General features: G+C 37.1%; 1 protein-coding gene across 12 annotated transcripts; it reads left to right on the top strand.

Moving 5' to 3' along the window:
• The first annotated feature begins 104,103 nt into the window (after nt 1-104,103).
• On the top strand, nt 104,104-232,192 carry CABCOCO1 (ciliary associated calcium binding coiled-coil 1). 12 transcript variants are annotated; one of them, XM_067710853.1, is made up of 8 exons: nt 104,104-104,409; nt 114,532-114,635; nt 121,026-121,195; nt 137,097-137,241; nt 141,842-141,914; nt 224,097-224,219; nt 224,632-224,772; nt 231,752-232,192. In XM_067710853.1, exons 1-8 carry the CDS (start codon nt 104,329-104,331, stop codon nt 231,779-231,781), a joined length of 867 nt encoding a protein of 288 aa, XP_067566954.1. In that variant the 5' UTR covers nt 104,104-104,328; the 3' UTR covers nt 231,782-232,192. The 12 variants fall into 12 exon arrangements, 11 of the variants coding, with proteins under 11 accessions (XP_067566954.1, XP_067566952.1, XP_067566955.1 ...); XM_067710851.1 differs by lacking the exon at nt 231,752-232,192 and adding an exon at nt 229,939-231,714; XM_067710854.1 differs by lacking the exon at nt 231,752-232,192 and adding an exon at nt 228,642-228,899.
• Nucleotides 232,193-239,170: the final 6,978 nt, after the last annotated feature.

Raw genomic sequence — 239,170 nt, 5'->3', positions numbered from 1 at the left:
CTATGAGCAATTGGGCAACTTTGTAGAGTTTCAGCATAGTACTGACATGGTGAAAAGATGACGGCTGCCATGTTGAGAAAGGATTAAAGACAAGATTGAAACTGGGAGACTAGTCAGAAGGCAGTAGGAGATATCCAGTGAGAGATGCCTAGGGTGGTGGTAGCAGAGATGAAGTGTGTGGATTCTAGAGAAACTTGTAAGTTAAAACTAACAGAAGTTGGTTGTGGGTTGGTGAGAGCAAACAAAGAGCTGAGGATCACTATAGGCAATGGTATGAATAGTAGTGACAAATACAGATCAGGGGAATATGGGAGGGGAAAGTATCTTTGTGGAGAAAAATGAGGAAGTCCGACGTAGAAGACGTTACCTGTTTAACTGGAATGGAGAGGTGATCACTCATCAACCCAACATTGATACCATAATGTGTGCCACTGTCTGAAAAACCTTTTATCACTGGGGTTCAGAAATAATTCTTTGGTCTTTGTCGTTGAACTCAAAGGAATTATAAATAACAAAATTTAAACCAGGATGGAGAATTTAAGACTAACCTGAAGACAAGGTCAGAGCAGGTACAGAGGTCCTTTTGGAGACAGAAGCAATTTCTGGAGTTCTTCGTGTCACACTCTAGAGTCAGAGACCCACCCCTCGTGCTTGTTGGATAACCCTAGTGTATGCTTATCCCCACATATGGGCCATAATGTATGCCTGGAAAAAGCAGTGACCTGAATTGTGTTTAATGAGCCACATGATTCAGACAAATGCAAAGATTGTTCTCCGTGAGCTATTCTGATTGATCGCATTCTCAGTGCATTAGTGACTGAAATCTCTCCTTTGATTTTGGTTGTACAGACACTGTCGAAATGCATCAATGAAGCCTAACCTGGAACGTGTAAGAACGAGTGCTACCCGGGCAGCCCAGGAGAATTAATAATGGCAGTCTGGACAAAAGTAAAATTATAAATCTTTCCATCACCCTGATTTCTATTCTGAGATAGACTCATCTCAGATTGATCAATGAGGACTTCATACTGAAAAAGGATGATTTTTGAGCCTTAAATTTTGAAGATTCCTGGAAAGACCTAACACAGGGCTGCTGGGTTTTCCCAAACATAACCGCCCCCCGCCCCCCGCGGGGAAACTGTGGAAGGAAAAGACTATTGATCTGAGAAAATAACATAAAAACTAAGAGAAATCCCAGGAGAGTGAAGGATGCTGTGAATTGGTCTGGGAGGAGCTGGGAATCCCCTTAGGACGAAGGCAGCCTGAGAGCAGCAATGAAGTATAGATTGGGGCAGATTTTTTTTTTTTTTTTTTTTTGCGGTACGCAGGCCTCTCACTGTTGTGGCCTCTCCCGTTGCGGAGCACAGGCTCCGGACGCGCAGGCTCAGCGGCCATGGCTCACGGGCCCAGCCGCTCCGCGGCACGTGGGATCTTCCCGGACCGGGGCACGAACCCGCGTCCCATGCATTGGCAGGCGGGACTCTCAACCACTGCGCCACCAGGGAAGCCCTGGGGCAGATTTTTAAAGTTCTGCTCTAGTCTCATGCTTCATGGCCTTGGGATAAACATTGCTTCTTCATTTGCATCAGAAATCAACAGTAACCACCAAAGCCCATGGGTGTGGCTATTCTTAGAGCAGCCTTTTGAGGGTGAGGAGCTGATTTAGGTGTAAACTGACCAGTCACCCTTGGATATTCATTGATCCAGCCTCTTCTCTACCAAACACCAGGGAAGGAAATGTGTAATATAACCAAAGGGACTGCCACCTCATAGCACTGCTCCCACCTAAGAGTTTAGAAGTGAACGCTAACACAGAGCTATTGCCCAATGGAGTGGAGCAAACTAAATTAATCTGAGAGATCCTGTGGTACCTGGGACTCTAGGGCTTACTCCTCTTATCCCTCCTTCTTACCCATTGCCTGACTTTCAGTCCTGCCCTCCCACATCACAGAGTTTTCAAACTGTAGGTGTTGACCTACTAGCGGATGATTAAATCAATATACTGACTAATAACTAGAATTTTTCAATAAAATCAAGTTGACCAGAAGTATCAGAGTGCATTGCTCTTCATGAAGTAAATATTATTGTAATATGTATAAAATATGTTTACTAATATCATTTTGTAAATATATATCAAATGGGTCATATAGAGAGAGAAAATATTTCTTACTGTAGAATACGGTCAAGAATGTTTAAAAGCCCCTTCATGGCTGTTATCCTCAGGGAAGCATGACTTCAGAGAGCTGAGGGATACAAATTATAAAATAAAGATAATAAACTGAACAATAACTTTATGAAGAAAAAAACTGTTGGAATAGATAATCCAAATAAGCAAAACAAATACTCTTGAATAGAGAATGGAGGATATTGGTAGTGCTATGTAGTACCAAGAGGAAAGAAAAGTTAACAAGGTGAAATACAAGGTGTGAAAAATATGACAGGTGACTACAGAGCACCAATTTGCAAAATTAATTAGTGAGCTGAACTGTCAGGTTGAAGAACTTTCCCAAAAGGCAGCAGGAAAAGATAATGATGGGACATATAAAGAAAAAGACTTCTGGAGAGTAGAAATAGAAGCAAAAATATATAGATAATAGAAGTACTCGATGGTATGTTTTAAAATACAGAGGAAGAAACATAAAACGATAAAATAAGGAAAATAAATTTGCCCGATTTAAAGAAAGATGAAAATTGAAAAGAGGTCTTTATAGAGCACAAAATAATAGATGAAATCCTATACCTAGATATATTTTAGTAAAATGTAATAACATCCAAAAAAAATTCTAAAAGCTTCCAAAATGAAAGAGCAAATATATTTTAAAAGAAATAAGAATTACACTGAAGAGAAGCAAGAAGACAATATATTATTACTTCTAAGCTGTAGAAAGAAAATGTCTGTGATTGTAAAATTTCATATTTGCCAATTTGTCATTTAAATCTGATGAGAAAAAAATCCTTGAACTTAACAGACCTCATGAGGTTTGCAAAAGTCTGACTTCAAACCCCTCTAAGGGAAAGTACTCAAACAAGAATAGAGCTAAACCCAGGGGGATAATTGAAGATATTGGAAAATAAATATAGTCAAATCATTTTTTAAATATATTGCTGTCTTTAAAAGTAAGAATAACATAAATAAAAATACATCTAAAACAAGCTGGAGCTAAAATTCCAAAGAAATCAACAAAAGAAGAAACAATACATGAGTGTATTTATCTCTTGAAGGGAAGATATAAAGTTCAAGAAATCAATATAAAATGAATAGTTTTTTTAGAAAACTGCAACTTACCAAAAATAACCCCAGTGGAGACAAAGAGTCTAAACAGATCATTTTCCACTGAAGAAATAAAAATAGTAGTTAATGAGATCCAAAAGCACTAGGAACAGAAGATTTCATAGGAGAGTTCTACCAGTTCTGCTTTTATGAAACAATTATAACATGATACAAAAACCTGACAAAGATTGCACCACAAAAAATACAGACTCATCTCATTTATAAATGCTGCTGCAGAATTTTAATATAAATTATATATTATCAATCATTAGACTCCAACAACACATTAAAGCATATGATTAGTATGAGTAAGTAGGGTTAACTCAAGGAATACATGGGTGTTTCAACATTAGGAAACTGTCAATATAATTCATCATTATAATCAAGTAAAGGAGAAATATAAATCATATCCCCATCTTCATAGACCCAAGAAAGGCACTTGACAAAATTCAATATCCATTCATTTTTGAATCACTCAATAAAATAGAAATTGATGGAGATGTTTTTAACATGGTTTTATCTACCTACCTACCTATATATATCTATCCATCAAAAAACTGGTATCTTACTTAATAAGGAAACACTAGAGACTGTCCTACAAAAGTCAGGAAAAGAAAAGCCTAGCCACCAATTCCCCTGCTGTTAAACATTGTACTGGAGTTACTGACGAATGCATTTAGACAGGAGTAAAGTATGTACAATGGACTGAATGTTTGTCTCCCCCCAGAATTAAACCTTGGTGTGATAATCTGAAGATGGAGCCTTTGGGAGGTAATTAAATTATAAGGTAATTAAATCCCCTTATAATGGAATTAAAGCTTTTTTAAGAAGAACAAGAGAGATCTTGCTTCCTTGCTCTCTCTCCACCATGCTAGGTCGTAACTGGGAAGAGGGCCTTCACCAGGAACCAAACTGGCTGACACCTTGATCTTGGACTTCTCAGTTTCCAGAACTGTGAGAAATAAGTTTCTATTATTAAGCCACCCAGTCTATTGCACCTTGTTCTAACAAAGTGAACTGACTAAAACAGTATGTATAATATGCCACCTTTTATTTAAGAAAGTGGGTGGATACGTAATTTTTTTAAGTAGTTAACTACAAGGGAATGGAGGGAACAGAATGGAAGGTTAGAGATAAGAGCTAGACTCACATAAACACAGCCAAGTGATCTTTCACAAGAAAACAAATGCAATTCAATAGAGGAAGGATACTCTTTTCAACAAATGGTGCCAGAATTGGACACCCCTATGCAAAAAGATGAATCCGAACACAATTCGTACTTCCTTTCACATAAATTAACTAAAGTTTTACCATCAATCAAGCCATTGCTGTATGTGTGAACACATACATATATATATATATACATATATATATATATCACATCGTCTTTATCCATTCACCTATCAAATGGACACTTCGTCTTTATCCATTCACCTATCAAATGGACACTTAGGTCACTTCCATGTCTTGGCTACTGTAAATAATGTTGCCATGAATGTGGGAGTACAGATATATTTTGGGGATAGTGATTATATTTCCTTCAAATGTATACCCAGAAGTAGAACTGCTGCATCACGTGGTAGTTCCTCATGTAAGACTTCTATTAACTATTTTTAAAAATCAAATAAAATGAAAGAATTATGTATATCCAGATAGTGGCATTACTACACAGACACTGCTTGAAGTGACTTTAAAACACAGTAATTTGACTATACAGTTCTAGTGAATTTATAAGGATAAAAGAACTGAAAAAGAAAATCTTTCACTATTGTAATAATCATATTGCTGGTGGTAGTACAGGTATTGTTCTTCTGACACTGTTGTGTGTGTAATGTAGGATCCGGCAAGTAGTCATTATTTGAAATACTAATTCTATCAGGCCCAGTACTATTGGTAACTTGGATTCTCATAGTAGGAAAGAGAACATACAGATGTAATATAAAGAAGGCTTAGTAAAAAACACAAAACAAAATTCTGTGGTTCTGAATTCGAATAATGGGAATTCATTACATATTCCCAGATTTATCTATGGAAGATACTTAAAAATAATTATCAACCAAGTAGTAATTAATGTGCACCCCTAGCACCCAGATTATGGCCTTGAAATAGCATTTTATTCTAAAGAGAAGCAGGGCTCCTTAGAGAAATGACTGATCCAAATTTAAAGCAAGAAATGTACATGATAAGTGTGAATATCACAACAAAAGGAGGGAAGCTGTCAAACACTACTATGTGTCAAAATGATTTAGGAGCCAAATTAAAGAGTTCAAGAATGGAACAATTTGAGCATCAATAATGAAAATAATTTCAATGGGTAGAATCAAATACATTAAAATCCATGAGTCCATGACTTTTGGAAAAAAAGAAAAAGGACTGGAAAAAAAAATGATTGCTGTTTGAGGAGGCAAGATATTATGGTTAATTTTTTGTTTGTTTGTTTTTGCGGTACACGGGGCCTCTCACTGTTGTGGCCTCTCCCGTTGCGGAGCACAGGCTCTGGACGCACAGGCTCAGCGGCCATGGCTCACGGGCCCAGCTGCTCCGCGGCATGTGGGATCTTCCCGGACCGGGGCACGAACCTGTATCCCCTGCATCGGCAGGCGGACTCTCAACCACTGCGCCACCAGGGAAGCCCTATGGTTAATTTTACGTGTCAACTTGAATGGGCTACGGGGTTCCTGGATATTTGGTCAAACATTTTTCTGGATGTGTCTGTGAGGGTGTTTTAGGATGAGATTAACATTTGGATTCGTAGACTGTGTAAAGAGGATTGTCCTTCCTCATCCAATTAGCTGAAGGCCTGAATAGAACAAAAAGACTGACCCTCCCATGAATGAAAATAAACTTCACCTGCCTGACTGCTGTAATGAGGTGTCAGGCTTCTCCTGCCCTTGGAGTATAACTCACACCATCAGCTCTCCTGACTCTCAGGCTTCAGACTCAGACTGGAACTACCCCTCTGGCTCTCCTGAGTCTCCAGTTGGTTGGCCTATAGATCTTGGGACTTAGCTTCCATAACCATGTGGGCCAGTTCCTTAAAATAAATCTCTTATACACCCTCTATTGGTTCTGTCTCTCTGAAGAACTTGGACACTGCAGAACCACCTCATGTTTTTTTTTTGAAAGTTTGTACATAAAAATAAAACATTTATCCTGCATTTCTTTTTTTAAATTTTATTTATTTTTATACAGCAGGTTATTAGTCATCTATTTTATGCATATTAGTGTATATATGTCAATCCCAATCTCCCAATTCATCCCACCACCACCACCCTCCGCTTTCCCCCCTTGGCATCCGTACGTTTGTTTGCTACATCTGTGTCTCTATTTCTGCCTTGCAAACTGGTTCATCTGTACTATTTTTCTAGATTCCACATATATGTGTTAATAGATGATATCTGTTTTTCCTTCTCACTTACTTCACTCTGTATGACAGTCTCTAGGTCCATCCACGTCTCTACAAATGACCTAATTTCATTCCTTTTTATGGCTGAGTAATATTCCATTTTATATATATACCACATCTTCATCCATTCATCTGTCTATGGGCATTTAGGTTGCTTCCATGACCTGGCTATTGTAAATACAGCTGCAGTGAACATTGTGTTACATGACTCTTTGAATTATGGTTTTCTCAGGGTATATGCCCAGTAGTGGGATTGCTGGGTTGTATGGTAGTTCTATTTTTAGTTTCTTAAGGAACCTCCATACTGTTCTGCATAGTGGCTGTATCAATTTACATTCCCACCAACAGTGCAAGAGGGTTCCCTTTTTGTTGCAGTGGTGAATGGGATTGTTTCCTTAATTTCTCTTTCTGATCTTTCATTGTTAGCATATAGGAATGCAAGAGATTTCTATGCATTAATTTTGTATCTTCCAACTTTACCAGATTCATTGATTAGCTCTAGTAGTTTTCTGGTGGCATCTTTAGAATTATCTATGTATAGTAACATGTCATCTGCAGTTACTGTTTTACTTCTTCTTTTCCAATTTGTATTCCTTTTATTTCTTTTTCTCCTCTGATTGCCGTGGCTAGGACTTCCAAAGGTATGTTGAACAATAGTGGCGAGAGTGGACATCCTTGTCTTGTTCCTGATCTTAGAGGAAATGCTTTTGGTTTTTCACCATTAAGAATGATGTTTGCTGTGGGTTTGTTGTATATGGCCTTTATTATGTTGACGTAGGTTCCCTCTATGCCCACTTTCTGGAGAGTTTTTATCATAAATGGGTGTTGAATTTTGTCAAAAGCTTTTTCTGCATCTATGGAGATGATCATAAGGTTTTTAATCTTCAATTTGTTAATGATGTATCACACTGAGTGATTTGCATATATGAAGAATCCTTGCATCCCTGGGATAAATCCCACTTGATCATGGTGTATGATCCTTTTAATGTGTTGTTGGACTCTGTTTGCTAGTATTTTGTATCCTGCATTTCTATACAAATAGTATCACTGTGTAACCAAATAGTAGATGAGAAGTTTGTTTTACTGTATGGAAGAACTCTAGCTAAATATGAAGAAAGTAATGATAGAATTAAGTATCATTTTGCAGCCCCTAAATGACTTAATGGATCTAGGAGTTGATCACCAGAGACAGAGAAAGAAGAATCAGGTAGTATATGCCTGCTGATTAAAGAACAAAATACTACCTTTGAAGAAGTCTTAGCAAGACCCTATATCCAAACACCCATTTGCAGGGAATAGACTGATCAGGGAAGCACATTAAATGGCATCACAGGGACACAATCTATAAGATGCCAACCATCAGAAAATCTACAGGACAACCAATATAGCTTTATCAACAAAAGAAAAAATTGGCACCAAAAACAAAAAAAAAACTACGAAAAAGGAACCTGTAGATTGAAAATATTTTTAAAGAAAAAATTGCAGTAGGTGGACCTTATTTGTGTTCTAGTTCAAAAAGAGAATTCTGAAAATAAATGATGACCTGTAAGCTTAAAGTCTTTATATTTGCTGATTTAATAATTGTGTTTATTTTTTGAGATTCCTTATATTTTACTTGCTAAAGTATTTATGGATACAATAATTTAGTATTTGGGATTTTGCTTCAAAATAATACAGGAGGAGGAAAAATGAGTCAGGGGTGGGTAGAGATGAAAAACATGAGCCATTAGCAGATAATTGTGAGGTTGGTGGTGAGTCCAGGGCACTTCGTAAATTTTTTTTTTCTGTGTGATTTTAGTATGTTTTAAATTTTCCATGATCACACATTTTTATTTATATTACTAATGCATGGTAAAGAATACGTATTCTCTGGGCTATTTTTAAAAATAAATCAATAACATTTGTCCAGTGATTTTAAAAAACATGTACTTATAAAAGTGAAAGAGAATAATGGGAAAAAACAGGGACAGAAGCCAAACTTCTTAGATTTGTAGATTTAATGTTGGAGCCATAAAAATATTTTACATGATTGTAAAATAAAATTCAATCAAAAAGAAGTCATTAAAACTCTAAAAATGAAAAAAATGAAGCTAACTCAGTCTCCAGTTGGTGGCATAATCATGAAGAGAAGAGCTATTCCAAATAACTTTAAGACACAGTAATTTCATTTTACACTCTCAGTGGGACATAATCTGAGAGTAAACCATTTTGGTAATTGTATTTTTGGTGGTAGTAATGGTATTATCATTCTACAACTGGTGTATTTGTAATCTGGGGTAGAGTAAATGAGTAATTTTTCTTTTTTTTTTTGTCACTGAGACCTGAAATTTTCAGCATGGGAGAAAATAAATACTGGTGTCAATTTAATGAGGATAAGTCAATACCCAGTAGTTCTGAATTTGACTTGGAAATAACAGTACAAACACATAATGTATTTTGTATTCTAAAAATACATATATTGTGAAGCAATTATACTCCAATAAAGATCTATTTTTAAAAAACAAACTCAAAAAAATAAAAATAAAATCATGCACTTCCCTGGTGGTGCAGTGGTTAAGAATCCGCCTGCCAGTTCAGGGGACACGGGTTCGAGCCCTGGTCTGGGAAGACCCCACATGCCGCAGAGCAACTAAGCCCACGTGCCACAACAAAAACAACAAAATACCCATCTTTCTCTGCTCTAGCCATGAAAAGTCCTAGAAACAATGACCAGTATCAACAATGTATTAGATTCCTATTGCTGCTGTAACAAATTACCACAAATTTAGTAGCTTAAATAAGCACAAATTTATTCTCTTACAGTTGTAGAGGTCAGATGTCCAAAATCACTTTAACTGAGCTAAATTCAAAGTGTCAGCATGGTTACTTCCAGAGTCTCTAGGAGAGGAAACGTTTCCTTCTTTTCCCCCCACTTTCTTTCAGGCTACCTGCATAACTAGGTTTTGGGGTACTTTTTTCCATCATTCCAACCTTTAGCTCTCTTGATCACAACTCCTACTGGTCATCTTCCCTTCTCTTATAAAGGACCCTTGTGATTACATTGGATCCAGCAGCATAATTCAGGATAATTTCATCATCTCAAGATCCTTAATCACATCTGCAGAGTTCCTTTCACTACCTAAGAGAATATATTGCAGGTTCTAGGGATTAGGGTATGAATATTTTTGACGGGCTATTATTCAGCCTATTATAGTCTTCTCTCTAGCCCCCAAAGATTCATATCCCTCCCATATGCAAAAATACATTCACCCCCATCCCAAGATCACCAAAAGTCTCAACCCATTACAGCATTTCTAAATCCAAAATTTCATCTAAGTCTCATGAGTTCAAGTCAAATATCTCATCATCTCTATTAGGTATGGGTGAGACCCTAGGTATGATCCATTTTGTAGAAAAATTCCTCTCCCCTTGTGAACCTGTGAAACTCAAGGAACAAGTCATCCTCTCCCAAAATACAGTAGTGGTACAAGCATTAGATAACAGTCAAAGATATTCCCATTTGAAAGGGGAGAAAATGAAAGACAGAAAAGGAGTCATCAGTCCCAAGCAACTTTGAAATCCCACTGGGCAAACTCCTCTAGCTTTCAAGTCCTGGAAATAATCCTCTGTGACCCACAGCTCTACCCTCCAAACAGCTCTTCCCTCCAAACAGCTCTTCCCTAATCATCATCCTTCCTTCCTTTTGAAGGGTAGCATATGTTTGCAACCAAGTAATTTTATCAGCCTGTTTCCTGCTTGTGGAACTTTAGGAGTCCAATAGCTTTCTTTCATGTTGTCCTCTCTCTATCCCATTCAGTCCAAGTTTGTCTCTGGGGTATAACGTGCTCAAAAAACTTGTGGGTCTTTCCTGTATTTCATGGGGATTCACTAATGTTAGACAACAATGATAGTATCAGTGAGGCTCTCTAATACTCAGATTGTAGTCCTGAAACCATCTCACACCCAAAGACACCAGATTCCTTGTAGAAATGGCTAGTGGTTTGGGATAGGAAAGTTTACGAGATTAACATACCAGAAAGCTTATCTTACCAAGAAGCAGAGAAGTTACAAAAGCCTACTAAATTTAAACCAAAAGGGTTGAGAAGCCAACCTGGTCTAAGATGGGAATATTTGAGCATCAGAAAGGACAGTAATGGAAATGTGTTGAAATACATCAAATGTGTTTAAATCCATGAGTTTATAATGATGCCAAAATGAATAAATAAAGAAATGAAAGAAAGAAAAGCAAACAAAACAATACAAAATAAAAATGTCATTGGTCCTTTTTAAACAGATGCCGTTGATCAATTTCATATTTTGAAAACGGGCAAACAAAGTGAAACAATCAATTTATTCTGCTTTTCCCATGTGATCTGTATCTCAGTTAACAGGCTTCACAAAAACAGACACAATCACACACTGTGTATCTCCAAATGAAAATACATACCATCACTTATGAAATTCTTTTTAAAAAACATGTACTTGAATATAATCCAGACTCCAGATCTATCAATTTACATAAAATAGGAGGTTAAGAAAAACATATTAAGAATACCACAGGGAGTAATCATCAAAATCTAAACTGAAAAAGTCTATGGAAGAGGGACTTCCCTGGTGGTGCAGTGATTAAGAATCCGCCTGCCAATGCAGGGGACACAGGTTCAAGCCCTGGTCCGGGAAGATCCCACATGCCGCGGAGCAACTAAGCCCGTGTGCCACAACTCCTGAGTCTGTGCTCTAGAGCCCGCGAGCCACAACTGCTGAGCCTGTGCACCACAACTACTGAAGCCCTCGTGCCTAGAGCCCATGCTCCACAACAAGAGAAGCCTGCGCACCACAACAAAGAGTAGCCCCCACTCACCGCAACTAGAGAAAGCCCAGGCACAGCAAAGACAACCCAACGCAACCAAAAATAAATAAATAAATAAATTGATTAAAAAAAAAAGTCTGTGGAACAGATGACCCATTTACTTCAATTAAGAAATGAAGGAGAGAGAGAAACAGGAGGGGCTGATTGTACAGTGTTTGTTATGTTTTAGTATGTATTTTTAACAACTGGAGTTCCTATGAAAATGTAGATTCAGATTTGGTAGGTCTCATGTGGAGCCTAAGATTCTGCTTTTCTGCCTAACTTCCTTGTGATGCTGAATCTGCTACAACTCGGAGGAGTGTGGCCAAAAATTTAAGAGACTTATAACCAGTCAAATGCGAGCACATGATTTAGACTCTGATTTAAACATATTGTGAAGAAAAAAATTATAGACAATTAGGAAAATGTGAACACTGAGTATTTGATTACATAAAATAATTATTTGATTCTTTTAGCTCTTGATAATTGCATTGTGGTTATGGTTTTTTTTTTGTTTTTTTTTTGCGGTACGCGGGCCTCTCACTGCTGTGGCCTCTCCCGTTACGGATCACAGGCTCCGGATGCGCAGGCCCAGCGACCACGGCTCACGGGCCCAGCCGCTCCGCGGCACGTGGGATCCTCCCGGACCGGGGCACGAACCCGTGTCCCCTGCATCGGCAGGCGGACTGTCAACCACTGCGCCACTTGGGAAGCCCTGTGGTTATGGTTTTTGAGTTCTTATCTTTTAGAGATAAGTTCTAAAATTTCATGGGTAAAATGACATGAAACCTTTGATTTGCTTCAAAATAATCTTGGGAGTCACAGTGTGGTGGGCATGAGGATGTTAGAGATACAACATATTGCCAGTGTGTTGCTAATAGATGGAAGGAGGATGGTGGTACATTGGTTTTATTATATTATTTTCTGTTTTTAACTTGATGGAAATTTACATAATAAGAGTTTTACAAAAATCATTAACGATAAGTAAATGTTAATATTATTTGTACATTAAGGCAAGCACCATAGAAACAGATAACCAGGTTACTAAATAAATTTTTTTTAACAGAATACATAGGTAAAATTTTAAACCAACAAAAAGAAGCCTGATCTATCCAATGGAAAATAGAAAGAAAAAAATAAAATAGAAATTATTAAATAATAGTATGAAAAGAAATCCTAATATAACACCAATAAACAAGCTCACCAATTAAAGTCAGAGTCTCAATTTGAAAAAAATAACATATTTTCTGTAAGAGACACATTTAGAGCAAAAGGAATCAAAAAGAGTCTAAATAATTGAAAAGTTACACAGAAAATATTATGGACCAGAAGTTGTGATAGCAATCTTAAATCCTGTCAAAATAAGATCAAGTCAAAAATTATCACAATTCAGTATGATGTAGGTGAAAACAGTAAAGAATATAATCCTAAACATAGCCTCATTATATAAAGTGACAACTGATAGAAAATGAAGATTTTTAATATACCTCTTTTAGAAATTAATAGATAAAGCAGATAAAGAATAAGTAAATGTACAGATTTCTTGATATTCTCTTGATCCATTTAACTGAATAATGCAATTTATATGCTTGAGTTGTTAGCTATACAGAAATACCTATACATGAGAGAGAGAATACTATCCTCTATGAGGGCACATGGAACATTTGCATTTATGTTTCTTCTGCAAAGTAAGTCTAAAAAATCTAAACAGTCAACATCTTACAGATGTTTTCTGATCATAATGCAATAAAACTAGAAAATACTAAGAAAAACATTGCTAAAAATCAAATTTTAGAAAGCAAATAATATATTACTTCATAACCCTTAGAATAATTAGTAATGAGAAGGGATATTGTAAAGTAAAAAATAAACAGTACATGTCAGCATTAACAATATTTAGAGCTAACACGATATTTAGAAGAAAAAACATAGCTTTAAATACATGTATCAGAAAGCAAGAAAGGCTGGGTACAAATGAGCTAAGCATTTATTTCAAGAAGTTTTGGGGAAAGGCAATAGAGCTAACTCACACACACACACACACACACACACACACACACACACACACACACAAATAAAATAATAATGGTAAGGACAGAACACATCCCCCAATGGAGAACAGAGAGAAAAAGTAAAAGAGTGTGAAAAAAGCAGTTACAAAAAAATACAAAGTGAAAAGAGAAAAATTTTAAAGTGCTATTAAAAAAGCTGTATATGTGTAAATTAGAAAAAAATCTATATAAAAACTGATGAATTTTTGGATACCCTAAAAAAATAGGACATGGAGAGACAAATGAGCATTTTAAAAATTGACATTGTAATCAAAGATACTTCCCTGAACCCACACACTTACAGAGGTAAATTCTACCAAGCTTTCAGCAACCAAGTAATTCTTACAAGTTGATCCAGACAATTGGAAAAAAAAAAAAAAGATAAATTTGTTTGGCTCACTTTATGAGGCTAGCATAACTTTTTCAACACAGGAAAAGGAAAAGAGGGGAAAAAAAGTGGAGAAAAAAGAAGAAAACTTTCGGTGCACGCTACATGAAACAGAGTTGTAAATATCCTCCATATAACATTAGCTATCTCAATTTCACATTGTATTAAAAGAAGACATCATAATCCTAAGAATTCAAATATAATTTTCTTCAGAAAATCCATGAATACATTTCTCCAGATGGAAAAAAAGAAAAAGAAAGATCGTGTCATTACATCAATAGTTTGAGAAAAATAATTTAGAAACTTCAGTGCCTATTCATAATGTTAATACATTAACTCTGTTGGAGAAACTTTAGATATGATCCTTTCAGGTTGGGAATACTACCTAGATACCCAATTTTACTACTGTTAATTAACAAAGTACTAGAGGACGTGATGAATCTTTTCAAGAAAGAAAAATAAGTAGGAAGCATAAGGATCAGAAGAGTTCCTTCCTGTTATTTACTTTCAAACTTTTTAATAATTTTAAAAAAGAACAGATTCAAAAATTATAAAACTGAACATTCAAGAAAGCTAACTAGATAGAAGATCAACTTATGGAAATCTAAAGCATTTTTCATGAATATTTATGTCCATCAAAAACATGTCTAAAAATGTTCATGGAAACTTTACTCTCAATGGACTCAAATCAACCAATCCAATCATCAATAGGAAGATGGAGAAACAAATTGTGGTATATACACTAATATATCACTCAAGAATCAAAAAGAATGAACCATCATAGATAAATCTCAAGGCATAATGTCGAACAAAAGAATGCAGACACAAAGGAGTACATAAGGTAAGGTTCCACTTGTGTAAAACTCAGATAAATGGTACAAGACATGAAAGAGACCTTGGAATCCTACAAAGATTTCCTATGTTGACCTCAGCAATAATTACATAGCTATATACAAAGTAAAATTCATCAAGCCATAATATTAAGATTTATACAATTTACTATATGTAATTTATACCCCATTAAAATTTTTTTTAAAAATCAGTAACATTTCTTTAATAAGCAATAATACAAAGTAAAATATAATAGGGCTTCCCTGGTGGTGCAGTGGTTGAGAGTCTGCCTGCCAATGCAGAGGACACGGGTTTGAGCCCTGGTCTGGGAAGGTCCCACATGCCGCGGAGCAGCTAGGCCCGTGAGCCACACTACTGAGCCTGCGCGTCTGGAGCTTGTGCTCCGCAATGGGAGAGGCCACGATGGTAAGTGGCCCGTGCACCGCGATGAGGAGTGGCCCCCGCTCGCCGCAACTGGAGAAAGCCCTCGCACAGAGGCAAAGACCCAACACAGCCAAGAATGAATAAATAAATAAATAAATAAAATTAAAGTAAAATATAATAAATGAAAGAGGATATTCATAATACTGCAAAAAATACTATAAAATCTAGGAATTAACAAATAATACACAAGACTTTTAAGACTTTTTTATTAAATCATAAAAGGACATATAGATTTGAATACATGGGGAGACAGTCCCTATCCCTGGTTGTAAATAATTTACTAATATGAAGATAACCATGTTCCCAGAATTTTTTGAAAAAGATAATAAATTTATTCTATAATTCATATGCAAAACCAAATGTAAGCAAATAGCCAAATAATCTAAAAATGAAAAGGAACAAAAGGGGTCCTTCATCTGTGGAGCTTGGAAGGCGCCACTGTGTCCTAGCAAGTAAAAAAGGTGAACATACTGAAAAATCAACAGCTTTTCTTAGATCTGCAAGACAGGGGAGGACATCGGCAAACTACTGCCCTCAAGATTGGAGAGACAGATAGGCAAATACAGGGAGTCATGGCTTACCAGAGCAGAGATTCACAAGTGGAAGCCACCTCAGAAACCAGTGCTGGTAAGAAAACCTCAACTGTAATTGATGAGTTGCTGGAGGTTCTGTGTACACAACTCTGAAAATTAAAGTCTCCAGGGGAACCCAGTCATACAGAGACTCCCACAATATTTTGAGATTTACCCCCAGGAGCTCTCCCAGGTTCCACAGTAAATGTGGGAGAAAAATCCCCTTCCCCTCATGCTTCTAGCAGGAGGAGAGGGGAATAAAATTTTGAAATATGCCAGAGCTCTTTGTTTTTCACAAGGCCTGTCCTCAGGGGAAACTAGTTAACTAGGGTCTAACCTGCTAGTATCTGGGTATCAGAGCCTGACTTGAATGAAGGGAAATACCCAACTCCAGTCTACTCTAGCCATCCTGCCCTACCTGGGGGTGGTGGGTGGAGGAAGGGAGAGAAAACTGAGAAACACTTGTGAAATTCAGTCAGATGTGTAGGCTCACTAAAAGACTGAGGACTTCATCAGAGGACTATAAAACACTTCCCCTCTCCCCACACTTTACTACCACATTGCTAAAGACCTATTTATAGCAGTTTCTTTTACCTGGTACACAATGTCCAGCTCTCAAGAAAATATAACAAGGCATACCAGAGGCAAAAACAAACAAAAAACATGATTTAAAGTGACAGACCAAGCATCTGAACAAGACATGGCATGGATGTTGGAATTATCAGAGAAGGAATTTAAAACAACTATGATTAATAGACTAAGAGCCTAATGGATAAAGTACACAACATGCAAGAACAGATAGGAAATGTAAACAGAGAGATAGAAATCCTAAGAAAGAACCAAAATGAAATGCCAGAGATTTAAAACACTGTAACAGAAATGAAGGATGCCTTTGGTGGGCTTTTTAGTAGACTGGACATGGTTGAGGAAATGATCTCAGATAGAGGATATATCAATAGAATCCATGAAAACTGAAAAGCAAAAACAATATGGGGGAAAAAAGAACAGAATATCCGAGGACTGTGAGACAACTACAAAAGGTGTAACATATACACAATGGGAATAACAGAAGGAGAAGGATGAGAAAACGGAACAGAAAAAATATTTGAAACAATAATTACTGAGAATTTCCCCAAATTAATGTCAGACACCAAACCATATATCCAGGAAGCACAGAGAAACCAGAGGGGAAAAATCTCTTACTTACGGAGGAACAAAGATAAGAACTACGTTCAGCTTTTCCTAAGAAACCATGCAAACAAGAAGAGAGTGGAGAGAGTGAAGTGAAATATTTAAAATATTGAGAGAAAGAAAACCAACCTACTATTATGTACCTTGTAAAATTATGCTTCAAAAATGGAGGAGAATAAAGACTTTCTCAGACCAGCAAAACCTGATGGAATCTGTTGTCAACAGACTGCCATGAAAGAAATATTAAAGAAGTTCTTTAGTGAAAAGGAAAATAATATAAATCAGAAACCTAAATCTACATAAAGGAAGGAATACCATCAAGGAAGGAACAAATGAAGGCAAAATAAAAATTTTTGTTTTGTTTTGTTTTTTTCAATTGACCTAAAAGATAGCAGTTTGTTCAAAATAATGTTTCCAGTAATGTGTGTGTGCCTGTATATATATATTTATATATGTATATTTATGTATGCTTATATATAAGTAAATGGAATGACAACAAAGATATGAGAGAAGACAGAGGGATTATGACTATTTTGTTGTTGTAAGATACACTACCCGTGAAGCAGTATAGTGTTCTTTGAAAGTGGACTTGCATTAGCTATAAATGTACATTGCAAACTCTAGGTAAGCAATTTTAAAAGTTTAAAAAGTAGTGTAACGAATACACTAAGAAAAGAGAGAATATGAAATCATAAAATTCTCAGTTAAAACCATAAAAGGCTGAAATAAAGTGGAACACAAAAATAGGAAAAAAAAACTGAAGACAGCAAGTAGAAAGCAGTAACAAAGATGGTAAATATTAATCCAACTATATAAAAAACAGTTTGAAAGTCAATGATCTAAATGTACCTTGAAAGAGAAAGATTGTTAGAGTAGATCAAAACAAACAAACAAACAAGAACTATATTGTCTACAAGAAATCCACTTTAAGTTTCATTAGGTCCCATTTGTTTATTTTTGTTTTTATTTCCATTTCTATAGGAGGTGGGTCAAAAAGGATCTTGCTGTGATTTATGTCATAAAGTGTTCTGCCTATGTTTTCCTCTAAGAGTTTGATGGTATCTGGCCTTACATTTAGGTCTTTAATCCATTTTGAGTTTATTTTTGTGTATGGTGTTAGGGAGTGTTCTAATTTCATTCTTTTACATGTAGCTGTCCAGTTTTCCCAGCACCACTTATTGAAGAGGCTGTCTTTTCTCCACTGTATATTCTTGCCTCCTTTATCAAAGATAAGGTGACCATATGTGCGTGGGTTTATCTGTGGGCTTTCTATTCTGTTCCACTGATCTATATTTCTGTTTCTGTGCCAGTACCATACTGTCTTGATTACTGTAGCTTTATACTATAGTCTGAAGTCAGGGAGCCTGATTCCTCCAGCTCCTTTTTTCGTTCTCAAGGTTGGTTTGGCTATTTGGGGTCTTTTGTGTTTCCGTACAAATTGTGAAATTTTTTGTTGTAGTTCTGTGAAAAATGCCGGTAGTTTGATAGGGATTGCACTGAATCTGTAGATTGCTTTGGGTAGTAGAGTCATTTTCACAATGTTGATTCTTCCAATCCAAGAACATGGTATATCTCTCCATCTATTTGTATCATCTTTAATTTCTTTCAACAGTGTCTTATAATTTTATGCATACAGGTCTTTTGTCTCCTTAGGTAGGTTTATTCCTAGATATTTTATTCTTTTTGTTGCAATGGTAAATGGGAGTGTTTTCTTAATTTCACTTTCAGATTTTTCATCATTAGTGTATAGGAATGCAAGAGATTTCTGTGCATTAATTTTGTATCCTGCTACTTTACCAGATTCATTGATTAGCTCTAGTAGTTTTCTGGTAGCATCTTTAGGATTCTCTATGTATAGTATCATGTCATCTGCAAACAATGACAGCTTTACTTCTTCTTTTCTAATTTGGATTCCTTTTACTTCTTTTTCTTCTCTGATTGCTGTGGCTAAAACTTCCAAAACTATGTTGAATAAGAGTGGTGAGAGTGGGCAACCTTGTCTTGTTCCTGATCTTAATGGAAATGGTTTCAGTTTTTCACCATTGAGGATGATGTTGGCTGTGGGTTTGTCATATATGGCCTTTATTATGTTGAGGAAAGTTCCCTCTATGCCTACTTTCTGCAGGGTTTTTTATCATAAATGGGTGTTGAATTTTGTCAAAAGCTTTCTGTGCATCTATTGAGATGATCATATGGTTTTTCTCCTTCAATTTGTAAATACGGTGTATCACGTTAATTGATTTGCATATACTGAAGAATCCTTGCATTCCTGGGATAAACCCCACTTGATCATAGTGTATGATCCTTTTAAAGTGCTGTTGGATTCTAATGAAACTTAAAAGCTTTTGCACAGCAAAGGAAACCATAAACAAGACAAAAAGACAACCCTCAGAATGGGAGAAAATATTTGCAAATGAAGCAACTGACAAAGGATTAATCTCCAAAACATACAAGCAACTCATGCAGCTCAATATCAAAAAAACAAACAACCCAATCCAAAAATGGGCAGAAGACGTAAATAGACATTTCTCCAGAGAAGATATACAGATTGCCAACAAACACATGAAAGAATGCTCAACATCATTAATCATTAGAGAAATGCAAATCAAAACTACAATGAGATATCATCTCACACCAGTCAGAATGGCCATCATCAAAAAATCTACAAACAATAAATGCTGGAGAGGGTGTGGAGAAAAGGGAACCCTCTTACACTGTTGGTGGGAAGGTAAATTGATACAGCTACTGTGGAGAACAGTATGGAGGTTCCTTAAGAAACTAAAAATAGAACTACCATACGACCCAGCAATCCCACTACTGGGCATATACCCTGAGAAAACCATAATTCAAAAAAGAGACATGTACCAAAATGTTCACTGCAGCTCTATTTACAATAGCCAGGACATGGAAGCAACCTAAGTGTCTATCGACAGATGAATGGATAAAGAAGATGTGGCACATATATACAATGGAATATTACTCAGCCATAAAAAGGAACGAAACTGAGTTATTTGTAGTGAGGTAGGTGGACCTAGAGACTGTCATACAGAGTGAAGTAAGTCAGAAAGAGAAAAATAAATACCGTAATGCTAACACATATATATGGGATCTAAAAAAAAAAAATGGTCAGAAGAACCTAGGGGCAAGATGGGAATAAAGACACAGACCTACTAGAGAATGGACTTGAGGATACAGGGAGGGGGAAGGGAAGGGTATGCTGGGACAAAGTGAGAGAGTGGCATGGACATATATACACTACCAAACGTAAAATAGATAGCTAGTGGGAAGCAGCTGCATAGCACAGGGAGATTAGCTTGGTGCTTTGTGACCACCTAGATGGGTGGGATAGGGAGGGTGGGAGGGAGGGAGGTGCAAGAGGGAAGAGATATGGGGACATATGTATATGTATAATTGCTTCACTCTGTTATAAAGCAGAAACTGACACACCACTGTAAAGCAATTATACTCTAACAAAGATGTTAAAAAAAAAAAGAAATCCACTTTAAACATAAAGATACACGTAAATCATAGTTGAACTCAACAACACCATCAATCAACTGGTTATAACTAACATCTATAGACTACTTCATCCAACAGCAGCAGAATACATATGCTTCTTAAGCTCACAGAGAACATTTGAGATAGACCTTTCTGGCCCACAAAACACAACACATTTAAAAGAACAGAAATCATACAATGTCTTCTCTCAGACCACAATGAAATTAAACTAGAAATTAATAATGGAAAGATAAATGGGAAGTCCCACAGTATGTACAGATTAAACAACACACTTCTAAATAACTCATGGGTCAAAGAAGAAATCTCAAGAGAAACTTAGTGATATTTTAAACAAAATGGAAAAAAAATCAAAATTTGTGAGATGCAGTGAAAGTAGTAGAGGGAAATTTATAGCCTTGAATGTGTATATTAGAAAAGAAGAAAGCGCTAGAAGTAGTCCTCTAAGTTTTCATCTTAGGAAATTAGAAAAGGAATAGCAAATTAAATCCAAAGTAAGCAGAAAAAAATAATTAGAGCAGAAATCAATGAAATTAAAAACAGGGAATCAATAGAGAAAATCAATAAAACCAAAAGCATGTTCTTTTTAAAGATCAGTAAAACCTCTAGCCAACTGTGGTTAGCTAAGAAAAAAAGAGAGAAGACACAAACTACTAATATCAGAAACAAAAGAGGGGCCATCACTACAGATCCTATGGACATTAATGGGATAATAAAGGAATACTATGAACAACTCTGTGCCCACAAATTTGGATAACCTAGATGAAATGGACCAGTTCCTGCAAAGACCCCATTTGCCAATATTCATACAGAAGAAATAAACAGTATGAATAGACCTATATCACTTTAAAAATTAAATCAATAATTAATTACCATTCAAAACAGAAAATACCAGGCCCAGGTGAATTCACTGATGAATTCTAACAAACAGTTAAGCAAGAAACTGTACCAATTCTCTACAGTCTCTTTCAGAAGTTCAAAGCAGAGGGAATACTTAACTGACTCTATGACCCTAATACCAAAATTAGACAAAGACATTACAGGAATAGAAAACTACACACCAACATCTTCATGCATATATATGTGAAAATTTCCAACAAAATATTAGCAAATTGAATCCAACAGTGTGTAAAAAAGAGTTACACTCTATGTTCAAGTGAGATTTATCCTGGGTATATAAGGCTTATTCAATGTTTAAAAATCATTTAACGTTATCCATCACATCAACCGGCTAAAGGAGAAAAATCACAAGTTCATATCAATAGATGCAGGAAAAGCATGTGACAAAATCCAAACACCTGTTCCTAATTAAAAAAACAAAACAAAACACTCTCAGTTAACTAGGAATAGAGAAGAACTTCAACTTGATAAAGAATATCTACAAAAAAACTACAGATAACATTATACTTAATGGTGAGATATTGGAAGTTTTCCCTTTCAGATCAGGTACAACTCAAGGATTTCCCCTTTCACCACTTCTTGTCAACATTGTACTGGAAGTTCTAGTTAATGTAGTAAGAAAAAGAAACTAAAGGTATACATATTGGGAAGGAAGAAATAAAATTGTCTTTGTTCACAGATGACATGATCATCTATGTAGAAAATCCAAAAGAAAAAAAAAACTCACAGAACTGAAAAGTTATTATAGCAAGTTTTTGTAGGATGCAAGGTTAGTACAAAAAAAAAAAAGGAAAGTGAATCACTTTCCAATGAACAGGCGCAATGTGTGCAGGTTGTGCGGACATAAGTTTCACTCCTTTGGGTAAATAACAAGGAGAATGATTGCTGGATCATATGATAAACGTGTGTTTAGTTGTTTTTTTAAGAAACTGCCAGTCTTCCGAAGTGGCAATACCGTTTTGCATTCCCACCAGCAATCAATGAGAGTTCCTTCTACTCCACATCCTTGCCAGCATTTGGTGATTTCAATGTTCTGGTATTGGCCTTTCTAGTAGGTGTAGGATGGTAACTCCTTGTTTTAAATTTTATTTCCCTAATGACATATGATGTGAAACATCTTTTCATATGCTTATTTGTGTATCTTCTTTGGAGAAGTGTCTTTTAAGGTCTTTGGCTCATTTTAAAATCAGGTTTCTTGTTTTCTTATTGTTGAGTTTTAAGAATTCTTTGTATATTTTGGGTTACAGTCTTTTATCAGATGTGCCTTTTGAAATACTTTCTGCCAGTCTGTGGCTTGTATATTTAATCTCCTAACAGTGTTTTTTGCAAAGCACAAGTTTTTAAATTTAATTAAGTCTAGCTTATCAGTTATTTCTTTCATGGATTGTGCCTTTGGCGTTATATCTAAAAAGTCATCACCATACACAAAGTTATCTTAGTTTTATCCTATATTATCTTCTAGGAGTTTAATAGTTTTGCATTTTATATTTAGCTCTGTGATCCATTTTCAATTAATTTTGTGACAGGTATAAGGTCTGTGTCTAAATGTATTTTTTGTATGTGGTTGTACAATTGTTCTAACACTATTTTTTGAAAAGATTATCTTTGCTCCATTGTATTGCCTTTGCTCTTTTGTCAAAGATTACTTGACTATATCTATGTGGGTCTATTTCTGAGCTCCCTATTCTCTTCCACTGATCTATTTGTCTGTTCTTTCACCAATACCACACTGTCTTGATTACTGTAGCTTTATAGTAAGTCTTGAAGTCAGGTAGTGTCAGTCACACAATTTTGTTCTTTTTCTTCAACATTGTATTGGTTGTTCTGGGTCTTTTGCCTCTTCATTTAAACTTCAGAATGAGTTTTTTCAAGATACATAAGAAAATTTGCAGGGATTTTTATTGTGATTGCATTGAATCTATAAATCAAGTTGGGAGGAATTGACTCCTTGACAGTAGTGAGTCTTTCTATCCATTAACATGAAATATCTCTCTTCTTTGGTGGAATATAACAGAACCCAGAGTCTCTACAACGTATCATTCCCAACTCCCAAGATACAGTTCAAAATTACTTTTAAAAACAAACAAATTAATGCTACCCATTCTCAATAGAAGAGATAATCAATGGAGACCAAGCCTAAGCTAAGGTACTGGAATTATCAAAGAAGGATTTAAGAATATCTATTTTAATTATGCTCAATGATGTAAAGAAAAATATACTCACAATAAATGGAAATGTAGAAATTCTCAGCATAGAAGTAGAAGCTATAGAAAGAAATTCATGGAAATTCTAGAACTGAAAAATATAGTATTTGAAATAGAATTTCACTAGCTGGCTTAACATCATAATGTAAATGACAGAGAAAGAGGTGATTGGTAAATAGAAATTATTCTATCTGAAAATGAGAAAAAATTAGGGAAAAAAGGAACAGAGCTGTAAGGACCAGCAGGACAAATGCTGCTGGTCTAATGGTCTAATAGATGTGTATTTGTAGTTCCAGAAGGAGAGGAAAAAGAGAGTGGAACAGAAAAATTATTTAGAGAAAGAGTTGATATGTAATGCTGGAAAACATCCTTGTATGTTAAACTAAACCCCCGGAACACAAACCATATGTGGAAGTTGCATACAAACACTGCATTGAGGGCATCACATACAGAAGCATTCAAGGTAAATACAATCAGTGAAATGGATGCACCTAGAGATTGTGTCAACATCACAAATGGTCAAATGTGTCAACATCACAAATGGTCAAATGAGCATTACAAATAAATGGGGGAAAATACAGTTTATCTAGTAGGTGTTGTGGGGGAAACTATCTCACTCTAATTCTCAATCTCTTTATTTGCTGTTCTTTTTCATTTATACATAAATTTCAGGCAAAATCAATCACTGATTCATTATAGAGTTGCTTCCCTGAATTCCTTTACATATATATCACCCCTTTCCACTATCACCCTTGGCAAATGAGAGTAACTTTTCAAAGCTTTCATCCAACTCATGTGGTAAGTTAAGGAAAGAATTTGAGGATCCAGCAGAGATTGCGGCAAATTTAAGACAGAAGGCATGCCTGCCTCTCTGCTTCTGAAGCATCCTTAGGAATAGAGAGCTAGGTCTAGAAAGGATTCAGATGCCAGTTATCTAATTGCACTCCAGAATATTCCCAAGTGGACCTCCAAACCAAAGGTGCCCTGAAAGCCAAGATCTACATTGGGAAGTTTGAGCTCATTTTTCTTCCTTTCTGATGCACTCTCTTGGTCTCCCAGGCCACTGCCTGGGTAAAATAAGCTCTTAGAGAGTCTTCCATTTTAATGAGGCCTCTTCCCAAATGGAGCAAAAGCTGTACTAGGTTGGCAAGCTTAGGAAATGCCTAAAAGTAAAGGCAGGTACCAGTCTTATTTCATAACCTTCCTCTCTTTCCATGATAATTCCCTCCATTTGGCCTACAAATGTTTTCCTATAACAAGTGTACTTGTTTCTTAACTGCTCAAGGTCCTCTTACTGTGTTAGCCTTTTCACGTTCTCTCCGACACAACTTAACATGTTTTACTTTTCTCCTCAATCTCTCTCCAAATTACAGCTCATTTCTCCTCTTGCAGCCATGCTGGGCTCTGCTAGTTACTGGCTAACGAAAGAGAAAAAAGGCAGGAATGGCTGATTAGTAATGGCAGAATGTGAAAGCCCTCCCAGATGTTTACATTGTAGCTAAGGCCTTCAGAATCTTAATCCAAATGAATGGATAATGAGCATATTATATTCCCCGTCCTCTGCAAGAGTTCAGAGAGGAACTGATTTGCCTTGGATAGGAGAGAGTTTCAAGGGCCGAAGTTCAAGGCTCTTACCACCATTTCAAAAGCAGCTTATCTGCTTTCGTGTTGGGGTTATGAATAAGATTTAAGAGGGAAAAGAGCATTCTACTGTTTAAATTTTTAAAAGAACAAACATAAAGAAAACCATTGAGGTAGAGGCTATGGATAGGAACTTCCTGACTATCCCTATAGAATCTCTGTAGATGTCAGCCCCACCAGTGCCTCATTCTGTGTTAGAAGGTCTGCATTCCCAGGCTGCCCCAGAATCAGCAATGGGGCGAGAAGCACTACTTTACACACTGGTCTCAATATTTCTATTTTTGCAGGTCACTACTGCACAGCTTTTAAATGCCCTTGTAAATGTAAAGCGTACACACACAGAGACCAAATAATCATCTCTATAGCCAGTGTTGATCATTAACATTGTTCCTCAGAAGTATTACAGAATTGTCATTATGACAGAATGGGTTTTTCTTCTTTATCATTCAAAAACATCCCCATCTGATTACCTGTTTCAAACCCCTATGGTGAACCAAGAAAACCTTGCAAAGTTTTATAGACACAGGTTGGACCCTCTAAGCAAAGAACACTGCTGGATGCTTTTATATGTAATGAGAACTCCCAAAATCCACAGTCGTAGAGCAATCCAAATTAGTAATCTAAATTACTAATGCATTAAATTCATTCAGGTAATAGAGTAGTAAATAATGCAAACTTTAACACAAACATCATTGGCCAGTTTCTGGTTTTTATAAATTGAAATATATCTTCATAATCAAATTCCTTTGTACTGTTTCAACTTTATACATATAAATTAAGACCTAAAGCTTATAGGTAATTTAATAAACACTTAACGCAGAATGCTTGTCCTTAGAAGAAATGTTTGTCATTATATACCCAGCTCCTGTGTTAACAGTAGCCAGAAATATTGTTTTCACTTCCTCAAATGTTGAAGTCAGAGCAGTCTGTGCATATAAGTAATGCTTAGTCTAGTTCAGCCGAAATAGAGAAAGAACGAAGTAGAAAAGGAAGACAGCAAGGAAGGGAGGATGGAAAGGAGAGAAGAAAAAGATTACCCACATTGGATTCCAGTTCTAATCAGCATTTTGGTTTACATTATTTTAAAATCCCCCACTGAGGGGTTTAGCTGAGGATAATTGCAATATTTGAGTCACTAAATCAATTTAAGTCACATTAATGATCCGTAAACTTTAAAACTGTTAGTTTTAGCATTTATGTAGCATTCTTGATTTCAGTGAACACATTTGTAATCATGAGAACCACTGCCTTGATGCAGAGGCAAAGGGAGCTAGAGATCAGCAGTGGTCACACTACATTATTATCCAATTGTGCTTAATGGAGAGTTCATAGTGAATGGGAATGATAAGAATTCTTGTTTCAGCCTAAATCAATGTTTTGCTTTGCTTAAAAAGTTACTGTAATATTGAGTAAATGTTTCCCTTTAGTAGGAATTATGGAATATAATTATAATCTACTAAGTCAGTGAAAAGAAATCAGCTTGAAACAATTACATAACAGTGTTCTTAACTTTTGTTTAATGCTTAGAGATTTTTTTCAGTAATAAAAAGTATGTTTAACTTTAATAGTTAATAAACTGTCATGATTTCATCTGCCCCTCAAATTCTTCTTTCCCTTTTTTCCTTTTTTCAATTAGTGGCATGACCCGCTATCAATATGTAAACAGTCTCTGGAGACATTGACTATAATTAGTCCATAAATGTATGAATGAAAAATTATAAAAATTATGAGTAACAATAACTATATACATCCGTAGGCCATGCTCTGCATTAAGCACCAAGGATTCCTCCATGAATAAGATGTGGCAACTCCCTGGTGGAGCTGAGAGTTTAGAATCCCCATTAAAGACATTCCCATTTCTACCAGTGTTCTCATTAGAGCAAGAGGATGGCAGCTCTTAATTCCTCATATAGCTATTCTGAAAGGATATTTCCCAGGTCCAGCAAACAACTAAATCAGTCTGTGGTCTCTAGTCTCCAGTAAAATGGCCACTGAATTCTGTAGCTTGGAAAGGATGGCTGCTGTGTTAATAGTGGCCAGGTCACTTTCCAGGTGTCTTGCTCTTTATCAACATCTTAAATCTTAGCCATCCAAAGTGATACTTAGAAAGAACAAGGGATATTCCTTTAATTTTCCTAATTTTATGACCATTGGAAAAAAGTCAAAGATGGGGTTTAGCTGCAGTCAACTTTTAAAAATACATTTTGGGTTGAAGTATAGAAATATGCCATACTTCCAGACATAGCTGAGGAAGAGGTCGAGTTTATGATAAGATGCTTTAGAATGATGGCCAGGTCAAGGACCCAAGAAGTCTCCACAAAAAAACTATTAGAACTAATAAATGAATTCAGCAAGGTAGCAGGATACAAGTTTAATATAGAGAAATCTGCTAGATTTCTATATGCTTATAATGAAATATAGAAAGAGAAAAGTTTAAAAAAACACACAAAAAACCTGGGAATAACTTAACCAAAGAGGTGAAAGATCTATATGCTGAAAACTCTAAAACATTAATAAAGGAAATTGAAGATGGACCCCCCAAAATGGAAAGATATCCCATGCTCTTGGACTGGAATAAATAATACTGTTAAAATGGCCATACTACCCAAAGCAATCTACAGACTTAATGCAATCCCTATCAAAATAGCCATGACATTTTTCACAGAATTAGAACAAATAAATCCCCCAAATTATATGGAACTAAAGATATTAAAAAAATTTTAATAAAATTTTCATACATCCCCCCCAAAAAATTATATGGAACCACAAAGACCCAGAATTGCCAAAGCAATCCTGAGAAAAAAGAACAATGCTGGAGGTACAACCCTCCCAGACTTCAGACTACACTATAAAGCAACAGTAATCAAAACAGAATGGTACTGGCTCAAAAACAGACACAGAGATCTATGGAACAGAATAGAGATCCCAGAAATAAACCCATGCACCTACAGCCAATTAATCTTCAAAATGAGGCAAGAATACACAATGGAGAAGAGATAGTCTCTTCGACAAATGGTGCTGGGAAAGCTGGACAGCTACATGTAAAACAATGAAATTAGAACATCTGCTCACTGTATACAAAAATAAACTCAAAATGGTTTAAAGATCTAGATGTGAGACATGACACTATAAAACTCCTAGAAGAGAACATAGGCAAAATGTTCTGACATAAATTATAGAAATATTTTCTTAGATCAGTATCCCAGGCAAAAGAAATAAATGCAAAAATAAACAAATGGGACCTAATCAAACTTAAAACTTTTGCACAGCAAAAGAAGTGATCAATAAAATGAAAAGACAACCTATGGAATGGGAGAAAATATTCGCAAAAGATGTGACCAACAAGGGGTTAATATCCAAATTATGTAAATAGCTCATACAGCTCAAAATCAAAAAACAAACAACCCAATAAAAACATGAGCAGAAGACCTGAATATACATTTTTCCGAAGAAGACATAGAGTAGCTAACAGGCACATGAAAAGATGCTCATTATTGCTAATAATTAGAGAAATGCAAATCAAAACCACAATAAGATATCACCTCACACCAGTCAGAATGGCCATTTTCAAAAATCTACAAATAATAAATGCTAGAGAGGATGCGGAGAAAAGGGAAGCCTCATACACTGTTGATGGGAATGTAAATTGGTGCAACCGCTATGGAAAATAGTATGGAGTTTCCTTAGAAAACTAAAAATAGAACTACGATCTGATCCAGCAATCCTACTCCTGGTGTATATATCCAGAAAATGAAAGCTCTAATTCAAAAAGATACTTGCACCCCAATGTTCACAGCAGCACTATTTACAATAGCTAAGACATGGAAGAAACCCAAGTGCCAATCAACAGATGATTGCCTTAAGAAGCTGTTTTTCCTAGAGGGGTGGGATAGGGAGGGTGGGAGGGAGGGAGATGCAAGAGGGAAGAGATATGGGGACATATGTATATGTATAACTGATTCACTTTGTTATAAAGCAGAAACTGACACACCATTGTAAAGCACTTATACTCTAATAAAGATGTTAAAAAATTAAAAATTAATTTAAAAAACAAACTTAATCTCAAAAAAAGAAAAAAAAGAAGCTGTGTTTTATATATACACTGGAATATTACTAAGCCATAAAACAGAATGAAATATTGCCATTTACAGCAACATGGATAGACCTAGAGAATACTATACTATATGGTATCACTTAGATGTGCAGTCTAAAAAATAATACAAATAAATCTATATATAAAACAGGAACAGACTCACAGACATAGAAAACAAACTTATGGTTACCAAAGGGGGAGAGGACAAATTAGGAATATTGGATCAACAGATACAAACTACCATACATAAAATAGATAAGCAACAAGATTTACTGTATAACACAGGGAATTATACTCAATACCCTGTAATAACCTATAATAGAATATAATCTGCAAAACAAACAAACAAATCACCATTCAGTACACCTGAAACAAGCACAATATTGTAAATCAACTATAGTTCAATTTACAAACAAGAGTGATGGCCACATAGAATAAGCAATGGCCCCAAGTATGACACAAACCCAAGATTAGACCCAGATATAGAGGCAGTTTCAGTTCCGGCTCTCTTCTGTAATTCCCCATCTTTCCTCTCCTACTCCAGTAAAAGTACTGCAATGCAAGTGAAGGTAATGGCATTTATAGAGATGCCATAGGATCTGCTTTAGTTTGTAGCTAAAAGAAAATCCTGTCCATTTCAGCACAATAAATTCTTCTCATTAGCAGATTGTTTGTGATATATTTCACAGGACACATCAGAGTGTGGTGGCACCAAGGTTTCAAACCCTTTGAGTCATACTGTCCAGTGGACATCTGGGTCATCAGTGGCTTTAGGCTGTGTTCGACTTGTAGTAAGCAGCCTGGGTGCCTCACGCAGAAGGCTCTCATTAGAAATGCACCCTAGAGCATATAGCTCTGGTGACCAGAGGGGAGTGTGCTGCTGGGTCAGATAGGATGTCTCCTACAAAAGGCCAATTCCCCAAGTTGGGAAACGTAACCAACCTACCAAATACATAGAAATAAATATAGCAAATAAGGCAAAATGAGGAGACAGGAATATGTTCCAAAGAAAGGAACAAGATAAATTCCCCAGAAGAAGAACTAAGTAAAATAGAGACAAGCAATCTACCTGATAACGAGTTCAAGGTAATGGTCATAAAGATGCTCAAAGAACTTGGGAGAAGAATGGATGAACAGAGTGAGAAGTTGGAAGTAATGGATGAACAGAGTGAGAAGTTGGAAGTATCTAACAGAGAGTCACAGAATACAGAGAAGAGCCAAACAGAGATGCAGAAAAACTGAAATAAAAACAAATACGCCAGAAGGGATGAACAGTAGATTACATGATACAGAGGAGCTAGGGAGTATAGTCAGTATTGATTGTGTATAGTTTTTCCCATATGGTTTTACATTCAACAGATAATTCTTTGACCCTCGCATTTGATTTTATCTAAATAAACAATTTCCTTTATGAGAAAAAAAAAAAAAGAAATGTCTGGAAGGCGATGGGGGCAAAAGCACCCTGTTAGGAACATGTTACTCTTCTACAGCATGAGTGCTAATAAGCTCTTCTCTTCCCTCTTCATGGTTTAAAGCTGTGTTTTCCCTACGTGATCTCTTCTACTAAATTTACAATTTTTGCTCTGTCTTTGTACGCACCAACACACAAATACCCCGGTTCATAGTATGTACCTCCTCAGCAATAATATCCGTGAATCAAGGTTTGATACGCCTGCTGTATACTTTCTACTACATGCTAACATGTATTCTTATTAAAATCTAAAATGCCCACTGGTGCACCTCCCTAAAACAATGCATCCATCTTACCCCAGAAATGTGAGGATCATTCCTAGAAAAGCAGCTTTAGCGCAATATGGTGTCTGTTCCAGTCGAGAAAATGGCATTATAAAAAATTTTGTGATATTTTTAAAACGCAGGTATAACTGATTTTTTTTCACACATGGAAAAACAATCTGTAAAGTGCTAATATGACTCAGTTTGAGTGTCCCAAGAGATTATGGAAAAGCAGCATTTGTCAGATACTTTGCTCAAACTATGATGTCAGGAACATTCTGTCTGAAAAAACTGGCCTTAAGAATTCTCACAATAAGTAAACAATCATTAACTTGTGACAACTTTCTTATGAATTTATTAGAAGAGAAGCCTGTCATTTCTTACACTCTATTAACACTATGCTAAGTAATATTTTCAAGCAAATTCTTTGGGGGGCAGGGCTCTCTCTCAAGAAGGATCTTCTCCTACTTCCTCAATCCCAGCAAACCCACATGTGGAGCTGTAGCACATCGTGCACTATCACATGTCCAGCATCATGCTTGCTTTCAGGAAGAGGGCTTCATGGGAGATGCGGTCTTTGGTCTCTCAAGCAACCTTTTAGTCTAGCTGATGAGATGAAGGCTAACATATGTCGGACAAGAGAGAGACAGAAATAGAAGACGGTCTATAACTACGGGCTAAATCATGAGTCAGTGTCAATCAGCACTAAAGGAAAGGGAGATAAAAGGGACCAGAATCCTTCGGAAAGACTTCATGGAACAAATGGAACTCAGGCTGACCCTACGATTGGTCAGAGTCAGAGAAACAAAAAGAAGGAAAGGCATGCCAGAAAAGATAAAACATGAACAAGGATACAGATGCCAGTGGGAGTGAGCTGGTGTTTCCCATCCCCACGTGGGGCAACGCAGAGACTGGACTAATTGTTGCTGGGACTGCCAGCAGCCCTGTGTTTGTTAAAATACATCATTGCCTAGATAAAAGCAAAAGAGAGTTAGCGTTCACAAAATAAAAACTTCCAGAAAAACTGAATGCATTCCCTTAGGGTAAGACAAAGCGTGGAGAATTTCAACTCCAAAAGCAGAATTTTTCCGAGTTGGAGATAATAGGGGAAACAGAATTGGAAGCCAGTCTGTAGCCCTAGGAAGGAGCTTGCCACTAAGTGCGGCACCAACACATTTTTCCTTTTCTTTGTATTAAGCTACATCTGCAGCCACATTTATTTCCTTGGGGATGAGGATCTGTTTCTCATTAGAACCCCCTACTTTATCTTCCTTTTTGGTATCATTTCTCAATTATTAAATTTTATGCCAATTAATCTTATTAATAAAAGACCCCAGATTCAAATAACATCTTTTTCTTGGGTTTGGGATAGTTCAAGCCGACTAAGGCTAGAGTGAAATCAATTGCTCCCATGGGCATTAGTGAAGAAATCAGGAAAGGATGTTGTTGCCTGGGAACCCAGTTCATGTTACAGAGACCCTGAGACTGTGATTTTCCAAAGACGTTTTTCAGATGGGCTTTTGTCCTTCAATCTCTGTTGCTGATGAACTGGCTTGCTACAGAATTTTTAACCTCACAGCCAGATACACTGCCCTGTTCACAAGATACCAAAGATCCGGTTGAGAGGAGAAAATATCAACCCCAAATGGACATTTCCAAACAATCAGGTAAAGTTTAGATACATGTAGAGAAAACATGTAGGATTTGGGGACCATGTTTATTCAAATGACAATCTTCACTGCTAAATTTGAACGGCCCTAGGAAAATGTGTATTCCTATTATTTGTCTATAATTTATCATTACTTTAGAATTACTACCTTGAAGAATGGGAGTTTAGGCTTCAAATTAATGTTAACATTGTACCACAATCCAAATTTTAAAAAGCTTTTCTCGAACAGGTTACCTAATTAGCCTTCTCCCCGCTGAGTGCAAGAGCTACTTTAATTCCATTCATACATAAATAGTTCCTCATCCTGGGGGCAAAGCCCATGAACAGGCTTCATTGCCCAAGCATATACATAGGGGACACTATATTAACGCTTTCAATTCTGCTAACGTTGGCAGACATCTTGATATCGACCTGAGACACACCCTCTCTCTCCATTAAAAACAGATGCACCCCGACCACTTCAACTTCAAAATAAAAGTGCAGAATCCCTCAGTGAGCTTGTGTGAGTAATATAGTTCAAGGGGAAAAGCTCTATTTATGAAGACTTTGGACTAAACTGAGCATAGGCTTCTGGACTCAAACCAACAAGTAAGGCAAAGGAAATAAGGAAAACAGGCCCATTTATTATCACTACGTTTTAGAAAATACCCAACACTCTTTGCTTCAAGATATAAGAACACATTCGATGAGTGATCTTGTTTCATGATGCTGGCAAGGCGCGGGTCCAGCATCCCGATAGGGATTTCAGCAATAGTCTAGAGAACTGTTTTCCTCTTTGGGAAGCCATAAATCTTTTTTTTTTTTACATCTTTATTGGAGTATAATTGCTTTACAATGGTGTGTTAGTTTCTGCTCTATAACAAAGTAAATCAGCCATACAAATACATATATCCCCATATCTCTTCCCTCTTGTGTCTCCCTCCCTCCCACCCTCCCTATCCCACCCATCTAGGTGGTCACAAAGCACCAAGCTAATCTCCCTGTGCTATGCGGCTGCTTCCCACTAGCTATCTATTTTACGTTTGGTAGTGTATATATGTCCATGCCACCCTCTCACTTCGTCCCAGCTTACCCTTCCCCCTCCCCGTGTCCTCAAGTCCATTCTCTAGTAGGTCTGTGTCTTTATTCCCGTCTTACCCCTAGGTTCTTCATGACATTTTTTTTTCTTAGATTCCATATATATGTGTTAGCGTACAGTATTTGTCTTTCTCTTTCTGACTTACTTCACTCTGTATGACAGACTCTAGGTCCATCCACCTCATTACAAATAGCTCAATTTCGTTTCTTTTTATGGCTGAGTAATATTCCATTGTATACATGTGCCACATCTTCTTTATCCATTCATCCGATGATGGACACTTAGGTTGTTTCCATCTCCAGGCTATTGTAAATAGAGCTGCAATGAACATTTTGGTACGTGACTCTTTTTGAATTTTGGTTTTCTCAGGGTATATGCCCAGTAGTGGGATTGCTGGGTCATATGGTAGTTCTATTTGTAGTTTTTTAAGGAACCTCCATACTGTTCTCCATAGTGGCTGTACCAATTCACATTCCCACCAGCAGTGCAGACGGAGGTCCTGTTAGTTCACGATAAACAGTCGCAAGATTTATGGCTTCCCATAAATCTTGCGACTGTTTATCGTGAACTAACAGGACCTCCGTCTGAAGGAATGACAGGCGCATGGTGACTCGAATCTCTGACAGCAGCCTGGGCCGGGTGGTAACGTGTGTTTACACAGAGCTGTCCCAGAGCTGTGGCATGCGATGAGTGTCACGGCCCTGCCGTCCTGTCCTTGGGCAGCCTAATTGCCTCTGGCTACCTGATACAGTAGGGAAGGGGCCCCTCGCCAGGCCAGGGAAACCCAGACGGAGGACGGGAAGGGCTTCTAAGGCGAAGTCTGAAACAAAAGGAATGCAAACAATAATTCAACCAATTTCCAATGCTTATCATCCATAAACTAGACAAAATCACAAAGCTGTAGATTCTATTCCGGGAAGATCTTAAAGAAATAAGATGACAACAGGAGGTAGCTACACTGACAATGACTAACAGATTGAAATAAAAACTGCACGCGGCCTGGGATGCGGGCTGCGCGAGAAGCTGTGAGGAATCAGACCAGAAGAGCTTTCCCCTCGGATGAAGAGCACCCAGCAGACAGGAAGAGAGAAGGGGCTGGGAGGTGGATGAAAGCTTCCGGAACAAACCATAAAAGTGCGTAACTGGGTCTGCCAACGGCGGCATTAAGGAAAGTAGCTGGAAAATCAATATGGAAAGGAGAAAACATTTTTAAAGAAGTCTTGAGAAAAATGAAAAACAGCCTCATTAAAACATTTGGAAGTGATTATAAAAACCACCTTGAAATAATCAGTGTTAAACACAGCTTCAGAAAAATGTACTGAGATTTAACTCAATTAACTCTTCCTGTCCTACACCTATGTCAGTTTTCACAGACACAACATTATGCTAAGTATAACCTCCTTCCCACTGTACCAGTTTTAAATAGGAACCATTAATGCAAAGGGGAAGTGACTCAAACTTGGGAGAGATATGAATTAAAGAATCCATGCAAATTAACTCTGATTTTTTCTTTAAATCTTGGTTTAGAAACCAAAAGAGAAGCCCAAACAACTCCATCATGGTTTTACATAAAGGGAGCTGCTTAAAATAAATGTTTGTAATGAGCTGATGAAGAAAGCATTATTGGATCAGGCTCCTCTGATTTATTTGTTAAATGACCCCATTTCCTTGGCCAGAAAACAGATCACAATGGAAGTGAGGCTTGAGAAAACCAGCAACAGGACATGTGGACTTTCTGGCCCTTCCTCTAGCTCCACAGTCCCCTGACCAGGGGTCACTAATGCCCCAGGTCAGACTTCAGGGAGCCCTTGAACCTCTGGAATCCTGGACTAAATTCTGTATGCGCTTACTCATACACTTTTTTTTCCTGGGCAAAAGGTCTGTTAACCTTTCATCAGCATCTCAAAAGGAGTTTGTGACTCAAAGGTTAAGATAAAGTTCTACAATGAATAAGTGACTGCTTTCACAATGTGACACAGGAGGGCAGTTAGCCCAAGGACCACAACCTAAAAATTCTGCTACCTCTTCCATTAATGCTAAAGAGTACAAAATTAGAATTTTATTCCTGTTAGCTTACTACTAAGTCTTATTAAAATAAAAATAATATACACACATACATATACATATATGCATACTCATGTATGTATACAATGTGTGTCGGTAATATTATATATGTGTAATATGTACATAATATAGTATTATGTATATTATATATAGTTTTATATATATACATGTGATTTCAAGCATGCCTAGCACCCGGATCTTGGTTCTTAATACCATTCTCCAATAAAAGGAATCGGGGCTCTTTGTAGAAATAGCTGATTCTAGGACTGGTGCATGATAAGCCCAGAGCATTTCGTTGTACCAGGAAATAAAGAAGTGCTTAAATAAATACACAAATGTTGGAAGTATGTCAAACTGAAAAGAGCCAGCTGAAAGAGCTCCCAATGACCAAAGTTGGAACAATCTAAGCAAAAAACTAAAATAGTATCGGGCTATAACTCACAGTATAAAATAAATATCCATGAATCCATACTGACATAAATCAATGATTGAATAATTAGTTAGGGAGAAGAGATGAATCTCCTGTGCAGAACTCCCATCTTCTAAAGGGGGAGCGTAATTCCCCACTCCTTAAGTGTGAGCTGTGCATTAGTGACTTTTTTTCCTAAAAAGTACAGTATGAAAAGAGGAATAAGAAGAGGAACTTTCCAGTAGAGTTCCAGTAGACAAATCTGACAAACACTTCCTCATCCAGGTGATTAAGGTCAATTTCAATAGTGATAAATCATGTATATATTATGTGCCCTTGATATGATGTAAAGAAAATGGCACTTTGCCTCTGTGGTCTTCCTCCCCAAAACCTATAACCCCAGTCTAATCATGAGACAATAACAGACAAATTCCGGTAGAGGGGTAGTCTACAAGATACCTTACCCAATACTTATAACTGTCAAGGGCATCAATAACAAGGAAAGTATGATAATGTCACAGCCAAGAGGAGCCTAAGGAGACATAACTACTAAATGTAATGTGGTAGCCTGGATGGGGTCCTGTGACAGAAGAAAGTACATTAGGTAAAAACAAAAGAAATAAAGTGTGGATTTGTTTTCAGGTGAACTAGAAGGATAAACACCAATATTATGAAACAGGTTGGGGAGGACAGAGTTGGACACAGAAACGGAGAAAGAGGAGAATGAGCCTGTGTGGTATTTTAAAGGAATTCTAACTGAATCTGAAATGCTTTATTTCTTTAAAATAATACTAGGCCCACATGTGATGTGTGATGTGAGGTAGGTATACTACTATTGCCATACTATTCTTTTCATTTTTCTGTAAGTTTGAAATGTATCAGGAAAAATAAGTAAACTTTTTCGTCAAAAGCAGGAAGCAGGTAACCGTTTGAGTTGTGAGCTGTCATCTTTGTAGTATGGTTTTCAAACTGAGATTTGCAGTCCTGTACTTTTCAGCATTGCCTCAAGAACCACAGCAAAGGTGTAGAAAGCTGAGCGTACAGAACTCTAGAAAACCACCTATGCTTCAAACAGAGCTATGGGCTCCTATCTGCTTTATAAAATGGGGTGACTCTGTAATAAGTTAGGGTGTTTCCCTTAGAATGGGCACTACTGGTTTTGACAGCATCCCTCAATTTTAGCAGGACATGTGACCACCTGGAATACAAGTCACATTTCCCATGTTCCCTTGCAGATAGGTGAGGTCTTTTGGCCGTCTAAGTTCCAGACAGGGGGATGTAAAGAAAGCAACCTTAAAAGGAGAGTCATTATTATCTTTCTTTCCTTTTGCCTTCCCTCTTGGCTGGAATATGAATTTGATGATTACAGCTTCCAAGTTTAGTGAACACCTCGGTCTACGAGTTGTCTTTGGGAAGGTAGGAACCACATGATACAGCAACAAGATAGAACATGAGAAAGAAAGAAATTTGTGTCTGGTTCATGCCATTACTATTTGGTGTTTTTTTTTTTTGTTCCTTGCAACCTAATCTAATTCTAACACCTCTAAAGATATATCACTTATTTGGATATACCAAATGAGATAGACTTTGGGACCAGGAGAGGACTTTCTCCAGTATCATGGGCTAGGATGCTAATGTTATAAGAGAAGCTGGTTCAGGATGTGAGCTGTTTCTAAGATAGGAAAACCTTCATCCACCAGCTCCCCAGACACTGGGGGAGGGTCAGCCTCGGGAAAATGGCAATTTCTTGGTAAAGCCGTAAGAACAGGAGCATGGGTGAGCATAGCTCTGCCTAACACTGTGTGAGAGGGGTTTCCGTTTACTCCTCACATCCAGAGCCCACCACCAGCCAAAGGTGTTGGTGTGTGTATGTAGGTGTCTTCCCTGCTTCCTGCAGTGGACGCACACTGCTCCCGTCTCCAGCAGTGACATCTCGCGGCAACGACAGCAATGACAGCAGCGGAGATCTTAGCTCCTGGTAAACACGTTACACTATTTTGGACTTTTTCCCATTTTCCATGTTATGTCACGGACTGAATACACACTTCTACTGTTCTTGGGCTTGTAATGGGAAGGAGGGTCCAAGCAGGAAAGAAAGACATTTCTATGAGAGCAAGACAGAGCTAGGAATAATTTAATTTGAATATTAAAAGAGAGATGACCTTGTTTTGAACCCCTGGATGGTGAAGTGGGACATATCGGTTACATGGGTAAGATTTCATTTAACATAAGGTTTTGCTGCTAAAGTGAGTTTGAAAAATCACTGCCTTATTGTGAATGAAAGCTGAGGATTTTATAGTACACTGCTGAAAACCCGACTTCAAGTTAGACACACAGGGTTTGAATCCCAGCTCTCCACTTTTATGTTCATGGACAACTCATTTAATTTTTCTAAATCTCTACTTTCTTCTCCAAAGAGGATAACTGCATCTAGCTTTCCTAGTTATGTGTCAGGATGACATTGTGCACAATGGGTACCTGTGTGTAAAACAGTGAAGATGAATTAGCGATCAAATGACTAAAAGTGATTGGCTATGAGTCATGGGTAGAATACAGATTCCTCAGAGGGACTTCCCTGGTGGTCCAGTGGCTGGGACTCCGTAAGCCCAATGCAGGGGGCCCGGGTTCAGTCTTTGGTCAGGGAACTGGATCCCATATGCCACAACTAAGAGTTCACATGCTGCAACTAAAAGACCCCGCATGCCACAGCTGGGACCCGAAGCAGCTAAATAAATATTTTTTTTAAAAAAAAGATTTCCCCAGAGATATCCACATCTTAATCCTAGGAACCTGTGAATATTTCACCTTATGTGGCGAACCGGACTTTACAGATGTGATTAAATTAAGAACCTTGAGAAGGAAAGATTATCTTGGATTATCTAGGTGGGCTCACTCTAATCACAAGGATCTTTATAGGACTGCCAGAGTCAGAGAGAAATTTGAAGACATCCCATTGCTGGCTTTGAAGATGGAAGAAGGGGTCACAAGCCAAGGAATACAGGGGACCTCAGGTAGCAAGAAAAGACAAGGAAATGGATTCTCCCCTGGAGCCTCCAGAAGGAAAGCAGCCCTGACAATACTTTGATCTTAGGACTTCTGACCTCCAGAACTCAAAGAAAATGCATTCTTTTTGTTTTAACCCACTATGTGTGTGGTCGTTTGTTACGGCAGCAACAGGAAACTATTACAGTAGTTACATATGAAGTAGCATTTTATGGGACTATTTTGTCAGTTTTCTCCTCATTTTAAAGGAAACACATTCCTATTTTATGAGACAGGAAACTCGACTGGGATTACCAGCTCACTACCAGTACTGAGGAGACTGCATAGATTATGCATCCAGGCAGGTTCAAGACCATAACTAGACACAAACTATTTTGTGAAGCCATCTCCCAGAAGAACGTTCCTCATGCCCTTGAAAGAGAAACTCAGACTTCCTGAAGACATAGGTGTATCTCTGGATACACACGGCTTTAGCCCAGTCTGTGTCCAAGGAATAGTGTACCAAGCTTCATACCTATTCAGTGGCTGGCAAATGACTTTCATCTTGAGTCTCAATTCAAATATTTTTGCTGCCACCCTTGGAGAATTATGTTGAAGAAGATCTTGACGGAGCCTCATTTCAGTGGGAAAGTGCCCTGAGTCCCAGGGGTGAACAACACGGGTACCTGTGTGGAAAGGGAGTCGGGGGTCCAGTACCTGCCATGTATTTAGCATTCTTGTTCCAGACGCAGTCAATCATTTACAGGGAAATGCACGTATCTTGTAAAATCAGATGAATACAAGAAAGAAACCAGAAAATTGGCCACGTAAAGCAGACATTTCCCAAAGAGGAAATTCAGGTAGAAGTGAAGATTCTGGCAACAGAAGCTCAAACATGGAATTTAACCACTCACTTACACAGATTCTAAAAGGAAGTACGTAAATATATATTTGTGTGTGTGTTATCTAAATGAACACGGCTGACAGGTAAATGAGTACACATAGTTGAATGCCACCCATAAATATGCAAATCCATAAACCATGTTGATTAACTTCATATCAACTCTCACCCACCTCTATCTTAGAAATTCCTTGATGGCCACCATTTTGGGGCACGTAAGCGGGGAAGGACTAGGAAACCTCGAAAAGAGGATACAGTTTATCACAATTTTTCTCAAGTTCATTTTAACTATCAAGCTCACATGCGACTTCCCATGGGATTAAAAGTTAAGGCGTGGAACGTATTTCCAAGAACAAAAATGGGGTTTGGTTCTCTTCTTCCGACATTGCTCCTCTGTGGCCGTCCCCGCAGACTGTAATACAGGAACGCAATTATGAGGTAGAGCAAGAAACACGGTGATTTGGGGATCGCGTGAAAACTGCAAGTTTAATTGCACTTCTAGTTCAAACCCGCTTCGTGATCTGCACCAGAACGAACTAAGACAGTTTAGAAACATTCTATACTGCTTTATATATCTTTGATGAGCTGGTGAGACCAAACTACAGAATCTCTGCAGTATCACTCAAGTTGTTCCTCTGCCCCAGGTGTCTTTCCAGTTTCCATTTGCCTGCAATGTCATACCCACCCTTACGAAGAAAAACAGAAAGCCTAAGGAACCTTCAGATGTCATCAGTCAGATTAATCTCTTCTTCCATATTCCTGGAGTTCTTTAGAATCACACCTATCACTAGATAGAGATTAAATATATATACTATATATTATTTACATATAAGCTATATATACACATATGTGTGTGTGTTGTGTGTGCATGTATGTGTATGTATGTATGTGTGTATATATATATATCTCCCTCAGGAGACTTAGAAACTCTTAGAAGTCTTTCTATACACCCAGTAAGATTTAGCGCTTAGCACACAGTATACACTCATATCCCTGAAGATGTGTTCAGCCACAGTGATAGAAGCAATCCCCCCAGAATAACTTAAACAAACTAGGAGCTCCATGTTCTTTACTGAATGAGAAGCCTGGAGGCAAGGAATCCACGGCTGCTGTGACGTCTCACAATGTCACCTGGAACCAAGGCTCGATCCAGCTCTCCACGCCGCCATACTTAGGATGTAATATTCACAGAACTACTTTGTGCGCTCAACACGGATGTCCTACATCCAGCACTGCATCCACATCTCAGAAAAGGAGAAAGATGAAAAGCAAAGCGCATGCGCCATTTGGGTCAGCCTCTTCCTGAACTTTAGTGAGCTTTACGGGAGCCAGTCCTGTGATGTATCTTTCTATCTCATTGGACAGGATTATGTCACATGGCTGGCTACCTCTGGTACAAGAGAAACTGCTAAGTGTAATCTCTCAAAGCCACGTACACTGCCAATCCAAGTGAAACTGGAGATCATTTAGTTATTTAAAAAAGTGGTGGGGGGAGTGGGCAAATAGATGACATACGTGACTAGCAGTGTTGCAGTTTCTAGAATGTTATTCAGTAGTTACATATGATCTTAGCCAATCATTCTACCTGCTCTGTTTTAATTAGTATGTGGTTTGAGGACAGTGTTAGCATAGTCCAAAAAAAAAAAGCTATATATAACACATATTTCCTTACACATAATCATTGGAATTATTTCTTTCCCACAGCCTTCACCATTAGAGTCAAATGCCAAGAATTCTTTTTTTTAATCTGAGAATTATCTCAAAGAAAACAAGAGAGAATTATTCACTGCTGTATGAGTCAACTCTTAATAGATTTGTTTAAACCATGATAAAGAGTTTAAAGATCAGAAATCCTCAATATAGGAGAATTAAGTGGTTAAATAAAAACAGGCTACCAACTGTAATTATTCTCCAAATCACTCTTTTGTCATTTAATTAAATGTGCCCTCAATCACAATTCTCTTCTCTTCAACAGCACTATAAGCTCTCCTGAGGACCCCAACCCAACTCTGTGGTTTGAGGACCAAGAGTACCTTGCACTCAGTTGGTGTTTAAGGATTGCTTGAGGATTCTGGAAAGTATTTCCCCAAATTACTGTTCTAAGCACTGAACAAATAGGTTGTTAACACACATTAAACTAAAAAGCATTCAGATTTTTGTTAAGGGACTAAAGCCCAATGGGAAACCATATAAATGAGGTTACTCTTAGCTGAGAGAAGTATTGCTATCAGGATCCCCAAAAAATGATCAGCCTATATCATTTTATCAACTCTTCCCATGCTTCAGAGATGCTGACAGTGCTGTCTATGTTTTAAAGGAGCTTGCTAGAACACAAAGGGACTTAAGCAATAACCTAATCCAAACCATTTGTTTACAGATGAAGAAACTAAGACTTGGAGAAATCAAGGGGCTTGAAGCCATTTAGCTCTTCAGCAGAACAGGTCTCCTGGCTTCTGGGGCTCTTGGTAAAATCAGTGCAGTGAACTGAATATTCCATCTCTACTCAAATGTTTGCTTTGTTCCACATGGCCTAATTGTTTTACATCAACATGTTTCATCCGCAAGTGAGAAATGCCTTTCATAAATGCAGCAGTGAGGTATGTAGAACCATGTGCCTTTGCTAACCCTTGTCAGTGCCACTCCCCCAGCTTTGAGGAAGCACACTTCTGGGCTCAGTTACCGTAATAAAGGAGCCAGATCTGCCTACAGAGGGATAAGGCTTTCAGAACCACTGTGGTGGTGAAAAGATCCTGAGCTACTATATATTATCAGCACTTGTGGTTGGAATAATGACGCCACTATAACGTGTGGCAATGGCTCAGATCACTCAAAAGCGCAGAGGCACGTGCTGTACACACCAAAATTAAATTCAAAGAAAGAGACTCAAGGGCAGTGACAACTACTTGACACATAAGTGCTCCTAAGAGGAAACCAGGAGACATAATGGCATGAAAAGAAAGGAAATACCTTTTCTAAATCAACCAGTACCACTGTGACCCTTGGCATGACAAACTCTGTGTCTGACCTGTAGTCTCAACCTCTTTGAAATGGAGTTGAACAAGGCATGTGGCTCTAAGGTCCCCACCAGGTCTAACTTTAAAGTCCATAAGAGGTAAGAACTCCCTTTTACTGCCAAAGGGCTCACTCTATTAACATTTCTTTCTTTATGTGTAAACATGTAAAAAGGCTTATAATCAAGTCACCTTCCTCTTGATGGGCTTTTTTATGTGTTTTCTTACTTTCCAAGAAAAGTGCTGTATCTTACCGAATCTTACAGTTGTAATTCCAAACACGAGCCATGACTGCCTAGATCCATTTGGCCTATTGGACTACTCCCTAAGGTATCGTAAAAAAAAAAAAAATCCTTGGTTCTTATTCTTGTCTGTTCTTTCATCCAACATTTTTTCTCCTCCAGCATTTTGTTTGCTACAGCCAAGCCAGTTGGGCAGAAACTGATTCACAAACCCTCTCATCTGTGAGGCATTGAGGTTTCTGACCAACATACCAAACACATGGGACTCTGGGTTGTGTTGAAATGAAAACAAGGTAATTCCCCAAGCCTGTTTAAATTGCTGAAATGATATCGCCATCGCAAAAACCAAATATTTAAATTCTCAAATATTGAGAGATAATAGAGTCATTATTATTAAAGTGAAATTTTTAAGCCTCCTCTTCTTTTGTTTGTTGATTCATTCTTTCTAGTCCATCACTCAGCCTGTGAATCAGACCTCCCAGAATAACCTGATTGGGGCAAATTCAACACATTTTAGTTTAATTTTCTCCAATTCAAACACAGCTTGCACAATGAGGTGAGTGTCTAACCATTCAAAGGGGCAAACCATTAAATTAAAATTCCTAACTTGATTGTTTGAATCACACTGAGCTAAATTTACATCCTCCATAACGCTGTGGGAATTCACTCTGTGGGAGATTTTTCTAGCTACATTTTTTTAAGCAAACCTTTTGTTTTCTTTTTTAAGGGTGAATTACTTGTCTCTGTACCTTTAACGATAAGAAGAAGGAAATAAAACTGGGCTCTAGGAGAAAACAATGAGGCAATAATTTTGAAATTAAAATACAGCACATGATATATCAATATAATTGTCTTGCGTATGTGAAGATAACTCTGCTTTGATGATGTTATTTCCCGAGCGCGCAAAACCTAATAAAATCCAGAGGGCTGAAGTGATGAGAAATTCAGCGTTAGAGATTATGAAAAACACACATTAAAACAGCCAAACAAAATTACTGAAAAACAATTTTAGTGGCAAATTATTTATCTAAGTAATGTAGGAAGATTTATAGAGATCTCCCAACATTAAAATAGTTACTTAGAACACTGAACTTCTTTGACAAAGGAAAATGTGTTCATATAACTATCTGTTTGACCTTGAGCAAAGTCAGTCCACATATCTGTGCCTCAGGTTTCTCCATTCTTTATTATTCATCCTCAAGGAAACTCTTTCTAAAATTTCTATAATTATATTTTTGTGTGACAAGTTGTTTTCCTTCTCCTTGATTTATCTCATTTCTTCAAAATGGAGTCATTAACTATAAAATAGAAAAGAAAGGTTTGGTAGTGACCAGCTCACTAGCTGATGTTATAAATACCGAACTGCAACAGAATCAACCACGGAAGCATCTAGAATGATGCTTCAAAGCCTCCCAGCAAGCATGAAGCATCTAAGGAACAAAATCCTTATGGTGCTAGCTTTCACTACACAAATAACAGTTTGACCACATATAGGCTTGATTTGACCTTAAGCATGTCACGTAACTGTTCTGTGTCTGTTTCCTTTTCTTCAGCTCTAAAAATGGAGATATGTAATAACAGACTCTGTGGCAGAACTGCTGAGAGACTTATATGAGATAATGCTTACATAAAGCCAACTGCCTGCCATACAATAAAAGCTCAAGAAATATTTCCCATTGTTACCATCATCGTCATAATTATTACAGATAAGCTATCACCTATGGTCACCATTTGGGGAATCAATTTGAATGAACAGCATATTCACTTCAACATAAACATTATAATTTAACATTAGTAAGAGACATTTGATAGGAGAAATTCTTCAGCTCTTTCCTTATAAATAGTAAAATGGTCACCCAAATCAGAACTAACTGTCTTAGAAGAAAGCAATGCACCTTGATTGCATAGTCATAAAAAGGGAATTTGCAAGCTATGGCTCTGTTATGAAGAAAAAGATGAAGGAGAAGGAGGAAGAATTTTCTTTCCACCTCTTGCCATCTGTCCCTAGGTTTTGAATTATTTTCCCAGCAAGTGAGTTCCTTCTACGTATAAACCCAAAAATCACACTTTATAAAAACTCCAAAGGTTTTTTTTTAAATTTTTTTTTTTTTTTTTACAATTTTTGTAACTTCTCTTTCCACTCACCCTCATACACACATACTAGGTTTTATCAGCTCACCTGGGAGTCAGGAAGGTACGGGTCTTCTTGCTGCTTCTGTCAGATCTTGATGTGTTAGACCAAAGAATTCCCCTAGCCTCAATAGGCACTGCTAATGCCTAACCCCAAATTATTTTAGTAGATCAGATTTATTTACCTGACATTAATAAGAGAGATAGTTCCTAGGTGGTTCTAAGTAGTAAATAAAATAACTTTTCGGCAGATAGTTTAGACAAGGAAAGTGCTCAGGGTGGAGGGGAGAGAAGAAACCTAGCAAGATGGAGGTTCGTAGGCCATGGCAGAAGGAGGAACAACAGCCAACAAGAACAGCTGAGAGACTTTTAATGGACCACAGATGCCGTATGTCCATATGAAGACATTTGTCATGCAAAAATGCAAATGTAAAGTGCTCCCTGCGCTATGTACTGGCCCCATTCCGTGCCCACACCCAACTTTTGTACACATCTTTTACATACTGCATTTTGTGTCATTAGTCCTCTGATGAGAAGCCGAAGTGGAATCTAGTGTAGGGGGGTGACAAATCAGTAACAAAAAACTCACATTTATTTTAATCAATGGAAGGAAATGATCAGAGTCAGAGAAACCTAGGCCCCCAACACCAAGAACTTTTGGAGAAGTTAAGAAGGGTTCTTGAGTTTCACCCCCATACATGGAATGAGAAGTCAAGTGAATTTTAGGTGGCAAGTACTTACTCAGAATGCTTAAGTGCTCAATATCAGCTATACTATTAGTGATGTTTCCTTGGCTCTGATTTCAGGTGATTTTAGTAATAATGACAACAACGAAGTCAGTCATAGACTAAGCATGTCACATGCCACTGCCTAAAAGTTGCTGACCTTTTTCATATCCCAAGCATGAAAGAATGAGACAATGCTCTGGTTATCTGCTCTAATATTTGCACTCTATCTTTTCCCCTCATACCACTTCCTAAAATTTGTAACCATGTATTTAATTTCACAGCCTAATTGATTGTTTTTCTTTAATCTGGTTAGATTTTGTAGAATAAATATGCCAAACGTCACACATTGCCACATACACAGTAACAAGCCTGTCTGTACTACTCAATTTTCCTCTTTGCCAGATACAAAAAGACAACGTTTACCCACAATTGAATTAATCTACAGCTTTCTTTACCTTGTCATTTCTCCTGACTATACTCTGGTCACCTCAGGTAGATTCCAAAAATGCTCTAGTCCTAGAAAAGACAATCACAGGCTTGTACCCAAAAGGGAAACTTCAGCAAATGCTCATAGAGTGGCATGAGACAACTATATTTGATGGAGGGATAAAGGAAAGATTTCATAATCATAAATCTGCATCAACCTCTAAGTAACTGAGTTGGTTTCTGAGTTTTAGGCTTCTTTACTTGCAAGCAACAGAAACCAACTCTGGCTAACTCAGTCACACACTAAAAAGAAAATGGGACAGGGAAATTATAATTTGCTGGTACATAAAACTGAAAGTTCGGAGTAATGTCTTTCTACTGTTTGATCTAGAGGCTTACATGTTATCATTAGTGTCTGGTTTCTCTTCACCTTCTTGTTCTGCCCTGTTCCATGGTGGTTTCGATATCTGCTCCAAATAGCGACAAGAAGATTACCAGGAACTCTATCTATAGGGCTACATCAACTCAGGTTCAGTTCTAATAGAAAAGAGAACGTGAATCTCAAAAGCCCTAGAAAGGACTTTGATTGAACTTGATTGACTTGCTTTTGTCCTAACTTGACCAGTCACCATGACTAAGAAAAATGAACTATGCTATTATATTAAGCTTAAGTCACAAGTGCACATGAAGGCCAAAACTTACCCTGAGAATGGAGAGGTTGTTCCCTAAAGAAAAGTTAAGAATCTGATACCTGGAAAATAGTGCCTAATAATAACAACAATAATAATAATAAAGTTAACATTTTAATGGTCTATTTTATTGGTCCAAAGTAATTCCTATGTGCCAAGAATTATTCTATATACTTTATGTACACTAACCCATTTAATCTTCACATTACAGTGTATACGGCTATGTCTTATATCACAGATGAAGACATTTGGCTCATAGCAGTTAAAAGTAACTTGCCCAGAAATAACCAGATAGTACATGACAGATTTGAGATTTAAATGAAGGCAACGTGAAGCCAGAGTGTCTTCACAACGACTCTAATACACCAACTGTGCTATGTCTAGGTGGAAAAAAAAGTCAGTTATAATTGTAAATTTTCATAGATTCTAGCTATGTACTTCTGCTCATTGATTTACCCCCAGTCACTAAGGATAATATTTGGCATTAAGAAGCATTTGTTAAATAAACATGTTAATAAGTGAGCAAAAGAATGAATGAATGGTATATGAATCCTGTTGCAATATATCTGAGCAAACTCTAAACTTCAAATAAGTAATAAACTCTTGAGGACAGTCATGTCTTATGAGCTTTCTGTGTCCTATCCAAAGGTAAGCACAAGAGTTAAAAACATAAGAAGTTCTTAAAGATAATAATTTCTAATTATTGAAAGCCTACTTTGCACCGTATATTCTACAGATTAGTTAAGTCTTTACAACAGGTGTCCCATTTTACAGATGATAAAAACTGATGCTAAAAAAGTGTTAAGCCATTCTCAAGGTCATATAGCTAGTAATGAAAGAGCTGGTATTAAAACTCTTGTCTGTCTTACCATCATTGATGTTTTTCACAACGTCATTCTCCAATATACTTCTTCCCGAAGAGCTCCAACTTACAAGAGGTCATCTAGAGCAACCAAGCATTTCTGTATTTACAAGCTCTCATGTAGGTGGAGCTGTCTGTGCATGTATGAAAGTCAAAAAAATTCATATTCAATATTTAAATTTTTAGAACCATACACTGGTGGGAGGAAGGTGTGTTTTCTTTCATTATAGTGATAGAAAAAGAAAAGAGGAATTTTTAAACAGAGAAGAAATAGTCAAACTAATGTGATACTGTGTTGGGAAGGTGAACAAAAGGCTTTGTCAAGTGAGGAGATTCAAAGACAAGCACCCTTTATTGAGAGTGATTTGACCGGCCTTAAGTCTCCTAAATTCAAATCTGGAATCTGCCAAGGGTACTCAAATGTATTCAGCCAGTCAACTGCAATAAAGACAATGAATGGGTTCCAGAACCTTCTGTTACTTAACTCATTGTGAAAAATTTTAGAGTTTTGTTTCTGTATTAGATTACTTGTCAGCTGAATCAAAAGTTCAGAACTAACAGTAAGGAATAAATCAGTAGAGAATGAATGCCTTTCTCCTCAAAAACTCCAATAATATAAAATTACTAGAGCTAGCTAAGTTGGAATATACTGAACATACTGTATATATTTATACATTACAGATGGTGTGGAATGCTGCCAGTGATACCTTGGGGATAACTTAAACTCTGGTTTTCCTAGGGGCAGAGAGATAAAATAGCCAAAATAGAGTCCCTTCAAACTTGAATCAAAGAGACGGAATGAAAATGTAAACTCATTAAAAAAAACTCGAAGGACTTATCTACCCTAATACAAACCAAGGGAATAACTCAATACCTTTGGAAAAAAAATATTGTTTCTTATCAAATAATCAGAGTAAAAGGTCTTTGGAAAAATAAATAGGCCCACAATGCCACCATACAGTTGAAAAATCTGAAACTGTGTGTTCAAAGGCAAAGTGGAAAGGAGAAGAGATGAATCAATTTTTTGTATAATTCACATAAACTATTCTCCATTTTAAAGGGGCTGGAGGCCCAGAATTAACCAGATTGGCAATGTTGATTTAACTCACAGAGCAATTTAGAATTTTATTTTTATTAGAACCAAAAGGAGACTTTAAAAATCTAGTCCAACCAATTCATTGTATAGCTCACACGATCCAGGTTCAAAGGGATTAAACTGCCTGCCCAAGGTCACACCACCAGTCTAACTGTAGAAGAAGAATAAATATCTAGGATGATTAACTCCTAGTCAACTGGTTTTTTTCCAACACACTATACTTGACTTGATTTCTGTGTCTATTTTATTTTCTCTGGGCAGCCACATTTATGAAGATATATCTAAATATAATCAGAAAACAGAATTTTAGGGAGTTGAATTTAGTTGCAAAAGAAAATGCTAAATCTGAATTTCCCTAAAATGTATTAAGGCAATATTTTATCATCATTTTCATCAAGATACCTACTGGACATCTGTGACGCTCATGGCATACTTAAATACTTTACCTTGTTTTCATTCAGGAGTAACTTGGAACTAATGTTTCCTTAATATTAATCTTACTTATCTATATAATAATATAACAAATTAATTAATTTAATAGGGCAGAACATTCCCAAAGTGTATGAATATATATATATATCTCCTCTTTGCTGAGATCATGTTTTTCCTGACTTTTCCATTTATGAACTCATTGTTATTACAGGGTTTCTTGACATGTTTGGAGTGTAATCATTATACATGTTTAATTTCACAAAGATTATACTCCGGTAAGAAATGTATTTTATTCTTCTTTTCATTGGTATAAAGCTTAAATATTCTTTTCATAAGTCTGACTCCTTGTCATCAGATAATCTATTTTAAATGAATTTTCCTTCTCTTGGTTCCAAAATGCAAATTGAGGCAGGCACTCAAGAAAGATTATTCCCTTGTTTTTAGACTGCCTTTTTCAAAGAAGATGTAGATTTGTCTTGCCACCCATAAGGGCCTTTGAGAACACTAGGTCACTTGTCCCATTAATATTCTGACTAAATGCTGATACTCTGGTTAAGGGAAAGTACCCTATGGTTTGAAACAGAAAGGATAGTCTTCATTTCCTGCTCTAATTTGTAGTTACATGTTCTCTCAAGACAGTGTTGTGTATCACAGAACCCCTGTGACTGGGTCAACAGCTTCATCCAGAAGCTGGACACCCTGGGCACAATTGTTACTAGTCAAAGGTAAAGGGATTAAGGTTCAGATGCATTTTCAGTGTCAATGTGAAAAGTCCAGTTGATCCCCTAAGATGGCCAGTGTTAATCTTTTAATATTATCTATTGATATATTCTACTGCCTTTAATGGTATCACATTTTGGTTTTTAGGGCTAAAAATTCCTTTCCTCCTAATGAGTCAAGAGACCAGAATTAATAAAACATGGAGTTACACAAATAACAGTCTCCAAGGAACTGCCAACACCAGAATCTGACTCTATTCTGGGCTTCTCCAAATAACAGCTCATTAGATCACAAAATACTTTTCACTTGTAAGGGTTCATCTCTCTAAGAAGGTTAATGGAAAGTGGATGGATGGACCCAAGCTGTTTCCGGCATGCCAAACGCATCTTTTTGTGTGAATTTAAATGATCTCCAGCATTTCCTCAGATACAGAGCCACACAACTGCATCCTTAAAAGTAATTCTAAAAGCTATCATTTAAATTTTCTAATTTAGGCACTTCCACATTAGTGATGGCCTACAAGGATATGGGACTTCCGGACGTGTTGAGTCTCATATGGGACATACAGTCTTCTCCCTACATTTATGCCTCTTACTGAACAGTTAGGGTGCTAGTGGGGTCTTCAATGGAGCAATCAATGGAATAATCACTGTTTGGCCAAAGTCTCAAAAACTTGAGTAAAATAAGAGAAGCAGCTATTTGTTAACTTCATTCATTCATTCATTCATTCAAATATTGATCTGTGCCTGGCCTTTTAAAGTTTCTGATCAGGTAAGAACACATGAGGGGAAAAAAACCATTATGTTCAAAGAACTTCACTGGCTCTTCTTGTCAAACTCTCAAATCACTGGTTTGTAACCTCTTAGAGGGGAGGGGTTGCAGACTTCTCAGTGAAACTGTTGAAACTATGAACCTTCAAAAACATAAAAACCTAAGTTCAGGCAAACACAAATTCTTTACATGCTACTTCAAAGGTTTCAGGTGTTCCTAAAATTTACCTAAGGACACATGCTTAAGAACCACTGCTCTAGACCAAAATCCTCCTAATTAATTAGCTGCTGACACTTCATGCCCAGTCAGTGCCATACTTCTCCCATCCTCAGCATTCACTTTAACACCGTACACATCCGTGATGTAAAATTGTGGGATGAGAACACTAATTTGAGTAACACAGATACACATCAAAACATTTGCTAAATTCGCTACAAGTTCATTGCTCTATTCCTGGACAAAATACACTCTCAAAAACCATAGCCATTCAATAGAATGAGTAGAAGAGCAGTTTCTCTCTTCATATAGGTTAAACACAAATTTCTAGGTGCCCAAGTAATTTTAAAGGCCTTTAAAAATCATTTTAAAGACAAAGTTACAATTTCAATGACAAATAGTACAATTTTCCTCCAAGGAAGTAAGAAAGAAAAAACATCAACATAAGTTGATAAAATCAATGAGTTCTAGATATTTTGCCTAAGACAGCAGATTGTATCCTATTTGGAACCTTTGTTTTCACTCATTTCCCCGATCCAAGCCAGTGGTACAGCTTCTACCCTCATGGCTATGGCCTCGGCCCAGACTATACCCTATGACCCGGAAGTATGGAAAGGATCCCTTGCTGGCAGGTCACCGTTTCTACAGCAGATCAACATCACCTTGCCCCAATCTATGGAGTCGTGGCACAACTTGTCTCTGTCAGATCTCAGCATGCTGACCTCACTGAGCTCTATGCTCATGACCTCTAAATCTGGGGAAGGGCCTTTGGGGGATCCAGGAATAACAAATGGAGGCAGATTCTGCATGTGAATGATAGCTCTCACCATGCAAAGTCTTCATGTCGAACAATTTCAAAGAAAGAGAAGCATTTTCCTCTAACATATTAAATGTTCCTATATAAAAATCAATTGGCTTTGACAATTTCAATATCCACTAAGTAAATCAAATCTAATATAGGAAGACAAACATCTTGGTGAACATTAAGACATCAGTGAATCATATATCTGATGCAATTAAGGAATTGTGGGGTTTTTATGGTTAATTTTTTAGGTGTGGTACTGGTGATTTTTTTTTTTTAAAGGAGTACTTACCATTTACAAACATATACTGAAATACTCAAGGATGCAATGATGTCTTGGATTTGTTTCAAGTAACCTAGAGGGCAAGGGAATGCTGAACTATGGATGAAACTAGATGGGTCAGAAGTTGATAAACTATGAGATTCTACTTGGGGGTTCATTGTACTATTCTCTAGATTTTTTTTTACAAAAAAGAAACCACCCAAATGAATAATATGTGGTCTATCCATACAGTGGAATCTTATTTGGCCGTAAAAACAGTTAGGTACCAATACATGTACAACATGGATGAAACATGAAAATATTAGGCTGCGTGAGAGAAGCCAGGACAAAGGACTACACACTGCACGATGCTGTGTGCATGAAATGTCCAAAAACATTGTCCAGAAACAGAATTAGTGGTTGCCTAAAGCTGCAGAGGATGTGGAGATGTGGGGGTGATGGCTAAGGAGAGCAGGATTGCTTTAGGGGGTGATAAAAATGTTCTAAAATTGATTGCGGTGAATGGATGCACAACTCTATGGATAGACGAAAAGCTATTAAATTGTACACTTAATACAGGAGACGTGGGGAACAGTTTAGAAAATCTGAATATCAATTATGTGTAAAGAAGTAGCGTTCATTTTGTTCGAGGGGATAATGGCATGATAGATATGTAAAAAAAAATGTCTTATTTGTTTATAATAGCATACTGAAATATAGAAGGATAAAACATTATGTTGTCTTGGATTTGCTTTAAATCACCCCTCCCCCCAAATAAGCAATATGGCAAAATCGACATAGTTGTTATATCAAAGCAATAGGTATATGGGATTCATTATTTTGCAGAAAAAAAGTAGAAAAAAAAGAACTTAATGAGATATGGGGAAAGGAGATATTTTGTACCAGAATGATTATTCCCATATGAACCTTGCTGTTTTCCACAGAATACTAGTTCCGTGTTAACGGTTACTGAAAATGGTATTATATGGTCAAATAAGCTTGAGAAACACTGTGAAGAAGACTGTAAAACTTTTCAGCATCCTTACTATGTGAAGGTACAAGGTGAGTCTTCCAAATTGAGGATACGCTATGTATCCCAAAAGTATTTTCCCGTGTACATGCTATTTACTAGATAATAAAAATGGCGAGACAACAAGATCATTCTGTAAAATATAGCCTATCACGGTTGATAACTGACCTGTCTTTTTGCAAGCATCCTGATCTCACACTAGTAACCAGTCCTTCAATCCAGAGGCAGGAAACTAATAACAGACTAGCTCAATTTTTTCAAATTTCTCAAGTTTCCATTTATTTGAAAAATTTTTTGTATGGCCTGGAACAAGCTATAGTTCAGACCAGCGGTGCCTGGTCTGGATCATATATTGGATATTGCAGAACTTTAACCCCACCCAGTTCCTAAAGTTCTCACTCCATGTGTTCAATAGGAGGACCTGTGATGTTGGAGTACGTGGTTTTGGTTGACCAAGCCAGGGATCCAGGCTTCACAACTCCTGTGCTCCAAGCCACTCCAGTCCTTCAGAGTATAAAGCACATCCATGGCACAAACAGGTGGACAAATTCAACGTCCATAACCCCCTAGAAATGACATCATCACCTCACGCTAGAAACTATGCTGTCAATCATGGGGTGAGGACCTTGAAGTACTATTCTAGGAACCACACCTTTGCCTTCAGCTTCCCTGATCTTTTGGTGACCCCCTTAGCATTCAAGGCTTTTCTGAAGAAGCAGCACAGAACTTGAATTGGAAATGAGTTGTCACAGTTCTAGATGCTGCAGTTCACTCAGCTGTAATAAAATACACCTAAAACATACTGAATCTTAGGTACGTTCAAATTTGCTTCAAGGTGATTCCAAGAACAGATATAAATAATTCAACTTTCACATTAAAACTGAGAATCAACTAAACTGATCCTTCACGGGAAATAACTGTGGAGGCCCTCTAGACACACCATTGCGTTACAGGGTTAAAAGTGCTGGGTCTAAAATCAGATGGCATTCAAAGCTCAACTTCACCGTATGTTACCTACAGGACCTGGAACACCTTAATTAACCTTTCGAATCCTCAATGACCCTCCTGAAAAAGGGACTCTAATAGTACCTACTTCTAGAGCTTTTGTGAGGACTAAATGAAACGATAGGGAATGAATAATAGTATGAAGTGTTTAGTACACTGTTTGCACATGGTATGTCTCAATGTTAGCTGTCACTGTTTGTTTTTATATAGATTCCCACATTTATATTATTCAAAAATTAGTGTTCTACTAAACACACTTGAGGATAACATTTATTTAAATAAAATCAACTTCTGTCCTCAGTGTCAAGCACAGTACCCCTTATATGGTAGGTGCTCAAAAGTTTATTACTGAAGATGATAATGAATGATTAAAACAGTCTTCTAAGCCTATAGAAAAGTCTTGTAGGAGTTTTTGAGCTGGTGGCAGACAGGAAGTCTCTTCTCATCCCACTGAGGATTCGAAGTGCATCCCTCTAAACAGAATTTGAACACATTTATCTAAATAAAGGTTAGTATGGGGAACTCCCTGGCGGTGCAGTGGTTAGGACTCAGCACTTTTCACTACCCTGGGCCCGGGGTCGATCCCTGGTCAGGGAACTAAGATCCTGCAAGCCTCGCGGTGGCACGGCCAAAAAAAAAAAAAGGGGGGGGGGGTTAGTATGTTACTGAAAAGAACATCATGACCAAATTCCATACTATACTGGCATCAGAATTTCTTTGAATCTGATTATTATATTAAGCCACATTCCAATGAGCCCAGAGTGTCTTAAGGGGAAAATAATTACTCAATTACTAGTAGTTGGCAGATATCCCATTAAAAAAAAAAAAAAACTTTAAACTTGCCTTTGCATTCCTCATTTCAATACCAGTTAAATCAAAAGTGGATTATGATTAAAATGGAGGCATTTTATGCACTAGCATTTACAGTATCCATTTTCTAAATTACATTCTGTTTGGTCTTGTTTAACAGAAGGTTTAGTTGTTCTTGGTTTTTCCTTTCCACATGAATTACATTTTAAACCTTTCTTTTTCCAGTGAGAAAAGTATTAAAGTGCTACACATGCCCCTAAATGACATATGATCTATGGATGACTTCACTTCTCCTCATTTACAGACTTTACATTCGGAAACTACTTAAATGGAAAAGACTGCTTAAAAACTGACCTCTTTGCTTAAAATGTTCAAAGAACACAGAAGTTCAAGAAGTACAAGTTTGTTTCAAATTCAGAAGCACACAAATAATGATTTGATTTAAAAGTTATGTATTTCAAGAAAAGTCACAATAAAACAGCTTTAATTTGAAGTCATTCTTAGAATTTTGGAACATCTTTCTGGGTTGGACTTAGACTATAGTGTACAAAGAAGAGAAATGTTTTTTTTTAATAAGTTCAAAAATGTTTTAGTGGTCAGCCATGTAGTATTCAAGCTTGCAGTGGCCTGGGGGAATGAGATCCATGGTTTCTTCCTAGATTTGCCAAATACTGGCTGTATTACTAGCATTGGTCACAAAGTCTCCCCAGGGTTCAGTTTCCTCATCTCTAACACAGGGGATTGGACTAAATGACCTCTGAAGTCCCCTTCAGTGCTATAACCCTGTGTTGGAACCAAATAGATTATGGGAAAATTAAATCACTGTGATCTGAAAGGAATGTGAAAGAAGTTTTGATAGTAAAATACTCTGAAATACCCAAACCTTATTGGATGAGAATTAGGCTATAATACAAACAACATCTGGATGTGATTGTTAAAAATCAAATGCAAAAGGGGAATCCAAATTATGTTAGATGTTACCCTGACTAACATCAGAACCTTGGGAAAAGAAACAATTTAAAAGAAAAAACAAGACAGAAATGGCCCATAAGAAGAGTGGTTACTATAAACTAGGGTATATTCAAAATAGGGGAAATGACACTGAATTCAAGGGAACTGACAAAGCCAGGAAGGTCCAATACTCCAGCAATATAACCCTTCATGTTGGGCCTGATTGACTTCATAATGTTTTACCCTAAATATAATACAAATTTATATCTCCATGAAAGTCTCAATGATAGGCATCACCCAGACAAGAGTTCTGTCTTAAAAATGTTAAATTAGATTTACTGCATTTGTCAGCCGGTTAAGCATTTTTATCTACCCTTTCCAGTAAAAACAGTCTTAGTGGTTATGGCTATTAAATGTTCCCAAATTAGATGGGAACATATTCACTGATGGGGTTTAAATATTTGCTGAAATTTTCTTTGTTCTAAATTGACAAAAATTGAAAATCTCCCTGGGGCCATTTTTATCCATGCATCACTCAAAGTTCCCCAACAGCAGAATCTTTTGAGGCATACAGCAAGTCAGAACCTCAGGGCTGTGGAAAACAAAGGTACTGATAAAAATAGTGAAAACAACTACTACTCCTACCATTTACTGGGGACCTAATGTATAAGCCCACCACATACCAAGATGTATTAGGCGGGTGTTATCTCTGTATTAGAGTCGAAGAAACTTAACTGAAGTTCAAAGATGTTAAGTAACTTACCTAAACTCATGGCCCTGGTAAGTAGCAGGGCTACGAGAACTTTAACCCAAGTCGACCAGTCCATGCTCACTCCACTATGCTGTGCGGGCACTGACAGAGGCAGACAGGACATGAAGTCATATACGCATGTAAAATGTGTGTGTGTGTGTGTGCGCGCGCACGCCCATGGGCACAGGCCCGTTTCTCGGCAATGAGAGCCCCCCGCTTGAATCAACTTCTTGTAAAGTCCCATGACCCCCAAAGAATTAATTACTCCAGCAGTGAATCCAGCAGCAGATCCTGGCTGGATACTTCACTTGGGGAAAAAAAAAAGAACTACATTAGAAGTTCCCGTCTAAATTACTTCATATATGTTACCATCTGCAAACTTCGTATGTGCACAGTACTTGAAAATGTACACAGCTCTTTTCTCATCCTCAGAGCCTTTCCAGAATCTCCGTGTTTTCACGGGCAAGGCATGCAGGCTCTCAGAGCCTCTGCTCTCTCCCTCGGTGGGGTCTCCCAAGTTCCCTTTAACGCTAACCTTCTGAATTACTGAGGTCCCTGCCAAATGCTCTAGAAAATATTACAGAATTCAAGCAAGAATTTCCCAACCCTTTCTGCTGCCCACCAAGGAAAGAAAGAAATTGAAGTTCCATTGAAATAATATTTTAATGGGTGGGTTTTAAAAAAATAAAAGTAAACTCAATCCCTTTCTCCCTGATTAGAAACAGAGTGATTCTAAAGTAATTGCAAACTACTGTCCCCACCCCAAAAAATACGATTTCCCTTTCCAGGCCACTAAAGGATCCAACTATTCAAGAAAACACTCTTGTTCCAACAACTGTCCACCAAAACGGAATTGCAATATTGGCAGATGCCTAATTTATGAATCTGCTTAGTCTCACGTTTCTCTGACCCTTTCCAAGGTATTTGTTAGATATCTATATATCCTTCAGGCCCTGTTCAATTTCCAAAAATAGTCAGATATTTCACTACAAAGCTTAAACATGCCAAATATACACAAATCTTATCACAGTTGCTAGCCCAAAAAGAGGCGGAGGGAGGCAAGGGGGAGGAATGGAAGGGAGCACACAGAATGTATACTGTAGGATTACGGAGTCCTCCTAAGTCTTCTGGAGGGAGAGAGTGAGAAAAAGAAAGAGAGAAAAGAAGAGACAGGGAAAATTATCTTCGATAACCTGGAATAGCTGGAGATCACAGCTAACAAGGAAGTAAAGCAGGCAAATGATTCCGTTGGAAAGATCTCCTTGGAGTTATTCTAGTGCCTTTCCTCCACCTGTCCTATGGTGCAGCGTGGTGGTACATGCCTTGGGGCAAACGTTCAGGTTTGTGGCCCTACAAAAGCTATGACCACCTGCCTACTTTCCTATTTGTTCTATAGCCAAATTAAACAATTAAATCTCTACACCCTACTTGTCCCTTGCACATCCCAATAAATCAAACTCGTCCAAAAGCCATTCCAGATTTCCATCTTGGGAAGACAGAGATCAGCTCTTAAGTGGCCTGTGCCAGGGCTTCCTTGCTTCTCAGCATGTCAGAAACATGAGGAGCATCTTTCGGCATAGCATCTACCAATGACCACTGAACATTTTCAATGGGAGGATTTTGACTCTCATGCCTTTTACAGGCCCTTAATTGACTCTCTTTAAGTGAAAAGCAAAGCAGACTAATTTAGATCTTAAACAAATTCTAATTATTATCTCTTAACAGCAGGACCCTCCTTTTAGGCTCTCCCTTGAGGTGATACCTCTAATCTAAGTCATGGTCCCTGCTTCAGCCCCTCACTCAAATACGTCATTCATTTTCCTATATAAACTTCCCTAGATGCTGTCGTCTCATGTTTCTGGGCTGTTTATAAAAACAGATAAAGGAAATGACTCCTCACTTTGTTCTTTTACCCATATGGCATAGATGTGTCTAAGAATGGAAGTCACAGGTCCCATGGGCAGAGAACAGAGGAAGGGAGAGAGACTGATTTATGATGGTCAAAGTGTGGGATTGTGCGGGAAGATAAGCGAATAAAGCAATCTCTTGCATGCGCCTTGTTCTCAAGGATGATTAAAAATAAACAGCTAATCTTTTCTTCTGCTTGAGTGAAAGACTTGTACTGACACGTGGGTGGAGAGGGAGGCCATTTCTTCTCATAAGCACCCTTGAAATCAAATTAGTCAAAACAAACGTTCATTGAATATTTACTGTGGACAAGACTATTATTAATTTCACCTTCTGGACTTGAACTATTTCAGATTTACCTAATGTTTTCCTAATTTGTGTCTCTCTTCTTATCACTTCTGGATTTTCTAACCTAGAATCTTGCTCAGCTCCTATTTTCCCACGTAATTGTGTGATAATTGTAAGATTAAACATTTGCCGTAAGTCATCAAAGCTGTTTCCCCCCATATGTTCATTGGGTAGTCGCCGCAGCACATATTTACCAAGCTACGCACCATGGTTCCCTGCACACCCCTTTTAACTAGCAAGCTGATCTACTGTGTGAGTCCAGAGCTCTGAGCAAGCCTCAAGGGACATGGGACTCGTCTGCTCAAAAGTTTTCTCTCAATGCCCAGGCCTCCACAACTTTAATAACTGTCAACTTAATGGTGAGCCTGGGTCTTGAATTTCACTTCTGTTCTTCACAACCACAGGGATATTAATAAACCAGCAACCCAGTAGATGTATATTAAATAGACTTGATTCATTCCTCTTCTAGATGTTTTTCTTTCTCAGAAGCTGAGTTCATTTTCTCCCTTTTTTAGCTGGTATATAAAATTGACTTTCGTCTCGCTTCATGGCTGTTATTATCTGAGATTTGTCCAACAAGAATAGCCCAGCTTCACAAGAGAAAGGATAAATCCCTCGGGTTACGTGTGTGTGTGAGTGATATTATTATTAGATAAAAATAAACATATATAATAAACAAGCAAACAATCAAGAATAAATAAATAACAGTTCTGTGGTGGACCTGGCGAAGAAAACACATTTAAATGGCAGGCAGTGGAGCTGCAGGATGGAGAATGAAAAGAGCCAGCCACCTCCCTCTGAGCCTAATGTGAGCAGAGAGTCACGGTGAGGGTTAAATGAGATAATAAGTGTAAAGTGTTTGGAAGGGTGCCTAACCCACAGCAAGTGCTCAGTCAAGGTTAGCATTACTATTGGATTTTGTGAGCTCACTATGTGTCTGGCACTATGGGAGATGCTGGGGTGGACTGGGAATCAGGCCTCATGGAGTTCACAGTGTAATGAGCAAAAGAAATGTGGAACAAAATGTATGTAAATGAAAAATTTCAAAATCGGACAGGTCACGTGACAGGATCAACAGAATGCGGAGAGAAAAAAGAGTGTGCAGGTACTCCTTTCCATAGAGCGGCGAAAGAAGGTCTGAGGAGGAGACATTTACACTGCTTTGCGGACCTTAGCTAGGAAAGTGCCTTCACCATGACCTCTTGTGTGCCTTGTCCGAGAAAAGAAAAATGCTGTCTTCCCCTCTCCTTTAATTATACCATCCAAGTTACACATGAGCTCTATTTCCTTAGTTACAATTCCATATAAACCAAGCACAGTCCTCAGTTATCCCTCTATTTTTTCCTAACTAGTGATTAAGTACTATGGGTTTTGGCATCAGACAGATCTGAGTTGAAATCCCACTTACGAGCTGTGTGCCTTTGGCCATTTTCTTCATCTGTAAAGATGTGGAAAATAAAATCGCCTACTTCACAAAGATGGAGTTAGATAAGTGAAATAATTTGCGTAATGCCATTATCACAGTTACTGACAGAGCAAGTGCTCAATAAATAGGGAGTATTTATAATAAAAATCAGACATTTTCGATGATTCAGAAACTTTAAGGGGGTTTGTTATTGAACAACCTTGGTGATACCGCCTTTTGTGTTATTCCTGATTATACTTATTTCACCTTCATCAATCCAAGCTCCTTCAAAAAAAAAAAAAAAAGAAAGCTCGAAACTCATATGCGTATATATTCTTCAAGCTGCTTAACTAGGAACCTAATTTGTGGACACCTCGAGGAGCTACATAGATCTCAACTGGTTGTTTTCTTTATGTGGCTGTCAATCTCCCCAGTACCACCAAGTAGTTGCTGATCACTAGAAAAATCCATGCCATTGTCCACATAAATGCTAACCGTTTCCAAAAACAAAGATTGCAAAAAGCAAGGGAAAGGGATCATTCTCTCTGCCAACTCGTTTCATGGGAGGACAGCTCAACTTCTTCCAGTTTCGTTAGGATGACAACATACTACTACTACTACATCTTTTCTTAAAAAACATGGATAACTGTTTGCATAAGAAAGTGGCAGTTCTCACTGTGAGGCATGTGGATTCAAAGCCAACATCCACTCTTGCCATATTTCCTCACGGTGTGCCCGAGGGTCTTCACTCCGCTTTTACAGCGCATATAGATTCACCCTCCAACAGTTCCAGACTGTTCTACGATGACTCTAATGAACAATATGAACTGTTGACAATACTGTCCTGTATACTTAGAATCCTACTTTGCTGTATCCGCTCACCAAGCCCACGTATACACGTAGGGAGTGTGTATCATTACCTGACCCCAAACAATTTAAACAGTACCCTTACCAACAAGAGTTGTTTAGCCCTCTGAACTTACCAAGGCTTTTGGGTATCTACGTGTTTATTTAGCTTCTCAGTTCCGTGGAGTATGGCAGCTGTCACAGTCCCACTTCACAGTTGGAGAGAGACCAAATTCTAGAGAGTTTACAGAACTTCCGAAAGCCACTACTGATAATATTTATTATTTGCACCTCGCTCATTAACAAGCCATCTGAAAGAATTTAGACTAGAAAGGTCTCCTCATTTTGATGAAATATAAAGCAAGTATTCTCAAGAAATGTTCAGTTGGAATATGTGCAAGCAAAGCAAAAAAAAAAAATCTCATAGCACAACAGTTTAGTCCTCAGAACCACTGATTTTTGTCTGGTGTGGACACCCCTTTAGATTAAAATAGGGAGGTAAAGAAGCTTCGATCACAGGTGTGACCTTCTCCCAGGTGAGTTATATTCTCCAAGGACCAAATCTGTTTCCCTTCTGCAAATTCTCACCCCTGGAGCCCAGTGGGCTGTCCACGTTTCTGATCACAGGAACAACTAGGTGAGACAGTGTGAACACTTCAAAGCAAACTCATAACTTCTGGAAGTCTCTTCTAAGTATGTGCCCTTTTGCCTCTTGGCAGTAGGAAGGGGCAGAACTTTTTAAATACACTGGAAGAGAGAAAATAAAGTTTTTGTTCACAGAAGCCTTCCCTTAAAAATAGTAACTTGTAGTTCTTTTACATCACCATGAAGGAGAGGATATTTTAAAAAAATACAATAGAACAGCAAACCACAGCCTGCCATCTGTTTTCTGTAAATAAAGTTTTGTTGGAACCCAACCATGCCCACTGATTTATGGTTTGTCTATGACTTTCATGCTGTAATGGCAGAGACTGTATGGCCCACAAAGCCTAAAATATTTACTATCTGGCCTTTTACACAAAAAGTTTGCTGACCTCTGGTATATAATGTGGTCCCAAAGTTTGAGGCCAAACAACATCCTGGTTTAAAGCACAGGCTCTGAAGTCAATATTCTGTGTTTAAAGCCTGGTTCTGCTGTTGAGTAACTGAAACCTTGTGCAAAATAATTTAACTTCTCTGGGCCTCAATGTCCTCATCTGTAAAACAGGAAGATTAATAGCATCAACCTCAGAGAAGTGTGGAAAAGATTAATTGAGATAATACATCTAAAAGGCTTTGAATATTGTCTGGCATAAAACATCATTGTTAGTATCACATTGGGAACAGCTGTATAAACTGAACTCAAACAGAAAAGCTTCAGCTGAGTTTCAAATGGCACTTAAACATGCTTGTAATAATTTCTAAGATTCATTGCTCTGTTATACAAAGGGGATCCTCAGCTTATTTCCAGTGACAAGCAATAGGCTGACATAAATGACAGCTTAAGAACACAGCCATTTTATATCCTTCCCTCACTCTATCCCCAAACCGTTGCTTTTGATTTCAATAGCTTGTGTCTACATATGTCATATGTTAGTCAGTTCCCAGACGTTCAGACTTTAAATGATTTGATCTTCAGACTTGTCATTCTTCATGTTTTTCTTCCTCATCTCATCTCCCTTGGATGTCTTCTACTCCCAGCACCCACTCCTTAATGCTGATTTCACAGAACCCACAAATTCTAGAGGCTATGGAAGATGCTGGAGAAGGGAACCCTCACACTTCCACTTAAACAATACTCGAAAGATAATGAGCTAAAATCCTAGGGAGATTATTGAAAATGCAGGACCAACCCCTACAGAGTCTTCTTTCCCAGGACTGGGATGATTCTAGAAAACTGCTTTCATAGGAAACAAAACAGCTGATTCTTACATAGGATCATCTTTTGAAATACACTGGCCTGCTCCTCTCTTTCCCCTTCTTCATCGAGAGAGCAGCTTTTTGAAGTCCATATATGCATCACCATGTCCTCTTTCTCTCCGAAAAACTGGCTTATGTGTTTGCGGGGTTGGAAAGGGTGGAAGTGGGGTTAATATTTTTATGGGCCTACGTGGGTCCCAAATGGATAGCATGAATGGACTTACTGAAAAGAAAACAGATTTTTATGTCTGCGCGTAGGAACAGTATAGATTTTCTGAGATGCATAATGATGTGTGCCCTGTACCAGAGGGTAAAATTAAGCTCATAAGACTTTTCAGCTGCATTTGATACTTCGGAACATGAGGGTCCTTATAGATCAATTTAAACTATCTGGTTGAACTCTCTGCTTTAGAAATCAGAGGACTTTTTTCTGACTTAGCCAGTTTCGATTTGTAACTCCAAGTTTGGGAAAAACCATCTCAAGCTGAAGGCTGGTTTTTAAAATCATTCTGTTTACCAGTACCCCTCCCCTCTCCCCCTTCTCAGCAGTGGAATGAATTACTAGTAATATGCTGAGGGCATACAGCTCTGCCACGATTTACTTCCTGTTTCTACTTGGGCTGGTTTCGTGTTATTTTCCAATGTTCTGAAATTGCATGTCAGAATTTATTTGAAAACATGATGATTTGGAAATGGATATCTTGCTAATTGGAGCATCTGCCTCAAGTTACAGCTCTTTTCTTCTCTTTGTAACATCCAGATTTATAACGATCATCTCACCTTTGCAGGTACTGCGGTATTTAGAAACAATGCTCAACCCCGTTCTGTCTCTGGAATAACATAAAGTCCTCTTGGGTTATGCTATTATTCTACTACCTAAGAATTATCTCTGTGCTTCCTTCCCTCTCGGGTTGGTTTGTTGCCAAAATGATGATTTATGTTTGCTTGCTTCTAGACTGTATTATGCAATGCTTTCATATACAGACTGATTAGACTCTGCACAGAAAGAAAGGAACACACTTCAGTTAATCAAGTATGTTACACATCATTCCCTGTTTCCTTAGGCTTCCTCGTGGCTTCCTTTCCTGAGGTGGGATACGGAATCCACATCACCGATGTCAAAACCCTGACAACTCCAGGGTTGTGGTTTTTAAGCTTCCAGAGCTTCTGTTTCTAGAATTAAAATACACCTTCTATCTGGCATAGCAAAAGAGCTGCTGATATTCTGATAATTGGAAATTTTAACCAAACAGCTGTACAAACCACAAATGATTTTGTTTCTACTCTTAGCTTTTATTCAGATGTCACTTAAGTTTCTGCATGATGTGTGCATACAACATTATCCATATAGAGTTGGGCCCTTCGGATTGCGTGGAATAAAGGAAATATGGTCCTGCAGAAGGAAGGGGCTTCTCACATAGTCTAACATTTCTCCCCATGCAGCCAACCCTTCTCTAGCATCCCTGACCAATAGCCATTCGGTGTCCCCTTGGTCACCTTCAATGATGGGGGGTTCAGTACTGGAAACATAACTGATCCCACTGTTGAATATTTCTAGTTGCTGATTCCTTCTTCCTTTTCAATAGGCTTCCAAGCTTCCTGTGTGGTCATCTCCACCTTGTAGCCTAGTTTTCTTTTTCTTTTATTCTACAGCACTTGCTATCAACTGGATGTTTGTGTCCCTCAAAATTCACATGTTGAAACTTTAATCCCCAGTGTGATGCTATTTGGAGGTGGGGTCTTTGGGAGGTAATTAGGTCATGAGGGTGGAGCCTTCATGATGAAATTAGTGCCCTTATAAGAAGAGACAGGGGCAATCTTGCTTCCTTTCTCTCTACCAGATGAGGATACAAGGAGCTGGTCTTCTGTGAACCAGGAAGAGGGCCTTCACCAAGAACCCCACCATGCTTGCACTCTGGTCTCCGAATCCCAGATTCCAGAACTGTGAGAAATAAATGTCTGTTGTTTAAGCCGCACAGTCTCTGGTATTTGTTACAGCAGCCCAAACCAAGACAGCACTCATGAAGCATTTGATATGGCAACCATTCAAATAAAAAGACAGATATCAAATTTCTCTTAAGCCTTTTCTCCAACTACGTTTCTTTTGCTATCCTTCACATCCATAGTTTTCAAATATTTCACCTTTGTGTTGAAATTTTTAGCAATCACTTCTCTTTGTCAGTTTCTATTTCTGCCACTAAGCAGCCCATGTAATTCTGGTAATACTACTTAATCATTTCCTAACTTGTGTTGTAACAAACAGGCATACCTTCCTACTCAAAAATGCTAGATTATAATAAATCCACAGAAGAAACCCACTGCAGAAAAATACTTATCAAACAAAGCGCTCTGTACAACTCTGTGGGAGAAAAAATTAAACATATATATTTACTTCCTAAAAGAATGAACGTACTATTATTTTTTTAAAGTTTGAATAGAATCCAAATGATAATAATTATTCTGGCATGAAAATATTATAGATACATTCTGTTGCTTTTGCTTATTTGAAACTTCTGATTTTTTTCTACAAGGAGCCAGCATTATTTAGGCAACTCTTTTTAAGACAGTCATAAGAAAGACCCTATATTCTTCAAACAATTTGTCAGTTAATAATTATGGCATAGACAACTTCCAAGTGTTTAAACTCTGGGCATTTAAAACCTGGAAATTACATTTCAAAACCATTTAGTGTAAAACAATTACAGTTTTATAATTGATGCAGAATCGTGAGAAATTATCCATGATCCGAAAGTAAAGCCATGGATTCTGAACAAAGAATTCATTGGAAACATTTGAGCAAAAGCACTGCCTCTGGGTACATTGTTTTAAATCCATTTCTTTGAGAACCTTAATGTGGAAGATACACATACAGTGATGTTAGCCTACGGTAACACACAACAGAAAATGTATTGTTAAACTTGGAATACTTATAAGCATCCTTAGACAAGACTGCCCAAAGGAGCTGCCTAAATTGAGACACCTGGAAAATGAAGGCATTATGTGTTGACCTAGGATAATTTGCTACGATGCTGGTGATTTTCTATTCATTTTCTTCAGTGCTTTTCAAAAGACTATTGTATTTAAAAACCAAATTGCTGGCACCATGCAATTTGAAAAAAGAAATACATCAAGTACACAAATTACTGAAGAAAAATGCTGCCTGTAGTTTCAAGCCAAGCTAGATCCACAGAAGGTGTCATGTCAAAATCCTGCAAGGTCATCCTTTAGACATGTGTGGATGAATTTACTACCTTATTACCCAGACCATCCCCACATTACAAAGCAAAGCTGCCTGTGTAATGGAAGCTTATGCAAACATTGATTTCTTGTGGTTAACTTCCAAACGTCTTCAGATTATTCTTGTGCCCTTTGAGAGTTTATCTCTTCCCCCAGCAGCAGACAAGCAAGTTAATATAGAATGCTTGTGTGTCTATTTCTGTTGATACAATGCGGAGACTACCAGTCACTATTAATTCCAAGAGAGCAGGGGCAGGGCAGAGGCCAGGCAAAGCGGAATCCCAGTGAAACAGGAAAAAGGATAAGCACCGTCGGATCTCTTTTTGTCAAATAGTTCAGGGGGGCACCACTGATCCTTTAAAATCTGTGTTTGCACTACCTTCAATTACTTGCTGAAAGGAGCACAGATTGGCTCGTACGTGTCATTGTTTGTATAGCACAGAAACATGAATTAAATCTGTCAGTCTTTTGATCTGCACGCCAAGTCAACAGTGTAGTCATTGTAAGTACTTATCAAACAAAACCCAAAAAACTCCTATATTCTGCCATGAAGGAGAGAGGGAACAATTTTTGCCCTTTTGCCTAATTTTATCACTCTTCCTGTTACATTCCTTTTAAAAGTGACATTTATTTGTCAGTTAAAAAAAAAAAACCCTCTTGTCAGATACAGTCTTAATTATAGATTTTGAGGTCTGTGAAGGGTTGTGTTACCTCTTTCCATTTCGTACATAACCACACGAGTAATAGAGAGAGAAAGGTAAATAGTAACACAAGGAAAATACTGTTTTGCACTGGCCTTGGTAGGATGCTGTGCAATTTCTTCCCTTAGAACTTTTTATAAAATCAAATACTCTGGTAGCAGACAGAATATAAAACAATCTTTTAGGAGGAAAATGGAGGGGATACTAAGTTCCATGCAAGCTGAAGTTCAACATTAAAAAAAAAAATCATCTACTGGAAAAAATTAAGCTGGTATGCTCCATTTTGTTTACTCACCATATATATATATATATATATATATTCTTATTATGTAAAATGCTTCAAGATAAAGGAAGTTTCTCTCCAAATCATGTCTTTGAAAACTCAAAATTTGAAGACAAAGATTAGAAGCTCCCTAATTTTTTACTTAGCTTGTATTATGGTAATATTAATAGAAAGGAAACTGAGCAAAAATTTACATTTTAGTAGCCACAAATAATTAGGAGATGGATATCAACAGTTGAACAATCTCTAAACCTCATTAACTGTTCCTTAGATAACTAATAAGTAGAGGATTCATGTCATCCAGCCATTTGTTGTAGAAGGGATGAGGAAAGCTACAAGGAAGACAAGAAAGGGTAGACCAAAGGATCTCAATAATAATTTATATAATGAAACACTGAATACAGAATAGGTACTTTATGACTGAAAATCACTTTGAATTCCTAACTAATCCTTATCCCCACAAAACAACTTGGAGGTAAACCAATCAGTGTTCAGTGTAGAACGTGAAGTCATTTATCTCTGGAGCTTTGGGGTTACCACCTTTAATGAAAGCTACATTTATTTTATTTGATGAGCTTGAAAGAACTCCTCCATCTGACCAACAATTAATATTCAAACCAATGATGTGTTGAAAAATCACTATGACCATAATTGGAAGTCACTGAAAGTTACCTCTTTTAGACTGAGCTGAGAACAAAGATGCTACTGAATGTGTTGTCTTGGGTCTTTTTGTCTGGCTGACCTCACCGTAGATGAAAAATCGGTGACAGCTGTAGCTGTGCATGACACAGAGATCGCTCTCAGTATTCTGTGTAACACACACACTTCAGCTCTCTTTGCTTTGTTTCCAGAGGCGTTTTATTCTCAAGTTTCAAAGCTGAGAGGCAAAAAAGGTGCCAATTGGAAGTCAAAAACAAAAGAGCGAGGAGATATACTTTAATAGATTCATCTGCATTGCTTTGTTAGCAATCTGTGATTCAGATTTTTTTTCTCCATTACTTGAATGAAGTACCTCTGAGTCACATAGAGACGTAGTCTCTGAATAGCAAATTGTCATAGAAGGGTGAATAATTTGGGGGCCCCTCATTTTCAACAAGTAAAGTTTCCAAGTAGCCACGGAAGAATTGCAGATTTTGTTTGGACTGGTTCTACTGCCAGCTTTCAGGGTTTAATTATCTATTTAAACCAAATATTTCATCCTTCAAAAGTAGGGCAGAAATGTGTGTGTGTGTGCGTGTGTGTGTAGTTGTTTCCTTTCACAAACAGCTCTGGCCAGAACTTAAAGCAATGTGAATCTGAAAAATAGTCTTTTGTGCTTTTGTCAATCAGCAATGCCTCAGTTTGAACTTACTTGCTGAACATCATGTATCTGACTTCCCTCATATAACAACAATAAGTATTAAAAATATTCAATCTGACAGATTTGGGCAATGTAAAACTTCAGGGTTCATAACATATGGACAGTTTTTTTTTTTACTGAATTAATACCAATGCGTTAAAGGTGTACTTTTACAAAAGGTACTAGTCAGCAGAAAAACAGGGAACTTTGAGTTTGAAAATAAAGGTGATCCTATTTTCTCTGCCTTGGTGGAAGGCCTAACACATAACAGATCCTTCTACATAAGTAACACAGAAAATCTGGCCATTAATGAAGACAGCAGCCGCCATATTTGTGAGACTGTTCTCTAAGCTTCTCCGTCAGCATTACAGTGGTTGATTTAGTAGCCAGTCAAGATTCTGGGGAATCTTGCTGCAACATCCCATACTCAAATGTTAGATAGATTGAGGCCCCATAGCTGAGTAGTTATAAATTTGGAATCTGGAGCCAGACCTACCTGAGTTAAAGTTCCAATTCTGTCACTTACTAGCTGTGTGGCCTTAGGCAAATGACTTTATTCTCTGAACCTGTGTACTCAACCATTAGAAGTGGAAAATAAAAGAGCTTTCCAAGTTTGTACAAGAGAGCTTGCTGGAAGGATTAAGAGAGAGAACTCCTATAAAGCACTGGCAGGTAGTGTGTGCTCAGCAGAGGGCAATATTGCATTAAAGGTTGTCAGGTGACACCCTGGGGAATGTGGTTCATTGACTGATCACAGATTAGTCCTTCACACACACTGAGTGAAACTTCCAGGAGTTCCTAGAGGAAGAAACACAAGCAAGAGGAGGGAGGCAGAGAGAAGAGCCAGGAAGGAAGGAAGTGAGGGTGGAAGAGAACACTCCACTAATCAACTAATGTGATGTTGACTCTGAACCTTTCCACCAAAGTGATAAAATGAAGCTTCAGCTTTTGAATTCGCAACTGTGAAAAGAAGCTATAAAAGTCTCCAGGACATTTTCCCACTTGCCACTCCAGAGATCCTGAGGAAGACTACCAGAATGCTCGTTGTTTTAGAAACACAAAACGGTAATGAGGGAACCACAGCTGGGCAAAGCCTTAGCTCCACAAGGACCATACACAGTGTAGGGTGGCGCAAGAGGCAACTTCCAGACCGGCTCTGTCCTTGAATGTCACTCATGCCAGCAGGACTTGGCAGCCTCAAGAACACATTACACACGCACAGACATTCACACACACAGGCACAAATGCCATTCTGATTTCAGAATTGATTCCAGCACAACCATTTAATTACCTAATAGACAGTTAAGACGTAAAGCCAAGAACTTGACCCCAAACTAGCACTTAGTACACAAACACTTTAATATCAGTAGTCACCCCAGAAACCCTTTATGCTATAACACCTAACACCTCACCAAATGGCTTCTCAGAAAAAATATTATAATTGTAACTAAATATCAGTAAATGTCAAGCCAGCAAGTAACACCTAGCTGCTGAAGCCAAAAAACGATTTCTCTGTCCCTTGCCACATCCAAACTGTTGGCAGTTCTGTTTCCTCTGCTACAAAATAGATCCCACATCTGACCATGTTTCATCATCTCTAATTCCTACCATCCTAGTCCAAGCACCACTATGTCTCACCTTGTGTCCCTGTAGCTTCTCTTGCCCCTTGAGAATCCAGACTTTACACATAAGTCAGAGAGATTGTTTTAAATGTGAATCAGAACGCTTCATCCCGCACTTCATTTCCTCCACGCTCTTCCCATAGGGAAGACACGTTGCCCTGCCGTTGAGCTTTCCAAGGTCACATCTTAATCATCTCCCCCAGCCTTTGGTTCCTCCGACGGAACTCCTCTTCCACTTTGGGTCCTTTGCACATTCTGTCCTCTGTGCCTGGAACACTTGACTCCAAACCTTCCCAGGGCTATTTCCTTGACATTATCTAGGTGCCATTAAATTTTTTTATTATTATTTTTTAAGTACTTATTAATTTATTCATTTGGTTGTGCTGGGTCTTAGTTGCAGTAGGTGGGCTCCTTAGTTGTGGCCCACCAGCTCCTTAGTTGTGGGACGTGGGCTTAGTTGTGGCAGGCGGGCTCCTTAGTTGTGGCATGCTAACTCTTAGTTGCGGCAATGCTAACTCTTAGTTGTGGCATGCATGTGGGATCTAGTTCCCTGACCAGGGATCGAACCCGGGCCCCCTGCGTTGGGAGCATGGAATCTTAACCACTGCACCAAAGGGAAGTCCCTAGGTGTCATTTTAAACGACACTTCCTCACAGCATTCTTTGTTGACCACTCAGGGAAAGGGTCACCCTTCTCAAGTCATCAACACCTAGAAGAACACTGTCTGGCACATATTTTTTTGAATAAGCGTGCGTTGAGTGCTTACTCTGGACAAGTACAACGGTAAGCTCTTTGTACAGATTATCTTATTGGAGGTGGGCACAACTAGTATCTCTACTTTCACAGAAGGAACATGAGACTGAGATCAGTTAAGTAACTTGCCCAATCAGACAGCAGGTAGATGATGGTACCTGTATTTCAAAAAGTCAAATCTATTGAGACATACTTTATCTATAGTAAAATGTGCCCCTTTTAAGTGTAGAGAGCGAGTTTTGATAAATGCATGTACCTTGTAACCAGCCCCACAATTAAGACAGAACACTGCCATCACCTCCAAGGTTCCCTTGTGCCTTTTCCAAGCTAACCCCCAACTAAGCCTGGCCCCCAGCAATCAATGATCTGCTTTCTGTCCTGATAGATTAGATACAACCTGCACTCCCTGTGACATTTATATTTAAACCCTCATTAAAAGCCATACTCGGCTCCTTTTTTGGCCCTAAAGCCATTTCTGAAATTAACATCTTCTTTGATGCATGACCAGGTGACATTCAGTAGTTTAGATCAAATTACTATGTATTCCCAAACTTTTATAACAAAAGCTAATTGTGCAAACATGAATATAGATGAGTAACAATGACTATAAATAAATGAATAGCCATCATTTTTTAAGGTAAAAAAATACTCAAAGACTCACAAACTAGGTTTTGTCTCTTATTACTTTGGTGACTATAAATTAGTTTCTCACGTAGCAAGTCTTAGTTTCCTGATGTAAAGGTAAAAATAGAGATAATTATACCCACATTGCATTAACAGTGAAAAGATTATGAAAGCATGTAATTAACACAAAGCCCAAGTGCCTTCACCCCGTAGGGCACTGATAGCCACAGCGCTCAATACTATTTCTATTCCAGAAGCTAGGCCACACTGTCTTAAATTCTTAGTAGTGTTTGTCTTTTCAAAGTACCACAGCTGCCTTTTGAGACCCAGGCATCTCTGGGAAATAGGTAGCCGAAGAAAAGTATTACTCAGATTGTTCAGATGGAGAAACCAAAGCAAAGAACAGTCAAAGTGACTTGCACAGGCTGCAAGTAGTGCTGTTGGCAGAGTCGGGTCAAGAACCCAGGTTTTCCCAAAGACTCTCAGAGTAATTCACGTGCATTATTCATTGCCATTATATTTTTGCTAAGCTGGTAGGAGGAAACTGCCTTCATTGCATTCGGTAAGTGAGGAATGGAAAGCATGAGTGTGCTAAGTGACTTAACACAAATTGTAAATGTTAAATAATGACAGAGCAAGGACAAAAACGTCAGCCTGCGGATTTGCCATTTTCTTAGTTCTGAGCTTGCCTACCCCACCAACTTTCAAAGTGGAGCTTTACAAAAACGAATTACCACTAGTCAGCACATGCAAGAAAAATGGAGAATAAAGAGACAGAAGGGAAATGGGGAAAAAAAAAAAAACTCTGAAGAAATTTGATGGAATAAAGATAAACACTGAAAATGGTTAGAAGTTGTGAATATGGCCCATATGTTCCTTTGGAGCCAGAAATTACCCAGACAAATAGGTGGGAATATATGCCTGCTAGACAGACAATGTACCAGAAATACCCATTTAGGGATATAGTAATCACTGTGTTATCAAGAAATGTGTCTTTGGGATCATGGAGAAAATGCTATTTCCAGTCATGTCTCCGAAATTTCATAATTCTTGGTCTGTGGCTGCATAAAATGAGTTATTGGCTTGAACCAGAGCAGAAGAGACAGACTTGCAATGAAGAAAAAACTTTACTCCCGTTTAGCCAGCTCCTTGCAAAAGAATGTTGTGATAGTGAAGAAGCACTCTCTAAAATGCGATTATCTGTTTTGGGTATGGAACAATTCTTAATACTCCAATGTTTTAAAGCCGTAGTTTCCAGCAGTGTTTAAAAATTAATAGGATATGCTATTCCAGAATTCTTGTGCCCCTTTTCTGAAAACACAGAGCGGGGAGGAGGGATCTGCTGATGTAAGTCCTGAGCAAAGTAAGCTACCTCTTGAATACTTGCTGGCACGGAACTAACTTCACTCCTTACATGCTAACCTACTTTTCTTACCCTTTCAGATAGAGCAGAGTGGAGGCTATACCTTCACCTTTTTGATGGAGATACAGAACTCCGTTCTTTCAGAGATACTTTCTAAGTATTTTAAAGGAGATCTTATTTCCAGGAGAGTTTAATGAATACCACAGGTGTTCATATGTCAAGAACACTTTAAGAACAGTCCTGCCTAGAGGCAGAACGACAAATCTTAGTGGGAGGTGTTTGAATTATGCTGGAATTCAGAACATGCATTGACGCACTGTAATATTTTACTTTAGTTCAATCCCATGCCCAACTCTCAAGTAATAAAAAGAGCAAAACAGTACTCCAAGTTTCAGATGTGTGGAGTGTATGTGTGTATGCGGTTAGGATTGGAGAGAGAATGTCTTCACCACTTATTGGAGCAACCTCTCAGTGTTGGAGCTCCACAGTTCAATTCTAACAATTGATCTAAGAGAGAATAAATAGCTGGGAAAAGACAGACACTCAGCAAAACTTAGAAATCAGCAAGAGTTATCATCAATGGCTTCTGAGGGGACCACAGCCACCCTTCTTCTCCAATGTGTGACTGTGGTTCTCTGGACGCTCAGTTCCCCATCCTAAGCATCACACCCTGCCACCACACCCGCCACCGCACCCACCACCGCACCCGCCACCGCACCCACACAGTGTTGTGTTCCACCCAACAGCCATATGCCTGAACTTTCCTGAGCTCTTGTCAAAATACTGAGCGAGACCCTTTCCCCTTCAAGGCAAAATGACATGTGACTGCAAATGCATCTATTGTGACTTGCATAGCGTCTTTTCAGATGTGATTTCATGCCAATCATTAAAAATAGTGTTCACATACAAACCTGAATTTTGCGGTTTTCTAGAAGAACTGGAAGATTTAAAAATACTGGGCTCACCATCCTGCAACACAACAGTCTCCAAAGCAGCTGCCCCCCTTTTAAGAGGGTGGGCACACTGCCCTTCCCCAAGCTCCCGGGGGTACCCTCCACTTTTTTTTAAAACTATTTACTGTGTAGGGGGGTTCAGGGAAACAGAATGGGTTGTTTCCCATCCAGAAGCACAGAGGGAGCTGAGAGGCCTTGGGGAGGGACCTGTATGACCAGAAGATGTGTCATTGTTGGCTGTACACATATAGGTACAGCTAAGTCCATGCAGATTCAGGGAAATCCTTTTTTCATTATTTTACCTTAAAGCAAAAACTAAAAGAGCAAAAGGAAGGAATTCTAGACCAAAACTACCCACAGCCCCATCAACGAAACAAATCGGTGTTGTCTTTGAACGTGTGACCTGATGACCTTGTCCATGGACACATTCACTGATCCCATATTTTCGATAATGTTATAGAATGAACTGTGTTACTACCCGTGTTCCCTTCACGTTATACTAGGAACGACTTGATGTTCTGCCCTTTTTTTTTTTTTTAATCTCCCTCCAGTACCCAAGGTACCTATACAAACATGTAACATCTATAAACATAGATATAAGAGCATTTTGTTAGGGAAAATTTGGGATTATGCTATGAACATTTCTCTGCAATGTACTTCTCTCATTTAACAATATACCATAGATGTAGGGAAGGTTTATGCTGCTTAAAAACCTGTGACAGTTTCAGAGCGTCCTAGGTAGCCTTTTGCCTCTACATAGAAATTCTGTCTCCTCCTAAAGGGCCTCTCCTAGTGATAAGCAGGTTCCCACTCAGAGAACACACCCCCAGGACTAGGATAAACCTCGAGCATGGCTCACTGGGAAAGCCACATTATCAGAAGCCTGGGCATTGGCGTCAGACACACCTAAATTTGAATCTGTTCTCTGCCACTTACTGGCTCTGTCACCTTGGACACAGTGCTGACCATGTATTGCTAATTAAGGCACAGCAGAACAAGAGCCACTCAAATGTGGTACAAGTCCACCTTCAAGTAACTTACCCAAGATTTAGCCATAAGAAAATCTGAAGATAATCTACCTTAACTCTAGCATATATGTGAATATTGTGTGATGTTTTATTTTACTTTGAATTATATCTAGGAAGGGATCTTTTTGTTTAGTTGAATTATATCTAGGAAGGGGTGCCATAATCTTTTTGTTTAGTTGTTCTTCAGAGCTTAATCATGTCTCATGTATGTGTGTGTGTGTTATCTTTTCTAAATGAAGCTGATCGCATTTGGGCTCACAGAGGTAACATGAAGCTTGCAGGAGACAAATCTATGGAAAGTTTTCAGTTCCATTCAGGCACACGATAGGTGTTGTAACAGTTTTCCCTCATGCAGCCTCTATTCCTTTCCATTCTGCCCATTTTCCCTATCCCAGCCCTCAGGGTCTGCCCCCCGACAGCCTCGCTGCATTAACTTTTCTAATCTCCCTCTTTCCTTCCTCATCTCCCTTCTGTTCTCAGTCATTTTCTGCCTTTTTCGTTACCTTATATTCACTGCCAGTTGGAAAGCTCCGTGAAGGCAGGAACTGAGTCACCCCATCCCCAACACCTAACTTCTACTCACTAACTGAAATACAGCAAAGCGGAGGGTGAGCAAAGAGAGAGACCTTCCAAGTGTAAATGCTGAACGTGGCTGCCATCTTCAGCTGTTGCTGCTCTGGTTCCCACTCCCTCTTTTTTCACCTTGGCTACCTCTGGCTATTTTCTCTTTTAGTCTCCTATATTTTTTAGCTCAGGGGTTGGAGTCCAAGTGTTAAATGCCCCATGAGCACCTTTCTTCTAGTGATTTGGAAGAGCAGATGTCCTCAAGTGTCTCTTAAAGTGACCGAGGGGCCTGGCTGTGGCAATGGGGCAGGAACCCGCCCGCTGGGCTCTGAAGTGTGTGGAGAAAACAAAGCGTGTTGCAACTTTTGTTTCTGTCCTAGCTCTTCCAACAGCTATCACCTGGGGCTTTTCCCAGCTACCAGTTGTACCATCTGGCGTTTTGGTTTTTGGTTTTTTTTTTTAAAGGGGCCAATGTGTATTCTCTATGCAGTGTTGAAAAGAATATATGGCCTTAAACACTCAATAGGGCATCTCTATAACTTTGTGGTTGCTCAAAATAAAATTAGGTAGCTGTGCAATGATAAAAGGGATTTTAATATATAAAAAGACTCATTGTTATAATCTGCCTCCTAAATAGTAACAACCGATGAGCTCTAGCCTCTTTTATCTGAAGTTCTGGCTGTCTTCATTTATTCCATGACACAGGGCCCAAGACCTACATTATTGCATTAAGTTCACAAAGCTCTCAAGATGCCCTTGAGTAAGATTCATCATCTTGTCCTACATTCTCCACACGCTCCACTAAAAGCCTAGTGGCAGACTGAAGGGATTGTCAGAAAGCATAAAAGGCAAAATAAAAATTTTATGCTCTTTTAGGCAAGTGAAGATTTGCCCTCTAGCAATTTCTGATATTAATTCATTAATCCTCACAACCTATCTAGAGGATGATTTCGGGAATGAACAGCTCTTGTCACCTCAATCGCCTTCAAAACTTGCACCAAACACAGCGCTGGCTATTTTCCTGGGGGTCTGAGCATGGCCTCAGAACCCAGGAAGAGCTGGGACTCGGACAGACAGGATTCAGAAGAATCTCTACAACTCCCTTCTTGTCCCATCACCAGGGCTAGCAGCTGCACAGGACCCCGTGCTTGGTATAATGCACTGCTGCTGCCATCTTGATTGTTTGTTTGTTTGTTTTCAAATGAATATTGATCAAGAAGTCCTGCATTTTCCTTCTGCACTGGGTCCCACCAATTATATAGCCAGTCTAGCCTGTCACACATGCTAGCAGAAAAGACATCAGTAGTATAACATTTAGGCCAGGACATGTTTCCTTCATCTCCATACTGATGCCCATAATGAAGGAGTAAAGTCCGCATTCTCTGTTTCCCCATCAGTACTCTAGTTTTGCTGTGCTTGGTCAAAATTAAATTGGACTATGTGCTTAGAATTTTACCTAAAACTTAAGACTAGATATTTTCCTTCTCAATTGTATTTATGCCACATTTACTTTATGCTTTCTCGATTTGAAATCCTGTTTCATTTACTTTATAGCGTTTTTAATTATTGCCATATAATACCATACCTTCTTTGCATGTGGCATCTCAACAATGTGCAACGTCTAATAGTCAGCATGAAATCATAACTTAGAGAAACATTGCTGAGCTAATTACAGGGACTATCAAAATACATCCACATCTTTTCTGGGCCACAGTCCATATCTGAATCATAATAAGTGTGAAAATGTATATAAATCATTACAAGTTTTCCACATAGTTTTGCTCAGTGTTAGGACCAATCGTGTTTTTTCAGTGATTTGAGTCGACATGCTGGATCATCTCCAGCGAGAATGCTGATTTTAGAAAACAGCTTATTAGAGATTATAAAAATCAAAAGACAATTAAACAGCCCTGAAAACGCAAAATGTAAAGAACATTCTTCATGGAACGACTGGAATACACCCATCAACACAATATTATTTTGAAAAACATTTCACTGAAGTTAGAAAGGCAAGAAATGGAAGGAAAGTAGCCAGGTACTTTATTTTGTCTTTATTAATGAACACACAAGTTTTTAAAAATCCTACTTAGAAGCCTAAAAATTAGATAGGAAGGAAGTAATTTATGACAAAATAAAGGAGAATTATTTTAATAAGTATTCACCTAATATCACCTTTATGACATTGGAATTGAGCTGCCACATCAGCAGAATTCTAAGACTGATTTTTCATTACTTTACACAAGATTCATTGTACCTACTATGTGCAGGGCATTGGAAGAATCCATTCATCCTCCAAATTTCTTACTCCTTCACATGTTCTTAGGCCTTAATGACTGAGCTCCTAGAAATATATTTTGAAGAATAGTGAACCCAGTTCTTTCAAATCTCTAAAGCTATGCCTCTATGAAACTAGATATTAAATTCTGAAATTCAAGGAAGTAGGGTTTAGTTTTTGTATTCTTTTAAAAATGGTGTATATATATGCTTGAGTCTAAAAATGAGGTTTAGATATAACTGATTCACTTTGCTGTATACCTGAAACTAACACAACGTTGTAAATCAACTATATGTCAATAAAAAAATTTTTTAATAAAAAACTAAAAATGAGCTTTAGGGAGTCCATGAACCCCCAAAATTATACATGAAATTTTGGATGGAGGACCATTTTTCTGGTGTGAGCATTTGTAGTTTTCATCTGATTCTCAAAGAATTCATGATTCCAAGCCCTAACAGACTTCCCATAGTACTGCCTTCTTCTAAGTTACTCAGTCACTATCCTGAGACCTTGGTGCACTTAAAAACCATGAAGTTCAAAATAAGTCAAATTCCTTATTCTGAAAGTTCTCTGAGATTATCTGGTTGTAGCATTTTGTTGTACTTGGCATCATTTGGTTCTATGATTATTTTTCCTATGAGTGAGCTGTATATTCCCCATGAGGATGCAAATGACTTTGGAGCCATAATTATTTTTAGTCTCCTGCAGCTTAGATACATGGTGTATCCTCAGACACTCCTGCAGTGTGATCCACAGTGTTTAGAGGATGTCAGAATTGAGAGCATAAAATTCCTTGATACAGAAAAGAACTTAAACCGAATTTTTTCTATAGAAGAAATTCAGTTACATTTCAGTACAAAATAATGCAAATTATTTGTCTTTGGCTTCAAAGTTTCAAACACCACCCTCCAGAGATTCTGCAATGTGCTATATTTAATATAATTAACGTAGACCTCCTGTCCAACCAGCGATAGTAAACTCTTCCATAGGTCACTGCTTTGGGAGGAGATTGAGAAAATTAGAACAGAAATAAGTGTAATTCTTTAAATATCTCCAAGCTGACGTGCTTATATCTGTAACTATTATTTATCTGTACAAAAGCAAAGAACTTGATGATATATAAAGAACTGTGGTTACATCTAACAGTCTATCTCAAACTTGGGACATACCACTACCTTGGGGAGATGTAGTAAACATGTTGGCCTTCTTCCCATTATCCACTGTCTTCTTCTCTTAGTAACTAGACTCTAATTTCCTTTCGAATATTCTCCTCTCCTCAGCCCAGCAACATTTTCTGATAAGAAGCTGACTCATCCCCAACACCAGACATGGTGCTGACTGGCTACAACCACTCAGCATGTCTAATCTCTGACATAATAACCGGAGCCCAGCAAGTGTCAATGAAACACAAGTCTTTGCTGAGAATTTCTGAAGAATTAAGTTTCCACCCTCTTCTTTGAGAACTACCAGGGAGATCTCTCTTTTATTGCTTAATGTGAATTAGGAAGCTTTTGGTTCCCCAAAGCTGAGGGTTTCTTGGTTGAAGCAGACACTTTGGCAGGCAGAGAGGACAGTCAGAAAGAAAACGGAATCTTTGATAACACTGTTTAATTTCTGAATCAAACGTCGCTTGAACTCTAACCTACTTTTGACTCACTAGCAAGTCAGTAAGATACCTTTTGAATTGTTTTTTCCTCCATGATACAGATGAGGTCATGAAGTCTAGAAACCTAGAAAGCTACAAACAAGCAACACAGTTGAACAGGTTCACAAATTTTGTCTCTAAATACTATTGGTATCACTTTTTCAATAATATAGAGTAAGAAATATTTTTAGAGGTAGTCATATAGCCTCAGATATCTTTCCTAGATTCAACTGACCAAGAAGCATTTATTGAATGATAAATAATGGGATCAATATTTACTGACACCTCAATATGTTCAATAAATAAACAAAAGCTGTTTTTCTTATGAGGAAACAGGCTTAGGTTAAGGTACTAGTCAAATGTTACCAAGTCAGTGGCAGAGTCAGGACTTGAACACATGTCTGCTAGACAGCAAAGCTCATGCTCTGAATCCGTCATGTATCCAAACTCCAGTAGCCTTCAGTAATTAACAGAGTTACTGCTTACAAGTACTGGGTGGGCCAAAAAGTGCCTTAGGTTTAAGTAAAAATAAAAGACATAGTTTTCATTTTCACCAAGAACATTATTGAACAATATATTCACCCTTTTGTTCCACTACCTTCTGCCATTTTTCAGGCAACTTCATAATTCCATCTTCCCAAAACTTTTTAACTTTTTGAGCAAAAAACTGTTCCAGGTGCCTTTCACAGTCTTCCAGGGAACTGAAATTTTTTCCACTAAGAGAATTTTGTAAAGACTGAAATAAATAGAAATCCGAAGGTGCAATGTCTGGTGAATACGGCAGATGAATCAGAACTTCCCAGCTAAGCTGTAACAGTTTTTGCCTCATCATCAAAGGAACATGCGGTCTTACGTTATCCTGATGGAAGATTATACATTTTCTGTTGACTAATTCTGGACACTTCAACGAGTGCTGCTTTCAGTTGGTCTAATTGGGAGAAGTACTTGTTGGAATTGTTTGGTTTTCTGGAAGGAGCTCATAATAGAGGACTCCCTTCCAATCCCACCATATACACAACAATACTTTCTTTGGACGAAGACTGGCCCTTGGTGTGGTTGGTGGTGGTTCATTTTGCTTGCCCCATGATCTCTTCCATTCCACATTGTTGTACAGTATCCACTTTTCATCACCTGTCACAATTTGTTTTAAAAACGCAACGTTTTTCATTACATTTCAGTAGAGAATCGCATGCGGAAATACGGTCAAGATTTTTTTTCGCTTAACTTACACGGAACCCAAACATCAAAGCAATTAACAAAACCAAGCTGGTGCAAATGATTTTCAGCGCTTGATTTGGATATTTTAAGTATGTCAGCTACCTCCTTTGTGGTATAACGTTGATTGTTCTCAATTATTGTTTCGATTTGATCGCTATCAACTTCAACTGGTCTACCCAACCGTGGAGCATCGTCCAGTGAGAAATCTCCAACACGAAACTACACAAACCACTTTTGACATGTTCGATCAGTCACAGCACCTTCTCCGTACACTGCACAAATCTTGTTTTGTGTTTCAGTTGTGTTTTTACCTTTCTTGAAATAATAAACCATGATATGCCGAAATGTTGCTTTCTCTCTTCCATCTCCAATATTAAAATGGCTACACAAAAATTCACCAACTTTGATGTCTTCTTTTAAATGCATACTGATATGACAGCTGTCACGTACAATCTAACAAAATGGTTTCGAATGAAGTTAAAGACACCTAAGTGCTACTAGAGCCATGTTACAGAAAAAAAAATGAAACTTTTGACCCACCCAATAGTTTGCATCCCTATTAGAAATATATGCCTCACTCACAAGAAGAAAAAAAAATCAAAGAATCAAATGATACCCTAGCACAATAATGGACCTGTAGAATCTCAGAGAATTTTCAGAATCCCATACCCTGAAACGAGTGGCAGTGTGCTTCCAAGAAGAGGTACGGCCTAGTTGTAAGAAGCTGAGTAATTCAATTACCTCTGGGTTTCAGATTCCTCAACTTGCAAATGGCCTGGTAAACTGAAAAATTCTTAAATTCCCTTCCAGCTCATAAAATCTGGTAAGCCTCATCAGAGGAAGATTTCAGAGAAACTGCATTTTTACTCTTTAAATATGGAAGTAAACTCATCTATTTTGAGTTATAATTAAGTAGATATTCCTCATATAACTTCATTATAAGGACTCTGCACCATGGTTAAACAATTTCAATCCCCAGAAAATTAGTCCATGTTATAATAGAATCAAGAAAAATAAGACGGGCTTCCATGTATATAACACTGTTTGGTCTAGCTCTGATTTTTCTTATCAACTGCTGGCTCATTCCGTTATATTACATTATGTAGATCTTTAAAATATGTTACTTATAACACTGGGCATTTTCCTGCCAATAACTTCATGATTTTGAGTTTCCAATAGGAAAATCAGGAAGAAGACGAGTATTCTATGTTAAGTCTCATTATTTTTGCCTTAATACACTGTTTTCCAAATTGGCTCAAGAGCTCTAGGTCAAATTCAGATGTTAAATGGAAATTCTACTCTGACTGACCCCTTTCAAAGGATCAGAGTTGGATAAATATGTCACAGTGTCCCTTTGATGATGATGTTTTGGATGAAACACTAATATCAAGTCACTAAATTAAGACCTGGTCTAAGGTTTTCAATAATAAGACTCCATCTTCCTCAGACACCTACCAGTGTGCATTAAACCAGCAAACCTGTCTACATCTTCCACCCCCAGAGCTGTAGCCCTCTCCTCCATCAACTCTCAAAATTACTAATGGATGGGTATTACACAGAAGCTCTTTAGAGGAACACAGGCTTTCAGAAGGTAAAAAAAAAAAATCAGGAATATTTTGCAGCATTACACAGAGTGACCCAAACTGACAAATTGACATATAGTATATCAATAAAATATTGCCATAGAGCAATAAATAAGCACAGGAAGTCAGTGGATGACTAGAAGCCACATGAACAATTTCAAGTCTCTTGGGTCCTATCTAGTGCACAGAAGAAGTCATTTATTAAATGAACCTCCAGCCATGTAAAATCTGATATGTAGCTTTGAAGAGTAAGTTACATCCTGGGAAAGTTAGGCTAATTGAACCCATTTATGGCTCTATTTTTATCAATTTAATGAACTTGGCAGAATTTGAAAATGATGCGGGACCTGTGAGACCTCTCTAGTAATTTATAAATTTGGTGTAATTCCTCGCTAAATTTGCCCCCACGGAGTACCACATAACACAGATATTTATTGAAATAGTCCATAGTAAAAAATTGGGTTCACATGAATAGCATTCAAATATCAAAATAACATTCAAGAGACCCAGAATTCTGCAACAAATGTAGCACTGCACGTTCACTATTAGTACATTGAGTGGCAACTGCCAGTTAATTACTTACATAGCCACTGACAGATCATCTAAAGCCCAAAAGAATGAAGGCAATGGCCTCGTTCACACTAAGGTCAGACTGGAACTACGAGAACTTGTTCCTCCAGCATTCATGCATTGATGAGAGAGCCACCTGTCATTACTTCTAAAAGAACTAGCTACATTAGTCCTTCTTTCCTCCCACTTTCCAGGAACATATTTACTGAAGAAAGTGCATATTAACATTCTTGCATTGACTTGCACCACTCTCCCACAAGAATTTTCTTTCCTAGACAGATTGTTCATCTCTGTCTACCAAACGTATTTGATCTTTTCCCATCACTAACCATATTTACGTAGCATTTCCTCACCTGGAGCTGAATCTCCTCAACCTTCCCACGTTTGACCCACCCCTTAGAGCCAGCTCTGATCTTGCCATCACCTCCCCTCCTAACCAAGGGCCCTCTCTTTCATTCTGTTACCTTTCTACGTGTGTGGTCCTCTCCACAACTAGTTCATAAGCAGCTTGGGGAAAGAAACCACCCGTTGCCTCTCTTGGCATCCCCACAGTATGTAAGACTATTTCTTACAACCTGTGCTCACAATTTAGATCCTGGGAGGCTGACTTTGACGGACAGCATCTTCTTTTTCTGATTAACACTTGATGTGCAATTGGTCCCAGATTTGCTGGACACGCCACTCTGTATTTGTTCTGGCACACCACTTGCTGCTTTTCAAATTATATAGGGAGTTGGGAGATGACATCAAGTAGATGCCTTTTTAAAGAAGTTTGGCTATGAAGGAAAGAATCAAACTAAGTCAACTGCTTAAAGAGGCGCTTAGATCAAGGAAAGTATTATGTTTTATGGACAGGATTTGGAGGGGACTTTAGAGTGTTTACAGATTGCAGAAAAGAGGATGGTGGGCAAGAGAGACCGAAGTGACACCTAATGGAGCAAAGTCTAGGAAACAGTGAGAGACGATGAGATGAAGGGAAAGAGTTTTATGCCCTTTTTTAAGGATACACGTTTGTGCGCTGGAAAAAAAGAAAGGAGGGGCACAGCTAAGCTTTCAAAAACAGCCATTTAGGTGGATGCCCATTTGAAACTTCATGTGTGATGTGAACATGGTCAATAGCCAGCATCATCGCTGGATACTTAGCACGTGCAAAGTTCTCATCATCTACCAGGCACTGTACCAAAGCACTCACGTACATCATGCCATTCAATTACCACCCTGGCACCTTAGCATGATAACACCATGAAGATATTAAATGCAGCATAAACAACTTCCACTAGGAAAGCTTATCCGAAGGGTCATGTTTTTTAACTGAATTGTAACAGGAATGTCTTGGTGCCACTTACAGGAATTGAAGGGAGGTGTTCACAACACGTCTGCCTCCAGAATACTCCCTCTGACAAAGTTCCCACGAGGCAGTTACTGGAGTAACTGGCAGTACTTTTCTGGAGTCGTAATAAAGCAAATGATTCAGTCAGCTGATTCTTTCCACTGTGTGATTAACGGAGGCACAGAACATTATACAGATCACCAAATTGCAGCGTGATTAGAGCGAAGCCCAGAAACCTTAGCCTGAGAGTCTAGAGGACCGTATATATACCACTGTCCTGAGAAAAACCAGCCTTGCCAGTAAAAATACTTCATTAGAACAGAGTCTAGAAACGGGGGTTTTTTTTTTATTGTTACTGTTTTGTTTTATTTACTATTTTTCCTTTATTGCACAGGTACACCAAGCATCATTTTAAGTCTTTTTTTTTAAACAAGGTATACATTACCCAGGTAACCCTTTTATATTTTTAAACAATATTATTGAGAAATACTTGTCACAAAGATATCAGTTACCTGGATATCTGTCACTGATGAGTCTCAGTCATATTAAGTATTTATGTTCTGAGATCATAAATTTAAAAAATATTCCTAATCATTAGGTTAATATACAGAAATGCAGCAAAGCAGAAAGGGTTAACAATAATAATCATCATAGCACCAAAAATAATAAAAGCTATGGAAGCTATGGAATATTTCATAATATACAGAAAGAAGTAGGAACAAATTAAATGAAATTTTAAAAGCCTAAAACCAAGAAAGTATGTCTAAGAAGCATGGCATCTCATCAAGATCACTTTACTCAGAACAACAGTGTCCATTCAAACTGCCCTATATTATCCCAAAATGCCAGAGTTTTAAAAAACAAACCCTAAACTCAAGAGGTTAGTCTCACCTCACACCTCAGACACAACTTCATTTATCAGTGCACAGGGAATCTTAAAACAAAATCTAAACAGAGAGGGACTTCCCTGGTGGCGCAGTGGTTAAGAATCCGCCTGCCAATGCAGGGGACACGGGTTCGAGCCCTGGTCTGGGAAGATCCCACATGCATCGGAGCTACCAAGCCCGTGCACCACAACTACTGAGTCCACGCACCTGGAGCCCATGCGCCGCAACAAGAGAAGCCACCGCAATGAGAAGCCTGTGCACCACAACAAAGAGTAGCCCCTGCTCGCTGCAACTACAGAAAGCCTGCACACAGCAGCAAAGATCCAACACAGCCAAAAAAAAAATCTAATGTAAACAGAGACTGAGACATGAAAACACAGAGAATGAAATGAGTCCTGACAATAACTATAGCATTCCAAAAGAAACAAAGCTAAATTGTGATGAAATTGACTATATATATATTTGTTGCTTTAACTCGTACAGTAGAAAGATTATATTACAGCCAGATTTTATTATTCTATTGAATTCGCATAGATTGAGGTATTCTATCTACCTCGTATCAATAAATAACATCAAATGAAGTAGGACTGATTCACAGTTGGCATAAATTTTTTCTGTATTACTATCAATACTTTCCATGGACATTGCTGTCTGATACCAACACACACACCACAATCATAACCGTAAACGAAACGACTGCATATTCGGAATAGGTGGCTGTTAGAAAATACTCACACTAATTGATAATGACATCATGCTGGTATGCACATTACAATGTAAATGAGGCTTCCAGACTCATTTATGGCTCTTTTATTCAAAGTTTAGTACTTATTACTTTTTTTCATGCTTTAGAAGTTTCTTCTTAAGGCTGTGGGATTACTAATTCCTGCTGATTTTGCCCCTTGGAATCGGACCAAGAGTACCAATTTTTAACTGTATTTTAAAACAGATGCTTACCAGCAATGAAACAGAATTGAAATGTCTAATGGAAACCACATTACTAAAAGAAAACAAGCAAAGAGAAAAACTGATTAACAGATTTACCCAGGCAGCCATTTGGCTTTATTAAAAATCTGAATGACTCTTTGCATCAAAATAGAAGAAGAGTTTCCATGCTTTTTTCTGAGTATGTGTGAAGAGAAACCACCCAAATGAACCCTTTTCTTTAATGATGTATGTTGAAAGGTGGCTTAAAATCCATCTCAAACAAGTCTGTAAACTTAAGTGACTTCTCGGGGTCATATGAAAGATCTAGGAATAAGATGCAGAACTCTGAACTTCCCCTGAAGTGTTTGTAAAACTTAGCCAGATTTAGCAAAACCTGGAAAGAAAACAATGCTTGATATAATGCCCAACTTTTCTTTGGCTCCTATTAGAGATGATTCACAGCAAGACCACATGGTTTCCTAATGTCTCAACTCCTTTTTCTAAAAGCTCATGTTTCTAGAGCCTCCATTATTCTCCATTCTTTCTCACTAGAAAGTATAGAGGAAAATTACAGAAATAGAGTTGGGGCCCTGATGGAGATGTAGAAAAATTTTTCTTTTTCTTTAAGTTACAGAAAGGTGATCAATCATAATATATGGCAGTAAATTTTTAAGTGCAAGAAGGCTTACTTTTGCTGAGTTTTACCCATAAGAACACTCCTCTATGTTTAAAATAATCGCACATTACATATATAAATCATAGCATGTAATTCACTGCCTAAATATTGTTTACCTATTACACTGTTCCTGATGAAGGTGGGAGAAGACTTCATGTGTTTTCAATTTCAAAGAGCTGAATAGGTTTTTTTAATTAATAGACCATCTACCAACAATTAATATAATGAAGGAGGAGAAAACACTTTACTACCACAAATAATTTACTGAGATGTAAAATCGGGATCAGGAATGATGGAAACATTAAGAGAAGCAGGCTGTGATGATCTCACCAACTGATATCACTGTAGGCATTTTTCAGTGTACTAGTAATTTGGCAGAGGGATGGTCTGACAGTAGCTCTACACGTTGCTTAGCTGAGAACTTCCCTTGTAGCATAATACATCACGGAACTGAAAGCATTCAGCTTTGTTTTACAATTCACAATTCAGCCCAGGTGGGCCACTATTACACAATAACTGTGCAGCTGTTAGTATCATTGCCTAAATTGCCCTTCCTTTTTAAAATTTACAGTATAATCTGCTCAACCAATAGATACGAATGTCCAAAAACTCAGCTCTTATTTACCATTTACTCCCTATAAAGGTCCAAAATAACTAACAAATCATTCTCAAAGGAACTCCAATTATTCTGCTTGTTCCCTTAAAGAGTAGAAACGAGTAGAATGTCAGCATTGTAAGAAATACAGTACTCACAACACCTGCTAACAATACATACCGTATAAAGCACTTAGCCTGTAATGCGTTTCTGGAAATCATTTCAGAATTTACAAACATAATTTTTGGCCTATCTTCCCACCATTGTAAAGACTCTGCCATATGTCACAATTTTTATCTGAATTGCACGATTCTCTGTTCCTGATGTTAACGGCGGGGGGGGGGGGAGTGTCCTACAGACACATAGGTTATGTCAAATACATAGATTTTTGTCAGTTAATGCTCATAAAAATTAATAGCTTCTGCTGAAACTTTCTGAGTCCAATGAAATTGTTCATTTATTTAACTGATCATGTTTGTCTCCATCCAGGAGCTGTTGAGCACATCCAAAGAACTTTGTTCAGTCTGACAAAATGATAAGTAGAACATGTGTTTACTCATTTGTTTTTAAGGCTTTTAAAACATTTTTTTTGGATGTTCTAAGTGCCTTCAGAGAGGACAATAAATTAAACAAATTAGTGAGTGAGAACTGAAAGGTCAGACTCAAGTGTAGCCTATGACTTGTTAATAGATAGTAGCTAAAATAACACAGACTACTATTCTGTATATTATACAGGTGAGACTGACTACAAGCTAAAGAAGCTGTTACAGAACCAAAACCTGGGTCCGCTCACCTGCGTGCAGTAAAGTCAAACTACTGACCCCAGGTTGTGGTGAAGGAAAGTGCAGCGTTCATTGCAGGGCCCCAGACTAGGAGTCCAGGACAGCTAATGCTCAAAAAGCCCGAACTCCTGATGGGGTTTCAGCAAAGCATTTTTAAAGGCAAGTTGAGGGAGGAGAGTCCCAGAGTATGTGATCAGCTCATGCCCAATTCTCTGACTGGTTGATGGTGAGGTAACAGGGTGTTGTCACAGGGGTTAACAATATCAATCCTTAGATTCTAGTAGGTCTAGGGGTTATGGTCATCAAGTAGTTAATTCCTTCCATTTGGTGGGGGTTTTAGCATCTGTAAAACAACTCAGGAAAGGTACATCAGGTACTATTATCTAAGTACTTCAGAGAGAAGCTAAAGCAGAGGATATGGGGGAGGGGTCTGTCCCCGGAAGGCGCCATAGGGACAGGCTCCGGACGCGCAGGTTCAGCGGCCATGGCTCAGGGGCCCAGCCGCTCAGCGGCATGTGGAATCTTCCCGGACCAGGGCACGATCCCGTGTCCCCTGCATCGGCAGGCGGACTCTCAACCACTGCGCCACCAGGGAAGCCCTTTGCTACTTCTTAATCCTGAGGGAAGAGAGGAAACGATCTCTCTAGATCCTTCCTACTGAACTGGGGCAAAGTCAATTTTTCAGGATTACAGGAGTGAAAATCATTGACTTTCATTCCAAAGAATTCTTGAGTCCCAAGCTTAGTATCAATATTTTGTATTATGAAAATATTACCTCTGTTTTTGATGGCTTTGTCATAGCACCCAGACAGACATTTGAGAATTAGTAGACATATTACAATTAGGATAATGATCAAAATGCACCCTTGCAGTATTTCCCAAAGGAATCTTTCTATTCCAGATGGCAACCAGGACAATAAGTTATGATGCAGGTCTTCTCTACAAATATCTTATAACCAAGTAGCCTTTTGAATTATTCTATTTATTTGGTTTTCAATTTCTCCAGGGGTATTAGCATATATCTAAAGAATCTAGTGCCTTCTGCTGGGAGACTATAGCTTGAGCTGTCTTGTTTATCACTACTATTCCTAAAGTAAGAGAAAGGTTCCATGATTACAAAAGGAGACCTTCAGACAATAAGGTTGCAGTTGGCAGCTGCCAGCATATATTGTTTTGCGAACAGCTAGTGATGTCCTTTAATCTGATACAGTTTGGAAAATTCAAGTTCTCAGCAATACACGAATGTGTCTGAAATCGGGTGCACAATGGCCACCTAGTTTTATCTTGGATGTCTGAACCATAGTTACTTCATTTTGACTTTTAAATCCATTCCCCTCCTCAGTGGCCAAAGCAGATGTACAAGGTGTATTTAATAAGCAACCAGTTTGTCGGAAATATCAAAAATTTTCAAAACACTTGGTCAAATATCATAAAGTACTGAATATTTATTCATTTAACCAAAATGACAAAAGATTTCAAAAGCAAATATAGATCACTTCAAAAGTTCACATAATCTGTTATCAAAAGCAGCATTCTAAGAAAATTTCTTTTAACAGAGAGGAACCAAATCTAATCCTACACCAGCCTACTTCTAATAACAAAATCCATTTACCTCATTAAATTTAATCTAATCCCAGCCCGACCATGCACAAAACTCCTTTTTCAGGGCTCTGTTTCTACAAACCTTCCATAACTTCCTGTATCCATATTAGTTGGTCCCTTATTTTTTTATCCAGAAACAAATAACTGTAGCATAAAATTACCTTTTTTTTCCCTTTGACAAAAATGTGTTTTCACACCTGGCATACTGAAATGTTTCCCTTATTATTTTAGCTGCTTTAATTACATATAATTTTAACCCCTAAAAACCTTAATCTCTAGCAAATACCAAGAAGCAAGCAATTGTGAACTCATACCTGTACTTTCCAGTGGGAATGTATGAACATATTTCATAACCTCTATTTGAAATGACCTAGATGTTCAATAAATTTTCATCATTTAACTTAGTAAAACATAAGTTGCCAAAAATCTAGAGAAAGTCTTTTAGACAGACATACCCAAAACATAATTATTTCTAAGAGTTCACCTGCAAACTCGTATTTACCTTTATTTTATACCTTATGAAAATCATACCTTTTCTTTTTTCTTCTGCTGACAAACTCTGTAAAAGACATACTATGAACTTAATGACTTCCAGTAAACCTAGGTACAATAAAAATAAGACATATCTGAGATAGATTTGATACTACACGTACAAAGTCCTAAAGATGCCACCAGAAAACTACTAGAACTCATCAATGAATTCAGTAGTTGTAGGATACAAAATTAACATACAGAAATTTGTTGCATTTCTATACATTAACAACAAAGTATAAGAAAGAGAAATTAAGGAAAAAATCCCATTTACCACTGCCTCAGAAAGAACAAAATACCTAGGAAATAAACTTACCTAAAGAGGCAAAAGACCTGTACTCTGAAAACTATAAGACACTGGTAAAATTAAAGACACAAACAGATGGGAACATATACTGTGTTTTTGGATTACAAGAATCAATGTTGAAATGACCATACTACCCAAGGCAATCTGTAGAGTCAATGCAATCCCTATCAAAATATCAATGGCATTTTCCACAGAACTAGAATAATATTAAAATTTGTATGGAAACACAAAAGACCCTGAATAGCCAAAAGAATCTTAAGAACAGAGCTGGAAGAATCACACTCCCTGACTTCAGACTATACTACAAAGCTGCAGTCATCAAAAAACAGACACATATACCAATGGAACAAGATACAGAACCCAGAAATAAACCCATACACACACTTATGGTCAATTAATCTATGAAAAGGAGGCAAGACTATACAGTGGAGGAAAGACAGTCTCTTCAATAAATGGTGCTGGGAAAACTGGACAGCTACATATAAAAAAAATGAAATTAGAACATTCTGTAACACCACATACAAAATAAATTCAAAATAGATTAAAGACTAAATGTAAGACTGGATACTATAAAACTCCTAGAGGAAAACATAGGCAGAACACTCTTTGACATAAATCACAGCAGTATTTTTTGGGTCCATTTCCTAAAAGAAATAAAAGCAAAATAGACAAATAGGACCTAATTAAAAAAAGCTTTTGCACAGCAAAGGAAACCACTGACAAAATGAAAAGACAACCTACTGAATGGGAGAAAATATTTGCTAATGATATGACTAATAAGGGATTCATATCCAACATATATAAATAGCTCATACAAGTCAACATCAAAAGAAACTAACCACCTGGTTAAAAAATGGGCAGAAGAACTGAATAGACATTTTTCCAAAGAGAAAATGCAGATGGGCAACAGGCACATGAAAAGATGCTGAGCATCATTAATCATCAGGGAAATGCAAATTAAAACCACAATGAGGTATCACCTCACACCTGTCAGAGTGGCCATCACTAACAAGTCTACAAACAATAAATGCTGGAGAAGGTGTGGAGAAAAGGGAACCCTCCTACACTGTTGGTGGGAATGTAAATTGGTGCAATCACTGTGGAGAACAGTATGGAGATTTCTCAAAAACTAAAAATAGAACTACCAGATGACCCAGCAGTATGTATCCAAAAAAACCAAAAACGTTAATTCGAAAAGATACAGGCACCTATATTCACAGCAGTATTTACAATAGCCAAGATATGGAAGCAATCTAAGCATCCATCAACAGATGAATGGATAAAGATGTGCTGTATATATATATACAATGGAGTATTAGCCATAAAAAAATGAAATTTTGCCATTTGCAGCAACATAGATGGACTTGGAGGGCATTATGCTAGGTGAAATGTCAGACAGAGAAAGACAAATACTATATCACTTATATGTGGAATCTGAAAAATACAACAAACTAGTGAATATAACAAAAAAGAAGCAGACTCACAGATATAGAGAACAAACTAGTGGTTACCAGTGTAGGGGAAGGGGGAGGTACAACCAATGCTCCGGCAGTCAGAGATGCAGCCGTGTGACCATGCTTTATCTAAAAGGGAGAACCCCAACTAATGTCCCATCGGAGATGAAGCCAAAACGACTGTCCAAAAGGGAAAATCCCAACCAATGCTCTGCCGTAGGCGAGGGCAATGCAATAGGGAAGGATACCGTGGTGTCATCACACGCGAGTACCATTACTCACCAAAGACGTCTCAAGCGGCCAATGCGAGTGCCTTGTTTTCTTCACCACAGAAGCTCTGTGGGCCAAGGACGCCAATGTGGCAGCAAGAGCTGGGGACCATTCCTGAGGAAAAGATGCTTAGGTAGCTGCTGGACAGGTCCTGGGAGCCACCACTAGTCAGGGTCAATGTGCCAAGGGGAGACATCCACTCGGGACCGTGGCCCACTTTGGGTACCAAAATTATTACCAAACCAAACTTGGGTCCGCTCGCCTGTGCGCAGTAAAACCAATCTACTGTCCCCGGGTTGTAGTGAAGCAAAGTGCAGCGCTTCTTGCAGGACTAAGAGTCCGAGACAGCTAATGCTCGAAAAGCCCGAACTCTTCCAGCAAGTCACTTTTAAAGGCAAGCTGGGGGCGGAACAGCCAGGGTACGTGATCAGCTCGTGCGCAACTCTCTGATTGGTTGATGGAGCGGTAACAGGGCGGTGTCACAGGTGTTAACGTTATCAGTCCTCGGGATCCCAGCAGGTCTGGGGCTATGGAGCTCGTGGTCATTAAGTAGTTAATTCCCTCCATTTGGTAGGGGTTTTAGTACCTGTAAAACAACTCAGGAGATGTGCATCAGATGCTATTATCTAGGTACTTCAGAGAGGAGCTAAAGCAGAGGATATGGGGGAGGGGTCTACCCCAGGAAAGTCCCTTAGGGTCCTGCTCAGTTACAAAGACTTCAGCCAATATATTCTCTCTTAACTAGTCTTTTTGGCAACTTTTGTGGGATTTATCAGAAGGGGAACATGTTTCTTATGAAATTTCTGCAATATCATGTTTAAAATCAGTTCAGAAACAGATTTACTCAGCCTTGTGCCTTATATGCATCTTCCTTTATTGCTCACACTGGCCAGGTGGGCTCAATATCTTGTTTTCTTACTGAAGTAATGTTTCCCTCTGATATAAGTATTTCTACTCTGAAGTATTTTACTAAAAAGCCTATGAACATACCTGACACAGTTTGTGACTGTAATCTCAATGAGCAGTCTCTCAGTTTGTGTTATTAAAAAGTTATCTGATCCTGATTCTGTTGTTTTCTGCTTCTCCAAAACAACTTTTCTTCATTAATTATTTATTTTATATATATGAAATGTGTTCACTGCCCAAGGACTTCTGGGCTTGTGCATAAAATTTAAACTAATTCAGCAGCTAAAATCCCTCAAACTAAAATGAAATTACCAAGTTAATGGAGCAGTGTAATCAACCCAGAGTTAATAAATATGGTGTGGCCTTAATAGATGCCATAAGAACAAATGTCAATACATATTGACAATTTGCCACGTGAAAGCATGACATTTATTATGTTTATATTCATGTTGTCACACATTTATTATTTTTATGGTCCAGCTCTACTGAGTGCATTGGAAGCATAGTATTGGGCCTTATGGAAATAAAAGAAATAAACAATTTTCCACTTTCCAAAAGTAAGTTATCTAGGATTTAAAAAATAGCACACATTGAAAGTTCACCAGAGGGGTTAGACCGTCAAAATGCACACACTCCCACTAACATACAGTGTGAAAATGTGCCTTTAAAGCTGATACAAAAACAGGAGTCTGGAAGAGAGGTTTTTAGCTATAAACACACTAGATGGTGTTTTTTGCACCTCTTTGGGTCGTTCATTCTTCAGTGGGGAAAATATTTAAACTCGTGGGAATCTGTTTTTTGCATGGAAGCACATAATCCTTTGGAGCAGACATGGCTGGCTCTTAACTTCTCCTAAAATCTGCTTATCAACATCTGCTTGCACAGCACGTTCTGTATTTCAGATTCTGAATTCAAGAATGAAAGTGCTCCCCAAAACTGATCGCAGAGTGTATGGACCCTTTAACTTAAATATGCTTTACCAAATTCTGCCTAATCCCTAAACTAAATGAAGAAAGAGATGCAAGGACCTCACACAACCAGCCACGTCGCCTTTTGGATCTCATTTTTCATAAGCTTCTTGTTTATATATTCAGAGAAACAGTGATAAACTGCCAGAAACAGAGATTTGGCTTTTACTTGGGTAAAAAAATTAAGAATCACATTATCGATTATTTTCATTAACAACACTGAAATGCTTTGAGCTTTCTCTAACAAAGATTTTTGGTGACTAAGCCAATGTTTTAGAAACAGGGTTTGGGCAGTGGAAACAAAATATTTTTCGAGGGAAGATATGAGAAATCCTCTATGAAGAATCACAGTAAGTAGCTCCAGGAGCTTTGGGTACAATGGTTTGTGGGTAATTGAACTTCAAAAAAAAATTTTTTTTTAAACTTTGGTTGATAGTTGTTGAAATGGAGTGATAGATACACGGAGGTTCATTATACTGTTCTCTGTACTGTTGTGTAAATATGAAATTTTCCATTAAAAAGTAAAAAATAATGCCTCTTTATTATGGAAAATTTGCAAAGTACAAATAAGCAAAAAAAAGACAAATCACACAAAGACACCACCTATTTTAGTGAACATTTCTCCAGTTATTTACTAAATGTGTATATAATACATACTATATGTATTATACATATATATTAGTATATGTATACAGACAGATACATAAATGAGTATCATGCTGTGTATATCTTTGTGCTGTGCTTTCTTTTTATTAATCATGAACAATTTCTCAAACATGATACTTCATAACCATATAGAATTTCATTTTATGGATCTAACAATTTAGCTTTGCCCCATTATTTGACATTATTTTATTTCTCTCCCCAACCCCACGATTATAAACAATGTTATACCAAAAATTACAGATGAGTTTTTCAGATATTTATGATTATGTCCATAGGACACATTTCTAAAAATGTAATTTCCAGGTCAAGGAGTATGTGAATCTTTATGCATATTGTCATATGAACTTCCAGAAACTCTATTAATTCACAGGCCCACAAGAAGTACCTGAGAATTTGTGGATTTTGATTGGCAAGAGATACTATGATTGTTTTAACTTGCATTTCTTTTCTCTTTATTGAGGTTGAACCTTTTTCATGTGTTTCTTTTCATTAATGTTTCTTCTTTTAAGATGTGCCAGTACACACCCTTGTCTATTTTTCTAGTTGGGGCATTTTTGTTTTTCTTATTACCTCAATCCATTTCAATAATTCCACTAATTCAATACAAATTTTGGGTTAATATTTTTTCTCAGTCTTTCCACATGAAGACATGGCTTCCATATAAATGCAGCTAGTTTCAACATATTAATCAACCACTGAAGATAATTTTCTCTAGTGGCTAAAGTAATACTCATGGAAATAAATATTATGAATGCCCACCTCTCATATTCCTCGCAGAAAACAACTTACATTCTGCCTACATAAGAAGGTGAACTTTAGGTGTAAGTCCCCAAGTGAGTTGAGGGGTCAGGGGTAAAGTTTGGAGACCTGTAGGCACAGCAGTGGCAATCTCAAACTCAAGTGAATTGTCCCTTTACCACCAACACCCCAGCAATCACCTCCTTCCAAGTTCAGTCACCTAAAGTCAACGACTGAGTAATGAAATCATGAAGGTTTTTATACTATTCTGTTTCCTTGATGTCACGATTATATAGATTAAAATAAATGAGAGAAAACACATTGTTTATTGGAATATTTATATTTAAAAATGGAGCAGTATTTCCTAGTTTCATTTAGGGCAACTATGGGCACAGTCTACGTTATTTCCTAATTCCCTAGGTAATTGTCACTATAGAAACTACTTCCATGTTTATATCAATAGATTTCAACCTATACCCCCTCCTACTGAATTTTTAAAAATTAAGCTTCAATATGTAAATAGATGAAAGTATTATATTATTTATATAAATGTATGGTATATAGTCTATTTTCACATGCATTTATTATAACTATAAACATATTTACTTAGTATAACATATATTTGTTTCTAACTATAAAAACTAACATAATGAGACTATTCCAGCCATGTCAGTCTCAATATTGAATTTATTCCAATATTCTGACTTGGCTTCATAATATTAATTTAAAAACTTGACCTACATTAAGTAATTGCAGATGGTAGATTAAAATAAAGAAAAAGCTTCCCTGTAGTCTCAGGATATTCTTTGATTAAGTAATTCAGAGCTTAAAATAAAAGCAATTATATATATATCTCAATTATAAGTCAGGCAAAAAAGCATCTGAACCTAACCAATGGTGCTAGAATTACCATTCATATGACATTATATAAACATGTTATTTGTTCTTTTTTTCAATGAGTTGTCAATGATTCCACTATGATAAGAGCACACAATCAGCAGACATTCCCAATCCTACCTTGTGCTACACGAACTCTTTTACAATTTTATGTTGAACAGGCCTGCTAACACCTGAATTTTCTTAATCATGCAAAATTTAAACATTCCTAGACAATGAAACATTTGTACAATGTTCAAATATATGCACAGAAGTGGGAAAACATTTGCACGTGTGCAAAAAGTACCTAACCCTTCGTTTAATAGGTTGAGACCCTCCAATATGTCAACATGTGAATTATTATATATTTGAGTACATGGTTTAAACCCAGTTTTAAAGATATGGCTAACAATAGATGCTTTGAAAAACGAATGTGAAATCAAATGTCACTGCAACCTCCAAATACAGTTAGGAAACCACTGCTTTGAGACACAGTACAGGATGCACAACGTGGCCCTTGATCAGATAGTCCTGAATTTAAATTCCATAGCCTCCACTAAATAGCTATGTTACACGGGGTAAATAATTAACTTCTTGAAGCTTCAGTGACTATATCTGTTATGAAAGTTAAATAAGAAATGCACAGAAAGCAGTTAGCCAGAATGCTAGATATGATAATGGTGATGATAAGCTTGCTCAGTTGTCCTCTCTTTCCAAGGCCTATCCTGACCATTCTACTTGAAATTTCAATATGCACAGATTCTCCCAACCCCACACTTCTGATCTCCCTTCAAGCTGCTCTGTTCTTCCCCATAGCACTTATCACTTTCTAATAAACTATTAACCATCAACCAGTAGGATATGATTTCCAGTCAAAGAAACATCACATATAATATCAGGCTCTTTGCAGATCTTAAGTTCTCAAATTTGCATAGACAAAAAGCCTTCCAATATACTAATTAGTGGGTTCTTATGTCTTGAAATGGAATCTAGGTTTAGTACCTCATTAAAATGGAATTTTTGAGCAGACAGAGAGTTTTTGTCTTTTTGTTTTTTCTGTTTAGTCTTCTTGATATCCTGTAACTTGAAAACTGTGATGTAAAATTAATAATACATAAATACTGTGATATAAAGTCAATACACCTTATATTACATTAGGGAATAAGAGAGGAAAGAAAACACACACACACACAAACACATTCATAATTAAGTAAGTAGAAAATACTCATGACAATTATAATCTTTGTTTCTGTAACTCATCAGTGGTGGTAGCATTTATAACTACCTTCTTCCACCACCTGTTGCATATTCTTTTTGCCTTCAGCAAGCACTTCAGCTGGTCATGGTTTCTTATCTGGTGGGGTGACCTAAACCTTCATTCCTGAAGGGTCTGGGCCATTAGTAGTCCTGCCTGGATTGGGTTTTGGTAGTTTTCTATTGACCTTAATCACAGGGCCTGGTAATACTAACAGAGGCCCTAAGGGGTCTCCTATATACAAGATATACTCTTCTTTACCTCCGTGGTGGAGTAGTAGCCCAATTTCCCCTTGGTAGTCAGGGCCAATCACTCCAGCCAACACTGTAAGTCCCAGCTTTGCCTGTTGATTCAGAAGTATGGGGTTCAAAGTGGCTCGATGGCCGTCTTAACATCCAGTTCAATGGAATCATTGTTGTGTCTCCTCCTAGACGCATTCCTCCCTCTGGAACTAAGACCTCTAGGCTAACAGAGCATAAGGACATGGGAACAGGAAGCAAAATTTTGCCAGTGGGTCATTAAGGTAATAGTTGTGCCACTCCCATTTCCACTCCTTGATTCCTGGACCCATGAATCCTGACTGTGGGAGAAACAATACCATATATTGCATGCTGATTCAGAGCATGTACAACCATCTGGATAACCTTGCCCCAGGCCTGCAAAGTAACTGAGTCTTCAAAAGGCCATTCCACTGTTCCTCGATCAAAAGCAATGCTATGTGGAATACCATGACAGTGGATTCTGATGATTAAATGAGATAATGAATGTTATTTTCCTTCCCTAGAACCATAAACACGCATATACATCAGAAATGTTTAATAACAGTAATGCTGTGTGTTTGCCAAAGTGATCATTTCAGCCTATAAATGCTTTGGGAAATTATATTGTACTAGAATTTTCAGAGATGAAGTTTCCTTAGAGATTACCTAATGGCTTTCAAACTTTTTAAAGCTCAAAATCCTAAATTCACAAGAAAGCTATTATGTAAAACAGGTAAAATTAGACTTGCTATATTTAAAAGTAGAGTGGGGCGGGAGGGAGCGCAGAGAAGGGGGCAATACTTGCTCAGCCAAGGCCCTTCCCAGAACCCCCAGGATAAATTTTCTCAAAAATATCTTCAAAGTGCAATGGAGCCCCCGCCATTAATTAAATGGCACCCGGTCACTTTTAGGCAGTCTTAGGAGGAAAAAATAATCAGTGAAACTGTCTTGATCATACATATTTCACAAATGTAAAACGTTGGATAAATTCTGAGTTTCACAAAAATTGTTTATGACTAACTCAAATCACGTGTTTAAAGATTCTGCTTGCACTTCAGGAATTTGCATCCGTTTGCCTGGATGAACGTTCTGGAAACGGTGCAGTTTTTTTCAGGGGAAGCATTTTCACTTAAGGTGTGTATCGTTGCTTAGGTTTGTTAACTTGTGTTTTGCGTTAAACTACTAGTCCATAAATATGGATCAAGGACTCAAAAGTAGTTCCCTGAGGTGTAAAAGGAGTGGTAAAAATACTAACGTAAATGCTACAATAAAGAACAATTTTTAAATGAAAATAATTAATGTGCAAATTATAAATCTACACATGCAGGGAGAAGTGAATCTGTGAATGACATGCATTGTCACAAGCATGCTCCCCTGCCAGGCGTGTCCCTCCCGGTTTCCAGGTGAATTCCCCAACACCACAGGGCACAGGGGAGCTTTCACTGGGAAAGGTCAAACCTTGAAGGATCAACAAGAAGCGAAGAGGAAGGCACTGCTCCTCCCCCACACTTCCTCATCATCCATGGAGAGGGATGGCGGGGCCCAGGTGATCTGTTATTCTGCCTTTTTTATAGGGCAAGTTTTAAAGAAGTCTTGTCAAGCCTGGGACAGACAGCTGCCCAGGACATGGATAGCACAGGACCCACGGGGAGTTCTAATCCCCCCTGTTGGCTGTGAGTCCTGAGGCAAACCATCAGTTCCTCCACATGCAGAATGGATGGCAGTGAGATACAGTCTTACCTGGGTAATTGCTCAAGGTCACTTACAGACAGTACTGCTCATTGCACAACAACTAAGTGGAGGACAGCAGTGGTGTTGATCAAGCCAGGCTTAGTCTTCCACATTAAATGTTTTGGAGTTAATTTTTGCTGATGTCAGCCAAGGTACCAACAGGAAACAGATGGCACAAAGGTGGGAACTGAGGGAATTTTGGTAACGGAGCTATGTATAAACTCGACGGCAGACATCAGGGAAACCAACAAGGGATGGGGAAGCAGCCCGGGGCTCAGCAGCAGGGGGCAGCCGTCACTACCCCTAGGCCTGAAGAGGGGATGGAGGGGCTGAGGGGCCAGCAGCAGCCATCGAGTCCTTTGGTGTAGGAACCCGGGCACTCTCAACTTGTAATCCTGCAGGAAAGAAACAGGGAGAATAAATGACCCTGACCTCACTTTCCTACCATTAATCTGATGGTGTTCCCACTGGCCAAACCCAATCACAAGTCTGAGGGTGAGGAACTTGGCAAATCCAGCTGATGGGTCAGCCTTCCAGGGTACAAGGTCAAGTGGAGAAGGCAGGAAGTGGACATTAGGGACAAACAGAGAATGTCCACACAGCAAGGAAGACAGGACCCAGGGGCAGCCCTTGAGATGAGAGCTTTAGGAGAGCAAAGGAGGTGAGAGACCAATTGCAGGGCATGGAGTGGTTAAGGAGAGGTGATGAGTAAGAGACCCTTTTTTTTTTTTTAAAGATTATCAGGAAGAAAAGGAACAAGTTACAAAACTGACTTAAAGAGGGCTCTGGGGGGCTTCCCTGGTGGCGCAGTGGCTGGGGATCCGCCTGCCGATGCAGGGGACGCGAGTTCGTGCCCCGGTCCGGGAGGGTCCTGCGTGCCGCGGGGCGGCTGGGCCCGTGAGCCATGGCCGCTGAGCCTGCGCGTCCGGAGCCTGTGCTCTGTGGCGGGAGAGGCCACAGCGGTGAGAGGCCCGCATACCGCCAAAAAAAAAAAAAAAAAAAAAAAGGGCTCTGGGTTAGGAAAAGAGTATTTTCTGATTTGGGAAAAAGACAGAATTTTCATCTGAAGGGCCTAAGGATCCATTGTAAAGGGAATAACGGGAGAAAGAAAGAATAACAGATATGCCCACCATGGGAGAGCATAGAGTTTTGAAGACAGGACACAGTATTACACGAACAAGGTCAAAATCATACCAACTGTTAATTGAAAATCATTACACTCCCCTCCCCGCCACCAATAATAGTCAGTCATAGAATGCATTCTACTGCAGTAGGTTTACTATGCCATCTCCTAAAAGTGCTTTATTAAGGTGAGACTTTAAAATGTTCTCAAATATATCTTAAACAGATTAAGGCACTTGATTGAAATGAGAAGAAAAGATTTGAGAATTATGTAAAGGTTAAGAAAATGAAATATATTTCAAAATTGATTAGCAATTGGAATACTTTCTTGGCTAAAAATTAAATATGTAACAAAGAGTGAAGGCGATTATTCACAAATTAAAATGCTTCTTATAGTTTTTCTTTCTACAACTAACAAATGTATCTGAAGGCTTGAATACAGAGTGTTATCTAAATTCCACCTCCACAGTTTTGTGGTCTCTCAGTACTATTTCAAATTGGAATTTTTCCAGCCTGATCCTCTTAGACTATCACGGGTGTCACCTAATAGATTGAAGACCTCAGGAATCACAGTGTTAGAACTACTACTATGTCATTAATCTCATTAGTGACATTATTTCATTTATTGTTAAAGAACTTCACTTATACTTAAAATGAGCCAGTAACACATAAATCATGAGTGGAGTAGAAACGTTTCCCTACCCTAAGAAGACAGCTGAAATCTCACCATCGGTTTTCATTGTCTTATGTTGCCACACCAGACCATCAATACCCATTATAAAATTATCTAGCCCTTTCCTAAATGTTTCTCTGGTATGGTTTATTTTAAACATCCAATACCTCAATTGGTAAAATTATGAAAATATCCCTCTTCAAGAAAGTCTGATTCCATTTGTAAAATCTGCTACTCATAGGTTTATAGGTGTGTAGATTGGAGTACTTTCATTAGAACAAGGGCCAATCCAATTGAGCAAATAATCGTATCAAGCTACCCCATATTTCACTGTGATGTGCTAAAAGTCAGAGGTCTTTTAAAAGAAAATAATTGTAAACTACCAGACCCATATGTTTCCTTTTCTCTGCTAGCCTTAAAACAATAAACCAAGATAAGGAATGGAAGTTTCAGGCTTCGGTGGGAAGCCTTTATCTTCAAAAGAGACTTGAGAAGGAAGACTTAGCTGACCTTTCCATGTAAGAAAGCATATCACCTACTGAGATGTGTCTTTCTTGTTGGCACCTCCGTACAAAAGAAGTGAGAAGCTAAAATCAGCTTCAACTTGTGCAAATTAAAAGTAACCTTAAGGCTAATGGGTTTTCAACACCACTCCTTACTGGGCAAAAAAATTGTGCCCCGTAAAATTAAATTACCTCCTCAAAACTGACTTCTCCAATAAATTATGATATTAAATACAGTAAAATTGAAATTCCTACAAAACAATTCCCCCCTCCCTGGGGTAACCCTCCTGTCACTGTTAGAATTGATTCCATCTTTAATGGAGTCCTCCATCTAGCTCCAGGGTCCAAAACCAAAAAGGGGTGAAGAAAACATAAAAACTGTCAAAGAAATGGCAGAACAATTAAAAGCCAGGAAAATAAATCAGACATTTGAGAAAACTAGAACTACAGTTTAGAGCAATAAATGCCTTAGCAATGTACCAAAAGCTAAATTTAAAGAATGTGAAGGGTTCTTACTTAGCAGAAGATGACCCGTTGTTTTCCATTTCTTTGAAGTAGTGATCAGAAGGAAAAAAATCAAATAATTAAGCATTGTAATGAGTTTGTAAGGTGGTAGCACTTAAGTATTAACTCTGGCAATCACTAAAAATTGACTATATTTTCACTAACTGAGGAAGTCTAACATAGTCCTTTTTAAACAGTGTTAGAAATCATAAACTCATTGCTGAGTGAATATTCTGTACTAGGAGCTAAACCAGTTTCTTTACGCATGAAAATATCAAGGGAAGGAGGACTCCACAGTCCACTTAAAAGACTAATCAAACATATACAAAAGTAGAGACAATTCATAAACACCAGTTAGTACAAATTGTGTGCAAAATCTTAACAGTAAGACAAGGAAAGGCACAATTATCATGAGGTTATATAAAGCTAAAGTGTTCAATTTGGTTTGAAAGGCAGTGGGCAAATGTAAGAAGTCTATGATGGAAATATTATTTTGGCAGGTGTTGTACAGGATGGACTAAAGTCAAGAGAAACGTACAAACTAATACTAATCCTAATAATATCTGACTACAGGTACCAGATACTATTCTAAACATTCCCATATATTAACATGTTAAATCCTCACAGTAATGCAATGAGGCGGACACTGTCATTATCGCATTTTACAGAAGGCGAAAGTGAAGCATTTAAATAATGTCTGATTTTTTGCAGTAAGCTTCCTGCATAGCAACTCCCACACAGGTTAATATAAGCAAAGCACATTTCATTATCAAAGAAGGTACTATCATCCAGAGAAGACTACTGATACTATTACTAAATGTATTGTTTTTCAATGTTTTTATTACGGAAAACTTCAAATATATATAAAGTAGAAATAATAGTATAATGACCACACCCCCTCCATGTACCCAGTATTGATTCTTCCACTATACCTCCACTCACTATCCATCTACCCCTCATGATTTTGCAGTAAATCGCTGGCATTTTACCATTTCATCATCACTAAATCTTTCAGCATGTTGCCTCTAGAAGATAAAGACGGTTTTTCCTTGTAAACATGACAATAACCTCCTAACACTTTAAAATAACAATTCCTTAATATCAAATATCAATCAAGTGTCAATTCCAATAATATATCTCACTTTAATACTTATTGAGAACTTGCTATGTGTTCGCAGTGGTCACTTCCACGTACACTAGTTCGTTTAAATTGCCTTCTTTTTTTTTTCTTTTTTTTCTCTCTTACTAAAAGGAACGAGTCTGTCTCTACTCGGTGATTCAAGGCACCGCTGCGGGCCTTCCCGGCAGAGCGCCCCGCAGCGGCCGGACCCGGGTCTCCCGCTCCCAACGCCACCGGGTCCCAGCCCTCTCCCAGCTGGGGACGCGGTTCCGGACCGGAAGCCGCTGTGCGTGGTGCTCACTTCCCCAGCCCAGCGACCCCGGCCCCGCCCCGGTTGCCCCGGCGACGAGGGGCCGCTGTGCGGCGGCTGGATCATGGCGGCGTCTGTGGGGACGACTCCCGGGGGGACGACCCCCGCGGGGATGACTCCGGCGGGAACCACGCCCGAGTCGGAGGTACGCCGTCCCTGCCCGGTACCCGCGACCCCCGAGCGCCCGCACCCTGCCCGCGGCCGAGGCTGGTCCCGGGGAGGCGCCTCCCGCCGGGGGTTGGGTGCGCGGACCCGAGTGTCGGAGGGTTTGGGAGCGGGTCCCGGGCGGCGCGGGCTCCGGGGGAGTGAGATGGGTCCCGGAGCCACCGCCCCGCGCTCCCCGAGCCCTGCCGCTCGACGCGCCTCGTGCTCTCGAGTGTAAACTAGAAATCCTTCCGTTGGACGGTTCATTCGTTGCCCCAAAGGCCTCACAAGTACGCCCTTTTCCCCGATTCTCAGCACTTGAAAGGGAATTCTGGCAATCTTGAATGGGCCCGACTCTTTTGGAAATTACTACTAATTCACTTCAGATGATCACAGTTCCTGTTGCTCAAAAGCTGTCGTGGAATAATTACTCTTCATTGGTAGTGGGTAGATTAATATTTGAAGGCCAGTGTTTCCCTTATTATTTTGCTGTTTCTCTAAATAATAAATACATAATAGGAGATGGGACAAAGGAGGAACGCCTGGAAAATCGACCTTCCGGTTATGACTTAGTTGCTCATCAGCCCCTTGTTTTTAGGAAAAGTATTTAACGTCTTTGGGCCTCCAGTGGTTTCCTGTGTAAAATAAAGATTTTTCCTCAGGCCCCTCCGAACACCAGTTCTCAGTAATAAATGGGTTCTAGATAACTTGAGTTACTCACAAGCTTTGTATCCTGAGATTTTAATTAAGAATATATGCCAGATATTACTAAAAAATGTTTAAACCTTCACATACTTGAGTCAGTCATGTTGTCCTAAGAAGTTTTTTCTTCTGTTTTTTTAAGACTCTGAAGGTGAATAATGTTATAATTAACATTGCTAGGCTCAACTTCCTTATTTGTGTAAATAACATTTTTTTTGTACAGAAGATATGTATTAGCTGCAGTTTTATAAATGAAGAAACACAGAGCCAGTGAATTCAGTGCCTTGCCCAGAGATGTGCAAGTCATTCCCAAGCCATTCTTCCCAATACTGTGTGCAGACCACTAAAGCATGCGGATTCTCCTATGAGCCTTTTGAAATTAGCATACATTAAAAATACATTTTAATGTGATAAACTGGTTACTAACCCAGTTACTCCCATGTGATCTCTAATGTAAGTAATATAGTTTCAAAAGTGGCATAGGAAATTTCCCAATTAAATTGTGTTATTTAAATATATACAAAAACTTACTTATGAGAATGGACAGTTGTCAGTGTACACCCACATATATAGTTTCCCATGTAGATAATGTCCTTTGTAAGAAAGACTGATAATTGGGGGTTAATGAGCCTGCACTTCGAAAAAAATACCCCATAATTTTTCTTTTATTAAAAGATGAGAAGAAGTGCCATGTTCCAGGAAAAAAATAATCACTTTTTATAATGGACGAGTCAAACGAATACATATAGACGTTAGGTGATTGTCTGCCATCTTAACCCTGTCAGTGGGCACTTTTGTAAACTTCTTGGAGAAGCAAGTATTCCCCATGACAATCAATAGTCTTTTAGTAACAAACCGAACAAATCAAGTTGGAATTTGGACTCACTTAACTGTGCTCATTTACTAAGATTAACACACTGCATGGTCAAAACTCCATTTTCCATTCTAATGAAAGCAGAGTTCCTGTAATTCATGGAGTAGACAGTTGATCCCTAGTGTTATGTCATTCATTAGAATAAGTCCTGCCTGCCACCCATTTGTGCCCGCTGTGGGTTTCAGGGGTTAGATAGAAAAGACAGCAAAAATCTCTCTCGGTGTGTCTGTTCCCAAGGCTACATCTTTTCAGTTAGGTACTGAAAGGTTCTTCTCAGGTCAGATTGTTTACTGAATTGATCCCCCAAGACCTAGTCCCTTATAGTATTATTTCTTAATAATTCTTTATCCAAATTGACTTAGCCAGTGCACCATCCAGTCATCTGAGCCAAGCAGTAGTGAAATATTTCTTTTCTTGCCAAGTCTATTGGAAATAAAGCATAAGCTTCCAATAGTCTGAGGTTTCCCGTTTGTTGTTTGTTCTCAGTACCTAAAATAAAAACAGCAAATTATCCCAGTCGTATAGTAGGCACTCAGTAAAAATATAGCTTAACTAATTGAAATTAGAGAGGGTCTGACATATGCCAGGAATGTAGTTATCATAGCTCAAAATCTGCTCTGTAAGATACCTTGAACAAGCAGACATGAGATGCAGGTCCAGGAAAATATTTCTTATGTAATATTGCTTAAACTTTTTTTTGCCAACTATCTGAATTCAACAATCCAGTTTCTTTAGTAACATGGGAGTAAATGCCTCCTTCTAAAAGGTAAGACTAAACATTTGGGAGATATCTATTTAAATGCACAAGACCAGAGAAATGACGACAGTCTGAAAATATTTCCTACGTATATATCTGTAACTGAAAGGAGTTTATAAATTCTCCTAAGTTAATTTATAAGTGAGTTTGTAAATGAATACTTAGAATTCAATCATCAGTCTTTTATCGATAGTTTGTTCATAAGCTGACTTTCTTAATATCTTCAAAAATACTATTTGGGACATGTAATCATTTAAGTATTATATGTAAAAGGACTATACTTCAACTCATATCAGAGACCTAAAAGAAAATGTAAATGATTATTTCCCAATTGCTTCTTTTGAATAATTTCCCTTAGTGTTAACAAATCCCCTAACAGATGACATTTATTCAATGCCTTTGGGACTTCCTCAGGACAAGGGGACACTTACATAATCCTGAGTGGAAAGATGATATCACCTGTGGTAAAAGCCTCAGTGTGTTTGGGGGAGGCCATAGACAATTCTCTCGACATTAGGCGGTCCCTACGGACCTTGAAAATAGCCCCCGCCCCGTCATTGGCAGGTTAGAGAGAAACACTTGGGGCTCAACTTGGGCACCAAGATGACCAGTTTCCTGCAGTTGCAATGTCATTCATGAGGTATTTATTGAAGCCATTTACAGCACATGGTGTAGATCAACCTGTGCAGGGCTATGGGAGGTTGCCAAAAAGTTGCTCAAAATATTGTTGAAAAAACAGTGCTAATATTCCTTAAAATGTGAATATACAGTATCATTATTTATCAGACACTTAGAACCTCTGGAAATATTGGCCTTGGTCGTGGAGGTATTGACAAACATTTGGGTTTGTCTTTCATCTTACCATTAGTCTTTGGGTTTCCTATCTTATTCTTATTTCCTGCTTCTTCTCCCCACTCCATCCTCCCTTTCAGGTTGCACAAATCATCTTCAATTTTTTTCTAATATTTAAAGTTTTATTTTACTAAAGTTAGGTCTTTAACACAGCTAAAATTAATTTTTGATGGATGTACTGTGTATTTGAAATGAGGATCTAATTTTGTTTTCTTCTAGACATGAACCATCAATTATGCCAGTTTCATTTACTATAAATAAGCCATACTCTCTTCCCATGGAGAATGGACTGACTGCCGCTATCACATTACATATGTACATGAATGGGCACAAGAATGGCTGAAGAGTCAGTGGAATAGAATAGAGAATCCAACATTTATATATGTATATGTATAAATTTATACATGTAGGTATATTTTTGAATTTCCATTCTCTATTTTTTTACACTGACTGGTTTGTCCATCCTTGTGTTACTGCCAAACTACTTTATATTTAACTTTAATGTCTGATTTGGAAAGGTCCCTCTCACTATTTTTCTTTTTCAAAATATATGTATTCTTCCATAAGAACTTGAAAAAATGATTTCGATAGTTACAAAATGATACAGAATGATACAGTTGAGATTTGAGATTGTCATTGCATTATACTCGTAATGTGGGAAGGATTTAATTTTTTTAAATTTTATTTATTTTATTGTTGGCTACATTGGGTCTTCGTTGCTGTGCGCAGGCTTCTCATTGTGGTGGCTTCTCTTGTTGCGGAGCACCGGCTCTAGGCGCACGGGCTTCAGTAGTTGTGGCTCGCGGGCTCTAGAGCGCAGGCTCAATAATTGTGGCGCACGGACTTAGTTGCTCTGTGGCATGTGGGATATTCCTGGACCAGGGCTCGAACCCGTGTTCCTTGCATTGGCAGGTGGATTCCTAACCACTGCGCCCCCAGGGAGGCATAATTTTTTTTAATTTGAAGGTTTCTAATAAATCTCTTTTATCAAATCTTGTTATTAAACTTTGATAAAGTTTATAATTTCTTTAGGTACTATACCTTTCTTATTATATTTTTAATCCAGTTTAATCAATTTTAATGCCATTTACATTTATAATTAGTTTCTAATACAGAGGAGAGCAGTTAGCCTTTGTATGTTTATGTTATATGTAACCATCTTAGAAGTTTCTTATTAGCTCAAACCATGTTAGTACAATGTCATGTTTCTTAGGTGTGCAGCCATGTAATCTTCAAGTAAAGATTTTATAATGTCCTCATTTCTAATATTTAAGCCACATATCTCATTTTCTTATTATATTATTAGACCCGCTATAGTGAGTTTAATTACAATAATGTTACTAGCCAGAATCCCTTTTTCGTTCCTGGTTTTCATAAGAATACATCAGTGTTTCTTCATTCAATATAATGTTTTGGCGTATAATCTTTTTTATGTTTAGCTATTCTTTTTTTTTAATATTATTTTTATTTTTTGGCTGTGTCGGGTCTTAGTTGTGGGCACAGGATCTTTTGTTGTGGCACGCGGGCTTAGTTGCCCCGTGGCATGTGGGATCTTGGTTCCCCAACTAGAGATTGAACCAGCATCCCCTGCCTTGTAAAGAGGATTATTTTCTTTTTTTTTCTTTTTTTTTTTTTTTTGCGGTACACGGGCCTCTCACTGCTGTGGCCTCTTCCGTTGCGGAGCACAGGCTCCGGACGCGCAGGCTCAGCAGCCATGGCTCACTGGCCCAGCCGCTCCGTGGCATGTGGGATCTTCCCGGACCCGGGCACAAACCCGTGTCCCCTGCATCGGCAGGCGGACTCTTAACCACTGCGCCACCAGGGAAGCCCTAAAGAGGATTCTTAACCACTGGACCAACAGGAAAGTCCCTAACTTTTCTTTTTTTAATTCATATTTTACTGAGAGTTTTGCTGCTGAATTCTTACAAATGCCTGTTTATTATTTATTTTTATAATCATATTATTTTATCATTTAATTTGTCTTAAGTATATGAGACTTATTAATGATAATCTGTCCTTGCATTTCTGAAATTAACCTTATTTGCTCATAATGATAGCTTATTATTCTTTTAGTACAATGCTGGATTCAGTGTTCTAAGGTATTATTTTAACTAGAATTTTTGCATCTGAATTTATTAATGATTTTGACTTATAATTTCCTTTCTGTACTAATTCAGGTTTTTGTGTATAGCCTGTGCTGGCTTCTAAAAAATGAATTATCTATGGTCTATACTTATTAGACTAACAGAATTTATGTGTTCTTGATTGTTCAGTAGAACTTCAAGTGTAAACTATCTGGACATGGTGACCTTTTAAAAAGTAGACTTCCAGTTTAGTTCATGTTTGGTCAGGTCCATTTCTTCCCTTACCCTTGGTCAAATTTGATAACGTATATATTCCTAGGAAATCACCCATTTCCTTGTAATTTTCAAATGTATTTCCATTTAATGTGGCATGTATTTATTTTTTCTTTAATCGCATTTGCCCAAGATTTGCCAGTTTTATTCATTATTTTAAAGAACTAGCTCTTGCTTTTATTTATCCTTCTTTCATCTACTTTTTGTCTTAAATTGGCTCCTTATGGTGTCCAGGACTATAGTGAGGTGAGTGAGGGGTGCCAAAAAATTCAGTAGTCAAGAGAAACTATATTTTAATGTAATATTTTAAAAACCAAAATTAATGCAAAAAATCCATAATAGATCTAAATTTTAAATAAAGACAGCATCACTATTACTGATTTTTCCTTTTTGCCTCAGGCTCCAACATGGCTCAACACAGCGCTGCTTCTTAGTTCATTTATTTTCAGGCTTGAAGAAAGCCTTTCAAAGTGTGGAAATTGTAGACCATTCTCTGTTCTCTAAGACTGTGAAACACCTCTTAGGCATCTGTGCTATCTTTTTTTAGTGGACATTTATTAAGAGTCTTGTAAGACATACCACTGATGGATACAAAGGTGCCCCCAAAGGCTTAAATTCTAGAAGAAAGACATATGTACAAATGTGGAAAGTTGAGGTGACATTAGAGAAAAAAATTCAGAGAAGAAGTTATCTGAAAATATCAGGCTTACAATTTTAATGCTTCTGGAATAACAGCTAAAATCCAGCAGGTGGTGGAATAAAATGAGTTACAGTGCAGTTTAGCTTACGTATTTTCCTAGTCAGAGATGTAATTTTACAGAGAAAGTGATAATTACATATTTACATTTTTATTAACCTATTCATGAATTTTCCATTGTATCTTTAATTTTTACAAATCAGAATGTATGTATCAAAAGATTAAAGATTTTTAACCACCTTATATCCTTTCTAGGTACATGGCAGTATATAAACAAACAAAAGAAAAGCTCTCGTTTAAAATAGGTCCAGGAATTCAATTTAAGACAAAAGAAAACAAAAAACCAGAGGCAAACCCTCCTACAAGATGATTATCTTAAGCTATCAAGTTTTAGTAAAAAATGAGGCACTAATATTAGGCACCTTAGCTAGAATTATTATTGTACAAAAGATTAAGATTATTGTATTCTCTTTCAGTGCTTGTGTGACCTATTTTCTCCTGTTCAGAAAATTTTCAAATCTAATACAATTGATCTGAATGTCTGTATAATGTACCTTTCATATATATCTTTATTCATTATGAATAATGATAGCAATCTTGTATGTAGTAAAACATATCAGAATGATTTTTTAACATGAATCCAAATTTACGTTCAAATGCCTTGCTGTAAGTCACAGAATTCATCAATATTCAAACCATCATGAGATCTCCAAATCCAGGTCCTGCTTTTTATCATGCTCCATCATCTAACAGTGTCATCACAGGATGGAGATGAATTCAGACAGTTGATAAACAACCTATGTTGACCTAACTAGGACCTGCAGAATTCTAAAAAGAAGTAAAAGATTGAATGACTGTCCCTGAGGAATTTACAATCTAATGGGATTAACAGTAGTAATAATTATACTTTACTGCTAATAATTTTAAAAAAAAATACATGTAACTAACAAATATTTAAACAAATATATAGCCATACATTATGGACTAAAATACTATTCTGTCTAAAAACTGAGTGCATTTAATTTGATTTACAAGTGTCTGAGTGCCTACTAGGTGCAAGGTATTATATTAGATACTCAAATATTGTTTCATACTAAATTTATAATCTAATAGTATGACCTACTTTAGGTTAATTTGCCAACTCTAAGATTATGAAAAGATAGCTAATAAAATTGCATATTTTATTTCTAAGTTGGATTTTTAAAAATAAAAATATAATAACCTAATATTAAATTACAAACGTTAAACTGATTTTCATTACCAGTGAGTATTAGCTTTGGGATTTTTCTGTTCTTGAAATAAGGCAAGTTTGGGATGTGATCTTGTTAACTATAGCAAAATGTTTCCTACTCTTACTTATTGGAGCTTATTCACATGGAAAACTAAATAACTGTTGAATTAAAAACATTTGCCCCATCTCTCCCCCAAATCTCACAATCCTTTTTAAAATGTATTTATTTATTTATTTAAATTTTGTTGAAGTATAGTTGATTTACAATGTTGTGTTAATTCTGTACAGAAAAGTGACTCAGTTATACATATATATATTCTTTTTCATATTCTTTTCCATTATGGTTTGTCACAAGATATTGAATATAGTTCCCTGTGGTATACAATAGGACCTTGCTGTTTATCCATCCTGTGTATAATAGTTTGCCTCTACTAATCCCAAACTCCCAGTTCTTTTCTCCCTACCCCTCTTCCCCCTTGGCAACCACAAGTCTGTTCTGTATATCTGTGAGTCTCTTTTTGTTTCAGAGATATGTTGATTTGTGTCATATTTTAGATTCCACATATAAGTTATCATATGGTATTTGTCTTTCTCTTTCTGACTTTACTTAGTATGATAATCTTTAGGTCTATCCATGTTGCTGCAAATGGTATTATTTCATTCTTTTTTATGGCTGAGTAATAGTCCAGCACACGCGTGCGCGCGCGCGCGCACACACACACACCACATCTTCTTTATCCATTCATCTGTCAGTGGACATTAGGTTGTTTCTATGTCTTGGCTTTTGTGAATAGTGCTGCTGTGAACATAGGGGTGTATGTATCTTTTTGAATTATATTTTTTTCTGAGTATATGCCCAGGAGTGGTGTTGCTGGGTCATATGGCAACTCTGTTTTTAGTTTTTTGAGGGCCCTCCACACTGTTTTCCATAGTGGCTGCACCAATTTACATTCCCACCAACAGTGGAGGAGGGTTCCCTTTCTCCACACCCTCTCCAGCACTTGTTATTTGTAGACTTTTTAATCATGGCCATTCTGGCTGGCGTAAATCTCACAATCCTTTATTTTCATGGAGCTACTGGTGTCTTATCTCTTTTTCAGTCTTCTTTTCCATCCCCCATTCACAGCTCTTCTCTTCATGCTCTAGCTTTGGGCAGTTTCATCCATTCTCATACTTGTAGTGACTCCTAAACTAACATCCGTAAACTTGACCTTTCTTGACTCTAGCATTTCTAATTAACCTCTAAACATTTCTTTCTTCTATGTATATTTCACCTAAAATTCAACCACTGAAACCAAATTCATCATCTTGCCTTCTTAAAACTAGCATCATCTTCCAAAACTCTAATTTGTGTTGATGTGATAAGAGTGTCACATATGCTTTTACAGATTGTACTCTGAACAAAAGGACTCAGCTGAGGGTTGAGCAGGAGCTGAAACTACACTCTGTTCACAAGTGGTGCACTTGGGTGCAGGGCTGCATCAGCCTTAAGCCTTTAGTACTTCCTCCACCCAGAGAGGATGCCTTCGTCTAGTTCACACAAAGGTGGCATATGTGATGTTGGAGGCCCTGAGTATCAACACCTTTTTCTTCTAGTCACCTATTTCAGAAACTCAGACTCTCCATTCATTCTTCCCTCCTTTAGTCCCCCAAATGTAATATGTTGTATTTATCCCTTTCTGTTCTGCACACTGCTGGGAGCCCAGTGCAGCCCAATGCCTCATTCCTGAACTGTTCTAACAACCTTTTCATTTAACTCTTCCTTTTTGTCCTTCACCCTGCTACAGAGTACCCTTCATTAAAGCATAGTTTTGTCACTTCATTGCTCAAAAACTTCACGGTCCCTTATTGCCTGTAAAGAACAAACTCTTCAGCCTGTCATTCTTCAACCAGCCATGGTCTAAAATATGTATGGTGCCTTGTGCAGTATCTTGTGTATTGTAATCACTCAGTAAATCTTTATTAAATTATTTAAGATCTCCTGTGATATATTTCCAATGCCCACCTTCCACTTAGGTCCAACTAGTCCCCTGTGTGTGCCCTAGGCACCACTGTGAACTACTTTATATTTACAGAACCGGTACCCAGCTGTCCTGTCTTTATCACCTTGGTGTTGCTGAGTCGCTTCACCTGGGACATTATCCATGCTCAGTCTCACAAAGGCTATTTCTCTCTGTAGACTTTCCTTGTCCTGTTGCTGTCCTTGTTGTCCCTTCCTTCCTTTAGACTGAATGACATCTTTATTATGGCTCACTTATTCTGTTTTCTTGTTTTAAAGTCACTTTTAGTTTGTCCCTTCCACAAGATGTTAAGCTTCTTGAGGATAACAAGTCTTTCTTACTTGTCTTTGCCTCCTCTTGTGCCCCAAGTTCAATGAGGAATATATAGATATTCAAAAATGTTTGTTAATTGAAAACCATCATCTCACCCAGTTTTAAATATGCACAAAAGACAGGTTGACTAACGATTCAGCTTTTCAGAAGAGAGGTACCATTACTTAAAGACAGAAAGGAAAAGAGATTATCTAGGAGACTGTTGTTTTTAAATTTTTTCCTGATAGCAGTGAGACAAAAGTAAGAACAAATTTTGGTATCATTGGGATTAATATGTGAAACGTGATTGAAATAACTTATTCCACATTTTTTTTTCGTAGAAAGATACTGAATTCCAGGAGCATGAAGGGATTCTGTGTCCAGATTTTCTTTCAGTTGCCCAGATCACCGAAATGCTAGTAGAGGATATAGATGGAGTTCAACAGTAAGTACTTCAATATTACAACCAAATATGGAACAGTTCTAGTTCTGCATCTATAAATGGTCATGATATGTTATTACACATTTTAAACCTATTTCCAAAATATTTGTTATTATATTTTGCACAGATATATATATCCGGACTGTGGAACACAAAAATTCTCAAACAACTGACTTGTTTCCACTGCTCAGCAGTCTTCTTTATGGGAGAAATGGATTTCAACCAACTTGCTAATCTTAACAGAGAATAGGGATTTATTGTTAAAAGCAGCCATTAGCATATGCCATCTTCTTTTCTCTTTCATTTGTAAAACTGTCAGTATGCACAAGAACCTTTAGGTCTTCTGTCTCATCATGACAAGAGTAAGATGTATTTTCTGTAATATTAATAGTGAATACATTTTATAATTTTGGAAATCCTGAATATTAGCCATCCACCTGTGATTTTTATTGGATATGAAGCTATGCTAAGTATTCTAATCTCATACATTTTGCTTAAATATGTGAATATAACTGAATTTATAGGTATCAGTTCTAATATACGTACATCCTATTCTTAAGGCCATTGATTTCTACAGTAGATCATTTACTTAGAACTCTAATATATACTCAGATATATCCACCACACAAATTCTGAAAAGATGTTTTTAGTAATCATTCATTTTAAAAATTATCTCACTCTAATAATGGAAGCCTGATCGGTTATAATGTGTGGAGTGTGGGGACAATGTGATGATGTTCTGGACTGTAATGTTCCAGGGTAAGACTTCTGTGGTCCAGTCATCTAGATGTAAGCCGGGCATTGTCGACCATAATGGGCAAATGGAAAATGACTTTGTCAGTGGTTATCATTTGCAAATCTTACAAATATTATGGAATAGAGGTGATTTACTGCTGAGAAGGAAATATATGACAGATGTACTTGCTGGAAGAGAGATTTGAGAAGGGAAGGCATATTAAGAGCAGGCAAATGACACTGACAGGCCTTTTCCTGAAATGCTCTTCACCTCCACTGCCTTCAAACCCTGCTAGAAATCCTGGTGATCTGTGATTTGGTCATACTACTTACTATCTGCATTTCTAGAAGTATTACTCAATTAAAAATTTCACAGGTTTAAGAATTTTATGGTGATGTTACCATATTTATAGAAATGAATGCTCATTGGGAATTCTTATTTTTTAGTGTCAGAATTGATTAGAAAAATGCATTTATTGTATTAATATCACTGATTAAGCTTCAAGTAACTATTATCTTCGATTTCTAGGTAACCCCAAATGATGGTCATTGAAATGTAAAAAATAGGTATTTAAAACTAGGCAGGGGGCTTCCCTGGTGGCGCAGTGTTTGAGAGTCTGCCTGTCGATGCAGGGGACACGGGTTCGTGCCCTGGTCTGGGAAGATCCCACATGCCGCGGAGCAGTTTGGCCCATGAGCCGTGGCCGCTGAGCCTGCGCGTCCGGAGCCTGTGCTCCGCAGTGGGAGAGGCCACAGCAGTGAGAGGCCCGCGTACCGCAAAAAAAAACAAAAACAGAAACAAACTAGGCAGATAGTAGATTAATACAATGTAAATGACATATATTTAATATAGTTTATAATTTATTTTTATTAAATAATAAATACAAGATGTTATATTAAATAAAATTTATTGCAAACAAACGCTTTTTAGACTTGTGTATTTCTCATCACATCTTAAGTTGTACTGTGTATGACCATCTTTTGTGACAATCTTTTTCTCTTTTTCAATTACTGGGTCTCTTTTTTGTTAAATATCTAAATTCTAAAAGTATTTTTAATCTGTAAGAGGTGAGGTCTAGAAGAAAGTAAATGATACAGAGGGTGATACAGAAGTTAGCTGCTGTATAGAAACAACCAGGTTTAACAGCAGGTTGACCTAAAAGGTCATTCTTTTAGGATGTGCCTATGACCATCTCATTAATAGAATTCATCTGAAGTAATCTCAAATTTTAGGGCATCGATTTTGGATAAATGACAACAGTTTTATGTCAGGAGCCATTTCTTTGAAAAGTAATTTTCTTGAGGTTTTTTACATGATTTTTGTAACAGTAATCCTGAATTATTTGTAGCCAGTCATTCATTTTCCATATAAAATAGCATTATTATAAATGGGGATTATACACCTTTCAAAATGACAGAAATATAATTGAGGTATCACGTCACCAAGTGGCAAAAGTATGCCAAAATCATACAGTCTACGAAGTTATAAACCTACTAAAATAAATTATGGGACATTAGCACATTTCCCTACCTTTAAAAATTTTGTTGCATAAAAGCAACCAACCAAATGAAACATTAAAGTATCATTAAAATATATTTCTGGAATACACTTCAAGCAAAGTTAAATGTCTGGGTACATTTCTCAACATTTCCTAACTACTATCTATGATTCATGTTTTAATGTAACCCTGATTTTATTTACAGATCCACCCAAATCCCTTTTGAAAAAAGGATAGGGACTAAATTGAAAATAACTATTTAAACACAGAAGTAAGGTGGAGAGATCTTTTAATAACCTCTCTATAATTGGTTTCCATGAGCTGTTCAGCTCTTGCCTTAAGGCTTATTTCTGCATGTCATCATATTTAAAAAATAAAAGGCACTCCAATTTCAAGAGCAGGCAAGAATAATGTAATATTTTTACTGAAATTCTTGGTGAGACAAAGTAGGTAGTTACATCACCTATCACTATAGCAAAACTTCCTAAATCACTATTAAGCATCTTTCTCTTTCCTTACATTCTCTCACGCTACATCTGTGGCCATTTCTCCCCTCTCCCCTTTTCCATCTCCCTTTATTCCCAGAGGAAAAGCTTACAGATTTACCAGTAAAATGCATGGAAACTTTGCATTCAAACCACAGCAGTGTCTTGCTCCTAATGCCTCCCTGCTTAGTTTCCTTTGGAGTGAAATAACTGAATGAAGAACAGAAATGTTAAATATTTAGCCTGCAGTTCAGGTTGAAGGTTAAGATTCAAATGGTACTATGGAAAGTGATGGAGGGGACATTAGGGAAAGAGAGCGAAGGTGGAGGAAACTTAAAGAGACTTCACCATATTATTCTTAGGCAATTGTCTATTAGTATATAGTTAAACATTGAAAAAATAAAAACGTAAAGCAAAGAACACATGCCACTATTCAGGTCAGATATTTAATTAAAACAATAACATGCAGATGAAGAATACACTTAGAAGGAAGACTAACTTCTGTAAACAGAAGAAAATGTTAGGCAAAAGCTGATGATTAAAGAGGGCATTGATTTCATAAAACGAGATAAAAGAAGAGGTTATAAAATATGTAAATTAAGAAGCTTTTAACACTAAGGCAAGAAACTAAGGTAAAGAATAAATCCAATATAGAACTTATCTTGCTGAAAATCAAGGCAGTAATGGAAAACAAATTTAAGAAAACATTCAAAATGCATATTAAAGCAATTGGAAGATGCTAGAATATACATCTAACTTAGTGTATAAGAAAAAAATACTTGAAACTTCATAAAATAAAAGTTTGATAGAAGATAAAATAAGAAAAGTTGCTGTTCAAAACTATGTATCAAACAAATACACTCTTATTGTAAATTGCCCCAAAAAAGCCTTGATTTAAATATTTTAATAGAATAAAACTTCATATATTACCTCATCTCTGGGATAAAGAAAGTCACCTAGAGGAAAATTATCAGGCAGGCTTCAGACTTTTCCTTAGCAACATTAGGTAGCAGAAATCAGTAGAGTGAAAAGTAGGTCAATTTAGGGAGTCAAAAGAATATAATTCAGAATAAAATACTAATGGGGTTGTTTTAGTTAATCCATGTATTGGGTGAGGTAGTATTTTATTTTCTATGTGGATAGTCAATGCTGCCAGCATCATTTTTGAAGAATTCATACTTCCCTCACTGATTTGAAATACTACCTCTGTCATATACCAATTCCCATATATATTGGGTCTGTTTCTGGGCTTTCTGTTCCATTGGCCTATTTGTTGATTCCATTAAAATACCACAAGTTTTTATTACTATAGACATTTTCCTACTGACTTTTACTTAAGAATAAATGGTATTATACATTAAACATTGGAAAATAAATCTTGCTGACTGATATCCAGTGCAAATGGAAGATGCCTGGCTAGTGAGGTAACCTTCTTCCCCAGATTGCCTCCCCATTCATTTCTGCATCTGCCATTTGATTTGTGTGCTTGACAAAATGTATCAGTTGGGATGCTTTTAATTGCATGTAACATAAAAAACTGATCATATTGACCTAAAAATAAAGTATACACACACACACACACACACACACGTGTATGTAAAATATCACATAACGGGACATTCAGAGATAGATTGACTCCAGGGTTGGTTGACTCAAGTCCTCAATAGTATCAAGAAGTAAGGCTTAGTCTTAGGACTGATTTTTCTTATGGTTATAAAATAACTGCCAGCAGCAGCCAAAGCTACTTACTTAACTCTTCTGATTTTTGTTCCACAGAAGAAAATGACCCTTACCGTTAGTTATGAATTAACTAGAACAATTTAGGAGAGTGGTCACTGTAGATCAATAATTATTATAGAGAATGCCATATACTGAAAGGCATTATATGGCATTATGAGAAGGGAGATGAGAAGCATGACTGGCTGAAAAGACTCAGATCTCACTTTGGGTGTTGGGGTCTACGCAGATACTACTGTAAATGAAATGTATGTTAGAGAGTGAGTTAAACGCAACATCAGCTTTATTTATTCCCAGACTTGTTTAATCTTGCTGTATTCATTATTCTGATTGTGTAATTTATTTCAGTATTGTAAATAATAAGGACTCTTTTTTTGTAAATGGCAGTATAAAGTTGTCACACACACACACACACAAACACACATACACACATACAGACATTCCCTGAGAAATCACATATAAGCATCTAGGAAATACCAATTCCATTTCTACTAACAAGGAGATGCTGAAAGCACAGACCACAAACTGTGAGGATGCCCACCAGAAACACTGTAGATCAAGCAGAAGTGCAGGAGAAATTACAAGGAGGATGTACATAGTGGAAGATCTGAGAATAAGCTTAAAAATATACTTATTCTCCCAGGTGAGGAGAAAACCCTGAAGTGCCGTTTCAAGAACCCTTGTTTGCAATAGCAAGACCAGAATACACAGTCTTAGAGCAGATACTTCCCATGTTTACAAGAAATAGATTGTTTATGTGATAGTGAAGAGAACCTATTCTACTTTTTCCCTTTTCCCCACTAACTGAAAAAAGAATAAAAATTAGAATAATTGACAAAATTATATCATATAGAAAACATCTTGTAATATGGCCAGGTTTGAGCATTAAGCAAGGAGGTTACATACAAAGACACTGCAAGAAAAAAATTGAAGAATAGAAAAAAGAAATGGCAGGCAAAGAAAATACACCAGAAGAATATGGCCACGAACAAACAAAAAATGATCAAATATTTACCATGAGTTAAGAACACTTACGAAGCAATCACAAGAGCATAAGACAGATACAAAAATTCAAGGTAGAGATAAGGAAAGGTGATGAAACATTTTTTAAAGAAGTAGAAAAGGAGAGATCTTGCAGAGGTGAAAGTTATAAGCAGCCCAAGGGAGAATTAACACTGCTGAAAACACAAGAGACATAGAAGACAGTAACAAGAAAAGCATATAAAATGAAAAGGAAATTGACTTAAAATTTTTTTGAAGTTCAAAGAGAAAATTACAGTTATAGAAAAAAATGAGTAAAATATACATAATTGGAATTCTTTAAAAAAGAAAGCAGAATGAATATTTAACAATCTAGTTCCAGACCATTGTCAGAAATAAAAGAAACTTGATTGTATACATGGAAAAACACATTGAATTTGAGGGAAAAGGAAAACGAAAAGTTACTATACTTCAAAGATAAAATGAAGAGAGAGGGGAGGAGAAAAAGATTTAGAAGAAGTAGAGAAAGAAGACCGATAAGAGTTGGTCTTTGATTTAAATATTTTAATAGAATAAAACTTCATGTATTACCTCATCTCTGGGATAAAGAAAGTCACCTAGAGGAAAATTATCAGGCAGGCCTCAGACTTTTCCTTAGCAACATTAGGTAGCAGAAATCAGTAGAGTGAAAAGTAAGTAAATTTAGGGAGTCAAAAGAATATAATTCAGAATAAAATACTAATGGGGTTGTATTAGAGAGCTCGCTCTCTCGTTCTCTCTCTGTTTCTCTTTTGAATGCCATTTTTGACTTCAGCTTTTGATATAACCATGGGTATTTTCAGATTATGAGCATTATAGAATTTTCATTCAAGAAAAATACCTGTTTTCAAAACTTAGAAAAGGAACTGTTCATTATTTAATCAATTTTAATATCTGGATTTTTCTTTTTGTTACAGGAAACTGGAAAAGTTTCTGAATTTCAGAAATCTTCAAACCTGTTTAAAGGAAGCCAGTCTACTAGATTATTATGTATCTGGATTTTTGTGGGCAAGAGGAATGGACTTTTCTATTATTCAGTATTCAAAATTTATGACTTTACTGGATATGTTACTTCATAATCTTAAAAGTGAGTACATTATTTTTTCTTTTTTTAAGAAACAAAAATTTAGTCCACTGTCTAAATTAATCTTCTGTCTAAATTAATGTTCTTCAGCAAAAGTTCCTAATTTTATTGTTTTTTAGCAAAAATATAGTTCATATCTTCATTAAGTTATAAAGCTTCAAATAATACTTAACAAGGCTAAAGTTCTCATAGTAATTAATTTGCCAAATATGTTACTTTCATTTTGAAATCTTATTAGTGCCATCCATCCCCAAAATGTCAAGTAGCTCAGATTTATCTAGATATTTTTTCATTTTTTGAGCTGTTTTCATCTCATCTTACCTGTAATTATTATTGGGGTATCTCAGGATTACTGTTAAGAGGAGGTACTTCGGTCAATATCAAAACCCCATGAAATAGACATTATTCACATACACTTATATTTTGTGACTTTTTTTCTTACATAAAATTGAAATGAGTTACTACAGGAAATTTGGAAATTCTTCCTTGGAGCAATTTAAAATGTGATGACTTTTGTTTGAGAATAAACAGAATTGCTACTTGGAAGGAGGAAAAGAAAGAAATCTATCGTTTATTTATTGCCGAGTCTGCACTAGGCAGTATGTTTGGTTCTAATCTTTAACATACATTATGGAATGCAGAGCAACTCCTGCAGGGGAGGTATTGTAATCACTATTTCAGAGTTGAGCAAGCAGTCCAGAGAACAAAGTTGCATAGCCGGGAAGTAGAAGAACTAGAACTTCAGTCTTAGAGTATATAATCAAAAGACCTTGAGCACAATAAACGTAAAGGTGTTTCTGACTCAGTTGAAAGACATGCTTGTGTCTATGGGAGACAGCTTCCTTGCTTCCTTCCTCCCTCCCTCCTTCCTTCCCTCCCTTCCTCCCTTCCTCCCTTCCTTCCTTCCTTCCTTCCTTTCTTCCTTCCTCCTTCCTTCCTTCCTTTTTGTGTCTTCTTTTCTTTTTGGTTGTTTGCTTGTTTTTAGTTTCTTTTTTTTAAATTTGGGCAGGTAGAAGACCTTGTCACCCCTGAAGAATTGTCACCATCATCCTAGTAAAATTTATGCATGGCTTTTGGTCACAAAAAGCTTATTCTGTTCTATGTATCAGTTTCTAACTATATGGATGCAGGGGAAATATTAAGTGAGCTAGCAAAATTAGTAGAGAAGCCACTTCTGCTCCACGTGTTCTTCCTGCTCCTCATCACCCATAACAAGGGAAGAATTGGTAGTTCTTGTATGTGAGGAGAAGAAATCACTATTTTCCTTCTCTACAAATAGGAGAATTTCATCTTTGCTTTTACTTAGGTATGGGTGCCATGTTAAACATAAATAACAGTACCAATAGAAGAAAAAAATAATTATAATTGATAATGAAAAAAATTGTATGATATTAACTGACTGATTTCAAATTATCCTGCACATAAGAACATAGCATAAAACTAACACAAGGGCTTCCCTGGTAGCGCAGTGGTTGAGAGTCCGCCTGCCGATGCAGGGGACACAGGTTCGTGCCCCTGTCCGGGAAGATCCCACATGCCGCGGAACGGCTAGGCCCGTGAGCCATGGCCGCTGAGCCTGCGCATCCGGCGCCCGTGCTCCGCAATGGGAGAGGCCACAACAGTGAGAGGCCCACGTACCACAAAAAAAAAAAAAAAAAAAAAAAAAAACCACAAAAACTGAAGTCTCAGGTAGTTAGTCCTGAGAATTCAGTCTTTTCCAGTATTACAATTAAAAATACATATTTTATTAAGAGACCTGATAAATAATATAACATTGTTTCAGTTTCAGTTGTTGAACTACAACCTTCCAAAAAAGAATTCTTAGTATATCATCAAAAAGACAGATTTTGGCTGTTTTTTTCCTCATACACAATTATTTGTAGAATCTTTGAGTACTACATGTCTCGAAACATATTCTTTTAACACTGTTGCCGAAATTACTGGGCAGAGAACAATGTCAATATCAACTTGCATGGAAAATAATAATATTATTATTGCCAACAATAAGATGAAGTAGATATGGAGATTATACGGCAAAGACTTCAAAATAGCTATTATAAAAGAACTTAAATGAAAAGTTATGCATATTGTTGAAACGTTAAAATATAAAGAATCATGAAAGAAATGGAAGGTATAAAGAAGAAACATTAAAATTTTAGAACCAAATTATACAGTGACCAAAATTTAAATCTTGCTGGATGCAATCAATAGCAGAATGGAGAAATCAGTGAACTTGAAGATAGAACAATAGAAATTATCCAATCTGCACAATACAGAGAAAAAAAGACTGGCAAGCAAATGAACAAAACCTCAGGGACCTGTGGGACAATGGAAGTTCTAATATACATATCATCAGAGTCCCAAAAGGAGAAAGACTACAGTGCTAAACAAACATTTGAAGAAGCAATGGATGAAAACTTCCCAAATTTAGCAAAAGACATAAGCCTATAAATTCACGATGCTGACTAGGCCACAAACAGGGTAAACCAAAAGAAAAACAACATCAACTGACTGGATCTAATTGACATTCAGAGAACAGTACACCCCCAAACAATAGAATAGTCATTCTTTTCAAGTGTGTATGGAACATTCACCAAGGTAGACTGTATCCTGGGTCATAAAACAACCTTAAATTTAAAGTAATTGACTTACTTCACTCTGTATGACAGACTCTAGGTCCCTCCACCTCACTACAAATAACTCAATTTCATTTCTTTTTATGGCTGAGTAATACTCCATTGTATATATGTGCCACATCTTCTTTATCCATTCATCTGTTGATGGACACTTAAGTTGCTTCCATGTCCTGGCTATTGTAAATAGAGCTGCAATGAACATTTTGGTACATGACTCTTTTTCAATTATGGCTTTCTCAGGGTATATGCCCAGTAGTGGGATTGCTGGGTCGTATGGTGGTTCTATTTTTAGTTTTTTAAGGAAACTCCATACTATTCTCCATAGTGGCTGTATCAATTTACATTCCCACCAACAGTGCAAGAGGGTTCCCTTTTCTCTACACCCTCTCCAGCATTTATTGTTTGTAGGTTTTTTGATGATGGCCATTCTGATTGGTGTGAGGTGATACATCACTGTAGTTTTGATTTGCATTTCTCTAATGATTAATGATGCTGAGCATTCTTTCATGTGTTTGTTGACAATCTGTACATCTTCTTTGGAGAAATGTCTATTTAGGTCTTCTGCCCATTTTTGGATTGGGTTGTTTGCTTTTTTGATATTGAGCTGCATGAGCTGCTTGTAAATTTTGGAGATTAATCCTTTGTCAGTTGCTTCATTTGCAAATATTTTCTCCCATTCTGAGCGTTGTCTCTTTGTCTTGTTTATGGTTTCCTTTGCTGTGCAAAAGCTTTTAAGTTTCATTATGTCCCATCTGTTTATTTTTGGTTTTATTTCCATTTCTCTAGGAGGTGGGTCAAAAAGGATCTCGCTGTGATTTATGTCATAGAGTGTTCTGCCTATGTTTTCCTCTAAGAGTTTTATAGTGTCTGCCCTTACATTTAGGTCTTTAATCCATTTTGAGTTTATTTTTGTGTATGGTGTTAGGGAGTGTTCTAATTTCATTCTTTTACATGTAACTGCCCAGTTTTCCCAGCACCACTTATGGAAGAGGCTGTCTTTTCTCCACTGTATATTCTTGCCTCCTTTATCAAAGATAATGTGACCATATGTGTGTGGGTTTATCTCTGGGCTTTCTATCCTGTTTCATTTATCTCTATTTCTGTTTTTGTGCCAGTACCATGCTGTCTTGATTACTGTAGCTTTGTAGTATAGTCTGAAGTCAGGGAGCCTGATTCCTCCAGGTCCATTTTTCTTTCTCAAGATTGCTTTGGCTATTTGGCTCTTCTGTGTTTCCATACAAACTGAAATTTTTTGTTCTAGTTCTGTGAAAAAATGCCAGTGGTAGTTTGATAGGGATTGCATTGAATCTGTAGATTGCTTTGGGTAGTAGAGTCATTTTCACAATGTTTATTCTTCCAATCCAAGAACATGGTATCTCTCCATCTATTTGTATCATCTTTAATTTCTTTCATCAGTGTCTTATAATTTTCTGCATACAGGTCTTTTGTCTCCTTAGGTAGGAGTGAAGTAAGTCAGAAAGAGGAAAATAAATACTGTATGCTAACACATATATATATGGAATCTTATAAAAAAAAATGTTCACGAAGAACCTAGGGGCAAGACGGGAATAAAGACACAGACCTACTAGAGAATGGACTTGAGGATACGGGGAGAGGGAAGGGTAAGCTGGGACAAAGTGAGAGAGTGACATGGACATATATACACTACCAAACGTAAAATAGATAGCTAGTGGGAAGCAGCTGCATAGCACAGGGAGATCAGCTCGGTGCTTTGTGACCATCTAGAGGGGTGGGATAGGGAGGGTGGGAGGGAGGGAGATGCAAGAGGAAAGAGATATGGGGACATATGTATATGTATAACTGATTCACTTTGTTATAAAGCAGAAACTAACACACCATTGTAAAGCAGTTATAATACTCCAATAAAGATGTTTAAAAATAAGTAAATAAAATAAAGTAATTGAAATTATACAAATATATTTTCTGACCATAATGGAATTAAGCAAGAAATTAATAATAGAAATATGTCAGGAAAATCTCTGAACACTTGGATATTGAACAGCACAGTTCTTAACAGTCCATGAGTCAAAGAGAAAGTCTCAACAGATATTAGAAAAGATTTTTAAGTGAATGATAATAAAACATGAAAATTTGTGAGATGCAGTTGAGCCGATGATAAGAGGGAAGTTTCTATCAGTAAATGCTTATATTAGAAAAGAATGCAGTCTAAAATGAATAAGCTTAAACTTTAGGAAGTCAGAAAAAAAGAACATGGATCAAGCAGAAAAGAAAGAAATAACAAACAGAAATCAATGAAATTGAAAATGGAAAACCAATGGAGAAAAATCAATGAAACAAAAATCAGGATCTTTGAAACAACCAGTAAAGTTGATAAACAAGAAGCAAAACTAAGAAAAAAGATAGAAGGCACAGGTTATCATTATCAGATATTAAAAAAGGGTATCACTAAAGATCCTGCAGACATTTGCAGAATATTAAGAGAATGCTAATTATAGACATACATTAGAAAACAAAAAGGAACTGACCAATTCTCAAAAACCACAAACTAACAAAACTCACCCAAGATGAAATAGACAACCTGATATTCCCATAATGATTTAAGAAATTGAGTTTGTTGCTAAAAACTTTTGGAAAAACTTCTTCAGTCCCAGATGTTTTCAATGGAAAATTCTATTAAACATTTAATGAAGAAATACCACCAACTATACATAACCTCTTCCAGAAATAGTGGAGGAAAGAACTCTTCCTAACTCATTTTATGAGGCTAAAATTATCTTCATACCAAAACCTGACAAAGAGAAAGAGAGAAGAAGGAGAGGTGAGGGAGAGGGAGAAGAAAGAGAAGGAAAAGAAAAAGTAGAGGAAAGGTGGCGTAGTAGGTATAGGAGAAGGAGAAGAAATTACAGAGCAATATCCCTGATGAACATAAAAAACATTCCCAACAAAATGTCATCAAAATGACTCAGGCAATTTATAAAAAGAATAATATGCATGACCAGTTGGACTTTATCCCAGAAATTCAATGCTGGTTCAGTATTGAAAATCTGATCAATGTAAATAGTTGAAAGAAGAAAAAAACACATGATCATGTAAATACATGCAGAGAAAGCATTTGACTAAATACAACATCCATTCAGTATGTTTTTAAAGTCAGAAAATTAAGAAAAGAAGTGATATTTGTCAGCCTCATAAAAGACATCTACAAAAAAGCCACCATCATACTTAGTGGTAGAAAGACCAGATTCTTTCCCCATACGATCGGGGTCAAGGTAAGAATGTCTTCTCTTACCACTCCTATTCATCGTAAGAATAGGAGTCTTAGCAATAAGTGCAGTATGGTGAGAAAAAGAAATAAGACACATGCAGATTGGAAAGGAAGGAATCAAGCAGTCCCTGTTCTTAGATGAAATGTTGCTCTATATACAAAATTACACAGAATCAAAACAATTCCTAGAACTAATGAGTTTAGCAAATTTGCAGGAATAAGGTCAAAACACACAAGTCAGTTGTATTTCAGTATGCTAGCAATGTACATTGGTTACCAAAATTTTAACAGATAATATCATTTACAATAACTCAAAACATAATAGAAGTACTTGAGTATAAATCTAACAAAATGTACGCAATCTATATGCTAAAATGATGATAAAAGAAATAAAACCTAAACAAATGAAAAAACATACTGTGTCCTTGGATTAGAAGTCTCCACATGGTAAAGATGTCTTCTAGGGCTTCCCTGTTGGCGCAGTGGTTGAGAGTCTGCCTGCTGATTCAGGGGACACGGGTTCGTGCCCCGGTCCGGGAAGATCCCACATGCCGTGGAGCGGCTGGGCCTGTGAGCCATGGCCACTGAGCCTGCGCGTCCAGAGCCTGTCACAACAGTGAGAGGCCACAGCAGTCTGAGGTCACAACAGTGAGAGGCCCGCGTACCGCAAAAAAAAAAAAAAAAAAAGATGTCTTCTAAATTGATCTATAGATTTAATGCAGTATCAATCCAAATCCCAGCAGGATTTTTTCTAGACATACTCGTTGATTTTTTAAATTTATATGGAAAGGCTAAGGACCTAAAACAGCTAAAAAATTTTTGAAAAATAAGAGTAAAGCTGCATCCGTCTTACCACTCAATTTAAGAATTACTATAAAGTTACAGTAATGAAGTCAGTGTGGAATTAGTGAAGAGATGAACACATAAATTGATGGAACAGAAGACAGAATTCAGAAATAGACTCACACAAAAATGGTCATCTGATTTTTTTTTATAAATATGCAAAAGCAATTCAGTGGAACCAGGTAGCCTTTTCAATAAATGTTGTTGGAACAACTGCTCATCTATTTTGAAAAAAATACACTTCAACCTGAACTTTCACTTGATACAATTAAATCTAAATGGCTCAGATATACATTTAAAATATAAAACTATAAATCTTTTAGAAGAAAACATAGGAGAAAATCTTCATGACCTTGGGTTATCAAGAAGTTGTTAGAAGTGAACCCCAAAACATGACCCATAAAAAAAATTGGATTTCATCAAACTTTAAAATTTTTGTTTTATGAACATCATTGTTAAAAGAATGAAAAGACAAGCTACAGACAGGGAAAAATATATTTGCAAATCACATATCTGAAAAAGGACTTGTAGTTGTAATATATAAAGAACTCTCAAAACTCAACAATAAGAAAACAAACAACCCTATTAAAAATGGACAAAGCCATGAAAACCCATAACTTATGTTTAACCATCAGACAAACCCAAATTGAGGAACATTGTACAAAATATTTGACCAGTCCTTTTCAAACTGATAAGGTTATCAAAAACAAGAAAAGTCAGAGAAACTATCAATCTAGGGGAACCTCAGGAGACATGACTACCAAGTGTAATGTGGTATCCTGGATGTGATCCTGGAACAGAAAAAGGACACTTAGTAAAAATTAAGGAAATTGAATAAAATATGGGCTTTAGTTAATTGTAATATATAAAATTGGTTTATTAGTCGTAAATAAAGGTACCATGATAATGTTAGATGTCAAAAATAAGAGAAACTGTGTGGAGTGTGCAGGAATTCTCAATACTATTTTTGTAATTTTTCTATAAATATAAATCTTTTCCAAAATAAAGTTTTATTTTAAAAATGGGCAAAGAATTTGAACAAACCCTTCACCAAAGAAGATATAAGGATAGCAAATAAACTCCTTAAAAGTTGTTCAACATCATTTGTCATTAGGGAAATATAAAATAAAACCACTGTGACTAATATGTATAAAATAGATAACTAATAAGAAGCTTCTGTATAAAAAATAAAAAAAGGAAGATGTTCAAAGAAAAGAAAAACACCACTATGAAACCACTACACAACTATTAGAATGGCTAAACTAAAAAATACTGGCAATACCAAATGCTGACAAAGACACAGAGCACCTAGAACTCTTATGCTTTGCTTGTGGAAATGCAAAGTGGCACAGCCACTCTGGACAATAGTTGGCAGCATCTTATAAAATTATATCCCATCCATCCCACTCCTAGGCATTACTCTAAAGAAAGAAAAACATATGTTCACCCAAAAGCCTGTGCACGAATGTTGTCTAGCAGCTCTATTCATAAGTGCTCAAAACTGAATGTCTATCAATAGATGAACAGGTAAACAAACTATGGTATATCCATACAATGGAGCACTACTCAGCAATAAAACTGATGGAACCATGATACGATAATTTGGATCCGTCTCAGTAGCATCATACTGAGTTGAAGTCAGTCTCAAAAGATTGTATACTGTATCATTACATTTATGGGAAATCCTCAACAAGACACAACTATAGCAGTGGAGAACAAATCAGTGTTTGCCAGAGGCTGGGGTGAGAAGCGTACATAAAAGGATAGCATGAGGGAGTTTTTTGAGGTGATGTAACTGTTCTGTATCACAATTGTGGTGGTTACATGATCTTTACAAGGGTTTAAGTTCATAGAACTATACACCAAAAGGAAAAGTCAATTTCACTGTATAATTTTTAATAATATTTATGTATGAAAACAAAGATAAAAGATTTAGTGAAAGAAAATATATATGCTCTAACAAGAAATAGAAACTATGCAGAATATACTTTTAAAAAAGTAATGTGCAAGCCCTATATGAAGAAAACTTCAAAGAATTTTAAAGCCACAAAGGAAGTTTTTTGTTTTTTGCGGTACGCGGGCCTCTCACTCTTGTGGCCTCTCCCATTGCGGAGCACAGGCTCTGGACGTGCAGGCTCAGCGGCCATGGCTCACGGGCCCAGTCGCTCCATGGCACGTGGGATCCTACAGGACCGGGGCACGAACCCACGTCCCCTGCGTCGGCAGGCGGACTCTCAACCACTGCGCCACCAGGGAAGCCCGGAAGTTTTTAACATTTGGAAAAAACTTACAATGTTCTTTGAAAGACCTAACATCATAAAAATGCTAAATCTCACCAAGTTAATTTATAATATGAATATGCCAATAAAAATGCCAACAGTTTTTTGTTAATGTTTTAGCCTAGAGGTGGGTTACTAGGCAAGGTGATTCTAACAAAAAAAATGTGGAAAATAAAAAAATAGAAATAGCCAGAAAAACTGTCTTTTAAAAGTGTAACAAGCTTTAGCGTATCTTAGTAGTAGTAGTACTAGTAGTAGTGTTATAAAATCTCAAGTATTTGGACACAGTGGTGAATCACTACATAGACCAAAGGAACACAACAGAAAGCTAAGCAGTTGACCCAATCACTGGAATTCAGTATTTGGTAAAATGGCATTTCAGATCTGTGGTGAAAAGATAATTATTCAATAAATAATACTGGGACGACTGGGTATCCATCAAGAAAAAAATAAAATGAAATTGGATTCAAACCTGTCTTTGTTTATAAACCAGAATACATCCAAATGGATCAAACCCTTAAATGTAAAATAAGTGGAGCCATAAAAATGTTAGAGAAAAACATGGGTTAAGTTATTTATAGCCTTGGATGGGGAAGACCTTTATAATTATGCTTCAAAATTCTGAAGCTGTAAAGACAAAGATAGTTAAATTTGATATATGAAAGCCAGAAGTCTGCAATGAAAAAATACCAGAATCAAAATAAAATAAGAATTAGAAACTGGGAAAAGCATTGCATCTCAGACATCAACAAACAATTACGTTCTGTAATATAAAAAGAGCATGCAGAAGCAAGAAGAAAAAGACCAATAGTGCAATAGAAGAGTATGCCAAGGATATGACTAAAGAAATACAAATGATTCTTAAACAAATGAACAGTTCAGCCTTAAGGATAATAAGAAAAATGTTAATTAAAACTATACAGAAATGTCATTTGTCATATATCAAATTGACAAAACTGTAAAATGTTGGTAGCATTCTCAGCTGTTAAAGCTGTAAGAAAACAAGTATTCTCTATATGTCTAATGGAAGTAAAAACCCCCTTGTGGAATGTAGGTTAGCAGCTGTCTATCAAATTTACAAATGTATTGTCTCTTTGACAAATGTATTGTCTCTTCCTAGCAATCCAACTTTTGGGAATTTATCCTATATATCCACTGGCACACGTGTAACCTGACATGTATGTAAAGTCATTACTTGCAGTAATGTTTGAAAAAGCAAAAGATTAGGCACATAAACTGAAAACATCAGTGTGAATTCTTGTTTAACTTAATAGATATACAGATGAATAGTTGTATAGTTAAGTGTAAACACATATATACACATACTTCTTAGATCTGTTCACAAAGAGGGCCAAAAAGCAATGACATCCAGTGGCAGTGAGCATACCACCCAGGACCCAGTTCTTGGTTTATAATTTCATTCTCCAAGAAAAGGAACCAGGACTCTTTAGAAAAATGGCTGATTGTAGACCTAGAGCAGGGAACATAAAAGGTGAGCCTGGGGGTTTCTTGTAGTGGCCAAAAGAAAGTGCCAAAAAAACACTGATGGGGGTTTGTCAAGAATGATGGGGGTATGTCAAAGAGTTAGAGAAGCCAACTGAAAAAGCTCCCAGTGCCCAAAGTTAAAATAATTTGAATGAAATAACATAGTATTGAATTATAATCCAAAGTATAAAATTAACATCCATGAATCCATACTGATGGAAATTAATGACTGAATAAATAATTAACTGGGGTAAAAGAGACAAATCTCCCATGTAAAATTCCCAATAATTTATGCAGATACTTCACCCACAACAAGTTGAACACCATTCGCCACCCCTTAAGTGAGGGCTGCAAACCTCCTTCCAAAGCGGACAGTATGGAAAGGGGGGAAAATAGTAACTTTATAGTAGAGAAGCCTGACAGATACAACCTCAGCCAGGTGACTAAGGCTAACACCACTAGTGATGAGCCAGGTTAAATAGCAATACCCTAGATATAATGTGATGAGAATGGCACTGTAGTCTTCCTGTCCAAAACATTTAACCCCTGTCTAATCATGACAGAAGTATCAGATAAACCCAAATTTAAGAACATACTACAAAATATCTGACCAGTACTTCTCAAAACTGTCAAAGCCTTTAAAAACAAGGGAAGGGCTTCTCTGGTGGCGCAGTGGTTGAGAGTCCGCCTGCCAATGCAGGGGACACGGGTTCGTGCCCCGGTCCAGGAAGATCCCACATGCCGCGGAGCGGCTGGGCCCGTGAGCCATGGCCACTGAGCCTGCGCGTCCGGAGCCTGTGCTTTGCAACGGGAGAGGCCACAGCAGTGAGAGGCCCGCGTACCACAAAAAAAAAAAAAAAAAAAAAAAACTAAAGAAATCCAAAGGGTGAACTTAAATAATAATATATCACTATTTGCTCATTAGGTGTGTCAAATGTACCATAGCTATATTAACAATGGGGGAAACTGTGTATGAGGTATATGGGGAGTCTCTGTGATATTCTTGCAACTTTTCTGTAAATCTAAAACTACTCCAAAATTAAAACTTTACCTGTAGGGAGTAGCCTATCCCTAAATTGGAATACTGTGCAGTGGTAAAAAAGGAAAGAATGAGGAAGGTTTTCTAGGTATCATATGTTGTTACTGAGTAGAGTAAGGTGCAGAATTGTATTCTTTTGTTTATAAAACAGACAGGATTAGTATTTATCTATGTCTTTATTTGTTATATATACAAAGAAATGCTGGAAGAATACAGAAAAAGCTAATAAAATTTTCTGTGCAAAGGGTGTAGGAACTGGGCACATGGGCAACAGGACTAGAGGAAGGCTTCTCACAATACACCTTCACATATATTTTTTGAACCATGTGAATATGTCATCTATGAATTAAATTGTAAAAAGAAATACATGACATGAACAGTCTTAAGCTTTGCAACCTCTGAGCTGAGAATTCACAAACTAGAAACAGAATAAAGGAAAGTAGAAAAATTTCATGGATCTCACATTACAAGTTTGACAAGAGATTTCCATTTTAAACGTTTTCCATAACATAACTTACGAATATTTCTTTTATGTGAAACTTTATATTGTTGATATCAGTTCAAAAATGAATTTTTAAAACTTGAGCATGATCCATCCAAGTACTCATAAACTATGAGAGAGCGAAAGTACGTATGTAAAACCTAACCGGAAAAAAGCAAGGGATCTAGTTTTCCTTCTGGCAGAAAAAAAAAAAAATCCTCTCAAACCTTTCAAGCTAACAAGGTTATAGTTACCATCAGGAAAGAATGTAATCTTAGCCAAGTGTGCCAGGGAAGGAGATGAAGTATGTTTATACTTAAACTAAGAGGTGGTGGAGTCCTGAGCACATAGTGAGCACTCCCATCCCATCCGGCAACATCTTCAGAGAAAAAGCACCGAAGAGCACAGTTTGTGCTGTGAGCTGTAGTGTGGCCGACGGTTACTAATAAAATTCTAGTGTGGGGACTGTTACTTTATACTGACTCGGTTTCTGATCTATCCCTTGTCTCAGATTGTGCTACATTATCCACAAGATATTCTGCAGACAACCCACCTGGAATCAAAGTAGATCAAACTAAAAGATTATGGAACGTAGAATTTGTACAGTTATCTTAACAGTATATGTGTATTTTTCTTAAGATTTTTTTTTGATGTGGACCATTTTTAAAGTCTTTATTGAGTTTGTTACAATATTGCTTTCTGTTTTATGTTTTGATTTTTTGGCCTCCAGGCGTGTGGGATCTTAGCTCCCTGATCAGGGATCGAACCTGCACCCCCTGCATTGGAAGGCGAAGTCTTAACCACTGGACCGCCAGGGAAGTCCCTTAATAATATACGTTTTGAGTTTCAGTTTTTCCAGGGCCTGACCAAGGACAGGATGTAGAGTATTAGACTGGGTATTTGGCCTCTATCTAGGTCGATGGGCCAAGATTGATTGTCCTCTATATAACATGAATGTGGTAAATAACCATAGAATGCTTTTTAGTTCTATGAAGTTGAATTGTTTTTCCTCCACACAGGAATGATGATGATGATAATGATAATAATAATTAACATTTATACAGGATTAACTTGTGTCACTCACAGTGCCATTTGCTTTCCAAATACTTTTGCACTTAATTCATGCACAGTCTTATAAGATAGTTCCATTATTCTCCTCATTTTAAAAATGAGAAGAATATATGAGATTCAGAGAGGTTAAATCTGAACCCCAGAGAGCGAGAGCCCATCCTCCTGACCACGTGAGATGTGCCTGGCTTTGGGCTAAATTCTAGAAAGCACTATATACATGTAATGTATATGTATCTTTTCAGTTTACCAGGAGTTTCCCATGCATTCCTTATTTGATCTTCACAATAGCACTATTATTTTGAGAATTGGTATTATTCTCATTCACAGATAAGAAAAATGAAACTCAGATTACCTAGGTAGTAAATGGCAGTTATGAGGTACCAATCTAAATCTTCCAGCTAATTATAAGTATAGTATGATCTTTCATTACCCTAAATTTTCAAGGATAAATTTTATTTCTAACAGCCCTTAGTATTTAATTGGTTTAGTCTTTCATATTTTAATCACATCACTAAATGTGATTTTTAAAAGGGCAAACATTTCAGTTAGATAAGTGAAATGATAACTTTCCTAATTTTTAAAGCCATTATCTGTAGAAAGACATTAGACATAGAAAAACAGTTTTAAAGAGTCAGTTATATTTTAACATAAGGAAATAGTAATATAAATTTATTTTTGTGCTTGATAAGTATAATCACATCTAGAATTAGAATCATCTAAATTTTTTCTCTGCATTTCTAATTAATACCGTTTTATTAATAAAATGATTCAGATTTTAATCCATTCATTTCTTAATTGCTTTTATCCAACAGATTTTTCATTTCTGAAATTACTCTTACTATTTTCAAAAGAAATTTATCATAGAAAAAGAAATAGGGACTTCCCTGGTGGCGCAGTGGTTAAGAATCCACCTGCCAATTCAGGGGACACAGGTTCAGTCCCTGGTCCGGGAAGATCCCTCACGCCACAGAGCAACTAAGTCCGTGTGCCACAACTACTGAGCCTGAGCTCTAGAGCCTGAGAGCCACAATTGCTGAAGCCAGTGTGCCTAGAGCCCGTGCTCCGCAACAAGAGAAGCCACCACAATGAGAAGCACGTGCACCGCAACCGAGTAGCCCCTGCTCGCCGCAACTAGAGAAAGCCTGCGCGCAGCAACGAAGACCCAACGCAGCCAAAAATAAATAAATTAAAAAATAAATTTTAAAAAAAGAAAAAGAAATGTTCAGTAATAATTGAACTCCACTTAGAATGATACAGGAAAGCCTAGTTATCCAGTAATAATTCTATGTATCTGACAGACATAAAACAGGATCTGGAAGGAGGCCATGAGAATTGGACTAATTGTCATTCATTAAACCAGATTTTAATTGTTATATAGTTTTATGCTTTTCTAATTCCTACACATAGAAAAGAATCTAGACTAAACAAATTACAAGTTGGTGTTTATAGTGTCTTCCAAAATTTTAAATTACTTTACTGTCATTTTATTAGTAATTTGGGGACCTAGCACTTATATCCCAGAAAGAGAAGCTATGTAACCCAGAAATAATTGGTTCTGACAATCAGCCTGTGTTCTCATAACTCCTCTGCACTCTCGCCTTCTACTTCCCTGAAAAAGCCACCCCATTAACAAGACTTGGAAAGTTTACTAATGGTCTCCTAAGAGAGACAGAAGTTTGGTTGGGATTGAGAAGGTGGGATTCACATTGTTCAGCACAGTTCTCCCCCAGGCCCTCATCCTGGCCACCAGCTGACAATCACCCCCTCCAAGCAACCAATCCAACCTTGTTTTTGCTAGAGCCTTTCAACTCTCCACCTCCATGCTGTTCGGTCTCATGTCCATACACCCTTCACTTGTCAGCAAAGGACAGTTTGGACACTCCAGTTACCTGGATTCTCCTCAGGATGCAGGGAGCTGTGTGTGTATTGTAAATAATATTTGTCTGCCACAAGTAAAAATAAGAAGATGGAGGTTAATGTTTGTATTATACACATTATAAAATTTAAGTCCAAGGCTTTTGACACTTATTTACTTCTTTTTCAACTAGACAGATGCCTTAAAAGATAGTTTTGCTTTGTTGTTTGTTTGCTTTTAATTGCGAGAGAATAGACCACAATCATTGACTTGTTTATTTTTGGTAATGGTGGCAAAGTGGTGTCAGTGTCACTCTTTTTGCACTGTCATCTGGCTCTCACCACCACCATCAGGCATACATTTGAGAAACAGCTTACATAAGTTATGTCTGTAGCTTGGAAAAGAAAAAAAAATCTTGATTTTTACATAAAAATCCATATTTCTGGCATTCACTGAAAATCTTCCGGCCCAAATTCCCACATGGTAACAATCAACTAAAGCCGAGCGTTAGTTGACTCTGTTCATTTACATTTTCAGCTCTGGGTTTGGTTCTGCTGTCTACAGTGGCTGAGTCTACTTTGTAGGCCTTCCTTACCAGCTAACCCAACCAACCTTGTGTCGTTTCTATCTATACTCTTAATCTAAGATTATAAAAAATTTTTCCTTTCCATTCTAAAGTAATCTTTAGATAGATTGAGGGTTGTTTTTTTTTTTTTGCATCTTAAAATGGAAACAAACTCTTTAGACAATTGTATAGCATTACGGTAATTTACAATTGTTGGGTGTGTAAGCTCCTGTTCTCTTACATAAAATGTAATTATTAGCATAAACAAACAGCAATAGTTTTACCATTTGTCCTCACAAATACTGAAAAATGGAATTGTTACACATTAAGGACGTCTTGGGTTATTTTGTTGCCAAAACATCTATGAAAATAATGCTTTAGACGTCTTTGGATTTTATTTCAGCACTGCATATGTCCATAGAAGACAGCATAAAATGGCTCAGAGAAGTTATGGCTGAAATAGGACCATCCCATTCACAAAAAAATGAGGAATGGAATATCTTTGATGTAAAACAAGCCAATGCTATTGTTGATTACTTGAAAGTCAGGTATGGACTTTTTTCAGTAGCATTTAGTTTTCACTTTATGTTTTCTAGAAAATGTCTATTAAATAGAAGCTAATTCAATTTTTAATGAAGTTAGACATTTACAAAATTTTTGCAGTAATTAACCCAACTGATAATTAGATAATATTCAAATCATCCATCCAATAAATAAAAACTAGGACATTGAACATTTTGGCTTTCCTTGCATTCTTAAAAAGAAGTTTATGTTTGATAAGCATAATTTCATTTAGATCTATAATTCTTGGCTAAGAATTTTTTTCTCTGAATCTCTAAATAATACTGTTCTTATTAATCAAATGATTCTTTCAGATTATTCAGATTTGATTGCAATAGACTATACTACAGGTAGTTGACCTTGACTTTAAATTTTACATTTTAAAGAGTAACATTTCCATTTAAACGTTTATTTTAAATGCTTTATATTAGAAATTGAAGAGATTTATATACATACTTCCTCAAATTTATTATATACCCTGAAATATTTGTAGTATTGACCAATTAAATTCATTAAGTCTTTCTTTGTGCTTCGAAAATGATGGTGGATGGAGGGAAAGTATTTTTCTTACAGTGATTCTTCATTGTTGAACTAAGAAATCTGTCTTTTTATATGATCTGTCACAAGGTCTGCATTAGAGTTTTGCATCTCTCCCAAGGGACATTTTTTAAGTTAGCAAATATTTAAACAAGAGTTGGTAAAAAATCTTTCTTTTGCCTAACTAAAAGTTTCTGCAGAATTTCTTTGTTCCTCTGTTACTATATACTGCAGTACTTTCCAACTTTAAGTTTTACAATTCTAAAATAAATGGTGCTGTATGATGGTCTAGACATGCTCATGATTTGCTTGGCAAGGATCCTGGTTGTAGCCTGGAAGTTTTTAAAAAACTAATGTGTTTAATATGATAAGGTTTATATACTGGTTTCTGGCATGAATTAATAATGGTGTATGATATATTTTTATGTAATAGCATTTGATATAATATGACTTCTTAATGTTACAGTATACCTCCTAATGTGTGTCTCTCACTAAAAGCCACAGTAGTCTTCATATCAATTAAAGGGAGATCCTTGTGTGGCGGGGAGGGAAGGGAGTGGAAACCCAGAGCTGGAGGAGAACTTGTTCCCCAAGGTATTTCTGCCCATCAGAGTTTGGAAATCACTGGGCAGGGGGAATTCTCTGCACATTTGTAGAGCATCCTTCTTTCCCTTCTCTCTCCATTTGAGCCTTCCAGGTCTCTCTAGCAGAATACATTTTTCAGCTGAGCTCTCAACCCAAGAGTTTTATAGTGGGCACCAGGACTGATAGTTAACCACAGCACCAAAACCCATGCACTTTCTAGATGGTGAAAGATGGCAGCTCTTTTCTCTTTCATATCATCTTTCTGGACAAATGTTCATCAGCGTATTTCTTGACATTTTATTGACATTCAGAAAATGGTTAAGTGAAGAGGGGATGTCAGTGTTAGTCACCTTTTGACCCTAACCAGGGTAACTTCACACACCAAAAATACCTAGTCTTACTTCTCCAAAAAAAAAAAAGTAATATTTGAAAGTTTAGTCAAATAAAGTAAATCAGAACTAGCTTTTATGCTGTTTAATCTTTATATTGTGATTTCAAAGAAATTACATGTTTTAAGTGTCTCTGTCACAGAAATTAAAATATCAGTTGGTAAGTAGGATATCTGGAATTGATTCTGAAGTTGTGTCAAGAGAAATGTGCTTTTCTGCAACACCTGTTCAGAATGTCTCATGTGTCCACAAATGCAAGTTTAATGTCAATTAAATCATATAATACTTTTCATTTTAATGACTGCAAAGAAGTTTTCTAAATATGAAGCTAGCTCAGTTATCAAAAAAAAGTATAACCATTTTTCAGTTTAACCTAATAATTAAGTTTAATCAACCAGTGAAAGCCCTAGTCAGTTTTGGGAGTGCACGTTTTGGAATGTGACCTATAGCACATGAAACTTAACTGACAATAAAATTGAAATTTCGGGGACTTCCCTGGCAATCCAGTGGTTAAGACTCCATGCTTCCAATGCAGGGGGTATGGGTTAGATCCCTGGTCAGGGAACTAAGATCCCACATGCTGCGTGGCCAAAAATTTAAAAAATAAATAAATAAAGCTTAAAAAAATTGAAATTTCATTTGTTGCTCTTAATAGAGTCTACACTGTATATTCCATGATGTGTCTGTGAATTGAAAAAATGAATACCAGAATTCCTCCCCAGCATTGCTACTGAGTAATCTACTTATGCAACATATACATAGCTTTTTAATATAAGACGTCATTTAGACATGTATCTGGTTCAAGGACATTTCTGTCATTGTATATTCTATGTATTCCCTGGAAATCAGGTGAAGGTAAAGTGCACAGACATATACTCAATATAAGAAAACACTTCTAAAACACCTCTTCAGGGGCTTCCCTGGTGGCGCAGTGGTTGAGAGTCCTCCTGCCGATGCAGGGGACACGGGTTCGTGCCCCGGTCCGGGAAGATCCCACATGCCGCGGAGCCGCTGGGCCCGTGAGCCATGGCCGCTGAGCCTGCCCGTCCGGAGCCTCTGCTCCGCAACGGGAGAGGCCACAACAGTGAGAGGCCCGCGTACCGGAAAAAGAAAAAAAAACACCTCTTCACACAAATGTCCTTCCTGGCCTGGAGCCAGACATCTTGACCATTTTCATTCTGAGTAGTCTCCCTTTGATTTAGGACCAAGACAAGATGCTTGACAAAAATAGTCTAGGGGCTTGAGTCAGCTGGGAGTCCAAAGGAAGAGGGAAAAAATACACTCCCATAACAGAAGTGTCACTTTGTTCCCATGTGAGGCCATTTAATAGCTCCCTGGTAATGTGAGAGAACCCCAGCTGTTGGTGGGGACCAGAGCAAAGCAATGGTGGTATGACTTGACCTGCCCCTGAGCAAGTGCCTCCCTTTGGTGGCCCCCCCCTCCCCTTATATGTCTCACTGTAGTCCTGGCCTTGCCCAACCCTGTATCTATGGCCACTGCATCCAAGTCATGCATTTTATTTTCATTGTAAGAAGTGAATTTCTTTTTTGGTATGGGATAATCTAATAACTGTATGCAATAAGGAGAATAACGTGGAAAGATTATGAAATTGCAGGAAGGAAGATTTATGAATTGACTTCGTTGTGTGACACAAGATGGGGAAAGGAAAGTTTTAGACTAGTTAACTGAGAAGAAGCCAAGCTGTTTCCAAAATATTCTACACTCCTTAATTTTTCTACTCAAAGTCAGTTACTGATAATGTAATAGTTTTAACCTTGAAGCTTTCTCTAGGTAACCAATGTAAGGGAAGGAGAGTTTGAATTTATTTTGCTTCATTGAATCATCAAACTTCACTAATCTTGTTGTATTTTCTAGCCAACAGATCAAAGTAATGTCAAAACCTAAGCTAGTTTTCTGTATGTTGATGACTAATTTGAATGTAGTCAAAAACAAAACAAAACAAAACAAACCATGACTGAGTCTGTACACCCATCAGTTTAATGGATTGTGTTAGTAGTGAGATCAACTGCTAATATAACTCAGAGAGACCCAGCTGCCTGAGGATTTCTTCATTGATTTCAAATGAATTGAAACTTTGATCCATTACAGCATTCAGGAGAAGCCATTATTATACATGCTCTGTAGCTACATTTTGCAAATGTTAATTTCTCAGTTATATTAAAATCAATTTTCTTAAATAGCAAAAGGCACCAGAGTGAAAGAGAAACCACTAAGACAATTTTTTGTTCTTCGGCATTTTGCTGTATTATGAGCCTATTAATTTTCCCAACCAGCAGGAAGAGAATTAGAAAAATTCAAATATTATCACAAACAGGATATTAGAAGTCAACCCTTCAGTAAATTTTTAACTCTCAGTAACACATTGCTGAGATCTTTAATCTTACTTGAACTATATATTTTTAAGCTCTTTTAGCTCTTTATAGTTTTTATACACTGACCATTTAGTCTTTCGGGTAGGAACTAAAGAAATTATCTTTCTCAAATTAATTCTTCTCTTTGATGTGTAATGGAATATTCTTCAAGAAAATCATTCATCTAAAAAGTATTTCAGTTAATGTTGCATCATTCTTCAGGTGTTATCAGAAATTACCTTAATCTTGAAACAGTTTGAGAATGTGAGAAGTAATTGATATGGAAGTAGCCTATAGAATTCAGTGCTATTCATATGAGAGGAAATTGACTCCAGTTTGGAACAAAACATGAAAAAGAATGTGAAGTTTGGTGTTATTTAGAGGCAGTGCAATATTTGGTTGTGAGCCAGGAAAAGTCAAGATGAAATCTACCCCAAACCTATCCACTCATCACAGATTAGTTTACTGATATTAATTTAGGTACTATGTTATATTGTCAGTGTCTCAAAAAAAATAAACCTTTAATTGCTTAGCATTTCTGGGCAACTTATTTTGGAGTAAAGGAGGTGGTTAACTTCATATTAGTGTTTAATATCTTTAGCTTGGTCAATTCAAACAACTTTCCTGTAATAAATATTCTTACATATTTGCTCTTTTTTCCTGAAATAAACTTATCAGCTTTCCACATTTATTTTGTATTTCAGCTTATTTCAACACTACAAGCTGTATGAGTTTCTGTTCTTCTCTGCCAGGGAAGAAATTGTGATAGGAACTGAGGTAAGTAATTTATCTAGATGGAACCAATTAGGCTGAATCACTTAATGCATGCTGATCAGCATCTGGGTCTTTAACAGCTGAAAGCAGCTTCTTGTCAAGATTACTCAAGTGTTAATATAACCAACTAGTAGTTTGCAAAAAGAATAATTACATAGAGTGAGCTTTGGATTAAGAAAGTAAGCTGTCTTTTGGCATTAAAGGTATTGTTAATCATGTATACTTTATGTATTTATGGATTATTTGACAAAGCTCAGTTGGATAGAGTATGTACGTCTTCATACAAATAAACTCAGGAAAAGTGAGATAAATTAATTCTGTTAAATCTCTTCTAATTTCATATTTATTTTCAGTATACTCATTGTTTAAGGCCTAATTCAAATCCCACTTCCTCAATGAAGCAGACCTTCCTTAATTGCATCACATCTCAAAGGAAGGGCTTAGACAAACTCTTTAATCATGTTCTATTATTTTATTCCAATTGATCTCTTTCTGCTGAATACTGGCTACTCTGAGCACACCAATAAGCATGTAAATCTGTACCATGTTTATGGTTTCCTAATTGTTTCCTGTGGATTGATATAGTTTACATAATCCAACTGTAATTTCCTTGAAGGCAAGGATCGTGTGCTATTTTTCTACACAGCATATAGTATAATGCAGGACATAGTAACCCCTCGTAATATGACATAAGTGATTCAGTGACAGTGCATATAATAGCAGTTCTACAAGAAATGGTCTACTTAAAGATACTTTTGCACAGCCTTACATATAATCACATGTATGTATTTACTAGAAATGAATCCTGGGTAAGAGAACATCTTAAGGAGGCTAAAGATGCCATCAGAAGTACTCCTTAGATGCTCAACTGCTTGAGGAGGCTGTACTGCCTAGAAATATAGGAGATAGGAATGGCCATGGTCAGACATAAAGTGAATAAGGGATGGGACTTCCATGGTGGTGCAGTGGTTAAGAATCTGCCTGCCAATGCAGGGGACACGGGTTCAAGTCCTGGTCCGGGAAGATCCCTCATGCCACGGAGCAACTAAGCCTGTGCGCCACAACTACTGAGCCTGCACTCTAGAGCCCGCAAGGCACAACTACTGAAGCACGTGGGCCACAACTACTGAAATCCACACACCTAGAGCCCATGCTGCACAACAAGAGAAGCCACCGCAATGAGAAGCCCGCACACTGCAACAAAGAGTAGCCCCCGCTTGCCGCAATGAGAGAAAGCCCATGTGCAGCAACAAAGACCCAACGCAGCCAAAAATAAATAAATAATAAAATAAATTTATTAAAAAATAAATAAAGTGAATAAGGGGATATTTACATTATCTTTATAATTTCCCTGATATTAAGAACCAGATGGAATGTGCCAAATGTTCTGTCTTCCCTAGTATTGTTATTCTGCACTTTATAAATTGCTTACTTCATTAAACACCTCAGTCACTGTGTCTCAGTCTCCACTTGGGTACTTGTTCTAATGCTGGCCTTTTAAATGAACTGAAGGAAAACAAGGAACCCTTTTTGCTTTTGACTTTCCTTAAAGTTTCTCCTTTGCAGTCTCCTCATACTGTAGCTTAAATTAGGTGTCACTTGATGAAGTTTCACTGACAAAGTTTCCATGTCAGAATTACATCATACAGTGTGACAGCATTGCAGTAATTATCTGTTAGGAATACAATCCTATCTCATCTATTCAGCAAAACTTTGGGAAAATGATAGTGGCTTCAATAGCAGCATATGCAGACATTTAGAATCATCAAGAAAAAAAGTTTCATAAAGAACTCCCTTTTCCCTTTGTTAATTACACAATCATGCCTTTCTTCTCCATTGTAAGGTTATATTTAGGTGACATTTATGCTTATGGAAAGATAAAATGGAGAAAGCAGACAAAGATTGGCTCATTTATTTTCTATTGTCTTTTGTATTTTTCCCAAGCTGACCAGAGCTATTAAAAAAAAGTCCTTAAGGAAGGGATATTGGGTCTTAAGGAATTAACCCGTTCATAGAATTTTAAAGGATTAACCAAAGCAAGTGTTATACTACAATATTTTGTGACATTTTAGAAGTGTCTGATAACCTTTGGTGCAAATACCATTTTTTAAATTAACAACCTTTCATAGAGGAAGCAGAGGCTTGCCCCACTAATGTAGTTATTCATACTGACCTCAGGGCTCTGGAACCAAACAAGGGCCATACAACAGCCATATAAATGTTCCAAATATAAATCTCAGGCAAGCATTCAAGGTAGATAACACTGACGAAATTTAGTTTCTTTCTTAGTTGTGGATAGATGATTTTAAGAAAACATGTAAATTGCTTCTAAGAATAATGGCTAAATATTAATTCTAATTACTAATAGAGAACATAAATCATATTCATACTTTTCTTGGGTTTTAGTTTATAGAAAATTGAATTTGTATTTTTGAATTTAACAATTGTTTCTAGCAATTTCTACTCACCTTTTACAAGATATTTCATGTTACACCTTAGAGGCATATTTTCGGTAAGTCATTATTCTTGACCTGAGATTTTTCATAATCTAGAAATCTAATAGGTATAGTTCTGTAAGCAGCATGTGTTGTAGTTCATTCAACCGTTCGCATATAATAGTGTTGTTCACAATATACATTGAAAAAGGCAGTAAACAACTAGAATGAACTAGAATAATGACAGAATGGAGCAGAAAACGAAGGCAGCAGATACCTGTAGTTGTAGCCATCTTAGTGGATGAAGTACTGTGTGACACTTATTTTATTTATAGAGATGAGGATTCCCTTTTAAGCACCCAAGCCAGGAGCTCTCCAAATCTATTGTTTTGACAATGCAATTAGACCACAGATCCACAGACTTAAGAACTGTAAGGGAACCAGAATCTCCTTAAGGAATATATTTTTTCTTTGGCCTTAAGGACCCACCCAGAAACCTGGAAACTGCTATGTCCTTTGCTTTTATTACCTGAAAACTAGAAGAAGCAGTGAATACTTGCACACAAAGAACGCTATTGGACATTAGCAGTGATGATGGTCAAAAAACTCATAGCAGATACCCTAAGTCATGGTTCTAACCATGTATCTACTGCCAGGCATCTACTAAAATGAGATGATGCAGCTTTAACAATGACATATTCATTATTCCACATATGTTATCCAGTTCCTGTTGTGCTCTGGGCCTGTGCTAAGTTCTAGGGGTACACAGTGACGAGCAATGATTCTTGTCCTCAAGGAGTTTATTGTCAAATGAGAGGAGAGAGATGATTACATAAGTAATTACAAAATAGGGTGGTTTCCAGTAACAAGTGAAATCTAAGAGGAAATGTAAAGGTTGTGATGAGTTAGCCAGAAGTGCATTTTATATTTTTGGTGCAAGTGAAAGGAATTCCTCTCAAAATAATTAATTAAAAAGTGGGGGGTATATTATTAGATCACTCATTGGTAAATGCAGGGGATGAAAGCTGGACTAAAGCCAACTGGATCTAAGTAGTCAGCAGTGTTATTGAGTGTGTATGTAAATACATGTGGGTGTGTGTATGCATGCACGTGGTTCAGTCTCTCATCTCTCCTAGACTTTTTTCATTTCTTTTTTCTGAAGGGCCTTGTTCCCTTCTACTGCAGACAGGCTTCCTTCAGCTGGTGGTAGACATGAAAGAGGCAGCTCCAGTTTAGCAACTCCAAAAGAAAGAGACATTCTTTCTCCCAGTATTATTGTCTGTGCTTGTGTCATGCATCCACTCTCAATTAGTCACTATGGCCAGAGGAGTAATGTTATTAGAAGACCCAAGTTGACTGTATTGAATGGGTGACAGAGGATGAATAGGTCCCCAAAAGCAGCAGGAAGAACTTTTGCAAAAGGGAATAGTGATTTTATCAAAAGAGTGAACTAAGCACACATGTACAACTCCTCTTCCATCTAAAATCCCATAAAAGACCAAAATTTTCAAAATTCATAATGCTGTAGATAAGAGCTTTTATGACATCTAAAATTATTGATTACTGATTAGATGAAACTACAGCCCCATATGTACTGAGAAGATGCTACAGAGTTAATGCTGCATTTATTTAGGCATCCTCAATTGTTACAGAAATGGGAGAAGCTTTAGGGGGAAAATAATGAAAGCAAGTAGAGCAACTGCACCATTTAGTCCGTTTACCTTCTGCTGCTTACATAGAGCACTGGGACTCCATGACATTTGCTCCAGAGCTAAAGAAACTATTGTGGACATTGATGCCAAAGAGAAGGGCAGATCTAGAGTGGCCGCTGATGTTCAGAAGGGACAGTGAATACACCCTGAATATAAGCTACTGGCACACCTAACTACCATCATTCTTTACGGCTCCCCTACAGTCTCTAGAGGCAAGCTATGGCAAACAAACATCCACAGACAAATGAACCAGGATCATCTAATGTAAAGATAAATCAACAAGCAGTTGAGGAAAATAAAATCATAAGAGAGGGATTCCCTGGTGGCGCAGTGGTTGAAAATCCGCCTGCCAATGCAGGGGACACAGATTCGATCCCTGGTCTGGGAAGATCCCACATGCCGCAGAGCAACTAAGCCCATGTGCCACAACTACTGAGCCTGCACTCTAGAACCTGTGTGCTGCAACTACTGAGCCCGCGTGCCAACTACTGAAGCCGCATGCCTAGAGCCTGTGCTCCACAACAAGAGAAGCCACCACAATGAGAAGCCTGCACACCCCAACAAAGAGTAGCCCCTGCTCACTGCAGCTAGAGAAAAGCTCATGAGCAGCAATGAAGAGCCAATACAGCCAAAAATAAATAAAATAAATAAATTTATTAAAAATAATTTTTAATTTATTAAAAATAATTTTTAGGGGGATTGGAACCAAGATGGCAGAGTAAAAGGATGTGCTCTCACTCCCTCTTGCAAGAGCACCAGGATCACAACTAGCTGCTGGACAATCATCGACAGGAAGACATTGGAACTCACCAAAAAAGATACCCCACGTCCAAGGACAAAGGAGAAGCCACAGTGAGACGGTAGGAGGGGCACAATCACAGTAAAATCAAGTCCCATAACTGCTGGGTGGGTGACTCACAAACTGGCGAACACTTATACCACAGAAGGTCACCCACTGGAGTGAAGGTTCTGAGACCCACATCAGGCTTCCCAACCTGGGAGTCCAGCAATGGGAGGAGGAATTCCTAGAGAATCAGACTTTGAAGGCTACTGGGATTTGATTGCAGGACTTCAACAGAACTGGGGAAAACAGAGACTCCACTCTTGGAGGGCACACACAATGTAATGTGTGCATTGGGACCCAGGGGAAGGAGCAGTGACCCCAGGGGAGACTGAAGCAGACCTACCTGCTAGTGTTGGAGGGTCTCCTGCAGAGGCGGGGTGGGCGGGTGGCTGTGGCTCACCATGGGGACAAGGACACTGGCAGCAGAAGTTCTGGGAAGTACTCCTTGGCATGAGCCCTCCCAGAGTCCGCCATTAGCCCCACCAAAGAGCCCAGGTAGGCTCCGGTGTTGGGTTGCCTCAGGCCAAACAACCAACAGGGAGGGAACCCAACCACCCATCAGCAGTCAAGCAGATTAAAGTTTTACTGAGCTCTGCCCACCAGAGCAACAGTCAGCTCTACACACCACCAGTCGCTCCCATCAGGAAACTTGCATAAGCCTCTTAGATAACCTCATCCACCAGAGGGCAGACAGCAGAAGCAAGAAGAACTACAGTCCTGCAGCCTGTGGAACAAAAACCACATTCAAAGAAAGATAGACAAGAGGAAAAGGCAGAGGGCTATGTACCAGACGAAGGAACAAGATAAAACCCCAGAAAAACAGCTAAATGAAGTGGAGATAGGCAACCTTCCAGAAAAAGAATTGAGAATAATAATAGTGAAGATGATCCAGGACCTTGGGAAAAGAATGGAGGCAAAGATCGAGAAGATGGAAGAAATGTTTAACAAAGACCTAGAAGAATTAAAGAACAAACAAACAGAGATGAACAATACAATAACTGAAATGAAAACTATACTAGAAGGAATCAATAGCAGAATAACTGAGGCAGAAGAACGGATAAGTGACCTGGAAGACAGAATGGTGGAATTCACTGCTGCAGAACAGAATAAAGAAAAAAGAATGAAAAGAAATGAAGACAGCCTAAGAGACCTCTGGGACAATATTAAATGCTACAACATTCACATTATAGGGGTCCCAGAAGGAGAAGAGAGAGAGAAAGGACCAGAGAAAATATTTGAAGAGATTATAGTCGAAAATTTCCCTAACATGGGAAGAGAAAAAGCAACCCAACTCCAGGAAGTGCAGAGAGTCCCATACAGGAGAAACCCAAGGAGAAACACACCAAGACACATAGTAATCAATTTGGCAAAAATTAAAGACAAAAAAATTATTAAAAGCAGCAAGGGAAAAACGAGAAATAACATACAAGGGAACTCCTATAAGGTTAACAGCTGATTTCTCAGCAGAAACTCTACAAGCCAGAAGGGAGTGGCATGATATATTTAAAGTGATGAAAGAGAAGAACCAAGATTACTCCACCTGGCAAGGATCTCATTCAGATTCGATGGAGAAATCAAAAGCTTTACCAACAAGCAACAGCTAAGAGAATTCAGCACCATCAAACCAGCTCTACAACAAATGATAAAGGAACTTCTCTAAGTGGGAAACACAAGGGAAGAAAAGGACCCAGAAAAACAAACCCAAAACAATTAAGAAAATGGTAATAGGAACATACATATCGATAATTACCTTAAACGTGAATGGATTAAATGCTCTAACCAAAAGACACAGGCTTGCTGAATGGATACGAAAACAAGACCCATATATATGCTGTCTACAAGAGACCCACTTCAGACCTAGGGACACATTCAGACTGAAAGTGAGGGGATGGAAAAAGATATTCCATGCAAATGGAAATCAAAAGAAAGCTGGAGTAGCAATATTCATATCAGATAAAATAGACTTTAAAGAATGTTACAAGAGACAAGGAAGGACACTATGTAATGATCAGGGGATCAATCCAAGAAGAAGATATAACAATTATAAATGTATATGCACCCAACATAGGAGCACCTCAATACATAAGGCAACGGCTAACAGCTCTAAAAGAGGAAATCGACAGTAACACAATAATACTGGGGAACGTTAACACCTCACTTACACCAATGGACAGATCATCCAAAATGAAAATAAATAAGGAAACAGAAGCTTTAAATGACACAATAGACCAGATAGATTTAATTGATATTTATAGGACATTCCATACAAAAACAGCAGATTACACTTTCTTCTCAAGTGCACACAGAACATTCTCCAGGATAGATCACATCTTGGGTCACAAATCAAGACTCAATAAATTTAAGAAAATTGAAATCATATGAAGCATCTTTTCTGACCACAATGCTATGAGATTAGAAATGAATTACAGGGAAAAAAACGTAAAACACACAAACACGTGGAAGCTAAACAATACGTTACTAAATAACCAAGAGATCACTGAAGAAATCAAAGAGGAAATCAATACCTAGAGACAAATGACAATGAAAACAATACGATCCAAAACCTATGGGATGCAGCAAAAGCAGTTCTAAGAGGGAAGTTTATAGCTATACAAGCCTACCTCAAGAAACAAGAAAAATCTCAAATGAACAATCTAACCTTACACCTAAAGGAACTAGAGAAAGGACAATCAAAAACCAAAGTTAGCAGCAGGAAAGAAATCATAAAGATCAGAGCAGAAATAAATGAAATAGAAACAAAAAAAAAATAGCAAAGATCAATAAAACTAAAAGCTGGTTCTTTGAGAATATAAAGAAAATTGATAAACCATTAGCCAGACTCATCAAGAAAAAGAGGGAGAGGACTCAAATCAATAAAATTAGAAATGAAAAAGGAGAAGTTACAACAGACACCACAGAAATACATAGCATCCTAAGAGACTACTAGAGGCAACTGTGTGCCAATAAAATGGACAACCTGGAAGAAATGGACAAATTCTTAGAAAGGTATAACCTCCCAAGACTGAACCAGGAAGAAATAGAAAATATGAACAGAACAATCACAAGCAATGAAATTGAAACTGTGATTTAAAATCTTCCAACAGGGCTTCCCTGGTGGTGCAGTGGTTGAGAGTCCACCTGCTGATGCAGGGGACACGGGTTCGTGCCCCGGTCTGGGGGGATCCAACATGCCATGGAGCAGCTGGGCCCGTGAGCCATGGCCACTGGGCCTGAGCGTCCGGAGCCTGTGCTCTGCAGCAGGAGAGGCCACAGCAGTGAGAGGCCCGCGCACCACAAAAAAAAAAAAAAAAAAAAAAAAAAATCTTCCAACATCAAAAGTCCAGGACTAGATGGATTCACAGGTGAATTCTATCAAACAGAGAAGAGCTAACAATGATCCTTCTCAAATTCTTCCAAAAAATTGCAGAGGAAGTAACACTCCCAAACTCATTCTATGAGGCCACCATCACCCTGGTACCAAAACCAGACAAAGATACTACAAAAAAAGAAAATTACAAACCAATATCAGTGATGAATATAGATGCAAAAATCCTCAACAAAATACTAGCAAACAGAGTCCAACAACACATTAAAAGGATCATACACCATGACTAAGTGGGATTTATCCCAGGGATGCAAGGATTCTTAATATACGCAAATCAATCAATGTGATATACCATGTTAACAATTGAAGAATAAAAACCATATGATCATCTCAATAGATGCAGAAAAAGCTTTTGACAAAATTCAACACCCATGTATGATAAAAACTCTCCAGAAAGTGGGCATAGAGGGAACCTACCTCAACATAATAAAGGCCATGTACAACAAACCCACAGCAAACATCATTCTCAATGGTGAAAAATTGAAAGCATTTCCTCTAAGATTGGGAACAAGACAAGGATGTCCACTCTTGCCACTATTATTCAACATACTTTTGGAAGTCCTAGCCACGGCAATCAGGGAAGAAAAAGCAATAAAAGTAGCACAAATTGGAAAAGAAGAAGTAAAACTGTCACAGTTTGCAGGTGACATGATACTATACATAGAGAATCCTAAAGATGCCACCAGAAAACCACTAGAGCTCATCAGTGAATTTGGTAAAGTTGCCGGATACAAAATTAATGCACAGAAATCTCTTGCATTCCTATACACTAATGATGAAAAATCTGAAAGAGAAATTAAGGAAACACTCCCATTTACCACTGCAACATAAAGAATAAAATACCTAGGAATAAACCTACCTAGGGTGACAAAAGACCTGTATGCAGAAAATTATAAGACACTGATGAAAGAAATTAAAGATGATACCAACAGATGGAGAGATATACCATGTTCTTGGACTGGAAGAATCAATATTGTGAAAATGACTATACTACCCAAAGCAATCTACAGATTAAATGCAATCCCTATCAAATTACCAATGGCCTTTTTTACAGAACTAGAACAAAAAATCTTCAAATTTGTATGGAGACACAAAAGACCCAGAATAGCCAAAGCAGTCTTGAGGGAAAAAAATGGAGCAGGAGGAATCAGACTCCCTGACTTCAGACTATACTACAAAGCTACAGTAATCAAGACAGTATGGTACTGGCACAAAAACAGAAACATAGATCAATGGAACAAAATAGAAAGCCCAGAAATAAACCCACGCACCTATGGTCAACTAATCTATGAAAAAGGAGGCAAGGATATACAATGGAGAAAAGACAATCTCTTCAATAAGTGGTGCTGGGAAAACTGGACAGCTACATGTAAAAGAATGAAATTAGAGCACTCCCTAACACCATACACAAAAATAAACTCAAAATGGATTAGAGACCTAAATGTAAGACCGGACACTATAAAACTCTTAGAGGGAAACATAGGAAGAACACTTTTTGACATAAATCACAGCAAGGTCTTTTTTGATCCACCTCCTAGAGTAATGGAAATAAAAACAAAAATAAACAAATGGGACCTAATGAAACTTCAAAGCTTTTGCACAGCAAAGGAAACAAGACAAAAAGACAACCGTCAGAATGGGAGAAAATAGTTGCAAACAAATCAATGGACAAAGGATTAATCTCCCAAATGTATAAACAGCTCATGCAGCTCAATATTAAAAAAACAAACAACCCAATCCAGAAATGGCAGAAGACCTAAATAGACATTTCTCCAAAGGAGACATACAGATGGCCAGGAAGCACATGAAAAGCCACTCAACATCACTAATTATTAGAGAAATGCAAATGAATACTACAATGAGGTATCACCTCACACCAGTCAGAATGGGCATCATCAGAAAATCTACAAACAACAAATGCTTGAGAGGGGCTGGAGAAAAGGGAACCCTCTTGCACTGTTGGTGGGAATGTATATTGATACATCCACTATGGAGAACAGTATGGAGGTTCCTTAAAAATCTAAAAATAGAATTACCATATGATCCAGCAATCCCACTACTGGGCATATACCCAGAGAAAACCATAATTCAAAAAAACACATGCACCCCAATGTTCATTGCAGCACTATTTACAATAGCCATATCATGGAAGCAACCTAAATGTCCATCGACAGACGAATGCATAAAGAAGAGGTGGTACCTATATACAATGAAATATTACTCAGCCATAAAAGGGAACGAAATTGGGTCATTTGTAGAGACGTGGATCAATCTAGAGACTGACATACAGAGTGAAGTAAGTCAGAAAGAGAAAAACAAATATATATTAACGCACATATGTGGCACCTAGAAATATGGTACAGATGAACTCGTTTGCAGGGCAGAAATTGAGACACAGATGTAGAGAACAAATGTATGGACACCAAGGAGGGAAAGCGGTGGGGTGGTGGGGGTCATGGTGTGATGAATTGGGCGATTGGGATTGACATGTATACACTGATGTGTATAAAATTAATGACTAATAAGAACTTGCTGTATAAAATAATAAATATTATTCAAGTCATCCAATGAAAAATAAATAAATAATTTTTAAAACTTTGAAAAACAATCATAAGAAAGGTGTGAAACTCTATGGACAGATCAAACAATGGCTAAGGAACAGAGTTGACAGAGCAAATGGTAGAAAGCCTAAACTCTAATATTCTCAGAAAAGTTTGAAAGTTTATTGTTTTCTTGATAAATGAACTGATAGAGATCTTGTTTATTAAAAATGAGATTTGAAAACTTTTACTAAAGTATCAATTTTATGTTGATAGGCTTGAAAATCTAGAAAAAAACAGTATTCAGGGAAGTGTAAATTTTACTTGAGAAACTATAAATTTACTTGAGAGAGTGTAGAAAACCTTAATAGAATGATAACCATGTAAGACATTGAAAAATCTACATGTAAAAATGGCATCAGATGTGGAAGGTTTTACAGGCTAGTTCTACCAAAATTTCGAGGAGTAGATAATTCCCTTTTATATAAATTATTATAAAGCATAGAGTTGGAAAGCTTTCAACTCCTCCTCTGAAGTTAGTATAATCCTGAGAAAGTTTTGAATCTACTCTGTAAATTGATAATTATAAGCAAAAATGGAAAAGAATAATACAATTCATAGGCAACCTCAGTTATGAAAATAGATGCAATAATCTTAAATAAAATATTAGGAAGTGAAATATAGCAAAGGATCAGATGTTCAAATAGTGTTTATTCCAGATATGGAAGGATGGTTTAACACTGGGTTATCTATTAATATAATTCAGTACATTATCAGATTAGGGGAAGAAAAAACCAAGTGATCATCTCAATAAATATGGTCAAGCATTTGATAAACATCCATTTCTCATTTTAAAAAAACTCTAGTTAGTCAGTAATATAGAATTATACTCTTAACTCATAGAATATACCAAAAATTAAAATCTCACTAAAATATCTTAATGAAAACATTAAAATACCCACAAGGAACAAGACAAGCCTGATTACTTTTACCCAACATTGGATTTTTAGTTCCTAGCCAATGTGATAAAACAAAAAAGAAGTCAAAAGTAGAAGAAAAAGAAAGGTATTGAAAAACAAGATACAAAGCTGCCATTGTTTGCAGGTGGTATGATAAGAAACCAACATGAAGAAAATATTGCCCTGTATTTTAGTATTAACCTGTTAGAAAAGGATTACATTGGTAATAATGAAAATCATAAAATGTTTAGGAATGAATCTAACAAAATGTGCAAGAATGATGCAAAGAAAATTAAGCAGTTTTAGTAAAAATAAAAAAATTTAAATCATTAATAAATGGAGAGCAAATTTGTTCCCAGTTGAGGAGACTCAATTTTATGAAGATGTCATGTCACTCTAATTGGTAAACTCAGTATAATCACAATCAAAATGCCATGATTTTTGTAGCATTTTACCAAGTAGTTCTTTAAAACAAATTTTTTTATTGCAGAACGTTTCAATCATATACAAAGTAGAAGGAATAATATTAACTCTCATATATCCATTATCTAGCTTCAACAGTTATGAACTTATATCCATAATTGTTAAGTATTTTAATGTATGACTCTAAAATGTATTGAATTGAAGTAACTCTATAAGATCATCGAATACACAGTCAGTGTTCAAAAGCCCCTGATTATAACTGGTTTGTGTCTGTGTTTTGGTTTATTTACATACTTGTTTGTTTGTATGTTTTAGTAGCATCCAAATAAGATACGTACATTGCAATTAGATTAAGTTATTTTTAATTTATAGGTTCATTATTTGTATTTTTTTCTATTTCCTTGCACTTTATTTGTTGAAGACGCCAAATCTTCTATGCTATAGAATTTCCCACAGTCTTGTTTGCTAATTGCATTTCTGTGGTATCCTAAAGATGTCCCTGTATCTTCCATATTTCCAGTACATGGGTAGTTAATGTTGGAAGACTGACTAGATTTCAGTTCAAATGTTTAGCAAGAATGATTTGTAGGTGGTTTTGTACAATTTTATTAGGAGGTAATGTCTGGTTTTCTCTCTCTCTCTTTTTATATTTTGTCATTCATTTTTCATTCATGAGCTGGATATTTCTATAAGCAGAAACTTACACTCTTCAATTATTTGATTAAAGTGAGATACATGTTATATAGAAAAGACAGGATAAGTTCTTGATTCTCCTCCTTTCTCTAATAGTTTTCAAAATAATAAGTTGGGTTTTCAGTATCCTCCAAAAGTGATTGTGGTAGACTGAATAATGTTCCTTCTAAGAGGAGAAGGGAGAAGGGAGAGTCAGAGTCAGTTAAAAGGAGAGAGATTTGAAGATGGAGGAAGAGGCAAGGAGCCAAGGAATTCAGATGCCCTCTAGGAGCTGGATAAGACAAGGAAACAGATTCTCTACAGATTCTTCAGTAGAGCCTCTAGAATGAATGCATCCCTGTCAACACATTAAGTTGAGGACTTCTGACTCCCAGAACTATAAAATAAATATGTACTGATTTAAGCCACTGTTTGTGGTAATTTGCTGTAGCAGGAATAGGAAACTAAAATAGATTTTATTGTGTTTTGTTTTGTTGTGTTTTGATTCATTTTAATCACTATTCTTAATGCTCAATTTGACTCATTTTGACCAGTGATCCCATTGATTTATTTGCCAATTCCTGTCAGAATATCACCCTGCTTTAATTACTATACTATTATAGAATTTCTTGGTATCTGCTATGGCAATGCCTTCTTACTGATCTCCTCCTTCAATGTTTGGCTGATTATATAGTTCATGCTAAAATGCTGTAAAAGAAATGAAGAATATCTTTGATGGGCTTATTAGTAGACTGGAAACAGCTGAGGAAAGAATCTCTGAGCTAGAGGATATTATCAAAAGAATACTCAAACCAAAAACCAAAGAGAACAAACACTGAAAAAGAAAAAAAACAGAACAGACTATCCAAGGTCTGTGGGACAACTACAAAAGGTATAACATACATACAGTGGGAATACCAGAGTAGAAGGAGAGAAAGGATCAGAGGAAATATTTGAAATGATAATGAATTAAAAATTTCCCAAATTAATTTTCTTACATCCTGGGAGCCCAGAGAACACCAAAGATGATAAATGCAAAAAAAAAAAAAAAATTACAACTAGGCATATCATTTTTTAATTATATAAAATCAAAGATAAAGAAAAATCCTGAAAGAAGTTAGGAGGGCAAAACAAACTCAACGCAAAGAGGAAACAATATAAGAATTATTCCAACTTCTTCCGTAAAACCATACAAGCAAGAAATGTGTGGAGGGAAATGTTAAGTGTTGAGAGAAAAAAAACTACCAACCTGGAATTCCGTACCCTGTGAAATTTTCCTTCAAAGGTGAAAGAGAAATAAAGACTTTCTCAAACAAACAAAACTTGAGGGAATTTATTGCCAGTAGACCTCCCTTGCAAGAAATGTTAAAAGAAGTTGTTTAGAGAGAGGTAAAATAATACAGGTCAGAAACTTGGGTGTGCATAAAGTAAGGAAGTGCATCAAAGAGGGAATAAGTGAAGGTAAAATAAAAACTTTTATTTTTCTTATTATTAATTTATCTAACAGAAGTTAGTTTAAATAATAATAGCAATAATGTATTTGATTATATATATATATGCTTATCGACAAGTGACATAAATTTCATCACTGATACAAGGGACAACAGGGAGAAAATAGGTTTATTTTGTTATTATAAGGTCCTCACACTACCCATGAAACAGTATAGTGTTATTTGAAATTGGACTTGGATTAGCTATAAATGGATATTGCTCTAGAGAAGGCACTGAAAGAGTAACTATATATGTGATATGGTAAGAAATGGAAAGAAAAATTACAACCAGAAAGGCAGGAAAAGAGTGGAAGACAAAAATAGGAACAAAGAACAAAGGCAACAAATGGAAAAGAGAAACAAATATGGTACATATTAATCCAACTCTATCAATAATCACTTTTAATGTCAGTGGTCTAAATGATCAATAAAAGAGATTGTCTTAAAAACCATATGATCATCTCAATAGATGCAGAAAAAACCTTTTGACAAAATTCAACACCCATTTATGATGTTGAATATAATTTTATGTTATAAAAACTCTCCAGAAAGTGGGCATAGAGGGAACCTACCTCAACATAATAAAGGCCATATACGACAAACCCACAACAAACATCATTCTGAATGGTGAAAAATTGAAAGCATTTCCTCTAGGATCGGGAACAAGACAAGGATGTCCACTCTCGCCACTATTATTCAACATAGTTTTGGAAGTCCTAGCCACAGCAATCAGAGAAGAAAAAGAAATAAAAGTAGCACAAATTGGAAAAGAAGAAGTAAAACTGTCACTGTTTGCAGATGACATGATACTATACATAGAGAATCCTAAAGATGCCACCAGAAAACTACTAGAGCTCATCAATGAATTCAGTAAAGTTTCAGGATACAAAATTAACACACAGAAATCTGTTGCATTTCTATACACTAACAACAAAATATCAGAAAGAGAAATTAAAGAAACAATCCCATTTACCATCACATCAAAAAGAATAAAATACCTAGGAATAAACCTGTGTAAGGAGACAAAAGACCTGTACTCTGAAAACTATAAGACGTTGATGAAAGAAATCGAAGATAACACAAACAGATGGAAAGATATACCATGTTCTTGGACTGGAAGAATCAATATTGTCCAGATGACTATACTACCCAAGGCAATCTACAGATTCAGTCCAATCCCTATCAAGTTACCTATGGCATTTTTCACAGAACTAGAACAAAAAATACTAAAATTTATATAGAAACACAAGTGATCACAAGTAGCCAAAGCAATCCTGAGAAAGAAAAATGGAGGTGGAGGAATCAGACTCCCTGACTTCAGACTATACTACAAAGCTACAGACATCAAAACAGTATGGTACTGGCACAAAGACAGAAATATAGATCAATGGAACAGGATAGAAAGTGCAGAAATAAACTCATGTACCTATGGTCAATTAGTCTATGACAAAGGAGGCAAGATTATCCAATGGAGGAAAGACAGTCTCTACAATAAATGGTGCTGGGAAAACTGAACAGCTACATGTAAAAACGGAAATTAGAACATTCTTTAACACCATACACAAAAATAAACTCAAAATGGATTAAAGATCGAAATGTAAGCCCAGATAGTATAAAACTCTTAGAGGAAAACATAGGCAGAACATCTTTGACATAAATCACAGCAATATCTTTTTCAATCCATCTCCTAGAGTAATGGAAATGAAAAGAAAAATAAACAAATGGGACCTAATTAAGCTCAAAAGATTTTGCACAGCAAAGGAAACCATAAACAAAACGAAAAGACAACCTGCAGAATGGGAGAAAATATTTGCAAACAACGCAACCGACAAGGAATTAGTCTCCAAAATTTACCAACAGCTCATGTGGCTCAATATCAGAAAAACCAACAATGCAATCAAAAAATGGGCAGAAGACCTAAAAAGACATTTCTCCAAAGAAGGCATACAGATGGCCAAGAGGCAAATGAAAAGATGCTCAACATTGCTATTATTAGAGAAATGCAAATCTAAACTACAGTGAGATATCATCCCACACCAGTGAGAATGGTCATCATCAAAAATCTATAAACAGTAAGTGCTGGATAGGGTGTGGAGAAAAGGGAATCTGTATACACTGTTGGTGGGAATGTAAATTGGTATAGCCACCAAGGAGAACAGTATGGAGGTTCCTTAAGAAACTAAAAAATAGAGCTACCATATGATCCAGCAATCCTACTCCTGGGCATACATCCAGAGAAAAACATGGTTCAAAAGGATAGATGCACCTCAGTGTTCATTGCGGCACTGTTTACTATAGCCAAGACATGGAAGCATCCTACGTGTCCATTGACAGGTGAATGGATAAAGATGTGGTACGCATATACAATGGCCTAATACTCAGCCATTAAAAAGAATGAAATAATGCCATTTGCAGCAACATGGATGGACCTGGAGATTATCATGCTAAGAGAAGTAAGTCAGAAAGAGAAAGACAACATATGATATCACATGTGGAATCTAAAATATGACACAAATGAACTTATCTACAGAACAGAAACACACAGACATAAAGAATAGACTTGTGGTTGCCAAGGGGGAATGGGATGTGGGAGGGAAGGATTGGGAGTTTGGGATTAGCAGATCCAAACTATTGGGTTGGCCAAAAAGTTCACTCAGGTTTTTCTGTAAAAGTTTACAGAAGAACCCAAATGAACTTTTTGGCCAACCCAATATTATAGAGAAAATGGATAAATGATAGGTTCCTACTGTATATCACAGGGAACTATATTCAATATCCTGTGATAAACCATAGTGGAAAAGAATATGAAAAAGAATGTATATATATTTATAAGTAAATCACTTCACTGTACAGTAGAAATTAGCACATTGTAAATCATCTATACTTCAGTAAAATGAATTTAAAAATTTTTATGTGGTTTAAAATACACAGAGAATTAAAATAAACAATGATAATACCTTATAAATTGAAAGGAAGGTAAGGTAAATGGGTTAATGTGTTTTGTTTCTGTCATTTTTTTGAGAAAAGTAAAAGTACTGATTTATAAACATTTAATAAGTTAAGGATGTATATTGTAATCTCTAGGGTAAGCATTGCATAAATAATAAATGCTAAGCTAGTAGAGGAGGAAAATGGAATAATAAAATCCATTGGTTTAAAGTGCTAAATTTAAAACTTCTCATGTAAAAACATGAGAAAATATGGAGGAAATTTTTTTTAATTTTGAGATTAAATTTAGTCGTATGATTGGCTGCCTAAATTTTTCTAACGGCTTAATAAAGATACTATGAAGAAAAATGTTTTTAAAAAGGAACTTGGAGGGACTTCCCTGGTGGTCCAGTGGTTAACAATCTGCTTCCCAACGCAGGGGACTCAGGTTCGATCCCTGGTCGGGGAACGAAGGTCCCACATGCTGTGGGGAAACTAAGCCCATGCACCACAATTAGAGAGAAGCCCACACGCCTCAATGAAGAGCCCGCGCGTTGCAATGAAAGATCCCACATGCCTCAGGTAAGACCCAACACAGCCAAATAAATAAATATTAAAAAAAAATAAAAAGGATCTTGGGGGACACCCCTGGTGGTGCAGTGGTTAAGAATCCACCTGCCAATGCTGGAGACACGGGTTCAAGCCCTGGTCTGGGAAGATCCCACGTGCCGCGGACCAACTAAGCCCGTGGGCCACAACTACTGCGCCTGTGCTCTAGAGCCCACGAGCCACAACTACTGAGCCTGCGTGCCACAACTACTGAAGCCCGTGAGCCTAGAGCCCCTGCTCCGCAACAAGGGAAGGACCCGCAATGAGAAGCCGATGCACCACAGCGAAGAGTATCCCATACTCACTGCAACTAGAGAAAGCCCGCACACAGCAACGAAGACCCAATGCAGCCATAAATAAATAAATAAATTTATTTTTAAAAAACAGAACTTGGAGAAGATTTTTGCAAACTAATGTATAAAGGTCAAAATTATTTTACATACAAATAGTTCTTAGAGAATAAGTAAGAGACAAACAAGACAACAGAAACATGGCAAAGAATCTGAACAGACCATAAATATTACAGATGAACATAAATAAAGATAATTAACCTTACTATTTATCAAGGAACTACAGAAAAGAAAAGCTATTTTTCAACTATAATATTGGCTCATAACAAAAAGATTGATTAACTGCCAGTATTAATGAAGATGCAAGAAAACACAACCCTATGGTGAGAGGTTGATGAGAAGTTAAATTTATAAAGCCATTTTGGAGAGCAGATTAGCAAAATCAAATGGGAATATCCTTTGTCTCCCCAAATCTACTTATATGAATCATCTGTTTGGACATACTCATATAAAGCTTTTTATTCATGGATATTCATCAAAGCATGGTTTATAACAGCTAATAATTTCAGAAAGTGAATAAGAAGGGGAATGGTTAAATAAAATGAAGTATAATCACACTATAGAAAACTATCCAGTCTTTAGAAGGAATCCAATAGATCCTGATGTATGGTTATCTTAAGATCTCAAACATATGTTTAGTGAAAAAAGTATAGAAGTAGAACAATATGAATAGTGTTTCCATTTATTTTTAAATGCAGATAAACATGAAAATAAATAGACATGCCTATGCATTTAAATGATAGGAAAGGGCTTCCCTGGTGGCACAGTGGTTGAGAATCTGCCTGCCAATGCAGGGGACACGGGTTTGAGCCCTGGTCTGGGAAGATCCCACATGCCGCAGAGCACCTAAGCTCGTGTGCCACAACTACTGAGCCTGCACTATAGAGCCCGCTAGCCACAACTACTGAGCCCACATGCTGCAACTACTGAAGCCTGCATGTCTAGACCCTGTGCTCCACAACAAGAGAAGCCACCACAATGAGAAGCCCACACACCGCACCGAATAGTAGCCCCTGCTAACCACAACTAGAGAAAGCCCGTGTGCAGCAACAAAAGACCCAATGCAGCCAAAAATAAATAAATTAAATAAATAATTTTTTTTAAAAAAGTAAATGATAGTAAAGACTCAAAGGGCTAGAAGGATTTGAATTAATCTTTAACATGACATACCTTTGGGCAAGTGAGTGAAAAAGTAGGAGTTGGATAAGATATGAAGATGGACATTTTATTCTGTATTATTTCAGATTTATGTTAATCTTCTACAGTGTGGATGTCTTCATCCACATTGCATTACTTGTGCGATAATAAAATTGTTCCCTAGTTCATTCCTGAGAAGTCATGAGGCACATTTTGTAAATTAAGTGCAGGCATATAAACATGCTTCCATACTAATATATTGACAGATAGAGAGTTATCATCTGGGTGTTTACAAAATTAAAGACTGAATAGAAAAAAAGTAGGTGAACTCTCGATCCATAAAATTACTTCACGAATGTGTTGCTGCCATATTTTAATTTTAAGTATAAACTTGGTTTAGCTGAAAAGTCATTTATAGATTAAAAATCTGGTATTGTGCTATAACATCCCAAATTTTCCCTAAGAAAATAAAATTGATATCATGAATTATGTATAAATAGCACATTTAAAAAATATTTATTCAGTTTAATTTCACCGAAGTGACAACACATCAAATCTTGGATCACTTGTACTTTCAAAGGTTATATTATATATAGGTATTTAAACAGACACACACACACATATACATATTTGTGTTTGAATATAAAAAACTTCATAAGAGTAAGTCTGCTTTAATAGTTTTCCTAATTTAAAAATGTAATAGATGTAATTTTATCTCTAACTGTTTAGGCCAAAATACTTAACGTTTTAGACTTTTGCCTTATAACATGGACATTTTCATACAATCCCCCTTTGCACAACTCCAGGGGGCACCGTTCACATCGTGGTCTGTGTGATTAATGGAGTTGTGCATTACACAGCTGGCACAGCCATTGGTGGAGTCCCTGTTTTCACAAGTGGTACTGTAGCAGAATCTGATTATTATAGATATGGCATACTTAGAAAGATATTTAAAGAGAATGATAAATATACCTAAGTGGTTACCTTGCCTAGAGTCATATTTTGGCAGCCTTTCATAACCCAAAATAATACCACTTAACCTCAGCAAATATAGAAAATTCAAACGTCTCTAAAAATCAGTGAATGTCAATTGTATATAATTTTATGTTCTGAGCACTTATTCCTAAAGCAAAAACAAAATAAAGAAAACACTTTTTTCTTCATTATTTCAAAACCCACACAGATTATGGGTGTTAATGATACTGTACTTTAAAAATGTTAGCTTTTGGGGGGAAAGATAACCAGATAGAAATATAAATGTTATTTTCTTTCTTTAAACTATAAAGTTATGGTGTCCTGAATAAACAAAATATGAGGCTTATGTAAACACTCACCCTCTGAAGGAAAAAAAAAGCAAAAACAACGTTTGCGTGTCTGATCGTATTTTGGAACGGAGTAAGTCAACTGAAGCATAGCTATAAAGATATTTTTCTCTTTAGTTTACCCTTGAGATGTACCTATCAAAATAATCTAAACTTATCCAGATGATGTTTTTAATCTTGAGAAAGGCTTTTGTTGTTGTTGTTGGATGATCCTATTAGCAAACTGCTAGAAGGGAAAATCATACAGGACGTAATTTGTAGTTTGACCTGCTCACATTGGGTGTTGCTAAAGAAAATCAATCAGAAATTGTTGTGTTAAAATAACTCTATCTGCTCTGCCTGGCATGTGTGCCTGACTTGAGAATCTATCATTTAAAGCAAATGGTTGTTGCATGAGTATACAATTTATCAGACTTCTAGTCCTCTTTCTCCAAAGCACAGAAAAATAATCATCCCTCCCTAAATATAAATCTTTTAAGAGAAATTCAAGGAATCTGTCTCTAGTAAAATAATTGATAAATGGCAGGAGCATAATTTAAAGATGGTTTCCATCACAGATCACATGGCACCTAAACTCTTAAACCTGTCACTCAAGTCTTTCCATCTGTTGGCCCACTAACATTAATCTCAGTTCCTCTGTGACCAGTTCTCTGATTGAGCTAGGTTGGTCTTTTCATACAGGTTTTCTACTTACTTTTGCCTTGAAGTAAGCTTTTCCTGCTGCCTAAAATGCTCTTCAACATTTTTTCTGCCAACCCAAATCTATTATTCCTTCATAGCTGTTTGAGGGACACGTCTTTTAAAGAATGAAGAGAAAAGAAGGAAGGGAGGGGAACACCATAGACAAAAATCAAACACACTCTAAAAATAAAATTTACAGCATGAGTGGAGGAAAGGCATAAGAGTGTTAATATTGTATGTAATGATTTCTTACAAAGCAATGAGAAAAAGGTAACCATACTAATGGAAGAAATAACAAAGCATATTTAGAAGAGAAAAAATATATATAGCCAATAAACTTATACAGATTTCACCCTTTGTAGAACTCAAAGAAATGCAAATTAAACAAAAATTATCGGATTCTCAAAAATTAAAATGATAACACCTTGTCTTAAGAGTGTGGTAAACTGGCACTCACATATGCTGATGGTAGGAGTGTAAATTTGTAAACTTTCCAGAGAGCACTTTGGCAAGGTATATCAAATTTTAAAATATGTTTACCTTTTGAGCCAACAGTTATACTTCTTTGAGTTTATTCCAAGAAGATAACCAGACGATGGACAGCACTATCAGTGCAGGGGGTTTTTTATGATAGGGAAAAAAAAAAAAAAAAACCCTCAAACTGTGAAATACCTAAAGGTCTATTAGAAGGAAGTGTTCAAAATTTGTGGGGTCTCTATATAATATAACTGTGTAATCATTAAAAGTACTCATACAGTATTATACTCATGATGGAAAGTTATTCACACTATGTTAAGGAAGTGAAAAAAACAGGATACTAAATGTGTCTATTGTGATTGCAATTTATAATTTTATATCCATATCTATGTAGGTATATATAGACAACAGATCCTGAAGGACATACATCAAATTGTTAGCAGTAGTCATTTGATGTTGATAGTGTACCAGATAATCTTTGTTTGCCCTTTACACTTGTCTATATGTCCTGAATTTATTGTTTACAATCAGCATGTATTATAACACGCAGCTGTTGTCTAACGGTAAAGACTTAAATTAGCAAAGTTTTATTCCATTTCCCTTTATTTTCCTTATTCAGCATTATTTCTTTTTTCTTGCTTATTTAACTTTAAAAGATTGCATAACATTATGAAAATGTCTGTTCTGTTTGGAAGAGATGCATTTCATGTTTGTGTAATTAGGCAGTGTTCTTTTTCCCTAAAGCAAAAGGTTCTACTGCAAATGAAGATTTAATTGTTACATAGGATGAGCATCTTATTATTCGTGAGTTATATAAATCACCAAAATGTCCAAGGTCATCACAATAAGACCTAGAAAACAAAGACTCTAGCTATAGGGATTTACTCTATAATTTAAGATACTTACCTAGCCAATAGATGGCAAGAAGTGAGGGGATGAATGGAGTCTAAGAAAAATCAATATGTCTCTATTCTGTGATTACATACTTAACAGAACCCATTAAAAATCCAAGCTTCTGGTTTAAAGAAAAAGTCATCTTTTCAATCTTCTCTAAGATGTGCAGACATGTCTAAAATAGACTATATAAGGTTCAGTAATGCACATTTGAAAAGGGACATATTCAAATCAAAATGTGTTCAGTGGAAAATAACCTGGATTTTCTAGGACCAGAGGTCTCTGAAGAAGAAAACACTCAGAGAAGATATAATAGCTGTCTTCAAATCTAGCAGTCTGACAGGATAAAAAAAAAAAAAAAAAGATGTGTCTTGTCTGCATAACTTCCAGATGCAGACAAAAGACCATTGGCTAGCTCTTCTGGGGGAAGGTCTTGTGTAGGTATATGCAGTCACTTTCTCAATAATGAATGCCATACCCAGAAATGGAAGGGATAAGGTGTGGGAGCACAGGGCCCATGTCTTCCTCACTTTTTTTTTTTTTTTTTTTTTTTTGCGGTACGCGGGTCTCTCCCGTTGCGGAGCACAGGCTCCGGACGCGCAGGCTCAGCGGCCATGGCTCACGGGCCCAGCCGCTCTGCGGCATGTGGGATCTTCCCAGACCGGGGCACGAACCCGTGTCCCCTACATCGGCAGGCGGACTCCCAACCTCTGTGCCACCAGGGAAGCCCTTCCTCACTTTTATACTACCAACTTTAGCGCAGGTCCTGGCAAACAAAAGGCACTTAATAAATTTTATTGAATGAATTGAGAGGTAATAAATTATATCTTCATTAAATATATTCTAAATTTAACTATATGATTTTTGAAAGATATTTTGTAAAGTTGTTTAAAGTATTAAATGTGAGATTGAGCCAGATCATCTATGGGTATGTGACCATCTATCCTAGATTTTTCTAGGACAATTCGAATTTAAACTATTTTGTCCTATTCTTCCCATAAGTATACTTCTAAATATTCGTCTTGGTGGTAAAGTCCCAAATTATGATAAGCCTGTCTTATTCTGGGTAGCATATCTAATAGAATGACAAAATAGATTCCATTCTACAGACTGAAAATCATGTTGGACTGCTACAGTTGGTGTGGATAGAAAACTGCAGTTGTTTATAACTAGGAAGTCATTTACTATAAATATAGAGCTAGCCCTATCTTGGTGAATGCAGACTTAACTGTTAATAAATGTATGTAATCAAATGTAAGTCAACCAAGACTGTAAGATGATATATTTTTATTGATTATTTTCTTAAAAAGAAGATTTTGGTCACAGTTCTATAATATTGGGCCACATGGCAACGTTTTCTGAGTGTTCAAGTTTGATTACAAGGCCAGCCTTAAGGCTTGATGAGTGTTTGACAGATGGCTGAGAATATGCAAGTAAGTATGCATTGTGCAGAAAAGCATGCAAGTGAAGAGTCAATCAAGAGAGAATAAACATGCTTAGAAAGAGGCCACCTTATTGGTATTCTGACTACAGAATCAAGCAACTTTCTATGCAAATTATGCAGCTGCATCAGCACCACTGACACTATAGGAGTGAAGAGGGAAAAAAACCCGAAGTTTTCTGTGGCAAACTAGCTCTGTGCTTGATCAAGGAAATAATATAAGGGTAGATGAAGTAGAGTGAGCTTTTTGTTTTCTGTGATTTTTTAGTTGCTTATTTCTTCTCTTTGCTTGAAGCACTAATGACCACAGCAAACATGGCAAGTTTAAGTGATGAATATGGAGTTTCATACCTCCCAGAGCTTGGCTTTTGGACTAATAAGAATTATTTTGGGGCAGCAACCTACTTTCCTTTACTTCAGGATTTGCATGCCCAGTACACACAGGATCATATAAATGTGCCAGTCCTTGTGGGCAGATACACACACACACACACACACACACACACACACACACACACTTTAAAAGGAGGAAGAACCAACAGTAGACTCTCCATTATTCAGAGAATGTTTTTCTGCCCTTATTCAATACACAGTAGCTTAAATAATTAGGCTTTCAGCTAAAGAGATCAAGTATTTTAAATGGGAAAAAAATGACACATGCAGCTAGCAAGTGAATACAGATAATTGTGCTCCACTTAAACAATGGAAATCTGACTTAAATTATCTTTTCCTTAACAAAAAGCAAAAAATATATTAAATAAATATCACATATTAATATTTATAATCTGGAACAACTCCCGTTTCTTCTGCGAAGCCATCCCTGACTTCCATAGGCCATGCTGAATTCTCCCTCCTGTAAACCACTGTTGGGATTTGACACTGAGGCGTTGTGCCTTGAAATGTTAGTATATATGTCATCTGACTATAGCTGGGTTGCCTTGAGGCCTGCCCGTGCCTTTTGACACACACTCATACCCACGCATACATACACATAAACTCGCAGTTGATTCCTAGGAGCTTGAGGGAAATGGTGACTCTATATCTTTAGCTTTCTTTAAAAGGTCAGCCCCGACATTATCCGTAAGGCGTCACGAAGAGATCAGTATATTCCTGTATCCCTCCAAGTTTCTGCTGTTGCTTTTAAAACTACGTGCACAGGGAATTCACTGGCGGTCCAGTGGTTAGGACTCCGCGCTTCCAGTGCAGAGGGCATGGGTTCGATCCCTGGTCGGGGAGCTAAGATCCCGCATGCCGCACGGTGAGGGCACAGATTCTTTAAATCTTTTCCTCTCTAGAGATGGAGCTTAATTCCCCTCCCCCTGAATGTTGGCTGGACTTAGTGACTCACAGAGAATGGAATATGGCAGAAGTGATGGGATGTCACTTCCAAGATGAGGCTGTTAGAGAACTGTGGCTTCTGTCTTGTCTCCATGAGGCTTGTTTGGGGGAAGCCAGCTGCTGTGTCATGAGGACACTCAAGTGGCTCATGGGCGGAGACCCAGGGCCTGCCACCAGCCACAGAATGAGCCAGGAAGAGGATCCTCCCCCAGGTGGCCTTGATACGACTGCAGCCGGACTGCAGCGTGGAGAGCAACCCTGAGCCAGAACCGCTCAGCCAAGCCACTCCAAGGCTCCTGACTCACAGAATGAGGTTATTCTGTTTGTTTTCTTGAGCCCCCAAATTTGGGGTAATTTGTTACCTAGCAACAGGTAACTTATACATTTCCCACTCACCACAGTAGCTGAACACTCTCTCTTTGGCCCCTTATTTCAGTCACCCTCCAAGTGCTCACTTCTTCATCTTTCATTTTTCCTCCCCTGTGTCAGGCTGCTCCTGTTCATAATAGGTGCTTACTCAATGTCTGTTCATAGTGTAACCAAATTTTAATTTGTTTTGATGTGTGCAAACAAAAATTATTTGAGAAACAGTATTTTTTTAACAGTTCAGACTAGCATTATAGACAGACGTGTTTAAGTGTGTGAAGCTAAGCCTTTAAAAGCAAAGCTTACTACTGATAACTATATAACTTCACCAGGAGATATTGGACTCAATGTGCTCTTTGGCTTCAGCAACAGGACTAGTTATGCATTTCAGCTCCAGTGGGCAAAGCTGCTGTGCAGTTTAAGCTTATCAAGTACTTTGCCCTAAGGAACAAATTATAGGCTCAAGATCACTGCCTTCTAAATGCATTTCCAGTTGTAGATGTTGCCTGTAATCTTCAGGTTGTTGTCTATTGTTGCCTTTAATAATCAAGATATTTATTAAACAAGTGCAGTGCACCTACCACATTAAGTACTCTGGGAACTTACTGTTTGTTTGTTTGTTTACAAATATTACTTTTACTACCAATATGTGGCATTGGTTAGCAAAATAAACACAATTGCTCATAATGCTAAACAGTCTAGCAAGAAAAATGGACATTAATTTAATAAACTCACAGGCATATAATTACAAGCCAAGTACTATAAAGGAAAAATACAGATTATTGTAAAAAAGGAGATTAGAGAGTGCTCTCTAATCTGAGGATTAGTGGATCACAGAAGGCTCCTCTAAGCTAGTTATCTTTTGGGGTGGAGACCTGGGGATAGCAGGAGTTAACTAGGCAAAAGGGTAGAGGGGAGGGAAGTTAAGTTAGTCGAGCATTTACTATATGCCAGGAACTGTCTGAGAACTTTAAGTCAACAATCTTCACAACAACTATAGGATGGAGGCAACATTTTAACCATGTCTTAGAGATATGAAACCTGAGGACTAAGGTCCACATGCTTAAAGAGTGTCCCAAACTTCTGCAAAGGCTTTGATTTAATCCCTAGGGGCACCAAAGAAAGCCTTGAATGAAAGAGACACTTTAGACCACTTTTAAGTTATGCAGCATGTCATAATATTGATTACCCACAAAAGTTCAAGCAATAAAAACACAAACAAAATAGGACACAGTTTAAGTTTATTACCTTCCAAACACACACACACACACAAAAGATAATAGAAATAATATCACAACAAAGTTATTTTAAATTAGTCATCACTTTTACAATCCTTTCGAATTCTTTATGCTTTCTATCCAGGAACGCCATGATGTTCTTTTTTATATGATAAATACTGCTAACCAAATATGTATCTTCAGCTTATATAGTTTATGAAAATGGATGCTGTACTGTATATTAAGTTACAACCAATACTGAGAAAAGAGAAGTGAAAGTACTTCATTATTCTTTGTTAAATAATGAATGTTTTGAAGTAATGTGATCATTAAGTGAACATAACTCAGATATAAATGTAAATTTTTCAAAACTTGAAATGTTCCTTGAGGTAAACTCTGGCTGAAGTTCTGAATATTTAATGGTTCTGTTTTCACAAAATGAGTGCAGTCACCTATTCAACATTATCAGTTATCTAGTTATCTAAATAATCCTGCATTAAATATTTGGCCTAGTGCTTAGATGTTTTCTGTTTGCCCCCCCAGATACATTTTCTGCCCTTTTCTACCCCACTCTGTGCCTCAGAAAACCAACATTTTTGGAAATCATCAACAGGCTCCTTACCCTCTGACTTCTAGCTGGGCCAGTACAGGGACATGGGTGGGAGGAGAGAGGCTGAGGTGGTCTGACTCCCAGCTCCCTCCCTGCTGGGTCACTGCATGTTGGATGTGGCCTTTACAGAAGGTTAGAGTTCCTGTCCTGTCTATACAGCTCTTCCCTCTGTACTCTGGGAACTGTTCCCTGCCTTCCCCACTTGGCCCCAGGATGAGAACAGTTAGAGCGCCAAACCATCCTTGTCACTTTCCCCCAAGCCAGCCTGCTTTTTTGTAAATAACCCCCTTTTTAAGCCCTCCTCAATTACCAAGCATGCCATTTTCTCATAGAACCCTGACTGTATAGTAATCGATAACAAGAGTGGCCTCAGGAAACAGACCCTCAAAATGGGATTCTGAACTGACTGTCCACATATGTGTGTGATAACTTACTGTCCAGATAACTTATTGGGCAGGAGTTGGAGGAAATAGGGATGCAACACAGAGGAACATGGTTGAGTTGACTTTAAGAGAATGGAACAAAGGATGGAACAGTAGAGGTTGAGCAGGATGAATGTATTGATACATTCACTCAGGATTCAGGACTCGAGAGTATGACTTGAATGCCGAGGAGTGGTTTATTAGTCTGCTGGGCTGGCTAACCGATGATGAATTCAGTGGTGGCCCACAGTCAGTTAGAATGATGTGCTGGAACTTCCATGCTATAATGTAGGGGAAGAATTCAGATAGTTCAGGGTGATGAAATAATGTACAACCTGTTTAGCCACTTGCTATCCATTACCCCTGGGAGTGTCCAGAGGACATACACTCTTCATCAAGGCATTAAGAAATGCATAGGTGAGGGGTCACTACCATCACTGGTCACCCGATGGTGGTGGTTCTCTGTAGGCTGACTTCTGAGCAGGGGCGTAAGAGGCTGGGAACCATGTTTGGTATGTAGATCGCACTTGCTGTTCCTATGACACGTTTATACTTTCTTAACCACTAAATGAATTTTTAATAATATTAGGGAGAAAAGAGTGCTGCAACGGAACCCCCTTTTTAAAGAAATCTCTAGTAAAATCTATACTGGTTACTAACGCTTTAATGAATGTTCTCTGTTTAATTGATACAAAAAAAGTACTGGGTCTTATTTCAAGTTTGGCACAAGGTAGAAACAGAAGCTGATACATAAGCTTGGTTCAAAGGTAAGCCCTCCCCACTTTCAGGTTGGGTTATCATTGACAAGTCTCTTAATCTCTATGCAGCTCAATTTCTTCATCTACAAAATGAGGGAAATAATATCTGCCTCCTTTAGTTGTGAGGATTAGCAAAATAGAGGACAGTGCCTCAGCTAGCAAGCTAACTAAGTTTACCTTCTCCTGGGTTCAAGCACTTTGGACTTTCCTCTCTCATAGCTCTTATAACTTCATATCTCATACTGTATTGCAGACCACTTAAGTTTAGGATGTATGTCTACTTGTCTCATTATATAAATCCCCAGTGCTCAACGTATAGACAGACATACACCAGACACCAGCCATGTGAGCAGTTGAATGAATAAGTGTGTTCTTTTGAAAATGAAATGGAAGTGGTCAGTTTATTATTTATCTTCCTTTCCATTTCTTTACCTATGTTTAAATTCAGTCTCCATCTGCTGCCTTTAGAACCATGGACAAACTACTTAGCTCTACTGAGCTGTGGGTTCCTCATCTGTAAAATTAGATAACACCTCTTATTCTCGTAGGAGTACTGTAAGAAAAAAATTAGATAACAAAATATCTGGAAAATAGGAGGTACTACATACATTTTATTTCCCTCTTTGTATCTCAAGTGTCTGGCACATTATAAGCACTGAAATAATGTTTTCTATGGTGGATCACACATGAAGTTCTAATTTTGAAAGCTTATACCCCATTCATTCCTTAAAAAAACCTGAATATCACATTACTGCCCATGAGTTTGCAAAATATTTTTAAGCCTTTTATGGTTAAAATGCTCTAAGAATTTGGAAGAAGCCATACTTCTGAACCTTATTTTAATAAATCCAAAATGGATAGATGTGGAAAATATTTAACCTTCAACAGTTAATTTTGAATAGAAGAGATAGTTAATTTTATCCCTTTTATTTCTACAAATCATAAGGAGAGACAGTTTAGAGAGGTTATTCAAAAGAGACTCCCCAAATCATTTCTAATGGGATACATCAACTCAAGTGTGGCCCAAAGATTATTCTTAACAAATGTACATATTGTTTGACTTTACTTGGAATAAACAAAAAGCTTAAAATTAGATTATTGCTTAGACATAGAGCCATTAAGTTAAAATAAGGCCAGACATTTGGAATTAATTCAGTTTAAGATAGTCACCTTTAATTAAAACATGGCTAAAATATATGGATTGCTTTATTAGCTTTATGCCATAACCATAAAAACTTACTTAAATTTTCACAGTAAATGCATAGTGCCTTTACACACATTCACAAATACACTAATCAATGCCTTTCAACAAATTCATTTTACATACCTAGAGGGACTCTGACAACTAATAAACCACTAAAAACAAAAGACAAAAAAGGAAAAATTTGTTTTAAAGTCATTTAAATCACTATTGGCCTGACTTCCTTTCTTCCCTTCAAAAAGAGAAAAAATATATATAATTAACAAAACTCAATGCTATTTCTCTCATTTTTCTTAGGGCTCCAGCACTGTATCACTATCTAAAATATAGCTAATGTAAACTGATTTAGAAAAAGAAGCTTTACTTAGAGGCTTATTTGCGTCGAGTGGCTTTTCAGAAAACACATTTTTCAGATTAGAGGAAATGTTTGTGGTAACATAAGCTCCACTTGCCATTTCAAAATGATAAAATGAATTAAAGGGTGAAGGAGGTGAATTAAAGCATGAGTGACTTCATAAAATAAGCATTTTACATAATTTGTACATTTAAATTTTTGTTACCTCAAAATGAAGACAGAATGATTTAAGAATGTAATGCATTTATTCACCAAAAACAGGAAGAAACTCACTTAATTACTATTTTAAATAAATTTTCCAGTGAGTTTTTTGTGTATATAGTCAATGGAAACCTTTTGTTTTGTGCCACAGATTTCCAGTTCCTAATACAGCATTGTGCCTGGAGGCTTGAGATGCTGAATTTGTGTGTGTGTGTGAGTGTGTGTGTGTAGACATAGATATAGAGAAAGAGATGATAGAGACTTTATTACAATAGCTTCTTTAAGGAGCTCTTATAGTTAACTAGAGAAACCCTAAGTTTCTGTTGAACACAGTTTGGATCCTAAAAGCAGTTGTGATGCTTTTGATATTCCCTGAATATAAAGTAAACTCAAAAATATTCTCACTTTTCAAAACAGTGGAAATATGTTCTTTGGGGGCATTAAACAATAAAGCATAAATTTTACAAATAATTATGTATCTTTCCAATGTAAAAAATACTTCATCAAAAAATAATCATTTTGGCATATCTGCTTCTAGCTCTGATGGAGTATCTTGTAACAGATCATGCTGTAATCAGGAACAAATAAAAAAGTGGATAAATTTTTAAAAATCCATTTGAAGGCTTTGGAGATCTTCCAAGGCAGTCAAGACTTAAGAGGCCATGATCCCAGAGAGAAGTGAACCCAGTATTTTTGAAGTAAGCCCAAGTATGTGTGCTGCTTGTCTCCTGGGGCATTTGTTTTAGGAAGCACAAGGCAAGAAGTTGAGAAGCAGGCAGAGAGCAGTCCCTAAGAAGCAAAGAAGCCAGTATAACTTTTGGCAAGTTCATAAGACTAAGAAAGCAAAAATTAGAGTATGGGCATGCCACGGGTGCCAGGATTAGGAGATAAAGATCAAAGGAAGAAGGTAGGTGTATAGAAATGAGCCTAACATTCTATGACAGCCATCCACTCCAGGTATATGCTAATTCTTGAGCTGTGGCAGGAAAAATGACTCAAGTGCTGTGCAGAGAGCATCCATAGAACATAGCAGAGCTTTTAGAGTCTTATGTTGCTGAGAGCATAACAAATTAAAGTTCAGAAACCAAGAGAGGGAAGGGTCCTGGTCAGTTGGGATCCTGGAGTGGAGTGTGAATTAAAGGTACACCTAGCCTTATATCCTAGGAGTGAGGATGAATTAAAGGTACACTTAGCCTCACAATGTTTGAAAACCAGACCCATGATTTTCTAGTCCATAATTGGATTGAGGTGTTCTGCTCCTACTCTATACTTGTCTGGAGGAAGATAAAGCAAGTCAGTGAGCTGTGGGATAACTTCAGGAGGCCCAGTATATGTGTAATTGGATTCCTAGAAAGAGAAAGGGAGGAGGAGGGAAAGTATTTGAAGAAATAGTTGCAAATTTTTATCCAAATTTCCTGAAAACTATAAACTCACAGATCCAAGAAACTCAGCAAACTTCAAACACAAGGCACATAAAGAAAATTAATCTATGATACATCAAATTGCTAAAAATTAGTGATAAAGAGAAATCTTTTTAAAAGCAGTCAGAGAATAAAAACATTATCTTTGTTTCTCACAGAGGAACAAAAGTAAGAATGAGAACAGAGTTCTCCTTGGAAACATTGCAAACCAGAAGGTAGTGAAGCACTAAAAGAAAATAAACTATCAACCTAAACTTCTATATCCAGTGAAGATATCTTTCAAAACTGCTGGTGAAATAAATATTTTCCAGATATACAAAAGCTTAAAAATCCATCATGAGCAGACCTTCATTAAAAGAAATGTTAAGGGGAGTCTTTCAGGCAGAGGGAAATGATACCAAATGGAAATCTGGATTTATGCAAAGAAATGAAAGCACTGTAAGGGTAAATATGTGAGTCAATATACAATAATTTTAAAAAATTTTAAACATTTGACTGTTTTGAGAAAAAATAAAAACAATGTATTCTTGGATTTATAGCATATAAAGAAACTAGAATATATGACAACAATAGCACAAAGGCCAAGAAGGGAGAGATGGAAATATATATTGCTCTAAGTTTCTGTACATGAAGTGGTACAGTATCACTTAGGGTAGACTGGATTAAGGGTGTGTACTGTTAAACACTAAATCAACTGCCAAAAACACACCAAAAAATTATAGCTAATAAGCAAGCAGAGGAGATGAAATGAAATAAAAATATACTCAATTAATCCAAAAGAAGATAGAAAAAGGAGAAAAAGAGAACAAAGGAATTACAGGACAAATAGAAACAAATAGCAAGATGGTAGATCTAAACAATATCAGTTTTCACATTAAATGGAAATGTAAACCTAACTATATGAATTATCACACTAAATGTAACAACCCAAATAAAAGGCAAAGATCATAAAATTGCCAACTATATGATGCCTACAAGAAACACACCTTGAATATAAAGACACGTATAGGTTAAAAGTAAAAAGATGGAAACTATATATACCATGCTAAAAATAATGAAAAGCAAGGAGGAATGGCTTTGTAAATATCCGATAAAACAGAGGTCAGAGCAAGGAATTGACCAGTGAGAAAGAAGATCATTTCATAATGATACAGAAGTCAATTCAAGAGGACAGACAATCCTAAATATTTATGTGCCTAATAGGGATTCAAAATACATGAAACAGGGACTTCCCTGGTGGCGCAGTTGGTTAAGAATCCACCTGCCAATGCAGGGGACTCGGGTTCGATCCCTGGTCCAGGAAGATCCCGGAAGATCCCACGTGCCGCGGAGCAACTAAGCCCATGCGCCACAACTACTGAGCCTGCGAGCCACAACTACTAAAACCTGCACACCTAGAGCCCGTGCTCCACAACAAGAGAAGCCACTGCAATTAGAAGCACACTCACTGCGTGTAACCCCCATTCTCCTCAACTAGAGAAAACCTACACACAGCAACAAAGACCCAACACAGCCAAAAATAAATAAATTAAAAAATTTTTTAATTTAAAATTTATTAACAAAAGATACATGAAACAAAAACGAATGGACCTATAAGGAGAAACATAAATTCACAATTATAGTGAGAGATTTCAACACCAAGAAAACTAAGTTGGTAAAAATATAGAAGACTTGAACAATATTATGAAATAGCTTGACATAATTGAACACAGAAAACATTTCTTTTAAAAGTACACAAAGAGGGCTTCCCTGGTGGCACAGTGGTTGAGAGTCTGCCTGCCGATGCAGGGGACACGGGTTCGTGCCCCGGTCTGGGAAGATCCCACATTCCACAGAGCGGCTGGGCCCATGAGCCATGGCCACTGAGCCTGCGCATCCGGAGCCTGTGCTCTGCAACGAGAGAGGCCACAACAGGGAGAGGCCCACGTACCGCAAAAAAAAAAAAAAACTACAAAGAATCTTTACAAGGTAGTCCATTTCTGGACTATAAACAAGTCTTACTAATTTCAAAGGATTCAAATTATACAAAATATGTCTTCTGATTATAATTGAATTAAATTAGAAATCAGTAAGAGAAATATCCAAATATGTATAAACTCAGTAACACAGTTCTCAGTATAACCCATGGATCAAGGAAAAATCAAAAAGGAATTTTAAAAGTATTTTGAATGAAATGAAAATGAAAACAAAATCAAAATTTGTAGGATAGAGCTAAAGAAGTATTTACAGGGAGATTTACAGCATTAAACAAAAAGTCCTACATCTCTGACCTCAACTTCCACCTTAAGGAACTAGCAAAGAAGAGAAGATTAAGCATAAAAGAAACAGAAGAAAACCAGTAATCAGGAACAGAAACCAATAAAACAAAACAAAACAAAAAAGGCTGAGCTGTTATTTAAAAGGTCAATAAAAATTGATAAATCTGTATCAAGACTGAGCAGAGAAAAAAGAGAAGACAAAACTACCAATATCAACAATAATAGAGGTTACATCACTAAAATTTCTACAAATATTGAAAGCATAATAAGGGAATAGTATTGTCAAGATCTGTTAAAGGACTGAAATTTTACATACTTTACAAGTTAGCTGTCACTGTTTTATGGATGCTTGCAGAAGGCTCCCAGACGGCTGAGCCAGAGACCAAGTTAAAGAAATAAAAATTTTAAATACCAAATTACACTCAAAGGAAGGATAAGCAAGGAAATAAAAAAACTAAGAGCAGAAATTAATGAAATAGAAAATATACAACCAGTAGAGAAAATTAAGAAATCTATGAGGTAATTCTTTAGAAAAACTAATAAAATTGATAATCTCCTAGCAATACTAAGAAAAATAAAAGAGAGAGAGATGGCACAAAATACAATGTCAGTAATAAATTGAGCATCTCTGAAGATCATATAGACATTAAAAAGATAATAAGACAATATAAGCAACATTAAACCTAAATTTTCATACTAGATAAAATGACAAAATTTGGAAAATTCTAATAGCTCTATATCAAAGAAATTGAATTTAATTAAAATATTTTTGTAATTAACTTAAAATAGTTTCCACAGGGACATTTCCAAGGCCAGGTATCTTCATGTTTAAGAAAGAAATAAAACTAATCTTATATGAACTTTCTGAGTTCAGAAAAAGATCAACATACTTAAACCTAACAAGGACATTACAAGAAAGGAAAATTCTTGATGTATCTCCCTTATGAACATACACACAAAAATTCTAAGTAAGTTGTTAACAAATCAAATCCAATGATATATGAAAAGATAGTACACAATGAGCAAGTTGTTTATTTCAAGAATACAAGGTTTGTTTAATATTTGAGAATCAGTGAAATTTACCACATTAAACTAGAGGAGGGCAATCATGATCTTCTCATTAGAAGCAGAACAATCATTTCATAAATCTGACACCCAGTCATTATAAAATCTGTTAACAAATCTGGAATAGAAGAATTAATGCTCATAATCATCATAATTAATGGTCAAATATTGAAACCTTTCCTCCTGAGAATGGGAATAAGGATGTCTCCTCTCATTACTTCTATTCAGGATATGCTGCCAATCCTAGCCAGTGCAATAAGGCAGGAAAAAGTTGAGGGTATAGAAATAGGAAAGTAAGATTTAAAACTCTTATTTTCACATTTGATGACCCAGTTGTATATGTAGAATCTACAGAAGAATTATTGCAACTTATAAAATAATTTTGTAAATCAATGGACATGTGACCAATATACAAAATATGTTTTTCTGTATATCATCAAGAAATAATTAGGAAATAAAACTTAGTAAAATGACAACATTTATAATAGCATCAAAAAGCATGAGATATCAAACTGGAAGTTTGTAAAGCATATATACATAGAAGACTGCAAAACATTATTGAATGAAATTAAAAGAATATATAAACAAATGGAGGAATATACAATGGCCATGGACTGGATATAATAAAGATATCAGTTCTCTCCAAATTTATCTACATATTCAAGGTGATCTCATTAAGGGTTCCAGCAGGTTTTGTACATATAATTGATAATCTGATTCTAAAATGTATAAAGAATCTCAAAAGGAAAAAAGAACTGAAACAATCTTGAAGAACAAAATTGAAGGGTTTATACTACCATGTTTCAATGTTTCAAGATTTATAAATCTACAGTAATTAAAACAACTTGTGTTTGACTTAATGATGGACAAATAGACCACTAGAAGAGAATTAAAAAGTACAAGAAGGGAACCATACTTACAAGGTCATTTGCTTTTTGACAAAGATGGCAATACAGTGCAGAGGGGGAAACTTGGTCTTTTCAATAAGTGATGCTGGGTGAAGTGTATATTCCATAAGAAAAATAGGACTTCCCTGGTGGCGCAGTGGTTAAGAATATGCCTGCCAATGCAGGAGACATGGGTTTGAGCCCTGGTCCGGGAAGATCCCACATGCCACGGAGCAATTACTGAGCGCAAGCTCACAACTTAGCTCGACAGCTGAGCAGTTGCTCACAACTACTGAGTGCGCCACAACTACTGAGCCTGTGCTCTAGAGCCCACACACCACAACTACTGAGCCTGCACACCGCAATTACTGAAGCCTGTGTTCCTAGAGCCCATGCTCCACAACAAGAGAAGCCACCGCAATGAAAAGCGTGCACACCGCAACAAAGAGTAGCCCCCGTTCACCACAACTAGAGAAAGCCTGTACACAGCAACGAAGACCCAACACAGCCAAAAATAATTTTTAAAAAAAGAAAAATAACGAATCTGGACCCTTAGCTCACAATATAAACAAAGGTCAACTCCAAGTGAATTGTAGATCTGAACATGAAGGTAAAACATTTAAGCTTATAGAAGAAAACAAAAATATATCATCATGGCCTTAAACAGGTCACAAAAAATAATAACATAAAAGAAAATGTTGATAAACTGTACTACATTAATATTAAGGAATTGTATTCAACAAAAGACACAATTTAAAGGATAAAACTTTAGATTGGGAGAGAATATTTGTCATAAAATGTATGTGATAAAGGACATATTCACAAATAGATAAAGAACTACAAATCAGTAAGATATGAGGAAATAGGAAAAAATGGGCAAAATTTTGAACATACACTTCACAAAACAAGATATCCAAATGAAAAGATATGTCCATCTTTATTAGTCATCAGGAAAATGCAAACTGCTGGAAGCTGACCTCTCTCCACATGGTCTCTACACATAGTCTCTCATGTAGCTAGCTGGGCTCACTGAAGGGTCCTTGGATCCCAAAAGTGAGGGTTGCAAGAAGAAGGAAGCGGAAGCGCCCAGTCCTCTTGGAGGTTAGGCTCAGAACTGGCAGTGTCACTTCGACCATGTCGCATTCAGGAAAGCAATCACAGGACCAGCTAGGATTCCAAAGGGAGGGGAAGTAAACTCCACCTCTCAATGCAGCGAGTGACAGAGGATTTGCAGCCATCCATAACCCATCACATCTTCCCACCTCCCTCAAATGTATGCTTGTCCAAAACTAGCTCTGTCATCAAAGTTCATTTCAAATCCTCTCTCTTTTATGAATTATTAACCCCCTAAACTGAAAATAGTTCTTCCATTTCCCCCAGATAAAACAGATGAACTCTCATTTTATCTGTACCTTTCTTGGGGCACTTTTAACTTTAAACCTTGAATTATTTATGTAAGTCTTATCTCCTCTACATTTTAAATAACATTATTTCTAGTTGCTTAAAGAAGAAATTCATATTGTAGAAAATAACCAGCATCTATTGCTGAATAATATGTGCCTCCCCCACATTGCTTTACACATGTGACATAATTAGTAATCATTTATTGAGGAAGATTAGAATAAAATTTAAACTTTCTAATAGGCCGATATTAGGTACTTCTGAGGGCATTTGGCTTGCCTCTTTCTTCCTTATCCTTAATTATATTTTTAAAATACAAATAGGCAAAATGACACTAAGTAATGTTTGTATATATTTTACCAGGCTCATGTTGGTGACAGGCTGGGGGGCAGGGGATGTCATAATAAAAGAAACAAAAGAAAATAACACATAACGCAATGGCTAAAGCTTACGCAGCTCTTAACTATATGCCAGGCACAGCTCTGAGAACTTTATCCTCCTAACTGCCCTACAGTGTTTTGAAGAAAAGGAAGAAATAACCAAGGAATGAAGAACAAAGGAAACCAAAGAGGCAGAAAAAGAAAATGTAACCTGTATAACCCCGAACAGTTCCAAGACTTCTGAAATTCTGACATAAGTTGGCTACATGATTAGGAAAGCCAGACTCTAAGAACATACTCAGGAAATGACTTTAGAAAAAAAAAAGGGCATCTTTCCTCCCAGATTAGAATCTACATTTCCCATTTTTATATGGAGTATGATCTATCTCATTAATTCTAATTTTTGAAAACAAAATCATCCATTTTCTGACTTATTGGAACTTCCACGGTTTCAAATTACCTTAGAATAGTTTTTAATATAATGTTAAACCCTTTAACCACCCATAGAGGAGAAGCAAAGCCTGACAATAATTTGGGTTTTTTTTTAAATAAATTTATTTATTTATTTTTGGCTGCGTTGGGTCTTTGTTGCTGTGCACGGGCTTTCTCTAGTTGCAGCAAGTGGGGGCTACTCTTCGTTGTGGTGTGTGGGCTTCTCATTGTGGTGGCTTCTCTTGTTGCGGAGCATGGGCTCTAGGCGCACAGGCTTCAGTAGTTGTGGCATGTGGACCCAGTAATTGTGGCTTGCAGGCTCTAGAGCACAGGCTCAGTAGTTGTGGCACACGGGCTTAGTTGCTCCATGGCATGTGGGATCTTCCTGGACCAGGGCTCAAACCCATGTCCCCTGCATTGGCAGGCAGATTCTTACCCACTGCACCACCAGGGAAGTCCCAATAATTTAGTTTTAAAAAATTGTGTTCTACCTAGAGGTAATAGTCTACTATTATAATTAGAAAAAAGTAAACACATTACTGATACCTTTGTTTGACAGCCAAAAAGTATTATGTGTTCAGTGCTATGCTCTTTATGACTGCTGAAAAATAAAAAAAAGTGTAATATGGTACATGACATCAGAGAATATACAGTCTATTTGAAAAGATAAAACTAAATATTTAGGAAATTAAAAGGAAGGCTTTAGTTTAAAAATAAATTAAAATGTCAGGAAAGAGAGGAATCACTGTGAAATATAACAGCAAAATAAAATTTTGTTTGAGGAGTTGGGAATTGAGGTGGACCTACAAGAAGGGCAGAATTTAGAAAGGATAGCAAAGAACATTCCAGATTTGAGAAAGTGGAAATTAGTAACAGTATGAACAAGGTCATGGAAGCAAGATAATTGTTACATTTTTAACCAGATAACAGGGAAGAGACTATTCATCTTGAGCAAAGCTACATATTGGAGAGTGTTGGAAAATACAATTTAATGGGTAAGGTAGACTAGATTATGGCAGTCTCTAAATGGATGCTAGTCTGTGTGGTTCAAGCTTGGTGCAATAAGCAACTTGAAGCCATTTTCAAACTTGACTGTGAGAGTATTTAATGAACTGAAAGGAACTTTACTGAGTTTTAACATAGGAAAATTCTTCCCGAAGCACAGTTGGAATGAAACCTTCTTACTTGTTTGCCATAAATTCAGCATGATTTTTCCATAAAGAGATTATTATTTTTGACATAAAGCAAACGTCAGAGTTTGGGTGTGTATTTGTGTCCATGAACACGATGATGTGTGTAGGTGTTTTAGTTTCCAAAGTCAGGGTCATGAGGCAGATTAGGGCTACACAGTGTCACAGCAACTAAGCCTGCTGTTCATTTCAGTCCAAAAAGTAGTCAATTCACTGGAAAACAATCAACAAAGTTTAAATTAAAACAGTTACAAATTATTTGTGAAAGTAACCTCGGTTTGTTTAAAGAAAGTTATAAAAATAGCATGGTGTTCCGTAAAGAGATTATTATTTAAACATGAAGCAAAGGTCAGAATTTGCATGTATATATGTGTGCATATATGTGTATGTGTGTGCATGTGTTTTAATTTCCAAAGTGGGGAATCAAGTTGGTCATGTCAGTTCATGAAGTAGACAGTTTACTGGAAAAAGTTCAAAAAAGTAAGTTTAAAGCAAAATATTTACCAGTTAATTGTGAAAAGCTCCTGTAAGTTTATCTAATGAAAAGTATTAAATACAGGTGTTATTTCATGAGACCTAACAGCTTGTCACTCTGTCATGGAAATAAATTTGATTACTCTGATACATTTCTCACAAAACATGTTAATTTCTACCCAATGCCTATATCTTCTGGGTGCTGAGAAATTGATTTCCAATTCATAATAAAAAGTCCAGCAAAACTGCCAATGAAAAACTTTCATCAGTTACTTTTCATTTCATAAATATGCTTTGAAAACACTTTGTTAATTTTACAGAAAGTCATTAGGTTAAATAAATTACCTTTTGGATACACTTACTAATGGAGCAAAATAATTCCAATATATAATTTACTTCTAAGTGCCTCAGAGTTTCAGGAAGTATTAATAAAGCCCTGACTTCCTGTATCTTAAACCAAACATTAAGTCTGATCTTTGCTTTCCTGGGTCTTAATAAAACAAATTACAAAAGTTATAATGGACTTCTTGGAAAGGTAATGACATATAGGCATGTTTACAGAATTCCTTTCTTTGATTTCCAACTTAAATTTAAAAAGGTTAGGCCTAAACAGAAAACTATAATGCCACCAAACAACTATTAGGTGCAATTCTATTTAGACCACATTGAGAAAGGATACTGAGAGCCTAGCCTAAAATCTCTAGTTTATGAACACAGAACAGAGTTGTAGGTGACATATGACAGAAAACCTAAAGATTCCTACTTTTTTGTTGTTGTTAGCTTTGAAAAGCCAGAAAATACTTAGCATAGGTTCTATGATAAGCAAGATTGGCAGTAGCTGGGAAATGGCTTCTTCAAGCAGCAGGCTGTTATCTCTGACTTGTCCTTTTAATCAAAAGCGTTGCTATCTTAGGGCAAACATTAAGCTGTAGGGTATGAGACCCTTCCTCCCATGTTTTTCTCTAGCTTTTTCTTAAACTCCTGAACTGGAGGATGCTTCTCCGTGTTAGGAGTTTATCCTGTTTTGTGATTTGCTCCTTAGTTTCCAGTTACTGATTTGAGGGGACATTAATGGGCATCAGACAGAAATTCCCTCAATCAAAAATAAGTAAGCAGTTTTTAAAAAATGGATCTATAATTAACAATAACAACCAAAAAAAATCAGAATAAAGGAAGAGAAGGAGGAGGTGGAGGGAAGGAGGAGAGGTAGATAAGAAAGAAAGAAGACAGGGAAGAGAGGGAGGGAAAAAGGAATGAAAAAAAATAGACCCAGTAAAGATAGATGAAGAAGATTTACCCTAAAGAAAAAAGTTTAAACTTAATGCTTTGTTCTCCCTTCCCCCCAGATTAAGGAAACACGTGTCATTTAAAGACATAAAACAGAATGAAAAGGAAACAGATATTCTAAAGAGGGAAAAAAATGATGACACTGAAAAACTGGAAAATATTTAGAAATAGTGAAGAGTAGAAATGACACTGTAGAAAAACCAATCCATGACATCAAAAGCCAGCTTTAGAAAATCACACTAGAAATGTGAGGGAAAGGACACAGAGACAAGAATTACAAGAGATGCAATGGAGATCTGAGGTACATAGGACTGCTACATCTGAAGAAAATATCAGAATGAATGGAATAAAAAAATTATTTAAAGATAAGTTGAAATAACATTTCTGGAGTGAAGGAAGACAGGAAATTAGTCCAGATCATTTGGCATGGACCAAATATGCTCATGGATGTTTGGATAAGATCAAATTTCAAGGACCTTTAGGCATGGACCAAATGTCTTATGGATGTTCTAGACAGGACCAAATGTCCTGCAAGGTGAAGAACAAAAGGTGTCAATGTCCTAGAAGGAAAAGGTAAAGAATGACAAACCCCAAGACGTCTCCATGTAAAGTTATTGAACTTCAAGTTTAAAGCATTCAAGCAGTAAAAATAAGTCACCAATAAAGGAAGAGGTAGAAACCAACAAACGCAGACTTAATAATTCTCCTTAGCAGTTTTAGATGCCAAGGAATGTAGAATAATGTCAATGGAGTTTTGGGAGAAAAGAGATTTGACTCTAGAATTGCACACTCAGTCAAACTGGTATTCAAACATCCAGACAATACGAAATCAGCTCAAACATACAAAGTTTGAGGAAGCGTATGTCCCAGGTGTCCAGGTAACATTTTTGAAAAATCCATTTGTCAACAAAATCCAGCTGATACAGAGGATCATCCAAATAAAAACTACGGAAATGGCAAATGGCAAAGTCACAGGATGAAAGATGGTTGGTGAGTATTGAATTCAGTTGAGCATAAAATTAAGGCCAAATTACTAATTAATAAAGTATAAAACAATGTAATTTTTATTATTCCTGAAAGGAAAACTACCTTATGTTGAAGTTTCAGAAATAGTGGTAAAAGACTCAGTGAACACCACAGTATTTATCAGAATTCTGGGCATGAAACAGACAACACCTGCAAAAAACTTAAAGATCTATTTACATAGGGATGAGAATCTCCACAGCCTGGTGAGCACCTATTAACAATCAACAGCAGGGAAGGCATTATTAATACCTTTGGCAGATTGTAATACTGTTCACCCATTTCTGTTTCTACCTGGGGAGGCTTATACTTCCCTGTTTCATTGAAATTAGACTTGGCCATTACCTGTCTGAGCCAATAAAATATGAGCTGAAATGTCATGAAACAGATGGGAAGAAGCTCTTAAAGCCAGTTTGTGCTTCTCCATCACCGGAATCCCAGAGTGAACATCAGGAAGCAGCACCACAACCAATAATTAACAATAATTAACCATTGTAGTTGTAAGTCACTGAGGTTTGGGAGTAAGTTTTTGACGGCAGCAAATTCATCCTTTCTCACTAGTATACTAGCCCTAAGGCTGACAAGGAAAGGTAAGGGCAAGGTGTCACTAGAAATGAGAAGTGAAATCATGGAAGGGCAGCCACAAAGTTGGAGCTGAAGTCTTAAGGAAGCACAGTGCAGTCCAGAACCATAACAAAGCAATAGGGAATGGGGCAGTAAATACCCTGACTTCTCTTTCCTCCTTGCCCTCTCTCTTACATCCTGCTTGTGGCTCCATTTGCCCAAATCCAACTGGATGCAGAAAATTAAGGAATTAAGAGTTCATGGTCACAATATGGGTATCCCCGTAATTGTTCTGAGATAGTTTGAGTGCAAAATCTTTATTAGGGAATCAACACCTGTGAAGGGAAAGAAGATGAAGCAGGATTGGACCGAGAAAGGCACTGAAAAACAAGGCAGACAGTGAGCTCCAAAACTTCAGACAACCCATCAGAGAGCTCTAGAGTGAGAATTATCCATCAGATCCTGACACATAAGGTCAAAATGGCCAGCCATGTGCCCATCATGCCGGCACTGAGAAGATCGATGGTAAAAGCTAGTTGATGTCAACTGGCTGGGTCATTCTGTCTACTTGGTTGTTTAGTTCTTAAATGGCGGAGAGCCTCTGGTGGGCATTAACATGTACATACACACTGACACAAATTATATTTATATTTAATCTTCATTTCTTTATATTTCTTGTCTACAGAAAAGATATTAATTTAAGAAATCACCAAAAATTTTAAAGGTAATATTTTAGTCCCAAAGAAAACCTCAACAAATTTCTATATTAGAAATAGTACATAATACACTGTCTGACAATAATGCATTAAAATTAGGAATGAAAAACAAATGTACAAAGAAACAATACAGTAGCTGTTTGCAAATGTTGAAATTCTCTGGAATGATTCTAATCAAAGATTAAATCTAAACCAAAACTGCTAGAAAAATAACAATCCAAATACTAATTGCCAAACCTGTGGGACACAACCAAAGCTCTACACAGGATCTTAAAGTTGTTTTAATATGAAACAATTAAAAAATCAAAAGAGATTAATAAAGCATTCTACTCAAGGGTTTAGGAAATAAACAACAGTAACAGCAAAACAATCAGAAGAAAATCATTAATTAAGATAAAAGCAGGGCTTCCCCAGTGGAGCAGTGGTTAAGAATCCGCCTGCTAATGCAGGGGGCAAGGGTTCAAGCCCAGGTCCAGGAAGATCCCACATGCCGCAGAGCAGCAAAGCCCGTGAGCCACAACTATTTAGCCCACGTGCCACAGCTAGTGAAGCCCACGCGCCTAGAGCCCATGCTCCACGAGAAGAGAAGCACTGCATTGAGAAGCCTGCACACTGCAACAAAGAGTTGCACCCGCTCGATGCAACTTAGAGAAAGCCCGTGTGTAGCAATGAAGACCCAACACAGCCAAAAATAAATAAATAAAATAAATAAATTTATTTATTTAAAATAAAATAAAAGCAGAAATTAATGAATCTTCAAAAGAAAAGCAGTAGAATTAATAATTGCTCTTTACTAGGTAAAATACTAGGTAGCCTAAATTTTAAAAACATAAAGGACTAAAGCACCAATACAAAAGTAAATATGAATTCGAAAGCAGGAATAACCATAGATCACTACAGAGAAATGTGGTTGAAAGGGAAGAAAAAATTATCAAATTAGACAAAAGATAATATTGAAAGCCTAAACCAACTAATAACTATAAGGTGAAAACTAAAAACAGAAGTCTTCAGAGATGAAATTTTTTTAACCTTCAAGGGATAGAGGTTGACATGTATTTAAACTCTTCTAGGGGTAGAGAAAGAAGAAAGTCTGCTCATATTTTTTATGAAGGCAAATAATGATTCCAAATCTTGTCAAAAGTAATCTAAAAGAGAAAACTACAAATCAATTCACTCATGAATATTGGTGCAAGTTACCTAAGTAAAATTTGATCAAGTAGAATTCAGTGATACTTTAAAAGAATAACACACTGTGATCAAATAGAGTTATTACAGGAATGCAAGGATGGTCCTTTGACACGTCATCACTTAATAGACAAGAAGAAAAAATGTTATCTTCTTGATAAATATTAAAAAGCATTTGATAAAATTTAATATTCACACATATTATTAATAGGACCTGTTATTAAAATAGGAGTAGAAGGATACCTAATATTTTTAAAGCACGCATTTCCCAAACCAAAAGCTAAGATAAAAAATACTGCAAGAGTTCCCATTAAAAATAGTGACAAGATGAGGGTTCCTGGGTGGTGGTGGGGGAATAAATTAGGAGTATGAAATTAAAGTATACGTACTACTATATATAAAATAGATAACAAACAAGGACTTACTATATAGCACAGGGAACTATACTCAATATCTTATAATAACCTATAATGGAAAAGAATCTCAAAAAGAATGTATATATGAATCACTTTGCTGTACACTGGAAACTAACACAACACTGTTAATCAACTATATTTCAATAAAAAAAAATTTTTAAATGAGGGCTCCTGCTATTATTTACCATTTTTATGGCTTATAGCCAATCTAATAAGGGAATGAAATAAGAAGTATATTATTCTGCTTGGGCTGCAATAACAAAATTCCACATGGCTTAAACAATAGAATTTTATTTTCTCTCAGTTCTGGAGGCTAGAAGTCCAAGATCAGAGTGCCAGGATGCTCACTTTTTGTTAAGAGCTCTCTTCCTGGCCTGCAGACAGCCACCTTCTCTCTGTGTCCTCACATGGCAGAGAAGGAGAGGGAGTGCTCTAGTGTCTCTTCTGATATGGACACTAATGCTATAGGAAGAGGGCCCCATGCTTATTACCTCATTTAACCTTAATTTCTTACTCCAAGCTCAGTCTCATTGGGGTTTAGACCTTCAACATATGAATTTGGCAGGGGGAGGCATAATTCAGTCCAAGAAGTATTAATATTGGAAATCAGAAGGCAAAAGTATGATTGGCTGCAAATTGTATAACTATTTATCTGAAAAATCCAAGAGAATCAATTGAAAACAAGAAAAAAGTAGCATTCTGTATGGTGACAAGTAAAAATTAAAATATAAAAGTCAATAGCATTTTTACGTTTAAACAATATAATTAGAAAATGGATTGGAATAAAAACTCCATCACAAAAATAAGACAAGTTTTAGATAGCCATGAAAAAAGTCAAAAGAATATGATAAATCCAAATGCATAAACTATAAATTATTGAAGAACGTAAAGGAAGCCTTGAACAAAAGAAGAAACATACTTTCTTCTTTCATAGAAATACTCAATATTGTGAAAATTCAAGCTCTTAATGTTTAAATGCAATGCAATGCCACTCAAAATCCTATTAAAATTTGTGGCTGGGTGCCCTTATGGTGAGCTATGTAGACTGACAAGAGAGAATATAACAAAATTATCCTTCCAGTTGGAAGAATAAAATTATGATGTTAATGAGGAGAAACGTATCCTACCAGAACAATGATGGAGGATCTGAGAAAGGCCAACAGATCAGTGTAACACAACCAAGAGTTTAGAAAGAGCTGTGAGCAGATATAGGATTTTAATATATGATAAAGATGGCATTCAAGTGAATGACTGAAATATAGAAAATGGAAAAATACGCATCACCAGCTTATTCCTTCCATCAAAGAAAATGCCAGATAAATAAAATATATAAAGTTAAAAACTTAAACCATACTAGAACTAGATGCAAATATGAGCAAACTCGTTTCTAATTTTGTTTACAATTTTGGATGGGGAGGCCTTTGTGAGCATGTCACATAAATCATGAAGAAAAATATTGATAATTATAAAACATCAAAATTACATTTTAACAGAAAGGTAACACCAAAAACAAGTTTGAAATTTTTTTCAAAAAGAAATGTTATTTTTAACAAATGTTAAACAAAGGATCCCATAAATCAATAAGAAAAACATCCCAACAGTAAAATAAATGACACAAACAGCATTTTATAAAAGAGGAAACAAAATGGCCACTAAATATATGAAAAATATATTGAGGTTCACTAATAATGAAAGAAATACAGACAAGATAATGTGATACCATCCTCTCTTTATTGGATTGGCAATGCTGAGAGTTAGCCTATCTATGTGTGAGAAACTGCGGAAATCTAAACTGCTACTCTGCGAGAGTGCAATTTGTTAAAATGTATCAAAATTTTAGAATACATACCCTTTGACCTGGTAATTCTAATTTTATGGCTTTATCCCAAGAAGATAATTCAGTGTGGGCAGAGATGTATCTATGAGGATTTGCCTCCTAGTGTTGCTTTTTATAATCATGAAAATTGGAAAATCGTGTCCCTGAATAAGAATTGATTAAGCACATACTGGTACATCCATCCAATTTTTTTTTAATAAATTTATTTATTTATTTATTTTTGGCTGCATTTGGTCTTCATTGCTGCGTGCAGGCTTTCTCTAGTTGTGGCGAGTGGGGGCCACTCTTTGTTGTGGTGCGCAGGCTTCTCACTGCGGTGGCTTCTCTTGTTGCGGTGTGCGGGTTCTAGGCACGCGGGCTTCAGTAGTTGTGGCAGGCAAGGTCAGTAGTTGTGGCTCGCGGGCTGTAGAGCGCAGGCTCAGTAGTTGTGGCGCATGGGCTTAGTTGCTCCGCGGCATGTGGGATCTTCCCAGACCAGGGCTCGAACCCATGTCCCCTGCATTGGCAGGCGGAATCTCAACCACTGCACCACCAGGGAAGCCACATCCATCCAATTTAAGACTACATACCCATTAAAAAAGGTGAGCTCATGAATTTTCACATGAGATTGACAAGGAAAGATTACAAAATATCTATATCATATCATCCTATTTCTTAAAATAAATAGAATACACATGTATAATATTAAATGTAGCAATATAAAAGATATGGCTTTATTTTATGTACGTATTTGATTACATAGAAAAGTATCTGGGAAAATGTTTACCTAAATATTAATAGTTTATGGGATTTTGGTGATTTTAATTTTTTAAAAATGTTTTTACTATTTCATATTGCTTGATCTCTTTTAAGATGATTCTGTTTATTTTTATGATCAAAAAGCAGTAAAATCATTTTCATTGGTGAGGAAATTACTATGACAGGGACCATGTTACTTACAATATTTAGAAAATACTATTATTCACGAAATCATGTATGATTGCCCAGAATTGGATGACTTCCTTTAAACTCTCACATCACATTATGACACTTGTATAAATTAAAATTAGATTTTTAAGTTATTACCTTCTGTTAGATTATACACTCCATGAAGTTAGGACATTTACTTATTTAACTGACTTTCCTACAGTTCTTAACATAGGGAAATACTCAGCAAACATTTATTCAGTTGAACCAGTTGGACTTATGCAACTGTTTTTTTAAAACCATAATATTTATACCAATACTAATAAAACTGGAATTTTCAAAGATCCTAAATTTTCAAATCATTCTGGTTTCAAAAACCAAACTCTGCATGCTGAATAAAACAAAGCAGAAAGATGAGTTTATTGCAGGGTTTTCAACCTGCAAGCCAGGAAACTCAAGGCCACAGGAACAGTGAGTTCTGAGTTGCTCACAGACTAAGGAATTTTTATGGGAAAAATACATAAGTTATTTGGCTTTTTCAGCTGATTTGTTGCCTAGTGGTCTTCTTATTTGGATCAGGGTAGCTGAGTTAGGAAACAAGAAAATCCAGAGATGGCATGAACAGACTTGGTATTTGGGTATAGGCTTGTGTCCTTTGCTAATTTCTAAGAGCTGTGAGGTTAGGTTAAGATTCATTTTTGCGCCTGTGTTGACTGACTCCATTTTGTCCTTGACATAAGTGACTCCGTTTTGGTTTGTTTCTACACTAGTTAAAAAGGGAAAGATGTATAAATTGGCCATTGCATAAATCTCAAGAATAATTTTTACAATAGTTATGATTTTCATTGGTGTTCTCAGAATATTGAAGAAAGAGATTTAAACTGTTTCAAGTTAATTAAAATGCACCTAAAAGAGCTCTAGAGTTCAAAGAATGTACAATCAAACCCCTTACACACAGCATTTCTCTCCAGCAAAAAAAAAAAAAAAACTAGAAATGTCTGTTTTCATCCATAACTCTCTTCAAATAGCACAAGCTCAGTTTTTTAAAAAAATGATTTTTGAGTATATCTGGGATGAAAGAAAAGCAGAAATGTTTTCCTGATAATTGTGTGTCATTCTGTTCCTTTCCTGTATTTTCTCTAATGTGCATCTATGATGATCAAGAACATTTTCTAATTTTGTAAATGATCAGCATGACTCAATAAAAAATAAACCAAAATAATTTTGAACACCTAACTGGTAATATTTTTAAATATTCCTTGAGCTGGAACAATTAGATGTTTGAATTACTTACTCTGAATGCTAATGTATGAATACTTTTCTCCTGTTCCACATTCATCTCTCTATATATAAACTATTTAAATCACAGTATAATTATGGAATATGTTAGTGGAAGGAAGGCAGAGTGTTTTATCAATGCCTGTAAGCATCATTTACATTAGCATCTGTTACAGAATTGGTCTTAAATTTTATTTCTAGAGCCTTAAAATCTGTGGGTCACACACACTCAATGTTTTTAGACTGTAATGTCATAGGACTAAAACCATTTTTCAACCTTCCTTTGTTTCAACATGCTTTTGAATGCATCTGAAGATATGGGTATTGTGTTTTTCTGATTTCTTTAGATCCTTTCAGCTCTGGAAGCCTTGTAATGTGTTGTTGAAATTTTTCTTTCTATTTTTGTTGTTTTAAACACACAAACTTAGCTCTTATTCATGTTTATATTACAAGACCTTTAACAATTGGCATATCAGTTCTCAAATGTTTGGTAATAAAAATATCTTTCTTGAAATACGGAAGTAGGAGATGGATCTGCCAGTGTATCAATTGGCCTGTCAGTATTTACAAAGCAGCACTTAATGTCACCAGGTGATTGCAGATTTCTGGGCAAAAAAACAAGGCTACCCTCATAAGTGAATTTATTAGATATCCCCTTGTCAATTAAAAAGAAAGAATAATCTATAATATTTTTATTCATTTTATAAAATATAAAGGGAATACAACAATATTACTTTCTTCTATATGCTTATATAGCTAACCTGATCATTTGAATTAATATAGAAGAGACTCCAAAAGATTACTTCAGAATTTGGATTTTCAGAAGTTTTTGACAAAGCTAACCTTCGGCCAGCGCACCCAGCAGGGGACTGGAGAGATAGTGTGTCTATCCAGGGTCTAGGTTTCAGTTCAGTATAGAGGACTGTGATGGCCAGAGCCAAGATTGTTAACCTCCTCCTTCCTTCTTCTTCGTCTACTTCCCATTCCCCTCCTTAGGGCCTGGCTGGGAGCAAGAGGAGAGAGGGAGGGCAGCATATATCTAGGGTTGAATTTTTGACTGACACAGCTTTGAAAATTGGTTACATGTGGGGGAAGACATGGAGAATATAAGTAAATATATCAAGAACAATGGGCTTTGTCACTATAGGAGAGGAAGGTATATAAGTAGAAAGGGGGAAGACTACAGTAAGCCACATGGTGTTGGAGTTATCAGTGTGAACTAATGGGTTTTAAGATAGGTGGATGGATGGATAGCTAGCTAGCTAGAGAGATAGACAGATATAGAATAATATAGTGTAATGTAATGTAATTTTTTTTTCTAATGTTGTCTGCTGAGAGGACCCAGAGCAGTGATACCTTAGTGACAATGAGCACAGTAAGCAATCAGCTCTTGGTTTCTAAATCCCATTTTGCCCAACAAAAGAAACTAGGCTCCACAGAGAAACGTCTGACTTGGGTATGGGGAAGGAAAAAATTCGGTGGTTCTGGGACGTGTTATTGTGCTAGAGAGCAAAGAAGTATACAATGAGTGATGGGACCTTATCCAAAGGACACAGGATCAAGCTTGAAGGGTCACCTGCTAGCCAAATGGAACATAAAAATAAATTATGATAGTAATGAATGGTCTGCTAGCTAATTTGAACATCAAAATAACCATGATAGTTATGGACTGTAACTATTTGAGTAAAATACATATCCATGAAGCATTACTGTCATAAATGCATGAATTTTTAAAATAAACGTATGAGGGGAAATAGGACACATCAGTGGAATGACAACTCATAAATCAAAAGGAATAATGAAATTAGAATATTACTATTTGGTAGCTATCATCACAATAATAATAATTGATTTAGGTGTGAGTGAACAAAGAATGCTCAAACTGAAGGTGTAAGTTTGATAAGGAACTGAATATATAGTCTCAGTGTATCTTCCCATAAAAATTGTTACTAATTGTTTATTAAATAAGCACAACATGCTGAATAATTAACTTCAAAGCAGAGAAATTTAACTGATACTATCTCATCCAAATAATAAACATTAATGTTAAAAGAATGCAAATTAACATTGTTGCCTCCTGATATGCTGTAATGAGAAGAATATAACATCAGTTCTGGTGCACTCCTGTCAAAAATGCATAAATCATGAGGAACATCAGAAAAATATTCTTGGGGCTTCTCCGGTAGCACAGTGGTTAAGAATCCACCTGCCTATGCAGGAGACACGGGTTTGAGCCCTGGTCCGGGAAGATCCCACATGCCTCAGAGCAACTAAGCGCATGCGCCACAACTACTGAGCCTGCGCTCTAGAGCCCGCGAACCACAACTACTGAGCCCACATGCTACAACTACTGAAGCCCGTGTGCCTAGAGCCCGTGCTCCCCAACAAGAGAAGCTACCACAATGAGAAGACCGCACCCCGCAACGAAAAGCAGCCCCCGCTCACCGCAACTAGAGAAAACCCACGCTCAGCACCGGAGACCCAACACAGCCAAATTAAATAAACAAGATTTAAAAAGAAAAAGAAAAATATTCTTAAAAGTTACTGTTCTAGGCTCTTCAAAAATGTCCAAGTTCAAGAAAAATAAGAAAAGACTGAGGAACTCTATTATAAACTGCAAGAGACTAAAGAAACACTTAAATACAAAACATGCTTCTGGATTGGATCCTGGACCTACAAATGACATTATTAGGATAACTGGCAAAACTCTATTGCAGTCTGGGGATTATATGGCAATATTAGATCAAAGTTAATTTTAATAGCTTTTCTTTGGCTATATAGGAAAGTGTCATTGTGCCTAAAAGCATATTGAAGTCTGATGAGAAATGCAGCATTGGTCTGCAGCTTAATCAGATGGTTTTATCAGTGGTTCTACAGGAACTCTATGGATTATTTTTATAACTTATGTGAAAATTGGAAGTTACTTCAAAAATAAAGTAAAACAGCAATTTTGATCAAAGTTCTATGTAATATTTTAAAAATCTTAATGTCTGAATCATGGAAACACTGAGAATGTTGATGTGGGCCATTAGGAGAATCTGCTTCCACATGTTCTGGCTCCCTTTTCTTTGGGTTTTGTTACATAATTCTGCCCAAGGAAGCACAGTGTGTCATTTCATTCACTTAAGGATGAAACCCATATAAAATCCAGGGTTATAAATTTCTCATTATCTTCCTCTTTTCCCTGTTGTATTGTAGAGGTTTCTAGTACTCACTTAATGTCTTATTTCCCCTTCTGATTATTCTTGTTTTAAGATAGAAACATCAGTCACCCTCAAAATACTGATTTTTGTTGGAGTCAAAGTTGGAAATTAAATTGATTTTCGCAGGAAAATTTTGATTAGTACTTAAGAAATGAAGCATTCTGGTTAACCAAAATTTGCTTCTTTTTTTTTTTTTTGACGTTAGATTTTGTGAAAAAATCTTATTAGTACCTCTTCCTGACTTTGGTAAAAATAAAAAATGAAAAAGAAAGTGAGGAAAGATGAAGAGGAGGGAGGGAGGAGAAAGAGAAAGAAATGGAAAAGTCAATAGAAACTTGGCCCACCCCTAACATAGATCCCAGAAGTTGCATTTTTTCAAGTTACTAACGTAAAGTCATTTGACTACAACTGAAACAATCCCACACATTTATGGGCAACCGATCTTCAACAAGGGTGCCAAGAATACACAACTGAGAATGGATAGTCTCAACAAATGGTGTTGGGAAAACTGGATATTTACAAGCAAATGGGTGAAATTGGACCCCTATCTTATACCATACACAAAAATCAACTCAAAGTGGATTAAAGACTAAATGTAATACCTGAAACTGTAAAAGTCTTACAAGAAAACATAGGGGAAATGATACTGATCCTGGCAGTGACTTCATGGCTATGATGCCAAAAGCACAGACAAAAAAGCAAAAATAGACAAGTGGGACTACATCAAACTGAAAAGCTTCTGCACAGCAAAGGAAACAAAACAGAGTGAAAAGGCAACCTATGGAATGGGAGGAAATATTTGCAAATCATATATCTGATAAAGGGTTAATTACAATATAAGAAACTCCTATAAATAGAAAAAAAAAACAACCTGATTTAAAAGTGGGCAAGGAACCTGAACAGATATTTCTCCAAAGAAGACATACAAATGGACAGCAGGTATATGAAAGATGCTCAACATCACTAATCATCAGAGAAATGCAAACCAAAACCACGTTGAGCTGTCACCTCACACCTGTTAGGAAGGTTATTATTAAAAATTTAATAACAAGATTTATTTATGTGAAGAAATTGAAACTTTTATATACTGCTGGTGGGAATGTTAAACGGCACAGCCACTTTAGCAGATAATAAGGACGTTCCTCCAAAAATTTTTAAATAGAACTACCGTATGACCCAGGAATCCCACTTCTGATTATATAGCCAAAAGAATTGAAATCAGGATTTCAACAAGATATCTGCACTCCCATATTTATTGTAGCATTATTCACAATAGCCAATGTATGGAAACCACCCAAATGTACATCAACAAATGAATGGGTAAAGGGAATGTGGTATAGACATATAATGGAATATTATTCAGCCTTTAAAAAGAAGGAAATCTTACCATTTGCAACAACATATGGATGGACCTGGAGGACATTATGCTAAGTGAAATAAGCCAGTCACAGAAGGACAAATACTGAATGATTCCACTTATATAAGGTATATAAAATAGACTCAGAGAGAGAACAGAATGGTAGTTGCCAGGGATGAAGGGAGAGGTAGGTGGGGAGTTGTTCAATGGATATGTTTCAGGTGTGCAAGATGAGTAAATTCTGGAGATCTGCTGTGCAACGTAGTGCCTATAGTTAGCAGTATGGTATTGTACACTTAAAACTTGTTAAGAGGATAGAGCTCATGCTAAATCTTGCTACCACAAAAATAAATAAATAAATAAAAGAAGCAAGGGAGACACAAGAAATCTTTTGGAGGTGATGGATATGTTTATTACCTCGATTGTAGTGATGGTATAACAGGTGTTTGCATATGTCAAAATTCATCAGAATGTATTCATTAAATATATGCAATTTTTGGTATTTAAAAGTATACCTCAGTAAAGCTGGAAATAAATTTTAAATGGAAGTTTCAAAAAATCCAGTAAGTTGTGTTCTGGTTAGCTAGATTCCAGATTTAAAAAGCGAAGGAGGGGCTTCCCTGGTGGCGCAGTGGTTGAGAGTCCGCCTGCCGATGCAGGGGACACGGGTTCGTGCCCCGGTCCAGGAGGGTCCCACATGCCGCGGAGCGGCTGGGCCCGTGAGCCATGGCCGCTGAGCCTGCGCATCCGGAGCCTGTGCTCCACGACGGGAGAGGCCACAACAGTGAGAGGCCCGCATACCGCAAAAAAAAAAAAAAAAAAAAAAAGCAAAGGAAAATCTTGATCTTATATGATTCTATTATTTAAGTATCTGACTATATAATTTGCCAATTTTACTTAAGAGTAATATATAAAAGTAATTTTTATTATGTGCAAACCGATTATCCAAGCCTTACTTTCTGATTTTTTTATTACTTTTAAATCTACTGTCTGAATTCTTTATTGGCTAAAGAATCTGTAAGTATGAGCTAGAAGAAAAGATATTTAAATTAAAACAGTCTGCCTTGAGTCCCCAGGGGAGTGATGAACTAGCATTTTAATTACCAACAAATTTAATTATTCAACCCAGGTGTGAACCATAAAAAGTTTGGCAAACTCCTCTGTTTTAAGTAAGTGCTTTGCATTTGTATGAAAATATGATGCCATCCATCCATTTCTAATATAGAATGCAGATTCAGAAAACTGTCAAGGCTCGTACTGTGGTTACATCACTTCAACAATTTATAAATTCCCAGAACACTGCAGCTCTCAGTATTAGACTATAAAGAGGGACATGTACCACCCAAAAGTTAAGCCCATCGATACGGGGATTTTCATCACTGCAGCTTTCTACCAGTCTTTCCCTTCATTATTAGGATTTATCTAAATGCCATTTTTTGGCAGAACTGTAATGAAACAAGTAATTTCTTTAAAGGAAACAGATTTGTTATGTAAAGTTATAGAACTACATCTATAACCACTGCTCTTGTTGCTCTTTAAATTTAATGAAACTTTCCATTCAATAAAGCTTTCTTGGACTTGTACAGCATTCTGTTAGTCCTCAGAATAATAAGGCAAGGCCCACAAAGACACTTGGCAATTGTCAAGATTACAATTACTTTTATATTGATTTAACTCTAGTAAAATATCAGGGTATTGTCATCTCCTGGAGAACAACTTGAAAATACACTAGTGAAATTGAAATTTAGGACCAGAGGCATTCTAAAAATCTTAATTTGGACCAAATCTCCATCTTTATCATTACAGCGAACATTTGCAGATCCTTACTGGGATGAGGTGAACCAGTGTGGAAATGCTTTGGTATTTATGTTTTGATTCTATTTCTACATTTGCTAAGATTTACCTATCTACTGTCTAGTTAGCTAGACATACCATTATAAGCAATGTATACCATTTTTAAGTAACACCAATTTTATATATCATTTACATATAGTATTTATAAATACATACCACTAATAAGTAGTAGATGCATTTATCTATTGTAGTGTCTTTTGGTTTTGATTGCTTAGCCTGATAGTTCTAAAATATTCCAGTTGTTACAATATAATATAATTTTAACCTCTCTAGATTTAGGTTCGTCCAGACCATGCATCTTACCAATTTTGCTGTATTTTATGATAAGATTTTATGTTGAATGTATGCCACAAAAGAAAGATTAAATTACCTATACTCTTTTTTTCTTTAACCAAGAAAAAAATTTGCCACATGTGAAATCTACCTATCTTGAGTTTTGAAAAGTAGAATTTTCTAATTCAGGAGAAGGACTCACTATTGTAGGTGTTTAATCAAGGGTCAGATAATGATAGAATGGGTTGCTGTAGTTACAGTTTATACCAGAGTCACACTATAGTGCCCTCCTGTGGAGGTTTCATTAAAACTTTATTTTTGTGCTGATGAGAATGATTTTCAAAATAAGTGACAAAATCGTTGCATTCAAATTACTGAAGTTTGATATCGTTTGGTCATTTTTTTTCATTTGTAACTAGATGTTAATTTACTTTTAAAATATAAAAGCATTCACAGTTCAGAAGATTTGCAGTTCAAAATACAAATTGAGGAATGGCAGCTTTTTAATCTATATTTCTTCATTATTTTATTGAAATGGATTTCTTTCCTTGACTTTTCCTTAAATAATTAAATAATAAAGGGGAAAGAGAATAATCATATCCTTAACTAGAAAGATAAATTTTTCAGCTAAGACATTCTCAGATTTATGTCATGAAAAAGTTTCATTGTTAGAAGCATAAAGACTATAATATTTTAAAATTACAACAGAAAAATTGACAGTAAAAGTTTAGAATGTACACTCATTTATATATACCAAAAAACTGTGCAAGAGGTGACTTTTTTTTTAACTCAAGGTTTTTTTTCCCAGTTTAAGATTTAAACTTTTTTCTGAGGGTAAATTAATGTCACATATTAGGTATTTATTTCAAAATAATTTGGTTTGTTTTTCCTCTCAGCTCTAAACTTTCTTTTACTCTTAATTTCAGGAGTACAGTAACATAACTTAATTACCATATGTGGCATGCACATGCATATATATGTGTGTGTGTGTAAATAAAATAAAATAGAATATATATATATATCCCAAGACCTTTTTACTCTTGGTCCACATTTATAATCAAGTTCAAGTACAAAAGTCTCAGATCAGTGGATTTAGGTGTCCCGTAGTCCCTGTTGTATTGATATTTAGTCTTTCCCTCTGGTGGCCTACTGCTTTACTACCCAACCTTTTTCATTTGCTAATGCCTGCTCACTACTCAAAACACACCTTACTTCTTTAATGGGAAATTAAACAACCTAATTAAAACTTTTCTGAAGAAGTAGGAGAGAAAAAAAAAAAAAAAAACACTAAAAAGAGTTGAGACAAAAGCCAGAAAGCTATCTGCAGCATTTTATGTCAACAACAAATGCAATGGATTTTTGTCTCCTTACATAAATCTCTTTAAATCTGTTTCCTGCAAATGGAAAAGGAAAAACACTGGTTTTTCAAAGTTTAAACATCTGTAATTACAGACTATCAGGCAACTGGCAACATTCATAACTAGAGAAGTAAAGGGAGCTCTTTCTGAAGCAATAGCCATGATCAAAGAGATTATGAGTAAGCTCATCCAAACTAGAAGTGTTGGACAAAATCTTAAAATAAAAACAAAAATAAGATGAGATAACGTGGATCAGAGTGGAGGATGGCATTTGTTTCCTTTAGTAAAAATAGTTTCACTAGTGAGACCAGGTGAGATTCGAACCATACTTAAGAAACTCAACCTAACCCTAAAAGTAACCTTAAATTTTTAGTTGAAGCATGTTAGTACTGAGCGTCCTTCTGTGGTGAGCATTCTTCTGTGTCCTAAAGAGAATCCAGGAGAAGAATGTGATTTTCCAAGGTCAGAAATATAGGGAGTTCCACTAACAAGCAACAACATTTCTGGAGCTTCCATCATGGCGTAGGCCCTGGAGGTCCTCCTGAAAAAGATGAAGGCCTTGCCTTCAAGTAGTTCATTTCATAGCTATGAATGTTGTCATTGTCTGTCACCTAAGTTCCCTGCAGGAAACTTTTTTTTTAAGTCATAAATTCCTATTCCCCTCTCTACCATGTGAGCTGTGGCAAAACTGCTCTGAAGGCTTGGTGAAAGTCAAGGAAGACAAGAATAGGTAACGAAGTCAGATAAATGATGGATGAAAGGAATATGTGAGGAGATGCCAACAGTTCTGAGTCAATCTTTCCTATAGTCCCTTCTCTTAGTTCTGAAATAATGTGGTTCAGATATCCCACCAAGGGAACCCTATCCAAACCTGACCGTGTACCTGAATTACCTATAGTGCTTTTAAAAATTAACTTTTGATCCACCACCTACCCCCCGCCATAATTCTAGTTCAAGTAAGTCTAGATAGGACTTGGCATCTCTAGTTCTTAAAAGTTCCATGGTGATTTTGATGTACAAGCATGGTTGAAAACCAGCTGGTTAAACTTTGTCTGCCCAGCTGGGTGTAATTTGCTGGCATAGATTCTACCCTCCCCTCCCCCAGAGAGATAAGAATTTAGTATATATGGTAGAGTCTCTGAATTGCCTCCCAACATCCATTCTTCCCTTTTTCCCTTAACAGAAGATTTTTAGCTGGGCACATAGTTGACTAGGATAGACTTCATTTCCCAGCCTCCTTTCCAGTAAATGCGTAAGTAAACTTGGCCACAAGAGTTTTGGCTGATGAGATGTAAGAAGAAGTAAAGTGTGGATCTTAACGGAATTGTCCTTAAAAGGAAGGAGTGTACCCTTCTTTTTTGCCCTACTCCTATTTTTCTGGGTAGAATATGAAAGGGATGGCTTCACATGGAGCAACCATTTTGGACCATGAGGTAATCTCGGGAATGGAGGCCAGCGTAGAGGAGCAACAAGCTAGAAAGAGCCCAGACCCCAAAAGACTTCATACAAAGCAGAGTCAAAGTAGCAGCTTTCTTTTGCTTACTTCTGGACTTTTATGAGAAGACGAGATAAAATACTATCTTGTTAAAGCTGCTGAATTTTGGGTTTTCTGTCACGTTAACAGCTAAATGCTATCCCAGTACACCAATGTCACTACTTTACAGTGTTAACAAGCAAATATTATCCACTTTTCATTTTGAAACTTAAATTAAATTAAATTAGATTTAAAACATTTTTAATGATAGCTCCAGAATCAAAATGTTTTTTATAGTTTCTCTTTTCAAAATACTTGTATTTTTCATATAATTCTAACGTGCAGATTTTTGGAGTATACATTATATTACCTAACAATTATACTGGACAGTATATGTTGTAGCAGTTTGAAACTTCTTGCAGATTATATTCAGTTAAAAGCCTCATTAATTCAAACCCAAATAATTTAGAATTTCAGACACATCAACCTGGTCTGCACTAATAGTAAAAGTTTAGTCTATAAAAGAACAAAGACACATAATGTAGACAATATTACATGGAGGCTGTTTATAAACAGCCTCTGTTCTCTTAAGTAGGACAGGGTTTGAATTTGGCAGCTTTTACTGTTTATATGCAAATGGACATTGCTAATTATAAATGAAGTGGTTTTTTCCCTAAGTTATTAAGGCAGATCCAGAATCTCTACTTGTAACATTTTATTAACAGTTTATTTCAGTTAATGCAGCAGTCTTTTTAACAGGGGTTCTGCAAGAGAGCAGAGTCCTACAGAAAATTATTTAAATGATTATTAATTTTCTCAGGGATGGTACATAGTTAGTAAGAGTCTAGATGCACAGGAGAGAAGTTAATTCATTATAAACAGTAGATGCCTTGGGCATGAGGGCTAAATTCTCCGGAAATCCTGGTTGAGAGGCTGAGAACTGCTATGACTTGGAAGTAAAGTTCTATTTAGAAAATATGCTATAAATCAGACAGCTGTCAAATTCAGAATGGCTTTCCACTCAATTCATCCAAATTAATATTTGATAGATATAAAAGTACCTTTAATTTTTCAGAAGTTTGAACTCTTTTTTTATTCCATCTTTGGTAAGAACTATGATCTAAATGTTATAAAAAGCAATTGATAAAAGCAGTATTTTGAGCAAAGTAACTTGGCAATGTTATACACAACATCGCGAAATGAAAAGTGATTGGGGAACAGAAAGCTAAAGTAGGAAATTGAGAAATGTTAAAAAAAATATAGGACTAGGATATAGAAATGGAAGTGGAAAGGAATGGACATATGTAAGAAATACTATAAAGAAAATTTAACATAGAAGTTGATGAAAATTTGGATATGAAAAACTAAGAAGTTAAGATGAATCAAAACTTGTACAGATTTGAACAAAAGAATATAAAAGTAATTGTGCCAATATGGAGGGCCAACTGTAAATTATATGTGAATTTTTGACTGCATGAAGCGTCAGTGCCCATTACCCCTGTCTTGTTCAAAGGTCAACTGTACATTCCTACCAGCATTGCATGAGGGTTCCATTTTCTCCACATCCTAACCAACACTTGTTATTGTCTGTATTTTTTATTATAGCCATCCTAGTAGGTATGAAGTGTATCTCATTGTGGTTTTGATTTGCATTTGCTTGATGGCTAATGATGTTGAGCATCTTTTCTTCATGTGCTTTTTAGCCAGTTGTATATTCTTTTTGGAAGAGAGCTTTTCTACTTTATTACAAAGAGAAGAAGCCTTTATGTGGTCAGAAAAATACAAGGTTGATCTTTTTTCCCTTCCTGTGAAACACTGCTGTTCAAACTGCAAAGTGAATCATTTCAGTTCACCTCTTTATGTTCTATCACATTCACTTTGGAATGGCTGCCTTTGGCTGCTGAAAATCTAACCCTTTAGTGAAAAGGGTGACAAAGCCCCCTGACCAACAGTTCTAGAATATCCCATTTTTACTTGGTGCTTCGATGTATACCTCCTATATATATATCTTCTTTGGAGAAATTATTCACATCTTTTGCCCATTAGAAAAATTGGGCTATTTGTCTTTTTATTGTTGAATTGTAAAAGTTCTTTACATAGTCTAGATACAGTGTGGGGTTTTTTTTAATCTATTTATTTATTTATTTGGCTGCACCGTATCTTAGTTGTGGCACGCGAGATTTTCATTGCCCCGTTCAGGATCTTTAGTTGCGGCGTGCAGGCTCTTAGTGGCAGCATGCAGGATCTAGTTCCCTGACCAGGGATCGAACCCAGGCCCCCTGCATTGGGAGCGCGGAGTCTTAACCACTGGACCACCAAGGAGGTCCCTAGATACAGGATTTTTATCAGATATATGATTTGCAAATCGTTTCTCCCATTCTGTGGGTTGTCTTTTTACTTCATTGATGGTGCCCTTTGAGGCACAAGAGTTTTTAATTTTGATGAAGTTCAGTTTATCTATTTTTTTTCTTTTGGTTGCTTGTCCTTGTAGTGTCATATCTAAGAAATCATTGCCTAAATCAAGATCATGAAGTTTTATACCTCTGTTTTCTTCTAAGAATTCTGTAGTTTTATAAAACTCTTACATTTGGGTCTTTGATCCATTTGGGTTAATTTTTGTGTATGGCATGAGGTGTTAGAGGTCTAACTTAATTCTTTTGCATGTGGATGTCCCTGTGTCCCAGCTCCATTTGTTGAGCAGCTTCCTTTTTGAAAGCAATGGACACTATATCCCAACCTTACCCACCTTGGTTCCACCAGGCTGCTATGAAAGAAAACGTAGTTCTTGAATCACCAAGGAATCCCAGCTCCATCTTTTTAAATCCCCTTTCACAAATCTACCAAGGTGACTTTTCAAAAGTTTTTCCTACTTGAACTGAGATGCTAATTTCTCTATTTTATGCTTCACTCTGTCCAAATATGTTACCTTTTCCCAGTATATGGGAAAATACCATATATGTTCCTTTTTTATTTTAAAAATTTTACAACTTTTTATGTTAGTGTTTCTTTTTTATGTCTTTGTTGGGTTTTTTTTCCACAGATTACAAATTTTCTAGAAGTTAAGGAGGTGCCTGATAAAAGTTTGATTATTTACACTATTGAGAGAATACTTAGTTTTTGAAATTAAAAGATGTAGCTTTATTCTCAAAAGCCACAAATAGAAGTATTTTCTTCTGACATAACTGCCAAATCTAAACAAATGTAAATGTTTCATAACAAACCCTTTAATGATTGCTTTTAGATTTAAAACTAATATCTTTAATGATTGTGTATTACCTTCATATAAAAATAAATGTTCACTAATAATTATTCAGTTGTAAAAACTTTTCCTGCCTTCCAAATTTAAAAAATTGTCAGTGTGCATTAAAAGCATGATGAAATTCAAAAAAAGAAAGCACAGTAATTGTGCCATTGACATAATTAGAACAGACAATTTTCATAATGATACTAAGGGTTGTGGTGACGAGTTTAGTGTTAAATACATTAAATTTAATGTGATACTAGAATGACAAAATATAAACTTCCTACAGACAGTTGGAGATTTATGGCTAGACAAGTACATTAGAAAGTAGATTGAACTGGGAGAGAGAACTCTTATATAATAGTCTTTATCTAGCCATCTTAGTGCAAGTGTGGCTTCTACCACCCAGTGTGACATCATGATACAAGGCTGCGTCATGCTACAAGGTCATATTGTGATGTGAGTGTGTCCTTTAGGGCCAGGTCCTGGACATGTGTGAGTAGTGGTGGAGAAACCAGGTTTGAAATGTATGGAGGAAGAAGCTAGTCTATGGAAAATTCTAATAGTCATCAGCTATGTAAAAAGTTATTTAAGTCTTGTAATAGGAGTTAAATGACATTTTAAGAATGCAAATATATTTTTGAAGACTTGGAATAAAAACCCAAGTGCAAATGAAATGCAAACATTTTATTCAACAAATTTTGAATATATCATTTTAACTGTAATTTGGGCAGACTTTTGGAATGTTTTAGTTCAACAATTGAGAAATTACAACTTCTGATTCGGACTTATATTCAGAGAACCTTCTTTTGTCATTTTTAAATTGATTTATTAAAGAACTGAGAAAAATTCAAAATATAGTAGAATATGAAATAAGAGCAATGCAGAGGAGAAATTAAATCAATAGAAATTATTCTGACACCAGTGAGTAAATTGTAACCCCCCCAAATTCAGATCATAGCAAAGTAGTAATTCAATAAGAAGCACAAAAGTTTTTAATTTTGATGTTCAGTTTATCTACTTCTCTTTTAAATAGAAGCAATGAATAGGCTAGATTGCTTGATAGTCCAGTTAGTGAAGAGGAATGAATCACTTGAACACGTTGTAAAAAGATTTTAATTTCTTGCCTTTTTACAAAAAATACTAATATCATTGAAGATAACATCAAGTGTATAATATTACTCTACAGTGGAGACATTGACACAAATTGGTTAATGAGTGCCATCTTTCTAAGGAATAAGATTATTTTAAATTGTTTGCTGCCTAAGAGAACCTGAAAAGAACCTTAAGTCTTACAGTTCATATATGGAGGAAACTTGCCACGGGTCTTTTGAAATTTGACATGAATCCTAAAATGCACATGATATTACCAATAATGAGTTGTGAAGCTGAAATTTTTCTAAACTATATCAATAATAATAACAATTTCTATTAACCAAGCTAGAGGAAAGACTAAATAATCTTTCTAGTGGAAAATAATATGACAAAATGTTTGTTATATGAAGAGCTGGTTGGAGTATGAAGCCCAAGAAATAAAGTGAAATGTATTATAGATATAGGTCAAGCAGTTGACAATTTTTAACTTATTTTAAAATTCTGTGATACTTGTGGAATTGGTCAGCTTTTTAATATATCTAATTTGTTGTTAGTTCCTTAATCATTCTATGTATTCACTTGTGTGATTTCTATACATTCACTTGTATACACGGTTTTTTTCATAATTTAACTTCAGGCTCCACAAAGCCTGCTCTGGCTTCTCCTTGTACCTGGTTCTGACTGGGTAGGCAGAGAAGGGAGACGAATGAGAAGATGATGGCTCTCATCTGGGTGGCTTGGAAAGGGTGGTGGCAGGAAGGGTAGGGAGAAGTAGATTCCAAATATATTTCAGAGCAGATCTGGCAGGAGTGGCTGAAGCGTTGGATGTAAAGGTGAGGGAAAGGGAGGAACCAAGGATGCTGTGCACCCGGCCCCCCGCCCCCCCCCCCCCGATTCTGATTTGAACAGTTGGGTGGATATTAGCACCATTACCTGGAAGCCTGGTAAGGAACAGGTTTAAGGGAGGAAATATGGAGCTCTTTCAGACACGCTGAGTCTGTCCTGATTTCCTCACTGTACTACACTGCCTTTCCATGCTGTTCATACCTTATATTGTAGTCATGCCCACATTAGACTATAAATTCAAAGAGGGCAACAACTGACTCTTCTTTGCCCTCCTGAGCATAAAATTTTCACTCAACTGAATTTAACATGTGTTGCACCAACTATATGCAAGATGCTTTACCAGAGCTATTTTTAAATCCTTTAAATCAAGCTCTACCTACAAAAAAAAATGCAAATCCGTAAGAACCCAGGTTTAGAATGAAATAGACCAGGGTTAGCACCTTAGTTCTGTCACCTGCTAATTGTGGGCTCTTTGAACAATAGCATAACCTCTCAGAGCCTCTTGTTCCTCATCTGAAAATGAGAATGATTATCCTTACCTCATAGGATTATCACAAGTAAAAATAGAACAATGTATGCAAAATGCTTATCACAGTGCCTAGCATACATGTGCACTCAGTAAATGCTAGGATGCACTTGCATTTGGTTTTCTTGCCAATACAGATCATATCTACAGCACAGCCATCACAAAATCAGTGTACTAGAAAACGTTAATAGAGAGAAGTTACATTTTCAGCCTAAGAACACATCTTAAATAATTTCAGGAGGAGATAATAGGTTTCTGAACTCTTCCAGTCCCAAATAGGGGGAGGGGGACGAAAAGGCACTGTGAGCAAAAATAGAATGAATTTACCCAATTCTTTGCTGCACTATTTAACCTCTGCTTTCTTAATCATATGCACAGCAGGGGAAAGGATGTGCTAAAACAATTCATGTGTCATGAACAAGCAGCCACAGATTTTAGCTCAAAACTCACACTAGGAAAACCACCAGTTGGAAGTAAAGTAATAAGGCCAAATTTATTTTTTTAATTGAGTCTTGAGTTACAAGCAACCCTTTAATTACATTAATCAAGCAGCCTTCCTCTCAGCAAATGATGGGGGAAATACATTGTTCTAACTTTTGCTAAGCTTGTTTTAAAAATTGCTGGATATTATTTGGACATATGGAAAATAAATCCCTTGATTTCTTTTTTATTTTTTTCTGCATCATTTCAGTGTAGCTATAGCAAAAGACAAATATACACTTGCGTCTAGACATGATTTACTCTAAAAGACTATAAATCACATTTTAAATTTAAAACCTTTACAACATTTAAATACTTAAAACATTAGCACCCCTCAAAATTTCATTTTGTCATTGTTAGACTTTAACGTGATAACTCTTATTTCCATTGTTCTCGTTTTCGACTCTGATATATGTTCCCACAAAATCCCCAAGAAAATGGGCTCTACCAATTGGATGATTGTCAGTCAGAAGGTTACTTGCCCCATGTGACAGATGGAAAACCTAAGGCTTATAGGAAATTAAATGACTTAAACGTGCGAGCTGGAACTAAACCTAGGCCTACTTGACCCCAACTTTCTCCAACACCACGTGCATCTCCTGTCCTGTAATGCTCTCCTACTCTCTTTGCTTTTGAACATGCACTTTCCCTGTCTGTATGTCTGTGTGTCTTTCTGTATGGGATTCTCTCTCTGTGTCAACCGCATCTGCATGCTGACTCCTATTTATCGTTCAAAACTTAATACAGGTACCATCTCCCCTTTACAGTTTCCCTGAATCTCTTCCTCTCTTGCCTCCAACCAGAATGAAGTAGCTGTCTTTCCTCTCTATTTCTAGAACACCCTACATATACTTCTAGCAATTTTCTTGTGTGTCATCCCTACCAAGACCCCCCACACACACTCTAGATTGTGACCTCCTTGAAAGTAGAGGAATATTTGATGATCATCCCTGAATACCCAGGGCTTAGACAGTGCTGGTTTATAGTGCATACTCAGTAAAGGCACACTGAAAATGATTGTATAATTAAGAGTTTTAAAAACATAGAGTGCCTTACTTGCTGAAAAAATTATGAAAGTTTTAAGGAGGACCTGGGAGTTTAGCCGAACTTTTGAAGATATATAGGATTTATAGAGGAGAAAGGAATGTTAAAGTTTAAAGCAAGTGATTTGTAATAATCCCTGAATCGAAAATTTCCAAAATATAACATCGTTAAAGGAAACATCAAGAAATTTAAATTATATTTCTGTCATTGCCAGAATGCAATCAAATTGAGGTTGCAATAAAATAATATTTTACGGTAAGAGCCCTAAGAGTGTACATTAAACGTTTTCTTTTCTGGTCTTTAAAAATGATTATTGCTGTGTAATTTACACTTTGTTCAAGTAATTAACAACAAACATGGCATCTTTTAAATCAGTGTCACCAAGCAGCCCAGCACCAGTTCATTTAATCTAATGTTTCATAAATGAAACTTGTTTGAGCCAGGTAGTTCTTCTCAGATAACTAATAACAATCTTGGTTCGTGGTGAAACAAAACTCGCCCTTCCGTAGGAGGCACTCCTGTGTTGCACTGGCCTATCAGCCCTCCTCACGCTAGGAGGCACTGAGGAGTCAGAACTGATGTCCTCAGAAAGGAGGCGCCATTAGCCCTGGTAATCACTGCCGTACAACAATCATAAACCAGCATCTAAGAATAAATACAAAACCTTAGTGTCTTACTAAGAGAATGGAGCTTGAAAAGCCCAGTAATTCAATAAAGTTGAAATAAAATATGGTAAACATTTTGGAAGGGAGGTGCTGTGGTCTGAGTTTTTATTTCTAAATGCACAGCTATATTCTGCAGACCTATATTTAAGTAGATCAGCCATTTGCTACTTTTGTCTTGGATTAGTATCTAGGCACTTGCAAGAGTAGCAGTATTTCAGTGCTATTCTTGTGTATGTATATAGTCAGTAATGTTTGTCCAGGGCTTTGGGAGGAAAGGGCTACATAAATGTCAGTAGTTATTAATGTTTGGATTTTTTTATATTTAGCTATCAAATGTGTTTTTCATAATCTGTGACCAGAGGTCTATTTGTGTCCCTCCAACTGTAAACATTTTAAGCAAAAATAACCATCAACCAACAACAGTGTTTGTCCTGTTCTTCTTTATTATTAAAGTAGTCTTTATCAGTAATTAGCAATTATGCTCAATTTCTTCAAGAGCCAAGTTTATTTTCACATGTTTTCATACGAAGGTGGTTTAATGCCACTTACTCCTCTGCCTCTGGGTGATTATTACGAAGAGTAGCTAGCTGACATGGTGTCCACCTACATACTCCACCATGCCCTTCCCTTCTCTGCTCTTGTCTCTCTGGCTTATTCCCTAACCGGCACATCATTCAGTCATTCTGTCGTCAGGTAAATAAAGTGTGACTAACCCAATAGTCTTCTCTTCTAACCTAACTGTAGCCATTTTCACATATCATTATAATGGATTGTACAGGTGTTTGTACCCCCTGCCTTCCAACTCCACCTTCAGACTGACTCCTGTGAGAGCAGAAACCCTGCCTGTGATGGGGCTGCCTGGATGGAATGCACCCAGATCAAGTGAATTGAACTGAAATCTAAATCTTACACAAGAAGCAAAGCTTCTTTTAAATGTGATCTGGTACAGCATGAAGCTTACTAGCGGAAAATCAGAGCAAAGCCAGCAAAATGGCTTTTTACTTTTCTCTTAAATGGTATTTCCACTCTGTTTCTTTGAAAGATCCAATGTATTTTTTTTTTTAAAGGGGTCGGGAGTATGAAATAGTTGGGTTGACCTACAACTAGTTCTCGAGACTAGAGTTCAACTTCCAGTTTAGGTTAAAAAAAATAGATTTGGGGCCCTCTTACCACATGCCTATCCGCTAATACATTTTTTTAAGAATCATACAAATTCCCATGTTTGGCATTGACTCATAAGAACAAGAATGGTCGAAATTTACTGGCAGGGCTACATAAAGCAGTCTACAAATACAGGCCTATACTCTTTCTGGCTCAAGCTAGCAGCATTAGCCCTTCACTTTTATGAGCACTAAATTCCACTCGAGTTTTAATAATAATAATGATAAATATAATAATAAAATCTTGCTTATATAAGAGGTTCGTCTTGTTAAAAATACGTTGAGACTCATGGTACTTTATAGGACCCAATTTATACTCTGATGATTTAAAGGTGATAACTTCATGTGATTCATTGCCAACTAGTTCTGAATTTTAATAATATAATGACTCATCATGATTTTTTCGTTTCTTAGAGAACCAGCTTGGTTAAAACCATTATAGCTGTTTTTACTGGGGTCATCTGAACTACGATTCCCAGAATGCTCATTAAAGGGACATGCTTGTGCGTTCTGAGCAGCCGTAATCTATCATAGCTGGTGCCAGGTCGACACATTATGAGTTTACAGTGTCAGCCCAGTGAATTAAAGCTTTGTTGTAGACCAGCTTGCTATGCAGTTATTTCCAGTTCATATCCTATAAATCATCACTCTTCACATGACAATCGGCAGTTTCCATTTAGCATTCGAAGCATCCATGTTTTGTCTTAATTGTGCTGCCTGATTCTGCACCTAGAACAGTGTGACATGACTGGTACCGATAGCTTAGAAAATAAATTTCACTGTCACCAGAACCTATTTAAGGAATATTCTATGTTCTCACTTTTTTTGTTGTTGAGCTGTTTGGTATTTATGTTAAAATAATAGGAAATGAATTTAAATAGAAACACTTCTCATGTCTTATCTCTGCAAACATAATTTACAATAAATTAGCACAGCAGTTGTTAGTGTAGCTCAGCTTTATTTTGCAATTCTCACACCTAAGCTCACAAGATGACACTTTTTCTGATAAGGTAATCTTTATAAGGTAGTCCTGTAGTTGATTAAATCTGACAGATGCTAGTGAGATGGTGAAGTTCAGAGATATAACAGCAAACACTTCTTTTAAATTCTCGTTAAAATAATAAAATGTCTTATGATATACCAACAGGAAAATTGATCTGACAAAGGAATAAGTTAGTTACAATCCTATATTTCTGTATCCAATTATTTACCAATAAGCAAGTAAACAAACCAATAAATTGTAAGGAAAATGGTGTTTTTTGGAATAAAGAATTACTGTAAAAGATTATCTTCCCAGTCATTTCTTAGTATTTACCATCACTGCTGAGCCGAACGAGAATAAAATTTTCAAATACAAACAGAAGCTACAGGGACTTCTCTGGTGGCACAGTGGTTAAGAATCTGCCTGCCAATGCACAGAACATGGGTTCAAGCCCTGGTCTGGGAAGATCTCACATGCCGTGGAGCAACTAGGCCCATGTGCCACAACTACTGAGCCTGCACTCTAGAGCCCGCAAGCCACAACTACTGAGCCCACATGCCACAACTACTGAGCTCGCGTGCCACAACTACTGAAGCCCGTGCGCCTAGAGCCCGTGCTCCACAACAAGAGAAGCCACCTAGATGAGAAGCCCGCTCACCGCAACTAGAGAAAGCCCGCGCGCAGCAACAAAGACCCAACGCAGCCCAAAGATAAATAAATAAAATTTAAAAGAAAAAACAAAACAGAAGCTACAGAAATAGAATATGTCTTTTCATAACATTTTGATACTCTATGTGTTCTTCAGAACATGCCTTGAACTCCAAATCCTTCAGAGGTCAAACCTTCATCTTCTCCCAGGGCAATGATGATAATCAATGGGCTGATGTTTCCAATGATACTCCAATCCTGAATCTGTTAAGGCCTAGTTGTAGATTGAATAATTTAATTAGACTAACCTAATTAATACTATGACTTAGTTTTGCAATGTACCTTTATTATTTGAAAGGGGTTAGTTCTGGTTTCTTAGCAGAATTTTGAAACAGTAGCTCATTGTCCTTGCTTGTTTTTGATTACTTAAATGATGTTAGCTTTGTTAAAGTTGATTTATATCACAACCTATTGAAGCACTATATTACAGCACGTGCTGTTTTCTGATTTTCTCATCTAAATATCAGTTGCCTAGTGTACAGAGTTCATTTATAAATACCCAGAAGTTCCCTGGATCGAGTAAATTAACATGCTGGGCCAGATTCTCCGGCTTCATTAGCAACCCCTCGTACCAAGGCTGTGTTCATACAAGTGTGAAAACCAGAACGATCCTTCAAGGGTTTTCCTGGCCTGAATAATTGCCTCGTCAGGGAACACGCTACACTCATCCTAGTATTCTGGTCTTACTGCCACAATCTATTCATTTTGCATAATTCCATGGACACCCCCTGGAAGGATCTAACCATTAGCACTGCAGGGAAATGTAAAGTCAAGGAGCCAGGCTGGACACCCAGGTGAGGAACAGCCTGAGTTATAGGTCATAGTGGGAGGGCAGGGGAGAGATACAGAAAACGTTTCATAAACTTTGGCACCCTCTATGTCAATAGACTACATAACAGGGGGAAATAGTAATAGAATGATTTACTGACCATATGAGACCACAGTGATTTCCTACCTTCAATTATTCAATAAATATTTATTACTTTCCCACTGTTTATCAGTCACCTGCCAGGCAGTCTAGTAGGGAACAAAACAGACCAAGTCCCTACCCTCAAAGAGCTTTGTTTAGGCTTTGTTTATTGTAGACTTAAGTATGTGACATGAAAATCTAAAACTAAAAACAAGCTTCACACTTTTAAGCTCTTCCGACATGCCAGGCACTGTGTAGGTGCTTTACCCACATTGATTTAATCCTCACTAAAACCCATGCAGTGGGTAACTATTGTTACCCCCATGTTCTAGATGAGGACAGCGGCCCTTGCTGGGGGACCATGGATGAATAAGCATCCTCAGAGAGCTGCAGTTATGCCTTTTGCTTGTGACAATGACAGTGTTTCAGTGTAGCAGACGACATAGGTCTTTTTGGTGCAAAGAATTTTAAAATAATATTTGTGCATTCTCTGTTTCTCACTCAAAGAAATGAAAGATTCAAACTATGGAAATAGGGGCCTAAAATCCGCAGGACAGAAGCAGCACTATATAGTCCCTATAGGACAGCTGTTGAGATAAAGCCAAAGCACCATGGCCTTGTGCTAGAGAAGTAACTCGGCACAGCTGTCTAATTCTTTTTATGAAATGGTTGGAACTGATCAGAAACTAGAGCCGCAGGACGGACAATGAAAGTCGTCCACAACAGACCTAATATCTTATTCACCCAGGTTGACTTTAAAATTATATCAGTCATGAAAATTATTTCACTGTCTTCTGTCGTGAGTCACTGGGCTATATTTAATTTTAATCATTAAAATGTAAAAATAATAAAAGCCACCAAAATAGTCTATAGTCAATTTTCTGATAAAGCAAATTTGTTTTTTCCCCCATTTGTCATGTAAATGGCCTCCAGAAAGTTTTTCGGAGCTAAGTGTTAATTAGAAATATGGAAATGGATTTAAAGTACATTACAGCACACAGTGGAAGAATAATCACAAGAGATTTGTTCACACAGCCATACCCATTTCTCAATGTGTTTTTTAACTATCTAGGTTATTGGTTGTTTTTCTGCGTGCCTGTTCCTAGAAGAAAAAAAACAACTGTGATTCCAATGAAAACAGTAATTACAATTACAACAAATAGGACAAATCGCTATTTGATCAGGAACATGCAGTTTTAGTCACCAAAAGCAAACTGATGCTCCTAGACTTTCCTATTTACTCAGATGAATTAAGCATGTTCTCAGATTTCTTTATAAACCAAATGCTTTTTATATCTTGCCATCTTTAAAAAAAAAAAAGTTCAATCCTCCATGCCTTACTTTTGTTAGCTTATTTTGGAACAATGTGCTGTGGTGCTGTGAGGAGCCAGTGAACAAATTCTCTTTCTGAAATTCCCTGAGAACTTATGCTTTCAGATGCTTATGCTTTCTAGTATGCATATATCATTTTACTTTTCTGAACTTCTATTTCCTCACTTATAAACTGGAGAGAAACATTTTGGGGGAATCCATAAAGAACCATAAGTGGGGTTTCACTTGCCCCTAAGGATTGGGTACATGGACTTTGGAGTCAAATAGATCTGGGTTCAAGTTCTGAGGGAATTCCACATTCTCTAACTATGTGACCTTGACCAAGTTACTTAACCTCTTTGAACTTTAGGTTCTTCACCAAAACATGAGATCAATAAAACCTCTCCTCACAGCGTACTGTGAATTGAAGGACCTAATATTTGTGATGTGCTTTCTAATTAGCCCAATGCCAAGCTCAGAGCAAGTTCCCTATGAACGAGAGCTGCTTTTTTTCTTCATCAATGTGCATCTTCCTGGTGGCCAGCACGGCCACAAGTCCAATGGGTATCATTCACATTGTTTTGGGGGTCGAGGGTGCTGGCAGGCAACCCATGGAGAGCAATGTGAATCATGGCCCCTGGAGTCAAGCAACTCAGAAAGTCTAACAATTGTCTGGTGTTACTGCCATCAGGAACTACACGGGGGGAGCGGTAGCTCTGAGGAATTCTTCAGAATTTTAAACTGCTCTTTGTCTATAAGGCAACTATTAGTCAGTTTAAGCAATACAGTCAAGTCTGTGAAAAGCCGTTTAGGTGTTTGGCATTGTGCTAATCAAACAAATACCCTAGGGCTCCATTCATCAACTGAGAAATACAGGCATTGCCCTGATGCAACAATAAACCATCAGATTTGCTTCTCCAAGTGGTATCATTTTTCAGGACAAGCTTTTTAAACTGAATCAGAGCTGATCAGACTGGCAGCCCTGAACATTTTTAAATGAATGGTTACCCTAACGGAAGACTCAACACCTAATGAATGCTTCCTGCCTACAAAGACCTGATCTGGGGTCTCATGATCAGTAAGACATGGTCCGTGCCCTCAGGAAGTTTCTACGAAGTGATGGGAGATCACTCATCCACGGCTGTAATTCAGGGCACAATGTAACAAGTACCATAAGAAGAACAAGCAAATACTCTGAAGCACAAGAAAAAGGTCACTGAGGTGAATGAGCTGGACTGGAAACCCAGATGGAATATCAGCTGACAGGGACGAGGGAGAAATGCCCTCCCAGCAGAGGAGGTAACACAGGCAAGACCCTGGCTGGGAAAGCACCTCCATCTATGCTTTTTTTTTTTCTTATAATAAATATTGATTGAGCACCCACTGTATGCCAGGCACAAGCCAAGTAGCCCAGTGTGGCTGGAGCTCAAGATCTCTAAGGCAAGAACTTGGAGCCAAAGCCTACCCAATGGGCATTGTCATGAAAAAGAAGGGAGCAGGTCTGGCAGACATCACGGAGGTGCCCCCAACACGTTTTGTGACTGATTTAATGTTAGGGACAAGGGAGAGTTAACAACGGAAGACAACCTCAAGATTTTGAGTCTGGTAACCAAGAAGCTGAGAGATAAAGCAAATGGAGGAGGAACGGGTTTGGAGAAGATAATTAAGTAGAAATAAATGGACAAGCTTCAGCCTGTCTAAGATTCCAGTAAGTACTGAGTGTGTAATCCAAATATTCTTCTACATCATGACATAAAAATACTGAATCTGAGGTTCTGTATAGGCTGGCGACTGTGAGTCTTGTATAAATAGAGAAAAAACCACTTGAAATATAGTAACATAGGATAGAACATCTGTAACTAGACTAGAGATGACCTAGTCCAACCCCCTAATTTTACAAATAAAGAAACCACATCTCAGACGTACTCTCTACAGAGCCAGTCTAGGACTCTGACTACACATTTAAGCAGAAAAAAAAAAATCCAGATTTCTAAAACATTCAAATCTGGAATACAGATACCACCTAAAATTTTCAGAGTTGCTGTTATTTCAGTTTGTTTGTTTTTAACTAAACTAGCATGATTTACAGCTTATAGGTGAAAGATCTTTTTTGATAAAATTCTATTGCCATATACGCCATTGTCCACAAAGTCAGTTTCGTAGTTAATTTCCAAGAATTCAGATTCCATGAAAAGCCTCAGAACTTTAGGGTACCTAGAGCTGTTCTTTGCAGGGGAAGACATGCCTCTTCTTAGGTCACTGAAACAATGACACCCCTGTGTACACAACAAGGGCTGCCCTGCATGGAAGGAAGGGCTTAGGTGCTTCCTGAAAAGAGCCCTGTTTGTAGAATGCCGAGCACATAAGTGTAATCAACAGCAGTTTCCTCTGAAGCAAGAAAATCCTGCCCTGCTGACCAAAGTTGCAGAATCAGTTAGTGTAGATTTTAAAAAGGAGGGGGGGAGGGAGGTGGCGGAAGCTAAGCAGAGAGGGAAATATTTATAGCTGTGACAACATGTTTCCTTGTAATAATTTATGAGCCCACTGGAGAAAAAGGAAACATACAAACTATGAATAAAATATCCAAAATATAAACATTATGCCTTCTGCAAATTTTTTTTAGTTAAAAATTAAGGTTGAGGTTGGCTAAAGTAAATGAGTATATTTTCGTGGTCTCCTATTTCCTTGATGCTAAGGCTTACCAACTGATTTACAACTTCCTGTGTTGTTTTTTAATCTATATTTGTCAGCACATTTTTAATGTCAGATTACTTAAAATAGACATCTTGGGTCTAAGAGGTCAGGAATAATAATATTATGTTGACTTCTCTAAATATTTCATAGCACTTACAAACATTCTAGTTTAGGCCAAAAAAGCTTTATATTTCTAAATGAAATAAATTTCAATATAGTTTTAAGATTTCTTTTTCTTTCAACTGATGTCTTCAGGGCTGAAGTGCAGTTCAATCCATATCCTTTGAAGTTAAGTAAATTACATGTATACCTTTATCCAAATAGTTTCAACTTCATTTTACTCAGATAACTTAAATTGGGAAAATAACAGGAAGTCCATGAAAAGAGAAGGACAAGAACCAAGGACTTAGGGTTCTTCCACTGGAGTTTCTCTTCTAACCATTATGATTTGTAGTCTCTTATAATTTCTGCAAATTACAGGTACTTGTTCAAAAAGAGTATTATCAAGTATAAAAGCCATGAAATAGCTTAATCTTCACATAAGCTACCATAAGATGTATTTAAAATGCAACATTTATAAAATCAAAATTTTAAATTTATATTTCAAAATAGGCTCTCCACAAAGATAATTGCATAACTCATTATTCTGATACCTGATTTCCCAATTCTTAAAACAAGAGATAATTTAGAGTATTTCCTCAATTTTAAATACTAAAAACCTCAAATTTAAATAGAACACCCTAGATGAAACCAAACAAAAATTCACCCATGATCAGAACTGTTTGAAATACTTTATTCTGAGTTCAAGGATATGCCTTTTAGAGTATAACTTAGTAAGCTAAACAAATATACCCTGAGTGGCTTCTAGAAGATATTTTTGAAAAGAATTAGTTATTTTCTAACTGTTTTTAGTGGAACCAACTGTATTTTCAGTCTCTCACCCTGAGGAAGTTGCAAGATAAGGTCAATTCAAGAATCGAAACTAAGTACAATGTTGAACTTAGTAGTTGTAAGAGCTCTGGTATTTCAATTTTCACAAGAAAGACATGTTGAATGTTTGCCCTAACTTTGCTTTTGACGAAATTTGTTAAAGGAAATCATATTTGAATTGAACTCAATCTGGGAAACCACAGGCCACATTGGATGCTGAAAAACAAAAGATAAAAAGAGTGATAAATTGTGGGGGAGGGGAGAAGCAGGTTTTCTAATTTTGGAAGTTGGGCATAAACACTCTCCTTTTCTAAATGAGGTGGTTTGCAGGAGTCCTGACCAGGCCACCTAACTACCTAATTATGTCATGCTAGTCCCAAAGGAGAAGTTGTTTGGATCCGAGGAATTGGTTAAATCAAAGGGCATTGGATATATGTTTGAGAGTTTAAAAATTGAGACTATATGGAAACAGGGTGATGATGTGTCCTCATTGACAAATTCTTCTGAGTTAATTGGATTGCTTGGGCGATGTTAACAATTAAATATAGAAATAGCATGAACCAGTATCCCCAGCATGGCTACTCTATCTAATCTGTCTTCCAGTGCTGGCATTAGAAAGATGATCCTTTCAATAATAACAGTAATTATAAATGATAAAAATAATACACCTTTGGGTTTAATAATACTTTCCCTTTGAAGAACTCCCAACATTTTTACCCACATTATCTAATTTGTACCCTGAAACAATTCGATGAAGTACACGGCTAGCGATTATCATTACCTTCCTTTTACAGATAAATAAACTGAGGCCTAGGGATTTCTTAGCATCACACAATTAGGAATAGAGCCAAGTCTAAAGCCTATCATTCAGTGGTCTATCTTCCACATTATTGCCGTCTTTAGAAAATCTGGGCATTTGAAGTACTGTTCTAGCTCTCACGAAGTGTTTGCACCAGAGCCAGATCAAAGCATCTTTTCCTGTTAAATTGTATTTACATTACAAGAAGGTACCCTTTTTCAAATTCATTAGAGAGGATTTTGTTGTCTGAGGTCATTAAGATAGGAGTACTCGAATTCTTTTCAAATTATAGTGTTTCTTTTCAAATTATAGTGTTTTCTTATGCAGAAGTACACTTAGAAATACTAAAGATGTCTTAAATACTCTGGAATCAGTTTAACTATCTAACTTTTTTAGAAAAAATATCAAGCCCATGTTAAACAAGATCAAATCAAGAGATACAAATAAAATGGGCACAAGGTGTTAACTGGAGTGCCCTAGCCAGATTGCAAATTGGTTTACTGGGGCCCGCCAACTTAAATTCGTCTTTGCAGCTTCAGCTGGACGGGGTAGTCTTCATTTCCTGTCCTCACTTGTTGTACTGTGTTACGGTTCACTGTCTAGGTGATTAGCTTGTGAATCTGATGGTCTCAGAGCTCCACTAAGTTATAAATGTTCAAACTACCAGTATGCTGTGAAAAAAAATAGAAGTTGCTATTAGATGTCTATTCATACCCTGCAGAAGCCTGGCAACATTTTGAACCTTTCAAAACGTAAATACTGCATATTAAGCATAGGAAAGAAAATTAATGTGCTGCATTTGCGAATTTATTTCCAGGTCAAAAAGGCAAAGGGGGACGAGGACTCTTGTAGCAGAATTGATCTTCTACATTTATAGGGTATGTTAAGAAGTTTGAAATGGCCTGAACACAAAAGAAAAACACTTTAGAAATGGATTAATTTTAGTTTCTCTGATAATCTCAGCTTTTGAATTTCCTCTTTTGATTTTAAATTTATGGCTTCAGTATGACATTACCAGAGTTGATTGCATTTTGCAGGTGACATTCATGTGTTGTTACTTTATGTGTAGTATATTGTGGGCAGTGGGTTACAATTTGTGTTAAAATGTTCCAAAATGACACAGTACTTCTTAATTAGACTTGCAAATGAGTAGTGCCTTTTTTTCAAGGAGAGAAAATAGTTAAAACATTACAGGAAGTTTTGTGCTTTTTTTTCCTTAGTTAGTATTGGGAGAAGTTTGCCATAAAGTTTTCTTCCTGAAACTTTGACAGTTTGTAGTAAGTTTTGATTTATATATGAAGTCATCATCTGACAATTCCAAATAAGTGTCTTTTTGAAGCATACCAGTTTTTTATGTGTCTATAGCCCAAAAAGAGTTTAACAGATTTATCTTTTTTTTTTACCATTCAAAACAGTAAAAAGTTGTCATCTCAATGGCATTTTTAGTATTTTGAATAACCTAATAACTAAATTTAATAAGTTGATAATTGCCATCTTAATCATAGGTTTCAGTGATACAAACAGAACCCACAAATCACCTACACTTTTTTCAAAGAAAAACAATCATAAATAACAATAAAAAGAATAAGAAAACAACAAACAAAAACAATAAACTACAGTTAATGCTACCAATGTTAACACATAAAGTAGAAAAAGAAAACATGCAGTAACACAATTTTCAGATAAAATCTTTATACTTCTTCTCAGATACAATAAGATCTAGAAGCAGATTCTAATTCTTATAAGTATTTTTCAGACCTAAACTGACCCTGTCCTTAGTTCCAGGAGGTTCAAAATTCCTATCATTTATTCCCATGGTAAATGTCCATTTCATACTGAATATATAAATTCTTAAAAGAGCTCTAGTGATTTCATTTGGTTTGTAAGTAAAGATCTTGGATGTTTTTAAAGCTACATAATGTTTGGTGATGAAATTTTGTACTTATGAGTATTAAATTATGCCAAAAAGCCATTTACTTGATATTCTTTAAATACCATGGCACAATGCAACTAAACTCAGATTAGAAACCATCTTAAATAACACTAATGCAATGTGCACTTAATGAACACTATAACTAACTTAATTTTCATGTAACAGATAACATCTGGGGGAAATGTATATTGGTAAGTTATGCAAAACTAATTTCTAGCGACCACATCTGTAGATGTTATTTATTGTACGTTCACTTAACAGTTCATTATTCTGTTTAGAAATCTATTCTCTTCTTTATTAGAGCTTTTAATGTACTCACCTTAGTTCAAATGGTCTGCTCATTATCAGAAAAAATATAAATGGCATTCACATGGAACAACATGATTGTTTTTATTATATCCATTTGTGTGCAAGCGCTCAAAAATGGCAAGAGAAACACATTTATTGCTTTACATTCAAAGTAATATTTAGGAGGTATTTGAAAGTCAAGCAAAACCAATCATTTGGCCAAATGATGTACGTGTATAATCAGAAACTCCTGATTTTTAATCTCAGCATTAGGCCTCAGGCAAGTCACTTAAAGTCTTTCTCTTTGTTTTCTGATCTGAAGATTATGGGTGCTATTCTCTTATAGACTAAAAGAGGGGGTTGCTAAATCAGAGTCCCAAATAGGAGTGTTTTTTTAATAAACATACTTGATCCTTTTTCTGTTTTTATTTTAAAGATTTAAGAGGTAACATATTATACTTTTGAGGAAAAAATATGAGACAATTACAGTTCTACAGGAATGTATAAAATAGTTATAAAACTAGCTTTATTTAATTTGCTTCAACTATTCATAGACTTGAGGAAATTATAACGTTCTTTCAGAAAATCTAACTTAATAAAGCTGACCATGTCTTTCTGTTTTAAATAGATCTTATTACAGAACCAGTGATGTTGTAAAACATGAGGTTTTGTTAAAAAAAAATACAAAGGCCTAATTGTATTTTTTAAAGAAAGTATTGCATCAGACGGTTTCATTTAAACATATTTGCTGGCTCTGTGCTCTCACCACAATTATTGATTCTAATTTTCCTTCAACTTGTTTTTTAAAAAGGCTACTTAATGGGGGAAAAAATCACTATGATGCTTCTGGGCACTATGTTTATTTCAAACTATGTGTTTGACAGTGTACCTTCTTACTGCTAATGAAATGACTTTATATTTACCCTTATCTGAAATTGGGACATTCCTTTCCCTTATGGTATCTTACTAACGTAGCCAAATGTAACTCTTTGTGAAAGAGAAAAATGTAGCTGTGGTTTGGTTCATTGATATTATGCAAAACACCCTGAAGTAAAGAAATTCGCACTGCCAGCTTTTGTGCATGAATTAAATCAAATGAATAGCTGTATGAGCTACACTCGTAAAATTCAAGGGAAAGAAAAGCCCAACTCTCAGTCAGAGCTTCAGGTTCTTGGGATAAATAGGAGCTTCACTCCACCAAAGAAGGGGTGATGTGGAGCTGAGGAGTACACACACACACACACCACACACACAGACACACACACACACACAGAGACACACCGACACACACCGACACACACACACACACACACACACACCCCGACACACAGAGACACACACACACAGACACACACACACCCCGACACACACCCCGACACACAGAGACACACACACAGACACAGACACACACACATACATACACACACACACAGACACACACACACACAGACACACACACACACAGACACAGACACACAGAGACACCGAGACACACATACACACAGACACAGACACCGACACACACACACACACACCGACACACACACACAGACACACACACCGACACACAGAGACACACACACAGAGACACAGAGACACACACACACATACACACAGACACACACACAGACACACACACACAGAGACACACACACACATACACACACACACGCAGACACACATACACACACATGCAGACACACACAGACACACAGACACACACACACACACCTTATTTATTTTACCTATAATATTTCAGAGGATTTAAAATATATTTAGCCGTTTCATTTTTCTAGCTTGGTAAAATGAAGAGCAATATAAGATGCAGGAGGGTAAAAAAGAAGTGTGGTGAAAAAATGGTACAAATGATTTTGTGGGAAGATGAAAATGCTTGTATGTCCCATTTCAGAAAAAAAACAGTATCTTATGAAAGTGAAGAGAGAAAAGGATTGTTCTCATATTGTTTTTGATCTTCTATTTCGATTAACATTTAGTCAACTTAAGATAGACAATCTGGAATGATGTCACCTAATAGAGTAAAGATTAAGTGCTTAATAATATCAGTTAGTATTGGGAAACTAACGAATGTTAGTTAGTTGCCACAAATGTGACAACATGATAACATATTACAGTTTACCGAAAACTGCATCGGCCACAAAGTCAGCACACCAGGGTTTAACTTCCATCCCCGTCACCAAGTAATTATTTGACCTTAAGACAATCATTAAATCTCTTGATTTCCAAATTGCCTTGACTGTAACGTTACGACACTTCAGTCCTTCTATATATTTATACTAAGCGCAACTTCCTATAAAATCAAATTAAAATTAGTAATATGAATTCAAGGCAAAATACATTGCTATGACCAAGCAATAACTTAGCCTCCAGTTCATTCTAAAACCTATCTAAATCAAAAATATTAATATGTAAAAGATGAAGTATTATAACATGTAAGTTTATTTGAAATATTGTAGAGAAGTTAGAAATGAATGTGATGATTTCAGGGTGTTTCCAGGCCCCATGGGATGCTAATTATTTGGTGAGTTTACACATTTCTAGATTTTTGTCTTAAAACTTGTAGGCTTAAAGACTGTCAGCATACAGTGGGTAGCTTCATCTTAGGGCCACAAAAACAAGCTCTGGAGACCTCACTAAATAAACTAGAACATGGATTTATTGATTTCCAGTGAGGAATGTAACAGGCATGAAGATCAGAGCACTCAACTGGGTGTGTCTATAGATCATCTGAGATGGGAAGGCACAGATTACAATTGGAATGTTGCCTTTAAACATGAAATCAGAGCAAGAGGAACCGTTTAGATGCATCAGATGTTTAATGCCATCAGTACCCTCATCTCCGCTCTCTCCCCCAAGTCATGGTGAGATGGACACCGTATAAGGTGACTTCTTTAACTCGTTTCATTTCCACTGTTGACCACCTGTCACTCTTCCTCTGGTTGGCACTCTTGCCACAGAATTATTAAAATGCTCACAGTGGCGTCTTGCCTTGCCCTAGGTGTTTCTGCTTGACTTTGCAAATCTCCTCTCTGATTTACTGTATGCTGGCTATGTACCTTAACCTTGAGAGCCTTTATTGTCCTCGTCACCAGGTTCTCTTGGCCACTTCACCATTGTCTCCAAGAACAGCTGTGCTCTACTGAGTAATATCAACCACCATTAGGCTGTTATTGAGTGTTTTAAGCACGAAACCCTCTGCCAGAACTGGAGAAGATGCACAGAGGATCTAAAACATGGTCTCGACCTCCGGAGAGCTGGTAGACAGGAGGAAGGGGACACTGACCCATGAAACAACTCAAGATCAAGGCAGTACAAAATGAAGTTCTAAACTCCACGGTACAGAAAAATTAGACAGTGGGGGAAAGTAAAACACAAGTTATCAGGTACAGAGCACAAAAAGCACTAGAGAGCTAAGAGGTCGGCGGCGTCAAGAATTCAGAGGCAACGGCACTTAAAAAACAATAGACTTGGAACTTTATAAATATTGCCTGAAATTGTGGTTACTCACCAAAGACTTTGTCATAATACAGCTCTTCTCTTCCCCACTAGCAAGTGATAGAGGTTGTGAAGCCTGCAGGTCACGCTTTCCCTGATCCTCTAGAAGAAGGAATCTCATTTGATATTTACTCAACATTCATAGAGCCACCTCCAACACTGGATATGGAAATGAAGGTACATTTCCTTGTGTCTCTTAATTCACCCTATCTGAGCATTATATTCTCTAGAGGATAGGAGAGAAAGAACAAAATGCTCTTCTATCTTCTTTCCCTCTGATTTTTCCTAGGTAAATATAAATATTTCTTCTGGCGTTGATTCACAAGTGGGCCAGCTGAGGGTGGCTCAGCAATTTTAATGACTTCTACTCCATCTTCCCCGATCTCCACCTTCATTTTCCCCAGAGTAGGTAAAAGCAGCAGTACTTGATTTGTCATGATGCTCATGAATAATGAAAATGCAGGAAAACGTCAAATCAAAATCCTTCCAGATTGACATCATTTCTGATAGAAAACTACCCGAGAGAAGCCTTTGCTATCAGTAAAGGCTGCAGAAATCACTTGAGTGTTGTTTGCTTTTAATATTCTAGGGGTTGAATCAAGAACAAGGCCCTGAAGAGTCCCAGCCAGAAGCTGATACTTCAGAGACTGATCCATTAGCTGGTTTCACCATTGAAGATATAAAATTGGTGCTGGGTCAAGTCACAGATGACATTTTAATCAGCATTCAGGTACTCAGCCTTGATGGTTTAATCAGCATTCAGGTACTCAGCCTTGATGGTGTGCTCACTTACTTTATTACTGGTTAATTAGCCAACCTCAACCTTAATGTCTATAAACACTACCCACGTTCTGCCAGCGAGAGTGACGCTGATGATGGAGGAGTTCAATATAACATCTCCACGTAACTCTCAGTTGAGTCATCTGAGACTCAGTAAGATCACAAAATAAATTCACCAACAGCACCTAGCGTGGTGCATTGTCAGTTTACAGATCATTCAGCATTGAGACCCAAAAAATAACATGATAAAGACTTCATGCCCAGTCACACTGTAAGCAGTTGCTCATGCAAGAGTAATGGGAGAACATTTCTAAATAGTAAACACGAAAGCTCAGACCATAATTCTTAGCTAAGACCTTTCACCAAATACCTCCAGAGAGGCTTTCATATCTTTGAACTCCTTCTCAGATGGTTTGCTCCTTTTCACATACCACTAAGAGCTAATGGCTATGTATATTAATGGTGTTATCACTGACACCAATGGCTGCATGAAAATGGTGATGGCAACAGCCATCTCAGTAGCAACTGCCAATGATGAATCAGTTGGCTAAGTTTTACGCTTAATGTATTTTCCCCATCCGAAAACAAACAAACAAAACATTTCTACCTCAACACAAAGGCGTGCATCATTTCCTAGGCAAAATGATTAAATGAGTGATTTCCATATTTTGAGAGGATTTATAATTTCTTGTGGCAATAACAATGAATCAGTAGGACGACATACTGCATGTTTAAAATATGAATGCATCTCAGGGAAAGATTTAGTTGTTTTCTGGACATGAGACTATATATAAAAGCACACTGTATTAACAACTAATTTAGAAGGAGCAAAAGATTAGCTTGGCAATAGCATACCTTGTTAGTTGTTTGATCGTCAAATGTTAATGTGCTATTTACATGAATATTTAATGATTCGGTGCCAACAGAACCAGCCAAAGTCCTCGGCTTAATAAGGGGTGTTTAGTGTTTACCAGAAATAGTGAAAGGACACATTTTACACAAAGCTTTATTGTTAACAACCCTATGAATGTAATAACTGGTTACTGTGTAGAAGGGCAGAATGCAGTTGAACTAAGCTAAGTTCAGAACATATCTCCTTTTTAGATTTGATAACATTTCATCTAAATATAGTTTATGTATAATCATGGCCCTGGGCTCCTTTGTGATCCTGCGGCTCTGAAATTATCACCGAAGGACTACTAGACAGTAATAGAATTGTTTGCAGGCCCCCAAAATTGAAAACATCTTTACCAAGGCCATGTTCCATGTAGTGAGCAGTATGTTTTTAACTATTCATTGAAAAAATTTTTTTAAATTAAAGCCTGCAGCATTTATATCACTACTCTCTATAGCAGAAAGAATATGATTGCTATATGTGTATGTTATTGTCCCACTGGCCTGCAGCCATCTTTACTGAGCTTGGAAGTCCATTAGCTGGCTCATCTAAATGTAATTAGGCATAGAAAGAACTTGGACCAGAGGTGAGGGACACAGATCTTTCAGGTGCCTTGATCATTTCCACGTTAAGTAGATTCGTGGACATTAGCCTGGGCCAAATTATTGCCAATTTTTCAATAAAATTGCATGGTGATGTGAATTGATACAGTGTTTCAAGATAGCAAACCCCTTTATATATTTTCTCTCAAAAGTCCTAGTAAACTCCATGCGAATTAGGCAGGCACTTACCTGATAAATAAATTGAAAACTTAGAGACACAGAAAGATTGTCATTTGTCCAGGGTTTCCAGGGTCAGAAACTGATGAAAGGCGCTGATTGGGAGCTGTGAACTGGGTTCTAGTTCTAATTCCAGTGTTATCCACAGAAACCACATAACGTCTAATATCACGACCAGACTACTTTGGTTTTTAATACTCCAGTGGTGTGGCACTTTTTCAGTGTTTACTCTTGTGTCTTGGTCAAATTCCAAGTCGGGTAATTGCGCTCTGCTTACCTAAATTTCTCCCCCTGTTTTAGATGGGTAAGTTATTTTCCACTTCTAAAACCTCCTTCCAGTGTTCCTGGCTCTTAAAACTATCTCATCGCTGTTCAAAGGTAGCCACTTGTCAGTGGTCAGCGTATATAAACCTTTTGAAGACACTGACTTGCTGTAGGAACATTTAATGAATTATTATTTGTAAAATGTTTTAAATTTTCCAATAGTTTTTTCTCCTTCTTTATTTAAAAATCATACTCTTATTATAATTTTTGTAGGAAAAGGCAGTAGAGAATTCATGTTTTAAGTACAGTTTTTTCAGAGCTTCTCCTCCAGCATGGTTACAGGCATATTTCACTTTCTGTAGTTCAGAAATTTCTGACAATAGTGTGAATCCTTAAATTTTTTATGTTAATCTACTTACTTTCCCATTGACTCACTTTATAAGTTTAGAAATTTATTAAGAATGAAGTTATCTTGGCCCTGAGATGTTAATTAAAATTATACTGAATAGAGCAAACATTTTAAGCTTATATAGTTTAGGTATTTTAATTTTAAAGATACATTCAAAATGAAATTAGTTTGGCCCTGAGTTGTGTAATAAAAATTATACCCAATGGAGCAAACCTTAATATATTTAAAGAATTATATTTCAGAGAAATATGAATGCTAGCACTAAATTCTTTCATTAAATGTTGGCTGTTGGCCCTGTCTAAGCAAAATAATGTGAAAACCTTGAGGGAAGTTTGCCATCTTGGGACCGTAGGTATTTTTAGGTCAACTTGAATTTCCAGGTTAGAAAAGCTGAGTGGGAAATCACCTCAAGGAGTGATCACTGAAAGGGTATTGAACTCAGGTCATGGATTTTCCATTCTTTCCTAAAAGGAAGTAGAACCATACCCTATCCTGGGGGTTGTAGGATAGCATGTCTGGTCAGCAGTGTTCTGAGGATTAACACGGAGACACCATAGACCAATGACAACCTGTTCTTGACCAGACGGGGAGTCTTGTCATCTAGCGCCCTATCACCATGGTCTAGAGATCTGAGACATGTCCCTCTGTCAGCTCTAGCAGGTGTGCACCTGACCTTCAGGAGCCTTTTCCCCAGAGCACACACTTGTGTCGGTGAATTCTGTCTCAGTGAAATACCAGAAAGACCTCCAGGTTAATGTGAAAACCTTGATGAGACAGTGAAACAGAAGCTGGAAGATGATAATACATCTGTTCTTAGTTGAAAAGAAATGAGATTATTGGTGGATATAGAATACATTAATTGAAAGAGGGGAGAGTCAATTGTCTAGTTAGAGCAGTGCTTCCCGATCCTTTGGAATTGTAACAAGATCATTTCTTCAAACCATTTCATTCCCTGTATGGTCTAATATATGCATGCCTTAAAGAAGCAGAAGTAATCTATTTTTAAAACATATCACAACATCCTATTAATGAAGTAGTATAACGTCGGTGAATATATCACAAAATTAGGAGTTGGAATTATGAATTTAAAAGCTAACATACATGAAATTTAACATACTTAATTTTAAACTACTTAACTTTTCAGATAAGAACTAAAGGTGGTTGAGTGGCTTTCCCAAGGCCACAGAGCTAAACTAATCCCTAGGTCTCCACACTTCTAGACCCTGGCTCCTTTCAGCTCTTCCAATTTTATGCCTGCGGGGATTAGTGGCCCCTGAAATATGACAGTTCTTTTGTAACCCGGAGGACCATGTTCATCCCTCATTGCCTCCTTCACCCAGCCACCAAGAAAGGAAAAGATGAGAAGCTAGAGGCCAGACTTGACCCCAGGGCTTGATAATCAAACTTGAGCCAAAAAAGATCGATATTCACACGAGAACCCAGAATTATTGACACCAGTGTGATCTTTTCAGAAATAGCAACTCTGGGCTTCCCTGGTGGCGCAGTGGTTGAGAGTCCGCCTGCCGATGCAGGGGACACGGGTTCGTGCCCCGGTCCAGGAAGATCCCACATGCCGCGGAGCGGCTGGGCCCGTGAGCCATGGCCGCTGAGCGTGCGCGTCCGGAGCCTGTGCTCCGCAACGGGAGAGGCCACAACAGTGAGAGGCCCGTGTACCGCAAAAAAAGAAATAGCAACTCTGAACTGAAAATCTCATCAGATAAGGCAATCAGGTGGACCTTTGAAAACTACCTGTTATAATTACATTTATAAATAAAGAAATAAGAATGAAGTTACATCTGGACCAAAAACAGTATTTGATTTTTTAAATTTCTTCTATATAAATTAAAATAGTACATTTCTCAAAATACAGTTACCCTGATGTCCTCAAATTAGGTTATAGATATTAATATTTTAAACTTCAAATTACTTACTAACATTTATGTGTATGAACTACTCCTCATACACTTGTCAACTATTTTAAATCACCTCAACAAAAACACCAGTTTTACCATGCCCCACCACTGGTTTCTCTATACATAGTTTTATAGCCCATCATGAAAAAAGGAAGGCATTTCCAGGGCTACACATGTTCAGATACTGTGAAAATATTTTTGGAATTATGCAGGTAGCAATGTTAGTCCACAGAATATCTCTGCCAGAAGCTAAATGCTATCACAGCCACTGCAAACACTAAAACCTGTCAGCAACTGCTTACTTTTTTCTACCAAAACTGTACCACAAAGTGGCATAATTCCAGGAGTTATATGTGTGAAGAATACTCTTTAATTATGAGAATCATTCTAATTGTGAAATTATTTGTGTTGTTATTTCACAACAGAAGGTTTCTGGGATCTCATTTAGAATGTATTACGCAGGAAACAAAAACATCCATTGCAAAGGGGTGGCAGTACCAACAACACTGCAATAACTGAGCCTAGAGCAGTTATTCTGATTCGGTGCTTATTGGTAAAGTCTGTCTGAAAATGCAGATAAATTAGCCTATCTTCTAACACAAGGCTATGTGAAAAATGGCTGTCCAAATACCACTTCCTGTTCATAGCAGACATGCTATACATTGGGAATGTGCAGAGAAATATGATAAAGTGTTATCACATCACTACAGGCTGAAACACGGCTATGTCTGCAAAACAGGAAGGTGTGTGAGGGATAATGTCTGTCTTTAGGCACTATAGTATGTCAAAACCACAAAGACAATGTGCAGCGAAAGATAGCTCCATCCTAACCACTTTTTTATGACTGTCTTCACAGACCAAGATAAACGAAAAGCTGCAAATACAGGAAGAGGCCTTTAATGCACGAACAGAAAAATTGAAAAAGGCCTGAGGGCTCCAAACAAGGAGAGTGATGCTAAACGTCACAGAAACAAACAAAACCAGCCAGAATAATAGACTCTCTAGAGCACCAGATCGCCTTCATTTAGCTGGGAGAGGAAAAGCAAGCCCCAATTTTTATTATCCTAACTAATTAGAAAAGTATTGGCCCCAATCTTGCTACCTCCTGTCCCATAACAGCCTCTGAATTTATTACACTGTGTGCAATAAGAACATTTTGTATATAAGAGTTTGGAGAATTATATATAAAAATACAATGACTTTTACAATACTCCTTTGACATTTTGACTAGTAAATGTTAATCAGCTTCACAACTTTTTAAAATAAAGAAAAAACATAATAATTTTATCCACACTGACCCAAATGAACTGCCACGTTGCTGAAGCTTTATGAACATAGACCACCACCACACTGCTGAGGATAAAACTTGCTAAACAATAGCAATTCAAATGCATATACTAGGGGTTTTTTTCCTCCTTAAATCAGTTGGTTTTCTTATTTAAATGTTTCAGTGTGAAACCAATTTTATGAAATTATATAATGCAGTTTGAAGCACTTTATTCTGTACTGTATTTGTTATTTCTAATCTTGTTACTCTCCCAGGAGAATACATGACCTATATAAAAAGAAGCAATGTATAAATGGTTATTAAAGACCAACCTATATATAGATTGTAAAAATCTTAAATACAAATCAAACTCACAGAGCTCTTAAAATTAACCATTATATTGCAGTAGAATGATTGAAAACATCTCAAGCCTTTAAATACCTTTATTAAAATATAATTTCAAAAGAAAATATCCATTTGCTGACTGATTGTCCCTAGTTGGACAAACTAAATTAACTACTACCTTGGCCCTTTCCCAATTTCTGAGACTTCTGAGTATTGTAGAGTGTAGAGCCTTGCTAGGAGGGCACCATTCTTCCAAGAAGTTTCCAGTTTATACTGGAACCAGATGTATTTGCATCTGGGTGGCACTTGGTCAAATATGTTCTGTCTGTGCTCTGGCCTTGTCCTATAACCTTACCCACTTACTCTATCTGTACCGAAGGGATTTGCCCAAAATGTATTCATCTGGGGCCGAGACAGATCTGGCAGCGTGTGATATTTTTTTAACTACACTGATCATCAAAGTAAGAGAAGTCCTTAAGATGAAACCGTGTTTACTGTTCATGAAGTTCCGAGTCTGGAAAGCCGGGAGATGCGCCGATATGTTTCTTCCTTGAGCTGTCCTTCCTAACTGAAAATGCTGACGGCCATAGGAGATCACTAGGAGGGCTCACAAGTCTTGATTTCGGCAGGCAGTCTTGTTCCAGAGAAAATAGAGGCGAAACTAGAGAACCCACAAATAGGGAATAAAGGAGCTTCTTGAAATCACCAAACACAGCTTCAAATGCAATCGTTGGCACAGAGTGGACCTCCATTTCCAATAAAGAATTCTTATATTGAGCAAGGGTACCAAGAGTTTAAAACTGAATAACAAATAGCAGTAAGGTCCCTAAAAGCTGCACAAAGACAATATCCTATAAGCGTGCCGAAAGCCTGCCTCTGGAGTAAGACTTCCAGGTAGCGTCACCTGACTTGTGTGTGACTTTGGACAGGCTGCTCACCCTCTACTTGCTCATCTATTAAATGAGGATAATACTTATTTTTGAGGTAGTCATGAGAACTCAATAAATTCGTTTTAAAGGATGTTTGTTCTAAGGTTTGGTTTCTGTTTACCTCCTAGGATAACCCAAAAACCACTGCCCATCCCTAATACCCACTGTCCAGTTATTGGATCAGCCTCTTTGCCAGAATTCCCAGCCATCTCTGTCTCTCCACTGGAACCTGTGGATTGATACATCCTCCCGTGGTAACTACTTTGCCACCCTGTTTTCTTACATCTTTCATGTTGGAGCAGCCCAGGGATCCCTGAGGCAGCCTAGCTGTAACATCTAATAATGATAGGAGAAAGAGCAATTGTAGTGGCAGTAGCTAATTCACAGTCTCTGCTCTTTAAATTAATTTTGTTGATAAAGGAATATGTGCACTCCGTTACCAAAAAAAGAAAAAAGTGTAGACGATGAAAAATACATTTCAGGGCTTCCCTCGTGGCGCAGTGGTTAAGAATCCACCTGCCGATGCAGGGGGACACGGGTTCAAGCCCTGGGCCGGGAAGATCCCACATGCCGCAGAGCAACTAAGCCCGTGTGCCACAACTACTGAGCCTGTGCTCTAGAGCCCGTGAGCCACAACTACTGAGTCCACGTGCCACAACTACTGAAGCCCGCGCGCCTAGAGCCCGTGCTCCGCAACAGGAGAAGCCACCGCAATGAGAAGCCCGTGCACCGCAAGGAGGAGTAGCCCCAGCTCGCCGCAACTAGAGCAGCAACGAAGACCCAACGCAGCCAAAAAATAAAAAAATAAATTTCACCCTAGCTAGGTACCTTCATTTCTCTTCCCATGAGGCAACCACAGCTTCCAGTAAGACCATAAGACCGTAGGAAAGTGTTTGCCCATGTAAACAATTTTTTGCCCATTTAAACAATTGGATGCTTGTATAGAGGGGTCTTTTTTTAAAAAACACAATTTGAATTGTTCTTTACATTGCTTTTTTCGTCAAACAACATATCTTAAGATAATTCTCTATCAGTACTTTTTACGACCATACAGTATTTTATTTTAGCAATTCCATAACTTTTTAACTAGTTCTATCTATGAACATTTTATTGTTTTCAGTACCTTGCTATCACAATCTGTGTGAACATGTATGATTATACCTAAAGGATGAATTCCTAGAGAAGGAAATTTCTAGGTCAGATTTAGTTGTGTTTCCAGTTTTGATAGATTGTCAGAGTGCTTTCCAAGGATATTTTACCAACAGCATATGATAACTCTTTCTCTACATCATTACTAACAGATGCATCGGCCAATTTTTTAGTATTCTGATAGAAAATACTGTCAAACTATTGTTTTAATTTGCTTTTATTGTTCTACTCCACAAGGACTGAGCACCTTCCATATGTTTATAAGCAGATTTAAATATATACATATATATGTGTGTATGTGTATTAATCCCCCTAATAACCCTAAGAGATAAGCAGATAGATATTATTGGCCTCATTTTATAGTTAAGGAGCCTGAAGCTCAGAGAGATTTTTTTTTTTTTTTTTTTTTTTTTTTGGCTGCATTGAGTCTTCATTGCTGCACACGGGCTTTTCTCTAGTTGCGGTGAGTGGGGGTTACTCTTCGTTGCAGTGCACGGGCTTCTCATTGCAGTGGCTTCTCTTTTTGCGGAGCACGGGCTCTCGGCACGCGGGCTTCAGTAGTTGTGGCATGAGGGCTCAGTAGTTGTGGCTCGCAGACTCCAGAGCACAGGCTTAGTAGTTGTGGCGCACGGGCTTGGTTGCTCCACAGCATGTGGGATATTCCCCAACCAAGGGTCGAACCCGTGTCCCCTGCATTGGCAGGCGGATTGTTAACCACTGCACCACCAGGGAAGTCACTTTTTTAAAAAATTTATTTATTGAGAGATTATTAACTTGAACCAAATTGCACAATTGATAATTGATAGATGGATCAGGGCTTGAAATCCAGGTCTGACCTATTTTACGGATGAGGAAACTGGAACATAGAAAAAAATTAAGTAACTTTCCCATGATTACACAGCAAGTAAAGTGGTAGAACCAGGTTTTGAACTTAGGCCTGTGTGATGACAAAACCCATATACTTTACCTTTACCTTCATCTAGCTATCTCACAGTCGATATGAAACAAAGTGAAAACTGACCTTTCTTTTTGTTTTTAGTTATAATAAGGTAACAAACTTGTTTGTATTGTAAGCATATTAAATATTTAGAAAATTTATGCAGGGATGGAATGTATAACCCAGATCCATTCATTCATTCATTTGTGTGCTGTATACTCATTGAGTACCTACCACGTGCCAGGGCATTTTAGTAGTGAGCCAAACAGACATGGTCTCTGCCCTAATAATCTAGGAGAGGGAAACAGCTAATACTACCTGTGATAAAGACAAGCTTCAGGGAATTATAAGAGTATTGAACAAAGGAGCTTGATCTAGTCTGGGAAGTCAGGTAAGCTTCCTATGAGTTTTGCCACTTGGGCTGTGATCTCAGGGATAGGTAGAATTTAACTAGACAGAAGAAGGTGGAGGAAGATGGATTTCAGGCAGAGAAGGAAGCATGTGCAAAGTCCCTGGGACACAGAGTGAGGCTGAACGATTGGTCACAGCCAGAGCTCTCTTGGGGACCTGTAGCCCACATTACAGATTTTTACTTTTAACCTAAAAGCAGTGGGAACTTGTTGATAAGTTTTAAGTAGCAAGTGACGTCAGATTAGTATTTTTAAAAAGGTCATCTCCCTGGTGCCAGGACTTCTATACATTGGAGACATGGAAGAGAGAGTATTCTCATAAAAGCTATAGCTCCACTTTTTAGCAATTTCTAAGAGTGGGAGAAATAAAGAAAATTTTGGGCTTTTTTAAAGTCACAGGGTCCGCCTACCCTAAGCACTCTTTGGCACAAAGGCAGCCCTCTGAGGAGCCCGCTGAAAAACCATCCCCAGCCTCTCACTTAGACAAGTAGCAACCTTTCTCTTATCATCCACAGTGAGATCGCTTCTTTCCATTTGCAGGAATAATTTGGGGTGATTTTTTACTCACCCCCATGAAAAGTTTCAAAGAGAAAATATATTCACTGTGTTACAGACAAGCCACAGACTGCCACTATTTCAGGTAGCTGCAGGCACCGTTGTACCTAAATATAGCTGCGGAGTCATTTTTCCAAAATCCAAATATAAAGCCCCTATTTCTCTACTCCATTTGATTGGAACCATTCAACCATCCTGCTAGATAATAAGTTTGCATGTTCTTAGATTGCATTTCATTATGCTTCAGTTCCCCTAGAGAAGAAACGTGCTCCTTTTCCCAACAGTTGTAGAGGAGAAATACTTGTGACATCTCAAGTTTCAGAGTCTCAGGAAGCCGGCCCTCTTCTGGACATCAAAGTCTTATTTTTTCCTGGAGATTGATTTGTTAAATAAGAGAAGTCAGGACCTCTTTGCAGCAGCCAAAACACCTATGAATTTAGGTTTCCTAAGCAAAAAGGAATCTAAATCATAATAATACCATCTTGTTGGAATTCAAATTTCAAAACTAAGAGAGAATACTAAAAATTTATTTTGCGTTTAGGGTCCCTCTCTCGTTCGTGGAAGTACCCTCAGTGGAGATCAGTTCATCACTTTTTTGTCAGAGCTGCCAGAGTTTTGTGTGTTTTAATTTTTAGCTTCAGGGAATGTTGAGTGCAGATGTCTCCAATGGTCATTTTGGTGTCTGCTTCTTTTTTTTTTTTTTTTAATTTAACCTGTTATTTATTCAGGGCACCTTCTAGGTACTGGGATGAAATAAGACAGATAAGGTCCTTGACTTCATGGAGTTCATGGAATTGAGGCTATCCAGCAACTTGAAATCAAGCTTGGTAATGGTCACCTGTCATCCTATCATCTAGAAAGGGTTAAATAGCCTAGATATTAATATTTTCATTGAATACCAATCTCAGAATCAAAAGGAGGAAAAACCAGCCCTTGTTCTTATACCAGTGAACATTTATGTTCAGTCACCGTCAAAACATGACCTTCATAAAACCAAGGCCCAAATTCAAACAGAATAAAAGTAACATAGTACTCATCTTCCAGTCCCATACGGGACTTAATCCCACAATGACTAACAAAATATTTATGGATTTTATTTCATTATCTTTTCCTGTATAACCATTGATTCTCTTATTTTTTATTAATGTTATCCAATCCCCTTTCAGCTGTGATTGGACTTCAAGGATTAGGATAAAGTTAAAGTTTGCACTGAATTTGTAATAATTAAAAATTCAGGACGAAAGAATAAAATATGTTTCTACTCTACTTGCCAGATCCAGAACTTGTAACATCTGCTTAGGAAACATAGCTGAGTGATTGAACACCCATAACGACCCACAGGATTCAATTTTAAAATAGTCGGACCATAGGACCATGGCGACGAAAGTTTTAAACATCATCTAGTTCAGTCCTTTCCAGATGAAGAAACTAAGGCCCCAAATAGTAAAAACCTCTGTGATGACATGGCTAATTTTTGGCAGGGCCCAAGATATCAGTTCTTCATTCATTCATTCATTAATTCAAGTATGCTTATATTCAACACATATTTACTGAGTATCTTTTGTGGGTAAGAAACTAAGTATGCTTATATTCAACAAATATTTACTGAGTATCTTTTGTGGGTAAGAAACAGACATAACCGCTGACCTCATGGAGTTTATAATCCAGTGGAAGAGGTGGATTTTAATCAATCACACAAACAATTTTAAAAGAATAACTGTAATGGGTGCTGTCGGGCAGGGAGTTATACTCCACAATGAGAGCTGATTTAGAGGAATTTGAACAAATCAGGAAAGTTCCCCCGGGAGAGTCACATTTAAAGGGTGAATAGGTGCTAATTAGGCAAAGAAGGGAGGAAAGAGTTTTTAGGCAAAGGGAACAGCAAGTGCAAAATCCCTATGAAAAGAGAACATGGGATGGTATCTCATTGTAGTTTTGATGTGCATTTCTCTAATGATTAAATGATGTTGAGCATTCTTTCATGTGTTTGTTGGCCATCTGTATATCTTCTTTGGAGAAATGTCTATTTAGGTCTTCTGCCCATCTTCACACCGGTCAGAATGGCCATCATCAAAAAATCTAGAAACAATAAACGCTGGAGAGGGTGTGGAGAAAAGGGAACACTCTTGCACTGTTGGTGGGAATATAAATTGATACAGCCACTATGGGGAACAGTATGGAGGTTCCTTAAAAAACTAAAAATAGAACTACCATACGACCCAGCAATCCCACTACTGGGCATATACCCTGAGAAAACCATAATTCAAAAAGAGTCATGTAGGGCTTCCCTGGTGGCGCAGTGGTTGAGAGTCCGCCTGCCGATGCCGGGACACGGGTTCGTGCCCGGTCTGGGAAGATCCCACATGCAGCGGAGCGGCTGGGCCCGTGAGCCATGGCTGCTGAGCCTGTGCGTCCGGAGCCTGTGCTCTGCAACGGGAGAGACCACAACAGTGAGAGGCCCGCGTACCACAAAAAAAAAAAAAAAAGAGTCATGTACCAAAATGTTCATTGCAGCTCTATTTACAATAACCAGGACATGGAAGCAACCTAAGTGTCCATCATCGGATGGATGGATAAAGAAGATGTGGCACATATATACAATGGAATATTACTCAGCCATAAAAAGAAACAAAATTGAGATAGTTGTAGTGAGGTGGATGGACCTAGAGTCTGTCATACAGAGTGAAGTAAGTCAGAAAGAGAAAGACAAATACCGTATGCTAACACATATATATGGAATCTAAGAAAAAAAAGAAAAAGGTCATGAAGAACCCAGGGATAAGACGGGAATAAAGACAGAGACCTACTAGAGAATGGACTTGAGGATATGGGGAGGGGGGAGGGTAAGCTGGGACGAAGTGAGATAGTGGCATGGACATATATACACTACCAAACGTAAAATAGATAGCTAGTGGGAAGCAGCCGCATAGCACGGGGAGATCAGCTCGGTGCTTTGTGGACCACCTAGAAGGGTGGGATAGGGAAGGTGGGAGGGAGGGAGACGCAAGAGGGAGGAGATATGGGGATATATGTATATGTATAACTGGTTCACTTTGTTATACAGCAGAAACTAACACACCATTGTAAAGCAATTATACTGCAGTAAAGATGTTAAGAAAAAAGACAACATGGGAAACAGAGGATGTGAAAGGGGGCCTGTGTGGCTAGAGCCTTGAAAGGGAGAAGGAGCATTTTCCAAAGTTGAAAACGAATAGGTTAAGGGTATTAGATTATGCAGAGCCTGTATGTCAGGATAAAGAGTTTTGTCTTTATCCTGAATACAGTAAGTTATTGAAGAGTTTTCAGCAGAGACTTGCAGGTGGCTGGTGATGGACAAGCACCTTTAAACTATGCAAAGAGGACTCTAACTGCAGTGGGGAGAAGGGACCAGGGAGGACGAGGTCCCTGGTCCTCTTTCCGTGACACCACACATGTCAGAAGCGGTCCAGCAAACCCATTCTCCTATTATTGCTAAGCAAAAGGCTGATCTCCATTTTCCAGATCCCTTTGCAGTGAGGTGTGACTATGGGACCAGGTTCCAGCCAGCGGAATGTGAGTACAAGTGAAAGGTGCTGCTTGAAGGGTATGGCTCAGGACCAGACCATACCTCTTCCACGTTGTCTCCCCTCCCTCTCTGCTGGCTGGATGGCAGCAAGGAGAGCGATGACTCAAAGGTGATAGAGCAGCTGTCTGCCTGGGTTCCTGAAGGGCCACATGACAGGTGACCCTTACCAACTCATATCACATGCCCAGACTGTCATATGAGGGGGCAAGCAACTTCCATTTCTGAGAGTGACTTCACTCTTGGGTCTGTCTGTTGCTGCAATTACGCCTGCCCTCATTAACTCAATGAATATGTCTCTCTGTGTTTATGCGTATGTAGCGTGTCTCATGTGGGTCAATGTCTGTAAACTGGGAGAACAACCAGCGAATTCATTAACTAGGGGCCTGCTTATAGTTTTATTGCATAAAGTAATTACTTCTTAGCTTATATAAGCCCACAGTCCCTCCTAAACTGACATTCTATGAAATAATTGACTGAGCCTCACAAGTATGATGAACTACACGCTCAGGAAACTCCCACGAGAGGCCACACCTTCAATACTTCCTACTTTAATTTTTTAAATGTCTATGGATGGCTTGGGATTTCTCTAATATAATAAGTATAAACAAGACTTTAGACTGTTAATTTGCTAATAGTTTTTCCCTTAGGCCAAGGTTATTTCCTCAGCTGAAATACTCCTTGATTCACTAAAAGTTATTTACTAGATGCCTACTCTAGAACCTGGCTAAGGCCCCTACTAGAGCAAACATTCATATGTTGGCTACTTGATGTTAACTATATCCAGTTCTAAAGACTAATATTTATTTCAGAAGTATTATTTCTGATTTGGGTAGTTTGCAGTCCATAGGTTAAAATAAACAGCACAGTCAGATCATAGATTTGGAAATAGAGCTTATTTTTTCCCTCCCTTCAACATGTTCAGTCACCAGTT

This window comes from Pseudorca crassidens, chromosome 16 (assembly GCF_039906515.1).
Source record: "Pseudorca crassidens isolate mPseCra1 chromosome 16, mPseCra1.hap1, whole genome shotgun sequence".
Classification (NCBI taxonomy): domain Eukaryota; kingdom Metazoa; phylum Chordata; class Mammalia; order Artiodactyla; family Delphinidae; genus Pseudorca; species Pseudorca crassidens.
The sequence above is the reverse complement of the archived record's forward strand: the minus strand, read 5'-3'. Positions and strand labels throughout refer to the sequence as shown.

Coding starts and splice junctions, on each gene's coding strand:
- CABCOCO1 (XM_067710851.1), top strand. CDS start 104,329: ATGGCGGCGTCTGTGGGGACGACTCCCGGGGGGACGACCCCCGCGGGG. Junction 104,410..114,531: donor GAACCACGCCCGAGTCGGAG/GTACGCCGTCCC, acceptor TTTTTTTCGTAG/AAAGATACTGAATTCCAGGA. Junction 141,915..224,096: donor AAATTGTGATAGGAACTGAG/GTAAGTAATTTA, acceptor CTTCCCCACTAG/CAAGTGATAGAGGTTGTGAA.